Source organism: Balaenoptera musculus, chromosome 7 (genome assembly GCF_009873245.2).
Source record: "Balaenoptera musculus isolate JJ_BM4_2016_0621 chromosome 7, mBalMus1.pri.v3, whole genome shotgun sequence".
Taxonomy (NCBI): Eukaryota; Metazoa; Chordata; class Mammalia; order Artiodactyla; family Balaenopteridae; genus Balaenoptera; species Balaenoptera musculus.
In genome coordinates, this window is record NC_045791.1 from 59,749,941 (window position 1) to 60,008,796 (window position 258,856).

Below are 258,856 nucleotides of genomic sequence, written 5' to 3' on the forward strand. Positions count from 1 at the left end.
GTTATGTTTAGATTTCTTTCTCATTTTCTGTTGTGTATTTACTATAGGTTTTTTTCCCTGTGGTTACTATGAAGTTTATATATAACACCCTATGTAAATTGTAGCCTGTTTTAAGTTGGTAGCAACTTAAATTTGAACATTTCCCAAAGCGTTACCTTTTTACTACCCCCACACACACATTTTATACTTTTGATGACACATTTTACATTTTTTATTTCATGCATTCCTTAACTAATTATTATAATTCTGGTTAATTTTACTATTTTGCCTTTTAAGCCTCATGCTTGCCTTAAAAGTGATTGATCCGTTATCTTTATTATATATTTATCTTTTCCAGTGAGATTTTTACTTTTGTATGTTTTCTAATTATTAATTAGTGCCATTTATTTTTTAGCTTAAAGAAGTTCCTTCAACATTTCTTATAAGGCCAGTTTAGTGGTAATGAACTGCTTTTGCTTTTGCTTATCTGGTAAACTATCTCTCCTTCAATTCTGAATGATAGCCTTGCTGGGTAGAGAATTCTTGGTTGGACTGTTTTTTCTTTCAGCACCTTGAATATGTCATGTCACTCCCTTGTGGCCTGTAAAGTTTCTAATGAAAAATCTGCTGATAGCCTTATGAGATTTCCCTTGTATATAAGTTGTTTTTCTCTTGCTACTTTTAGGATTCTCCCTTTATCCTTAACTTTTACCATTTTAATTATAATGTGTCTTGGTGTGTTTCTCTTTGGGTTCATCTAATTTGGAACTTTCTTGGATTCCTGGACCTGGATGTCTGTTTCCTTTCCCGGATTATGAAAGTTTTTGGCCACTAATTCCTCAACTGGGTCTTCTGATCATTTCTCTCTTCTTCTAGAACCCCTATAATGTGAATGTTATTCCTCTTGATGTTGTTCCAAAGGTCCCTTAAGTTATCTTCACTTTTTAAAATTCTTTTTTCATTTTGCTGCTCTATCTGATTGAGTTCCATTGCTTTGTCTCCCAGCTTGCTGATTTGTTCTTCTACCTCATCCAGTCTGCTGTTGAACCAGTCTGTTAATTCAGTTCAGTTATAACTTCCGTTTGGTATTTTCTTATATTTTCTATGTCTTTGTTGTACTTCTCACTGTGTTAATCCACTTTTCCCCTGAGTCTAGTGAGTACCTTTACAACCATTACTTTGAACCCTTTATCAGGTAAATTGCTTATTTTCATTTTGCTTAGGTCTTTTTTTCTTAGGTTTTGTCTTATTCTTTCTATTGTAACATATTCCTCTGTCTTCTCATTTTGTGTAATTCTCTGTGTTTGTTTCTGTGTATTAAGTAAATCAGCAATCTCTTCCAGTCTTGAAGGAGTGGCTTTATTTAGGAGATGTCCTGTGGGGCTCAGAGGTGCAATCCTGCCTGTACACCAGAGCCTGGTGCTCAAGGGGTGTCCCCTCTGAGGGCTCTGTGTGCCTTCTTGTTGTGGTGGAGCCACAGCTGCTGCTGTGATGCACTGGTGAGTGGTGCTGGCTCCCAGACAAGCTGCAGGGCCCAGCCATGGCTGCTGCACTTGATGGTAGGTGGGGCTACTGGTTGGCTGGCTGAGAGGACTAGCTGAGGTGCAGAGGTGGGTGTTGCTCTCAGTGGGGCATGCCTACTGGCACTAACAGGTTAGAGGGAGAATTTCAAAATGTTGTCTGCCAGTGCTGCATTAGCAAGGTAACCTGAGGTTGCAAAAATGTCTGCAGGGAGAATTCCAACTGGTTCCTGCCTCTCTGGCAGATGCTTCAAGATTAGTAAGTGGGTCCCCTTCACCTATGATCTGTGCACTTTTCAATCTGGTGGGTTTTTTTTTTTTTTTTTTGGTGGTGTTGGTTTTCAAGTTGAGTGAGTCTGCAGGTAGGCCCCTTAAGAGTGAGTTTTCCATTCTCTGCAGTCTATAGTTTTCTTGGACATATTCCCTGTTGGTTTTCAAAGCCAAACATGTTTTGGGGGCTCATTTCTCCAGTGCAGGATTTAAGGGTTGAGATGCCTGGTGTGGAACTCGAATCCCTCACTCCTAATGGAAAAGATCCATAATGTTGTGATCCCTCCTGATTGTGGATTGCTGTGGCTGAGGTGTGGTTTTTTCCCCTTGGTGAGACCTTATCTCAGTCCTCCTACCTGTCTCAATGCTGTCCTTTTATCCTGTGTTGTGGAGGCTCTGTCCATTCAGTTTTCAGGTAACTTTCTGAGGGAATTATTCCATATGTAGTTGTAGATTTGTTGTGTCCATTGGGAGGAGGTGAGTTCAGGATCTTCCTATGCTGCCATCTTGAACCCTCTCCTCTTGCATTTATATTCATCAGGGATACTGCGCTATAGTTTTCTTAAAGTGATTTTTGCAGTATCCTATAGATTTTGGTATGTTGTGATTCCACTTTTTTTTTTAGGGCATTTAAAAATTTCCCTCTTGATTTCTTCTTTGACATTGGTTGTTCAGGAGATTCTTCTTCCTACTTTTAAAATCACTTTTGTCTACTTTGGTTTGTAGATACCTGGACAAGACAGGAGGGTGATTTGGCTGTATCATTAGCCACCCATAGGTCACAGGTAGATTTGACTGAATGGGCCAAACAGTCCAGGTCAAACAGGTGGTAGAACAAATAATATGGTTAATTTGAGTTATTACTCAACTCAGGAAATTTGAGTTATTACTGCAATGTGATATCCCCTCTCACCATTAGCACCCACAGACTGGTTAGGTTTGAGGACATATGAGTTATGTATTTGGACAGTTTCCTTAATTTTCTCCTTCATGGCTGTCAGGAGGCCTGGATAAGTAACACGGCTGAAGCAAAGGCACATTTTAATCAAACTGAAGCATGAATTCAAACTCATTTCTTTAAAAACAGAACTTTGAGATTAAGGAATTGGAAGGAAGCTTTTTGGTTCAGAATGTATGCTCCAGAATAATAATGAATAGGGTGTATTTTATTTAGCATCTCTCCACAGAATTCCATCTCCTAAGTATATTTGGATGTGAAAATTTTGCAGAATAAAACAGGCAAACCAGCTCATGGGGAATTGCAAGGTAGAGGTTTGTTTTTGTACCCTCACAGTCTCTGCTCCTTCCTGGTCTCCTCTGCACACCACCTGCCATGGGCCCGTTGCCTCAGTGCCATCCACTCCTGCCCTTACCTGGTTATTAACCATTTCCCATCAGGGGGTTCTTAATCTAATGTGTTAGTTGATGCTGACTTATGCTATGGCTCCTTTTAGATGAAGCTGCATTGAGAGGAGTCTCTTGACAAGAAAAGATGGCATTTTTACATTCAGAGAGTAGACCCTCAGAAAGCAAACCTGTGGTCTTGTCCTCTCTCTCTCCCCTATCATCACACTTGTATCCCTTATAGAAAAGCCCTGTAAAATGGTCAAATGGGTTAAAAACAAAACACAACAAAAATTTGATGGCATATTAGATTCCATGCAAATATTCATTTATTTTTTCAACAAAGCACGTCTGATGTTTCAGGCGTTGATTTAGGCACCAGCAAAACAATGGGAAGGAGACCCATGGGGTCTTTGCCCTCAAGGAATTTGCAGTCTAGGAAGCTCACAGAAAAAAACTTCAATATAGGGCACTGCTCATGTGCCAGCTAACCTCTTATTAAAGAGTTTATGATTTCATATAATTACCAGAGAAACACTTTCAGGTATTTCCTGTTATTAATCTCATTTTATTAGGGAAATTGACCTAGATACATTAAATAACTTATCCAAAATTATGAGGTTAATATGGCTTAACTCATGTCAACCCAACACCAAAAACAAGACTGTTAACCACTGGCTCTAGGCTGTAGAGCCAAAGCTTGTATAACTTCAAAGCAAACTTACAAACTGAAAAATTATACAGTTAACCTATAAACAACATGGGTTTGAACTACATGAGTCCACTTACATGTGGATTTTTTTCAATAAATATGTACTACAGTATTACAAAGTCAGCACTTGGTTGAATCCACAGATGTGGAACTGTACATATGGAGGGCTGACTGTAAAATTATATGCGGATTTTCAACTGCAGCAGAGTGTTGGTGCCCCTAACATACATGTTGTTCAAGGGTCAACTGTATATTAATAATTTCCAGGTAAGCTCTACACTTGCAAATTCTTTTTACCATCAATCTGACCACAAGAGAGAATTGGTTGTGGTTTGCTAGTCTGGGGACATGGGTTCTTGTTTCAGTCTATTTCATCTGTCATTAATGTTGATACAACATGCTGTTCTTGTACATCTTTATTTACCCCATGGGTTGGGCCTTGTTATGTGTGTGCTTTACACTTTATATGGAAATATTCTACTATAAATATACTTTGTATATTTATACTGTAATACTACAATCATTATTCTCTTCTTCTTGCAAAACTTCATGTTGTTTCTCCATTTTCTCCTACCCTTCCATTTTCACTATTTTCTGGCTGTTTTGTACTTCTCTCTTATACTTTTTCCTTCTCTGCATTCTGCACACCATCTTGTTCTCTCGCTCCATGCTGTATACTGTGCCCATTCAAGTAATACAATCTACAGCTACTGCTTCTTCACTTCCCTTCTTCTTTTGTCTTAATCATCTTTAAGCATATAACCTTTTCTCTTCATTCCTTTAAATCTGCTGACACCTATACTCATCCAGGGATTTTTTTCTTCATTTACATATACCACAAAAAAAATTCTTTCAGTACAAAAGAGCTGCTTCTATGTGATGCTACTAAAAAGAACTTTTGATTTTTGTTTTGTTTTGAAAGCAGTCCTAAAAGCAGTGTGGTACTGGCACAAGAACAGATACACCAATCAGCAGACAGAACAAGAAGCCCAGAAGCAGGCCCAGGAAACTTAAGAACTTATTTTCAAGGGAGCATCAGAAATCAATGGGAGAGATAGATTATTCAATAAGTAATGTTGACAACATTTGATGTTTGGAAAAATCTATCATATTAGATCATTATCTCCTATAATGTGCCAATTCTTTTGGATTTAAAAGTGAAAAATTAAAACTGTACAAGAGGAACAAAATTTAAGCTGAAGGAGTAAGATTTTTTTAAGCTTTAAGGCAATGTAGGAATCAAAAAGAAGATTGGTTAATAGATTTCACCATAAAAATAAACATACTAACGTCACCAAAATTCATAAAGATTTTAAAAAATGACAAACTAGGAACAATACTGCTCCAAGTATGATAAAGGATTATTAAAAAACTTCTACAAACAAATAAGAAAAAAGGCTAAGACTCCAGAGGAAAAGTACACAAAAATAATAACAGGCAAATCATCAAGAGGAAACACAATAAATAATACCAAATTATTAAATTATTTTCAGCCTCACTGCCAGTTAAAGAAATGTAAAATAAAATGCTTTTTTCAAAAATTTGCAAAGACTTTTAATAAATAACACTTCATGCTGGAAGGAGTGCCGTGAAATGGGCACTCTAGCTTTTGATGGGAAGCATAAATTTGCTTCTGGAAAGCAATTTAATCATAGCTATCAAAAGTCCTAAAATATGGATACATTCCAATCCAATACTTCCACTTTAAGGAATCAATCTCAAGGATAGACGCAATCACAGTTAAATACAAGAATGTTGCAGCATTACTTATCAAAGCGTAATAAAGAAAGAAAGAAAGAAAGAAGGAAAGAAAGAAAGAAAGAAAGAAAGAAAGAAAGGAAGGAAGGAAGGAAGGAAGGAAGGAAGGAAGGAAGGAAGGAAGGAAGAAAGAAAAAGAAGGAATGAAGTAAAATGTTTTGCCTAATAGTAATAATAGTTAAATTATGGAATCTACTTATCATTGAATATTACACAGCTATTGACTTGCACTGGGAAAAAATTAATAAAGGGAAATTTTTATGTTACAATGACTGTAAAAAGCAGAAAATAAAGTTGAATAATTGTATAATATTGTTAGGTAAAATACAAAGGAAATGCATCAAATATAAACTGTATATTTTCTGCATTGCCAAATTATGGGCAGTTTTTAGTTTTTAATATTTTTCTCTATTTCCTAGGGTACTTTTTAAAAACAATAACTATACTTTATTCTTATATTTAAACAGAATTTTAAAGAATAAAGCAAAAAGAGACAGTTGACCACAATCATCACTCAGTTTCCAACTAATGAATGAGATATGTTCTAAAAATCTATTGGTAGGTCAGTTGTTCATAAATTGCAACATACAATAATATTAATACTAAGTTTCTAGGTCATCCAATAGAGTAACTTGCTTAATCCACAATGTAGTAACTTGCTTAATCCACAATGTAGAAGACCAATTGCATTTTAATCGTTTTGGTGGGAAAATATGTCCCCAGTTCTAAAAGAATACTCTAGGAAAGCCTGGTCTTGTCATCACTACAGGACTTCCCTGAAGATTCAACTGTGTAGACAAGTGGGTAGAGCAAATAGTCCTATTCTGAGAGTGTTCTAGATACAAGAATAAAACAGATTAGAAAGACAGAAAAGTCAAAGATTGCTGCTGACTCTTTCATGTTCCCTCCCAGACTTTATTTTGACTAAGGATAGACACCGGCAATATTACTTATCTTCAGGGATTTGGAGGAACGCATCATCCTGGGATTGAGGTACTTGACCCTTCCAATACAGGCATGGCTTCATTAGCATCAACCTGCAGCAACAGAGTTACCATTGAAATCTTCAGAGTATTTTCTTTGCTTACCCATTCTTAAAATGGATCTTTGTCCTATACAAAATAATTTGTTTGAAATAGACCTGAAGAGAGGGATGTAAGCAGATTTCAATGCACATTGTTTTCTCAAGGTATTTAAACCCATGATGTTATCTTCTACATATCTAAGATATTAAGACTTCAATGAGATTTACTTTTTGTAGCATTTTGAAAATAAAAAAGGTATATTGAGTTTTAAAATTCTATCCCCCCAGATTTTCATATTTTTTCTTTCCTACTTCACCTTTGTTGCAACAGATATTTCAGAATATACTTACTAATACTTGCTAGGAATTTAATATTTAGAAGCTCTTTTAAAATACCCATTTTAACAAAAAAAAAATCAGAAAATAAAAGTAACAAACATAAGAAAATTATGATGACTTATTAATTCCATACCTCAAAGATAACTTATTCAATTTCTAAAAAGTTATTTTTATTTTTAAAATGGAATAATATTTCTATAGTTTTGGAACCTGCATGTTTTCACCCAATAATATGTCATAACTATCTTTCTTTTCAATAAATAGACTTTTACCAATTTCAAAAAACATACTTCTATAACAACAACATAATACTCTAACCTTACAGAATAAACTTATTCAAACCTTTGGATTGTTTGCAATTTTTTATTCTTATAAACATATTTATAATTAAATCTTTTCAAGAATAGACTCTTTAAGTGGAATTTAAAATTCTAAAGGTAGCTAAGTTACAGTTTGGTGCAGTGCAAGGCTATTTAATAAGGGAGTATGATTTACTAACCATTACATTTTATTTAATCATGGTTACAAACTAGCTTTTATGCGTATTGTTCACTTCTTTTCCAGTTTTTCCACCTATTGTTTTTAAGATACTTTTTTGACTTCTTCATATCACTGTAATTCTCTTCCTCTTAGTCCTGGCAAAGACTGGGTATTTCTTGTGCTTATTTTAACTTTCACATAAGAGTTTATGCTTATGAGAATACTTTTGGGTAGATTTTATGCAGAAGGTGGAACAACTTTGTGGATACATGTGTCTAATGGGAAATCTAGAGATGAGGGTGGACACTGTAGCTAGTAAAATGAAAATATTAATAATAAAGATACATTCTTTTTCAAACACATATTTTGCTTGTATGTTGAACTGTCACTCAAATGTACTTAACTTCAATGGACAAGGTATAAGGCATGCCAACTTCCAAATTCTGGCAACTCTAAATTCCTGGTAGCCATTCTGGAGCTGCTACTATGTATAGCATTATATGATTAATTGTGTTATTTTAAATACAGCTAACTTTGTTCTATTATGCATTCAACAGCCCCAAATACACATTCGCCTTTTCAGTCTTAAAAATGGACTTCTTGAGGGGCTTCCCTGGTGGTCCAGTGGCAAAGAATCCGCCTTCCAATGCAGGGGACGTGGGTTCGATCCCTGGTCAGGGAACTAAGATCCCACATGCCCCAGGGTAACTAAGCCTGCACGGCACAACTACTGAGCTCGCACACCTCAACTAGAGAGCCTGCTTGCTGCAAACTACAGAGCCCATGTTCCCTGAAGCCTGCGCACCACAACTAGAGAAGAGAAAACCAAGACACCACAACTAGAGAGAAGCCCGTGCGCTGCGGTGAAGAGCCCATGCGCCACAACTAAGACCCAACATAGCGAAAGATAAAAATTAAAAAAAAAAAGAGGACTTCTTGGTAGGAACAAAAGAAATTTAACTACTACCTACTGTGATGAGAACCTAACAATTTCTGACAAAGTAGGACTTAGAGAAAGCCCTGAGTTTCTGTGCCAAGCCTGTGGGAAGGTAGTATGGGGGCTATTGACAAGGGAAGGAGAAGCACAAGGGAAAGTGTGCTTAGCCTCTGTCTTCTAAGACTCCAGATTATTTCAGAATAAAGGAGTTACATTTTTGTTTTAATCAAAGATTTTAGAGAATATTGCTAGAAAAAATTTAAAGTTAAAAAAACTAATTTGAATAGATTCAGAAATGCAGAATTCATCAGATTATGTTATACAGACCAGTATGACTTAATACTCCCTAGACGGGATGAACAATCTTTATTAACAGAAACCAAATTTATTGTCCAAAGTGATAACATACAAAGAAATACATATCAAAATCTGTTGCCATGAATTATAGTTTTTAACATTTTTATTACATTTACAGTGTGTGTGGAACATTATAAGGATTTACAGTAGAAGCCAAATATCCCAGCCCTTAAAAATCAAATAGGAAAGATTGGATGAATCATACATAAATATCTTTGAACACAAGCATTGGAAACATACATATGATTATAATTTTATAGCCTTATACAGGTAACCACTATATGTAATAGAACAGGCAGGAAGGGTAAGACAAAGGGGATAAAAGTCACTGGGGTGTGAAATAACTACAGCTGGGTGGTACAAAATAAAAACACAATATTGAAAATATGATTTGTAAAGGTTAAAATGTCCTGCAGAAACATAGCTATCCCTTATGCACAACTGTGAGGTAGAATTCTCCCCACCCCGTTTTCTGGTTTCTTGACCACCATTTGGGGGATTTTCCTGTCCAGATGGTTCTCTCTCACACTGCTGTACCTGGGAATGACTAGTAGTACATGTTCTTTACTACCGCCATTGAACAGAATCTTTTCTGTTCAGTTATCAGTCTTATTTTACCTACTGAAAACGGGTGGCAAAAGTTAGTAACATAAACTAATGCTGTTTCTTCTAGTTAATATATCACCATGCTTGGGTAAGTACTTTAATCTTTCAAGGAGTTAAACTAGTTCTAAAATTTCAGGGATGGGAACCATTTAGGGAGCTGTTCCGGGCAGACAGGCATTTGCTTCCCTCAACACCAACTGCCAACCGTGAAGAATGCCATCTCTATCCCAAACCCACTTCTCATACTTCAAATATGGGTCATAAAAGTAGTTTACACCTTTCTACACATTCAAAATATGGTGAAAATCCAGGACACAGCACAACCACAATGAAAAAAGGTATGGCAGTTTCTTTTAAAACTACCCTGTGACACAGAAATTCTAATCCTAGGTATTCACTCAAGGGAAACAAAAGATTATGTTCACATAAGACTTACGTTAAGAATAATCATAGCAGCTTCATTTATAATTGCCAATACTGGAAACTGCTCAGGTATTTATAAATAGGAAAGTGAATAAATAAACTGTAATATAGTCATAGAATGGAATACTTCTCAGCAATAAAAAAGGAACGAACTATTGAAACACCCAACCACATGGATAAATCTCCAAAACACAGTAAATGAAGAAGCCTTCTAGAAAGAGTATATGCTGTGTGACTCTATTTATATGAAGACCTAGAAAGCACAAATCTGATTTACGGTAGAATAAAGAAGAGAGGTTGCTTGTGGGGGGCCGGGGGCGGGGGGAACAAGGACTGACTGGAATGGCCATATGGGAATTTTCTGATAACATTTTATATTTTGATAGCACTGTATGCATTTGCCAAAACCCAGCAGATACACACTTAAGATTTATGCATTTCACTGTATGTTAATTTTACATAAAAGTAAAAATGTAAGCAAACACTGAATTCTAGTTAATGATATGTATGCTAAAGTATTTAGTAGGAAGTGTGCAGATTTCTGCAATTTAAAATGCATCAAAAATAATCTGGATTGATGAATTGATGGATGGATAGATAGGTGATAAAGCATAATGCTAACTAGCATCTGGGTGGTGAGTACACTGTAAAATTTTAACTTTTTTATGTTTGAAAAATTTTATAATAAAATGTTGGGGGAAAAAAACCAGGGTGCAATGCTTGCCAAATAATGTTGCTGAGAATTTCATCACTGATCTCATAGCAACATAACCATCAAATTCATCCAAACAGTGTCAACTTAGAAACTTAAGAGTTTGTGAAAGGATATTCCTGAGTGTGAGGTGAGCAATCAGTTTTCAAATCTATGCTGACTGAAAATTGTCAAAGGGATATTTCAATCTCCTCATACTTTAATAAAAATAATACATACATTGATAGTATATTCTGAGCAAGTTTGTTGGCTGCGTAGACTAACATAAGAGTTAAGATGAAAAAACATTAAGGGAAAAACCAAGCATAGACATTTTTACTGACTTCTAAAACTAAAACAACCAGGGTAACAATAATAGAAAAGATGTGTAGAACCAAAACGTGATGTGAGGCTTGATCATAGTGAACAGGTCCCTTTTTCTGAATGGAAGGACATCTGAACCATCCTCCTGTCTCTCCAGGGAGCAACACATTTGGGGACACCCTAAAGAGATGGCATTTGACTTGTAAATACTTCTAAAGTGGCACCTTGAGATTCACCAAGAATGGCTTCAGAATTTAGCCTTTTGACAGAAATAGTTTTCTACATGCCATGGATCCATAACAACACTGCTCATAATACCTAAAGCTGGTAACTATTTTTAGTTATTTGCTAAGAATTCCTGTATCATGATACGTGGGTATTATGTGTATTGCCTCCTAAGAGTTTTCTAACAAAAATAATCTTGATTCTTTTAAAATTTTACTTACTGCTTTCACACTACGTAGTCATGGTTGTGGCTTTCCTGTGATCTCTTAAGTTCTTCATGTTCTAGTATAGGCTCTGCTTTTTCTTGAAGCACACGGGCTAGTTTTGACATGTTTTCACGTCTGCTTTAAAATATTACGGTCATGTTATTCAGCATCATATCTAGGTGGCTTTTCAGTATTAAACATTCCCCCGTATTTATGCTATTTCATGGAGCACCCTTAGTTCTATCAGCCTCTATTACAGGACCAGTCTTTTTCTGTTATTATCACTGCCCAAGTTTACCAGGATTGCTCTTCTCTAACCATAACAGCACTAATGGTGGTCAGATTCATGCTCTTGTTTCTATAGGTTGGTGCTGACTCACTAAGATCCTGAGTATGACTTTTACTTACTTTCTTGCTTATTAATGGAACTGTGTCGTGTCCTGTCAACCTCAAAGTAGATGATACTCCTCATTTGTCCTCCATCTGGCTGGCCTATCATCCTGTCATAAAAGAGTTAATTTGTCAGATTTAAACGGCATCCTATTTACTGCCAAGCTCACTGACCCCACCCTTGGCATTTTCAGTGTATAGAATGGAGGGAAACGGAGCGTTGGGAGGTGAGCAGACAAGGTTCCCTTTCCCCCAAGACCCCATGCTTGCCATCTGTGACAAGAGCAAGATTAAAGAATGCTCCATTTTCTATTCTGAAAAGATAATACCTTCCATTTTGAATGACATTTTGGCTTTCAATACATTTTTTAACATGATTGTACTTCATTCTTAAAATTATCTGATATGATTTCCCTATTTTACAGATCCAGAGAAATTTAGTGATTTTTTACCAAGGTCAGTAAATGGCAAAGCCAGACTTTGAAGTCAGGTATTTAAACTCCAAACTCTTTGCGTTATATTCACTACAGTTGTTATTTTAGCCTTTATGATCTTCCCTCTACTATTCTTGCCATTATTCATGTATCTTAGCTAAAACTAGGTTTTCTGTAGCACACACTAAAGTCAAATAATGTCAGGTGTTATATCTGTACTTCATTTTGCCTCATCAAGGTATTCATTGCCCTAAACACCAAGAGCGTATTTTCCACTCCCATCTGGAGCTTTTTATTTTTAGAACTGAAAGTTAACACTGGTTAAGTTTGCTAATTAGGTTAACTGGTCAGCTATGTTCCAGCCCATCTTCTTAATCCTAGAGAATTTTTTCCTTTCAAGGTTTAAGCAAAGACACCCCAATCATAGAACTCTTGTCATTGATGATATTTACTGATGTTAATTTCCTCTACCATTTTCAATAGGCTCAACATGGGGAGGACTTTAGCAATTATAGTATGCTTGGTTTTTAGTAACCACAGTATTTATTATGGTCCTGTGAGGACAGGAAAAGTACACAGTGATTTCCAATCTCTCTGGCAGAGAACTTAACAGTGTAGTGGAGAATTCTGAATTCTTTCTCCAAATGCAGATGGTACAGTGACACAGGTTCACAATCAATCATGACATTTGTTACAGTGGGTTTATGTATGATTTACTCAGCACCATCAGAAAAGTAACTGTCACATTCACATTAAGGAGAATGCACTAACCATAATAATAATACACTAAATAGCACATCCCACACATGAACTGACAGGGTAATGAAACAAACAACAAACGCGTTAATACTAGGTAACGCTTTGGAGCACTGACCAATTTAAAGGCCTGTGAAGTGAGAGAAATATCCAACCTTCTACACAGCAAGAAAGCCTCGAACTGCCATTGATATCCTAGCTGGCAGGCTGAGCAGTTTCGTCAACATCACCAATGAGTTACCATAGTAGAACAAGGTCACCACCAATGAGGACTGAGAATAAAGTCAATTTCATCTGAAATGAAGTTATCATCTTCGCACATCAAAACTCTGCCGGGTTAGACATGTGTGAAGAACAGAGGCCAAAACTGTCCTTAGATATGGAGCTTACATGGGAACAAATACATGACATGAAGACAAAAGGAAAAAAAACAAAACCAAATGAAGCTGGCCCAATTAACATTTCAATAATTCCCTGAGATGAGCTAAAGTAATGTGGAAAGTTGTAGCATATATCAATTAGAAATGATGGTTCTTTCTCTGTTATATCTGCGGGGCTAATGTTAATTTATGATGTACAAAGAACTTGTCATTTCAAACAGACTGCAGTCACTTCTTTCACAGGTATTCCAAGTGAACTATGACCCTATGAAAAAAATCACATTAGGGCACTGTTGGGTTTTCATTCATAACTGTCTATGTGTATATGGATACACAAATAGAAAGTAGCAGCAAAGTTACAAATGAAAAGCAACAATATTTATTATGTGATAAAAACATATTCATCTTCATTTGAACTACTCAAATTACAAATATTTCCAGATGTGCCTTATTTCACTCTTGCTGTAGACAGGATAGCTTAAGGCATATAAAATTAACTCATTTGACAATCAGTAGGCGAGTTGATGGTAGAACTAAAGAGTCTCTTTACTTACAGTCAAGTTCCTTTCTGGCAAAGCCTTAATGAAAACATTTGAATTCTGTGAAATTCAGTAGGAGAAATAGATATTGAGTACAACTAGATATCTAAATTAGCCAGTATTTAAAATAACAAATGACTTCCTGATGAATAGATTCACTCATAAGTCAGTCCTAACTTTAGGAAATCTGTTTAAAACATACTTCAGACTACAATACAAGAGGGATTATTACTGATGCCTACAATAGACCATCCACATACAGGGGAACTGAGAAACTATTATACATGAGCAAAAGGCTGGGAACAGGAGAAGTCAGGCCCAAAAGATTCCTTCCCTAAAAAGAGCTTATAATGTAGCAGGTACAGACATAAACAACTGTAGCTCATGGTTAGCACCATCATGAAGACTGAAATGAAGAATCACAAACGTTCACACTCACAAAAGTTAAGCCCTAAAAGACTGAGGATTATCGAATATAGAAAAACCTTCCTGGAGGTTCTCAGAGCAGTGGCAGCATGAGAGGGAACAGCTGAATGTGGCCCCCAGATTTTCTGGCATGTCTGACTATTAAAAAAAGGCTGCATCTTTTACCAAAATTACTCCAAGAGGAGAAAGGTGGAATATATGATAAATAACTTCACCTAGGTTGGAATGTCAAGTAGGTAGCTGAAAGTACAGGCTTAGAATTTTGGACCAGATATGCAACCCAGGACACTGGGATAAAATAGAAACCCTAAGGATGAGATACTTCCAGAAGCATTCTGAAGACAGAATCAGAGAGAGCACATTTTAGTAGATGCATTTTAAGTAAGAGTTATGTGACTGGACTCAGTTACAGCAGAGGATAACATCTTCAAGGGAGGAGACACTGTCTAGGAAAGGTTGCTCAATGGTATAAATGCTGTAGAGGCAAAGAAGGATAAGGGATGCAGACTGAGAAAAAAAAAGTCATTCAATTTGGAAACTGGGAGCCCATTGAGAACCACTGCATTGCAGGGCTGTGTAAAACCAGACTGCAAGGTGCTGAGCAGTGAGTGATGAAGGTGCAGGGTCAATGGATATGGATTTCTCCAAGAAGTCTGGCAGTGAAGAAGGCTGGAGAAACCAGCAGGCTCAGAGGGAGCTTTTTGCATTAGAAGATACACGAGCATTTCTGTAGACAATGAAAGGAACCAGCATACAATTCTTTGCATAATTTTGTATTGATCACAGACTACAAATTGTTTTTAATCTTTCTCAAAAACATTTTCTGAAATAAAAGTTAACAAAAAATTATGTTTTTACCATTTAAACTTAATATAAACTTAAAAGCACTAACATTTTATAAATTTTATTTCTAAAAGAGTTGTACAATTTTTGTTATTATACTACTTCAGAATCTTGCTTCTAGTCTATCTTGAGAAATTAAATTTTATTAACAATTGCTATTTTAGTTCCTGAAAGATTACTCTGATATAAAGGATTACACTTAAGTAACTATGTATGCCTTCTTCCCCAGCCCTCCTCCCCCAGAAACAAAATATCTTCAGGGTAGTTAATAATTTGGATAACATTTTTCAAGTTGAAGAAGAGAAAAATGAGAAATAGTATTCCATTATTCATAAGTTCTTAAAGATCTAAATTGTTCTTCACAATAATTTTTCATGATAAAACATGCTTATTTATTATATACACATGCTTACATATAAATTTCCTGGCTAAAATACATGCAACCAACATGAAAAAACAAATACTAAACCATCCTCACAATGCTAAGAATGCCCTTTTAAATAAGGCACTCATGTTTGGAAATAGATATAACCACCAAATTAAATAAGATGTTTAAAAGAATCCTTTTATTAAGCACAAACAACTTTTATACATTATCAATACAAATAGGAAAATGTTTTTTAATGAATATGATATATCAAAAATCTGAAGGTTTTCTTCATACTGACACAATAAAAATACTCAATTTTGAAGGAGAATTACAAAGCAAAATTTTGAGGACACCACTGTCTACTAATAACAGTTTAACTATAGTCTAAATTTACTACATCACTTGGGGAGGAAGGGCAACCATTTTTTATAGAGAGAAGTTCTAAACTCTTATTAGCACCATTCAAAGCTTATTATCAGTTATTCATCTACAAACTGACAGGTCAGGTAAAGCTTTAAAGCAAGTTTTCAGTGCAATGTTTACAGTTCATTCTTTTAAGATACTTGGAGTCTATGGTCTCAAAGCATGTTAAATAATTCTGCTTGGTAGTTACAGGATGTTAACATGTGGAGAGCAGTGTGTAATGGAAAGAAATGAGGCTTATCCTGGCTGTGAAATGCATCTTAACATATCGTAGCTAATGCTGCAGTATGCCAACGACATGCGGGATTATGAACTGCATATCTGCGGGAAGAAGGCAGCCATTAGCTCTCTGTAGTCATCATTTCGGGATGTCTCAGCTGCTGCCTTTTGAGACTAACTAGTTTCATCCTGTCTCTGATGTGTTCTGCAGTAGAAGCCATGTCACTTGGACTCCCAAAATATTGTTCAGTTCTAAAAATCAAAACAGAAAAAGTCTAGTCAGATTAATACAAATCCATTGACTGTAGTGAATGCAAAAGGAAGCAAAAATTACCATAAAAATTACCTACGTGGTATGGTGTTAGTTCTTTTGCAGACCATACTGTTTACCTTTGAGTAGCAATTTGGTAGGAGAAACATTTTTTAAAATGGCATAATATATATTAAGACATGTTGAGAAAAATTTATTAGAAGTATAAATGTCCTATTTATGATAATCTCAATAAACCAAACAATTCAACAAATAAACAAAACAATGCAACAGTATAAATGTTATACTTTTAGCCTTGGGCCCATAAGCATACACAAATATAAAATCTGTATGTGTACTTCACAGCTAAGGGCTACGGACACCAGTTGTCAAATATAGCTAACAAGTAAAATATCCGTTTAATGTTAAGCCATCATTTGGGATGTTAATAGGTAAAATTATTTAATTTTATCCTATCGGCAAAGACACAGTATTCAGAGTCACAGAATCTTTTAGAGCTCTAAGAGTTCTTGGAAATAATCTGGTTAAGCTCTTCATTTTTTAGATCAGAAAACTAAGACCTAGAAAATTAAATGACTAAGATCACACAGTGGAAAAAACAGAATTTGAACCTGGGTCTTCAAGCAGTGAATCCAGAGAGACCACCTAATTTCTTTTATTGTTCTAGGAGAATGTTACAAAAGATAAATCTGACCAAGCTTACTGTCAAACTTTACACAGCATAAACAAATTATCATATAAGAGGGAATGAAATAATAATTGCAAATATTAAAGTTGTGAAATTTGAATATACAGCCCTAACTTACTGTTTTATCTTAAAAATGAAAATGACACATGAACTATTTGTAGAACACAGGAGGAGAAGCCCAAGCAAAAATACCAGGGGTATATGCTCCTAGGATGACTTAAGTAGAATGAGACCGACTTTATGACAACTGGTTATGAAACACAGAAATGAGATTTTGGTGGGGTCGGGGGGGTGTCCTGGAATGGAACAACCAGAAGCACCCTACTAATGCTGTTACCAGCTGAATTTATAAACTTTTAGATTTTATTCTCTTTTATACATTGGAGATATACATGACTTTAAGCTACTTCTGATTGTTCAAGTTTAGGTACGACTAGAGATTATCTAAGTACAGACTATGAATAGTATTTGTTCATGGGCATAAAGTTTTATCTTCTCAATATCAATTCCAAATAATCATTTGAAGTTCATGACACAGTAGTAGTGGCACTTACCATGTGTCACAATTGTTTTAAGTAGTTTATATACATTTAGCTCATTTAATTCCCTCGCTCTTGTAACCTGAAGAGGTATGGAAAATATATCCCTATTTTTAGATGAGGGAATTGAGGCACGGAAAGGTTAAGTGGCTTGCCCAAGATGTCATAGCTCATAAGTGGCAGAGCTGAGATTTAAACCCAACAAATCTGGTTTCAGAGTCCACAATCGTACCCATTACACTATGTTACAATGTAAGGATACCTGTATTCAATGGTTTGGTTTCTCTAGTGTTCTAATTAAACATCCTCTGGATTACCTCTAAATTATTTTTACTGAGAAGGTCTAGCTCCTTGTAGATAAAGCTCCTTCTGATTCATTTATTGTTCTGTTTATTTTCACGAGGCTATTTCTTATTTTTATCATTAACTTTTGAAATGGAAAGGAATGTGAGAATCACAACCCCATCATTTTACAAATGAAGAAATTAGGACTCCATACAGCACAGTGAAAAGAGAACGGATCTGGTGCCAGACAGACCTGAAACTATATACTAATTCCACTTAGAAGCTGTGAAATCCTGAGGACCTTACTTAATCTTTCTGAGCTTTAGTTTCTTCATTTGTAAATCAAAATAATCATACTGCTCTAGCCCTGGTCAAAAGTAATTAAGGTGAAGTGTTTAACTTGGGGTTTGGTATATATTTTAAGTTACTAAACATTAGTTCCCTCCCCATCCCTTCCATGAATGAAGCCCAAAGTCACCCAACTCCTTACCATCATAGTCAAGGCGAGAACCCAAGATGTCAACCTAGTCAATGATCTTTATTCTACAACAAGCTATCAAGAGCAATACATTTGACAGCAGCAAGTACCAATTGCTACTATTGTTAAGAGCCCAGTATGGATTTCTTTTCATTTTAAACTAATTTTTTGTAGAAATTGAAAATGTGAACCAAAGCTAATTTACTAGGGCTTTTAAGAAACAGACTTTCTTCTCTTGATATCCCTTTAAGACCTTACTGATAAAAACACAAATTATAAGAACATGCACCATACCCATCAGGATAAACCACAGGAACAGTTAGTCTATCTAAAAGGGATTTCCCAACTGCTTCAATTTCATCAAATTGCTCCTCATCATTAATAGCTTCAGGCTCTTCTGGACAGTCTTGCAAAATCTGCAACAAATAAAAGTGCAACATCAATCAAGAGACACAGAAAAGGAATCAAGTTCATGCAAATTTAGTAGATTGAAGGTGTTTTTGTTCTGTTCTTAGCATCTTCATGTATGCCATTATAGAAGATTGATCAAAGCTGGCCCAAGAAATTCAAACAAAATGAAATACACAATCCCTACTAATAATATAACTGGAGTATGAAGAGGTTTATAGTGATTTCCAAGAAAAAAATAATACTAGACTACTATCTGGAATCTAAGCTCAAACTGTGCTTATAAAGTAGTATTCTTTCATTCATTAAGTAACTATTTATTGAATACTTACTTTATGTTTATGTAGCAGCTTGGGATATGAATGAGATACAGATTTTGACCTCAAAGAGCTTACAGACTTCAAAAATGAAAGAAAATATAAATACGTAACAATATATACTCAGAGTACAAACACATAACTGATGTGATTACCTAGCTAGAAACTTTATAGTTATTTTAAAAAGTGATCCGCTGCCCTGAGTTAAATGATGTAAGCAAACAAATGAAATAAAAATAACAACAAAAAAAGATGTAAATTGATAAGGTTTTAATTCAAACACAGGAAGTTCTGCAGTCCTTGATATTATTTTTTCCTTAACTATTACCATTTAAATTTAAATGGTACAAAAGAAAATAAGGAAAGAAAGAAAAGAAATGCTGTGATTTGTAATAGTTAAGTCTACAAGTACAGACCCACACACAGTAGCCATTAGGTACATGTGGCTAGTGAGCTTTTGAAGTTATGGCTAGTCCCAAATTGAGATGTGCTATGAGTCTAAGATACACTCCAGATTTAAAATAATAATACTAATTTAAAAAAATTACCTACAGGAAAAAAACCTGCAAAATTTGGGGCAGAAGAAAGTGTTTATTTTTACAACTTTTTTTGCATTATACTTTACTTAATCCAATTATGTTTACTTCAGCATTACTCATAAAGGACATTTTCATATTGCAAAATTCTAGATTCAATTTAAATATTTTCCCAGTCACTATCATTTGCTATACCATTTGCTTATAGTTGTGGTTATATTTATGCTTACTGGTATAAAATACAACACACTCAAAAGAAAAATAACATCTGATAACAAAAGGCTTAGGCTTTACATAGGTGGGCACAATAAAATAACCTTAAATAGAGTTTATTATAAGCATGATAAAGGCCATGTACCAGAAAAAATAAGAACATTAATTTTCTATGAAAAAAAGTCTCAACCATATTCATTCTTACCTAACTTCTTAAAAAGATCTAGGTTTTAAAACGTCCTTGCAGATACATTTTTAAAGCACGATCCTAAAAAGTTATCAGTGGTGTTAGAAATCAGGCCAGTGGCCACCCCAGGATGGGCAGCAGAAGCAGTGTGATTACAAGAGGGTGGAGAGCCTCTGGGGTGCTGGTAACGTTCTGTTGTTTGAACAGTGCACTGATTACACAGGCATGCTCACTCTATGAAAATTCAGTGAGCAGAACATTTGAGCTGTACACTTTTCTATGTTAATACTATACTTCAATAAAAAGTTTTCATTAAAACAATCAGCAGATAAACAAGTCAAGCCATTTTGTGTACTTTCATTCATCATCACTAGGCCCATTTTACACTAAAACACTGACCTGTGGAGTTCAGTGACCAGCTCAGAAAGAGTTAACTGTGGACATTTCCTAACAGATGTACTGCATAACACAGACAGAAACTGCTTAATTCCCGAGGTTCCTGGCAATTTCTCTTCTGTTCTACAGACTAAGGCTATCACATTTACATCTTAGGTTTCTCATATCTTAAATTGTATTGAACATTCCCTACATATAAACTGTGATTGTTAAGAGATCAAAACAAAGTTAACTACTTAGTAAGACTCCTCTTTGGAATGGAAATATAAGGCTCGGGTGCTATAAATTTTCACTGTGCAGTTGAGAAAAAGGTTCTATTGAAAATTTGCCTGCATATTTCATTTTTGGTTTCTGGGACTAACGAATTCATTAAATAATAAATTCTAGAATGAATCTTTAAAGATAACACATGAAAAAAAAAGGTTTTATTTTTATCCTTACTCTCATAATTTTAGCTGGACAGTCTCTAAACATTATAAAAATCACAAATGACCTTTTAAAACATTTATGACAATCAGTAGTAGTTGCCAAAGCAAAGTTTCCTTTCCTGGCATAATGAAACAGATGGGAGTCATGACACCTGAAAGAACAAACAGTACATTCTGGGCATCAGGTCTGGTGAGGAGAGACGTGCTGCTGAGAGAGGACTACTGGATAGTTTCAACTCCTCTAACCATAGTACTCTAGCACTGGTATGGCTTACTAAGAATCTGATTTGAATTTTCTAAGACAATACATTATATCTAAACAAGCTTTAAACAATGGAATTAATATAAATTTTTAAAAAACAGACTAATAACAAAATTACAAGGTTAACACATTTTAAACGTACAAACACTACTGAAACTACATTTTTAAAAAATCGAACCTTTTCAGCATTTGAGTGAAATGCAATAGCCATTTCCAGCCTATGTACCCTCTCTTCAGATGCTATTGTAAATTGTTTCCATACTCTGTTCAGTCGAGGAAGTGTATCCCCAGATGATCGAGAGGTGCAGCGCAAAGACTGGCACAGCACAACTGTGGCCTGTAGCAACTGTCTTCCATAGTCATAAGTGCTCTAAAAAAGAAAAAGTCAACATGAAATTATAATAAAAGAATTCTGAAAAGAGGGATGGGAAAGTGTGCAGGAGGACTGTGGTTACAATTAAGCAACACTACTAGAAATCAATAATGAATAAGTCCACTGGCACTTATTGCTACAAATTGTCTGCATGCATAAATAATAAAGGGGAAGCAATACTTTCAGTTAATTTTTATTAAGTTTATTTCTTGTCTGGCTTCCCTCTCTTACTCCGTTTTCCCCACCTCGGTCTGCTCAACCATGACTCCCGACCCCACAAAAAAAAAAAAAAAGTTTGCTCACTCATTGATCAAAACGAATGGGTGGCAAGTGGGCACTTTATATTCCATACAGGAAACCACACTGTTACAATGTGAACTCAATAGTTAGGGAAAATAAATTAAGATACTTTTCACATGCAAAAAAAAAAAAAAAAGTCTGTGTTGTTTTGCTAACACTAGTGAGATGCAGAAACTAGGGTTTGTCATTTACTGATTTACTTTCGTGAATGAACAGTTACTGCCTAAAAATGTCATAATATATACCATATATCAGAGGAAGCACACAGAACCTGTATTCAGGAAAACATAAACCCCCTCAAGTTTATGCAGGCTAGTTTTGATTCACCAGCTGACATTTTCTTAGTTCTGTAATATTTCTGGATTAACGTAACCAATCTTCTTGGACTTGGAAGGTTAAGTGACATTACAATCACGCAGAAAGCTATGCAAACACAGAGCTTGTAGAAAAGGAAGATAACCAGTTCTGCACCTGTGCAACATCGACAAATTTTCTATGCTTCTCCAGTAGGACTTTCGTTTCCTGAGCATCATCACCCAATCTGATGTGGGTCTTAAGAAGAGCATCCAGAAGTTCACTTAGCCATTCTACTGCCTAAATGAAAATAAATGACAGTGAAGCTGGGTTCATAACTCTTTATAAACTCTTATATCAAAACATCATATTTATATAAAGAAAGATTACTAGCATGTGATTAATTAATCCATTAGTTATAACCTTAATAGTTTATTTCATTCAATGCCAAGCTGCATGAATTAATGACCTCTCCTCCCACTCAAAATTTTTAAAAATCTAAAGACAAGACCTATTAAAGAGAAGCACTCATTTAAAATTAACATCACAAGATTTATATTAATAGAACATCATGTGTTTATGTAATATAATCTTATTGGAATCTCATTATAGATTTATGTTGCTACTTAAAATCGTTAAGTTTCTTCTATGTCAAGCTGGAATCATGTTCTCTGATGCTAACTACACAAAGATAGCAAACTGTTTATCTAGCTGAAAAACCTTCTTGTGGGTTAAAAAGCAATAAGCTACACCAGCCTTCATCCTGGGATGTGTAACTGACAACCAAATCAACAGTAATAAATAATAAATAATCCCAATTGCTAGCTCAATAGAGAATTTCATTGAGAAGATAAGTCAAATGAGACCAGTAAGGGCTTCCCTGGTGGTGCAGTGGTTAAGAATCCACCTGCCAATGCAGGAGACACGGATTCGAGCCCTGGTCCGGGAAGATCCCGCATGCCACGGAGCAACTAAGCCCGTGCACCACAGCTACTGAGCCTGCGCTTTAGAGCCTGCGAGCCACAACTACTGAAGCCCACGCACCTAGAGCCCGTGCTCCACAACAAGAGAAGCCACCGCAGTGAGAGGCCCGCGCACAGCAACGAAGAGTAGCCCCCACTCGCCGCAACTAGAGAAAGCCCGTGCACAGCAACGAAGACCCAATGCAGCCAAAAATAAATAAATTAAAATAAATTTTTAAAAAATGAGACCAGTAAGATAAGTGGGAATACAAAACTTTATTATTTTGACAGGATAAACTAGAATCTGACTTAATGAATTTACTTGCTTAGGACCATGAAAAGTACACTTTTGTTTACAGTTAGGTGAAATCAATCTTCTAAGAAAAGACAAGTGCATAATGTGCCTGATTGATCTTTACCTGGGCAGCATCTTCTTCACATTTAAACAACTGCACCATCTGAAGCATCTTTAATCTTCGCACATCTACCATGTCTTCACATCTAATAAATCCAAACATAAATTTAGGACATTTCAGTTTTGTTGATAACTAGTATAACACCACCATCCGGCACACGTGTTTTACAGTATACTAAAATACTCAGTCCTACACTATGGAGACTGTAACTATTTTGTATTGATTTGTAAGAATTTTAAGGATATCTGTATCTGTGTTATATCAAAACCTTAAAATACCTGAACGGTACTAAATCACAAACCCTTCTGAGTATAGTATGGATTCTGCAAAATACTGAAGCAAAGCACAAACACAGCAGTACACTAAAACCCAAAGCAATATCAACTGCCAATTAGCATTAAACAACCTTCAAAGATAAAAATGTAAAGTTTCTAAAATACTAATTTAGAGAATGATGCTCCAAGGGAATAAAAAAAAAATAAAGCTTTTCATTACATTATGCATTACCCAGAGTAATATCTAATTTTGAATTTAAAAAAACCTCCATCTATGTTCTTAAGAAAAAAAATTCTGTTGATCTCTGGGTGGAGAGAAACACAATTCACAGTATTCTTAAATTTTACTGTGGTCTGCCTGGATAATATACAGATTACAATTTTAAGCTGACTTGATCTAGCTCAGCTCTGATCCCTTCATTCTGATTCCCTTCATTCCCATGCAATTCCATGAACTTTAGATGGGAAGGTAGAAACTCACTGCAGTACCAAATACCAATAACAAGCTACCCATGAGGCACTGGACTCCACTATAGTTGATATTCTTAAGGAAACCTGATAACAATAGGTAAGTCATTGTCACAAGGCTATTTTTTATAAGGATGCCCTCAACAAAAGCCCATAACATATTGTTAAAATGCAACTTGGTTAAATAATTCTACAAGGGACTGAAGGGAAGTAATCATGGTAAGTATTTTTACAATCTGAAGCTAAAAGACAATGTAAGACACTTCAGTGATGAAGATGATATCATACACATATTCAACACATATTGTCAGGTATGAATAATGTGCTTGAAAAGGATAAGACATGGTCTCTACTATTAAGATGGTCTCATTTGGGGAGATGCACTTTTAAATAAACAATGTGATAAACACTACTGTGGAGCTGTATGAGAACAGGGAGGAACAAGTAACAAACTTGCCTTAGAAATCTAAAAAGGCTTCCAAGGATAAGTACCCCTGAGTCTTAAAGAATAAGTAGGAATCCACTCGGCAGAAAACAAGGAAAGACGTATTCTAAGTCATGGATGCATGGAATAGCATGATGCGTTCAGGAAAGTGAAAACAAGTGCGTGGTTTTGTAGAAAAATTAAAGGAGGTAAGATTATGCAGGACTGGATTATGAAGGATCTCCTACACTATTCCAAGGAGACTGAACTTCATCTGAGAAAACAGGAAGTCACTGAGAGGGGTTTACACAAGGAAGTTGGGGATTAGATGTGCGCTTTACAAAAGACTGCGCTCTTGCACAACAGACCGTAGATGAGCAATGCCAGAGGCAGCTAAGATCGGGAAGAAAGAAGTGTTCATGATTCAGAGACAGTAGAACTTGGGCATTTGATGAGGCTGTAAGGGATGAGGAAGAGTAAGGATTTTAATAAATCCTTGGGATAAATTCCAAGTTTGGTAGCTGATGGTACTTTTAACCTGGATAGGAAACTAAAGGAGAAGAGCCAAGCTTTGGAGGAGAATGATTCTCGTCTGTCCATAGTAGTTTTTTTGAGTAGTGTATGGGGCATCCAGGTGGAGACATTCAGTAAGTAAGAGGAACTACGGGTCTAACATACAGGAGAGGGGTCTGGGTCAGAGTCATAACTACTCAATCACGGTCATATTAAAGAAAGTCATTAAAGTAGGGAGAAGACAAAGAGTGAGAAGAGAATTTGGCCTCAGAACAAACCCTGAAAGCAGTGAAATTAGCTAGAGGACAAGAAATCAGTGAAGAAAACCACGAAGAAACAGAGTGCCAGGAGGAGACTCAGAAGGGTGTTTTCAAAGAAGACAAGGTTGTCAGGAAGTTTGAAGAAGAAAGAAAAAGTCATTTGTGCCTAATTCTATTCAGAGTGGTCAAGCAATGTCAGGACCAAAAGTATTCCCTGGATTTTGAGCAAGATCAAGCATTTATTACACATGGCAACTACAAAGTCACTTGTGACATCAGTAAGAGTATGTTCAGTGAAATGGTGAGGGGAGAGGGGAGACTGAGAAGGGATGAAAAGTAACTAGAGGCAGTGAGGAAGTATGAGTGCAGATTAGACCATCAATGACAGCTGTCAGAAAGGAGAATTCTAGGGCTAGAAGACAAAGGGTTGAAGGTATATGCATGTGTGTAATTGTCTAATTTTTTTTTAATAGGAGAGATTTAAGCATTTAAATGAAAGGCAGGGATCAGAGTAGAGAATGGGAATTGACGGAGTGAGAAGATGATGGGGACACACGGCTTTGATAAGAGCAGACATGTATCATCTTTGTGATGAGAATAAATAATGAAATGGATACGTTTGCAGATATGAGGATAGAAGGAATTTCTGTCTAATGACTATTTTCTCTATGATATAGGGGAAGAGTTTCTGTGAGGTTTTTGTTGATGACCTTAGAATTTCTAAGTGTATAAAGATTTCACACAACCATGCTAGCCTATATATACTAGCATATGTTAATTTAATCCTTTACCTTGCAATACTCTGCAATTGCTATTGCAAACTGAGTTTTCAAAGAACCCTTTAAATTCCTAGTTCTACATCAAAGGAAACTAAACATCATCTTACCCAGAGTTTATTGTCTAATCCTTCTACAGCAAATATGAGAACAATGGATGCATGAAAATTTCTGAGACGTTTAGATGAAGAAACACATCAATGTAAATGACATTTAATAGCAACTCTAAACTAAATGAAAATGGAAAAGCAAAATTCTCCAAAAAGAGTTTTCTTAAAAGATAGAAGAGTCATAGGCTACACTGGGGGTATGGAATGTGATGTACTTGAGTGGAACTGAAATTTTTACCACTGAGTAAAAAGGGAAAATGTACCCATTAATTGAACAAACTGCCATTATTTGTTAGTACAATTATATACAATAATCATTACATTCACCAAAAACCTACTACATGCTTACTATATAACAGGTAAGAATTTTTACTTTGTATGGAAAATATAATTATATCACTCTTCATTTTAATTAATATTAGGTTGTCTTAGCAAAAATTAACATGAACAGTCAAACTTTGCCTTTGTTTCCTAAGCTGCATATCTTCCATCACTCCTTGTATGTGGTCCACATTTTCTTTATTTTCAATGGTTACATCCTTTCCATAGGCCCAGGATGCCTGATTGGAGATCTGATCCAGAAGACCTTGACCTTTTTCACGCAAACCTTGCAATCCTACATCTAAAACAAAAGTTACTATATTTAATCTCTTAAACCAGAGAAGCTTTCCCTCCCTTAAGTAAATCCTCTAGCAGATACTGTACTTGGATTCCAAGTATAACAACTTGGCACATTAAAATACTTTGGGATGGAGCCCTCTGAATATTTCGATCAATAAAACCCCTTTAAATGTGGCTCAAACTGGAGCTCCCTCTCATTCAAATTCTCCCTAAAGAGAATTTCCAAAAGGTGAATTTCCATAGATAACAATTACTTTTCAAAACTGTAAATAGGAAGTGTGAGAATTTCTATTTTGATAAGATTTTCAATTTTTTCCTTTCTGTTTTTATGTAGTCCAATTTTTAGGAGAATAAGGCAAATATTTTGTTCAAAAAACATATGAGTTACAAGACATTAAAACATTCAAGCAATGTATTCTCACTGTAAAAGGACACTGAACATTTTGAGTATAGGTGCTGTCCAGCTTACACCCAACGAGAAGCAAAACTTAGGATATGTTTACAAGGCTCTAAATTAGGTACATATACCAGAATTCTTTTAGCATTTTTAAAAGAAAAATATGGTTTAAGAAAACTTGTGACATTTTGAAATAAATTTCATTTGGCATATTAAATACTAAACATGTATTACTCATATCATCTGTTAAAAATAACGAAGACTGTAAGCAAGTAAAATGCCAATACAAACGTGATTTTTCAAACCCATTCGCTCAAGTCCTTTTCAAAATTAATTAAATTGGTTCAATCACATGTCACCATTTTCCACTAAATCTCTGCCTTCAGTTACTGCTTTCCTCTCCTCCATTCTCCTTTGCCCTCCTGTCCCACTCAATACAACCCCCCTCCCATTTTCACATCCACTATCCACCTCTCCCAGTCACGTCCTAGGGAAATTCCCTGTATTTCCTACTGTAGTAAAATGTAAAAAGCCTTGGTGTCAAGTAAGGGTACTAGCTTAATGAAACTGGACCATCCTCTCCTTGGAGAGTATGTAACCTCGGCAGTATTCCCAGTTTGGAGAAACAAATGCACAGAACCAAACCAACTATTTTTTCACAAGGTTAGGATATAGCAACAACAAAAATCATTGCATAAAACACAGTTTGGGGCATACAGGGTTTACCACAGAACACTTCACAGCTAATTACAGTTTATGCATGCACTACAAATAACTGCTCATAGAATATGCAAGACATAGCACCTGTAGATTCGGCTGGGTAAACAAGAAAGGCTAAAGGCCCTGTGAAGGAAGGGTGACTGACCAACAATGAAAAATAAAAACTGTAGCATAAATTACACCCTTTAAGGGGATAAAGCCTTTTTTATACCAATTTTTCCTATGTTCCCTGTAAATAATTATAATTAGATCAGTGTAAGTTGACTTGTCTAACCATGGTAGTGATATTTTTAAAAAAAAGAACCCTTATGTTTCAGCATTTTTAAAATCTGCTTACCAACACTTTTCAGCTTCTCTTCAAGCAGTTTTAAAGTTTGCTGAATCGATGCTCCATCAGCTGGTGCTACATCTACGCACAACATCCCTAATAAGCCATCCAACTGCTGAGACAACTAAAGCAGAGGGACACCAAAGAGATAACCCTGATGTAATCAGCATCTAAAGTGTTTAATGATTAATGAGGTTTATATCTAATGAGGTTATCACAATTATACTTGAAAAAGACTCTGCTGTTAAAAGACAAGGACAAATAATTAGAATACATGTTATCTGAATGACAGAACACACAGATGCATGCACCAGGAAGACAAAGTATGTCCAGGTCAGCAGAATGTTAAAAAGTATTGAAACTTCCATTTCAATCTATGTTATAAAGCATGAAGATTGAAAAACTATCCAAATGAAATATATCTAAGAGGTTGGGACACTCTATTTAGACAAAAAAAAAAAAAAAAAAGTTTAGTTGCATGCAGAATGACTTAAAATTTTTTAAAAAATCAAGAAGTTTATCTTATTTCCCCCACCAGTAAATTTTATTGTTCCAGACAAATAATTAGGAGACATGCAAACCTGCAAAAATGATGTGCAGATAAGTATTCAGATAATTTGAAGAAAAGAAAAGCAGTCAGAGTAGACACTTACATCTTGGGCAACACCATGAAATTCAAGAGCTGCTTGTAAGAGATTCTGCCTAAATTCCAGCTGACTGGCCTGTCGATAACAAACATCACTAAGTTGTTGCTGCAGCGACTTCAGTTCCACAAGATCTTCCTCATCCCCAGCATTTAAGAGTGCTGCAATTTGCTGATTAAGTTCCACATAAACTGCAAACCATTCCTGTAATATAGACGTTGTAAAGTAAATTAAGGATCAAATCAGTTCCTGAAGAATACATTTTACAATATCTCCAGATATACTAAGTAACATATATGAGAGTTTTCTAAAGCAAAATTATTTAAATTGAGGACGAAAAGTCCCCAGCGCCCAAATCCTTCCACTGCGATCCCTGGAATTCACTCCTGCCAATAGCAAGATCTATTTGCTCATCCTGGCCTCTAAATGTCCCCTTCTCTTTCCTGTTGTATGTGAAACCTGTCACCCTCAGAGGAAGCAGTTAGCTCTGCAGCCCTTCTGATGGCTGTTTTTGTTTATACAGCCAACCTACCACAAGCCTGGAGGTGGGGGAGATGGCTGCCTCACTCCTCATTACTATTTCCAAACCATTTCTTCTGTTCTTTCTCTCAAAAACCACATCTCCTGTGAAATGCATGTAGTCGGATTACATCCTGCCAACCTTTTCTGTTGCATGCCCTCATCTCAGAGTTAGCGGACTTCCCTGAACTTCCTCTCAGTGCCAGCCTTCTTCCTCACTTCCACTGTGTAGACATCCAATCAACATTGAACTCTTAGTTCCTTGACTCCCTCCCTCACTTCCAACTATCCTGTCCTCACCCCACCTCAGCTACCTACTCCAACAGACACAAAATTTTGTCATTATCATATACTACTATACAGCCCCCAAATCTTAATTTCAAGAATCCCATTCTCTGATCACCAGTTGCTGACTCTCCAATTCACATCCTTTATGTCTGCTCCTACAGCCCCATGAGGTCCACCAATCCATTGATCTCAGCATGTTCTACTGTCCAGCACTCAGGAGCCTCATGTCCTCACTTCTACCCTTTGTCAGAGGCTATAACCACCTCCCAGGGCACAACCCATGCTCATGCCCTGCTCTCTTTCCTTCCATCAGATTCACGTGTCAAAATGAAGAACAGATGCAGAAAAAGCATCCATTTATGAGAAAAACTCTCCAGAAAGTGGGCATAGAGGAGACAAACCTCAACATAATAAAGGCCATATATGAAAAACTCACAGCTAACATCATACTCAATGGTGAAAAGCTGAAAGCATTCCCTCTGAGATCAAGAACAAGACAAGGATGCTCATTCTCACCACTTTTATTCAAGACAGTTTTGGAAGTCCTAGCCACAGCAATCAGCGAAGAAAAAGAAATAAAAGGAATCCAAATTGGAAAAGAAGAAGTAAAACTGTCACTGTTTGCAGATGACATGATACTATACATAGACTATCCTAAGGACACCACCAGGAAACTACCGTAGCTCATCAATGAATTCAGTAAAGTTGCAAGATATGAAATTGATTACAGAAATCTGTTGCGGGCTTCCCTGGTGGCGCAGTGGTTAAGAATCCGCCTGCCAATGCAGGGGACACAGGTTCGAGCCCCGGTCCGGGAAGATCCCACATGCCGCGGAGCAACGAAGCCCGTGTGCCACAACTACTGAGCCTGCGCGTCTGGAGCCTGTGCTCCGCAACAAGAGAGGCCGCGATAGTGAAGAGGCCCGCGCACCGCGATGAAGAGTGGCCCCCACTCGCCGCAACTAGAGAAAGCCCTCGCACAGAAACGAAGACCCAACACAGCCATAAAATAAATAAATAAAAAAAAAAAAAAAAAGAATCTGTTGCACTTCTATACACTGAAACAACTATCAGAAAGAGAATTAAGGAAACGATCCCATTTACCATTGTATCAAAAAGAATAAAATACCTATGAATAAACCTACCTAAGGAAGTAACAGACCTGTACTCGGAAAACTATAAGACACTGATGAAAGAAGTTGAAGACGACACAGGTGTAAAGATGTACCATATTCTTGGATTGGAAGAATCAATATTGTTTAAATGACTATACTACCCAAGGCAACCTACTGATTCAATGCAATCCCTATCAAAGTGCCAATGGGATTTTTCAAAGAACTAGAACAATTTTAAATTTGTATGGAAACAGAAAAGAAACCCAACATCCAAAACAATCTTGGGAAAGAAAAACAGAGCTGAGAAATCAGCCTCCCTGACTTCAGAATTCAAATCTACGTAATTAAACAGTATGGTACTGGCACAAAAAAAGACCCATGATCAATGGAACAGAATAGAGAGCCCAGAAATAAACTCATGCACTTGTGGTCCATCTATGACAAAGGAGACAAGAATACATGATGGAGAAAAGACGGTCTCTTCAATAAGTGGTGCTGCGAGAACTAGACAGCTACATGTAAAAGAATAAAATTAGAACATTCTCTAACACCATATACAAAAATAAACTCAAAATGGATTAATGACCTAAATGTAAGACCAGTACTATAAAACTCCTAGAGGAAAACATAGGCAGAACCACTCTCTGACATGAATCGCAGCAATATTTTTTGGATCTGTTTCCTAAAGCAAAGGAAATAAAAGCAAAAAATAAACAATGGGACCTAATGAAACATAAAAGCTTTTTCACAAAAAAGGAACCAACAAAAATTACAACCTACTGAATGGGAGAAAGTATTTGGAAATGATATGACAATAAGGGGTTAATATCCAAACTACAAAACAGCCAACATAACTCAACATCAAAAAATAAACAGCCTGATTAAAAATGGGCAGAAGACCTGAATAGACATTTTTCCAAAGAAGACATACAGATGGCCACAGGCACATGAAAAGATTCTCACATCACTAATCGTCAGGGAAATGCAAATCAAAACCATAATGTGATACCACCCTCACACCTGTCACATCACATCTGTCAGAATGGCTATCATCAAAAGGAACACAAACAACAAATGTGGCAAGGATGTGGAGAAAAGGGAACCCTTGTACACTATTGGTGGGAATGTAACTGGTGCAGCACTGTGGAAAAGAGTATGAAGGTTTCTCGAAAAACTAAAAATAGAACTAACATATGACCCAAGCAATTCTACTCTGGGTTTTATATCCAAAAAAACCCAAAAACACTAATTCAAAAAGATACATGTACCCCAATGTTCATAGCAGCACACTATTTACAAACAGCTAAAATATAAAAGCAATCTAAGTGTCCATCTACAAATGAATGGATAAAGAAGATGTGGGATACACCACACACACACACACACACACACACAACACAACACACACACAATGGACTACTACTCAGCCATAAAAAAGAACAAAATGTTGACATTTTTAGCAACATGAATGGACTTAGAGGGCATTATGCTAAGTGAAATAAGTCAGAAAAAGATAAATCTATATGATACTGTATGATAATCCATATAAATGTGGAATCTAAAAAAATACAACAAACTAGAAAATATAATAAAAAAGATGCAAACTCACAGATATACAGAACAAACTAGTGGTTACCAGTGGGGAGAGGGAGTGGGGGGAGGGCAAGACAGGGGGTGGGGATTAAGAGGTACAAACTATTAGGTATAAAATAAGCCACAAGGATATACTGTACAACATGGGGAATACAGCCAACATTTTATAATAGCTATAAATGGAGTATAACCTTTAAAAACTGTGAATCACTGTATTGTACACCTGAGACTTATATAATATTGTGTATTAACTGTACTTCTATTTGAACAAACAAAACCTCAGACCTGGTTTCTCTGCCTGCTGTGTGCCTCCAGCAGCTGAAGGTGGCTGGATCAAATCAACTATGTGGATAGGTGTCTTTTTAAAGTTGTGACCAAATAACCTCAAATGGGCCTTCAGAAACCCTATTGTATTTCTCTAGTTATTTCACCTCCCTATTCTTATATGTTTTTTTCACTTCTTAAATCTCCAACTCCCTTTCACCTCTTCACTCTAGCCAAAAATCCAACTTCATAATTCACTACGATGCCATCAGAAGAGAACTCTTTCACCCTCTCACAGACAAATCTATGACCTTGCCCGCTTCTGCAGCCCTAGGCTCTGCCCTCCCTGCTAAAATAATGAAGGAACTCTGCCTGATTCTAAGGCCAACTGCTCCACTGCAATCTATAGACTAACCTCTGCTGCCTATGCAAGGCTTTGCTCTTGCAATTATCTTCTCTTTTCAACTGGATTATTCCCATCAGCATACAAATAAACTGCATCTTCTACTAAAAAACAAAATATATACTTAAGATATGTGCATTTTAATATATGTAAAGATAAAAAACCTTCCCTTAAAGGAGATCATTATACTCACTCTATCTTATTTCTTATTCTTTTTTTAATTCACTCTGATCAGGATTTTGTCCTTCCCACTCTTATCAAAAAATCTCAGCCTTTATCTTATTGGACCTCTCAGTTGATTTTAACAAAGGTGACCACCTCTCCCTCCTTTTTCACTTCTTTCCTGAGCCACACAGATCCTTTTCTGCCTCTTCTGCTGGCTCTCCTTCCTCTCCTTGCCCTCTAAGTTTAGGAGTGACCCAGGGTTCAGCTTTCCAAAGGTTCTTTTCTTCTAAACCAATACTCATTGGGTTTGGATGATTTCATCTTGTCCCACGCCTTTAAGTAACATCTATAGACTAATAATATCTTCAACACTGACCTCTTCCCCAGATACTGATACCCAACTGTCTAACAGCTATCTTCATTTGGATGACTAACCTGCCCCCACAGATACTGATTCTCCAGCCTCCCAAACCTACTTCTCTCAGTTTTCCCCACCTGAATAGTCATTAAGGCTAAACACATGACTCCTCCAAGAGCCAGTCCTGCCGGCTCAACCTCATAAGCCTGACAACTTCTCACCACTTCTGCTGCCTCCATTCTGTTAGCTTCCTGTCTTCCTATTTCACTGTTCATCCCTACTCCCTATCCCCTATACAATAGCTGGTGATCTTTTAAAAACATAAATCAATTATCTGCTCAAATATTTCTCCAATGATTTCACATAATATTTAAAACAAACTTCAAGTTCCTTTTTCTGGGCTAAAATCACATGACATGTTTTGGCCCCTGACTCCCTATCTTGCTCACCTGAACTCAAACACTGCCAACATAACTGCTGTTCCTCTATCATGGCAAGTAAGCTCCTGCACAGAGTGTTTCTACTGCTGTGTCCTTGATCTGAATTGCCCTTTACTTGGATTACTCCTTCGTATCATTTCAAGGTCTCTGATTAAATGTCATCTCCTCAGAGAGGCCCTTCCGGAAAGCCTTACCTATACTGCTCTCCACTCCCTCTTCCTCAACTTGAATGTAGGGTTCCGTATGATAAGACAGTGCTATATTCTCAAGAGCCCAGAACAACAAGTGACATTTAGTATGTGCCCTACTAGCATGTACTGAGTGAACATATAAAACACTTTTTATATTAGGTATTGTAGATTTGTTGACATTAAATTAGGTAGGTAACAGGTACTGTTCCAAATGCGGTCTCTCTTATGCCCTGTACCTAAAACTTGGGTTTCTCTAATTTGTCATATTGTCTTATTGCCTGAACTACTATGGAATTTTTGAGTATGATTACAGAGATGACGTAGTCATACGTAATTCAAAGAACACTAGATTTGAAAGACAGACTCAAGGTCTGTCGTTTTGCTTACTAAGGGTGTGATCTTCATCAAGTCACTTAATCTCTCAGAATCTTTTCATTTCTTTACAGCAGTATGTTCAACAGGTGGCGATTTTGCTCCCTAGGGAATATTTTGCAATATTTAGAGACATTTTTGGCTGTCACAACTGGGAGGGAGGGATGTTACTGCATCTAGTGGGTAGAGGCCAATGATACTACTAAATACCTACAATCACAAGACAGTCCCTACAACTAAGATTTATCAATAAATAAATCAGCAATGCCAAGGTTGAGAAAACCTGTTCTCTACAGCTGTCCCTCGGTGTCCTTGGGGGATTGGTGCCGGGGATTCCAAATTCCAGCCATGCTCAAGTCCCAATTTATGTAAAATACTTTCTAACCACACAGGGATTATAAGGTTAATGGAGACTGACTGATTTAAAGCAGAAAATATTGCCTGAGAAAATGATCACTGTTGTGTTCTAAATAGAAAGGGATTTCAGTCTTATCTATAGTACTTACAAATTTAGTTAATGCTCTAAATAAGTTGGTCTAATTCTTTGAAGAATAACAGTGATTCAGAGAAAAACAGTAAACTAAAGGATAAAAGACCTGAGATATTATTTCTTGCAGTGAGAACTCTCTATATCAGATCACCTGGGGTGCTTATTAAAAATACCTAAGCGCCTCCCCACCTACCAAATCAGAGTCTGTGGGGGTGGGGCTCTGCCACAGGCCTTTTAACAAACACATCAGGTGACTCTCATGACCATTAAGGGTTAAGAACTACCATCCTCAAGCTGATTTTTTTTTTCCTGGTTTAAACTTGCAAACTATAGGCCCTAATAACCAGACCAGAGATGCAAACAATTTAAGAACTCCTATGTCTCATGAAATTAACACCTGAAATTAGAACTGAGGTTGTCATAGAGAAATAATCAGTCTCTCTGGGATGTGGGGGAAAAAATCTTATATATATAAATATAAATACACACACACACACACACACACACACACACATATTTTGATCAAAATGTTCCTTCCTAGGAAATTGGGGAACATAAAATTTATAGAATTTCAGATGAACAGGCTGCATTCAGTTCATTTATGGTCATTCTCTGGTTTACTTCTCATAAACATTTAATTGTATAGAAAATGATTATTTCTAGCCCCCTTCCCCAGAAAAAAAAACCACACACACAGAAACAAAAACAAACTTAAAAAAACAATCCACCACCAAGATATGGGATTTGGATTAAGATGGTAGATAAGAAATGAACCTGGATGTCCACATACTAGGAAAGAGCAGTCATCAGGATTGACACTGGAAATGTATGTGAATTGGTGGTGATGCACAGTTGGTGAAATGATGGGTATTTATACTTTATACTATGATATAGGAATCTCAATCTAGGAGGAAAGAAACACTGCCAACTCACTTAGGCTAATACCTTAGGAAGAAATGGGGTCTTGATTCTTTACGTAGACCTGTTTTGCTGCTTACTATAAGGCACAACACACCAGTATTCTCTTTGGAGACCAGAAGTCAGTACTGTGGGATGGGGAGACACTGACAGAATCCTAAAGCAACGTCAGAGATTTATGCTTCTGCACCTTCCTATTATGTGCTTTTCCTACCACTCACCTACCTCCACCTAAAAGCTAAAGTAAGATTACTGGATGAAAATACTTTAAAAATTATTTTAAGTTATTATAATCATTTTCATACACCTTAATATTTTTTCTGTTGTGCTTACCTACTATTCAAAAACCAAGTAAACTTCTCATTGCCACTCCTTGACAAAGAACTATATATTAGTAGCATTTTCATTTTCTATATATTAGCATTGAATATCCTAATCAATTTGGGTTTATTTTTAGCTTTATTTCTGAATTATGGTTTTATAAAGGATCTAAATGTAATACTTGACAGAGTGCTTTAACACAAAATGGTATATTAAAAGTTTCTCCAAATTCTGCCCATATTAAGCAATCAATACACTAAGAATTTGTCATTATAGTTTCATAAGACCTGAACAATTCCAAAATAGGCTTTAAAGTGTTGACTTTTATTTACAAAGAGAAAAGAAAACTTTAAATAAAATATTAGAACATCTTAAAAATAAGCTGATATACGCGTCCTGCAGCAAACAACCTATTCTCAAGGTGACAATGCAGTGCCACCTATTGGTTAAAACAGCGCAATTCAGGTTTTGCCTTTTAGAATTTCATGGAATTTTTTTTCTGAATATTTTCAATCTCTGGTTGGTTGAATCCTTGGATGTGCATGGAACCTGTGGATACGGAGGGGCCAACTGTATATATATTATCTTTGTAATTTTCCTAGTTAGTACTTGTAAGAGACTTAAATATGAAATTCCATAATTGAAAAATCTATATATTTTATGCATTTCACAGGTTCCAACATAATGGTTTTTCCTTTTATGCTGAAAAGAAACCTGAATACTTTGTATTTAACTTACAGCTCCTGTTCCTGAGGTTATACTTTTTAAATTCAGGACTAGATAAAGGTTGTATTTTTGTACTATCACTCTTTCTTCTGTTACACTAGTTTTTAAAATTTCACATGAATTGTGTTTCTATAAAAATATATAATTAAGCTATACTGGAGACAAAACCAAAACCAAACTTCTAATGAGTATGTACTAAGTGGTCAAAATGTACTTGATAGCCATTAAACATACCGTACTTTATGCCCCTAAACCAAGGTGTACAGCAACTTATCACTTAGTACCACACATGCTATTAATTATGCACATTAACAATAGCTCTGTAACTTGCAGAGGAAAGAGCCTCTCACACTGTGCTGGCTCTCGATCTCTTCGTGCTTCTGCTGTAGGGCTTGGGAAGCCCGAATGGAGTCTCCAATCCCCCACTGGGCTCTCAGCTGTTCTGATCCAGGCCCTTCAAGCCAGTTCACAACCTATGAACGGAAGTTGAGATGAAATTTTAAAATAATCAAAAACTTTCCAAACTTTCATTCTAATTGGTTTTCCCTTCCCAAAGTTCCTCAAGTATTTTTAATTTATATTCTTTAAATTCTATTGTGTAGGCAGTAAACGTTTCTTCTACTATACAGCTATAATGTGACAACTTTTCCAAAACCTAAATTTGATAAAATGTACACTACAGCACCTCAGGCTTTCAGCTATCTGATCACCTGCCAGGCTAAAAGAAATATGACATGCTCCCATAAAAGAGGCTTAAAAATTAACTTATGATGATAAGAAAATTAGAGAACTATAGGATTTAGAATTGGAAGGGACACCAGAAATGACATTGGTCAAATTTCTTACCTAATACTTAAGAAAACTGAGTTTCAGAGAGATTAAGTGACTTGTTCAAGGTAACATAATTCATTATTAAAAAACTAGGACTAAAAGCCATGTGTCCTGACTCATACTCTAAAGTTCCTTCCAAAGCACTCATAAAACAGAATCAATTAACTGATATAAAGTTAAAATACTATTTTTCTCACTTTGAAAAGAAAATTAAAAACTGTAGAATTATACTACTGCAGTACCCTCTAGGGGTTCTTCTTAGGATCAGCCAAACATTCAGACCCACAAGACCATCTGAAGTCCCCTTGGCACCAAGTCTACTCAGAAGGATGAAGGGAAGGGACTACAGTCTGCCAGGGTAGCAGCACTGGGTGTTTCTCTTCTGCCGGGTCCCTGAAGCAGTCCAACAGTTCAGGAGATGAGATCCATATGGGACAGATATGGGAGACACTCTGGCATCAAAACCTCACACCACACAGGCATCATGCCCATTATAAAAGTCACTGAGCTCCAAGATACCCGAAGTTATGCCTTCCATCAAGTATTAACAGTTCTCCCAGTCCAGAGCCAGAATAATTTTTACTACAGGCAATGTCGCCTGGTAACACAGTTGGCATTTTTATCAGGTTTTCAAGGGAACAGACCTAGATACTTAAGCAAAGATCAAATTCTCATGCACAAGAAAGGGTTTTGTCTTCTCTACCCACAAACATATATACTCTAAAACTACACAGACACAGTGAAGTAATTCTAACAGAAAAAAATATTGCCCAGCTTTACCAAGCTGAATTATTATTTATCAAGCTAAATTACAATCAGGAAGTCAACAACAGCTAAACTTAGGATATGCCCTGAATCTAAACTTAGGAAAGGTCCCAAGAAGTGAATGAGGATGTCTGTGCAGCATGATATTAGAGACTCAGTGGACAGACAGGCTAACCGTATCACAGACCCACAGTGCATTCCATAGTTATTACTAGGTTAAAATATATTTAAAATCTAAGAGTTTATGTAATTTTAATAATCGTATAAAAAAGTACCACATCATAGGGAAAAATCATGTGTGTTTCCTTCCATTAATTTTTCACACGCATTGCATTTTCATGTTACTCCAGATTTAAGTGCTACAGCCGATTGTCAGAGTACAAGTCATTTCTATCCTGTGTTTTTCACTTCCTTGTGGCTACAGTTATTATCATTTTAATGGCTCAAAACCCCTTTTTTAAGAAGGCCAGCCTCCTTGCCTGCCTCCCTCCTTCGCTCCCTCCCATCTGTACAACCAACCAACCAACTCACCCCACTAAGAGCTAAGTAAGCAACGTCCTACCTCAAGTAACTATTATACCTGCTTTCACAACTCCAATTCTCTATTGTTGAGCATCTAAGTAATTTTAAGATGAACATATATATAGCAGTTATGCAACAGAATTTTTTTCTAAATCTCTATTGCTTTCCTAGAAAACATTTTCAATAGAGATCTTGGGTCCAATGATGATGCAATGTTAATCGCTAATAGTATACATTATAAAATTACTCTCTAAAACACTTGTTTCTATTTGAAACATCCAAGTCATGAAAGTTTTAACTGAGAGTAACCTTTGCAAGGTATATAAACTGACTACTGCTTTTACTTTATTTTATTTTATTTTATTTTTCTGAGATTCTCAGTGCAATTTATTGAGAAACACCCAGTGGTGGCTCTGGGAGAAACAGTATCTCTTTCTGACAACAAATATATTTTGTCGTTTCAAAAAAAACTCTGGAAATGGGGTTCTTGTCCTCAGTCTACTTCAAGCTTAATGTAAGAGATGAGATGGGTAGTCAACCAAAATAATGCAGCAATGATTACATTTAATTTGAAAGCATTTATATTTATTACAAAAGTGGGTTAGAAACAGTATCTAAGAAAAAAGTTGGTTAGATAATAAGAATGTTGGTAAGTTCCTATGTGAATGATACTTTCTACGTGAATGATACTAACTTTGAGTAAAATTAGGGGAAAGTTTCCTGGAAAACAACGTAGACGTGATCTACTTTTGAATTTTATATCTTCTTACATAGATTGGTAAAAAACAGCAAGACTTTTTGTCTTCTTAATAACCAGAGGGGAAAAACAGAACTACATACTAAATAAAAATCTTTTCATGAGGACCCAATACTCATCTTTGTTTAAATATTTCTCCCAGTGTGAAATCCTATACTGGTTCTGCATTACATTCGTGATGAAATGTGGCTATCTGGCATGGCCATACAATGCCATGGATGATGGGGCCCTGCCTATCCTTCACCATTTCCTTCTTTAACTGAGCCCACGTTGAACTTTTAGTGCTCCCCAAGGGCGCCACGTTCTCTCACTAGTCTTGCTTCGACATGGGTTGTCCTCCTGCCTGAAATCTTTTGAGCCCCTTCTCTTCGTGACCTCTTTTTCATCTTTCAAGACTCATCTCACGCTATAGATTTTGATGATTTTGGTTTTAAGTTTTCTACTGAACTGTTTATTTTTCTTTTGATCCATTTTTTTAAATGAGTTATTTTTTCATTTCCAAGGGGTTGGATGCTTTTGATCTGTTTGAACTTACACTATTGATTTCTAGTTGTCAAATGAATTCAAATAAAGATGACATTCTTGTGATTATTCTCATTATTTCTTTTTAATTTTGAAACTGCCTACATATGAGAATACTTTAAAGAGCATTATTATAAATTATGCGTTTAGAGTTATAATTTAGAGCAATATTCTCAAACCAAAAACCCTTAGAGTCATTCTTGACTCTTCTTTTTTTTCCTTTTACACCCTGCATATCTGATACCCCTGGAATCCTGTTGTTTTGACTTTCAAAATAAACCTGTTCTAAGCCTACTTCAGGCCTTACCTAGATCCTTGTGGTAGCCTCCCAACCAGGTTTTCTGCTTTTAGTTTTGCCCCCTACATGGCTGACTATTACTTCTAAAATACTTCCACCAAGTTTAAAACAGAAATCTCTTCAGGTGTATTTCTAAATGTTAGTGAGAATGAATAAATTGCAAATGTTTGCTTACTAACAGTACATGATCTTTTGGGATTTCTCTCTTTATGTGTGAGCCCATTTATGTCCTAGTATCTTAAATATTAATATATTCTTAGCTTCCACCTTCTCTTTATAAGGTTTTAATACTAAAGAGCAAAAACTCAAAAACAAAAAAGTCCAAGTATTATTTTTGACTCACTGGAATAGCCTAACTGCTATGATTTTCTTTGCTAAATTCTGTTTTCAGAGTCCTAAATTCATCTGCAAACCTCTACTGCCAGGTACTCTTTAGAATACAATGCTTTGCTCCTCAACATCTCCACTTTTTCTGCTTTACTCTTTTGTATGAGCTATATTTGGAGGGGCAGGGTACTAGGATCCTGTTTGTCTCTGCTAGCCTGTGGAAAGTATCACTCTTTCACAAAAGAGACAGATGAGCAGTTCGGTCTTAAGGAAGCACTAGGCATGACTCTGAAATTCTGGCTCTGCCCCTAGGAGTTGAAAGACTTTGGTCCATCACCTTTGAAATGGTGTTAATGCTACCTACTGTACAGGGCTCTTGTCAGGATTATTCAGTCATTATACATAAGACACTTAAGCACAGTAGATGATACCAATAGCTGTTAGCCTCTTTGCTTTCCCCACTTTTTCTGAAGAAGAAAGCCTAGCTCCTTCTATTTATTCACTCTTTATAAACTATGTCTCACATCTGCATTTTACAGTAAAACCCATATGTTTTTTAATCCCCGAACTAAGTGTTTTTAGTCTATGCTTTTAAAAAATGGAAATAAAAAGAGTAAGTTTTAAGAAAGTTCATGTAAACACTTTGAAACAAGTTTCCATTCCCTTTGGGGGACTCAATTGCTTCTCACTGATTACTATGTATTACGAATATGAATATAGAAACAGATATACAACGGCATTTAAGTATTTTAAACAATTAATATAATAAATTATTTCACTAAAAATGTCTAAATTCTAAAAATAAGGGTGGAATGAAAATAACTCAGACATTTTAACTAATTAATGTGTTATATATTATTTTTAAAAACGTAAGGCAACATTATTTAAAATTTAAACTTTGAAACTCTAGAAAACTTTTAAACGGTAGAAACAAAAGAGGCAGGTTAATATAAATCATGATAACTGGGGAAAAACAATTCATTAGCAGGGAACTTTCAAAGAGTTATAAATTTAAAAATAAATTTTAAATAAAGCAAAGACATCTCCTTGGCACACACACACACAAAAACAGTTACACAGTCAAGTGTACATATAGTTTTAACGTATGCTGAAAGTAACGTCCCTTAGAATGCAACATCAGTAACGTAAACACCATAAATGTATGACTATTTCTAATAAAAATGATGCAAATTGAGGTTGATGCCCCAGTAAATAAATCTATTTAAATGCATTAATGATGGTGGTTTGCCAAACTGGGTTATAAAACTTAATTTCAATCAGGACATCTTGCTCATCAGTCAATCTGAATATTAACTTACTGCAAAAACAGTTTCATGCACAATCCATATCAATGTGACCTCTCAAACGGTTACATTTATATGCAAAGTATAACCTTGGAGATGTGCTCTTAGAATCCACCATGACAAATATTTGCAGAGGCCAAAAATGCATGTGACTATCCATCATTTTTTCCTGGCCAGGCTGATTTCTAAAGACTGCATGAGAGAATATCTAGAAGCATGTTAGGTCAAACCAGGTAGAAGGGCATATCAAGCAGATGTCAAGCATCTGACCAGAAGAAAGAATATGGAGAACTGGGATCACAGCCTCCAGCTGTATACTTTAGCAACTCAGAGTTATCCTATTTTGCATCTATGGTTCCTTTCTACAAAGGAAGAAAATCACATGGATGATTCTAGAAATAACATTCGCAATGCTGACAGAAATTACTGCCACAATAAATAATGAGAATAGCGATAGCTTATTTCAGTGAAGTGGCATCATCTCCTATCCAGAAGTACGTGAAATCTGATTTTTAAATGTAGCGGCAGCAACATGGAGAACTTCTGCATTCCACATGAAGTCTAATGCTACCGATTTGAACTGTGGGGAATAAATGGCTGACAACTACAATGGTTATAACCATATAGTTTATCTATTAGAGCTATTGGTTTCTTTTTCATTATGTTCTGTTTTCAGTGATAAATCAGTAAAAAAAGAGGTGTGGAAAATTTCCACCTTCATTAATTTTACACAAGCAGAGGTAGTCAACTTTATGATTATCTTTACATAAACATCAAAAAGTTTCATTTTCCCCAAATTTTCAAGACTGAAGATGGTAGTTTATATTCTGTGTGTGCAGACATGATCAATATATGTTACTAAATAGCTAAACTTAAGTAATCATTTTGGCAAGAGAAATAGAACTTTCCCTAAAATGTGACCTGTGAAAAACAGAGTGTAGAAACCATCACCTGATGAATATTAATGCTCTAACCAGTTCACATGTAACGCTTATAAAGAAAATTGAATTGTAATGAGGTTTATTTCTTTTTAACAATAATCTCATGACCATCACCACCATCATTATAAGTATCATCATCATCTCCTTTCTCTAGTTTCTTTATTCTTTATCCAGTTGAGCTGGTCCATCATTTCAAAAATGCATGTCAATACATTAACTCCTTTGCCCCTGATGTCACATAGCAAAGCACAAATGCTGGGGGAATCCCATCACCCACGTCCTCTGGTGCCTGCACATCAACAGCCAGCCATGAATTGACAGGGTCACATAACAGGCCAGAAAGTTTCCACCATAAGTTCAAGTTCAGCACTATCTAAAAATACATCTATACTTCCATGGTAATTTCACTCTTCCAATCCCCAAAATGAAAATTTTGAATCATTTCCACACCATTTAAACCTCTAACCCTCTTTAACTACTGCCCTCCCCATCCCCGTCCTGCCTCCAAACCTCCACCACCAAAGAGATTCCCTTTGTCTCTTACTTAAAAACAAACAAACAAAAAACAACAACAAAAAAACCTAATCACTCAAGAACTACTTTATCTTCTTGATGCCTGACTTATATATATGGAGGCAACTCTGGATCATCCTACCATCTCCCTCCTGTTACAAAGGAAGAGTTCTCCCTCCTCCATTCTAAAGCTAATCCCTTCAGCTCTGCTTTGGAGTCCATTCACTTCCACCTTGTCACGAACTTGATAGTATTAATTATTCTCTCTTCCATGTTCAACTCCTCCCTCCAAACATATACTTCCCCCCTAGAATTTAAGCCTCTCAGTTTTCCATATTACAAACACAAACTAACAAAAATAAACTACACTTGACCCCAGCTGTGGGCTGAACTGTGTTCCCACACTCCCCATATGCTCAAGTCCTAACTCCCAGTGCTTCAGGATGTAACCATATTTATTTGAAGACAGGGTCTTTAAAGAGGCACTTAAATTAAAATGAGGTTATTAAAGTGGGCCCTAATCTAATATGACTGGTGTCCTTAAAAGGAGAGGAAATTTGGACACAGGCAGGTATAGAGGGAAGATGATATGAAGACATAGGGAGAAGGCATCAGTAAGCCAAGGAGAGAGGCCTGGAACAGATCCTTCCCTCACTGCCCTCAGGTGGAATCAACCCTGCTAACTCCTTGATCTTGGGCTTTTTAGCCTCCAGAAAAATGAGGAAATACATTTCTATTGTTAAGTCCCCTAGTCTGTAGTACTTTGTTACAGCAGACCTAGCAAATTAATACACCCTCACTTCTAGGCACTGCTCTGTTTCTCATCTTTCCTTCAGAGACAAAATTCTCAGCAAGTTCCCTACGCTCCACGTCTCCTTCACCACACCTCACTTTCATTCCTGAATTCACTCCAATGTGCTACTGGCCCTGCTACTCCATACCCTGGGATCACCAACGACCTTGACCTTGTGGATTCTTAGTGAACATGTTAAGTTTTCCTCTTTTTCAATCTTCCAGCAGCATTCGACAGAGTTCCCAACTCCTTCCCTGACATGCTTTCTTCTTTTGACTTCCAGGACACAGAGCTCTTCACACCTTCCTTCTTCATCTCTGGCCAATCCTCCACTGCCTTCTCTTCAGGAGTATGCTACTCTATCTTGTCATTAAATGCTGGAGCTTCTCAAAGCTCAGTGACAAAGCCCTCTTCTCATCTACTCTCAGCTCTTTCCTTGGGAAATTCTCACCCACATCAATGCTTTAATTACCATTCATACACAGATGACAAACAAGTATGTCACCAGCTCAGACTTCTCATTTCTGGACCTGTTTGGGACTACCTTTATATATCTTCTCTTAGATGTCTCAAAGTCTCCTGAAATTCACCATGTCTAAAACCAAACTCATGATTTTCCACACCTTTTCCATCTGCATGTAAACCCAAACCTGTCCAATTTCCCTAATTAGACAACACCAACATCCATTAAGTCTTGCAAGCCAGAAAAATGCTTCATCTCTGATACTGTCTTCTTTCTCACCCTTCCTCCCTCCACTCTCCTTGGGACTTGAGTGGTTGCAATTTTACAACTATTTGTGTAGTTATGTAGCCATGCACCAAAAGGCGGGACACCCTGTCTGTTTTTACTCACCATTACATTCCACCAAGCACAATGTCACACTATTGTAGATACTCATTTCTTTAACGAGTGAGCAAATAATAGATAATACTAATAAAAACTCGTATGTGCCAAGCTAAACATTTTATTAAAATTATCTTCTTAATCTTTGTAACAGCCCTATTAAGTAGGTATTATTATTGTTATTGTTATTGTTTTCCTCACTTTACTGAGGAGGAAGCTAGGGCATAGAGGAGTACACTTCCTTCCCAAGAACAAACTTGAAAGTGGCAGAAGAGAGTGGACCCAGGTTACTGGGGTACTTGTATACCACTATGCTATTCCATCTTTATGGTTTTCAAAGATACTCTCAAGCTATTTAACTAAAGTTTACCTGAGTTTAATACAAGCTACCTTTAATTTATGAATATATTATGTAGAAAAAATTATATATAATTAACATATGCTCAGAAATCTTCAGTTTCTATGTAGTTATCATGAGATAAAGCCTAAATCCTGTTGCCTGGAATTCAAGATCTTCCAGGATCCAACTCCTTCCCTCCTTTCAAGCCTTTTTCCCCATGACACCCTGATGCTCTAGTCAGGGGTCAGCAAACTACAGCTTACAGGCCAATTCTAGCCTACCACCTATTTTTATAAATAAAGTTTTACTGAAACACAGCCAAACACATTTGTTTACACAATGACTATGCATTACAATGGCAGTTAAATAGCCATGGGTTCAAGAATAACTGTATGGTCCAAGAAGCCTAAACATTTACTATGTGGCCCTTTACAGAACAAGTTTTCCAACAGCTGAACTAGAATTCTAGGCTACAATCTAGTTCAATGGGAACAAATATAATAGCTAACATTAGCTGAGTGCTGGGTTCTTTCAACAAACCTTTCAAAAGAGGTCCTGTTACCCCTGTTTTATGTAATGAAAGAAAGAAGGAAGAGAGAGAAAGAGAAGAAGGGAAAAAAGAAAGAAGGAAGTCAAACTGAGGCTCAGGTGGGTGAATAATGTGACCATGATCACACAGCAAATAAGTGGAAGAACTGGGATTCAGAGCATGCTCACTGACTATGTTCCATGACTCAAAGGCCAAACACTTTCCCTGGTGCCTACTGCTGCCTTTTTCTTCAATAGAACTTGGGATTTCATGTTATTGTTTATTCATGCTATTCTTTCTCCTCCACAGAATGCCAATTCTCCTTTAAAACCTAAAGGAGGTGCCTGGTGAAGTCTTACACATTCTTGGGGACAAGCTCAAGCACCACCTCTTTCCACTAAGTCTTCTGAGATCACCTGCAACCAGAGGAATAATCCTTCCATTGAATGCCCACAGCACTTCAGGCATTCCCTTGTGACACCTAACACTTTCCCCCCACTTAAGTTTAATGTAGCAAAACCCAAGTTTACCTTTATATCCTGTAGAAAAAGCACAATGCCTTCTATATAATAAGTACTTAACAAATACTTATCTAATGAATGAATCTAGATTAAAAACTTTGGGACACTTCTAATCTGGATTTTTAAAGTGAAATATTTAAGATTTACTTCTTAATAATTCAACAGATCAAAATCCAGAATGTAGTCTAAATACAGAAATGTCTTCCTTAGTATCGATTTTTAGCATTTTTAACCTACTTATAAAAATCAATTTTTAAAGGAACTAAAAATTCATAAGAATTAAATATACTTAAAGTTTTCTATCAGTATCATAAAATAAGGAAACTTAATATTATAATTACTTATATTACACATTAACATTTTGCTAGGATAGAAAAACTCTTCATAATGCCCAAATTAAGAACAACAACAAAAAAACAAGTTATTAGAAATTTAAAATAAATCTAAGGTCAATAATAAAATGTTATTTATTCCAAGAATACAGAGACCACAAGTGATGTTTCCAACAGCTAGTTATTTTTGAAATTCTGATAGAGTAAGCTGAATGTCAATGTCATCACTGTAGAAATAATATAATTTAAATGCAAATACTAATTGTAAAAATAGTTTGATAGTCTGGTTTGACATTTCTAAAGTTCTCTATATAATGTAAATAAGGCTTAGTATAAAATCAGGTACAGAGTAGAAATTACACACAGACACAAAAAAATTTAGATTTTAAAAAGAGTTTAATATGTTGGAATCAGACACCTACCTGCATCACCTTCTGTTGAATCTCTTCTAACTGTGTACGCTTACTACGTTGCCTACAAACTTCCTGGTAGCGGGTATATTGCTCTCGCAGTGAATCTAATAATTTCATAACCTGTGGCTGTGCAAGCAGTTCATCATCCATAGGAGACCACGAGACCCCTCCATCTGAGCCATTAAATCGACGCTGCTGTAATTCGGATAACAATTCATGTCCTTTAAGAAGGAAAGATACTTATAATTAATATCCATAAAGAAATACAAATCTTACTTCTCAATCTTCTCAATTCTAATCCCTTATTTTTAGAACGTATCTGCCTATATATTTACCTACCAGGTCTTAAGTACTGAAATGCAATTTCTCAATTTATATACATATAAATAGGAAAACTGCATGCGTACATATACATATGGATATATACTATGTCATATATCATAGCTCTATCATATACAGATTTAACGATGGTTTGATTTACAATTTTTCGACTTTATGATGGTGCATTCAGTTGAACCCGTACTTCAGATTTTGAATTTTTTCTTTTTCTGGGCTAGCAATATGCAGTACGATACTCTTTTGTGATGTTGGGCAGCAGCAGTGAACTGCAACTCCTCGTCAGCCACATGATCATGAAGGTAACAACTGATATACTGACAACCATTCTGTACTCATACAACTGTTCTGTTTTTCACTTTCAGTACATTATTCAAAAAATTACACAAGATATTAAACACTGTATTATAAAAATAGCTTTGTTTTAGATGATTTTGCCCAACTGTAGTCTACTGTAAGTGTTCTGAGCACGTTTAAGGTAGGCTAGGCTAGGCTATGATGTTCGGTACTTTAGGTTGTATTAAATGCATTTCAACATGATATTTTCAACTTATGATGGGTTTATCAGGATGTAATCACATTGTAAGTTGAGGAAGATCTGTGTCATATATACTATATATGCCATACTCTATAGTAAGTATATAGTATATATGGCACATATATTTTCTAGACCTATCTATCTATCACATTCTTGTTATTGGTGGATTCACTCCCTAGGACATTGTGCCAACCATTTCTCTGTAGAGTACAATTACAATCTGGGATTTCTGTCTGATGGTACTAATTAGTATGTTTTGTCTGATAGTCCTAATCAATACTAAGCGTTATGTTGTAGGATTTCACTATTAATCCATAACCTTAATCATAGCACCTAAAAGAAATGTTGGTGTGTAACAAATGTATGATTAAAGGGAGAAAGTCTTTACTACTGGTAGAAAATAACATTTAAATAATCTCTATTTATATAAATTTCTACAACATATTAACTGTGAATCATGAGGGGCCACACTAATGTAAGAATTGCATTCAATGTTATTTGATTACAGCAAACTCGTGGAGAAAATCACTCATGCACAAGAAGTTAAAATTATAGAATGTGCAACATCTAAAGCTATAAGTATAACATTAACAATTTTATAAGATGACGCTGGTCAGACCACTGATGACCAATTTCAAGATGACTGTCAGAGCTGACTGTGCTGTTTCTGCATGTAGCTCCCTCCCTCCGTCTGTAATAGCTCCTGCCCACTGATCGTCAGTGGGGGAGGAGGGAGTTGTTGGCCTCTGGACAGGAGTCTGCCCTACCCCTCAGTTGCCGGCATCCAAAACAAAGAAAACTATTCTTTCCACCAAAAAAAAAAAAATTTTTTTAAAGTGAATAAATTGCAAATTGTTTTTCTAGGATAATACTATTCCAATTATCATTAAGGAACCCAAAATATGCAGATATTTAAATTCTCTTCTCTTCATCTCTATTCAAGAAAATGTCCTAAACTTAAATGGCTTTAAATAATAGAAACAAGTTTTATTATGATTTGGAGGCATTTCCAATTTCTGAAGAATATCCAAGATTGTTTTAAACGTCCCCATTTTATACTCTTTCTATCCCTACTTTAAGAGTCAACAGCATATTTAAAAGGACTTAGTGACATATAAAGATAATTCTAAAATACAAATGTAACAAGTTCCTTAATTCAATGGCTTAAGCAGCTTTTAAAATGTTAAATATAAACATGGAACTAAGTTTTGAATCTAAAGCAATATTTTTACTGACAGTCTCTTGTACCTTCTAAACATGTAGTAATTCACAGATTACAATTATTTCTTTGTTTTTTCAGGAAGTAAGACCTAAATCATACTGAAAAAACTCAGAAAACTGAATCGATACAATGAAGATATTCAGAATTTATTTCTTTACTCTTTATTACACTTTATAATTGGAAGAACACCTGTTTTGAAGACTTATGGAAAGTCTTTCTATATATATACACACACATTCGTATTCTTTATATATATATTTCCATAAAAGTCATTAAGATCAGAATATATATATTTTTCTCCTTTGATGACTATTACCTTTAATGTTTTCCTTGTGGATACCATTTACATTAGAGAAGCAGCACCACATAATGATTTCAAAGACCATACTTCAAAACCAAACTGCCTTGGTTAAAGTCCCAAATCTAGCATTACTAGTTGTTTAATCTGCCTAAGTTACTAAACTTTTTAATACCTCAGTTTCCCCGTCTTAACATTGGGATGACAACAGTACCTCCTTCAGTGGGTTGTGGTGAAGGATAAATGAGTTAGCATACATAAAGTGCTTAGAACAGTACCTGCCATGCAGTAGGATTAGAATTATGCCCTATTAGAAAAATATATTAGATATAAAATTAAGGTATTTTCATTTAAAAGAATTCCAATGTGTTCTCTAGAATCTGTGAAACTACTACTAAAGCTATTTGGGCTGGAATATACAAACCATGCAGCACTGAACACACACTACGTGCAAGGCCATTGCAAGGTGCTAAGTGTTTTTACACAGATGATTGTAAAACAGTACAACTAGTGGCTTTGGATTTAGACATTTTTTTAGTGCTATGGTGATAGAACTTAATAGTTATTTGATCTTGAACAAGTTTTTTAGTATCTCTAAGCCTTGGCTTCCTCAAGTAGAGAAAATAATACTAATTATCTCAAGGATAAGTACTTAGAAGTACTTAGAAGAATGAAATATGAAAATACATAAAAATACAATGCTAGAAACATAATGCATATTCAATAATCCTCATAGCAAACCCATCAAACAGAAATTTTTATCTTCATGTTATAGATAAAGAAATAAATTCAAATTCAAATATTTCAAGATAATTGATCATTATTAATAATTTTTAATGTTGTAGAGTCTATTAACACATTCTTAGGTTAAACCAAAGAGCAGTTTGAAACACTTCTTGAGTTTCTACAACATAATCCATACTCAAATCAATGTTTATTTCATGAGCCAATTAATGTATGGTTGGTTTAATGGATTATGATTATCAGTGATAAATATGTTTTTTCATCTTACCTGTCTGAAGAACAGTTTCAGGATCAACTGATGGAAGAAAGTTTAAATCCACAGACCTGGCAAGCACCAAAAGAGTATTTTTTAAAAACTATATGTATTTCCATTTATATAACTTAAAAAAATCCTTTACATATACTTACCAAAACAGGGGCACACAAATATGAAAATCTGAAGCATACTGTCCTACCAGGCTAATTTCTCTTAAGCATCAGGAAACCCATTAGAGATAATTAAACACTATTAGCCAAAGAAGTATCTATGTGATAAATCACAAAATATACTACTTGGAAAAATATAATTTATTGTTATTAACTACAGTATTATTTCAAGTATATCAAAGGAATCCATTTTATTATTTTTCCACTGGATATCTGCTTCAAACTGAAATTTGTCACTATATAATAACCCAGAAATGTTAACATTAAAATTGTGTGCAGCCATCCTCCAATCCAAAGTTTACTTATCTATAGCAATCTTGATATTCGTATGTATGTGTACCCTAGCAGATGTACACTCTTCATGTACTAATTATGTTTCATTTGCAGCTGGACTATGGGCTTTATTTTCTTAAACATATATGGAAAGTGGAGAATATGAAGGAAAGATAGAGTACATGGCAAATCAAAGCCTAGGGCCTTGCTACTGTAACTGACAGGTCTTGCTCTATACCTTTCATTTTTGTCAGCTGGTCTAGGCCTTCACCTCTTGTATAGCCCAGATGCTTCCTGAGGACTGACACAAAGAAGGTGATGAAAATTTGCAAGAGGGACTTCATTGTGTGGGGTTTAAAAGAGACTGAGTAATAACACTTGAGTTCCTTAGGGAGGGATTGGCAAATACAAGATTTCACTTGACACTTCATGTAGTCACACAAACCATTGTTTCCCAGTGTTTCCCAAAACACTGAATGAGATACTCCTGAGTAGAGAAGATGGGGTTCCACTGTCATGTAAGTACGGGAAATTTTAAGAAAGCAATTAAACAGGTTTCTTTACTGGAACACTTTCTCAGAACATGTAATCTGTAAATGTTTACAGTCATTCCCAGAGAAGGAAACATAGTAAACAGCATTAAACTCTATGACCATGAATTCATCTTCTACCAGTACCCTCTTAGGATGTCTTTCCTGGAGAACATGATTTTGAGAAACACCAGACTTACCCTTCTGGACTACTCAGAAAGCAAGAGGTTTGGCAAATTTTTGTCAAGTAACTTGTGTGATATTTTCAATTCCGTAGTATATAAGTGTGTGTGTGTGTGTGATGTCTATACACACACTCACATATTTACATATATGTAAAACTGTTATTTACATTTTTATATGGCCTCTATCTATAAGATAGTCATGTTCCTAAATGTTTGTTGTAACTTTAGATTTATATTCAAACCATTTGTTTTCATATTTTTACTTGTTTTAAATCAAGATTTGGTGTTAAACTATGACCTTCTCACATCCCTCCTATATTATTATCTCAGTTAACTGGTCTATGACTATATTTGGATTCATGGAATAACAAGATGCATTCTATCAAGGTTCCATTGTATTTTCAAGGTCAGATTCAAAAGAGATAGACAAGGATGAGTGCTGATCCTTTCAAATTTCCTAATGAAAAATTACTGCCTAGTGACTACTTTGTTATTGAGGATTAATTTGCTTCCTACAGTACTTTTTACCTGGGGAAAGGAAATTGGTCTGAAAACTGTTGAGGTTGAAAAGTTCAATGGAAATCTGTAAAATGATAAATCTAGGTAGTTACAATTAGATCCAGTGTCATAAAATACTAAATTCTCGAAGTTAAACTCATGAATATCACATATTTCACAAGGGTGTAGGAGTTCTACAAGATAGGCATTTAAGTGCTAATATATTTAAATAAGGTTATAATGATTTTATTTCAAGCTGCAACCTTTTCCATATTCTTTACAAGCAAAGTAAAACTCTAAAAAGGCAGAAAATTGTTTCATTCTGAAAACATGTTCTTGAAAAATAATTATTTTACACAGTGTCAGAAAAAGGTAAATATATTATTATTCAACAAAATTAAAAGTCTTCTGTAAAGAAACCTGGATTCAAATCAATAAATTTTATATGTAAAGCAAATTCTCAAGTATTAAAAAATAAATTTAACACAACTTTTATAGGCGAAATTTGATTGAATGCAGGCTTGCTTACCTTAGTTCTCTTGGCTTGCATTAACAACAGAGGCTATCTTTTAACACACTAATCATAGCTTTGCAAAGGTGTAATTGTAGGACACTAGACACTTACCTTTCTTTCTCTTGCTGATTTCCTTTATCACTTCCATTGTTAATCAAAGCAAGTTCATCTAATAATGATGTAGATTCCTTTGTAAACTTCTCAAAAACCTAAAGTATGAGATTTTATTAACATGTTAAGGACGATCTTAAAAGTTGATATGTACATAAGGATTTTCAACTAAGAGCAACAGAATTAGTCAAGCAGGATTCTGGTTCCCTCTCTGGAGCTCACTTACTACACTTTAATCACCAGACCACACAGCATAGACAATGCAGACAATGAAGACAAAATTAAAACAATTAAAACAATGAAGACAAAACTGCTTCCTAAAACAATGAATAGTTTTAACGGATAAAGAATTTTTTTTATTTAAACACATTAAGAAATTATTTTTATTCCTGAGACAAGTTTATATTTATTCCTGTTCCCATGAGAAATATGTGTACAACAACAGTTTTAACTACATGAACATTATTCAGACCAGTTCTAACCCTCTAATTCCAGTTAAAGAACTTTTCTTTATGTTATTCTATTAATCATTCTGGTTGCATGTTAATGCTTTAAAAGTTTTATATATAAGCAAGTAGCATAAAAATAAATTAGTTATAATCTTAACATGATTTCTTAAAATATTTCAAAAAAGGGATTTGGGCAAGTCTGCTTAGAATAAAATAGACACTCATTTGTTTGATATCACTGTTCAAATATGGTGAAAACAGAACTGGTTATCCATTCTCAAATATCCAAAAGTTCATTATTCTTCAAAAAAATTAGCATATAATCTAATGTGAGTAAATTTTAAGGTTTTTCTTTTAGTCCCAGGCAGTTCGATTAAACAATACTATATTATACAGAGTGGCAAATTTCCAAAATCTGCCCTGAAAAAGAAGATATATTTTCAGAAATGAAAACCTTAACCTGTCAAACTGCTTTTCAACTCAAATTAATGTCTAAATATCCTCTCTGAAAATGGTGTATCAAGGGCAGACAGAAGAAACAAGAAGAACTACAATCCTGACGCCTGTGGAACGAAAACCACATTCACAGAAAGACAGACAAAATGAATATGCAGAGGACTATGTACCAGATGAAGGAAAAAGATAAAACCCCAGAAAAACAACTAAATGAAGTGGAGATAGGTAACCTTCCAGAAAAAGAATTCAGAATAATAACAGTGAAGATGATCTAGGACCTCAGAAAAAGAACAGAGGAAAAGATCGAGACAATGCAAGAAATGTTTAACAAAGACCTAGAAGAATGAAAGAACAAACAAACAGAGATGCACAATACAATAACTGAAATGAAAAATACACTAGAAGGAATCAATAGCAGAATAACTGAGGCAGAAGAACGAATAAGCAACCTGGAAGACAGAAAAGTGGAATTTATTGCCACAGAACAGAATAAAGAAAAAAGAATTAAAACAAATGAAGAGGCCTAAGAGACCTCTGGGACAACATTAAATGCACCAACATTCATTCAAATGCATTATAGGAGTCCCAGAAGGAGAAGAGAGAGAAAGGACCCGAGAAAATATTTAAAGAGATTACAGTCAAAAACTTCCCTAATATGGGAAAGGAAATAGCCACCCAAGTCCAGGAAGTGCAGAGAGTCCCAGGCAGGATAAATCCAAGGAGAAACACGCCAAGACACATAATAATCAAATTGACAAAAATTAAAGACAAAGAAAAATTATTAAAAGCAACAAGGGAAAAACAACAAGTAACATACAAGGGAACTCCCATAAGGTTAACAGCTGATTTCTCAGCAGAAACTCTACAAGCCAGAAGGGAGTGGCACAATATATTTAAAGTGATGAAAGGGAAGAACCTACAACCAAGATTACTCTACCCAACAAGGATCTCATTCAGATTCGACGGAGAAATCAAAAGCTTTATAGACAAGCATAAACTAAGACAATTCAGCACCACCAAACCAGCTCTACAACAAATGCTAAAGGAACTTCTCTAAGTGGGAAACATAAGAGAAGAAAAGGACCTACAAACCCAAAACAATTAAGAAAATGGTAATAGGAACATACATATCAATACTTACCTTAAATGTGAATGGATTAAAAGCTCCAACCAAAAGACACAGGCTCACTGAATGGATACAAAAATAAGACCCGTATATACGCTGTCTACAAGAGACCCACTTTAGATCTAGGGACGCATACAGACAGAAAGTGAGGGGATGGAAAAAGATATTCCATGCAAATGGAAATCAAAAGAAAGCTGGAGTAGCAATACTCATATCAGATAAAATAGACTTCAAAATGAAGAATGTTACAAGAGACAAGGAAGGACACTACAAAATGATCAAGGGATCAATCCAAGAAGTTATAGCAATTCTAAATATATATGCACCCAACACAGGAGCATCTCAATACATAAGGCAAATGCTAACAGCTATAAAAGAGGAAATCGACAGTAACACAGTAATAGTGGGGGACTTTAACACCTCACTTACACCAGTGGAGAGATCATCCAGACAGAAAATTAATAAGGAAACACAAGCTTTAAATGACACAATAGACCAGACAGATTTAATTGATATTTATAGGACATTCCATCTGAAAACAGCAGATTACACTTTCTCCTCAAGTGCACACGGAACATTCTCAACAATAGATCACACCTTGGATCACAAATCAAGCCTCGGTAAATTTAAGAAAATTGAAATCATACCAAGCATCTTTTCCAACCACAATGCTATGAGACTAGAAATAAATTACAGGGGAAAAAAAGTAAAAAACACGAACACATGGAGGCTAAACAATACCTTATTAAATAACCAAGAGATCACTGAAAAAATCAAAGAAGAAAGTTAAAAAACCTAGAGACAAATGACAAGGAAAACACGACGATCCAAAACCTATGGGATGCAGCAAAAGCAGTTCTAAGAGAGAAGTTCATAGCAATACAATCTTACCTCAAGAAAAAAGAAAAATCTCAAATAAACAATCTAACCTTACACCTAAAGGAACTAGAGAAAGAAGAAGAAACAAAACCCAAAGTTAGTAGAAGGAAAGAAATCATAAAGATCAGAGCAGAAATAAATGAAAAAGAAATGAAGGAAACAATAGCAAAGATCAATGAAAGTAAAAGCTGGTTCTTTGAGAAGATAAACAAAACTGATAAACCTTTAGCCAGACTCATCAAGAAAAAGAGGGAGAGGACTCAAATCAAAATCAGAAATGAAAAAGGAGAAGTTACAGACACCTCAGAAATGCAAAGCATCATAAGGGACTACTATAAGCAACTCTATGCCAATAAAATGGACAACCTGGAAGAAATGGACAAATTCTTACAAAGGTATAACCTTCCAAGACAGAACCAGGAAGAAACAGAAAATATGAACAGACCAATCACAAGTAATGAAATTGAAACTGTGATTAAAAATCTTCCAACAAACAAAAGTCCAGGACCAGATGACTTCACAGGTGAATTCTATCAAACGTTTAGAGAAGAGCTAACACCCATCCTTCTCAAACTCTTCCAAAACATTGCAGAGGAAGGAACACTCCCAAACTCATTCTACGAGGCCACCATCACCCTGATACCAAAACCAGACAAAGATACTACAAAAAAAGAAAATTACAGACCAATATCACTGATGAATATAGATGCAAAAATCCTCAACAAAATACTAGCAAACAGAATCCAACAACACATTAAAAGGATCAAACACCATGTTCAAGTGGGATTTATCTCAGGGATACAAGGATTCTTCAATATATACAAATCAATCAATGTGATATACCATATTAACAAACTGAAGAATAAAAACCATATGATCATCTCAATAGATGCAGAAAAAGCTTCTGACAAAATTCAACAGTGATTTATGATAAAAACTCTCCAGAAAGTGGGCAGAGAAGGAACCTACCTTAACATAATAAAGGCCACATATGACAAACCCACAGCAAACAGCATTCTCAATGGTGAAAAAATGAAAGCATTTCCTCTAAGATCAGGAACAAGACAAGGGTGTCCACTCTCGCCACTATTATTCAACATAGTTTTGGAAGTCCTAGCCACAGCAATCAGAGAAGAAAAAGAAATAAAAGGAATACAAATTGGAAAAGAAGAAGCAAAACTGTCACTGTTTGCAGATGACATGATACTACACATAGAGAATCCTAAAGATGCCACCAGAAAACTTCTAGAGCTAATCAATGAATTTGGTAAAGTTGCAGGATACAAAATTAATGCACAGAAATTTCTTGCATTCCTATACACTAATGATGAAAACTCTGCAAGAGAAATTATGGAAACAATCCCATTCAGCACTGCAACAAAAAGAATAAGATGCCTAGGAAAAAACCAAGGAGGTAAAAGACCTGTACTCAGAAAACTATAAGACACTGATGAAAGAAATCAAAGATGACACAGATAGTTGGCAAGATATACCATGTTCTTGGATTGGAAGAATGAATACTGTGAAAATGACTATACTACCTAAAGCAATCTACAGATTCAATGCAATCCCTATCAAATTACCAATGGCATTTTTTACAGAACTAGAACAAAAAATCTTAAAATCTGTAAGGAGACACAAAAGACCCTGAATAGCCAAAGCAATCTTGAGGGAAAAAAACAGAGCTGGAGGAATCAGACTCCCTGACTTCAGACTATACTACAAAGCTACAGTAATCAAGACAATATGGTACTGGCACAAAAACAGAAATATAGATCAATGGAACAGGATAGAAAGCCCAGAGATAAACCCACGCACCTATAGTCAACTAATCTATGACAAAGGAGGCAAAGATATACAATGGAGAAAAGACAGTCTCTTCAACAAGTGGTGCTGGGAAAACTGGACAGCTATATGTCAAAGAATGCAATTAGAACACTCCCTAACACTATACACAAAAATAAAGTCAAAATGGATCAAAGACCTAAATGGAAGACCGGCCACTACAAAACTCTTAGAGAGGAAAACATAGGAAGAACACTCTTTGACATAAACCACAGCAAAACCTTTTTTGACCCACCTCCTAGAATAATGGAAATAAAAACAAAAATAAACAAATGGGACTTAATGAAACTTAAAAGCTTTTGCAGAGCAAAGGAAACCATAAACAAGACGAAAAGACAACCATCAGAATGGGAGAAAATATTTACAAACAAATCAATGGACAAAGGATTAATCTCCAGAATATAGAAACAGCTCATACAGCTCAATATTAAAAAAAAAACAACCCAATCAAAAAATGGGCAGAAGACCTAAATAGACATTTCTCCAAAGAAGATATACAGATGGCCAAGAGGCACATGAAAAGCTGCTCAGCATCATTAATTATCAGAGAAATGCAAATCAAAACTACAATGAGGTGTCACCTCACACCGGTTAGAACGGGCATCATCAGAAAATCTACAAATAACAAATGCTGGAGAGGGTGTGGAGAAAAGGGAACTCTCTGGCACTGCTGGTGGGAATGTAAATTGATACAGCCACTATGGAGAACAGTATGGAGGTTCCTTAAAAAACTAAAAACAGAATTACCATATGACCCAGCAATCCCACTACTGGGCATATACCCAGAGGAAACCATAATTCAAAAAGAGTCATGTACCACAATGTTCACTGCAGCACTATTTACAATAGCCAGGACATGGAAGCAACCTAAATGCTCATTAACAGACGAATGGATAAACAAGATGTGGCACATATATACAACAGAGTATTACTCAGCCATGATAAGGAACGAAACTGGGTCATTTGTAGAGACGTGGATGGACCTGGAGACTGTCATACAGAGTGAAATAAGTCAGAAAGAGAAAAACAAATATTGTATATTAACGCATATATGTGGAATCTAGAAAAATGGTACAGATGAACTGGTTTGCAAGGCAGAAATAGAGACACAGATGTAGAGAACAAACGTATGGATGCCAAGGGGGGAAAGCAGTGGGCGGGGGTTGTGGTGGGATGAATTGGAAGATTGGGATTGACATATATACACTGATATGTATAAAATAGATAACTAATAAGAACCTGCTGTATAAAAAAAATGGTGTATCAACTAGATTACCTCTCAGGAAATTATGCTGCTGTTATTCAACTCAAAACATTTACAACTTTGACTATAATACTACTACTAATGACAACAGTAATAGCTAATATTTGTGAGTCCGACTCCAGAGTATATGCCTTCCAGCATTATGCTATCATGTGGTATGCATTATATTTCTTTAGTTTTGTAAAAAGTAAACAATCTACTTTTCAGTTGATTAAAATTAAAAAGCCATCAAAATGTCTTATTTATATATAATAACATGTTATCTCATTGTAATATACCAACCAGCCTCTTATTTAACCAGTCCATATGATCATAGGTGAGACTCCCACCAAAATCTTCTGTTAACTGGCATGGTTCTATATAACGAGTCAATTTATTGGCAGACACTAAAATAACCTAGAAAGGTAAAAAGAAAAGAAAAAAAAAACTTAGTGAGCCACTATTAATGTCCATGAAAAGTGATGAGAAGGTAAAATTGATTAGCATATGCAATACTATTTCCAACATGATGAAATATTACATAGATATTTATTTAAATAATACAACAGCATTTAAAATCAATTCAATAAATTGTGGCTATCTGTTAAGAAATAAGCTATCATAAACCATTTATAATAACACATTTTAAAAAACAAGAGATGTTAGTAGCTCAGATGAAATATTTTCAAGATCTTATCAATATGAATAATTTCTTGGTAGTAAAAATCATTTCCTTTAGTACAAGGATGTATTCGTCAAGGAATTTTCACGTGGTCTTAAAATTAGCTAGGTACACTACAATAATAAGTACAAATGAATAATAAATCTGGAAATCAAAAACTTATATACTTTTCTAATATGAAATTTCTCTATCATTCCTTTGATTATATATTAACAAAACATATCCTCTAATAGTAGAGTAAAACTCAGGATAGCACATACTAATATTTAATTTGAAAAACAGAACTAGAAAGTAGGGAGAAGCCCAGAGAATTCATAAACTTGAAACTTACCCATTAAAATGATACTCTTTAAACTTTAAAAGATTTCAAACACAAATTACAAAATGAAGAAAGATACCATTTTAGCACTAAATAAAACTTCAATGAAGATACACATGAGTATTAAAAAAATACATATGTGAGAGAAAGATATTCAAATGGTAGTGTTAATGCAAAAGACTTGATAAGAAAAATAACGTGTCCAATGTGTCCATCCCCACCCTAAACAACAACAAAGCCCAGATAATCTACAAAATTGAAACTTTTCTGAAACTCCTCAGAGAGCTGAGGTCACAGAAAAACCAACTAGTCTGAATATGCAGAGAAGACAGGCACCATAGAGAGAGCGGTAGAAGGGGTGAATATCAAATGTGAGGATCAGATCTTTGGGGACGATGGAATTATTCTGTATCTTAACTGTGATGAAGGATTTATGACTATATCTGTTTGTCATATCTCAAAATTGTAGGCTAAAAAAGGAATTTTACTGTATGTAAATTATACCTTGATAAACTTAACTTTAAAAAAAAGGGGGGGAATAAACTCAACAACATAAGGAGGACTTGTGAAAGAACTACCAGGGAAAGAAAGAAGGAAAAGAAAAATTCAGAAACATACCCAATATGCAAAACTAGGTATATCCATACTATATATGAAGTTGTAATGTAAACAGTAAATAAGGGGAAATAACCAAGACTACAAAATGCTTTGCTAAAAGGGGGGAAGGGGAGTCACCTTAGGAAGATAACAAAAACATGGTATCTAAAGTTCATAAAAGGGGACTTCCCTGGTGGCACAGTGGTTAAGAATCCACTGCCAACGCAGAGGACATGGGTTCAACCCCTGGTCCGGGAAGATCCCACATGCCGTGGAGTAACTAAGCCCATGCACCACAACTACTGAGCCTGCGCTCTAGAGCCCGTGTGCCACAACTACTGAGCCAGTGCACCTAGAGCCTGTGCTCTGCAACAAGAGAAGCCACTGCAATGAGAAGCCCACGCGCTGCAATGAAGAGTAGCCCCCACTCAATGCAACTAGAGAAAGCCCACACGCAGCAACAAAGACCCAACGCAACCAAAAATAAATTAATAAAAATAAAAAACAAAATAAAAAATTTTTTTAAAGTTCATAAAACTATCAGAGAAAAATAAATCCTGTCATAATTATAGTTTATAACAAACTGCTATTGGTAACAACACATTAAATGTCTTAGATGCTTATGTTAGAAAAGAAAGGCTAATGAATAATGAGCTAAGTGACCTACCTAAGAAGTTGGGGGGCAGGGAGTGGGAGGAGAACAACAGAATACATCCAAAGAAAAGAGAAGGAAGGGGAGAAATTAAGAAATTAATAAAGCCAAAAGTTGTTCCTTGAAAAGACTAAAATGAAATCAACAAAGTTCTGATAAGGTAAAGCAAGAAGAAAAGGAAAGTACACATAAATAACACTAAGAATAAAAAGAAGATGGCTACATAGACAGCAGCGATTTAAAAGATACAGATGGACACAGGACATGCTTTTGTCAGTAACTATGCAAATTTAGAAGAAATGGAAAAATTCCTATAAAAAAAGTAATTTATCAAAACTGACATTAAAAAACCCCAGAACACCTATAGTCAATGAGGTGAAGTGAATCACTATATTCTTTTCATTTTCAGTGATCATACTGTTAGTGGTAGTTTTAGCATTGCTATTCAGAGATCACTTGATGAAAAAGAAAGCAAATGATTAATATGGGTTATTCTTATCCTCCTATCCCTCATGTCCTTGAGAAAACAGAATTCTTGAGAAGGAAGATGTGAAAGGGAAAAAGTTACCCTTATGGTCTTCAATTTGAATTGGAAGTATCAGATTAAACTCATGATGTATTTCATTTTAAATAAAAACGTGCACACTCACATAATATAAATTTTCTAGTTCTGTCCACTGAAACGTTTAGAAATAATGACGAAGGCATTCTGTAGAAATGCACACTCCTAGCATCCCAGATTGTTGTCTTCAAATACTGTTTCCCCCTAAATGGAATCAAGGTTCCTTGGAGAAATGGCCAATTCTAGGTCTGGGGCTGGAAATACACATGGTGAGCTTGTAACATCTTCCCATTCAAATATCAAGAAAGTCATCCAAGACTTTTAGGGTTGTGCCAAAAGGTCCGGAAAAGGCATCCACTGGCCAAATAAGTAACAATTTGCATATCAATTCAAATTCTTTAATAAACTAAAGGATCTAGGCACTGAACATCAATGGCTGCTAATATCACAAAAAAAGAAGACAACTATTACGAGCTTCATGATCAAGGAAACGTCATCACCAGTGAACAGCCTTGGAAAAAGAAATTCAGGTCTTAATCTAATCAACTGTTTGAATCCAACTATGAATTCACGGAAATACAGAGATGCAAAAGAGGAGAATAATATGTTAAACTACACCACGTGGATGCTCACTGAAACAAAAAATCCTGTAAAACACATATCCTGGTCTCCCCAAGAAAAAAAAAATTGTGTAAGAAAAGAGAAAGACAAATTAAGATTAAAAAGCTTAATTTAATGGACTAACACAAAATTCCACAACCAATAATAAGAGAATTACATATTCTTTTTAAGCAAACAAGAAATATTTAAAAACTTGAGTGTATATCAGGTCATAAAGAAAACCTTGGTACATTTCAAAGGAAATAACTCATAACGTTCTATCACCACAATGAAATTAAGTTAGAAATCAATAACCAATCAAATCAGAAATCATTAACAAGATTTTAAAACCTATCCATTTGGAAAGGCATCTCAAACCAATCACAATATCTGGACAGTATCTGGATCCTAATTCAAAGAAATAAATCAATCTGTGTGCATTCACAATTTATGTATAAATTTATGAATAAATTTTAAAATATATTATTTATACAAAATATTTTTATATATTACTAAATCCTTTTATAACATTCATCAAATTTGAAACCAACTGGTTCTTTGATATTAAGGAACTATTTATTTTAAGGCATGATAATGGTCTTGGGCTGTATTTTTAAAAAAATAGTCTGCAGACATTCAAATGTCTTAAATTTCCTTCACTATAACATCCCCAGCCTTCCTTGGGCAAAGTGGATAGGGGTAAGGATGGGGCAGGTGGACCATGGGTTGACAGTTGTTAGAACTGGGTATAGGGATACATGGAGTTAACTATAATATTCTGTTTACTTTTTGATGTGTTCATAACTCCTTATAATAAAAATACTGAAAAACTAAAACACATATAAATCTCTCTTTTAAAAAAATCTTCCTGGAAAGAAAATACCAGGCCCAGCCAATTTACAAGTGAGTTTTAAAAATTAAAGAACAAAGGATCAATCAAGATGGCCAAGGAGGAGTATGTGGAACTCACTTCCCCCTCATGAACACATCAAAAGTACATCTACGTGTGGAACAATTCTCACTGAAGATGAACTGGAAACTGGCAGAAAGACTCCCTTACAAGAAAGGCTATAAGATCCACACGGAATCAGGTAGGAAGGGAAAAGACGTGATAAGGTCGGGACTTGTGCCCCTGAAAGGGGACACAGAGGAAAAGAGAGATTACATAGGTGGAGACCCGCCCTGGGGAGTCAGCAGTTCAAGCCACAGACTGGGCATCTCACTCTTGGGGTCCAACACAGGCCCGTGGCTGGCTGGAGGACTGCTGGGACTAACTGGAGGGGTATGGGAAGCCTGGACTCCATTTGTGAGAAGAGTGCATGCTGGTTTGCCCATGAGGCAATGAGGAGAGAACAGAGTGAGGACCATCCAGTGGCTGCAGGGTTTCCTGTGACTGCCTCAGTGCATATCCCAGCCGAAGCCAAGCAAAGGCTTCAGGCCTGCTTACTCCATGTTGCAAGTGGTACTGGATCTAGGGGGTCACATGACCAGGAGAAAGCTCCGCTGTGGATTCAGAGGCAACTCGGTTGCAGAGCAGTGACAGCCACTGTTGGCGCATACTCAGGCAGTGCATCAGAAGCAGCCCAGAACTCTGACAGCAGTCACTCCACTACAGCTCACCTCCCAATACACACTGAGACCATGAGGCCCCACCTGCCCTGTGGTGTGGCTTCATGACAGGGCAATGGTGGCAGAGGCTGGGGGTGTGATTGGCTGGGGCTGACAAAGGGGACTTGGACCCCAAGGCTGTGTCTTAGTGAAGGGGGAGAAACAATTGCTGGCAACTGCAAGGTGGTGCAGCTTAGAATCTGTCTGCAGGCAAAACAAGCCAAGAGTGCAAACAGGCCCCACTTGCTTCAGCACTCCCCTACTCCAGGTCAAGGGTCATGGTGCTGGGAAAGGGGAAAGCACACACTTAAAGGGAACAAAGTCAGCGCAGGCCTGACCTTCAGGGCTTCTGCTCCACCAACTTGGGATCAGACCCCACACCTGAAAGGGCAGTGATGGCCACTGAGCAGAGGAGAAGCCTCGTCTCATACCCGGTTACAGCTCTGGCCCCTCCATCTCCAGCACCACCTCTTACCAAAGTGATAGTGGCCAGCATACCCTGAGGAAAGACATGACTGGCATCCACGTCAAATCCAGCTCTCCAGCCACTGGGCACTGGGCATATGCAGTCTGTACAGGAACGATCCCACATAAGGACAGCCCTTTAAGACCCAATAGGTAACTATTTCACCAAAATTCATAGAGACAGAGAAAGTAAAATGAAAAGGCAGAGGAACTGGTCTCAAATGAAATAGCAAGAGAATAACCAGGAAAAAAAAATGAAACAGAAATGGACAATTTACAGAAAAAGAAATCAAAGCATTAGTAATAAGAATGTTAACTGAATTAGGGAAAAGAATAGATTAACACAGTGAAAATTTTAACAAGGAACTAGAAAAAAGCAAGAAAAACCCAATCAGAAATGAAGGATTCAGTAACTGAAATAAAAAACAGACTAGAAGGAATGAATAGCAAACTAAGTGGTGCAGTCTTCTGCACAGAATAATGGCAATCATCCAGTCAGAACAGCAAAAAGAAAAACAAATTTTTAAAAATGAGAGCAATTTAAGAGATCTCTGGGATAACATTAAACATATCAGCTTTCACATTATAGGGGTCCCAGAAGGAGAAAAGAGAAAGAAGAGGATCAAAAATGTATTTGATGAGATTATGGCTGAAAACTTCCCAATCCTGAAGAAAGAAGCAGATACCTATGTACAAGAGGCACAGAGGGTCCCAAATAAGATGAAACCAAACAGATCCATACCAAAACATACCATAATTAAAATGGCAAAAGTTAAAGAGAGAATTCTAAAGGCAGCAAGAGAAAAACAAAGATTCATATACAAGGGAATCCCCATAAGGCTATCAGCTGATTTTTCTGCAGAAACTTTGCAGGTCAGAAGACAGTGGCATGATATACCTAAAGTGCTAAAAGGGAAAAAACTGCAACCTAGGATACTCTACCCAGCAAGATTATCATTTAGGAATGAAGAAGAGATAAAAAAAAAAAAAAAACTTCTCAGACAAGCAAAAACTAGAAGGGTTCATCAGTACTAAATCAACTCTAAAAGAAGTGTTAAAGGGTCTTCTCCAAGTGGAAAGGAAGTTAAGAATCCATGGAAAAGGGAAAATCTCACTAGGACAAGCAAATATACAGTAAGGGCAGAGTAACAACCACTTAAATAAGCTAGTACAAAGATTAAAACACAAAAAATTATAAAAGCAACTATAACTTTATATAAACAGTGAAGGCATAAAATGAAGATATAAAATGTGACATCAAAAACACAAAGTGGGGCTTCCCTGGTGGCGCAGTGGTTGAGAATCTGCCTGCCAATGCAGGGGACACGGGTTCGACACCTGGTCTGGGAAGATCCCACATGCCGCGGAGCAGCTAGGCCCGTGAGCCACAATTACTGAGCCTGCGCGTCTGGAGCCTGTGCTCCGCAACAAGAGAGGCCACGATAGTGAGAGGCCCGCGCACCGCAATGAAGAGTGGCCCCCGCTTGCCGCAACTAGAGAAAGCCCTTGCACAGAAATGAAGACCCAACACAAGCCATAAATAAATTTTAAAAAATTTTCAGAACTCTAATGAAAAACTGATGAACTCATAAAAGTGCTAACAAAAGATCAAGATGAAAAAAAAAATTAATTACATGGGACTGAGTGAACTGATGAGGATGAGTATAATTTTTGTGACTTTCTGTCTGAATTTAAAAAAAAAAAAAAAATCCCACAAGGACTCAGAGGCAAAGAATATACAAATCAATTTTCACTGCAAAGTAAAGGAGCTGTTACAGTGGAGGATTACTGGACTGAATGTCAATATTATGACATAGTATGAGTGTGTTTCATGTTTGGTAATTGCAATCGTTGTTGCTGTTGTTGTGGTCATCCATGTACAATGCTTGGTGTCAGTCTATTTATCTCTTGTAAAAATAAAATACAGTGTGTGTGTGTGAAAAAAATAAAAAATAAAAAAATAAACCTTCTCCTCCTAAAAAAAAAAAAAAAAAAAAAAATTTGTTTAAAAAAAAAAAACACAAAGTGGAAGGAGTAAAATATGTAGATATTTTAGAATGTGTTTGAATTTAAACGACTACCAGTTTAAAACAAGTAGGTATAGTTATAAGCCAACATATATGAAGCCCATGGTAACCACAAATCAAAAACCTTCAATAAGTACACAAAAACTGAGAAGAAAGAAACGCAAGCATAATACTAAATAAAATCATCAAACCACAAGGGAAGAAACAAAAAGAAGAAATCAGCAGAGAAGGAACTACAAAAACAACCAGAAAACAAGTAATAAAATGGCGATAAGTACATACCTATCAATAATTACTTTAAATGTCAATGGACTAAATGCTCCAATCAAAAGACACTGTGGCTGACTGGATAAAAAACAAGAGTCATCTACATTCTGCCCATAAAAGACTCACTTTAGTGCTAAAGGCATACATAGACTGAAAGTGAGAGATGGAAAAAGATATTTCATGCAAATGGAAATGATGAGAGAGCAGGGACAAAACAGACTTTTTTTTAAAAAGGCTATAACAAAAGACAAAGAAGGACATTATATAATGATAAAGGTATCAATACAAGAAGAGGATTTTATACTGGTTAACATTTATAAACCCAAAACAGGAGCACTTAAATACATAAAGCAAATAGTACAGATATAAAGGAAGAAACTGACAATAATATTGTGTTAGCCAAAAAGTTCATTTGGGTTTTTCCATAAGATGTTACGGAAAAACCCAAATGAATTTTTTGGCCAACCCAATAAAACAGTAGTAGGGGACTTGAGCATCCCACTTACATCAATAGACACCTTCCAGACAGAAAGTCAGTAAGGCAACAGTGGTCTTAAATGAAACAATATACCAGCTGAACTTAACAGATGTCTACAAAACATTTCATCCAAAAATAGCAGAATGCACATTCTTTTCAAGTGCACATGGAATGTTCTCCAGGAATGATCACAAGCTAGTTCACAAAACAAGTCTCAACAAATTTAAGAGAACAGAAATTATATCAAGTATTTTTTCCAACCACAACAGAATGAAACTAAACATCAATTACAGAAAGAAAAATGGGAAAACCACAAATACATGGAGACTAAACAACATGCTACAAAAAACACCAACGGATCAATGAAGAAATCAGAGAGGAAATCAGAAAATACCTGAAGACAAATGAAAATGGAAATACAACTTTCCAAAATCTATGGGGTGCACCAAAAACAGTTCTAAGTGGGAAGTTTGCAGCGATACAGGCCTTCCTCAAGAAACAGGAAAAATTTCAAATAAACAACCTAACCTACCATCTGAAGGAATTAGAAAAAGAAATACAAACAAAGCCTGAAGTCAGCAAAAGAAAGGAAATAATAAAGATCAGAGAAGAAATAAATGAAATAGATACCAAAAGAGAGAAGAGATCAATGAAACCAAGAGCTGGTTCTCTAAAAAAAATAAACAAAACTGATCAACCTTTAGACAGGCTCACCAAGAAGAAAAGAGAGAAACCAAATAAACAAAAGAAAAAAGAAAAAAAGGAGGAATAACAAATGATACCAGAGATATAAAAAAAATTGCAAGAGAATACTACCAACAGTTATATGCCAACCAACTGGACAACCTAGAAGAAATAGACAAATTTCTAGATATGTACAACCTGCCAAGACTGAATCAAGAAGAAACAGACAATCTGAACAGACTGATCACTAGTAGCAAAACAGAATTTGTAATTTAAAAAACTCCTAGCGGGCTTCCCTGGTGGCGCAGTGGTTGAGAATCTGCCTGCCAATGCAGGAGACACGGGTTTGAGCCCTGGTCTGGGAAGATCCCACATGCCGCGGAGCAACTAGGCCCGTGAGCGACAACTGCTGAGCCTGCGCGTCTGGAGCCTGTGCTCCGCAACAAGAGAGGCCGCGATAGTAAGAGGCCCGCACATGGCGATGAAGAGTGGCCCCCGCTCGCAGCAACTAGAGAAAGCCCTCGCACAGAAGCAAAGACCCAACACAGCCATAAATAAATAAATAAATAAATAAACAAACTCCTAGCAAACAAAAGCCCCAGACTGACTGGATGGCTTCACAGGGAAATTCTACAAAACATATAAAGAAGAACTAATACCAATTCTTCACAAACTATTCCAAAAAACTGAAGATGAAGGAACAATCTTAAATGGATTCTACAAGGCCAGCATTACCCTGATACCAAAACCAGACAGAGACACTACAAAAAAAAAAGAAAATTACAGGCCAATATCTTTGATAAATATAGATGCAAAAATCCTCAACAAAATATTAGCTAACTGAACCCAAAAATATATAAAAAGGGTCATATACCATGATCAAGAGGGATTTATTCCAGGGATGCAGGAATGGTTCAATATTCAGAAATCAATGTCATACACCTCATTAACAAAAGGATAAAAATCACATGATCATCTCAATAGACACAGAAAAAGCATTTGACAAAATTCAACATGCATTCATGATTAAAACTCTCATCAAAGTGGGTATAGAAGGAACATATCTCAACATAATAAAAGTCAGTTATGACAAACCCACAGCTAACATCATACACAACGGTAAAAAGCTGAAAGCCTTTCCTCTAAATTCAGGAACAAGACAAGGATGCCCACTCTCACCACTTTTATTCAACACAATTTTGGAAGTCCTAGCAATAAGTGGTGCCGGGAACACTAAACAGCTACATCTAAAAGAATGAGATTAGATCACTTCCTCACACCATATACAAAAATGAACTCAAAATGGATTAAAGACCTGAATGTAAAACCTGAAATCATAAAATCCTTAGAGATGAACATAGAACATTCTTTGACAGAGATTGTAGCAATATTTTTTTTGATCTGTCTCCTAAGGGAAAAAAAAGAATTAGTAAATAAAAGCAAAAATAAACAGATGGGACCTAATCAAACTTAAAAGCTTTTTCACAGAAAAGGAAACCATCAACAAAACAAAAAGACAACCTACTGAATGGTAGAAAGTATTTGGAAATGATATGACCAATAAGGAGTTAATATCCAAATAATATGACCAATAAGGGTTAATAAACAGCTGATACAACTCAATATCAAAAAACCCCAACAACCTGATAAAGAAGTGGGCAGAAGACTTGAATAGACATTTTTCCAAAGAAGTCATACAGACGGCCAACAGGCCCATGAAAAGATGCTCAATCTTGCTAATCGTCAGAGAAATGCAAACCAAAACTACAATGAGATATCACCTCATATCTGTCAGAATGGCTATCACCAAAAAGACCACAAATAACAAATGTTGGCGAGAATGTGGAGAAAAGGGACCACACTACATTGTTGGTGAGAATGTAAATTGGTGCAGCCACTGTGGAAAACAGTATGGAGTTTCCTCAAAAAAACTAAAAATAGAACTACCATATGATCTAGAAATTCCACTCCTGGGTATATATCCAGAAAAAACAAAAACACTAATTCAAAGATACATGCACCCCAATGTTCACAGTAGCACTATTTACAATAGCCAAGATACAGAAGCAACCCAAGTGTCCATTAACAGATGAATGGATAAAGATGTGGTGTGTGTGTGTGTGTGTGTGTGGGTATATGTGTATATACATATGTGTGTGCCTGTGTGTGGGTATATGTGTATATACATATGTGTGTGCCTGTGTATAAATACACACAGGCGCACACACACACACACACACATATATATAAAATGGCATATTACTCAGCCATAAAAAAAAAACAAATTCAGCCATTTGCAGCAACATGGATGGACCTAGAGATTATTATGCTTAGTGAAATAAGTCAGACAAAAAAAGACAAATACTATATGTTATCAATTATTTGTGGAAGTTAAAATATAAAATGAACGATTATATGTAGCAAAACAGAAACAAACTCATAGATACAGAGAACAAACTAGTGGTTACCAGTGGGGAGAGGGGAAGGGGGGAGGGGCAAGATGGGGGTATGGAATTAAGAGATACAAATTACTATGTATAAAATAGATAAGCAACAAGAATATATTATACTGCCCAGGGAATTATAGCCATTGCTTTGTAATAACTTTTAATGGTGTATAATCTCTAAAAATACTAAATCATTATGCTGTACACCCAAAACTAATGTAATAGTGTAAATTAACTATACTTCAACCAATTGATATCAAAGACCAGATCATTTCAATCTTTTTTTAAAAATTTTTTTAAAGTATTTATTTATTCATTTATTTATTTATGGCTGCATCAGGTCTTAGCTGCGGCATGCAGGATCTTTCATTGCAGCACACAGGCTCTCTAGTTGTGGCGCATGGGCTTAGTTGCCCCACAGCATGTGGGATCTTAGTTCCCCGACCAGGGATCGAACCCACGTCCCCTGCATTGGAAGGCGGATTCTTAGCCACTGGACCACCAGGGAAGTCTCCCAGATCATTTCTATCTTAAACAAATGCTTCCAAAGAACAGAAATGCAGCGAATACTCCAACTCATATTATGAGACTAGAATAACATTGAAACCCAACAACAATTTGAGAAAAGAAAAAACCATAATGAATGGCAAATATCCAGGTTTAGCCGGTATCAAGTGTCAGCAAAGCTGTTGGGCAGCATGAATTCTTACACAGCAGAAGTGGATAAATAAATTAAAACACCTTTGGAAAACAATTTGGCATTATCTTGAAAATTTGAACATTTCTAAAACCTATGCCTGGATATTCTGCAAGCAGAAAAATCTTATACATATTTATCAGGAGACATATCTAAGAATATTTATAAACATCATTCATAATGTCAAAAGAATGGAAACAACACAAATGTCCATCAATAGGAGAATAAGTAAATTGTTTTTATTCACAGAATGGAATAACATTCAGCGGTGAAAATGAATCGACTACATCTACTGTAAGAATATGCATAAATCTTAAACATATAATGATGAGTGAGAAAAAGCAAGGTACTGAAGACTAAAATCATGATATTATTTATAACGTTCAAAAATAGGTGAAACTATATTATTTAAGAATAAATAATATCTTTAAATGGGAACTCTATAGAAATAGATATAAAAGAATAATAAAAGATAAACACTCCCTATTTTCTTCTAAAGATTTTGTCTTTCCCATTTATGTTTTTAATACACATAAACACACACAGACACACACGCACGCACGAGAACATGAACAAAGGATGGGTAGACACAAATAAGTTAGGTGTTAAGGGATGGGGGGTATGTGAATGAGACCAGGGAGGGGCACTCAAATTTATTTCAAGCTGTTGATATTTGGATTCTTAGGTTGGGCTGTGGGTACCCAAGTGTTTTATTATTAAGCTTTATGTTATACGTATTTTTTAAGAATATGTACTAAAGACTATATTAAAATACTAAAAACAGAAAGAATGAACAGAAGTAGGGAATCACTGACAGAAGGGGCACCACGAGATCTCAACTCAGACTGAAGAAAGGGTAACTCTTCTGAGGCAACAAATAAGGAGGTTAGAGAAAAAACGGACAATCTTGTGGTGGTGATGACAGAAAGCAGAGGGAGTTTATGTGCCTCTTTTCTTCCATTAAAAAAATAAAAAAGATACTGAACATCAAATTACATTTTGGTTAGTTTAATAACAACAAACTATATTATGCCTATCTATTTTAAAAGGCAATTTAATGTTATCTCTACTATGAAGAGTTTAGCATATCAATTTCACTGTTCTCCTGTTTTGGTACTAATGGGAGTTAATTTAAGATAAACAATAAAAAGAACACGGAAAATGGTTTTCTCTTAGTGAAAAACTTGTTAAAGAGGGCCTCTATTTCATCCTCTTGTTCTAATGCAACTTCCTTAGACTAGTTCTCAGAGACAGGTATGATGTTAAACATGAAATAATAAGTGGAGTTAGGCCACGGAAACCATTTAATCTGCCACCAACTCCTTTTCGGATCAAGACAGAAACTTCCACACTAAGAAAATTAAACACAATCATATCCCAGGGAGGGGCTTTTCCTTTCTTCAAAATTGTCAATCTATTAAACAGAAATATACTAATAATGAAACAACGAAATACGTATTTATTCCATGAGGAAATAAACTACTTGCTAAATTGAGCATCAATTCACATCTGAAAAGATAACATTTCCAGAGCACTCTCTCATGAAAAGAGGACTGAATAGAAAACTTAAATAACATAATGAATGGTCTTTTTGCTCTTCTGCTCTTCTATTTCTGCTCTCCTTATTTGGCACAATATTCAATTTAAACAGTGAAAACATATCTCTTGAGAAATTGCTATCACGTCCCTTATAATTTGACATTTTAATGATATGTTATTCATTTGTTCAACATTCTTTATTTACTGGACATTAAATTTATTTATTAGAAGTATTATTTATTAGAAGTTATGTGTTATAGTGCTGGGAATATAAGGATAAATAAGTCATGCTTCTACAAAGTAAATGAGCTTTTCATTTCTGCAATATTCCAGAGAGAGTTGTGCACGCTTTTCTAAAAAAGAAATAGATTAAAGTTTTCTGGTTTGCTTCTAAAGCCTTTACTGAAAATACTCTAACTAAATCTAAATGTTGTCCCTTTGGTCGTAGTAGCACAGAGGGCCAAAGGCTTTACTAGAATACCCCAAATGATTTCCAAATCCCTTTCCTAGGTTAAACACCAATATATGATAATTGGAAGGATACTGAGCCAGGAGCCAATCATTCCACGTTTGTGCCCTAGCTCTGCCACAAATTCACTGACTTGTAGAAGTCAACCTAAAGAAATTCACTCCAGGCTTATCTCCCCATGTGCCAAAGAAGGCAGCTGCATTAAATTATCTGTGATGTCTCTTTAAGCTCTAAGAGGTCATAATTCTAATGAGTTGTCATCCTATACATTTAATTTGGGCCATTTTCTCTAGTATATGACCTGTCTTGACCAATGAAAAGAGCACTTGTCACTTTCTACCCACTCTGGTTAATCTCACTATTATACCTAAATATATTAAAATCATTTTGCAGTTGTAGTTCCTAAATACATTAAAATCATTAGCAACAGATTTCAAGTTTAATAAGCCAAAGGGAAAATTCACAGTTATTGTTATATATGGCAAAAGTTTATTTACATCTGAATATTCCTCTTGAAAGCTTTTTCCTAAAAAATCAACTTAAATGTAAATAGTACAGATTCTTTCATGATGTAAAATATATTTGAGAGTATACTAGCCCTTACTAAATATAATTTTTTAAATAGTTGGCTAAGATTACTCCTATTATGATATTTTTACTTATGCAAAACAAACGTAAACAAGGGAACATCATAATTATAGAGACCTGCATAGAACAAATGTTCTCCATCATCACAAAAATTTTATAGAATCCATATTCTTATAAAATTCACTGGTGGCTGTTCAAAGTGAAAACAGTAGATCTGCCATGTAGATATACAGAATTATATCAACAGCAAAGGTATCTCAAAGCTAAATAATGTGAAAAAAAAGCACAATAGTTTAAACAGTCAGCTGACTGAAAACCACCATCACTTCAAATTAACAATTTAGAGAACTATCTACCGTGGTGAAATATCTCAGTTTCCAATGCAGTAATCTCATCTTTACTTGAGAGGAGGAAGTGTAGAGGAGGCTGGCAAAACAGCTATAACTGCTTCTATTTTATTGTATAATACATGTTTCAAAAAGAATGAGGGAAACAACATTTTAGGAAGAGTTTGCAGTAGTAGGAAAGAATCTTACTGTATGAAAATGCTGTATATCTAAGAATCACCTTTTTTGAAGGGAGTCAGGAGTGGCATCCTAAAGAGGAAGGAGAAGCCCTACTCCCAGCACACAGCAAAAGTACACTCTGTTTACAAAGGTAAAGAACTGTTCACTGGCCTTTGGAAAACGACACCACTTGCCAGAATGCAACGTATAAACTACAGACAACTGCTTCCAAGAGGATAAATCAAGTTTGGACAGATAATTTAACTCTATTCTAAGTGATAGCAAATGTCACAGAGGGATGTGATTTCACAAAAAGAATAAATTCAAAGGCACAAGCAAAAATAAGACACTGCGTTTTTCGGGGGTGGGGTGGGGGAGAGTGGGAGTTCCAGGCCTGAAGTAAAATGTTAAAAAAGAAATGCTAAAAAAAGAAGTTGTGTAGAGAAAGATTTCTGGATGTTAGAAAGGCAGAGAAACATTAGAAAATAGATAATCTACATGAAAAAAAAAGAGAAAACTGACACATTTCAGAGCCAATGTGGCAAAACAGATTTGGAATCCCACACTAGGTTATCTTCTCTAAAATCATTCATCGCAGCTTCTTAAATTACAAAATACTAGTAAAATTTCCTATATTCCCTTCTGTTACAGTTCTTAAAGAAGCCACTAGTACAGCAAACCTGTACAAAAGTTTAAACATAAAGCAATGCAAATCAGGGAGTCACTTTATCTTACAGGAGATGTTTTATTACCGGCAAAGAGGAAGAAAATGATAAATAAAAAATCCAGTCCCCCAAAGCAATGATCACCAAAATTAAAAACAAAACTAGAAAATAAGAGTCCAAAACATAATATTGATGCCACATGTATTATGTCTGACCCCTTTTCACCTATGATTCTAAACATGAAAACACAGAAATAATGACATAACTGCTGAAAATTCTAAAGAAATATTTTCCAAAGCTATAGAAAAAGCTATAATTGTTAGTTAAGTGACTACTTAACGAATAAGAAATAACACTACGAATTAGAGCAAAAATATTAAAAAGTACAAAAAGACTCTAGGCATTAGAATATTCACTTAAACATAATATAGTCAGTTCTTTATTATCTACTATAAAACTTCCAAATATCTATTGACATTGTCATCTACTCTAATTAAGTGGTTAATTGATAGGAAGACCATTTTTCTAGCTCAAAAGCAAATCTCCTTAAAAATCAAACAATGCCTTGCTTGTGGAGAAGATGGAACCACGAACTCAACATTTCATTTTTTTCAAAAAATACTTAAAATAATACATTTTCCAAAGGTACTGTACATTTTAGAAAACAGTCCACTGCATCACTCTAAAGCAGTACTTCCCAAACAGGTATGAAAACCTTATATCATTCTACAGCATTTTATCACTTTTTCCCAGAACATAATGTAGAAGTAATATACAATGAGCTTGTTTTAAGTTTAAAAACAGAATTCACTAAATTATTAATATTATTAAGTACTGAATTAAAGTGAACTTCATAATACCATCTTAACAAATACCAAAGTAAAAGACCAATTCTGGCTCTTCCCATCTACAAATGGAAGTCATAATCTTTAATTTTAAAATAGTTATGTAAGATACAGAATGAATTGTAAATCATTTTTAAAACTACTTTCATGTTGGATTTTAAGACTACATATAAATTAGGATGAAAAATGGTATTATGCCATCAAAAACAGAGGGGGAAACTATTTTTATAAACTGATCTTTGAAATTTAACTTTTACACTTAAAAAAAATATCCAGCTGGTTTATTTTTATGATTTTTACGTTTCTTTTTAAGCAACCATATATGAGAAAACATTTGCAAGGCTGGCCTGGTACACAACTCACTGACTGTGTAGAAAGTCTTTCATTCCCCATAAATGAAGATCCAAATTCAATTTAATCACATTATATACTATCTTTTTTACCATAATTTTTAGAGTACTAAAGACATTATGATATTGAAATAATAATTTTGATGAAATGAGTACAATTTATTCATCTGGGGATAATTGTCTTGAAGCAAATTTTCAGGATTACCATTCTTATGCTCCTTATTAAGTTGTTATCTATAACAAATATCAGTGAATTTTATGGTTTCTGTTATTGACGAGTGTTTCATTTAAAATAAAACCACCATATCATTTACGATTTCTAGCTGAGTGATAAATCTTGAATGACTGACAGATCTACAACTAACTAGTCAACTGATAATATTAGAAAGATTTTAAACTCAATTAAATTAACTCAAAATGGTTTAAAGATTTCAACGTTAAGACCTGAAACCTTAAAACTCCTGGAAGCAAACATATGCTGTAAGTTCCTTGACAGAGGTCTTGGCACTGATTTTTTTTAATCTGACACCGAAAGCAAAAGCAACAAAAGCAAAAATAAGTAAGTGGGACTACATCATACTAAAAAGCTTCTGCACAGCAAAGGGAACCATCAACAAAATGAAAAGGCAACCAACTGAATGGGAGACAGTATTTAGAAATCATATATCTGATAAGGGACTAATATCTAAAATGTATAAAGAACTCATACAACTTAATAGCAAAATAACAAACATCCGATTAAAAAATGGGTAGAAAATCTGAACAGATATTTTCCAAAGAAGACATAAAGATGGCCAACAGGTTCAACATCATTAATCATCAGGGAAATGCAAATCAAAACTACAATGAGATATAATCTCACACTTGCTAGAATGGCTATTATCAAATAGACAAGAAATAACACGTGTTGGCAAGAATGTGGAGAAAACAGAACCTTTGTGCACTGCTGGTGGGAATGTAAACTGGTGCAGCCACTACGGAAAACAGCACGGAGGTTCCTCCAAAACCTCTGTACCTTCTGGATAAGTCAGGAGGAGAAAGAAAAATAGTGTCTCTTATATGTGGGATCTTAAAAATTAGCAAACAAAAACAAAAACAAGCTCATAAATACAGAGAACAGCTTGGTGGTTGCCAGAGGTGGGGTGGGGGTTGGAAGAAATGGGTGAAGGGGGTCAAAGGGTATAAAGAAAAAAAAATAATGTATTTTAAATGAAAAAAACTGCTTATAGTTTTAAAAAGGGGAATATTTTTTAAAATGAAGTCTTCCCTTAAGCATTTAAAAATTTGGAAAATAATATGGGAAAACACTAAAAAAACACTAGTCCTGGCTAGGAATACAAAGCTCAAAGAGAGACTGATACGAAAATCATAATATCAAACTTCAGAAAGTAGTTTCTATTATTCTACAGTGATATGAATGTTCAGTATGTCACTAATGTCCAAATTCAAATTTTACAATATAATCCTATAAAAAATATAATTCACATATCTGAAAAACTATCTAAATCTTAGGGAATGGTCAAAAGATATTACTGGGTGTTCGTTCATGCAGTGCTGAGCTCGTGCCTTTGACTGACTTTCTACAGACTAATCAATAGGTACTAACATCTGTAGGGACAGGGGTTAACTTTCAGATTTTGTCCAGAAGAAATGCAAATAATTTATGATCTGTGCAGTAGATAAATTTCTGTCCAGTAGGGTAACAGAGAACCTCGAAGTTTAGAATTTATGGATCTGCAGGACATTAACTAGTTTTGTATCTAATTTGGCAAGCTTATCTGCCTATAAAAATCCTAAATTCTTCAAATGCTCTTTGAACCACACCTCACAAATTACTGATAGCTTCATTAGTTAATGAGTTGCATAATACGTTTAATTTACACTTAATTTATATTTACATGGGAGTCATGATTTTACCCTTATGAAAATCACACTTCAACATATGCTTTATCTTATCTGTTCAGGGATGTGGTGGGGATTATATTCTAATTTTTATCTAGTAAGCAATTGTTAATTATCTTCAAATATCCACCTCCATGAATATCCTAATATGTATAGATACAATTAAATTCTTGAAGAAAAGGTTTATTGGTTATATTAAAAGCAGCTATCATTTTAAGAAACAGAAATCTAAATTTCAGAGCTATTTCCAGGGAAATCTGAAACCTAGTAACAAGCACAAACGGAACCAGAGTAAAATGGAGGAACTACAAAAAGGAGGGAAAAAGACCACTACCTACATGAGTTTTTGCCAAGTCCTTTCAAAGGAAATAAAAAAACATAATATTTTTAAAATAGTAAAGTCCTACATAAATATTACTTTTTCCTTTATTTTATATATGTTAGAGAGGTTAAGACAAGACAAATTGAACTAAGTCACAGTATTTTATTAACTAGAACACAGCGTTGTTCAGCAAGTTTGAGGAGAAAGATATTTACCATATGGTCTTTAATCAAAACATCTATGAAGGTTTTCTGGAATTCAATTTACAAAAAGACTTAAAACTTATTTCTCCTTTACTCCCACTCTTCCACCTGTAACTAAAACTCTTATCCTCTCCTAATAAAACATTCCCAAAGAACCTAACACTGAACCTTTCACTCTGCAGGCACTCAGATGTTTTATTTATTTTTTAATTTTATTTATGCTAACAATGTGTGTGCAAGATCTAAAATGAAAATGTGTCTTTGTATATATCTTTGTGTGCTTAGTACAGATTCATGTGTATGCGTTATACACATACTATTTCAATGTGTATGTCTGCTTATATCTGTTTGTGGAAGGATATTTTTCTCACTAAAGGAAATAACTTTCTGCAAAAACTACAAAGAAGTCAGAAGAGATGGAGCCAGAGGTATTCTTGACAGAGAAACATGAAGGAAGTCTTTGGTCCTAGATCCTAACATTAGTATGGCCTCAAAAAGAGAACAGGATCAGATGTAGTAATAAGACGAGGTAAGAGAAGAAAACAACTTAGAATGGTGGCTGGTTATCATTACCAGTAAAAAAAACACTTTGACTCTCATGAATGACAATAAAGAATGAGGAGGTGAGATCATTTTGATTATTACTTTCTCAATTTGAGGACAAGATTAACGCCAGTACTACTTCAATTTTACCTTGTCATTAGACAGACTATAGATACTATTATCTAACCAGTAAAAGGTATCAAAGCCACCAGGTACAATGTTGCTGAAGGTCAGAAAGTATTGGAATATCTGAGTTGCTAAAAAGGAAAATTAACAGGTAGGTATCAATTTCAGAGACAAGAAGGATATATAAAGAAACATTTAGGTGACCAATGAGTAAGGAATATTCAGTTGCTGATGAAAAACATTAGGGAAGTGAACAAGAGGAAGCCCATCTAGAAGAAAGAATTTAGAGAGGATGATAGGCAAGAAAATGTGAAATCATGGGAACAGGTTGTCATTAAAATGACAACTGGATGTTTATTTGATGAATATTGTGGACAGCTAGTAATAAGTCTTTGTTATGAATAATTCAATAAGGTAAAACACAAACTTTTGCTTACAGGAACACCAGTACTCATAACAAAGTTATCCTTTTAAAAATATTTAGAATATATACAAAAACATAGGCTTAATTACAACAGCCCAAATGATCCAAAATAACATCACGGAAAATAATTATTAATCAAACAAACATCTATATTGAATTTAATTATATATAGCTCTAAGTATCATTTAATGGCTGGTGTTGAATTGCCCCTTAAAGCTGATTATGTTTGGCAGTATATTAGCCAGCATTTGAAATTACTCTCGTCTCATTAGGACATTAGGCTTTTAAATAAGTGTCTAGTGCTTATTTACTTGGGAAAAATATTCTAACTGAATCTCTTTAGTGTCTAAAAGAAAATATATTGACAGAAGAAGCTTTAACACCTGATTCTTAAAACATCAATCTATGATATCAGTTCAAGGCAGACAGGAATTCTCTGTCTTCCATTTTTTCCTCTAAGATGCAAGGGTATTTAGCCACTACAAATTCATATAGCATGAGACCCAACTAGGCATACATAGTATTTCCGATCAGATGTGCACACCTAAGCAGGATGTGACAGGTTCCTCACAAAAAGGATCTTTGCTTCTACTTGGAGTTCACAGAGTTAGTTTCTGAACCACTGGCCTCCGTCCACTTTGCATTCTTTCAGAGCAACATTTCCTGCATGCCCCTGGCATGAAAGGTAGACTTCCCTGCCTGTATGAAATACTCATTCACCATGGCAACATCCAGGCCTCCTACATTCAGCTTTTACTTTCTTCCCTCACTACACTTTTGATTCTCCTCCTTGGTATGCAGCTTCCTATCCAGCAATCAGGGTAACACCTTTCCTAACATAATCCAGCAGCCAGGGCTGCCTTCCCTTACACTGCTGGCACACAGCTTCTAATAAGTCTACATCACAGTCAAGTCAACCAATGACAAAAGTTTGCAAGATAAAACTGAACAACAAAACAACTGTCTTCTGCTTAGGATATGTAGAAAGATGGAAAGAGCATTGTTCCAATCCTTACAATAACAACAAAATAATGCATATTAATCTGAAAAATGACAACTTTTCTTGAACCCATCAGAGAGTTGTAAGTCCACAGGAACACCAATTAACCTGAAATCTAAGGAAAGATGAAATCCAAGGACACATGTAGCTGGAGCACTTGCTTACCTGGGGAAAATACCAGGTATGATACAAGCCAGGTAAGAATTCAGCTAAAGTTTTTAATGAATTGCTTAAGGCCACATGTGGTTTAGTATGAAAGCATAGAACCTGTGGGAAGCAAAGATACAAGAAGAATTCAAACTCACTTGTAGACTCTTCTCCACAGACCTCCCAGGGACTCATAAGAAAGATGGGGGTAGGGAGGATAAGAAACTTCAAAACAGGTCTGGGGGAAGGGAACAGCAACCACCACTGTAAAGGCATGAAGCTGAAGCACAGCCCAGATTCTTCAACTCTTTCTCCCCTAGAGAACAAAAACCTTCAGGTCCCAAGGGAAGGCAGCAAGCCTGGATGACCTTAGAGCACAAATAAAACCCCACTGCTGATATAGGAAGGGGAAAGACAGGCCCTCTATCCCAATGGAGGCAGGAATATATTATGAGCCCAGACTACCATAGGCCTCCTAAAGCTGGGGAAGAGGGCCCTACCCCCTAGACCCTGGGTCACAGAGCCTGCCTAAGACTGGGGCTGAATCAGAACAACAGAAAATGCCCTACCAACAAACACTGAGTAACAAGTAACAGCACTCTATTCCTGAGGAGGGTCAACAACAGTGCAAACAGAGACCTTTTCTGAGGCACAGGTGCAAAGGAAAGACCTACAGCTGAGGGTGAGACAAACACTAACTCTAGAGGAATCTAAAGCCTGGGATACACTGAGGAAAAGAAGAGCAACAACAAAAGCCAAAGCCAATTCAACTCCTGGCTAGACTAAATCAACCCCTCCCCTGCCCCACTAAAAGCCTAGCACAAACCAAGATGGGTCCATGTGCAGGCAAAAATACGATTTACCTCAGTCTTTACTGTCCTAAACAAGATGTCCAACACCCAACATACAAAAAGCAAGAAAGAAAACAACCCACTGTCAGGAAAAAAACCCAAACAACATAACTAGAGTAAGACAGACCCAGATATTGGAACTATTAGGTATGGAATTTAAGATAACCATGATATATGCTAACAGTTCTCATGGAAGAACTGCAAGACAACATGCAAAACAGATGGGGATTACAGCAAAGAGACAGAAACCATAAGAAACAATCTAGTAGAAATGCTACAAACCAAAAACATGGTAAAAGAGATAAAGTGCATTTACAACTGGCTCATTAATAAACTCAACACAGCCAAGGAAACAAACAGTGAACTTGAAAATGGATCAAGAGAAAATACCCAAACTGAAACACAAAAAGAAAAAAAAAAAAAAAAATAGAGCACCAACCTAGAATGGTGAGAAATTTTCAAATGGTCTAACATACATGCAATTGGAGGTTAGAAGGAGTAGAAAAACAAAATGGGGCAGAGGAAATATTTGAAATGAAAATGTCTAAGAATTTTCCAAAAGTGATAGCAGAAGTCAAACCAGTGATCCAAGAAGTGCAGCAAACAACAAATAGAATTAACACCAAATAAAACATGTCTAGACATTACAAAATGTTTAGATTTGAAAAAAAAATTCCAGTTTTTGCTGAAAACCAAAAACAAAGCAAAAATCTTGAAGGTGGCCAAGGAAGATAAAAGATATATAACATATAGGGGACCAAAGATACAAATAATAGTAGAGTTCTCCTCAGAAACCAAGGAAATGAGAAGGCAATGGTGTGATATAGTTAATGTGCTAAAAGAAAAAAAATCAAACAAACGATGAAAGAAAATTCTATACCAACAGAAAATAACTTTCAAAACCGAAATAAAGACTTTTTTCAGGCAAACAAAATCTGAGAAAACTCAATGCAAACAGACCTGCAATGTAAGATATTTTTAAAGGAAGTTCTTTAGGCAGAAGGAATATACCAACCAAAAAGCTGAAAAGAAATGAAGAACACTGGGTGTTGTGAGCAACCATACTTCCAGGAGATGCTTCCCAAAGGAAGAGCCCTGGGGAAAACTAAGAATGGGAAACGCTATATGTTAAATGTATCTTATAATCATTCACAACACATATTAGCAAAGTAAAAGTTTGTAGTAAAGAAATGTTTAATTAAAAAAAAAAAAAGAAGAACACTGGAAATGTCATAAATGAAGGTAAATATGAAATTCATTTTTTATTATTTTAATTGCTATAAAAGACAAGAGACTATCTATAGCAAAAACAGTAGCAATATATTTTGTGCTTACACTATAGTAAAAGTAAAATATGTAAAAAATGGAAGGAAAGTATTAGAGATATACTGTATTAAGGAATTACCAGTGTTAAGTGGTATATTATTTGAAGATAAGACTCCATTAATTAAAGATGTATATTGTAAACCTAGGGCAACCACGGGAAAAATAACTTAAAAGATATAAATTACCAGTTAATAATGGAGATAAAATGTAATCATAAAAATACTCAATCCAAAAGAAGGCAGAAAAAGAAAAAAATACATAAAATCTAGCAAGACGGAAGATTTTAATCCAACCATATTAATAATTACATTAAATATAAATGGTATTATAAACCGATGAAAAGACAGATTGTCAGACTGGATATGAAAACAAGACCCAACTATACTATATTTATAAAAAATCCACTTTAAATGTAAAGAAATAGGTAAATAGATGATATGTAAACAGGTAGTATGGAAAAAGATACAATATGCAAACACTAGTCAAAGGAAGCTGGAGTAGCTACATTAGTATCAGACAATGTACACCTCAGAACCTGATTATTATCATGGATAAAAAAGGGACATTTAATAATGAAATGATAAACTGGTCAACTCAGTAAGAAGACATAATGAGTTTAAATCTATGAACTCAACAGAAGAACTTAAAGATACATGAAGAAGAAACTGATAGAAATGAGAAATAAATCCACAATTATAGTTGAAGAATGCAATATTCCTCTTTCAGTAATTGATAGAATAAGTGGACAGAATATTACAAAGACTAAAGAAGACCTGAACAATACTATGAACAATCTTGACAGTTATGGATCACTCCACCCATAACAGCAGAATACACATGCACAGTACATGGAGAACACATGTGCATAAGGAAATCACCAAGATAGAGCATATACTGGGTCAAAAACCAAACCTTAACAAACTTAAAATAACCGAAGTCATAAAATATATATTGTCAGACTATAATTTATACAAATATTAACTCAAAATGGATAGATCTAAATATAAAACCTAAAATTACACAACATCTAAAACAAAACATGAGAGAAAATCTTTGTGACCTTGGATTAGGCAAAGATTTCTCAGCTATGATACCAAAAGCCTGATTCATAAAAGAAAAATTTAAAAATCAGACTTCATCAAAGTTAAAAACTTCTTTAAAAATGCTGTTAAGAGAATGAAAAAGCGAACAACAGATGGAGATGCAATTTTTGCAAATGACATATCTGATAAAGGATTTCTATCCAAAATATATAAATAACTCAAAATTCAATAATAAGAAAACAAAAAGCCTTAATTCTTTTTTAAAAATTGGGTAGAATTGAACAGACACCACCAAGGAAGGTACATGGATGGCAAACAAGCACTTGAAAATATACTCACATCATTAATCATTAGAGAAATGCAAGTTAAAACCACACTGAGATACCTCTACACACCTACTAGAGTAACTATAATTTAAAAACAAAGAAAACCTGACAATACTAAGTGCTGACAAAGATGCAGGTGGAACTTTCACACTATGCCTGTGGGAATGCAAAATGATACAGCCACCTTGAAACTGTCAATTTGGAAGTTTCTTATAAAATTAAACATACACTTACCATATGACCCAAGAATCCCACTCCTAGGTATTTTATCTCTTAAAATAAAAACTTCACACAAAAGCCTATACACAGATGTTTACAGTGACTTTATCTATAATCACCAAAAACCGAAAACAACCCCAAATGTCCCTCAACTGGGGAATGGATAAACAGACTGTGGAACATCTACACAGTGGATTACTACTCAGCAATAAGAAAGGAACTACCAGTACATCCAACAACATGGATGAATCCCAAATGCAAATACATATGTGAAAGAAGCAGATTAAAAATGCTACGTACTTTATCATTCCAGTTACATGGCATTCTGGAAAAGGCAAAAACCACAGGGACATAAAACAGATCAGTGGTTGTCAGGGACTAAAGATGGAAGAAGGAGTTGACTACAGAAGAACATGAGAGAATTTCTGGAGTAATGAAATATTCCTTAGTTTCTTGATTATGGTGATGGTTACAGACCGGTTTGTGTTTGTCAGAACTCTCAGAACTGTACACTAAAATGGATGAATTTTACTGCACTTAACTTTTTTTTTTTAAGTGCAGTTAACTTTTTTTTAACTGCAGTTACTGCAGTTAACTTTTTTTTAAGTTAACTTTTTTTTTTAAGTGCACACGTTTTAAAGACATTTTGTGCTACCTCATTTGAAAACTTTTAACTAGATTTTCTTAAATCTTTATCTAAGACACCTTGGAGACTCTTCCTCCATACCAAAACATATTGACTTTACTGAAAATAAAAATGACTATTGTAGTCTGGCAAAGTCCACAATGAGTCTTTATTGTCTGACTCCTGTAAACATTCCAAGGCTAGATTCTACAGGGTTGAGTTAGGTTTTGCACCCTTCAGTGCTTCCACACTTTAACTAATGTAAAGTTTAGTATCTATCAACTCTCCTACTAGGAAGCTGGGATTAATAGGCTGTGGAAGGAAAATTATGACTGAATTGTTTAAATTTGTATTCCATCTTAGGACTTCTTTCTGATCTACAGTAATATGTACAGCCCTCCCTCAGTATCCACAAGGGATTGGTTCTAGGAAACCCCATGGATACCAAAACCCACAGGTGCTCAATTCCCTTACATAAGATGGCAAAGTACAATGAATACAGTTGGCCCTCTGTATCTGTGGATGTTAAACCCGAAATAGGGAGGGCTGACTGTAAAAATCCACTTGTAAGTGGACCTGTGCAGTTCAAACCCATGTTGTTCAAGGGTTAACCAAGCTTTCACACAAGAAAAGTAAGAGGGAGAGAGTAATGCCAAAAGGAAAGGATGGATAACTGTATCAAAACAGGTTTTCATGTATCAAAACCAAACCAGATACTAAGAAATAATTATGACATCATACAAAATAGGCTCTAACTTCAATTTCTAAATGTCTAGGATTTCCTAGTATTAGTTAAATGTCTTCTTGGTAATGTAATAAGAATGTTTTTATTTTCATTTATTTATTTATTTTTGGTCGTGCTGCGCAGCATGTCGGATTTTTAAGGAAGTCCCTAAAAATGTTTTTAATAAAAAGCTTCTACTTATTCCAAAGATTCACAAAGAGTGATGAAAATGAAAACAAGAAAGCATTTGTGGCCTTGACAAAGAATCATAATTCATTCAACAAGTATGTGAATGCTGACTAAATATTAATCATTACTTAGGTACTGATTGAGCATTGCATAAGCACTGCTTAGTATCCAATGCTGAACAAACAAAATAATACCAGCAAAATGCTGTTTTTAAAGATATAACACACTTCTATTTTTTTATAGAGTATATTTACCTCAAAGCCAAGTCTATCCTTTTCTTTCCAAAAACAAAAATGTGTTACTTTCTTATCCCAGAATTCATCTGGCTTCACTACACAAACAAGGGACACTTCAGCTGGAACAACATTCTATAAAATACAAAAAAAAAATTACAAATTATACACGTAAAATGAATAATTTATTAAAGTTATAAATTATTAGATATTCATGATTAGGCTGAGTAATTAGGAGACCTTTGGAAAATAATTAAAATAATAAAATAGAAGCAATACTGCAAACTTCAAAACGTACATGGCAATAAAGAAATACTTGAAAGACAAGCTGATTCAGAGAAGGTTTTCAAAAAACAATGTAATACAGACAGTACATGTGAATTATTTTTGTATTTTACTGAATCTCTCTAACAGGAATATATTTAAGCTGCAAGATAATTTTTAGTTGAGAAATTATTAAATTTGGTTTTTCTATGATATGAAAATTTTTTATAACACAATCATCTTAGAGAATTTCCTCCAATAATGTAAATCAATATTCTCACAAAATAAGTTTCTTACCAGCCACTATACAAAAAAGCCAAGATTCTGCATGATTATTAACTTGAAGAAGAGGACAAAGCTAAACCTCGACAAATACAATTTCACATTTACTAGATGCAGTTATTCATATCATCTAAAGAATGGAAATTAACATTTACTGAGTTAATAAATATTCCACATATATTTTATCAGCAAGTCCCATGAAGTCTATCTTTAAAATATATCTTAATTAAACCTACCCATTTTTACCACCTACATTGCTAACATTCCCAGACTAGTCAGCCTTTTGAAATATCCTCTTAGCAGGCCTTCCTGCTTCACGTTTTCTCATGCTCAGAATAAAATTCAAACCCCTTACCAAGGCCAAGAAGGCCCTCCAAGCTCAGGGTCCCATGACCTCAGACTTCATCTCACACCTCTCCCCTCTCAGCTCACTCCTCTAACACAGCCACACTGACCTTCTTGCTGCTCCTAGAATGTGACAAGTCTGCTCCCAGTTCAGGACTTTGCCCTTGATGTTTCCTCTGCCTGGAATGTTCTTTGCCCTATACCTAGGAGTACTTCCTCAGTTTATTTAGGATTCTACTCAAATATTCCCTCTTCAGAGAGACCTTCTCTGACCACCCTATCTAAAGTAGCAGGATCTGACTCAGTCTCTTTTCACCAATTTATTTTTCTACATAGAGTTTATCCCCATATGATGTTACATTACTTAGTAATTTGCCTAACTGCTTATTGTCTGACTCAAACAGAATATAGGCTTCCCAATCGCAGGTACCTTATCTATAATGTCACTCCTATATCTCCAGAGCCTATGACAGTGCCTGACATATAGAAGATACTCCATAAATCTTTGTTGAATAAATGAATTCACATTAACAAGTGGATCTCATCCTTCCAATTTTACAGAAAAGTAAACTGAGCTTGAGAGAACTAAAGTAACTTGTCCAAGGGAACAGAGTTGTGAGGGATGGCACTGGATTAGAAACCGGGTCGGTCTGACTCTAAAGTTCTACCGTACCATTCCAAATGTTCTAGACCAGGGGTCAGTAAATTCTTTCTGAAGGTCCAGATAATAAATATTTTAGGCTTTGCAGGCTATACAGTCTCTGTTGCAACTATTTCAATTCTGTCCACATAGTATGAAAGCTGCCATAAACAATATGTAAACAATAAAACTCTATTTATAAACTCTATTTATAAAATAGTGGTCAACCACTATTCTAGACCATAAATGGCACTACTGAATAATAATAATGTTATATAATTATAATCATAAGTATTGATTAGGGGAAAATAGAAAACCTTTCAATTTAAACATGTCACTGTGCACATCACAAATCTAGCACCTCCTGCAATGACTGGGTTGTGAATAAAGTTCACAACTTTTTTTCACAAAAAAAAAAAACCTCAGTGTTATCAAAACTTTTATCAGAGGGGCTGGGAAATTTCGGGTAGAATGAGGTTTATTTATATGTTGATTGTGGAAGAATATTATTTCAAAATCATTGCATATTAAAGCTGTGAGAAACAAGAGAAACCGAGCCACTCATTTTAGAGAATATTTGTTACAGGCAGAGCCAGCACTAAGCTCTGGGCTCCCAAACAGCCAGTACCAGTACCTTCTGAAATAAAAGCAATGAATAACTTTGTATGTAGAAACTGTTTGATTAGGAGCAAACAACAGGCCATTGCAACTTCTGAAAATCTTAACTATTAATAAGCCCAAAAGTTGTTAAAATACCTATCAGAAAAGAAATCGCAAGAGGGGATTAAATCATCCATTGATTGCTCTTCAAAAGTGCCACTGGTCAAAGTCCAGTTCAGACAGCAAGTCCCAAACAGCTCAACTGTGACACAGTTGAATGGAAGAACACAAGGTCATAATGAATGGATTTCTCATCTAACAGTTATTTTAACAACTTGTACAGAGAAGAGTTAATCTTCAGGGTTTGGAATGCAAAAGTGCTGGGAACATATTTGACAGAAAAAGTTATTATGGACACCAATCTGTGTTCCCTTAAAAACTGATCCACTGGAACCTATGTCCTTTCCAACCCAAAGGAGTGATTCTAATGATGAAGGTTTAGGCCAACCAGTTAAGAATAAGGTAATGGGTAGATAATTTGGGAACCACCTCAGATACATCCCACTGGTAAATACACACTTTTAAAGGATGAAAACCTGGGGCTTAGGTTGTGCCAGGTTCCAATCGTGACTCTCTCCCATGTTCACCAAGAGAACCTGGGTACATTACTTAAAATCCTTGAAGACCTTTGGGGATCGTAGAACCTGCCTCCCAAGTTTGTGAAGAGGAAATTAAATGAGATCTTTTATATAGCAAGCTTAGTGCACAGTACCTGAACCATACTAAGCACTAAAGCTAAAAACTAAAATTACCAGTTCCCATCCCTTGAATTTCTTTTTCCTAATTATCACAAATAAAAAATAAACCATTAAGAATCATTCTCCCTAGTTATCATTTAAAATTTTAAATTATATTCCTTTCCACAGAACCCTAAAGCAGCTACCAATTATTTCCCAGTTCATTTAAAATTCTTGATCTTTCTTTCAGTATCACTGATATTTACCTAATTCAATGTTCAACATCCCATGTAACAGCCAATATATTGCCCCCAAACTGGCCTGTCATCAGCTCCTTTCACTGTACTCACTTAATTTTTGAGCTATCACTAAATCAGTGTCCCTGCCAGGAATGCCCTTTTCACCTTCTTTCATTTAAATTAGATAATCTCTCTTATTTAACTCACTTAACTTTTACTTTCTATACAAGCCCTTCTAAGGAAACCCAGGTACATGAGAGCAATCTGTCCCCTTTCAATCCTCAAATACTGTATTTTTCTCTTTCAGATCACAGTATCCTCAATACTCTCACAATAAACCAACAAATATTTACTAGGTACCAACTATGTGCAAGGGATTACAGAAACATTCTGTGAGGAGCACAAGGAAATATAAACATAAGACTAGGACCACATCAGGGATTCTATAATCACAGCTGTTTATGAAATGCTTATCTGTGAGCTGCTGAAGCCCCCAAGGACGCAGCTGTCGAGTACATTTCTTCCAGATCAGAGATAGATATAAGACTATTATGAATCCTGGTGATTTTTGAAGGAAAAAGGGTAACAGAAGGGAGAAACCTATCAGAACCACCTGAGAAGCTTTTTCAGATTAGAATTACCCAGTCCTACTCCCTACCTGTAGTATTAGGAGGGGGTGGAGGTGGGACGATGCAGCCACTACAGTGTGCAAAAGCTCCTAGATGAGTCTGATAACCTCTGCCCGCACACTTTGAGGCTCACTGGCCTAGTGGTTTAAATTACTTAAACATGACATGTTATTTTTGGTCATTTACAAACCTTTAGAATAGGGTTGAAATTTATTTTACTACTCAAGTAAAACCTGTAAGAATTGAATCTAAACAATCCAATAGTGACCTGTGCATTTCAGAACTCAGTCACTGCTGAGAAGCTTGGGCACAGTCCGATAAACAAAATGCATTTGCCACTACCACCTCATCTGTTGCTGTACAATAAAACCACTTCCTAATAGTCAAAAATAAAATTACCTGTAGCATTAAGACTACTGTTTTCACCACATTCCACTGGGATTTTCTGCCATCCACAATCACGGTAAATCCTCTAGCCTTACACTTTTCACTGAAATGAAACAAAATTACAGAGTATTAAAACAAGCTTCCTATTTTATTCTTCATAATCCTAAATAAAGTTTACAGCATATATGGAGCAGCATTAATCTCAATTGACTTGGTTTGCACTGTCAATAAATAAAATTCTTCAGTGTCCTTTCAGTTTTCTCAAGCAATTTATTTTTCTCATTTCAGGAAACACTGACAATTTATAAGCTAATTTGGTAAGAAAATTACTCTAAAAGCATGTAAATTCAATGTCTTAAAAAGAGAAGAAATCAAAGCAACATTCAAATAGTCTCACTAGCCTCTCCATCTCTTCATCTGTAAAATGGGATCACAGTGAAGCAGGTAACTAATGACTGCCAAGTGTGGACGTACTTCTTGTCTCTCCTTCCTGCCAGAAGTGTAAGGTTGTGAAGTGATATTTCAAAACAGGTAGAAAATAAAGTAAGCTATTATTAAACCATTGGAAATAAGCTTCTTTGTGTTCTTCTGGGGAAATTTAATGAGGTGAAGTAGCATTGGTGTATATAAGAATTCAAAGCTTGAATACACCATGTCTGACCCACCTCTGCTTTCACTTTTGCATTCTTAGTCACTTGACCAGCACAATATTATCTTGAGTGTTGGAAAATGTGTTATTGCTATATATTATATTCAATTATTCAAGTACCAACTAAACACTTCTCAGAAGCCTGCCCTAGCAAAATGCAACAACAACATGGAAAAACTCTATCCTATGACCAAAACTACACAGCTATATTATTATTATTTATTATTACTATTACTATTTGTTTTACTTATAAAATCAACTTAATGCAAAGATCTCAACTGCCCTCCCTCTAATATAGTGGAAGAAACTGCAGCTTTGCTTAGCAGAGCAAGGATTTGTTAGTGAAAATTCTCCCCACACAAAGTTCTCCCAATTGCCTACATTATAGGAAAGGTTAATAGCAGGCCCTTTCCTGAGATTTAAATCCAACAGTCCAGGGAATTTTACTAATCCTCCCTTACTCTCTCCAAACATTCACATTAACCTCAAGAGGATTATTGGAGAAGGATATCCAATTCTATTGAGAAACAGTAAGGTCACAAGAATGAGGATGATATTGCTAAAGATATGGAAGAAGAATAGGTGCCTTTGTAGGCAGGGACAGAAGCTGAGCTTCCAAAGAAAGCAGAGAAGTGTTGAAGAGGTGAGGCAAAGTGAAACATATGTCCATACAAAAAACCTGCACACAGATATTCATAGCAGCATAATTCATAACAGCCAAAATCCAAAACAACTCAAATGTCCAACAATGGATGAATAGAAAAAAAAATGTGGTAATCCATTCAATAGAGTATTATTCAATCATAAAAAGAAATGAAGTACTGATATATGCTACAACATGGATAAACCTTGAAAACATGCTAAGTGAAAGAAGCCAGATTCAAAAACCCATATCGTATGATTCCATTTATATGAAATGTCCAGAATGGGTAAATCCATAGAGACATAAAGCAGACTAGTGGCTGACAAGGGCTGGGAGGAGGGGAGAATGCGATGAGGAGGGACTACCAGTGGGTATAGGTTTCTTTTTTTTTTTTTTTTTAACATCTTTATTGGAGTATAATTGCTTTACAATGGTGTGTCAGTTTCCGCTTTATAACAAAGTGAATCAGTTATACATACACATATGTTCCCATATCTCTTCCTTCTTGCATCTCCCTCCCTCACACCCTCCCTATCCCACCCCTCTAGGTGGTCACAAAGGACCGAGCTGATCTCCCTGTGCTATGCGGCTGCTTCCCACTAACTATCTATTTTACGTTTGGTAGTGTATATATGTCCATGCCACTCTCTCACTTTGTCACAGCTTTGGGTATAGGTTTCTTTTTTGGGCTGATGGCAATGTTCTGGAATTAGAGAGTGATGGTCGCACAACCTTGTGAATATACTGAAAACCACTGAATTGTACACTTTAAAAAATGATGTTTATGATATGTGACTTATATCTTAATAAAAAAATGTTGAAGTATTCTATTTTTGGATTTTGCATTACAAAATAAAAGATCCACTAAGCATTCATGGGGGTAAGGCAATACAGTGATCTCTTCTGCATTAGCAACAGCACATAAAGACTTGCTGGGGGAAGCAAATCTGACATCTAACTGCTAGTTGTGGGATCAGGTAAGGAGAAGACCACTCTGACTTAGGGAGGATACAAGCGCAAGAAAGACCAGCCTAGAAGAGTAACTGTCAGTGAGTGGTCTTCAGAGAAGTGGCGGCAACTCAGGGACTCTACCAGTGCAGTGTGGAAATCTGCAGGAAGGGGAGCTAAGATACATGGAGCTGTCCAGTGGAGGGCCTTCCCTGGTTGGGACTAGAGCCCAAGAGAAGTGAGTCATCCCCATAATTGGGCACCTGCATCTATGAGGTACAGGTTACACAACCATTTTGTTAAACAAGTAAGTTTTACACAAACGAGACATTTATATTTCAAAGCACGCTAAATTAATCTGTATATTAAGACAAAGAAAGTAATGAAGCTTGCAAATACCATCTGCAGTGATCTTAAGGGCATAAAATACTCTAAATTTATCTTTTAGAGTACTTAAAAACACCCTTAATCATAATTTTCTCACATTTTACTAAGATAGATAAAGAAAATACACACAATTCAAAGATACTACATATTTGAAAATTGTAAGACCAAGTGATCTTTCAACTACTTGAAAGGAATAGTTTGTTTGTTTGTTTGTTTGTTTAAATTTTTTAGCTGTGCCACGCGGCATGTGGGATCTTAGTTTCCCGACCAGGGATTGAACCCATGTCCCCTGTATTGAAAGTGTGGATTCTTAACCACTGGACCACCAGGGAAGTCCCTTTTTTTAAAAAATTGCAATCCTACAAGTGGAGTGATGGTTTAAACTGTTTTTAACAAGAATATACTTAGATTTAGAAGCATATTATGTCCCTTATAAAGGGTGTGTTAGAGTAACTGCAGTGCTACATTAGTAAATTCCTATACTACTATTAACATTTTATAATTTTAAGACCACGAACCAAAAAAAAAAAAAAAAATCTATTAAGACCCCACTTCCTTGTTCCTACTCCATTAGAGCCTTTCAAGGGTGACGTGGCTGAGTTAAAACAGCTATTAAAGGAGGAGCAGGTCCTTAACAAGCTCACTCACTTTGGCTAGAAAGAGACTGTCAATGGGTTTTCTGTAGCTCTTCACTAATTTCTCTGATTATGACTAAGGGCTCCTTCTTTCCACTCAGAGAGCTCTGCTTATACTTACTTAATGGCACTAATTTTACTTATGCTTTTATTATAATTGCTTGTTTATAATTCATCTTCATTAGATAACATGCTTCCAAAAAGCAAGGATATTATTGTCTTACTGATATCTTGGCAGCTTCCAGCTTTAAATACAGAGGGCCTCTAGAAATGTTAGATGACGCAGATCATGTTAGATGACACAGATCGTATCACTCCTCGGTAGGAATATAACAATGGCCTTCCTTCTCATTCAGAACTGAAGCCCTTACCATGGCCTACGAGGTCCTCTAAGGTCTGACTGCAGCCCCTCTGAGGGCTCTCCCAGAACCCTCCTTCTCTCAAACTGCTCCACCCACACTACCCTCCCTACTGATCGCACAACACACTGAGCCTGCTCCTGACTCAGGGCCTTTCCACTTACTGCTCCCTCTGTCTAAGATACTCTTTCTTAAATGCTCTTTCATCAGCTATCTGTATGGCCTGGCCCTCACTTCAGTCATCTCTGGTAAAATGTTACCTTCTCATTTTATAAAATATTGCCACACACTCCTTTGCACTCCATCCCTCCCTTAATTCTTTTCATGATCTGTTCTATAGACTTATGAACCTCCAACATATTATGTATTTATTTATAATATTCATTTGATCATTAGGGCATCAGGCCCATAAGGGCAGGGACTGGGCCTTTGTTCACCCATTTCCTCAGCACCTAGAATGATGAGGAACTCATTGTAGGATCTCACATATTTACTAAGTGACTGAAGACTTATGAGTAATCTCTGTGTGATTCTTGGCAAGTCATTAAACCTCTGTGTTCTGATGTTTCTTCTGTGACATAAATGAGTTTTTCTACAATTAGGAAGAACTGGCCTAAAATCCAAATTTGAAAAAAATCAATACTTGAGAGAAACAGAAAAGTAACTTCTATAGATGCTGACTCTCTACAGAATTAGATTAATCTGGGCAAGTACTTGGCAGCATTTCTACAAAGAGGATTTAAGTATGGGTAAAGTGGTTAGTCTAGATGATTGAAGATGTTTGGTCTAGATGATTGTTAAGGTACTTTCTAATCCTGACATTCCATGATTCTATAACTGGATGATCAACAATTTCCCTTTGAGCTAGAAAAATGCTATGATTTTAAATATACGCTGAATATACTGTTGAAAGAAAATGTTAAAACAAAAAAGATTTCCATTATGTTCAACTATGTTCACCATAGTTATTTTCATATGTCAATTCTCAATTGTGATAGATGCAGGTTAAATGCAAATGAATATTAAAAGTTATCAATAGCTATGGCACTGTGATTATAACAGAGGTGAATACAACAGTGGCTAGAAACACAGGCTTGGAGTCAGACCACCAGGTCCAAGTCCCCCTCCGACCCTGGTGTGCCACATGCTCTTGGTCAAGATACTTAAATTACCCACTCTTTCTATGCCTCGGTTCCCTTATATGTAAGGGATAAGGATGATAGTGCTCGTCTCATAGGGCTGTTATGAGAATTAAATGACTTACTGTTATCTATTATTTCCTTAAGTATAGGATATTCTTTTTCACATATGCCTCCCAATCATCACCCATAAGTAAATTCCCAGGTCCATTTCAAATTTAATGTCTTCAAAGGAAAGTAAGACCAGCCTAGACAAACTTCTTATCCACCAAAATAGCTTCTACTGAGCTGCAACTTCTACATGTTTGATTTTCCAACAAATGTAAGATGTTCTGAAAATGATCAGCCAGTCTGCATTTGAGTACACAGAGCTATGAAGAAACTTAAGTAAGATAAAGAGCAGAAACCCACATCCACTGACTATTGATTACTAAGTATCGATATGAGGTACTGCACAGGATTATGAAAAAATATGTATTATACAACACAGTCTCTCCCTTCAGGAAGCTTAAGATCATTTAGAAAGGTGAAAAGGTAAAATAAAAGTATTTTAATTAGTGTCTACTTTACACTCACTGACGTCACCTTTTTAATGTTACTAGGGAAACATATATCTTTGAAATTTTTTTAAATGTAAAACTTGAATAATAAATGTAAAAATTCAAGAATTATCATTAAACACATTATGATTAAATGCCTAAAGAGTCAGAAACAGCAAGTGCCATAAGTTTGGAGAAAGCTGGAAGATTCTGGGAAGTACCTACATAAAGGAGCTAATGAAACAACATAAAAGGATACAGAGCAAGAGGAATATAAGCAAAGGTACCACTTATTAATTTGGGTAAGTTTCTTAAATTTCTCTGCCCTTACTTTTTCATCTATGTAATAGGGATAATAATATTGTTATTTTGAAGACTGAGTTAATACAAGTGCTATAAAACTAAGTGCCTTGCATGATAAGCGCTCAAGAAATATGAAATGAAAGCGTAAGTCAAATCACACAAGGTCTTGACTTAGCAGTTAAGAAGGCTGAAAGACTGTCCTTGAGAGCACACACCTAGTCTTTCTTGTCTTCACAATGCACGGTGTACAATGTCTGCACTTGGTAGCAACAAAATAAATGACTATTGAATTAAATTCATTGTGTGGAAAGGAGAGGAGGTCCTAGAAAACTGAGAAGGATGATAGAACTGTTGTTTTGGTGAAATTTATCTTGTCCTTGTGTACAAATTGGGGAGAGACCGGAGATAGAGAAATTAGCTTGGCTACTGCTGTACTAGTCCAGCTTGACAACTCAGCCATCCCTCGACGTGAACTTAAGCATATGAAAAGGGAACAGAGGAGACAGGAAGTTTAAAAATACGTGGTAAAGAAAGGAAATACTAGCTTAGCTGTCACATTTTAAAACGGGACATTATAAGTTTTCAATACATATTCGTTGAATGAATGAAGTAAATATTAAAAAAGCACTCATCAACAGCATAAAGCATGTTCAGAGCATTTAACTACAGTGCTTTGAAGTAACTCTAAGATCAACACTATTATACCGTCATTCGCCAGAAGTGCATTTGCTAAGGAGGAAAAAGGAAGGCACTGCCTTAAACTTTCTTAGAAGCATGTCCCATAAAAAAACAAAAATAAAGAAGAGCCATCCCAATGTGTATAAAGTAGATAACTAACAAGAATCTGCTGTATAAAAAATAAATTAAAAAAAAAAAAGAAGAGCCATCCCAGTCACACTCTCACAGACTATACTGAACCAATCAGTGTTATATTCATATTCAAGTTATCTTCTAAGTGCTCTGCAGAGTCCTGGAAGCTCCAAGGAGGCTCCTTAAAAGCGGGTGAGGGGGCACTGCGTGGAAGTGGAATTTGAGAAGGCGGGGATGAGCAGGAAATGGCTGTGGGCCTACACTTCTAGTTCTTTTATAAATTTAGTTTCTCTGCAAGATTTTCTTTGAATAAAAATGTCCACAGATAAATTTTTAAAAATTCTGAATGTACAGAATATATGCCCCATAGAATTCTGGCAGTTACAAAACTACCTGTATGGGATTCAAATGATATTTCACCATACACAGCTGTTGTATCTCCTTCCATAATATATTTTAAGTCGTTTCTATGACTTTATTGCTAAGTCTGGTTGGTTCCTTCAATATCCATATAACAAACACCTAAGCTCTCCAAATCATTTTATTGGCCTTGTGAATATGGAGATAAATGAAACATGGCTCTGCACTCTAATATGAGACTGATTTAACAGTAAACTCTATGACATCAAGCAGAAGTGAATAGGAAAAGCTGCCTAAAAGGGCTCCTTACAAAGATAACAATGACAAAAAAGGTTGAGAAACACTGATGCATATGTTTTGCCACATGTTTTTAAAAAGCTGGTAGTCTCAATATCTTATAATCATACTTTGTGTAACAGTACTGGCACAAATTTCACTTTATACTTTGAATGTGAATATGCTTCTGACTTAAAATTTTGAAATATATAAAGAAATGATATGAGATAAAGATCTACTTGTGAGGTTTTGTTTAGTGCTAATCTCAATATTTACTTTTTTAATGAAAAGATTTGCAGATTAATTTATATATCTTTTCTTTATCTCCATAAGGTAATCCTGAATTTGATTCTGCTTTCTGAGTCTGGACTCAGACTTTCTAATCATGTTGTTTATGTCTAAAATGTACAGCAATCGCTGGTATAACAAAAGAAACACTCCATTTACCTCTCCTAAAATTTAACACTCAGGTTGGCCCAGCTGTGTCAGTCTATGTTATTTTTTATTAAAAACCCTTTGTAGAAAATGGGGCAGTAATGGTTAGTCTTGAACTCCACACAGACCTGGACATGAGGAGTTACCTGAACATAAACTTAGTATTCAGGTCAGGTTACGATTAACCTGAACTCCTTTCTTCTCAGCCCTCTGCTCAAGAGTCAGAAACCAAAAACAAGCTTAGGACCAAGCTGTGTGAAAAGGAATCAGGAAATGACCCCATTTTCAACTGTACTGGGTTACCCATTTAAAATAGGTATGTATCACACCTTGCTCCTGGTCATGAAACTAAGCATAAAATATGGGTAAGAACTGGATAGTTTCTTTCCATTTTTAAATAACTTTTAAAAAGCTGTTACTATGCTCAAAATGTTAACATTTTCACTGCAATGAAAGACTACTTTTGGACATCTATAAAGAAGAGGCCGCATTAGCTAGCTACACTGCTGGAGCTGTCTGGAGACATTCACAGTTGGGAGGAGTTAAGCTTTAACAGCAGGGTCTGGGAGAAACAAGTCACACCAAAACAAATGCAGACATACTAAAAAAGGAAAAACCTTCTGGACCCAAGCTGAGACTGACCTGACAGGGTAAACTTAAAAACAGTTCTGGGATGGAAAGAGGGGTGGATAGACACATAGATATGTGATAGTATTACAACATTAGTTGCAGGCTTCTAAGTGATGGGCATAATGGTGTTTACTGCACTATTCCTTCAACTTTTTTGTGTATTTGAAATCTCTCATAATACAATTTAAAAGCAGTTTTGGGGGGCTTCCCTGGTGGCACAGTGGTTGAGAATCTGCCTGCTAATGTAGGGCACACGGGTTCGAGCCCTGGTCTGGGAAGATCCCACATGCCGCGGAGCAACTAGGCCCGTGAGCCGCAACTACTGAGTCTGTGCGTCTGGAGCCTGTGCTCCGCAACAAGAGAGGCCGCGATAGTGAGAGGCCCGCGCACCGCGATGAAGAGTGGCCCCCACTCGCCGCAACTAGAGAAAGCCCTCGCACAGAAACGAAGACCCAACGCAGCCATAAATAAATAAATAAATAAATAAAAATTTTTTAAAAAAATGTTTTTTTTAAAAGCAGTTTTGAATGGCAGGCATTCTGAAGGAGAAAAATCAGTTTTTAAGGTTGCACCTAATGAACTACTCTCCAGAGTCGCAATGAAGAGTTCAAAAACCCTCTAGCTCTCTAATGAAATGGCAAGCACTGATATAAAGCTGCCAACTACGTTTTTAAACGCCAAAGTTATAGGAGGTTGATCCAAGAAAGCAGAAGGCTAAAAATTCAGGGCGTTCACAAATATTTGAGACAGTCAAACTTTAGCAGAACAATTATCAAAAATGAAGTATCCAGGTATCTATTTTGTCTTGCTAAAAGTTAAGTTCTTTCATCTCACTTCAACTTACATCTTCTCTATTAGCTGGCAGGTAAGTATGTGTAGCTATGCAGAAACTGATTCATAATTTACATTGAAATAGTACTATATCTATATAAGAAAGAAAGAGAGAGAGAGAACGTTTAAGTAGTGTAGGCTATTTTGCCCTCCATTGTACTTCCTGTTTGCACACCCAGAGTGAGCAGACAGGCTGCATGAGTGAAACTGGTCGTTTAGCCTGCCTCAGTTACCCAGTGCCTCTTACAGTGTGAGCATCCTGGCAGGCTGAGCGTGATTCTAGTATATACAAGCGCACATTTTCTTATCACAAACCTAACCACAAGCCGACTGTGTCTTCCGGAACTCAGCCCCAATGACTGACATGTTCCAATGCTGGAAGAAAATCTAGCGTGTTCACGGGAAAATAGTTCATAAGTCTCTAATTCTTCCTCAGGCATTTTTCAAGGGTAATTTTGACTATCAGTAATTTTTGCATTACATTCTAACTTCAGAACCTCACCCCACATAAGATGCAACTACACTGTACTCTATTCATTTGAAGTATGAGGAGCTCTGGATTGGTGTCAGGAACTCCAGATTCTAATCCCAGCTCTGCTGCTAATTAGCTGTGTGATCCTGGGCAAGTAACTAACTTCTGAGTCTCAATTCCCTCAACTGTAAAATAAGGCAGTTGGTTCAGATGGTCTCTAAGTTCCCTGAACACTTTTAACCATCTGTGAATCCATGAATATTTTTTTCATAATTTGTTAGCTATATGTTTAACTAGTGTCATTTACCTAAAAAGCAGTTCATTATCTAATGATGAATAACACAAATTGGCAATCAGCAGCTCAGAGAATTAGCAAGGTTATTCAGTACTAATGCACTGTGAAGTCTGATAACTCTCCTTTCCAGAAAGGAAAAAAACTGAAAATTTTCACTTTAAGACCTGTATTTTCCCAATATTGAAAAAACATTCAGCAACAGAATCATTATATTATACACCAATATTGGAAGCAGATGTGATTAAAGTCAGTTGTTCTAAAACATAATTTTAACCCTGTATTCTTCAAAGTGGTTTAAAATGAAATAATCTATTATGTCAATAATGCAAATATAGGAAAAGGATACAAAGAATTGTTTGCTCTGACTAAAATGTTTAAAATTCACTATTTCGAGCTTAAGAGCATTATGTAAGAGATAGTTTTGTTCCTTTTACCGCCTCTATATTTTACAAACACACACAAAAAAATCTGCCCTCATTCCTGCACTTTGCTGCAGTGGTTTGCAAATGTGACTGCATATTAGAATTATCTGGGAAGCTTAAAGAATTTTTTTTAAAGTCTGATGAGCAGTCCTCCCAAAAACAATTGGATCAGACTCTCTGGAGGTGGACCCACAAGCATTAAAATTTTGGAAAAAATCTCCAGATGATTCTAATGTGCAGTCAGACTTCAGCCCCCAAATATCACATGTGGGAAAGGAAGTTGGAGAGGGGGCTTTTCTGTTCTTGTTGTTGAAATGATGGGTAGGCTCAAGCAAATACAAAGGTTTAAGTTTTGTCTTCACCAAAGAAATTTAAAAATTAAAAATCCAATGATCTTTGGATTAAAATATAAACATTTTTTGCATTTTTTAAAAATAAAAATATGTTTTAAACTCCAAATAGCTTTCACTCAATATATTAAAACATACAGATGTATTTATATCTATATATTGAAATAGCTACCTAAATACAAGAGCTTTCTACTGAATTCACTTTTCTAAGTTTTCTCAAATTACATGGTATATAGACAGATGCTCAATCTTTGCATTCCTTAAAAGTTACAGTATATACATTTTAGAAATCGGTATCATTTAGTGCATCAAGAATATAAAATGTCTTTATTTTATCTGCTGTGGCATCATATATTATTGATTCTCGTGTTTTCAATTATAATTTCACTGCTAATAAAAGCAGATAAGATAGCAAAGTATACTTTAACAATAGCAGGAATCATTCGTAAGTAAATGAAAACATATTGAAATTTAAGAAAAGACACCTTTAGAGTCACCTTGGAATGCTGAGTAGGTAGTCTAAGGTGACACTCAGCTCATCCATATTTGTCTGTTCCAGGCATAATGGAATTGTCAGAATGAGGCCACTTCGTCTGTCCTTTCCTCCTATTAAAGAAAAATATATATAAATTTAACATGTAAGAGATATTAAAGCACTAAATGAATTATATATATTTGCATCCAATGTTACTAAAACAATTACAAGTTTAAGACATCAGTAAAGAACAATCTAATGGCTGTTTATTTTATATATTGTAAATGTTTATAGTAGTACAGCAAAATTATACAAAATTTAGAAAAAATAAGAGGAAAAAAAATTCACCAATGAAATCTTCACTTAAACATAGCAATTCTCATTTTGTTTAATTTCTTCCACTTAGTCTGCTTCTGATTGTAATCAATTCATCAAACACCTATTATGTGCCTAGCACAGTAAGCATTTGCAAGTAAAATAACATAAATTTCTTATCAACCTAGGAAGGAAAACTTTAAGTCATAAGAAATAACAGTATGAAATATGACAGTTTATTTGCTAGGCTGTGTTGTGCAAAATAAATAAAATATTATAAAAAGGGATTTAGAAAATGGAGAAAATGATAAGAGCTATAATAAATGTAAAAAACTTCATAGAAAAGTTAAAACTTAAGAAAAATGAATAGAATTTATACACCAAGTCAAAAGAGCATTCCGCGATGAGGAATGATCTGAGTTAACTCACAAAGGTCAGACAGGCATTCTTTGTTCATGAGGCAATAAAGGGAAAGCCCTGTCCAGCTGAGAAGAGTGCACAGGACCTGGATATAGAAGTCTGAAAGCCAGGAAGTGGAATGCACTTACATTTCATGGATGTTCAAGTTCTCTTCGATTTTCCATAAACATTAAAATATAACTAGTACTTTTATACACACACAGCTTCTTTGAAAGCTCCCCACATGATTGATTTTCACACTGAAGTCCATCTTTTGACCCAATCGACATTTATGGCAATTTTAGAAACTTAAAAGCCAGCAAATACTAAAGGAAACAATTTTATGTGATCTCTATCACTAAAAACTTAAAGGACTGAATTGAAAAAAAAATGATTCCTATGAATAACATGGATGCAATTCACAAGGTACCAACCATAAATGATCTTTTATCAGATTAACCATGTAAATTACTGTTATTCAACCACTTTGTTTAATCTCAATAAATGGCAATTTCAAATGGTTCAACTTAATCGATAATCAATAGTGACTTCAACTGCAAATGTTGTTTTGTTTAGAATACAGGTTTTATCTTTTTTTTAATAGACTGCAACCATGGTTTTCAAACTGTATCCCCTGAATAATTTTGTTGGTTTGAGAAGTTTTTCTCTATTATTAAAAAAGTTTGAAAATTACTGGTTGAAATAATTAATGGTCAAGAGCAAGTCAAGAGGAACTGGGTTCAGAGAAGTCTCATTTTCTCCTCAAAAATCGCTAAGCCCTGCATTAAACCAAACTGCAAAAAGGTTCATATCTGAACTGCAGCACTCTGACCCACTGTGAAATTGTCTGCAGAGCACAGGTCTAACATACAGGATTACATCTGACCTCATGCCCTCAGCTTTCACTAAGGGACAATAAAATAATCACCAGTGTAGATGCAAAAGAAGGCAGATGTCAAGAAGAAAAAGACTTTCAAGATAGGTATGGTCACCAGGGTCAAATGCTGCACAGAGACAAGTAAAATAAGAATGCAAAAATGTCACTGATCAAGATTTTTTTTAAATAGTAATATCCACTCTTGGCAACAGTATGGGCAAATTGGCTTTTTTTTTTTTAATTGAAGTATAGTTGATTTACAGTGTTTCAGATGTACAGCAAAGTGATTCAGTTATACACATACATATATATCTATTCTCTTTCAGATTCTTTTCCATTATAGGTTATTACAAAATACTGAATATAGTTCCCTGTGCTATACAGTAGGTCCTTGTTGTTTATATATTTCATATTTAGTAGTGTTTATCTGTTAAACCTAAATTCCAAATTTATCCCTCCCCTCCTTCCCTTTGGGTAACCATAAGTTTGTTTTCTATGTCTGTGGGTCTATTTCTGCTTTCAAACATGCATTTTCATACACTGGTGGGAGAAACAACAATTGACACAATATTCTTATAGGGCAATCTGACAAAACCTTTAAATGTAAATGTAAATTCTCTTTAATACTTCCAGTTATAGGAATTTATACCGCTGAACTTGTACAAAATGCACAAACTGTGAATAAGAACGTTTCCTACAGTATCATTCATATCATAAAAAAATAGAGAGAAAACTTAAGTGTCAACTGGTAAGGGAAGAAGTTTTTTTAAAAAAAGAAAATACATATTAAATAAAGAACTAATATTACTAGTGGAATTCAATATCTTATTTTCTCCTTTATAATGTACACTAAAAAAACATGCCAATTTACAGAAAGATACAATATACATTGAAAAGGACATTAGTAGCCTAAATATCAAGACAATTCTGATAGGACCTAAAGAGTATAAGAGAGAAAAAGCAAGATAATATAACTTAAATAATCTTCAATAGGTGGGTCACAGTACCTATTCTAAAGCATGTGAAAATTTACTCAATGGTCCAAAATTCTAGAAAATTGCTACACCCAGCGTCACCACTGCTTTCACACTAGTAACATATCTCGAAGCTTCTCTTTGACTCTTCTTAGTCAATGCAGACTTTGGGTTAATAATGGAAGGTAAATTCAAGCCTTATAACCAAATTCGAGCAGTAAAAAGTGAAAACCATGTAATTTATATTTCGTAACTCCCCCTCGTAGGAAGATGGAAGACAAAAGCTAGGATGGGATATCACAAAAATGAATTACTCTATATTTCAGAAACAATACTTTAGATGCTGGTTAGTCAATTATTCTCAGCCTGTATTAATTATTTCATTTTTATATGAGAAGTGAGATGTCATGACATCTACCTTGTAGAGGTCACTTAATCAAATTACAGAACAGAATAAAAATTGGCTGCCAAGCACTAACAGTGACAGAGTTGGCTTGCACTGCTATCCATTCTGAGTAAAAGGTATCTCAGAAATACGTTTAAAACAAAACCTTCAGAGAAAAATGAAATGCCTTTCTGCCAAACTTATCAAAGAAAAAAAGATTAAACAAATTTATACATCAAACACTTCCAATTTTAAGAAGAAAACATACCTGAAAGGAAGGCTAGTTTTTTCTTCAGAATGGGTAATATTACTGAGGCCTCCATTTTACTCCAGTAAACCTCCTCTAGTAAATTTTCCTTTCTGAAAACACAGAAAGTTAAATGTCAACTACAAGATAATAATTACTCTATGAAATATATACAGGCATACTTCGTTTTATTATACTTCACTATACTGTGTTGTTTACAAATTGAAGGCTTGTGGGAACCCTGCATTAAGCAAGTCTACTGCTCATTTTTCCACCAGCATTTGCTCATTTCGTGTTTCTGCGTCACATTTTGGTAATTCTTGCAATATTTCAAACTTTCTATTATTATATTTGTTATGGTGGTCTGTGATCAGTGATCCTTGATGTTACCACTGCGAAAAGGTTACAACCCACTGAAGGCTCAGATGATGGTTAGCATTTTTTAGCAATAAAATATTTTTAATTAAGGTATGTACACTGTTTTTTTAGACATAATGTTATTGCACACTTAACAGACTACAGTATTACATAAACATAACTTTTATTTGTACTGGGAAACCAAAAAATTCATGTGACTTGCTTTATTGCGGTATTTACTGTGGTCGTCTGCAACCGAACCAGCAGTATCTCTGAGGTATGCCTATACTTACGGCTTACGCAGGGTTTCTCAATCTCAGAATTACGGACGTTTTGAGTCAGATTATTTATTCTTTTTTGTAAGGAGTTGTCCTGTGCCTTGTAGAATATTTAGCAGCATCCCTGGCCTCTACCCACTAGAATACTAATACCATTCCCCCTTCCCAGTTGTGACAACCAAATGTCTCTAGACACTGCCAAATATCCTCTGGCAGGCAACATCACAGCTAGTTGAGAATCACTGGCTTAACTGTTTTTCGGAGCAATGCTCTTGGGCTAGAACAGTGCATGGTACATAGCAGTAACTCAATAAATTATTTGTTGAAAAAAGGAATGAATCAATTAATCAAACTTGCAATATTCTATTACTCTCATTATTTACGCAGCTTAATTCCAAATATCTGATTCTTTCAGATCCACTATTAATGGCTTTCTCTCACTTCTCATATTTTTGCTTCCCCATAACACATGATAACTCACCTTATCCTCATGTTACCTCAAGTTACTTCCCAATACACTATTTCAAGTTTTGCCCTCACTGTTAACTGTCTCTAGCTCTCCACATTTTATATTTTAAATTTGCCAGGGAAAAATCTGATTAGCCTAGTTGATCTTTTTTGTACCAAGCCATAATTCACTGATCTCGGTTTAGTTTCTAGTGTCCACTCAGGTACCCCCAGGGGTTATGGAAAATACAAAATGGGACTATCCATACAGCAAGGGCTTCTTAGCCCTTAGCAAGACAGTTTGCTTTAAATGGGAGCTTTGGCATGGCAGGCATCTGTATGCTTGGCCAGCCCAATATACCATCAAAGCAGGATTTTAAGAAAAGCAGGACCTTCAAAACAAAACAGAACAAGAAAATCAAAGGTTCAATTGTATTAGCCACCTAAACTTAGCTTCATCTCTGAGAGAGTATTCTCCATCACATTTAACCCTCCTTCCCTTGTCCCACCTCATACCCACACACCATCACTATATAGTGTCAGCTCCTTGGAGGACACTGTAAAATTGCATTGCGTTTAGTGAAAGTATACTCTTTTATAAACAGCCCCCTCTTTTTTTATTGAGCTATAACTGACACAGAAAATTATATTAGTTTCAGGTGTACAGTATGATTTGATACTTGTATATATTGTGAAATGATCACCACAATAAATCTAGTTAACATCCACTACTATAAATAGTTGCAAAAATTTTTTTCTTGTGATGAGAACTGTTAAGACCTACTCTCTTAGGTCTTTCAAATATGCAATACAGTGTTATTAACTACAGTAATCAGAAAGCATACTCTCTGAAAATAATTTTCCAGCAGAGCAGAAAATGTGACTTACTTACTCAGCAAATACTTGCTATGAACCTATCCCATTTCAAGCACTGTGCTTTCAGCTGGAGCTAAAAACTCAAGTCACAGCCCTTGCCCTGAAGAAAATGTAGTCTTTTGAAAAAAATCCCAGATTACTTAGGAAAAAAGATGTAGTCTTACTACTTGTCAGATAATGACTACATAAGCAAGACTACTTAAAGAAGTATATTATTTTACAGCTTTTGTATATACAACTAAAAAAAAATCACTACTATTTGTATATATCTACAAAAGAAAACATGTTGTCAAAGTAAATATGATATATTCTCTTCAAGTTTTATCCTTGAATATTTGTTGCAATTTGTTCATTCATTTTGTTCTACATCAGCCCAGGCTAACATACAATTAGTAGGAAGAATGAGGGAAAAGCTCATGTTTTACATGTTTAACCTAAAATAGTAGCACTTCATGTTTCCAGATCAGTATCTTGACCTGATGAGTTTTTTCTCCAGCACTACAAGAACCAAGACAGTTCAGACTCACGTCTAAGCTCCCTTCTCTGGTGACCAGCTTGTCAAAGACCAGATGTAAAAGTCTGATAATGATGATTAAGAAAGTTAACATTTACCCAAGTGTTTACTACAAGGCATACATTGTTCTAAATAACTTACTTGTATTAACTTAATCACTCCTTACAACATTTCTATGAGATAACTACTATTATTAACCCCATTTTATAGAAAAGTAAACTGGGGCTGAGAGAGGTTAAATGTGGCCCAACATCTCAAAGCTAGTAAGTGGGGAATTAGGATTCACAACCAGGCAATCTGGTTCCAGTAAAGATGTTCTCATATCACATGATCAGCTTACCAATAAAACAGCCCTGAAAATATCCAGTGACATCTGGCCAATTGAACAAGATGGAGTTCTAGCTTTTGCATTATCGGTGCAAATGTCAACACAGTGAAAGGGGCATTAATAAGAATTATTATTAAAATAGTTTTGAACTCACAGACGCCCCGAAACCTAGTAACAAGAGAACTGCTGATCTAGGCTGTCAATGGGATGCTCCAGACAACTTCTCAACTGCCTTTGTGTCTTTCTCCTATTTTCTGAGCCTATTTCTCCATCCTTCTCATAAATTCTGAGTTATATAACATCCTTCTAATGAACCCCTTTCTGCTTAGGTTTTAGCTAGAGCAGCCTTCTCTTTTAGTCAGTGGAGAAACTTAATTGGTACAGGAAGCAAAAACTGCAATTCAGAGTTGGTAGGTCATATCTGCAATCACTCAGCACCGCTGCTTCTTCTTTGTAGGTTTTTTTTTTCCCCAATCTGTTGCCATTTATTCTGAATGAAAATGTCCATCAATACACTGAGGGTTAAGCCTTGTCACAATAAAACCTAATTAACCAGTACCCAAGAAAAAAGAACCTCTGGAATTCCTAAGGCATAAGAAATGATAGCTGCAGGTAACCCTTTGAATAATATCTGTGTTATCTAAGCTTTGCAAGTCAGGTTATCAATTTTATGCCAGCAAGTGCCAAATTTTTCACCACTGTGTTCTCCACATACTTGAAGTGCGAAAGGGAGATGGTTTCAATCTCTGGTCTAGATTTACCTTGGCAAACTATAGTATCCAGAAGCAATCTTACATTTCATCACTGTCTCCTGAGACACAGATGCTCTTTCCAAACTTTCCATGACTTCACAAAACCACCTCAGCACGGCAAAATACTAATTTTTTTTTAATCCAACAGCCTTTTTTTTTTAAAGAACATTTGAAAGTGATGAAAAAGTAATTTAAAGTAATGAGAAATATAGATTTTTGGCTGTGTGGGCCAATATCAAATGAATTGATGAATAAAATGTGAAGCAGTCAAGAGATGAAAGCTGTAATGTTACTCCATATCTTCCTCCCTTCTACAGTCCCCTTTACATCAGTCTCTTTCATTGTTATCATTAAAGAGATGGGTAATAAAAAAGTAATGATTACTGTACTACTAGTTACAATTAAATGTGGTTTTGCAAAAGTCATTTGTTTTACATTTTTCAAGTCATTAGCACAGCCATAAGAAAAAAAAAATCTGCCTATTTCTAGTTATCTTATATAGTTCATAGAATAAAGAAATGCACAAAACACACAAAATAAAGAGAAAATCCTGCAAAATACAACACAACCATCCACTACCATCACCACAATAAATGTTAAATAACATGAGGTATCTGCTCATGCTCTTCTCCAGTGGGTAGATATAGATCATTATTTTTCACAAGAAGCTTACTCAACTTAAATATATCTGAGTGAATTATATTCTCAAACAAGGAATGAAGTCAGTGGCAGACATATACCTGATATGAATCAATGGAAAGTGACAAGGAAAACACGTTTTTAAAAAAATTTGCCAAATGAAGCAGGCCAAAAAATGGCAGAAAATTCAACAATTCACAACATGCTTAACACAACATGTCATATTTCATATATGGCTATTTAAAACGACCCTATTTTAAGTCATGATTTATTATACCTAAAAGAGGCAGAAAGCTAGAGTTTATAGCAGGTGAGGGTGCCTTGGAAACTGGTGAATATAAAGGAAAATGTGCAACCATGACTGCATGTTGCTTCAACCAAAAGCAAGAAACAGCAAAGTAAATTAACATCGTTTCTAGGTGCAAAATAAACCCTACCTAAAACAGAATCCTACGTTAGGGATGATGAATTCTGAGAAATTCTGAAAAATGTAAGGAGACTAGGTTTCAAACTGATATTTGTATCTATCTTCTAGTTTGAACATCTTTTCTCAAGATCTGAAGAGTTAAAAGAGGAAACGGGGCAACTAAGTAGTTAGAGACCAAGTCCTATTTATCTTTCATTTATTTAACTCCATTCATTCACTCATTTAACAAATCTACAACAAGCACCTACTAGATCGCGTCAAGGCGAGGCGCTGGATATATTTGGCATTTCAAAAAATATCTGATTAATGAATGGATAAAATGAACGAACAAATGAACAACATATGAGACCAACAGTAAAGTGAAACACATACCCTAGGAAACGTAACATATCACAACTACCTGACAGTCAAACACCTTGTGGTGTGATCATAGACCACACATGCATACTTCTCCTTCAAAGCGGCTCCTCCCAGCTCCTTCTACTGGGACACTCTCCCACGGATCCAGCCGCTATATAAATCACTGGATGCCGGAGGAAGGCAGGTCTATGATGATGGTAAGGGGGACCTCAAGTGGGTGCTACCAATGGCAGCCGTTAGAGGGCAGCAGAGGATGTGTTTAAGGAGCAGGAAAAGAGAATTGCAGGCCTTTAATCAAGACTGGGCAAATTACACTTCATAAGAGACTGTAATTGATGATATGAGTGGGTACACTGGACCTCCTCTCTCAATAAGTATAAATCAACCAGTTATTTGGAAAATTTAGTTAGATTCTTCGAAGAGGCATTTTTAACAACCAGTGAAAACCCATTAAGATAGCATCCTAAGGCTAACTAAATCATCTCTAATGAGTCTACATCATGTAGACCACATAATGGCAATGAACAAAATCAGAATGCAGGCCCCTCAGCCCTGCGTTTTCAGAAGAAATACTATAGCTGTCCTTAAATTCAGATTAGAAATACCTTCAACTATTGTGACAGAGCAAGAGCAATCCTAGAGGAAACAAACAAGCACACCATAGGTACTCACTACTACCTACTGGGCTCGTCACACTATGTATCCATATATAAAATTATGCAGAAATAAACATTACTCAACTTTAGGAAAATATATCAGTAAAGCAGATCAACAGTTGAAAATATGTCATTTTTTAACTATTGTAGGTGCCAGTGTATGATTACTAATCTTGGTTTTTACGATAACATTGACAGTTCTAAATGAAGAAAAACAATCCTTTTGGACAGACTTTAAATGAAAATGATAAAATAATTATTAACTTTCATCAAAATACAGATCTATCCAAAACAGTAATTCTTCTAAATAAAATTGAAAGCTGAAATATCAAGTATTTTACAGATGGATCAGGACCTAGTTTATTCAGTGAGGGAGGGAGGAAGGAAACGGAAAGAGAAAGTTCTGAGGTTTCTATGAAAATATAATCTACCTTGAAAGACAAGAAATTCTATATTAAAGGTCCAATGGGACATGAAAAGTTCCTACACTGTATTTAAACGTCAAAAATTCAAAAGCTTATGGTAATGATAGCCTACACTTAAAAACCCTTTTCAAAACAATATAAGCAACTACCCCTACATCACCCTCCCTGCCCTGCCCCCTCTCCACAGGAGCCAGACACCAATTTCTACAAAGTCAAGGGAAGTTCAGTTCTTTAAGGATTTCCCCCACCTCTCTAGCTAGTCTACCAAACCCTTAGCAGCGGCAAACTTTCATTTTTGAAGGTCCAGTTTCAAGAAGTCCTTTACTCCATGACTTTTTCAAATCTTTGGCTTTTCTTGTCTGTGTTAATTTATAGATAAATCCTCCTTCACCAAAATTGGGGCAGCAAAAGGAAAAAGGAATATTGCTTTAGAGAAGTGAATCAGGCTGATGGAATTCCAGTAAGGTAAAGATATTTCTGGCATCCCCAGCTATAGAGTACCCTATAGCTAGAGCTTCTTCACCTGCTGTCAGAGCTCTCTGAGGTGAGCTCTCTTCCTGCACGCCTTCTGCATCTGAGTATTGCACTGAGCTCCAAGAAGCCTGGACTGCTTCCTTCCCCAGGGCAATGGATGTGTCCACTGAGTTCACCTGCCTGGCTACAGGTCTTCCTCCATCATCAGGAGAAGCACGTGATAACTTTACAAACTCACGGTCTTATTTCTAGATCCCAACCTCTCTTGACCTGCTGTAGGTCTCTCCTCCCTTCTTCTTTATCTCACAATTTCTCTGGGTCATCACTAAACCTGTTCTCTACTGACCTTTATCCTAGAAAGAAAAGTTCCTCCTCTACACTTGGCGAAGACATACATGCCTTTCATTGAGCTAATCTCAGGCTAAATCTAATTCATACATATAATAGTCCAATGGATTTGAACAGAAGTTCATATGTATCATCAGGTTCCTATTTCTAAATAACTGGCATACAAATTAATTTTAGTACCAAATTGTTTATATGTTGGATACCACACATATACAAAAGAGTACTTTTGTTCAAATGAAATAATATATATATAAACATGAATTAAGACTTTGGTACTATTAAGTTTTTTTGTTTATATAATGAAAATATTTGGTATATACCAAACACCACACTGGAAAAAAAGTTTAAAATATAGTACAAAAGAAAGTTTAAAAAATTTAAGCTAACTAAAGAGACAGAAAACTGCTCAAAAAACGGAAATTATTATGGCATTACCCAAGCAGAAAGAAGCCAGTGGAACATGTGAAAGTTGTCTTCCATCAGATTAAAAGTCCATTTAAAAAAACCAATGTATGGGGGCTTCCCTGTTGGCGCAGTGGTTGAGAATCTGCCTGCCAATGCAGGGGACCCGGGTTCGAGCCCTGGTCTGGGAAGATCCCACATCCCATGGAGCAACTGGGCCCGTGAGCCACAATTACTGAGCCTGCGCGTCTGGAGCCTGTGCTCCGCAACAAGAGAGGCCGCGATAGTGAGAGGCCCGCGCACCGCTATGAGAGTGGCCCCCACTCGCCGCAACTAGAGAAAGCCCTCGCACGGAAACGAAGACCAGCACAGCCATAAATAAATTAAAAAAATAAAAAATAAAAAAACCATGTATATTATAATGTACTTTTGAGGTTAAAACTACAAAAACAATACTGAACATACTGCAAATCCTTTAACTTGTTCAGTAACTAAAATGTCACATCACAATCACATGGAACAAGGTAATATAAGACATACGGAAAAACTGTGAACCAGTACCTGTTATCCCTCAGAAGGACTGTTAGCAATACTAGATATCTTTCCCAAGCAAAGTCCTCCCCCACTGAAGACCTTTCTGCCATGGATTCTGTTTCAAAGAGTTGTTCTCCCTGAAAGGCAGTCTGGTGCAGTGGTAAACATCATGGTCTTAGAGCCGGGGTGGACTCTGAGGCAGCCACTTACTAGCTAGGTGGTTTGGGCAATTCTTTACTTTCTTTTATGGGCATAATCACCGAACCCACAGGACCCAGGATTAGGTGAGCTAATGTATGTATAGTGTTTAGTATACTCCAGAATGTTAAACACTCAATAAATGGTACCTATTATTAGCAGCTAAATTCTCCTTCCTCCACCAATTACTAGCTTACTACCACTGATTCTCCACGAAGGCCACAGCCAAAGCATTCCCACTAAGGCCTTCTTGGTCCAACATACTAAAATGGGCACAAACATATTACACATAGCTTAATACATCTTGGCATTTTTTTATGTTCCAAGAATATTATTTCATCCTCAGAACAACATATAATTATATTAATATCCCCTTTTTTTTCTGATGAGAAGACTGGGGCACAGGGAAATTAAATAATTTGCCCAAGGTCATACAGAAATTAATAGATTTATAACCAGGGATTTAGAACCATGGAGAGCATCTACTTCAATTTTTCATTTATAATAAGGAAACTGTCTTAGTACATTTGGGCTGTTATAATAAAAATATCATAGATTGAATGGCTTATAAACAACAGAAGTTTTTATTTCTCACATTTCCGTTCAGGCTGCTACAATGAAAATACCATAAAGTGGGTAAATAAAAGAAATAATAAATAAATAAAAGAAATTTATTTCCCACAGTTCTGGAGGCTGGGAAGTCAAGATCAAGGCACAGGCAGATTTCAGTGTCTGGTACGGCCCACTTCCTGGTCCTCAGAGAGCCATCTTCTACATTTGTCCTACATGGTAGTAGGACAAGGGAGCTCTCCGGGGCCTCAATACTAATCACCTCCTAAGGCCCCATCCAAATACCTTCAACTGGGGATTAGTTTTCAACATATGAATGTCTGAGGGGATACAAATATTCAATCTAGAGCAGAAACTGAGATGTACAGACATAGATTTACCCTTCTAAGGCCACATAGCACGTGAGTACTAACATGAAACTCAGACTCCTAAAACCCTGCACAGAGCTTCTCTCCACTATATTGTCGCATAATAAATCAAATTAAAAAACATGAATAAAAGAGAACCATTATTTCTACATATGTTAATAGTTTTTTAAAACAAATATGTCCCCGTGAAAACTTACACACAAATGTCCATAGCAGTATTAGTCAAAACACTAAAGACATGGAAAACAATCAAATGTCCATCAATTCTGAATGGATAAACAAAACATGGTACATCCCATATAATAGAATATTACTCAGCAATAAAAAGGAATGAAATATAGATACATGGTATGACATGGATGAACCTTGAACATTATGCTAAGTGAAAGAAGCCAGACACAAAAAGTCACAAATTGTATGACTCCATTTATATGAAATATCCAAAAGAGGCAAATCTATAAAGACAAAGTAAATTAGTGGTTGCCTAGAGGTGGGGTAAGTATGAGGAATGACTGGTAATGGGCAGAAGGATTCTTTTTTGAGGTGATGGAAATGCTGTGAAATCAAATTGTGGTGATGATTCTGTAAATCTATTTTAAAAACCACTGAATTGTACACTTAGATTGGGTAAATTTTATGGCTATAAATTTTACCTCAATAAAGCTATCAAAAAATAATTTAAAAAAAAACAGAATTGCTCATTTTGTAAATCAGGAAAATCTGCATGAAAGTGATAAGCACTTTAAGTATTAACAAATAAAAACTAAAGATGTGTAAGCAATATGTTCCAGAAAGTCTGTACAATGAATTGCATATGCTGAGCATTTTTATCCCGACTTCCACTATAATTAGAAACACACTACTATGAAAGAACTTAGCTGCAAAGACAAATTTCCTTCAACATTGTACATTCTGGATGGAGTAAAATAAGAAAAAAGAGTTAAATGGATTAAATAGAGGGAAAAGAAAGGAGAGTGTAAGCGATAATATTGATACCACTTTTATGTTCACAGCTGCCCAAACTATCACTCTAGGTAAACTGGCATTTAGATTTGCTTTTTATTTTTAACCTATATGGAGATTTATAAATAATGGTCTTATCTCAGGGTATCTCAAAGTTTTCATACCAACACACATAAAATATCCAAGATTTGAGTAAAGGTTAAACGTTTATTGCTTTCAACAGTATCACATGTCTTAAAACAAACTGTTTACTTTTGAGAAAAGTGTAAAATATACCTTTGAATTAAAATAATACTAAGACTTTTCGGCATTCCCTAAAACTCAAAGGCTTAGAGGATCACTGAATGCAAATCACTTTGAAACATCACCTACACTAAAAGGTGGAATGTGAAATTAGTTATCTGTGTATTTCCTTATACCTCCAAATAAAATAACAACAATGACTAATATTATTGAGAATGTTGTACATATAAAGCAGTATCCTAAGCACTTCATGTTCATTGCTTCATTTACAACTCACAACTATCCTATGAGGCTAGAATTACTGTTATTACCATTTAACAGCTAAGGAAACTGAGGCTAAGTGAGATGAAGAGAGGTTAACGTGCCCAAGGTCATGCAGTTAAAAAGCAGCAAAACTGGCATTTTAAACCTAAGGCTGAGTCCAAGGCTTAAGTGACATTACTTCTATGCTCTTGTTAACACAGTGACCTGTATTATGATATGAATAATAAAGGTCTTTAACATCTCTCAAATAGAATTGTTCATTTTTTTCAGATGTAATGACAGTAAGGTTATATTTATTAAAAAGAGTACCTTATCTTTTAGTGACAGATACTTTCATATTTACAAACAAAATATGTCTGGGATGTGCATCAATAATGGGGAGGGGGAACATACATGGAATAGGCTTGGTCACATTGACAATTGTTGAAAGTAGACAGATGATGGGTGAACAGTGGTTCATTTACTACTCTCTCTGCTCTTGTAGAAATGTCCATGATTAAATTAAGAAAACTAAGTCTTTAAACATACCAATACTGTAAAAGAGGAAGCTACAATCCTTTACTTTTTTCACATTTAGCAATATTTTATTTCAAAATCAAGAAAAAACAGCAGACTACATACAATTTTTTAAAATATTCACATATTCACCAACATATCCTAAAGCTCTTTATGTAGAAAGATCTGAGTATTTGGTCCCCATGTAAAATTGCTGAGGAGGAGGAGACCAATTCTGACATACAAAATAACCAGAAGATAAAAAGAAGCAGATAGGCAGGCGGAACCCCTGCTTTCACTGCTGCATTGGCACTGGAGACTTTTGTTTCCTGTCCCTTTAGGTTTTTCTCACTTTGTGACTGGAGTCATTTTCTCAGCAGTCTCCCTCTCACTTTCATACTCTTTTATATATCACTATATCATACTCTTTTATAAGAAATTAAATTACTAAGAAAAGCAAAGTTTATGTCCACAACAGGCATTCACTGTGATGTAGTGGCTGGTCAGAAGACAGGAAGATCTCTTAGGTGGAAGACTCAATTAAGTACCATACTGTTTGACTCAGAAAAGAAAGAGAGTCCAAGGTTTTGCATGTAACACATATTAACACTTAAGAGCATGTTCCAATTTAATAACAATTTGTTTTACCTATACAGTCACAGAGCCAAAAAAGTTACTTCTGAAATCTTAAGTAGGTGTCAGCTCAGTCATTTGAATGCATCCACTTGTTTGCCCAGGACAAAGCCTGGCACATGACCAATGCACAATAAATATTCATTGAACAAAATCCCTTCTCACAATCCTGCCAGCTTTCTCGTTTAAGTGCCACTGGGCAGAATAATGAGGAAGAAGGAGAAGAAGCAAGGGGAAAACAATCAGATAATTTTAAATTTGACAAAGCACTATGAAAAGAGCATGCATTTACTCTGAAGAGAATATTAAATTTCATAGTTCAGGGACCTTTACTGAAACATCTTGGGACCTGGCCCATCGGGATCATGAATGAAGAGAGGCATTTTATAAAGCCTTCTTTATGCTGAGCCAACTCTAAATTTTGGCTTTTAGAAATGGCTTATTTAACTTTACTACATTTATAGCCTAAGTGAGTTTTCGTTATCTATTTTCAACACTTGGAAAAAGTCACTATTTAAATGAACACTTTTTCATTTTCTGAAATTGCATCTTCACTTTTATTACAGCATTCACCATCAGCCCCTCTTCCACCTCACTTTCTCATTTTAATATCTATAAATACTTTCCAGTTCCTAGTTCTTTCTTGCAATATTTAGATGGCTCCTGATTCTAGCACCCACATCTCACTTGTCAGGTCATCTGATCTGTAGAATCCACAGAACAACCACAGAGGAAACTTTGGGATTCCTCTGGACAGCCAAAAAGAAGCTTTTGACAGCAAGTATTTTGAATAATTGAAGCAATATCATGTCTGCCATCAACTAATCCTATATTTTGGAAGGGAGACTATGGCAACAGCAATTAGAAAGAATACTACTTTTTTGTTGGAACACACTACATACAAAATCAAATTTTTTAAAGTGAGAAACTGCTTACTTTACAGAAAAATGATTTAAGTTTAAAAGGGCTTTCTTGAAGTGGCCCCTGCTTCTAGTACAAAGCATACCAGTTAGGCAGGAGGCAACAAAGCAGCACTTCCCATTTTTAATGACTTCTGTACTGTTTGTGGAAGCCCTGAAAATAAGCAGAGGCAGAAGGGTGTTATAATTAAGAACTAGAGTCAGACTGACCTGGGGTCAAATCTTAACTCTGCCCCTTATCAGCTGTGTGACCTTAAGCAGGTTGCTTTACCTCTCACCCTGGTTTTAGTACCTAAGAGGGCCCAGCTGCCATTCTGTGTAGGGTGAAATCCCAGCTTTCAATAAATCCCATTTTAGCTTAAGCTCATTACACTGGCTTCAATGCTTAAAATTAAAGGGACTAAAAATAAGACAATTATCTTTCCTGAACTCCATCCTTCAGATCCTCCCTGCTCCCAGGAATCTTCCTTGATATCAATATCTATCAACCAACCACTGAAGCAAATTGAGCGATACACAATCCTTTCACCTACCAGAGGTAGGTACTCTGCTACAGTCGGTACTCTGCTACAGTAACGGAGGAGGGTACTCTTAAATTAGTATTCTTGTAAGTCCCTAAAACATCAGCCTTGCTCACATAAATGCAGAGGCATGAGCAATTTTCATCTCTATAAAACTACTACAAAATTAAATCAGAACAATTACACTGATGAAAAATACCCCCCCAAATCAATAACAAAGCAGAAAATGTTAATAAACATTCCAAACTCAATTGTATCTCCTTAAATACAAATTTGGTATACGAAAAAACACGTTGGATCACAAATTAAAACCGAAAAACAGAACGAACAAAAGCTAACAGAAATGAAAAAAAAGAGGTGAATGAAAAAGATAAAATTCTATCAGAATTGAAGACCAAATTGCAAGGTGCTCAAGAAAAAATTCAAATAAAAACTTAATAAAAGACACTGAAGAAAACAGGAAAAGAATCAAGAGGATGAAAATGAGATAAGTAAAAATAGAGAGAAAGTTTTTGAAATGGAAGATAGACAAAGAAGATATAATTATGTGTAACTAGAGTCTCCATAGAAGAAAAACAAAACATTAGAATATTTAAAACTACAATCCAAAAAAAGCTTTTCAGAAACAAAAGTCCCAATAATACATATTAAAAGGATCCAGTAGGTAGAAGGGAAAACTGACCTGCTACAATAAACTCTTAAGACATATCCTAATGAAACTATTAGACTTTAAAAATAAAAGGGAAAATAAAACAGAGCAAAGGGGTCAAATAACTTATAAGGGCAAGAAAATTAAGACTGGCATCAGATTTCTCAAAAATGACATAAAAAGCAAGGGCACACTGTAAGCAAGGAAACAAAGTGTGAACCAAGCTGTCCTTCCAGTATCAAGGCTATAGAAAAAACAACTTTACATATGCAAGAACTCAGGGAAAATTGTGCCCACAAGCTCTTCTTAAGAAATCTACTAAAAATTGAGGACATATCTACCAGTAGGTGACTGGGAAACCTCAGCGAAAGACTGATGGTGAGGATTTAACACATTTAACTGTAGAACTAAGAGCAAAACAAAGTTGCAGTTAAGTTTGAAGAGAAAGTAGACATAATTCAACTAAAAACGTGGGAGAAGAGAGAAAAAGAACACAAAATAAACTCACTGATTGTTCAAATAGCAACAGGTAAGAATCAAAGCACACCATTAAAAACTAAAATAGGGGCTTCCCTGGTGGCGCAGTGGTTGAGAATCTGCCTGCCAGTGCAGGGGACACGGGTTCGAGCCCTGGTCTGGGAAGATCCCACATGCCGCGGAGCAACTAGGCCCGTGAGCCACAATTACTGAGCCTGCGCGTCTGGAACCTGTGCTCCGCAACAAGAGAGGCCGTGATAATGAGAGGCCTGCGCACCGCGATGAAGAGTGGCCCCCACTTGCCACAACTAGAGAAAGCCCTCGCACAGAAATGAAGACCCAACACAGCCAAAAATAAAAAAAAAAAAAAAAAAAAAAAAAAAAAAACTAAAATAAAGGATAGTAGAAAGTTAAACAAGGAAGAGGGCATTTTAAAAAGGCATAAGTACACAAGTAGCTACTATAATAACAAAAAACAATAAATCCAAAATACCCAAAGAAATTTTTTAAAGGGAAGTGCAAAGAAAGCACATCACAAAGAAACAAAGAAAAATATAACATAATGCATACAGTAGTATATATATAACATAAAATGACAAAACTGAGATTGAGCTCAACAGTCATTAACAGAAAATGATTTTTTAATACAGCTTATAAAAAAAGACCTAATTAAATGCTGTATGCAAGAGATAACCTAAGAAAGGAGGGGCAAGATAGGGGTAAGGGATTAAGAGGTACAAACTACTATGTATAAAATAAGCTACAAGGACATACTGCACAACACAGGGAATATAGCCAATATTTTATAACAACTAAAAACGGAATATAACCTTTAAAAATTGTGAACCACTACGTTGTACACCTGAAACACATAATACTGTACATCAACTATACCTCAATTAAAACAAAAAGATAACCTAAAACAAGGTAAATCAAAAAGACTAAAAATTAAAGAGATAGGTAAAAGCATATCTAAGCAAATAAAAACAGTAAACAAAAAGCAGTAGTGATCCTGATACAGAAGAATTCAAGTCAAAAAAGCATTAAACGTGACAAAGAGAAGCAACATTTAATGTTAACTGCCATATTACACAATGAAGATATAATAATTAAGAATACTTATGCTTCAAATACCACAGCAATTACCTTTAAAGGCAGAAACTACAAGGGATGCAAAAAGACTCAGAAAAAACAACTTTAGTAATATGTAAGACTAACACACACTGATGAACTTAACTGAGAATATAAACAACTTACATAACATAAAACGGTAAATCTTATATATCAAACTTTATACCCCGATAATAAAAACTTCTCCTCAAGTGGACCTGAATACTGACCAAAAATATGGGGGGTGGAGGGGATCATACGTAGGTCTTAAAGAAGCAACAGTGTATTTCATGAAGTAGAAATAATGCAAAGGCTGATCACAAGTCTAATAAAATTAGACATCACTAACAGAATCAAAAATACAAGGGCATTCTACTCCAAAATTTTTAAATTGTCTACTATTAAACAACTTGACTTACACAAGTAAGTATGAACCAAAATTACAGATTTTCTAAAAAATGATACATTTAATGCACTGAAAAGAGGAAAATCTATACACTTGAAAATTTATATCAATAATAAAAATAAATTCCTAATTCAAAAAGAACAAAATAAACAAAGGAAAACACAAGCTGGAAATAATAAAGATTTAAAAAGAAATTAATGAGGTAGAGACTTTCTAAAATTTATCTAATTCACAAATCAAAATCTTAGACTTTTTTTAAATTAAGAAAACAGACAAGGTTAATCCAGAAAAAAACAAAAGGAGAAAACATAATATACAAAATAAGGGGGAAGATACACTTTCAACAATATAAAAACAAATATTATGCAAGATTATTCATTGCAGTATTACTTATTATTGAAAAATACAATTAGAAATAATGTGAATGTCCAAAGTGTAAGAACAGTTGAATAAACAGTTGGTATAGCCACACAATGGAGTACTATGCAGCTCTAAAAATGAATGGAGATCCCTATGAAATAATATAGATATCCAGTACACATAGACAAGTGGAAAAAGCAACGTGCAAAAGAATGCCTGCAGTGTGCTACTTTTTGTGTAGTAAAAAAGAGGAAAGAAGAATATATATATGTATATGCTCATCTTGTGCAAAGAGAAACAAAAGATAAAAGAGAAACTTAGACTAATTGCCTATGGGAAGTAGGAGAGAATGGATGGAAAGGATGGGGGACTGGAAAAGGAGGAGAAGACATGGGAGGGATGACTAACATTTCTCTTTCTGTATAGTTCTAAATTTTGGAACTATGTGAATGTTAAAATAACATTTGTCAAAAATAACAAAATTAACAATGATGAGAGAAAAAAAAAAGAACCCTAAAAGAGAAATCAAACAGAAAGAAATGTCTCTAATGGCATTTCAAATGACAAACACAATTACACTAAAGAGGAAAGGGGGAAGGGAGAACTAACCCAAGTAACTTTTGAACACAGTATTTTTAATAATACTCTCAGGCTATAAACAAACACACAACATTGTAAAGCAACTATACCCCAATTAAAAAAAAAACAAAAACAGAAAACTAAATAAACACTGAATTCCAATAAATGTTTTGTTTTGTTTTTCACAGTGTTAAAGATTAGCAATTCTGAATTACTTTCTGTGTATTCTAGGGTTGAGCAAATAAATAAGTAAACTGTGGATAATGGGAGCCGGAGTTCTCATGGTCAAAGAAGAGAGTTACAAATATGTAAAGTGGGGAGGGAGGCTACAATGAGCCCCATAATGATGGCTGAAGAAAGTAATATGTACTCATAGTTTTCGCTTAATATAGGTGTGTGTGTATCCCCTAGCTCCGCCCACTGAGCAGGCTCTGGTGGTTGATTTTATGTCTCAGGTGGCCCAGAGTGACCAGATGTTTGATTAAACATTATTCTGAATGTTTCTGCAAGGATGTTTTTAGATATGATTATAACATTTTAATTAGTAAAGCAGCTTGCCCTCCATATTATGGGTGGGCCTCATCCAAACAGATGAAGGCCTGAACAGAACAAAGAGACTGACCTGACCCTCCCCTAACATGAAAGAATTCTCCAAGTAGACTGCCTTCAGACTTAATCTGCAATATCGGCTCTTCTTGCCTGATGGCCTTGAAACATTGGTTCAATAGACCATCAAACATTAGTTCTCCCTGGGTCTCTAGACTGCCAGCTCACCCTGTAGATTAGACTTGCCAGTCTAATCACATGAGCCAATTCCTTATGATAAATCTCCTTATACATATTTCCTATTGGTTCTGTTTCTCTGGAAAACGCTAACTAATACAAGGGTCTAAAAATCCATGACCTCTCAGTAGCAATGAGCACAGTGCCTAGATCTTGATTTCTAAGTACTACTGCCACTAAAATGAATCAGGGCTCCTTGAAAAAATGGCAGATTCCAACACTGGGTAGGGAAAGTACAAAAGAACTCTGAAACACCTTGTTGCCAGAACAGAAGGAAGTGCTCAAAGATTTATGGGTACATGTCAAAAGTACACAATGATTCAGGTAAAAATTATTATTGTGTGTTAAAACTATTAGGCAAAATTTTAGGAGAAACAGGATATTTACAGAGTCTCAAAGTATTTCCCCAAAAGATACCTATTAACTACAAAGAGAAAAAAAGTAATTTTATAGTGGAAAAAACTGGAGGACACTACCATACCAGGTGATAAGAATTTACATCACCAGTAATGAAACAGTAGTATGGACCTTCAGATATGATACACTGATACACTTTTGTAGTATTCCAGCCAAAAATGCATAACCTAAATCTAATCAGGAGGAAACATCAGACAGACCCAAATGGTGGAATATTTCTACAAAATAATTAAACTGTAGTCTTCAAAAATTTTTTATCAAGAAACACAAAGACCAAGGAAGTGCTCCAGATTAAAGGAGATTAAAGAGATACAGCAATTAAAAGTAACAAATGATCCTAGACTGAACTATACCCGGAAAAAAAATTTTTTTCTCTTTTACTCAAAAGGACATTAGGAAATTCAGCAAAATTTTAATTAAGCTTATTTAGTGCTCTATCAATGTTAATTTCCCGGTTTTGATGACTGTACTGTGGTTATATAAGAAAATAACCTTGTTTTTTGGAACGTGTAAACTGAAGGATTTAGGAGCAAAGGGCCATAATTTAGCAAATTACTCTCAAATGGTTCAGAAAAAAATATTTATTTATTATTTTATGAAGAGCGACTGTGGTAAAAAGTTAACATTTGGGGAATCTGGGGTGAAGAAGAGGATAGGGGAATTCTTTGAATTATTTCTGCAACTTTTCTGTAAGTCTGAAATTATTTCAATATTTTAAAATTAGGTAAAATTCAGTAGTATCTGATAATAAGCTTTCCTACATTATTCTCCTACAATATTTGTGCACCCAAACACACATATTATAAAAACCAAAGCCAAAAACCTAAGAGAGGTTTTTCTTTTCCTATACCCTCTATACAAATGGCTACATAACCTGCTGACTCTATCCTCTTCTCTTCAACAGCACTATTGATTCAATTATTGTATAATTTCTAAATGATTTCCTGACTCCAGACTCTTCATTTTCACACACTTGCAAAATTAACCACCTCACTACTCTACTTTAAAATCTTTAATGGTCTCCATGGCAACCCTTTTACAAGACTTAAGTCTTCTCCATATCATGCCCTTTCAGCTCTACTTCATGCCCTTCTCATCAGGAAGAAAGCAAGTGCAGTTCTCTGAACCTGCAATGCTCTTGCATTGCTTGTGCTCTGGCATATGCTATCTATGCTGAAATATCCTTATCTATCCAGTCAAAGAAATTCCTATTTATTCTTTAAACCTTATCTTAGCTTCACCTTCTCTGTGAAACCTTCCCTGACACAATACACAATGTGAGGGTGAGTAATCATTCTCTCCCTCCTTAGTGCTACTATTTTATCTTATACTATCTCTATTACACTTATCACACAGTGTAAGTCCCCATTCTAAGGTGAATGGGGATTCACTGACAGAGGAACCAAGTCATATTTATTTTTGGAATTACTTAGAATACAATAGGTTCTCCAGGGTAGAAAATGTTAGGAAAGTCTTTATCTACATGATGAAAAAATAAAAGCTAAAAAAAAATGAAAATATAATTTTAAGACTAATATACCTTTCACAGGGAGATGATATATGCTTTTGCTTGTTATTTAATATAAGTTAGAACAAGCCCTAGACTTAATATTTTGCACTCATCTTTGGAAAACAAAAAATCTGATGCAGTATTCCAATTTTTAATTTTCTGTAGTTTGTTAAGAACACTGTTGTTCACAGCCTTTTAAGTTATGAACTGGGACTAAAATAAACTTATGTATATGAAATAGTACAAAACCAAAAGTAGTTTTACTTTATAATACTTAAGCGCAAGAATCATCTTTTTGGTCTAAGTGCTTTAAATGCAGTAATTCCTGATTTAAACTCAATTCTACAAAAATCTAATCACTGCTTAATCTTATTTTTCTTGATATAAAACTAAGCCAATTATATAATTTTCTATCAGAAAGAAATTTAAAGGAAAATACTACAAATGGTTCACTTGCCCTCCTTTCCAATATATACATTACAGGGATAAATAAAATTATTTTCTAATCTTAAGAAATATATCCTTAAATTATTAATCACATAACAATACATGTGAAAGATTCCATGAAGAAAATGCTATTACATACAAATATGCAAAATCATAACTGTTATTGATGTCTTCTATACCTCACCCGCCTGGTTTTCCTGATGGCTTTCTGATGGTCACTTTATCTTAAACTTTTTTGGGGACCTAGCATGTGACCGACCCTTGTTTGCCTTGCCCTTCCTACATGTTTCTTTCATAACCTATATTTCCAACTATAAAGTTTAGCATCTTGTAAAAGTATATGCAATTATACTCTAATAAAGATGTTAAAAAAAAAAAAAAAGTATATGCTCCAGAAGGTCAGAGACCGAGCCAATTTTACTATCTATTATGCAACTGCCCCTTCCCTACAAGTGCCAAGTACAGTGTCTAGAGCATAGAAAGAGCTCAATAAATGTAAAAGAAATGGCTGAGTTAGTCTGGAGATATTTTAAGTGGTACGTTTTCATAAAGATTTAATTTATTTTCTTTAGGAATAAGGAAAGTAATTATTTTCCATAAGAAGCACTGGTAATCAGACATGTGTGCCAAAAATGGCAATAGGCATACTTTCAGTAGCATAAAGAATAAATTCAAAATTTCCCCTCAGTGTTTGGGAGTACAGAGACTTCCCTTAGCCCTGCTCACCAGACAAAAGAGTCCATGGGAGTTGGTACCTTTATTTCCTACCAGAAGGACCAAGATACAGCCATGGTAAATAAAGTTTGAAATGAATCTATATGTATAAGGATACTAATAAGCCTCTAGAAAACTGCTGCCATAATGAAAACTAATGTCTTCTCTTGATTTTCCCTTAGATATCCTAGAATCATTAATTAAATTCCTTCAAAATTCTTAGAATCCATTAAAATATACATTAAATAAAACATTATTTAGAAAAACAGAAGATCTGACAAGTATTAATATTAATTTGACAATGAGCCAATAACTTTGTCACTGTCATTCATTAAAATTAACGTAGTATAAAGTATCAGTTCTTTTGTAGTCCCCTCAGTCATGCCAGTTCCTGTATGAAACTAGAAACTTACTACTTAATAAATTACTAACTGTAGGAAAAAAGTCAGTGTTATTTTATAATTCTTTCTGTATCTTGCTTATAGAGGTCATGCATAATACAGTAAACTGAGTAAGTGTCCCTAAAATAAAGAACGAACTAGAGCACCTAATTTCTTCTTCCTCAGAGGAAAGGCTTTGTTGTTACAAAAGTTAATTGAATTCTTGTCTTTGATCCTATTTCTTTGCTCTACATTCTCTATTAACTGACCTCTTTTTTCTTTTTCTTCCTTTGACTTGCCTTTCTTTCCTTAACCACTTTTATTATTGAAACCAAGTAACCTTTAACCTTTTTAGTCAAACATACTAACTACCTAGATGTCAAATGTCTACACCAATTTTAACATAAGACATTCAAGAGTGCTATACTTACTAATCACTACCAACGTCTGATTTCTCTGCTCTAGTAGCAAATTCCTTGTTTACAACTAGCTAAGATACTATATTCTTTCTATGTATCTTAAGTGTTTGACAAAAAATACTCAAGGTCAGTCTAGTTTAAATGGACTGTATAACAGGCTGCTTCATTATCTTACTGTTCCTACAGCCATCTTTTTAAAAAAATCAAGTGAATTAAAATAAATCTTTGAAAAAATCTTAGTAATTTTAAGTGCCTAAAGAAATATTTTCACAAAATGTTGTCTTCTCTTTGCAAACCAGATCATATTTCATATAACATACAACATGGTTTTTAAAAATCTGCTAAGGTAAAAACTGAAAGACAAAGTTCAAAGCTGCACAGCTGGAAGCATCCTGGGACAAAACTTTAAAGTGACTGGAATCACTGGTGTTCACTTACATTTTTTAATAATCTGATTCTAGACCAGTGGTTCTCAACCCAGCTATGTATTAGAATCACTTGGGGAGCTTTTAAAAAACATCCACTCCAGGCTAACTGAATCAGAATCTCTAGAGTCTGGACCTAGGCAAAAGAATTGTTTCAGAGCTACCCAACTGACCATAATATGCAGTTAGGATTCCAAACCATTGGCTACGTCTTTATAATTATTAACACAGACTAAAATACTAAGGCATCATTTAGCACTAATACCATTTTATTCTGAAAGAACTGTCATTCAACTAAATGTAAATCTTTAAATTATCTAACAGTATTCCAACATTTAAGTCCATTATTCAACAAAGAGTAGGTCCTCCACAATCATTTGTTGGTGATGCAGATATTTTAACAATTTAAATTACAACAATCCCTTACTTTAGAAGGAATATGTAATTATTATAATACAGAACATATTATTTTGACATTTTACAATAACTCCAGCTTCAAATCCTCTGGAACAACTGATGATGCAGTCACCAGTTAAGGTGATGCGTCACCTTAAGATGAAGGATTGGGGCATTTCAGGCCAAAGAACAAATGGGTGAAGACCATGCGATACAGACAATAGGAGTACAGAATCTATTTATAACAGAGGGGAAAATTCAGTATGACGGTGTGACGGAGACAAACAGGAGTAGCTGGAAATGGGAAGAAAAGCTAAGACTGTGCACAGATTGGGAAGGTCTCTGACAGACTAAGGAACTTAGATATTCATCTACAGGTAATAGAGAATCATTGGAGCTTTTCAAAAAGGAATGACAGGATGTTCTACTTCCAAGATGATTGAATAAAGGTACTTCACCCTATTCCTCCCACTAAGTGCAATTGAAAGCCCTAGACATTACACATAAAATAAACATAAGAAGTCTGTGAAAGGTGGACAGATGAAGGCAAATGCTTAGGAACCTCAAGACCTGAGGAACAAGTCAGTGGTGAGATCCCTGGGTTTTCTTTTTTTTTTTTTTTTTTTAATTTATTTATTAATTGAGTGATTTTTGGGTGTGTTGGGTCTTCGTTTCTGTGCGAGGGCTTTCTCTAGTTGTGGCGAGCGGGGGCCACTCTTCATCGCGGTGCGCGGGCCTCTCACTATCGCGGCCTCTCTTGTTGCGGAGCACGGGCTCCAGACGCGCAGGCTCAGTAGTTGTGGCTCACGGGCCTAGTTGCTCCGTGGCATGTGGGATCTTCCCAGACCAGGGCTCGAACCCGTGTCCCCTGCATCGGCAGGCGGATTCTCAACCACTGCGCCACCAGGGAAGCCCCCTGGGTTTTCTTTTTGCCTCGTGTATCTCAGACTTGCAGCTGAAAACCTGGCAATACCAAGAGGCAAAGACAGGGACTTCCCTGGTAGCACAGTGGTTAAGAATCTGCCTGCCAATGCAGGGGACACGGGTTCCAACCCTGGTCCAGGAAGATCCCACATGCCGCAGAGCAACTAAGCCCGTGTGCCACAACTACTGAGCCTGCGCTCTACAGCCTGTGAGCCACAACTACTGAGCCTGCATGCCACAACTACTGAAGCCCATGAGCCTAGAGCCTGTGCTCCACAACAAGAGAAGCCCCCGCTTGATGCAATTAGAGAAAGCCTGCACACAGCAATGAAGACCCAACGCAGCCAAAAATAAATACATAAATAAATAGATTAAAAAAAAAGAGGCAAAGACAAAAAAGCCCCAACAAAAGCTTGCTCTCTTTAGCCAAAAGACCAGGTAGGGACAGTCTAGCAAGACAGAAAACTTTTAGACAGTAACAGTGCTACTCTAGCTAAACACTACACAAAAAACCATGACCCCACTCTCATCCATGCCAACAAAGGCTGAATGGGGAGCCTAGACTTCCACCCTCACACGGTTATAATGAGGCATACCCAGCAGAGTGGTGTCATAGAAGGCCAAGGAGGAATTCAAGACTTTCATCTGATAATGAGTCCCCACGTCCCCATACTCCCCCATCCTTGTGTCAGTGGAGGCCACATGGAACGCTGTTAGAATTATCTGACAAAGATCTTAAAGCAGCCATGATGAAAATGCTTCAATGAGCAATTATGCTCAAAAGTAATGAAAACACAGAAAGCTTCAAAACAGAAACAGAAAATTTCAGCAAAGAAATAGAAGATATAAAGAAGGACCAAATGGAAATTTTAGAACTGAAAAATACATAACTGAATAAAAAAGCTCAGTAGATGGACTCAAAACAGAATGGTGGGGACAAAGGAAAGAATCAGTGAACTAGAAGAGAGAGAGTAGAAATTACCCAACCTTAGTAACAGAAAGAAAACAGAGTGAAAAATAAACGAAGGGATCCTCAGAGACCTGCTAGACTACAACAAAAGATCTAATATTTTTGTCACTGGAGTCCTAGAAAAAAAGAAAAAGGGACAGGGGGTGACTGAAATAGTACTTGAAGAAATATGGCAAGAGACATAAACCTATAGGTTCAAGAAGCTGAGTGAACCCTAAACTGGATAAACGTAAAGAAATCTAAGCCAAGTCACATCATAATTAAACTTTTGAAGACTAAGGACAAAGAAAGCATTCAGGAAAAAACCAAAACCTTTCCTACAAGGAAAAAACAACTCAAATGACAGTGATTTCTCATCAGAAACCATGCAGGCCAGAAGGAAGTGGCCTAATATTATTCAAATGCTACACCCAGCAAAAATATCCTTTAGTCATGAGGGGGAAATCAAGATGAAAAAAACTTTTCATCTTTTCAGATGAAAAAAACTAAGCCAATTTGTCCCCCACAAACTAATCTTAAAATAATAACTAAAATAAGTTCTCTAAACAGAAAGAAAATAATGAAAGAAGGAACTTCCAAATATCAGGAAAGGAAAAGGAAAACAGGAAGCAAAAATATGGGTAGATATAAAAGACTTTCTTTGTCCTCCTGAGTTTTCTAATTATGTTTGATGGTTGAAGGAAAAGTTACAACTGTCTGATGTGGTTCTAAATGAATGTACAGTAAACATTTCAGGACAATTATATAATAAAGAGGGGAGGGTGCAGGAATGTAAAGAAAAGTAAGGTTTCTATACTTCACTCAAAATGGTAAAATGACAACAGTAGACTGTAATAAGTTATGTATATATAATATCTATAGCAAACACCAAAACCAATATATAAAGAGATATATCCAAAACACAACAGATAAAGTAAAAATGGAATTCTAAAATATGCTCAAGTAACCCAAAGAAAGAGAACAAAACAGAGAAAAGAAAAACAGAGAGATAAACAGAAAACAAAAAATAAAATGGCACATTTAAGCCCTAACAAATCTAAAACTACATTAAATATAACAGCCTAAATGCATTAAGACATATAAGCAGAGTGAATTAAAAAATATAATCCACCTATATGATGTCTACAAGAAACTATATGTCTATAGGAAACTCACTTCAAATATAAGTATAAAGGCAGATTGAAAGTAAAAGGATGGAAAAAGACAAATCATACAAACATTAACCAAAGGAAAGCAGGAATGGCTATATTAATATCAGATAAAGTAGACTTCGGAGCAAAGAAAATTATCAGAGACAGAGAAGCATATTACAGAATGATAAAAGGGTCAATCCAACAGGAAGACATAGTAATCCTAAATGTACCAAATGACAGAACTGAAAGATATGTGAAGCAAAAACTGAAATAACTGAAAAGACAGACAACTCCACAATCATAGTTGGAGACTTCAACATCCTTCTCTCAATAACTGATAGAACAACTAGACAGAAATCAGCAAGGATATAGAACTCGAAAACACTGTCAACCAACAGGATGCAGTAACATTTATACAACACTCTACCAAACAACATCAGAATACATATTTCTTTCCAAAGGCCCATGGAACATATACTAAGATAGACCATACTACTAAGGCAAACCCTGGGTCATAAGGCACACCTCAACAAATTAAAAATAACTGAAATCACACAGAGTATCCTCTCTGACCACAATGGAAATCAAACTAGAAAGCAATAATGGAAAGATAAAAGGAAAACTCTTCAACTACTTGGAAACTAAGTGATACTCTTCTAACTAACCCATGGGGTCAAATAGGAAGTCTCAAAGGAAATTAAAAACAAACAAACAAACATTGAACTAGATGAAAATAAAAATACAACGTATCAAAAAATGTGGGGGACTTCCCTGGTGGCTTAGTGGTTAAGAATCTACCTGCCAAGGCAGGGGCCATGGGTTCGAGCCCTGGTCTGGGAAGATCCCACATGCCGTGGAGCAACTAAGCCCGTGCACAACAACTACTGAGTCTGCACTCTAAAGCCCGTGAGCCACAAAAACTGAAGCCCGCGTGCCACAACTACTGAAGCCCGCATGCCTAGAGCCCGTGCTCCGCAACAAGAGAAGCCACCGCAATGAGAAGCCTGCGCACCACAACAAAGAGTAGCCCCCGCTCGCTGCCGCAACTAGAAAAAGCCCGCGTGCGGCAACAAAGACCCAACGCAGACAAAAATTAATTAATTAATTAATTAATTAATTAATTAACTTAAAAATGTGGAACACAGCTATAGTGCTGAAGGAAAAATTATTACACTAAATGCATACATTAGAAGAGGAGAAATCTCAAATCGGTAAATCTAAGCTCCCATCTCAAGAGAAGAGCAAAAAACCTTAAGAAAGTAGGATAAAAAATGAGCAAAGAAAAAAAAAAGAAAGAAACACAAATTACCAATATCAGGAATGAAACAGGGATATCACTATAAACTGCAGACAACAAAAGGATAAGGGAGTACCATAAACACCTCTACACACTTTAAATTGACAACTCAGACTAAATAGGCCACTTCCTCAAAAAATACAAATTACCACAATTCACCTAATATGAAACAGATAACATGAATAGCTCTTCAAAGGTTATCAAGGAAAATACATTTATAAGACTAAAAAAAAAAAAAAATCTCTGAGCCCAGATAGTTTTCACTGGATAAATTTACCAAATGTTTAGAGAGGAATTAAAATCAATTCTACACAATCTATCTCAGAAAACAGAAGAAGAGGGTACACATCCTAATTCATTTTCTGAAGCTAGTATTACTACCAAAACCAAAACCAAAGAAAGACACAAATATAAACATAAGAATCCTTAATGAAATAATAGCAAATAATATTCAGCAATATATAAAAAGATGATAATCAACTGGGGTTTATTCCAGGGATGCAAAGCAGGTTCAATATTCAAAAATCAATGTAATCCACCGTATTACCAGGATAAAGGAGAAAAATTCCATAATCATATCAATTGTTGCAGAAAACACAACTGGCAAAATTCAACACCCATACATGATAAAAAAAAAAAAACTCTTAAAAAACTATGAAAAGAGGGGAACACACTCAACTTGATAAAGAGCTTGTACAAAATAAACTTTACAGCTAACATACTTATGGTGAAAGACTGAATGCTCTTCCCTATGATAAGGAACAAAGCAAGTATGTCTACTCTCACCAATCTTATTCAATATAGCACTGAAAGTTCTAATCAGTGCAATAAGACAAGAAAAAGAAATAAAGGGAATACAGATCAAAAAGGAAGAAATAAGACTGCTCCTCTCTGCAGATGACATCTAGGTAGGAAATCCCCAGGAAGCTATAGAAAATTCCTAGAACTAATTAATGAGTTCAGCAAGGTTGCGGGATACAAGATTAACACACAAAAACCAACTGTATTTCTATACACTAGCAATAACATGTGAACATTGAAAAAAAACACCATTTATAATCACCCAAAAAAATAGAATACAAAGGTATAAATCTAACAAAACGTGTAATACTTCCATGCTGAAAACACAAAATGCTGATGAGAGAAATCAAAGGAGATCTATAAAACAGGGAGAAACATACTAGTTCATGGATTGGAAGACTCAATATATCAATTCTCAAGACATCAATTCTCCCCAAATTGATACTGAGTTTCATGCAATTTCTAACAAAATCCCTCCCATCAAGATTCTTTGTAGATGTAGAGAAGATTATTCTAAAATTTATATAGAAAGGCAAAGGAACTAGAATAGCTAAAATAATTTTCAGAAAGAATAAAACAGGAGGAATCAGTCTTACCAGATTTCAAGATTTATTATCTACCTATAGCAATCAAGACTGTGACACTGGCAGAGGGATAAACACACAGCTCAATGGAACAGAACAGAGAACTTGGATATACAACACAAGTATGCCCAACTGTTTTTTGACAAAGGTTCAAAAACAATTCAATGAAGAAAGACAAATGGTGCTGGAGCAATTGGATATGCATAGACAAAAATAATAAACCTTGATCACACCTTATACAAAGATTAACTCAAAATGGGTCATGGACTTAAATGTAAATAGAAAACTGTAAAACTTTTATTTAAAAAAAGTTTTCTAAAACTTTAGGAGTCAATTTTCAGGATCTAGAGCTAGGCTAGACTTGATACCAAAAGCACAATCCATAAAAGGAAAAACTGAAAAATTAAGTCATCAAAATTAAGAACTTTTGCTCTGTGAAAGACCATGTTAAGAGAATGAAAAGAAACTACAGAATGGGAAAAAATATTTGCAAACCACCCTTCAGACAAAGAACTAGCATCTAAAATATATGAAAGAATGCTTGAAATTCAACACTAAAACAACAAAAACAACAAACAATCCAAACAGAAAATGAGCAAAAAACATGAATAGACATTTCACCAAATAGACATTTGACCTACAGATGACAAACAGGCACATGTAAAGATGCTGAATATTGTAAGCCACCAGGTAAATACAAATTAAAACCACAGTGAAACATCACTACGTACCTGTCAGAATGGCTAAAATTGAAAGTCAAAAAGCAAATGCTGACAAGGATGCAAAAAAACTAGATTATTCACTGCATTAGTCTGCTAGGGCTGCCATAATAAAATACCACAGACCGGGTGGCTTAAGGAACAGAAATTTGTTTTCTCACAGTTCTGGAGGCTAGAAGTCCAAAATCAAGGTGTCAGCTTGTTTGGTTTCTTTTGAGACCACTTTCCTTGGTTTGCAGATGGCTGACTTCTCACTGCATTCTCACATGGTCTTTCCTCTTGAGTGTGTATATCCCTCAAGGATGTGTGTCCAAATTTCTTTCTTATAAGGACATCAGTCAAACTGGATTACGACCCACGGTAAAGCCCTCTTAATCACCTCTTTAAAGGCCCTATCTCCAAATACAGTCACACTGTGACATGTTTGGGGAGTTAGGGTTTCAACATATGAATTGGGGGGGGACAATATTCAGCCCATAATACACATGCACTAATGTAAAAGAGTACTGCCGCTCTGGAAAACATTTTGGCAATTTCTTTTAAAAAGTAAACAAGGAACCATCATACGACCCAGCAATTACACTCCTGATCATTTTTCCCAGAAAAATGAAGACTCATGTTCACAAAAAAACCTACAGACAAATGTTTACAGCAGCTTTAGTCATAACAGCCAATAACTAGAAACAACCTAGAAGTCCTTCAATGGATGAATGTGTAAATAAACTGTGGTACATCCATACTATGGACTACTACTCAGCAATTAAAAAGGAACAAACTACTTAAATATGGAATAACTTAAATGAATATCCAGAGAATTACGCTGAATGAAAAAATCAATCCCAAAAGGTTATATACTGTAGATTCCATTTATATAGCACTTTTGAAATGATAAAATTATAGAAATGGAGAATGGATTAATGGTTGCCAGGCATTAAGGAGAAAGGGGGTAGGTGGGAAGGAAGTAGGTGTGGCTACAAAAGGGTACTCTTTATGTCTTGCTACAGATGGGTGGAAAACTTCACTGAAACCTTTTCCCACTTTCTAATATTTGAATGATGTGCTCCAAAATAAATTAGATAACAACGATCAAACGGGTGGATGGGGAGATATTAGTTACCACATATGGAATGATTAAGGAGGGCAAGGCTCTGTGCTAATCCAGACTTATCCTGGCTCCTACGCTGTGCTTTACTTCGCCAGGCTGCACTCAATTCTTAAATGTCACCCAAAGTTAACAACCACAGTGTTAGCACGATCCTGCACAAAAGATGTATATTATAAAATTACCTCTCCTCTTCTACCAACATTCTTATTTCCTTAGTATCTGATCTCATTCAAGAATTAATGAGAAAAGCAATAATTATCTGCTTAAATGATTCACACTAAGGTATAAGTAACTGATAGGTTTAAATATCGTCACAATGTACAAAAGCAGGTTACCTCAAATGGCATTTTAACAAAAATTGTATGTTTAAGATAGAATTAAACTGTAGTCCGAGTGTTGTCATCTGTTTAATTCAGATGCCCTAAAACATCACTCCCCATCCTGATCTTGGAGTTCTTAGGTATTTTGGAAGTAAATTAGATACAAATCCTAAATTCAAAGTAATAGTAATAGCTTCCATCTCACCACAACTCAAGATGCATGTCTGGTTAGCTGCCTGCCCTACAGGGAGGAAATATTTGTAATAGAGCTTTTAATTGTCTGTGAATAAAGATAATCCAAGACCGGTGAAACTTGTAAAAATCCATGTTTGTTTTCTCAGCTGCCTCTACGCGTCCCTTTTTCCTGCCTTCTAAGTTCTCTACCACTCCCAGTGCATCCTTCATACCTTCTGCTTTCAGGAGGCCATTATCTTCCAGTTTCTCCAAAACAGTAAAGGACTTCAGCAAGGGCTGAACTCAGTCTTTCAACAGACTTATTTGTAGTTTAAGGCAGCCAGGAGAAATGTTCGTCTTTTGGTTGACCTGGATTGACTGAAAGCCTAAGGGCTTTGTTTGTTTTTATTTTGCTGAGTCCAGTACGAAAACTGCCTTAGTACTGATACCAAGCCTGGGGGGACTGGGTCAAAAGAGTTAATAGGTCACTTTTAGAGCTCTCCTTTGCCCTGTTCACTCTATTAACCTTAATTATTCAGAAGCCAAGAATCTCAAATTCCTAGGATTCAGATTCCATTTTCAGGATGTCTACTACTCCCTTCTGGTTTGATATCCCTTTCCTTCTTTCGGAATGGTGGTCATTTTCTCAGAATGGTGGTCATTTTCTCCTGCCCCTCAACTCCTAGCAATCTGTTCTCATGCCCCAGGGTTCTTGCAGCCTCCAGTGTGTGAGAGGTAAAGAAACTATGAATGTCTGGAGTGGGTAGGCTGGGCTCATGGACTCCCAAACATGAAACTCAAACTAAGAAAAAGAGCAAAGGACCATCACCCCACTACCACCCACTTGCAGCTAATGTAAAGTAAGATTTAACACTTTTGTTTTTTACAGTGTAGTTGTGGGGGATGGGGGGGTACTTTAATGATAACAACAACTGTGCACAATACATGATATCGGAAAAAACTACCAGCTGGCAGTGACTGTACATACTGGGGAATGGATGGAGGAAGAAACACTTCTACAACTGGATGTTAAAGTTAATTACAATGACATGTTGTGACCTGCTTTTAATTTCTGCCTAATCATTACACAACATAATAAACATGCATCTCATAAACGATGTGTCAGATTAACTTTCAGTTTTATTTTAATGCAACTGCAGCCTTTTCTTCCAACCTCCACCCCTGCAGCTTCGCTCATTGCTGGCTGCAAATGTAAGATGGAGATTCCTTCTAAAACAATTAACAAGACACCATGCTGCCACACTGGAAGAGAGGCCAGCAACTGGGTGTCCCACTTTATAGACTGTCCATCTTGCAACAGCCGTACTTCTTCTAGTCTCTCCCAGGTCCAAACTATGCCTTTTCTAGTTACTGTAATTATTTTCCCCAAACAACAATTTTTTTATCACTTCCCAGCCTATGAAGCACAAGTTGTTTCACAACCAGCAGCATCAAAATCTAAACTCTTAAATGGCTCAATGAAAAGATGGTCAAGGGCTTCCCTGGTGGCGCAGTGGTTGAGTATCTGCCTGCCAATGCAGGGGACACGGGTTCGAGCCCTGGTCTGGGAAGATCCCACATGCCGCGGAGCGACTAGGCCCGTGAGCCACAATTGCTGAGCCTGCGCGTCCGGAGCCTGTGCTCCGCAACAAGAGAGGCCAAGACAGTGAGAGGCCCGTGCACCGCGATGAAGAGTGGCCCCCACTTGCCGCAACTAGAGAAAGCCCTCGCACAGAAACGAAGACCCAACACGGCCATAAATAAATTAAAAATAAATAAATAAATAATTAAAAAACAAAAAAGATGGTCAAATGAATTCAAAATATGAGATATGCATCAATGGATTGGCAAAGATCAAATAATTTGGTAAAAGGGACACAGAAACACAGATGTTCTCATATATCCCTGGTGGATATACAAAATGGTTCAACCTCTATGGAGGGAAATTTGGAAATATCTATCAAAATTACAAATGCAAGTACCCATTTGTAGGAATTTATCTTATACTATACTTGCCTGTCCCACCATTGTGTTGAAATAACAAGTTATTCATTGCAGTATTATTTTAAGGACAAAAAAATTAATAATGATAATAGCAAACACTTATCTAGCACTTAGTATAGTGCCAAACACTGTTCTAAGCACTTCACACATATGCTCATTTAATCTTCTGAACAATCCCATGAGGCAGGTGTTCTTAACATCCATGTCGTACAGATGGAGAAACTAAGAGGCCAAATAAAATTAGCCCAAGACCACATAGCTAGTGTGAGCCAAGATTTGAGTAGCTCCAGAGCCTACTATCTTAACTATTATAATATACTAAATCATCTAAATATATATCAATAGGAAAATAATTGACTAAAATATATGATACATCCGTCTAAAGGAACATTACATTTTTAAAAAGAAAGCTCCTTAAATTGCCCCTCCCACTTTGAGGGTAGGTTAAACTTAGTGACTCACCTCTAAAAATAAAGTACGGAAAGGGAAAAACAGCAATTTTACAGTGGAGAAACCTGGCAAACACCACCTTAACCAACAGATCTAAGTTAAACATCACCAGTGATGTCTTGTAAATATCAGGTAGTACTCCCTTGCTGAGACATTGATAAAGACAACTCAACTTTGTGCAGTATTTCCAAAAATCCATAGCCCCATTCTAATCATGAGGAAAACATCAGACAAACCCAAGTTGAGAGACAGTCTATAGACTGGTACTCCTGAAAACTGTCAAGGTCATTAAAAACCTTGAGAAACTGTCAAAGGAGACTACGGAGAAATGACAACTAAATGTAATTACGGAATGTTGGATGGGATCATGGAACAGAAAAAGAGCATTAATGGAAAAACTGGTGTTATCCAAATAAACTCTGGAGTTTAGTTAACACTAACGTACCAATGTTGATTTCTTAGTTTTGACAAATGTACCACAATAAGATGATAATATTAAATAAAGGGAAATGAAACTGGGTGAGGTGTATATGGAAACTATTTGCAACTTTTCTGTAAATCTAAAATTATTGGGGCTTCCCTGGTGGCGCAGTGGTTAAGAATCCCCCTACCAGTGCAGGGCACATGGGTTCAAGTCCCGGTCCAGGAAGATCCCACATGCTGCAGAGCAACTAGGCCTGTGCGCCACAACTATTGAGCCCGCGTGCCACAACTACTGAGGCCCGTGCACCTAGAGCCCATGCTCTGCAACAAGAGAAGCCACCGCAATGAGAAGCCCGCACACTGCAACAAAGAGTAGCCTCCGCTCGCCGCAACTGGAGAAAGCCCACCTGCAGCAACGAAGACCCAACACAGCCAAAAATAAATAAATAAATAAATAAATTTATTAAAAAAAAAATTATTCCAAAGCAAAAAGTTTATTTAAAAAAAAAAAAGAAGGAAGAAAGCTCTTTGTGCACTGATATGAAAAGAATCTCCAAGAAGTGAAAGATGTAAGGTAAAGTGAAAGACGTAAGGTAAAGAATAAAGGACTTCCCTGGTGGCACAGTGGTTAAAAATCCACCCGCCAATGCAGGGGACACGGGTTCGAGCCCTGGTCCGGGAAGATCCCACATGCCATGGAGCAACTAAGCCTGGGCGCCACAGCTACTAAGCCTACACTCTACAGCCCACGAGCCACAACTACTGAAGCCCGCACACCTAGTGCCCGTGCTCCGCAACAAGAGAAGCCACCGCAATGAGAAGCCCGCACACCGCAAGGAAGAGTAGCCCCTGCTCGCTGCAACTAGAGAAAGCCCGCACGAAGCAACAAAGACCCAACGCAGCCAAAAATAAATTAATTAATTAATTAAAAAAAAAAAAGAATAAAGTGTATATAGTATGGAAGAAGCAGTATGTGCATAGGTACAGAAATATCATTTGTGTAAAATGATTGGGAAAGCACATACATATACAAAAAATATTTCTGGAAGGATACGTAAGAATCTGATAACACTGGTTGACTTCGTAGAGAGAACTCTGTAGCTGAGAAACAGAAATAAAACTTTTGATTTGTGTCCTCTTGCACTTTTTAAATTTTAAAACATATGAGTATATTACCTACTCAATTAACTTTTAAAATTAGAAGTATGACAAGGACCTGAACTCAGGCAAAGCCCTGGAAATAACATAGGGGAATAATTAGAATTTTAGGAGATTAAAAAATCTAATCTCCTCCACCTACCAGTTACCCACACCCCCTTCCTCACTTTTCCCACCAACCTCATTTCTCCTTATGCAGTGCGAACATTTTATTCTAGCCAAACCAATCTGACTCCCAACCCCAACAAATCAGCTTGTTTCCCAATTCCTTATCCCTCCCAGCAAAACCTAGCTCTTAAATAAAAACCACCCACCTATTGAGCTATTCAGCATCCTGTAGACTCTGTCTGTAACACGGATGGCAAATACAGACACTCATGCCATCACTACTCCTACATCCATGGCAACAACACTGCTCAATGATCACAGGAGCCTTTCCCACTAAACCTACACACTGCCTCCAACTACTTCTTAACGCGGTCCTCCATGCAGCCATCATTATCAACCAAAGCTGGCCCATGAAATAAAACCTATTCGCCATACTACTCTCTACTATATTGATCTGTTTGCCTTGACATGTTCCTTCATGAATTTCATATACATTCATTTACATATACCCCTATTTCGTTCTGAAAAGGATTAATGAGACAAGAATACATGAACTACAAAAAGTTAATAGATTTAAAATATTAGCAGAAGAATAAAGAAAACCCCAAAAATGATGCCACAAAAAAAGCTGAAAAAATGTACAGCATAAAACCTATATGCCTACTCTGGGGTAGGCCACAAATCTGGCTCTGGCTTTCTAACAGCCATCACAAAAAGAAAAACCCAGTCCACAGCCCAGGAGATAAACAGAAAAGTACTCGGAAGAGGAACTATTCTTGGTACTTAGGCCAAACAGTAATTTTTACAAAGCAAAGAGAACACTATAGAAAGAGCAAGACATACAAGATACACAACTACCAGTTTTCCAAGAGTTGGGATGTTTCTGATAGTATCCATCAGGAGAACCTACAGTGTCTCACCAAAGCCCAATGCAGCAAAACTAATTTTACAAGGAGCGGACACAAGCTTTAAGAACTCTCTGTGTCCCTTCACTTGGTCTCCTCCTTCACTGCCTCCCTAACTAAATATAAACTCTTTGAAGACTAGAACCATGTTGTGTAACTCTTATAAAGCTCACAGTGTTCTGTATCCTGCAAAACAGCAAGCATTCAGTATCAGTGAGAATTTACTGAGAGCAATTCAAGCCTATTCTGAAAAAATTCTCTAATCTAAACATAGGAATTCCCACTCCTACTAAATTGGATAAAAATGATACTGAAGCCTCAAGGTATAATCTCTAAACCTTCTATACTATTACTGAATCGCAATTTAATTTATGATGTCTCAACAGCATTTTTTGTTTTGCATATCCCTGGCACAATGCTTGCAGAAATGCCAAATCAGTATCACTAAGTCTGATCAAATAAAATGGCAACCCCTATAAAATGAAAGACAATATTAGTATCTTTCAAGAATATAAGCAATAGCTCTTTACAAACCAGCTGACAAAGGCAGTTTCATTTTTTAAATGACTCTGCAAGTCCTGTAGCAGACAATGAATTATAATGCAGATATTCTCTATTTCTTTCCAAGAAACTGTAGTTTCTGTAAAGGCCAAACTGCCAGAGAACTATACTTCCCAGCTCTTCCATACATACGTCCATTCATAAATACACACACACACCACTATCAAACACTGGTGTAAAGCTTATCTTTCCCTTTACAACCACTCCCTACCCTCTCTTCTTTACCTGGTCAAACTGGAAATGAATTAAGCTTAATAAATTATTTAGGTAAAGCGATTATGAGCAACACAAGTATTAAGAAACTTAAATTACTACTCTTAAGCAGAGGCATTAGGACACATTAACAATCTCTGTATTTTATTAATGGAAATCATTAATAAATAAACAGTCTCATCCTACATTGGTTTAGCTTTTTTAATACACTTAGTATTTCAGTTTGCAGAATGCTCGTCATTTGGTATTCCCCGCATGCAGGAGAACACCCTACCGTCCCGGGAGGGGATAGCTGTAATGAGTGAAAGAACATGGACAGGACTGCGGGGTCCACCAAATGGACCTCAAAGCTAATTCCTGTGCCTTTGTTTCTTCACGCATAAAACTGAGAAATGACAATCATCTCTATCTGATAAGATTATTGAGAGGATAAAATGAGGTAAGACTTGTAAACTGCCTAGTAAATTGCATGTAAAATAGATCCTCAATAAGTGTCAGTTCTCTTGCTCTTTTCTTATAGGTAAGGAAACAGAAGGAGCTTAGCAGGTGACTGGTCCAAGGTCAATGCCTAGTCAGTGTAATACTTATGCTAAAACTGTAACTTAAGGACTCTTGCCACTACATCACACAGCCTTAAAATAACAGAACCCAATACCTCATGTTCATCACTGTTGGGCACTCATTACATGAAAAGAAAAAAAAACCTAACAATTTGTACACCTATTAGATGCCAAGCACTATATTAACCTCTTTCCTCATGACTACCTACAAAGTAGGTGTATTTATCCCATTTTACTGAGAGAAATTAATTTATCCAAAGTCACAAGGCTAATAAGTGATAATGCAAAATTAATCCAGGTCTGTTTACTACTTTCCCCTACTATCCTGCCTCAAAAGCATACAAGTATTTAAAACTAACTGTCTACCAAAATTAAATTCTAAATGGTCTGGAAATTTTTATAGATCCTTCCAATTTATTAGTGGAAAGTGTCCCTGGCATCACCATCCTTTCTCCTTAAATTTGTTCTTGTTAGGCTAAAACAATTTACAGTAAGCTCAGTGACAAATTTACATTTGTATAGCATATTACAGATTAGTGTTATAAATTTTTTCATTCTTATTAGATGCAACAAGAGGTTTTTCATATATTAGCTCACATCTCCTTTAATACTTTCAAGTTTTCTGTGATGTAGAGATTATTACCATTTTACAGATAAGGAAACAGAAGTTTGAAAAAGGTAAGTAACTTGCTTAGGTTATACAATTAGTAAGAGCAGGACTCTACCTCAGATCTCTCTAAGAGAAAAGCGTATATACTCCTGCATCCATCGATTCATTTAATCATTTGCGTTTGTCAATTTACTCATCAGAGCTGGGGGAAGGGAAGTGTGTGGGGGAAGGACTTGTTTACCAAAAATGTAACAGAAAATAAGGGCCAAACCTTGATAAAACAATAAAAACAGGAAAATTCAGAAAGGTTGTCCCAGATCTCTTCCTTCCCTGCAAGGTTGTCAGGTGATTGCCAATAAATGTTTACAGGGCAGTTTCAACTATTCCAGAGCACAGAGGAAAAAAGGAGAGTTTCCCAATTCATTCTTAGAGGCTAGCTTAATCTTGACACCAAACCACTCAAGAATAGTAAACTAAAAGTGAGACATAAATATTATGTTTATCCTTTGTGATTATAGAGGCAAATGTCTTAATTTAAGTGAAAAACAAAGAATTATGTGTAGTATGATCTCTTTTATATAAGAAAAACCACTGAATACACATGTATGTACTAAGTATGGCATACAGGTGTATTCAGTGTGTATTTGTACATATATATACATAAATGCAAAGATACAGGTTTGGAAATATAAACCCCAAACTGTTAACAAGGTTACCTGGGACAGAATTGGTCTTTGGGGTGAAGGAAGGGAAGGGGACAAATAGTGAAGTGAGATTTTTTACTTTTACTCTATATACTCCTGTATTATTTGAATTTTTATGATTAACATATATCATATTTGACAATTAAAATACACAAATGAAAAGTAGGGTCTAATAGCCATTTGATGTATCTCCTCTAGTTGTTAAAGTGAAAACTAATTCTTTTATTCACTCATTGGGCATTCATTTATCTAACAAACACTTAGGGTACAATCCTACATGTGGGCACTGAGCTAAGCAAGCACTTGTGCCAGCCACCAGGTACTTAGAGCCTATTTTTTTAATCCCAGGATGGAACATGTACTTCCTTCCATAAGACAGTGTTGTTTTAAGTCAAGTTCTAATTTTTATCATTTATTATTTTTTAGGTCATATGCCAGGGATAAGAAATATTTTCTTTATCTAGAATTTGTACTGCCTTTATTCTAAGAAAGCGTACCGGATAATATTTATTGAATTTTTTTTTTTTTTGGCTATTAAAAAATGCATTTGTATTCATTCATTCAACAAAGGTTAGAGTACCTCTTATGACATGTCTGAGCACAATGGTAGACAATGGATATGCAAAGATGAATAAATAACATGTGGCCTCTACCTACCCTCTAGGGAACTGAGAATTTCACAAACCTGCTATGTCTGATACAGAGTAAGTAGCACATAAAAACTGAAATATATACCTTAGTAATCCTGCACTTCAAAGTGAATCTGGCAAACTGCCCTGTTCAAAAATAAAAGTTAATTTGCGTAACCCAGAAATATCTTAATGTTTATGAAAACTGTGAAATTATTCAATTACTCTAAGGTTAAAGGGTATAAATTAGTGGGAAAATAGAGAACATGGAAGCTCCAAGGGAATAGACAGTGCGATGACTCAGTGAACAGTGGGTTCTAGAATTAGCTATGCCAGTAAGAAGCTGTTACTAGGTTTGTTTCCCCAAAGAAAATACGGAAATCATATCTACCTTATTAGGACAGGAGAAATCAAAGAATTTATTCAAAAAAGTATAACAAAACCTGGAGAACATGAGGCAGTGTGGCCACAACACCTGCTTTTTGTTGTTGTTTGGTCTCATTTATTTTTCCCCTACTCTGTCAATGATTAGCCAAGCAAATCTGCAAACACAGTTTAACTTCTGTATGCCTCATAAAGTGGCAAGAATGCAGGAAGCAGAGTCAGAAGACCTGAGTTTACATTCAGACCCTGACTCTTATTAACTCCATAAGGTTAAAAAATGAGCAAATTATTTAACCTCTTTGAACCTTAGTTTCCTAGCATTAAAATAGGGATAAACATTTTACAGTGTTATTTCAAAGACTAAATGAGAAAATACGTGTGAAAACATAAACTTACAAACTACGAATTTGGTTCAAGATGGCAGAGTAGAAGGACGTGCTCTCACTCCCTCTTGTGAGAGCACCGGAATCACAACTAACTGCTGAACAATCATCAACAGGAACACACTGGAACTCACCAAAAAAGATACCCCACATCCAAAGACAAAGGAGAAGCCAAATGAGATGGTAGGAGGGGCAAAATCACAAAATCAAATCCCATAACTGCTGGGTGGGTGACTCACAAACTGGAGAACACTTATACCACAGAAGTCCACCCACTGGAGTGGAGGTTCTGAGCCCGTCAGGCTTCCCAACCTGGGGGTCCGGCAACGGGAGGAGGAATTCCTAGAGAATCAGACTTTGAAGGCTAGTGGGATTTGATTGCAGGACTGGGGGAAACAGACTCCACTCTTGGAGGGCACACACAAACTAGTGTGTGCATCGGGAGACAGGGGAAGGAACAATTACCCCACAGGAGACTGAACCACACCTACCTGCTAGTGTTGGAGGGTCTCCTGCAGAGGCGGGGGTGTGGCTCACCGTGAGGACAAGGACACTGGCAGCAGAAGTTCTGGGAAGTACTCCTTGGTGTGAGCCCTCCCAGAGTCCACCATTAGCCCTACCAAAGAGCCCAGGGAGGCTCCAGTGTTGGGTCACCTCAGACCAAACAACCAACTGGAGGGAACCCAACCCCACCTATCATCAGACAAGCGGATTAAAGTTTTACTGAGCTCTGCCCGCCAGAGCAACACCCAGCTCTATAACCACCAGTCCCTCCCATCAGGAAACTTGCACAAGCCTCTTAGATAGCCTCATCCACCAGGAAATTTGCACAAGCCTCTTAGATAGCCTCATCCACCAGAGGGCAGACAGCAGAAGCAAGAACTACAATCCTGCAGCCTAAATCCTGCAGCCTGTGGAACAAAAACCACATTCACAGAAAGATAGACAAGATGAAAAGGCAGAGGGCTATGTACCAGATGAAGGAACAAGATAAAACCCCAGAAAAACAACTAAAGGAAGTGGAGATAGGCAACCTTCCAGAAAAAGAATTCAGAATAATGATAGTGAGATGATCCAGGACCTTGGAAAAAAGAATGGAGGCAAAGATCCAGAAGATGCAAGAAATGTTTAACAAAGACCTAGAAGAACTAAAGAACAAACAGAGATGCACAATACAATAACTGAAATGAAAAATACACTAGAAGGAATCAATAGCAGAATAACTGAGGCAGAAGAATGGATAACTGACCTGGAAGACAGAATGGTGGAATTCACTGCTGTGGAACAGAATAAAGAAAAAAGAATGAAAACAAATGAAGACAGCCTAAGAGACCTCTGGGACACCATTAAATGCAACATTCGCATTATGGGGTGCCAGAAGGAGAAGAGAGAGAGAAAGGACCCAAGAAAATATTTGAAGAGATTATAGTAGAAAAATTCCCTAACATGGGAAAGGAAATAGCCACCCAAGTCCAGGAAGCGCAGAGAGTCCCATATAGGATAAACCCAAGGAGAAACATGCAGAGACACATAGTAATCAAATTGGCAAAAATTAAAGACAAAAAAAAAATTACTGAAAGCAGCAAGGGAAAAACAACAAATAACATAAAAGGGAACTCCCATAAGGTTAACAGCTGATTTCTCAGCACAAACTCTACAAGCCAGAAGGGAGTGGCATGATATACTTAAAGTGATGAAAGGGAAGAACCTACAACCAAGATTACTCTACCTGCCAAGGATCTCATTCAGATTTGATGAAGAAATCAAAAGCTTTACAGACAAGCAAAAGCTAAGAGAATTCAGCACCACCAAAGCAGCTCTACAACAAATGCTAAAGGAACTTCTCTAAGAGGGAAACACAAGAGAAGAAAAGGACCTACAAACACAAACCCAAAACAATTAAGAAAATGGTAATAGGAACATACATATCGATAATTACCTTAAACGTGAATGGATTAAATGCTCCAACCAAAAGACACAGGTTCGCTGAATGGAGACCCATGTAAAAACAATACCCATATATATGCTGTCTACAAGAGACCCACTTCAGACCTAGGGACACATACAAACTGAAAGTGAGGGGATGGAAAAAAGATATTCCATGCAAATGGAAATCAAAAGAAAGCTGGAGTAGCAATACTCATATCAGATAAAATAGACTTTTAAAAAAAGAATGTTACAGGAGACAAGGAAGGACACTACATAATGATCAAGGGAGCAATCCAAGAAGAAGATATAACAATTATAAACATATATGCACCCAACATAGGAGCACCTCAATACATAAGGCAACTGCTAATAGCTAAAAAAGAGGAAATCAACAGTAACACAATAATAGTGGGGGCCTATAACACCTCACTTACACCAATGGACAGATCATCCAAACAGAAACTTAATAAGGAAACACAAGCTTTAAATGACACAATAGACCATATAGATTTAATTGATATTTATAGGACATTCCATCCAGAAACAGCAGGTTACACTTTCTTCTCAAGTGCACATGGAACATTCTCCAGGATAGATCACATCTTGGGTCACAAATCAAGCCTCAGTAAATTTAAGAAAACTGAAATCATATCAAGCATCTTTTGTGACCACAACACTATGAGATTAGAAATCAATTACAGGAAAAAAACCATAAAATACACAAACACATGGAGGCTAAACAATACGTTACTAAATAACCAAGAGATCACTGAAAAAATCAAAGAGGAAAGCAAAAACTACTTAGAAGCAAATGACAATGAAAACACAACGACCCAAAACCTATGGGATTCAGCAAAAGCAGTTCTAAGAGGGAAGTTTACAGCAATACAATCCTACCTTAAGAAACAACAAATATCTCAAATAAACAATCTAACCTTACACCTAAAGGAATTAGAGAAAGAAGAACAAACAAAACCCAAAGTTAGCAGAAGGAAAGAAATCATAAAGATCAGGGCAGAAATAAATGAAATAGAAACAAAGAAAACAATAGCAAAGATCAATAAAACTAAAAGCTGGTTCTTTGAGAAGATAAACAAAATTGATAAACCATCAGCCAGGCTCATCAAGAAAAAGAGGGACTCAAATCAATAAAATTAGAAATGAAAAAGGAGAAGTTACAAGAGACACCGCAGAAATACAAAGCATCCTAAGAGACTACTACTAGCAACTCTATGCCAATAAAATGGACAACCTGGAAGAAATGGACAAATTCTTACAAAGGTATAACCTTCCAAGACAGAACCAGGAAGAAATAAAAAATATGAACAGACCAATCACAAGTAATGAAATTGAAACTGTGATGAAAAATCTTCCAACAAACAAAAGTCCAGGACCAGATGGCTTCACAGGTGAATTCTATCAAACATTTAGAGAAGAGCTAACACCCATCCTTCTCAAACTCTTCCAAAACATTGCAGAGGAAAGAACACTCCCAAACTCATTCTATGAGGCCACCATCACCCTGATACCAAAACCAGACAAAGATACTACAAAAAAAGAAAATTACAGTCCAATATCACTGATGAATACAGATGCAAAAATCCTCAACAAAACACCAGCAAACAGAATCCAGCAACACATTAAAAGGATCATACACCATGATCAAGTGGGATTTATCCCAGGGATGCAAGGATTCTTCAGTATACACAGATCAATCAATGTGATACACCATATTAACAAACTGAAGAATAAAAACCATCTGATCATCTCAATAGATGCAGAAAAAGCTTTTGACGAAATTCAACACCATTTATGATAAAAACTCTCCAGAAAATGGGCAGAGAGGGAACCTACCTCAACATAATAAAGGCCATATATGACAAACCCACAGCAAACATCATTCTCAATGGTGAAAAACTGAAAACATTTCCTCAAAGATCAGGAACAATACAAGGATGTCCACTCTCACCACTAATATTCAACATACTTTTGGAAGTCCTAACCAGGGCAATCAGAGAAGAAAAAGAAATAAAGGAATACAAATTGGAAAAAAAGAAGTAAAACTGTCAGTGTTTGCAGATGATGTGATACTATACACAGAGAATCCTAAGGATGTCACCAGAAAACTTCTAGAGCTAATCAATGAATTTGGTAAAGTTGCAGGATACAAAATTAATGTACAGAAATCTCTTGCATTCCTATACACTAATGATGAAAAATCTGAAAGAGAAATTAAGGAAACACTCCCATTTACCATTGCAACAAAAAGAATAAAATACCTAGGAATAAACCTACCTAGGGAGACAGAAGACCTGTATGCAGAAAACTATAAGACACTGATGAAAGAAATTAAAGATGGTACAAACAGATAGAGAGATATACCATGTTCTTGGATTGGAAGAATCAATATTGTGAAAATGACTCTACTACCCAAAGCAATCTACAGATTCAATGCAATCCCTATCAAATTACCAATGGCATTTTTTACAGAACTAGAATGAAAAATCTTAAAACTTGTATGGAGGCACAAAAGACCCTGAATAGCCAAAGCAGTCTTGAGGGAAAAAAATGGATCTGGAGGAATCAGACTCCCTGACTTCAGATTATACTACAAAGCTACAGTAATCAAGACAATATGGTACTGGCACAAAAACAGAAATATACATCAATGGAACAGGATAGAAAGCCCAGAGATAAACACACGCACCTATGGTCAACTAATCTACGACAAAGGAGGCAAGAATATACAATGGAGAAAAGACAGTCTCTTCAATAAGTGGTGCTGGGAAAACTGGACAGCTACATGTAAAAGAATGAAATTAGAACACTCCCTAACACCATACACAAAAATAAACTCAAAATGGATTAGAGACCTAAATGTAAGACCAGACACTATAAAACTCTTAGAGGAAAACATAGGAAGAACACTCTTTGACATAAATCAAAGCAAGATCTTTTTTGATCCACCTCTTAGAGTAATGGAAATAAAAACAAAAGTAAACAAATGGGACCTAATGAAACTTCAAAGCTTTTGCACAGCAAAGGAAACTACAAACATGATGAAAAGACAACCCTCAGAATGGGAGAAAATATGTGCAAATGAATCAATGGACAAAGGATTAATCTCCAAAATACATAAACAGCTTATGCAGCTCAAAATTAAAAAAACAACCCAATCCAAAAATGGGCAGAAGACCTAAATAGACATTTCTCCAAAGAAGACATACGGATGGCCAAGAGGCACATGAAGAGCTGCTCAACATCACTAATTATTAGAGAAATGCAAATCAAAACCACCATGAGGTATCATCTCACACCAGTTAGAATGGGCATCAGAAAATCTACAAACAACAAATGCTGGAGAGGGTGTGGAGAAAAGGGAACCCTCTTGCACTGTTGGTGGGAATGGAAATTGATACAGCCACTATGGAGAACAGTACGGAGGTTCCTTAAAAAGGTAAAAATAGAATGACCATATGACCCAGCAATCCCACTACTGGGCATATACACAGAGAAAACCATAATTCAGAAAGACACATGCACCCCAATGTTCACTGTAGCACTATTTACAATAGCCAGGTCATTAAAAAAAAAAAAAAAAAAAGAAACTACTATAAATTAAACAGACATTTTTCCAAGTAAGATATATAAATGGCCAATAAGAACATAAAGATGCTCAACATCATTAGCCATTAGGGAAATGCAAATGAAAACCAAAAGATACGACCTCACACCCACTAGAATGGCTATCTTCGAAAAGACAACTTTGACATGTGTTGGAGAAAACGCAACCCTCATACTTTGATGGTGGGAATGTAAAATGATGCAGCAGCTATGGAAAATAGTTTGGCAGTTCCTCAAACAGTTGCAGTTACCTTGTGACCCAGCAATTCCACAGCTAATTATATACCCAAGAAAATCGAAAACACATGTCCACACAAAAACTTGTAAATGAGTGGTCATAGCATTATTACTCATACTAGCCAAAAAAGTGGAAACAACTGAAATGTCCATCAACTGATGAATTGATAAACAAAATATGGCATATCTATACAGTGGAATATTATTCAGCCATAAGAAGGAAGTATCTTGATACATGCATAACATGCATGAAACTTGGAAACATTACGCTCAGTGAAGACACAAAAGGCCACATACTGTGTGATTCCATTTATATGAAATGTCCAGAATAGGCAAATCCGAAGAGACAGAAAGTAGACTGGTGGCTGCCAAGTGCGGATGAAGGGGAACGGGAGTGGCAGCTAATGGGTACGAGGGTTTCCCCTCAGGATGTTCAAAACGTTCCTTGAATTAGTGATGAGGTTTGCACTACCTTGTGAATACACTAAAACTACTAAATTGTACATGTTAAAAAAGTGAATTCTACAGTATATGAGTTACATTTTAATAAAAGAAAACTATTTTAGAAATTTAAGTTTCTGCTACTTTATTTAATTTTGACCATGTTGGGTCTTCGTTGCTGCGCGTGGGCTTTCTCTAGTTGCGGCTAGCGGGGGCCGCTCTTCATTGCGGTGCGCGGGCTTCTCACTGAAGTAGCTTCTCTTGTTGCCGACCATTGGCTCCAGGCGCTTGTGCTCCAGTAGTTGTGGCATGCAAGCTCAGTAGTTGTGGCTTGCAGGCTCTAGAGCGCAGGCTCAGTAGTTTTGGCGCACGGGCTTAGTTGCTCCTCGGCATGTGGGATCTTCCCAGACCAGGGCTCGAACCCGTGTTCCCTGCATTGGCAGGCGGATTCTTATCCACTGCGCCACCAGGGAAGTCCCTCTGCTACTTTTTAATAGCTAATATCCTACTTTTTTCAGTTCCTGCTGCTTGTAACAGCTATGAGAGCTCTTTGAAGTTAGATGTTACACAGATGAATGGTATTTTTAGTAAAGTGAAACTACTAATTATGCCAGAGAAACTTTCTGCAGATCAGATTAATTTGGTATTATTTTATTTCTTCAAAAGAAAAGTCCTTATTAATATCGTTTGTTTTTAGGGAGTAGAGAGAGGTTCAAGGAGTCTTTATACAGTACATTAAAAAAAAAAGGGCAAAATACAGTATTTTGTTTTTAAATTAGTGGACATTTAGTTTTCAGACATGCCTATCAATCAACTAAAACACAAGTAGATGGAACTTTGCAGCCTCTACCTCTTTCCAGGTTCTGCATTCTGCTGTCAGATTCTAGGTCCATCACCAGCTCCTTCCAATTATTATTCACAGGAGTTAAAATGCTTGGTAAACTCTTTTAAGTGCAATCAATTCATTCCCTAATGCTGGGGAATTTACAGAGTAGGCCCAATTTTTAAGGTTAAATTTAGTCTAGATTGTTCGAATAAATATACAACAAAATGATTTCCTCGAATCTGGAATACAAAAACAATCTATAGAGTTGTGTAATGCTTTCTAAGTACTTTGGGAATTTTTTCCTGAATTTGGTCATGGGGTAAAGACAGTCACTAACTTTTGTCCACACAAAGTATTATGTATAAAAGCTTCCTGGTTCTAGAACAAAGAAGTACTTTATTGCTCAAAGCAGAAGGCAGATATTTTCCTTCCATTTAGTATTGTTATACTAAAATAGCATACCAATGAAACCAGCTAGGTAACAGCATGACCCAAGGTATGTAAACAAAGATAAATTGTTCTTTATTTTGTATTCTTCCTTGGGGGGAAGAAAAAGTTTCTCACATCTAAGCAAATAAGGTTCATCAAGCCACAGTAAAAACTACGGGTTACTATTTCCCAATATGGGGGTATTTTGACTGGTGATCTTAATTTGAGGGTCTGCCAACCTATGCTAGCACGCATGGTGCGTATACTTGGCACAGACAAAATGCGAAGAAAGAGGCGACCTGTCAAACAGCTGTATCGAGTTACTCCCTCAACAGCGCTTCCAACTTCTTGGGTGATGTCTGTGTAAGAGAGAAAGATGTCAAAGCACCAAGAAGAGAACCACGGCGGCAGTCGCAGCAGCAGCCAGGTCCAAACGGTGCATCCCAGGGTGAAATGCCACAGGAACCCTCAAGAGCCGGCCAGACTGCGGTTCCTTTCCAATATTAGTCTACCTCACATACAAAAATAAATACACAGCCAGATAACCCTGCCAACTCACTCTCCCTTCCCGTTGAGACTCCTCCAAAGGCTGGAGGGATGTTAACAGCCCGCAGGCCCGGGAGAAGCCAAGCCCCACGCCCCGAGGGAGGCGTCCAGGAGCCTCGGTGCAGCCCGGGGGCCTCGGGCGGGCGTCCCCCACCCGCCGGCCAGGGCTGGTCACCGGCCACACAAAGGAGCGAGCCGCGGGCGCTGGACACGGGGGCTCGCCCGGGAGCCGGGCGCCACATCTGGTCCCCGCACGCCGGGTGGACAAGACCCGCCGGAAAATAAGGATTAACGCCCGTACCTGTTGCACTATTCGGGTCCCTTTCACCCAGAAATGAACAAGGGCGCTCAGGAGGGGAGACGCGCGGGCCGCCCGGGCTTTGCGGGCCGCGACCGCACCCGGCAGGCGGCGCGGAGGCAGGAGCCGCCCGCGGGGCTCCCACCTCTGGCGCTTTGTCTGCGGTGGCGGCGGGGGCTGCGGCGGGGGCTGCGGCGGGGGCTGCGGCGGGGGCTGCGGCGGGGGCTGCGGCGGGGCGGGGGCGCCCCTCCCTCAGACGCGCGGCCCGCGCTGGGGAAGAAAGCCGGGCCCGCCGCCGCCGCCGCCTCCTCCGCCGCCTCCTCCGCCGCCTCCGCCCGCCCGCGCTCCCTGCCTGGGCGCTGGGCCTGCGCGCTCCTCCCGCCCGGGCCGCCCGGGCCGCGCGGCGGCCACACTCACCTGGCTGGCGCTGGCGCTGGCGGCCCGCCGTTCCGGGGCGGTGGGGAGGACGCGGGGACGCGAGCAAGGCGCGAGCGGAGGCGGAGGGCGAGGCGGGAGGAAGGCGGACTGAGGGCGGAGCGGGCCCGGGCGGCGGTGGCGGCGGCAGCGGCTCCAGTCACTCGCGGCAAATCGCGTCCCGGCCCCTCTGTGCGTCAGGCAAGGGGCGGCGGCGCGGGAGGCCCGGCGACCTCCCGTCACCCTCGGCCCGACTCGCGTCCGCGCTGCTCCGCGCGCGCCCGGGTAGCGGCGGCGCAGCGACACCGCCCGCACTGGAGGGGGCGGGGCTGGGAGTCCCACGGAGGCTGGGGATTGGGGGCTGGGCGAGGAGGGGGCTTCCGACGCCACCAGGCGGACCCCGATCTCCTCGCCACCCGCCGAGCTTCCAGCTCCCAAGCCCACAGGCAGCGTTGGGTTATGGAAGGAGAACTGGGCCTAGAGTCGGGAAGCCTGGACTTAAGGACACCCCCTCCCCTTGACGCCTTGCCTGTCATTTGTTTTCTCTGTCCTCATACTGAAATATGTATGTTCGAGTATATAGTCTCCAAGATTTTCAAAATTCTAACGTTGTCATCCTGGGTTTGTTGGGATTCCTTTACCCCCAAGTACCCACTGCCAGGAGGTGCCAGGAGATGGATCTCCCACACAGAGATGTGTGATGTGTCTGAAGGATAAGGCAACTGCAGGGGAATGGGTTGTAGTGAGGAAGAGCTGGATTCAGGGCATTTGTTTTCCTTTGGGGATCTTTCCATTGGATAGGCCAAAATTTATCCACAAATGGCCCTCTGATAATGGCTACTTCCCCATCTTCACCAACACTAGTTATTTTTCTCCAAATGTAGTGACTTCAGAGTCCTTGTTCTTCCAATTTTCTTGCGCAAATCATTTTTATGTCATTTCCTGAATTCAGTTCAAAAGAGTCATCAGCTAATACACACAGGCTCAGGGCAGCATGTGTTCCCAATCTCAGGCCTTACTTATTACTCACTGTGCCACTCAGTTCAGTATCACCTAATTTCTTTAGGGAAAAAAATTTACCATTCCAACAACTAGGCAACTAAGTTTCTCTCTGCTAAAGTTCTCTGACGAAAATCCCAAGGATTAATATTTCCTCTTATTTCTATGACTGATAATGTCTCCACTACATCAGCCTCTGCCACCATTTAGGTCAAGCCTTGCTAATTTCACTTCTGCTTGTGTTCCAAAGGATTGCTAGGAATGCCCCAAAAACACAGAGCCTCCCTCTTCAAAGGCTTTCCACCTGGATAATCAGTTTCAAGCAATTACCGTGATATCCAAGGACATTTATGATCTGATCCACAGATCTTCACCTCCAGCTTTAATTCCCACCACATCTCACACACAGGCTCTGTCTCTGGGCCTTTGTATATTTTCCTCCATCTGAAATTCATCCCTCATTTAACCGGGTGAACTTCCAGTCTCCTTCAAGATAATAAAGATAATGCATCTTTTCCTCCGTGGAATCTTCCCTGACATCCTGTCCTTTTTCCACCCTCACATCCTCACCCCACACACTTACACTGAATTATTCATTCTTTTCTGCTTTCATGGAAACTTTGATCTATTCTCTATGATAAACCTTAGCACTTTCTTTTTTCCCATTGCTTTGCTTGGTGGTCTTTTCTTACTAGACTGTGAGTTCCTTAAAAGGATGGAGATTTTTGTCTAGTTCATTTCTGGCTCTCAGACATAGCACAGTACTCAGCACTATGAAGGTTTTCTTTAAATATTTGTTCAAGTACTGATGTCACTATTCATTCCAACAAATAGATGTTGAACATCTACTCAACAAGAGGGAAATACAGTGCAATCCACAGTCCCTGCCTTTCTTACTTAACCTTCCACAGTATTGTGTTCTTCCTTCCTTTACCATGTGGCATTCTCTGTTTATCATTTTAAACCCTCTCCTATTACCACTCGCATTCTTGGCTTGTTTTAATAAAGCAAGTTCATGCCAAAGAATCTATTATAGTAATTCACCAAATATCCCTGCCCTTCCTCTTTCCATACCCTCTTGTTCCACAAGAGTGTGGACCCAGTTATTAGATAAGGGGCAACTGTTGCAACAGAAAACACATTAGACTATGAATGCAGAGAACAACGTTTGGGTGCTGTATTTTCCAATAACTACTAAATGAACACAGCTCAATCACTTAAATTCACTAAGCCTCCCCTCTGGAGTTCCTTTGGCTCTATGATTAGGCTTCATTTCTAGTACTTTGTTAATAAGGTAAACATATCCTTCTTAATATATGTATAAATTGAAGGGACAACCAGATCCTTGCAAAGTAGCTGTCCAGCACACGCTTGAACTCTTGAGCAATAGGGAACCACTCACTACATCACAATAGTATTCATCTTTGAACAGCCCTGCTAGTCCCTACTTTGAAAGGAAACGTGTCTTTTTGTAGATTTGGTAGGTAACGATGGTATTAGTAGAAAACACCACTGGAATTGAACTCCGAAGTGGTGTGGTCAGGTCGTAGCTCTGTAACTTCTAGCTGTATGACTTTGGACAAGCACAAAACAGCTCCAAGTTATGCGTTTGCTCAACTCTAAAAGGGGGAAATAATAACACCTTAAATCATTATCATTAGTATGAATACAATTGTATTAAAGTACCCAGTGAATCTGAATCTGGTACTCAGATGTATTGAATACGGAACAGCCCAATTCCCCTTCCATACACAGCCTTTAAACATCTGAAGTCAGCAACCAGAGCATGTGCCTTCTCACACCAGCCTCCATACACAAGCCCCATTCATCTCCTCCATACACTTTCATCTAAACATACCCTAGTGCCTCTTACAATGTGGCATCTAGAACTGAGTCCAGTATTCCAGGTATACAAAGAATAGAGAAATCGTTTTCTACATTCTTATGATGTTTCAAAATTCAGCTTGATATCACATTCATATTTTTCTACCACCCCACACTGTTCGTAAAACAAACAAAAACCCTCGAATCTTTCTTAGGACTTTAACACATACACACCTGTAAAACCATATCTCCTCCAACCTGTATTTGTGCAATTTGTTTTTGGAGACTGAGTGTGGATCTTTGCATGTATTCGTCTTAAATATCACTTTGGAAGTTATGTACCAGAATCCCCTGCCAAATAGAAATCAATGTGAAATAAGAATAACATTTGAAAGACATTCAGGACTCGGGGGTGGGGAGAATCACAAAAGCACTTTAAGCAACTCGTTCTTAAATTCCTAAATTCTCCCCTACAACTTCCCTTAGGCTTTTTATTAAATGCCATATTTAAATGTCATCTGAAGTTATATAACGTCTCACATTCATTTCATTTTATTTTTATAATAATATTTCATGTGCATATGTTTCCCAAACATCCTTCTCTGGAACTTCTGAAGAACTCACTGAGATAAGGCAGACCTGCACTGTTAATGCAGTCTTACTGAAGCTCAGCAGGGTCAGGGAACTTGCTGAACACTCACCCTGCACCAAAATAGGCTTCTTCGGGAAAATGCCCCACCCACACGCCCTGCTGAAGGGGTGGCCCCAGGCAGTACTCTTTTGTGCCTCTGTGGACTGCTCCTGGGAGGGCATCTGACCTGTTAAACAGCCAATTCACACCCATTCAAAAATGACCTGGGAAAAAAACTCAATCCAAAAAAGCTGGTCCAGGGACTTCCCTGGTGGTCCAGTGGTCGAGACTCCGTGCTTCCAATGCAGGGGGCGAGGGTTCGATCCCTGGTCTGGGAACTAAGATCCCACATGCCACGTGGTGGGACCCCACCCAAAAAAAAAAGAAGAAAAAAGGGTTGGTCCAATCAGACAATCAACTGGGGAAGCTGGACCCAAAGGGAGGCACAGATGGTGGCCATGGGTGAGAAGGGCTCTGACACATCACCAGTGAGCAGAAGATAATGTCAGCCAATGACTAAGCAGAACACATCCATTCACTCATCTGCTCAACAAATATTTATTAAGAATTTCCTGTTTTAGGTTCTGGGAATGCAGTATGGACAAAATACACAAAAATTCTGCATGGACCTTGCATTCTGGTAAATGGGACAGGCAATAAACAATAAATAAGTAAATCAAATATTGTATTAGAAGGTGGTAAGTGTTGGATAAACATTATGCAGGGCAGGGAACTAGGTGGGGGCCAAGTGCCAGGGGCACAACTTTCAATCACAGGAATAGGGAAAGCCTCACTGAGAAGCTGACATTTGAGCTAAGGCTTGAAGGAGGTGAGGCACTGAGCCTATAGTAAAGAATCTTGAGGGAATCAACTGGTAGTGTGCTGATCAGGAAGCAGACACCAAGAGAAGAGGCAACCCAGGCAACCCAGAGAGCAGGGCATTCAAAATCTAGCTGGGATCTTTTTAAAAACAAAGCGTTCCCAGCACTTCCCCAGGTGTACTAGACCTGAGCCTTTGCAGATGGGACCTCAAAATCTGTATTTTTAAAACACTCCTCAGGTGATTGGGATGCTCCAGCAGGATGAGAAGTCCTACTGATACGCTGGGTTCTGAATATCCTTCAAATTCTGTGTTCCAAAAAGCCCAATTCAATGGGCATTCCTCTCCTCCTAAGAAGCTTTGTTGTTCAACTTTCCTGTTATTCCTAGGAAGGAAGCCGGATATCATGGCTGAGATTTCAGTTTTTCTGAGTTACATATATATTCTTTACAAACCAAACAAACAAGAACAAACCCCAACACCCTCTTCCCTGAGGTCACATGTTTGGGTTTCTATATTTTGCAACCAAAATTGCCTAACAAACCACAGTCACAAAGCTGTGAGATGGTGCCAAACCTGCAGCACTGAGCTAGTATTCATTCTGCAACTCTTGCCTTTGGGAGTATTTAGCACTTCAAAATCAGTATTTGAAAAATTGTCAAGGTACTGTATTTTTAAATCTAAAGATAGATAGCATTTATTTTAATAATGTACGCTTAATACGTCAGTGAATTTTTAAGAAAAATCTTTAATAATTTTATTTAAAAATTACTTTGAGTACTTATTTTATTAATGTTTGACATTTTAATTCCAAGCTCAAAACTTCTTTCACTGAGGAAGTTAAAAAGATCTGGTATTTTTTAAAAATGTACTTTTATGGTTCTGAAATTGTATAAATAACTCTATTAAGGGCAGGGTTTTGTTTTGTTTTGTTTGCTTTGTTTTGTTTTGTTTTGCCACCTATTAGTTCATCATCTAGGCCAATGTATTTGGAGTCCTTTAGACAACAGAACTTTCTCCAAGGCCAACATAGTTTGCATTCATTTGTATCAGGTGGGGTTTTTTTTTCCCCCAATGACACTTTCACACAATGTTTTTAGTAAACAGGCCAAAGGAAAGAGTAAAAAGCAGTGTTTGATTTTTTTATAAAATCAGCAAAATCTTTTTCTAACAGAACTGACTGCTTTTTCTACTAGTGGAATCTTAGGGTTTTAAAGCTGGAAGACACCCACCTATTCCAACATCCTCATTTTCCTGTGACCTGGAAAAATTAAGCAACATACCCAACACTAGACTTAGTTAACAAAACATCTAGTGTCCAGGTCTCCTGACTACTAGTTGCTATAAGCTCAAAGTTTATGAATACTCGCAGTATCATCTGTATGTGTGTAAATAGATGTGGTGCATAATTTAGGCATAATACAAGTTTTTCTCTTGAACATCAATAGTGCTTTAAAAGTATTCTGAATGATAGAAAATGAAATAAAATTTCAGACTAAGGAAAAGTCCCTAATTTCAGCAACCAACTTACTGTCACTCTTAATTAATATAAGCTTTGTAATAGAGATTAACAAAGGAGGTCAAGTTAAAGGCAAATTGTTCAGGCAAATTGTTTTACATGCTTCTGGCAATATACATTACATAATAGAGTACAGTAAACTGGCTATGCCAGTTTTTATAGTTCTGTCCAATAAATTTTCTTCCAATAAGTACCACTAAATGTCAATACAATATGTGCTCCAATAAGTGTTCCTGAGTCAGAACTCTTTGGTTACAAGTACCAAAGCCAATCTGAACTGCATTGGGGTGGAGGCATGATGGATTTTCTGGAACAACACTGAGGTTGCTCCAGAGCACTGATGGAAGAACGGCATTTCTGAGGACCTCAGGGACCAGAACCAGAGACCAAAGCAAAGTCCGCATCTTTCTCAGCCCCTTCTCCCAAACCTGTTTCTTTTTGACTTGTCTTCAGTCTGTACAAGAGCAAACTAGTCTGTTTTAGGCTCCAAGGAGAAGAGCCCCAGGTTGCACTGGGTGTGCGTCCTCCATCGGATGCATAGTTCATGTAGAAAAATATCAGGGGTGGCTAATACTTTGGGTCATATGAATGTTCAAGCACTGTGAACAGTAGAACAAGCTCCTGGGGGGTGGAGGACTGGGTGTCATCACAGGCAGCTCCCATCATGGAAGGAAGTCTCCTCCAAAGGACACAGGGGCATTACCAGCAAAAGGGGAGAGAGGAGAACCAGGCTGACAGAAACAGTAGATAGTCACTGCGGGATGTGTACATCTCTAAACCTTGCACTGGAAAGACAATTTTCGTGAAATATTTTATTACCTGCCCAAATATTAAAATTATAATGTTAATTTCTTCCAGTCTCATCATTGGATATTAAGAATGTACATTCAAGTACCCTATTTTCTGGTTTGTTGATGTGCCTTTAAAACCCTAGCCTAGAAAAACTCTTCGATTTATTCATGATTAGGATAGAAAAATACAATTTTGCCTAATCAGAATATTTTTACTTATTATGTGCATTATAGGTCTAAAAAAATTTAGATCTAAAAATAGTTTATTCAAAGCTGAAGAGGTAAAAGCACTTGATTGTCAAGTTTAATCTGCATAGTGAAAGAATCAGGTCTCATTTAAAAGGTATTATTAGTTAAGTTATGGAGAAAGTTTTTTAGTTTCTGTTACATGGTATTTCAATATGGGGCTAGGTCCCAGTTATTAGTAAGACAGAAAAGAATGTTAAAAACAAGCTTGGTCCAAGTCATAAGGTTTACTTTTGTTTTTCCAATGTGTTCCAGTCATCGGCCTGATTACAAAAGTCAACATTTACCTCAGTGATCAAGCAATGTGTTTTGCTCTAGACTCTCAAAAGCTGAGGCCAGAGACTAAAGTGTTCCGTCCTAACTTCAGTTCTTCCAAGCTCAGAAATGGCTCTCTTGTCTGGGTGTTTGGTTTTTTGCTTTTAGTTCGTTTTTTTTTTAAATCCTGTGTTCTTGAACAAAATAGGGACAAACCACATTTGAAAATAACCTCCAACCATTGTCCAGGCTCCTTTCACTCTGTCACTCTCTCCAGCTGCTCTGGAGAGGTGGTAAAACTTGGCTGTGACTTTAGCAGCTGAATGGCAGCTTGGGAGAAGGCCCATTGCATAAAGTTGGAGTAGGCACTAGCGACACAAAAAGCAAAGGACCGATTTGCTTATGGGATAAAGTGGAAAATGGAAAGAACTGCCTTTTGCATCAGTCCAACTTTTCCTCTCCTTCTGAATAAAACATTATTATGTAACAAAGGGCCTTTAAACAATTTTTTTAAATTGGCAATTTGACAAATACAGATTGTGTCATCCTGGGTTAGAGCCACTTCTTAGGGTGTGGAGTTACTTGATTCTGGCACTGTGGATCAGCACTCAAAACATGTTATACAAGCTAGGTTCATGCCTCATGAATATTATCTTAGATTTAGGGGACGAAAGGAATAAAAAGCGTGTTTCCCTTTGAGGACTTGAAGAAAGGGAGCCACAGGGTCCTAGTTGACCATTTTATTCTGAAACCTAACTTTTTGCATAAAAAAGTAGGCAAATAAGCCAATAAATGTATCTTCTCATCGTTCCTAAGATGAAAACACTTATAGTTTAGACTTTTTCATTGTAAAGTATGGCAGCAAATTCGGGATAAGAGCTGTTGCTGGCGCTCAGCTTACCCTCCTGAGAAACGATCCTGCATGTCCTGTCTGCACAGAAATTATGCTTAGATGCTTCCATGGTCATTTTAATGTCGTACAAGCAACTTTTAAGCATTTTTAGTTGGAAAAAAAGTGGAAGTGAACAGAAACATGGGAAAAGACATTCAATGATTTATTTTTTCATGCAGCCGAAAATGTAGTGCCAGCCTTGCTCTCTTGCCAGAGAGCTGGAGACAAGGTTGAGGACGTTATGAGTTTGCTCTCAGTCTCACTGGGAGGCAGGAACCCAAACAAACACTCAGTGCAATGTGACACATACTAATCATTAAATTCTACACAAAAATGCTGTGGAGACCCAGAGAAGAGTCACTGCCAAGGTGTCTAGTGAAGGCTTCATGGAGGCTTTGATGCTTGAACTGTGTCTAGAAGAGTGGGCAGTGTCTAGGCTGGAAAAAGGGAGAAAAAGCAGAAGAAACAATATACACAGTGGCTAAGAGGCACTAAAGAACATGCTACTTGAAGGAGAATTTTGAATATTCTTACTGTGGCTACATGAGCAGAGAGAGGGTCATTTCAGGGAAGATCAAAATGAGAAGTACCTGTGGGCCAGGGGTAGAAAATTCAACGGACTGCAGAGGCCAGGCAGGTAACGAAAATGATCGAAGCTGAGCAGGTCTAGGTGCAAATGCATTCACTATGAGTGAACGGCTCACCGGAGAACGAAAAACCTCTAAAACTACTGCGCCAAATTATACTTACCTCCCCAAATATGAGAGATTGCATCTTTCCCCATACCCTTGCCAAGAATGGGTATTTACAGCAATATTTATCAAGTGCCTTCTATTGTGAGGGGTGGTATTTAGGAACTGAGGATACAGCAGTGAATAAAATAAAATTCTTATCCTCATGGCACTTATACTCTAGTGAGAGGCAGACAGACAAAATAAAGAAGTAAAATGTGTAGCTGTTAGATAAATGCTGTGGAGAAAAGTAAAGGAAGGACGACAGAGAGAGAATGGGAGATAGGTTGGATTTTAGATAGAGTAACCAGGAAGCCGTCACAAAGAAGGTAGCCATTGAACAAAGACTACAGAAGGTATAAGAGGAAATTCTGCAGAAGTCTGTGGGAAAAGCATTTCAAGCAGAGGAAACAACAAATCAAAGCCCCTGAGGGGAAGCCGTACCTGCCAGGGCAGGGAGGTGGAAGGGAACAGAGTGAGAGGGAAAGAGATTGTGTTGGGTCTTTTAGAGAATTGATTGAGGCTTTTCCTCTGAGCCACTTGAAAAAGCTTTGAATGGTTTTGAGCAGAGGGATGATAGCCAGGGCTTGTACCTTTAAAGACTCATTCTGGCTGCTGAGTGTAGAACTGAACGCCTTGCGGGGAAGGGTATAAGCCCAGAGACCAGCTGAGAGGTGAGAGCTGCTACTCCAGGCAGATGTGATCGTGGCCTGTCCCAGTGCGGGGGAAGCAGGTGGTAGGCAGTGGCTAGATTCTGATTATAAGTTAAAAATAGGGCCCCAGGATTCCATGACTGATTAGATGTGGGGGGTCAGGAAAAAAAAGAATCCAGGTATAACTCATGGGTTTGGGGCCTGAGCAATTAGGACAATAATATTCTATATACTAGGGGGAAATCGTGGGGAAGAGCAGTTTGGCTTGAGGGGGATAGAAAGGGAGGAGGGCTTAATAATTTGGTTTTGGAAATGTTAACTTTGAGATATGTATCAGATAATAAGCATAAATTTAGAATAAAGCAGCTGGAAATATGAGTCTGGAGTTAAAGGGAGAGTTCTGGGCTAGGAATATACATTTGGAACTTTTTGGTATATCAGCATAAAGATAATGTCACAGCTATGAGATTTGGTGAGATTAACAAGAGAGCAAGTATAGAGAAGAGGTCTAAAGACTCAACTGTCAGTTCTGGAGATCTAATATTTAGAGACTGGGAAGATGAGGAGGAATCTACAAAAGAGACTTAAAGGGAAAAACCAATGAGGTTGGAAAAAAACCAGGAGCATGTATTGTCAGAAATCAAGTAAGGAAATATTTCAAAAAGAGGGGAATAATCAACTCGGTCTAATACTACTAACAGGGTGGGTGTATTAGTCGGGGTTCCCAGAGAAAGAGAACCAATAGGTAGGATGTTTGTATGTGTTTTAAGGAATTGGATTATACAATTACAGAGGCTGGCAAGTCCGAAATTTACAGAGTGAGCTGGTAGCCTGGAGACCCAAGCAGGATTGATTGTGCAGTTCAAGTCCCAGGGCCTTCTGCTGTGGAATTCCTCTTGTTGGGGGAACCGTTAGTCTTTTGTTCTATTCAGGACTTCAGCTGAATGGATGAGGCCCACCCATATTACAGAGGGCAATCTGCTTTACTCAAAGTCCACCGATTTAAATGTAAATCTCCTCCCAAAACACTTTCACCAAAACATCCAGAAAAATGTTTGACCAAATATCTGGGTACTATGGCCCAGCCAAGTTGACCCCTAAAATTAACTGTCACGGCAACAAAGATGAGGCTGAGGAAAGGCAGTTGTATTTAGCAACATACAGGCTATTGGCAACCTTAGGAAGAACAGGTTTGACAGAATGATGGGAGAAAGCTTGATCGGAAGGGGTTTACAAGAAAACAGGAGGAGGAATGTCATGCGCTTCTGGGTTCACAGGACATGGGGGAAAGAAAACACAGCAGTGTTAAACCACCAGGGCAAACCGACCTGATGCTGGTTGCCAGCACCCAGAGAAGCAGCCTAGGCACAAGAGAGGGAACTAAGGGAGATCAGCTCTCTCCTGAAGCTGGAGACCTGAAAAGGGGCTACAGTGGTCCCTGGTCACTAGTGTGGCATGCGGCTCCACACAGAAGAGGATTGTGGGAGAAACACATCTTTAGTTTAAGTCTTTGAGTATCCCACAGATTAATACTGTATCAACTAAATGAGAGTTCATAATCAATAGGCAAAATACTCAAATATTCAAGTTACCAAACAAAAAATATTTTAAAAAACTATGAAATGTTGAAAAAATTTAAAAATTATATAAAAGATGAGTAATCAGTAAGAGGCTCGCCTATAAAACCAGGCAAATTTGAAAAGAAACCAAACAAAGCTTTTAAAAATAAAAAATAGAACGCAACTCAATACTCTGAATGACCTACATAGGAGAATCTAAAAAAGAGTGGATACATATATATGTATAACTGATTCACTTTTCTGTACAGCAGAAACTAACACAACATTGTAAATCAACTCTACTCCAATAAAAATTTAAAAAATAAAAAATAGAACTGTTAAAATAAAAATCTCGATTAGTTAAAATACATATTAGGCACAATAGAATAAAACTATTGGTAAATTAAAGGCAGATCTGAAGAAATTATACAGAAGATAAGCAGATGGAAAAAATGAAAGGTTAACATGGGAATTCCCTGGAGGTCCAGTGGTTAGGACTCTGTGCTTTCACTGCCTGGGTTTGATCCCTGGTCAGTGAACTAAGATCCCACAAGCCCTTCAGTGTGGCCAAAAAATAATAAGGTTAACAGATATGGAAATAATCATATGAGATTACTAGGAAAAGAGAAAGAGAAAGCCTGTTTGTTTCACATGCCTAGCACCAAGTAGGCAAGCAGAAGATAAATAAAACCCACAGGATTCACATACACTGACCCTGAGCCTGACTGGTGCCATGAAATTTTAGATTGATCTGATTAGTATTTCCTCCTTTGGGGGAGGCTGGGAAAGGGGTTGGGAAAATGGCAGAACCAACAGAAGCTCCTTATCCAAGTTACCAATAATAAACGTGATGCATAAACAGTGGAACCACTTAACAATATTCATATTTTAAGATCAGACTAATCTTGCCATGTGACATTAGAATTTTCTTTTGGGTGTGGTTTTTTCTTTGCCTACAAACATACTTAAATTTCGATTTATTTATAAAAACCAAAATTCAAAGAATTCTTTTAAGCTGTTATCTTTTCTTTCCCCTTCCATTTAGTAATCAATTTCTTGGGGGGAAAAAAAATCATCTAGACTTGAAATGATTATTTGTTCACTATTCATTCACTACTTGCTGCCTCCCAATTAATCAACTGAAACAGTTCTTTCAAAGTTAACAATGACTACTTATCATATTCAATGAATTTTCTTTCTCTTTCCCTCTTTGTAGTACTTGATACTGTTAACCACTCATTCCTTCTTTTTTTAATCTACATTTTCTAAGTTTTGCTAGTCTCTAAATTAGGCCCTGGAAATAAAAATATAAGAGAGTTCTCTGACATCAAGTGGTTTACAGTTTACTTATCAAAGAAGACATATGCACTACAAAATGAAATAAGGCACTAACAGAAAAAGTGGAACCACAATGAGGGGGTGATCACTTCTACCTGGGGTGGTAGAGGTTGTGGTCCAGGATTTTACTTCCTCCTCAGTTGAGTTTTTGAAAGATAATGTGTGTTGATCATGTGAATAGGTGCAGACTCAGGCATCACTAGAGGCAGAGGAAACGTGAGCAAAGATACAGAGGCATAAAGCATCCAGAGTGTTGAGAGTACTGTAAACAGCTCAGTAAGTGTGGGACAGAAGACCCAAGATGAGCATTAAGGGCAGAATGAAAGGCAATGCAAAATCACAGTCTTTTTACTCATTCAAAGGACTTTGGACTGTATCTTATCAGTACTCTACAAAGTTCTGAAAGGATACTTCTTCTTTTTTCTTCTCTTTACTATGTTTATAATTTAGAAATAACAACCTTGAAGGAAGAAAGAGGCTTAATTGGAATGCTCTAAATCTGGAGGAAGGAGACATTGACGACATTGACACACTGATGAACATTAAGATTGACTTCTGTTTTGCCATCAGATATAAATGTTGTGATACATTAGCATTTTATCACTCTGATTACTTCCTTGGTAGAAATTCCTGGAAGTAGAAATCACAGTATCAAATTTATTAACAGTTATAAAATCTCTTGATACATATTGACAAACTGCTTTCCAAATATACTGTCTCAATTTATGTTCCCATTAGCACTGAGAATTGTGTTAATTTTTTAAAAAATTTTCTAAGTGTATAGGCAGAGACTTCTTCTTCATTTAATTTGCACTTCCTGAATTACAAGTTAATACATTTACTGGAAATTTGTATTTTCTTGTTTTGGGAATTGTCCCTTCATGTTCTTTGATCATTTTTCTATTAGAATGTTGTTCTTTCTGGATTTATGTTAAGTATATTGATCTTTTCTAATGTCACGTTTTTTTGCAAATATGGATATGCAAAGTTTTACAACTATTCTATAGCTAAATATATTGATCTTTTCCTTTGGAAAACTTGATTTCCTTCTCACACACTTTTCTTTCAATGTCTGTGACTATTTTATCCTGTTTCCTATTTCTTAGTCCATTTTGCTATAGTGTCTAGCTGATACTTCTTGAGGGAAGGAGGCTTCAAATAGAGATATTTGTCATGGTCTTTGGCCTTTTTATGTCAATGTCCTTACACTCAGAGATCTAACCTATTTCAAATGTTTCACTGGTTTTAAATATTGACCCTCTTAATCTAAAAATATTTTTTTCTGAGTAATATATGTACACAGTATCAAATTCAAAAGTATGAAATAATATACAGTGAAAAATAAGTCTCTTTTTCTCCCTGACCCCCACCCATCCAATTTCTCTCCTAGGAGGCAATCACGATTATAGTCTCTTCAGAGCCTTCTAAGAATAGTCTATGCATTTACAAATATATGAGTTTGTGTATGTACGTGTATATGTATATTTATAATATATATAATTATGTGTATATATATAATTTTCCCCATATACATATTAGCATGCCATGTACCCTGTTCTACACATTACTTTTTGCACTTAATAGATTTTGGAGATCTTTTACGAACAGTACACGAGACACCATTGTATTTCATTATTTAAATATAATTTTTATAAACCAGTCTTCTAATGCTAAACATTTAGTCTGCTTCAAGTCTACTACAATCTATTAGAAACATCATTTTGTACTTATAGGATAAGTGCTTAGGACTAGAATTGCTAGGAATATGTGCATTTGTTGTTTTGACTGATTAGTGTGAAATTGCCTTTTATTGAGGTTATACCAATTTACAGCCCCTCCAGCAAAGCTTGGTAACTGTGTTATAAAAATTTTGGGGTTTTGCCAGTCTGATAAGTGAAATATAGCATCTAATGTAGTATATAATTGGGTGAGGATTGGTGTCTTTTTTATACATTTAAGAGCAATCTGTATTTCCTTTTTAGTAAACTGTTTTTTCATATCCTTTACCCCACATACTCCTGTTTTGTATTGAACAGTTGGTCTTTTTTCTTATAAATTTATAGGAATTGGCTTCTAATGTATGTTGTATATATTATTTCTCAAATTTTAGTTTATGTAAGATAGTTTTGTTTCCTATAAAATTTCTGATTATGTAAACAAATTCACCAATTATTTCTTTATGGCTTCTGCGTTTTGTGTTATACTTGTAAAGCCCTTCTCGTGCTGGTATTACTTAAGACAAAATTTTCCTGGCTATTCTTGCTTATGTATTTTTACATATAAACTTTAGAGTCAGATTGTCTATTTCTAAAATTTAAGTATTCTTATTGTTACACTGATTGGGATCAGGTTAAATTTACAGATTAATTTAGGAAGAATTGACATTTTTATGATGCTGGTTATTTTAATCCAAGAACATAAAATGTTTTTGATTTGTCCAAGTCTTCTTTTGTGTCTTTCAGTAGTGCTTTTTTTTCGGTGTAAATGATACACATTTATTTTAAAATTTAATCTTATGTATTTCATCTTTTTGTTGCTATTATAACATCTATTACTTCTATGCAAATGACTTTCAAATAGATATCTCTACCTTCACGTCTTTTAAGAGCACCACACATACATGTCCAGCTGTTTTTTAGATCGTTTCCACTTGAAAGTTCTGCTGTTATTTTAAACTCAACAAGATCCAAATATGACATCACTTTCCACCAACAAAATGCAGTCTGTCTTCTTCAGTTTTGCATTAGTGCCTAATATAGGGCCAGGTGCTCGGCACATAGCAGGTTTATATACATCTTGTGTGTGGAAACACTTGGATGTGTGCCTTCTCTCTTTATCTTTTTCTACTTCTCTCTCTCTGTCACATAGACACACACATACTGAAAAGCAGCTACATAATTTGTGGGGCCTTGCGCAAAATAAAAATGAAGGACTCTGTTGGAAAAGCAGGAAAAAAGGTACTATTAAAGGTACTAAAATAGAAAGGTTTTCCTTTTTTCCCATGCTCTCTCTTTTAACTTGTGGTATTTTTGTTTGATATTTAATGTCATCCTACATAAAAAAATCAAAATTTGTAATAATTAGCATGAATTTTACCATTCACCTTTATGTTGTGCAATGCCAATTTCAAACAGAAATAGAACATTTAAAGTATGCAGAATCACAGGAATGACACAATTTGTGTACGTGCATATGCATTTTGTTCTTAACAGAACAGTGGAAGTACTGCACAAAACTAACTCAACTGTTATTTCACTTCTTGATACTCATGCATCCTACCCACACTGTGTGCTTTTGGCTTACTGATAAGAAAGGAGTGAAAGGAAATGAACTATCTTTTCCTTTCCTTCTACACCATCATTCTCAGCTTAAATGGTTGGTTAGTAAAGGAAGTAAGATGAATAAGTATATGTAGTTTTCCTTGCTCATTTGAGTTGCTAAGAATGCCACTGTCTTACTTCTGCATTTGAAGCAAGTTCTGGTTTACAAGGAAGGTGTGGTCTCTTGGCAGCTGTCAGCACCCCGACTTACTCAGGTGTAGGCGTAACATGCTTACCTTTTACTTGCTTCAAGTCTCGTTGAACTCCGTACACTGCAGGTCCACCAGAATTCTGTGCCCATGGGGCGCTTGAAGGCAAATGGGATGGCAAGGAGCTACGGGCAGACATTTGCGTGTATCTCCTCTGCTCATAGGCATGCTCCATTACCCCACTGAACTCTACTTACAAAAGTCCAAAGATGAAATTGTTAAGAATTTCAAGACAGCAGAGCATTAAACTATGCATGGCTCCCTTCTGAGAGTGGCATCCTGTTGGGCTATACAGGTCCTACGCCCACGAAGCCAGCTCTGTATACACCAAGCTTCTCTTTTCTACTATTTTATTCTCACTTTCTAGTAGTGGCAAACAGTCATGCCAACTGAGAATTTTGAAGTTAGTTTTGGCTTTTTCCTCCCTCCTGTGCTGCCTCACCCTCATCTTTCACTTCTACTTCCCAAATCCTATGACTTAAGTTCATCTCTAGCATCTGCCTTTCCTTGTTATTCCTACTTTATCATCCAAATTTAGATAACTGTATTCTTCGATAGTATTTTAGTAACAGTAACCACATGCTATGGACTAAATTGTGCCCTCCCTAAATTCATACATTGAAGCCCTAAAATCCCATGTGATTGTATTGGAGAAGAGGGCTTTCAGGAAGTGATTAAGGTTAAATGAGGTGGAACCCTAATCCAATCTGACTGATGTCTTTATAAGAAGAAGAGACACCAGAGTTCCTTCTCTGCTACGTGAGGAGGACATAGCGAAAGAATGGCCCTCTGTACACCAGGAAGAGAGTTCCAACCAGAACTCAACCATACTGACACCCTGATCCTGGACTTCTGGTCTCCAGGACTGTGAGAAAATAAATTCTTGTTGTTTAAGCCACCCACTATGGTATTTTTGTTGTGGCAGCAGGAGCAGACTAATACATCACCTAACTCTTAATCCCTATTTTCAGTTTTTATCTGCCTTTGTCAGTACACTTTTAAAGAATTATCATCCTAAAATTATAACTCAGATCAAAGTGCTACTCCATCTAAAACCACTGATGATTGAGTTGAATGTTTGCCTCTCAGTCTGGCATTCAAAGACTCCACACAGTGCCTTCTATTTACATCTTTTGTGCCGCAAGAAAACTGGACCACTTACGCTTTCAGAAATAGGCCCCTGCTTTCCTGCCTCAGTGCTTTTGGAACACCTCCCCTCCCATCTCTGCCTGTTGAAATTCTTCCTTTTATTCAAGGTCCATTTCTTAATGTTGCTTCTTCCTTGAAGCTTTAACTTACCTAATTGTATGTTATTTCTCTTTATTTTTAGTGGGGGGATGAATCCTCTTGGTATTTTATTTTCAATCCATGTGGCATTTAAATAAAATTCAAGGATGATTTAGGCATTTTTTTTATCTTCCTTATTAGACAGTATATTTCTTATGGATAGTAGCTGGGTCCAAACTTAACCTTCTGATAACTATGTGAATCTCTATTTTTCATATATTATTTTAGATAATGATTATCTAGCCATAGAGAAATCTAAAGGATGTTCTAGTGTAACTACTTGCTTATTAGCCTGCCTCTGCCAACAGAGGGTGAGTTCTTTGAGGGTAGAAATATTCAATTGCCTTTTTTGCAGTCCTCCCCAATTTAACATGGATTCAGTAGTATCACCTAATATATATTCCAAGACTCAAAAATGTTTTATAGCTGTTTGAGATCCAAGACCCACTCAAGATCTATCCATTGCATTCTGTTGTCAGATCTTTTTTCTCCTTTAATCCAGAATACTCTCCACTTTGTTTCTTTATTTTGTCTAGAGTCTAGGTCCTATTATACAGAATGTCCCATGGTTGTGATTTGTCAGATTATTTTCTCATGATTAGATTCAGTTTAAACATTTTGGGCAAAAATATTATGTAGGTAATGTTTTGTCCTTCTCATTGCATTATAAATGGAGGCACATAATTCCAGTTTATTCCATTCCTGGTAACTCTGCATTTGATCTCTCTATTGAAAGCTTTATTTTCCTTTGTAGTTAATAAGTGGATTCATTTGCAGGTAATACTTTGAAATCCAGTGAGTATCCTCTTCCTTAACAACTATTAATCTGATGATTTTAATATCTAATTAACAATCATTTCCTGAATCATTATTACATTTGAGATAGCAAAATGATATTCTTCTATTGTTGGAGAACAAAAATGTCTGACAAAATCTAAATGCTTTTTTTAGAAACTTGAATAACAAAACTGCATTGTCTTTTCTGGAAAAAAATGGGAAATTGGCACCCAGGGTTTTAAACCCAGGACTGAGAATTGGTTAGATAGGCAAAGAAAGGCTGTAGATTAAAAGCCATACCAAGGACTCTTTTTCTTCTAAGAGCTGTCTGCACATGCGTGCAAGAATAGTAGCCATTTCCTGCTAAATTGAAGCTGCGCTCATGAGCAGTTGTGAATCCTTTGGTGAATAAAAAAAAAATAAAGATATAGAACAGGAGTCAGCAAACTGTGGGTCATGGGCAAGTCCAGCCTGCAACCTACTTTTGTAAATAAAGCTTTATTGGAATAAAGCCTGTTCATTTGTTTACATTGTCTATGGATGCTTTCCCACTGTAACACCACATTTGAGTTGTTTTGATAGAGACTGAATGTCCACAAAGCCTAAAATATTTACAATCTGGTCCTTTAAGAAAAAGTTTGTGGACCCCTGGTAAATTGTGTCTACAAATGTGTGTTCAGTAAGATGTGATTTTTTTCCCCCCAGGCTTATAAAGAAGGGCTCCAAGCAAGAGAAGAATGATGTGCCCAATTAAGATGAAGCTCTTTAGATGAGAAGCAATAAAATCTATTGCCTACCACTGGCTCTGGAGCCGGCCTGCCCGAGTTCAAATCTCTATCACATATTAGGGGTGTGACCTTAGGAAAGATCTTTAACTTCTCTGTGCATTATGTTCTTTGTATAATAATAATAAGAATAATGATGATGATCTAATACAATAATAATATAATGATAATAAAGATAATAATTATACCTACCTCATAGGACTGCTGTGAGGATTAAGCTAATGCATATAAACCTCTTGGACTAGAATCTGGTACATAACAGAGTTTATTAACAACTATCATATGTTAAGCAATTCTGACATAATTTTGTACTTCCTAAAGCATTTAAGACAATAAAATAGAGAAATATAATATTGAATTAGTATGCTTATAATCAAAAAAATTGGAACCTGACTGATAATGGCCCAGGTGTAAGGAGAAATTGTGATATATTTTGAAGGCCATAGCCTGAGATCTGTCTGGTTTTGGATAGGTAAAAGGACAACCATGAAGTGTCACCTAAACTCTGAAGCAGAAGGAAAACAACAAATTCCATAATTGAATATTTATTCATATTGCTATGGTGAAGTGCAAGTCTAATTTTTAAGTAAGTTTTTTTCTAAGAATTATCATTTGGTAATTTAAATAGTATCTGATACTTGTTTGAAATCATTGGATGAGCCCAGGTTTCTGCGTGTAAAGCTACATCTATGAAATTTAAGTATAAATATAGAAATTTAAATCAATTAATTATTTGTGGACATTACTGGCTTTAAAAAAATTCCACATGATTTAGTACAATAGAAGGAAATATCAATCCACTGTTGCTTTTTAGCCTCATTCATTCATTCAACGAAAACATATCGAACACCTAAAATGTGCTACACTCTATACCTTAGAGGATTCTGTTAGGCTGATATATTTCTGTGTGTGCATTTGAATTTATGTGAATATAAAATGTTTTCTAAAAAGCTAAGAGTACTTTATATCTGTATTACATCAGTTAATTTCAAAACTATGCTCTACTGTGGGGAGAAAATACATGGCTTTTACTTCCATTTTAAAATTTCAAAAATGAAAAATAACAGCTTGTTCTTTCTGGTTGTCAAATCATGCTCACAGCTATGAATACATGTACGCAGTTCTCAGATAGACAGTGTAGGTATCAACCCCATCAAACTGATAAGGTAGGGGCTTCCCTGGTGGCGCAGTGGTTAAGAATCTGCCTGTCAATGCAAGGGACACGGGTTCGAGCCCTGGCCGGGGAAGATTCCACATGCCGCGGAGCAGCTAAGCCTGTGCACCACAACTACTGAGCCTGTGCTCAAGAGCCCGTGAGCCACAACTACTGAAGCCCACGTGCCTAGAGCCCGTGCTCCGCAACTAGAGAAGCCACCGCAATGAGAAGCCCGCACACCACAACGAAGAGTAGCCCCTGCTCACCGCAACTAGAGAAAGCCCACGTGCAGCAACAAAGACCCAAAACAGCCAAAAATAAAAACAAATTAATTAATTAATTTAAAAAATTGATACGGTAGCCAAGGCTCTGAAGGATTAGGGGATTTACTAGAGGCTGTGGAACTGTTTAGTGAGACCCAGAATCCACAGCTGGGTCGCCACCATTGTCCACTTTTCAAATTAAATTCATGTGGAAGAAATATTCAAAATCTGCTTGTTTTTTAGAACCTCACCAATCTTACAGGACCTCTCTCTCTAAGGTCTGTCACACCTGAATCAGTTTTAGAGTCAGGAATAAATGCAGATCTACTTACTCTCAAACACTGTACTTTCCACAGCTTTTATAAATATTTTATCAAGTAAAAAATCCTTTTTATTTTCATTTCTGAGTCCGAACAGCTAAGACTGTACACACAGACCATAAACACAATTAACCATAAATCAGCTCTAAAAAATTTTAATCATATAGAAAATTCACAGGTACCCAGAAAAAATTCATATGTCAGGGAGACTTTTACACTGAAAGAGTTTGTTAAAAACAACATTTGAACTGAGGGACAAAGGGCCTCTGTGTGCACATAATAAAGAGTGGAGCTACCACCTACTTTATATTTTCCTATTCATTGTTTTCCCAAGTAATATGAATTTGGAGCCTACTGTTTACTTAGAAACTTTTCAGTGAAGCCTGAAATATGAAAATGCTGGACATAATAAATGCAGCTAATACTTGCTCTGGGTAGCTGGACATTTAAGTGGCTGTGTGTGACTAGAAAGAAGGAGATTGTTGTTTTCCCATTTGGTGTTTCCTCATCCCCCTTACCACTACCTACAATGCTGGCTCCACAGGAAATTAAGGTCCTGAGGTATGCTGGAGTAAGCCATTTATTATTGAATATTTTCAATAAAGTGGATCAGAGAGAGTAGAATAAAATCCTTGAGGGCAAATATTTCCCCTTTTCTTGTTGCACTTTGTTGTACCTACTTTATTTAAAACAGCAACTGGAGTCCCAATAACACAATGGAATTCAATGTATGATGTAATCCATCTAGGAATATACAAACTTCTCTGCATCAGCTGAAGAGTTGGTCCACCCACTGCCCACATTCTGAGACGAAGAGGGAAATGCCAACTATTCAGCAAACCTAAAATTTCTGGTTGGGTTATAACCCAGTTCTCCCATCCTATGCAACAATTTCAACAACGTTCAAAAGAATAATCTGAAATAGGCAACTAAGAAAGTTCTGTATTTTTAGATGACTAAAGAGAGAGAGAGAGAAACTATTTCCAGGTTCAGTTTCTTTCAAAACACTTCAAAGGTTTTACCTGTCTCTCAAAATCACTTTCAAGGCCTGTCTTAGATTGGGTTCGTTAGACACAGTTACTAAAATGGAGAGTCGCATCTGGAAAGTTTACTGGGTAGTGCTCTTAGGAAACATACCTGTAAGGAAGTGAGGCAGAGAGAAAAGATGAATTGCAGTTGGTTGCAAAGGAGACCTCAGCCAATTTTAGCAGGAGGTCTAAGCTGGGGTGGACCAGGTTGAGGGCAGGGGGCCAGGCCATTGTATTCCCACATTAGCCAGTCATTAGTCATGGGCTGCTCCCCAAAGAGACACAACCTTGGGGCAGGCTGAGGTCTCTACAGCTGAGGGAAAGATCCCTGGAAGGAACATGGGTGAGCCTATTGTCAGCAGCTAGGGATGAGTGCATCAAGCCTGAGGAGTGGGTTCCGGTGAAGGGTTATTGCATCCATTACAAGGCCCTACATGACGTGATCCTTCATATGACAGAACTCATCTCCTCTTTAGCCACACTGGCCTCCTTACTAGTTGCTGAAACTACCAGACATGCTCTCCTCTCAGGGCCTTTGCTCTTCTTTTTCCTCTATCTGGAACATGTCTCAGGTGATCAATTGTCTGGTTTGCCTAGGCTGGGACTGCCCTGGTTTCAGCACCAGGATGCATCCTGGGAAAATGTTAGTCTCAGACAAGTCAGGATGGTTGGTCACCTATACCTCCTCCAGATACCCACATGCTTCACTCATCTTTTCTGCACATCCTACTTATAATTGTACCTTCTAAACCTCACATACATATTCCTAATTCCCTTTCCCTACTTTTATTTTTTTCTGTATCACTTAATACCTTCTAATATACTATATCACATATTTGTTTCATTTAGTTTAGGAATATAAACTCCTTGAGGACAGTTTCTGGCATATAATAGTCACTTGAAAAGTATGCATTGAATGGATGAAATAAATATTTCTAATATTTTATAGAAAATAAATAGTTCCTGGTTGTATAAAATGTATGCTGTCCTTTAACGATTAGTTAAAAATTTCAGATGGTAATCATTTATCACTGTTAATTATTTGGCAATTATGCTGCTGAAAGGTCAAATTGATCACAGAATCATTTCTTCGGTAAGCAAAAGGAGAAGGGATTTAAAATTAAATCATTCTACTTGGTGGTTGATGGTAATGACATGTTATTTTTAAATTATGTGAAGTAATTTAACAGACTACTTATTTAGAATTTGCAACTTGAAAAAATAGACTGGAAAAAATGGGGCAATCTAACTGACTGGCAGCGTTGCCCACTGTGAAATTAACACATGGTAGCAGCCATTTCCTAAACACGTCTTCATAGGCAAATGTTTAAATGTTTAAATGAGCACAGGACAGCTATGAGACTGAAATTCCATCAGCCGTAAAGTCAAAACATTAGATTTTGCCTTATCTTCAGTGATGCACATTTTCTTCAATAAGAAGGGCAGAGGAAAAAAAAGAACAGGTATCTTTTGGAGAGATAAATAATGATTTGCACTTTAAAGAAAAATTTTTAGAAAATATAAGATATTAAGATATACTCAATGGGACTGAGTGAACTGATGAGGATGAGTATAATTTTTGTGACTTTCTGTCTGAATTAAAAAAAAAAAAAAAATCCCACAAGGACTCAGAGGCAAAGAATATACAAATCAATTTTCACTGCAAAGTAAAGGAGCTGTTACAGTGGAGGATTACTGGACTGAATGTCAATATTATGACATAGTATGAGTGTGTTTCATGTTTGGTAATTGCAATCATTGTTGCTTTTGTTGTGGTCATCCATGTACAATGCTTGGTGTCAGTCTATTTATGTCTTGTAAAAATAAAATACAGTGTGTGTGTGTGTGAATAAAAAAAAAAAAAAAAAAAAAGATATACTCAAACACACATTTCCATTTCCATGAAATGTAATAAATACTTTGACTCCTATTCCAAAGAACTTGGCCCAAACTATAGTTCCCTCTGCACCACAAAGAGTGAAATATGATGAGAAATATTAAGTGGTTTCACACAGTATTTTAAATGAATTTTTTTTTTTTTTTTAATTTATTTTTGGCTGCGTTGGGTCTTTGTTGCTGTGCCCGGGCTTTCTCTAGTTGTGGTGAGCGGGGGCTACTCTTCGTTGCGGTGCGCGGGCTTCTCATTGCGGTGACTTCTCTTGCTGTGGAGCACGGGCTCCCGGGGCGCAGGCTTCAGCAGTTGTGGCTCGCGGGCTCTAGAGCACAGGCTCAGTAGTTGTAGTTGCTCCCCAGCATGTGGGATCTTCCCAGACCAGGGATCGAAGCCGTGTCCCTTGCATTGGCAGGCGGACTCCCAACCACTTCGCCACCAGGGAAGTCCTAAATGAACTTTTTTACTTTTGGTTTTAGTAGAGAGTTAAGATCCTTCCAAACTAGTTTACCAGCCGATCTTTAATACAGACATAATTATTATTTTCAAGCTGTGAAGAATTTTTAAAACCAAAAATGTGGAAAATTCTCCTTTAATTTTATTTCTGAAATATTTTATCCTGAGACAATGTAATAAATGAAACCTAACTGAACATATTGTATCATGATAGGAATTATGCATTTAGCTTCCCATGATTTATACATGGATTCATACATAATACTGTAGAATTAAAATAGATCCTGTATCTTTGTTTATAGAAGGAGCTAATTAACCTAAGTAATTTACCTAAAAATAAACTATGGTTGGGACTTCCCTGGCGGTCCAGTGGTTGAGACTCCGCGTTTCCAATGCAGGGGGCATGGGTTCGATCCCTGGTTAGGGAACTAGGATTCCGCAAGCCGCGCAAAAAAACACACATGGCCTGAAAGCTCATTTTGCTTATCAAACTTTTGTCTCCTAATAATTAAAAGGTAGTGAGTTCATACAATGTTTATTGTATCTTTGTTACAATTCTACTAAAGATGAAGCATTTTACTTTATGTTCCATTAGTAAGTTTGCATTTGTAAAGTTATAAGTTCAACTCTAACACAGACTCAAGGAATATATAAAGGTTTGTTAAAATATTAAATGAAATTGGTTAAGTACTGTCATGGATTGAATTGTGTCCTTATAAGAAGAGGAAATCTGGACATACAGAAAGACACCAGGGGTATGAGAGTCAGAGGAAACACCATGTGAGGACACAGTAAAGACGGCCATTTACAAGCCAGGGAGAGAAGCCTCAGAAGTCAACTCTGCCAACATCTTGACCTTAGACTTCCAGCCTCCAGAACTGTGAGAAAATAGATTTCTGTTGTATAAGCCACCCAGTCTGCAGTACTTTGTAATGGCAGCCCTAGCAAATTAATTCAGTGTACTTTTAAAGCATGGTAGTTGTTAACCCTGATTGTAACAGCTAAGTCCCTTTCCGTTTAGTCCCTGATTACATGCAGTTTAAACTTTCTGTTTGTTTGTTTTGTGGATCCTGGCGTGCGGGCTGGATGAATTTTGTTTGCCCATCACCCTCACCAAGCATCCCTTGTTTCCTTCCTCTCATCCATTCTTCCCTCCTTTTTTGTCTTGCCCTTTGTTTCACACCAGTGCTTCTCCTTCCAGTGCTTTAGAAATGCCCTACATGCTGCAACCAGATGTCTGCATCATGAAAGGGGGAAATGTCAGGTTTTATTTTAAACAGAACGCAGAGAGAAGCTGAAAGGCTAGGGGAAATAGATGGTACCAGAGCTCTTGAAAAGAACTGGGATGGCATTCTTCATCATCTTATAAACAAATTTCTTGATATGTGAATAGATTTCTAATTAAATTACCTTTTTTATAACCACTTAATGATTTTACATTTCACTATCTTTATAAGCATTTCCGTCTCTTATTTTCTTCTCTTTGAAGAAAAAAAAATTTAGTTTTTTTCACACCTCATTTTTACTATGAATCTTTCTAGACACATTTCTGACCATTTTCCCCCATTAGCAACCATGACAACTAGCAGACACTCAATAAGTGCTTGATAAATTAATATATAAATATCAGAATGCATACTGACATTCTCCACCACCCGAACTGCTGTGTCCCTGCTCTGCGCCTCATCCTCTGCCTCCTGGCTCATGGTGGAGGCTCTTAGCTGGTCTCCCTGCTCCTCTTATTCCTGGTGGTCTATCCTCAACACAGCAGCCAGTGACTTAGAATATAAAGTAAATGTGTCACTACCTCACTGAAAGCCCGGTCACGATTTTCCATTTCACTCAGAGTAACACATCAAGATCTTAAAATGGCCTGCAAGGCTCTACCTAATCTCCCTTCCCCTCTATCCTCACCTACTCCACTCCACACTAGCCCCTGCTGTTCCTCAAGTACCTCTAGTAAATTCCCATTTTAGGGCCTTTGTACTAGCTGTTTCCTCTTTGTGAAATATCCCTACTATGGGCTGAATTGTATCTCCCCCAAATTCATTTGTTGAAATCCTAACCCCTAATACCTCAGAATGTGACTGTTTGGAGACAGGACCTTTAAAGAGGTGATTAAGTTAAAAATGAGGCAAATAAGGTGGACCCTAATCCACCTTATATGAGGAAATTTGGACACAGACATGCGGAGTGGGAAGGCTGTGTGAAAACACGGGGAGAAGATGGCCATCTATAAGCTGAGGTGAGAGGCTCAGAAAAAAACAACCCTGCTGACACTTTGATCTTGGACTTCTAACCTCCTGAATTGTGAGAAAATAATAAATTTCAGTTGTTTAAGTGACCCATTCTGTGGTACTTCATTATGGCACCGTGAGCAAACTATACAATCCCTGAAACTCCCTTTCTTACTTTCAAGTGTTTGGTTTTTTTTTTTGTAATGTTACATTTTCAATAAGCCCTACCCTGATTACTTAATTTTTTTAAAGCAGTATAGTTTTATTTTTAGTATCTTAAAAATTGAAATATAGTTGATGTTCAGTATTATTTAGTTTCAGATATACTACATAATGATTTGACATTTGCATACGTTATGAAATGATCACTGTAGTAAGTCTAGTAACCATCTGTCCCCATATTAAGTTATTACAGTATTATTGACCATACACATTTCTTATGTTGTATATTACATCCCCATGACTTATTATGTAACTGGAGGTTTGTATACCTTAATCCCCCCCTTCACCTACTTCGCCCACCCTCCTACTCCCCCACCTTCGGGCAACCACCCATTTTTGTTCTCTGTATCTATGAGTCTGTTTTCATTTTGTTTTGTTTGTTTGTATAGATTCCACTATGTGAGATCATACAGTATTTGTCTTTCTCTGACTTATTTCCCTTAGCATAATATCCTCTAGATCCATCTGAATTGTCACAAATAGCAAATTTCATTTTTTATGGCTGAGTAATATTCCTGCGTGTGTGTGTGTGTGTGTGTACCACATCTTCTTTATCCATTCATCTATGGATGGACACTCAGGTTGCTTCCCTATCTTGGCTATTGTAAATAATGCAGCATATATGCACGAGTGTGCATATATCTTTTTGAATTAGTATTTTGGGGTTTTGGGGGGTAAATATCCAGAAGTAAAATTGCTGGATCATATGGCAGTTCTATTTTTTTTTTTTTAATTTTTATTTATTTATTTATGGCTGTGCTGGGTCTTCATTTCTGTGCGAGGGCTTTCTCTAGTTGCGGCAAGCGGGGGCCACTCTTCATCGCGGTGCGCGGGTCTCTCACTATCGCGACCTCTCTTGTTGTGGAGCACAGGCTCCAGACGCACAGGCTCAGTAATTGTGGCTCACGGGCCTAGTTGCTCCGCGGCACGTGGGATCCTCCCAGACCAGGGCTCGAACCCGCATCCCCTGCATTGGCAGGCAGACTCTCAACCACTGCGCCACCAGGGAAGCCTGGCAGTTCTATTTTTAATCTTTTGGGGAACCTCCATACTGTTTTCCATAGTGGATGCACCAACTTACTATCCCACCAGTAGTGCACGAGGGTACCCTTTTCTCCACATCCTTGCCAACACTTATTTCCTGTCTTTTTGATGATAGCCATTCTGACAGATGTGAGGTGGCATCTCACTGTGGTTTTAACTTGCTTTTCCCTGATGATTAGTGATGTTGAACATCTTTTCATATGTCTGTTGGCTGTTTGTGTGTGTTCTTTGGAAAAATGTCTATTGAGGTCCTCTGCCCATTTTTTAATCATGATCACAACCTCCCTTTGTTCCCCCTCCATTCTCAACCTCCCAACTCCACTCACGATCCCTTTTACTCTTCTCTACCATTTTTTTGTTGTTTGCTTTAATAGCATTAATCACCTTCCAACACACTCTAAAATTACTCATTTACTGTGTTTAGTTTTTATTGACTATCTCCCCTGCTAAAACTTAAGCTCCACAACAACAGTGATCTTTGCTTTTTGTCATTCCCTGATTTATCCCCTGTGCCAAACACCTGGAATAGTGTTTGGCTCATAGTAGCTGCTCAATAAATATCTGTTGAATATTGAATGAGTAAATGAAACAGGATGCTTGCCTTTTGCTCATAGCTGACAGTATATTTTCTTTGATAATGTATGCTCTCAAATTAATTTAATGTATTTCAAAATATATCTCCTATCATATAAGAATGTCTGTATTGTTTAATCCAGAAATTGGAAAAAAATTCAAAGGTCTATGCTAGCATTTATTTACATTTATTACATTTATTTACATGGATTATCTCATTTAATTTTCATAAAAACCCCATGAGGTGGATGCTATTTAAATGGCCCCCATTTTACAGATTAGAAAACAGAATGATAAAGAGATTAAATAACTTGTTCAAGGTTCTTGTGCTAGGAATGATGTAATAGAATGTGAACCCAGGCAATCTGACCCCAAAGCTTGTGCTCATAACTGCTATCTTGCACTGTCTTTTAGAGGAATATTGACTTCCAATTCAATGTGTTACAGCCCCATACACTACTGCCCTCTAATCTCAACTTTTTTAAGATTCCCAAAGTTACGGTAGGAAGTATATCTACATATATATTCATATATTGTTTATACAAATAAATAATGGGAGTATAATTAATGTCTCATTTCAAAATTTCTTTGATTTAGTCTTAAATTTCCCCCTTAAGTGGATTTTCTCACTCTTCATTACTTTTTTCCCTCCACAAACACAGTCATGCTTAAAAGCATTATCACACTCTTTAATGTTTCCATTTTATACTTTGGAGTCCAGTTGTAGCTAAAAAACAAACAAACCTTCCTAACTATTAGAAAAGAATTTTCACATGACTAAATTTTAGGCTGACAGTATTCAACAAGGTAGGTAAAAATATCAAACATCTAATCAGATAAAGTCACAATGCAATGATATATATTATCTTGAGACTATGACCCTTGGCTAACTTTGATCTTCAAGTTCACAGGATTAAGGCTACTTACTTCCTCCTCTGCACACAGACTGTACTTCAGGTATCAGCAGTATCAAGTGAAGAGTGGCATTTTGAGTTACGATTGCTGGACTTTACTGTGCAGGCTTACCTGAGGTGTGGGTAATTAACCAAAAATTAGACTAGCCCAGAAGCTCATCAGTTCTCTATAAAAATTAGTTCTTTGCTTAAAAGCCAATCTTTGCCTCCTATACATTTAAAAAGAATGGACCAGTGACCCCTCAGCATCTTGGAGTTCCGCTTTAGCTGGACCATCAGTGGTGCACATTAGTCATTCTATGAGTCCACTGTGGATGGCTCCCTCATTCATTCCCTGCAACATTTGTTTGTAAATCTTTCCTAGTCTAGTTAAATCCTCTGAAGTACAATACCCTCTCTTTGTTTCAGAAAATAAAATTGCTTCTATTTTACAGAGAAAAGATAGGATTTTCAGGGGGGAAAAAATCCCCAATTGCCTGCCCTCCCAAGTCAAGTTTATCTGTGACCCTATCCACTTTCAATCATTGCCTATTTCCCAGCCAACTCCAGAGTTGCACCTCTTTCTCCTGTATTTCTTAAATCTGTTTTCTTTGCCTGTTTATTCCTCACCCCCTGAGCTCCTAGTTTATAAGTCCATAGACATATCAGTTCTCATCTTAATCACTCCCATCTCTTGGATCATTCTTAGGTCTCCTTGGTTGGTGTCTTCTTTTTCTGCCCTCAATATTCTGTGTTTTGAACCTACTCTTCTTTCTGTGCATGTTCCTCAGAGAGAATCTCATCCATTTAATAACTTTAAACACAGTACCTATACTATATGCTTAGGATTTCCAGATTAATATTTCTAGCCCAAAACCTCTCCTCTGCACTCAACATGCATACATCCAGTTGTCAACTTGCCATTCTCTTGAATGTCTCACTTAACATGTCCAAAACATATTTTCTCCTAATCCTACTTGTCTCCTATTTCTGTAGCTCAGAGCAGGGCAATGTCATCTACCTAGATGTTTAAGCCAGAAAACTGGAAGTTATCTTCAATTCCTCCCTCTCTCTGTCTACACCCATACCATCTCGTCTAGTAGCAAGCCTGGGATATTATCTCTAAAATAAATCCCACACAATCCACTCTCCATTCTCACTTTCATCTCCTAGTTCCAGGCCGCATTCATTCTCTTGGGAGGAAAGGCTCTATGCTTCTATTCTTGTTCCTGTGTCATATTTCAGGCCCTCGTCACTTTTTCCTTGGACCACTGCCATAGCCTCTTGCCTTCTTTCACTCTAATCCCTTCTCTACATTGCTGACAGTTAGATCTTTTTTAACATGTGAGATCCAGATCATTAGCATTGTATACAAGGCCTTTCATGATCTGGTGTTTCTCTGTGTCTCCAAACTTATTTCCCTGCCACATTCCCTATCAGCAGTCAGACATACTACATACCTTCCCTGCTTCTATGCTTTTTCTGTGCTGCTCTCAAAACCGCCATCCATTATTTATCTGCCTTATACCTACTTGCCCCCAAAGAGACTCAGTTAAGATTTTGTCCCTTCTAGAAAATTTCCCTTGATTTCTCACAATTCAAGAAATGTGACCCTTAAGTTCCCTAACTTCTGTCATGGCACTTATCAGAGAATGTTCTCTCACACTAGACTGAGCAATTTGAGAGTAGAGACTCGAATTGTGTATGGCTGGCACAGAGTCAGTGCTCACTGAATGGTCACTGAATAAATTTACAGATGGACAATATAGTTTTGAATAAATTAGGGAAGTACAGATATCTGGGCACAAAATAACAAGGCAACAAAACTATTAACTCTGGAGAGAGCTGTGGGATGAAGGGTTGAGTAAAGGAAGAATTTCAATTTTTTTCTTTATGTGTTTAATCGAAAAAAAATAACTGACCTGTTGTACGGGAGTTATGAGATGAAGAGAGAATGACACAAGTGCTATCAGAACTGGGCTCCTGTCCCACACTAGAGTCCTAACTAACTGAATAATCCCATATAAACCACTTAACTGATCTGGGCCTCAACTTCCCCATCTGTAAAATCAGAGGATTGGCTAAATGAGGTGTTATTTTAAGAATATCTTTCCGAGATCTAAAATTCGATTTTACAAATGGAACAAATGAAGTACTTTATAATGGAACCCTGAGTTCCCGTCTTCTGTTTTAAGGCAATTTTTATATACTCTTTGGATGTTAAAAAGCTATCCCACAATTCCCCAGAACCAGAGTCCCAAAATTTTCTGTCTGCAAGATATCAAAGAAAGTGTTCATTTGCTCTCTTGGCATGCCTGACTTCTGGGGGGAAAAGTCTGAATAACTACATGTTTCTTTTTAGCTGCATTGTCCAAACCAGTGTTCTAGGAGATTGAAATAGGTCACCTCAGTAGAGGTCAAGTAAGTTTGGGAAATTGCTGCCTCCTAAAGCCCTTTTTGAGGTGCACAATCTACCTTGGTCTATTGAAGGCTCAGAGAAGTCCTGCAATGTAGAAATGTGCTTAGCATTTCCCTAAACGACATAAGCATGGAACACTTTTTTCATGGCACATGTGCTCGTATCCTGTGGCAATTTGTTCTGATGGAACCAACCTGGGAAACTGACTTAGAGCCACCTTTCTACTGCTTATTATTGTGTTTTTGTTCATAAAGTTCCTGTGACTTTATAAGCATAGGACTAAGCATATACGGTGTGCATAAACATACTGACTTAAGCAGCTTGACTTAAGCTATAACTATTTCATGGCTCGGTAAGTGCCCCTGACGATTCCTTTCCAATCTGATCGTTATCCCCACATAATCCATTTTTCTGTTTTGGGCTGCCACAATGTAAAAGTTAATTTCTATGGAATTTCTTAAAGGTAGCTACACAGCACTTTATAAGACTTCCATTTTACTTTCTTGCTACTGATTAGAGTGGCTATAAGTTTTTCTTTATAACATTTTAAAACACATTTTTTTTTAATAGATCTTCATTGGAGTATAATTGCTTCACAATACCGTGTTAGTTTCTGTTGTACAACACAGTGAATCAGCCATATGCATACATACATCCCCATAACCCCTCCCTCTTGAGCCTCCCTCCCACCCTCCCTATCCCACCCCTCTAGGTCATCGCAAAGCACCGAGCTGATCTCCCTGTGCTATGCTGCTGCTTCCCACAAGCTAACTATTTTATGGATATATAGTTATACAACATTTCCAAGCTAATCCAGTTGGCACTTAAGCTTTTCTAAAAAATACATGATCTTAGAAATTGCTTGAATTTCTTGTCTTATCACACTTGAACCATATCTTATTGGTAGTTAAAGCACTTAAAGTACAGAATATATTCTTTCCATATCTCTTTGCACATAATAGATGTTATTCTGAGAAGTCCAATGAACTCTGAGTATGGTATGTCATCCTGCTGTCAGCAGTACAAACTGAAAAGTCTTTTAAAATGTCTCTCTCATGTTTTATTATTCAAACAACAGCCTTTCACTTCTTTCCTAAGCAGATCTACTAATGCTTCATCAACTTAAGATCAGAGTTGAGTCCCCAAGCTGAAAAGTTACAAAGCTTCAATTACTTGTTCTACTTTATACGGATTTATTTTTAAAGCAGGCGGGGAAGAGTTTTTTGATGGTCTGTGCTGCTGGACCTCACATGCTCAGCGTGACTGCAAACAGCTGCAACCAAAGTTAGCGAGAGTCTAACGGGCTCTGACCTGACTGCTGAACACCATCAATAACCTGCAGCAAACGCTGGGGGCTCTGGCCAAAGGAGCTGACAGCTGTCTCCTTAGGAGCATTTCAGAACAATTTCAGAGAGCCTGATTGTAACCACTTTTTAAAATCCTCCAGTTTCAAATTTTGGGAGACAGAGTCGTTGAATACGGCTAAGATGAATAATGTCATAATAGCTCCATTTAGAACTCAAATGAAACAATACATTTGAAGGAGCTGTGAAATAAATACTGTTTGAGAGGAAGCAAGGTATCTTTATTAGTAGTATTGATTTTGAATAACAGACTCAGCTCTAAAAATGATACCGTGGTTATAAGACATATGGGTAAAACAGACTGACCTAAGTAAAAAAAGAAAGTCATAAGTATTTTAACATATTATTTGTAGTTAGGTCATTTTATAGGTATGATAATTAAAATAGAATATTAGCCTAAGAATAGATAAATGGAATAGAATAAATAAAACAGAAATTAATTGTGTAAGAATTTAATATCAGATACCAGCAGCAGCACAAATAAAAATGGGATGAGAAAGAAACTGAATAAATAGTATCATACTAACCGGATAGCCATCTTGTACTATACACTAGTGTTTCTAGTAGGGATGAGTATATTAAAACTAGGGAGTTTTTAGAGCTAAATAAATTAATTAATAAATGCCAACATAAACATTCAATAATGGGGAATTGCTTATATAAATTGTGGCACATTTATGAGATGAAATTGTAAACAGCCATAAAAATTATGATTACTGTCTTAATCTGTTCAGGCTACTATAACAGAATACTATAGATTGGATGGTTTATAAACAATAGATATTTATTTCTCACAATTCCAGATGCTGTCAAGATCAGTGATGGAGGGGGTGAGGGAGCTCTCTGGGTCCCTTTTATAACGACACTAATCCCATTCATGAGAGTTCCTCAGAACCTAATCACCTCTCAAAGGCCCCTCCTTTTAATACCATCACATTGGGGTTAGGATTTCAGCATATGAATTGTGGGGACACAACCACTCAGTCTATAGCAGTTACAAACAATATTTGGCAATAAAAAATGTATGATATAGTGTTAAATGAAAAGGGTGCAAAATCCATGCAACTATATTACTTAAGTACAATGTGTGTGAAGAAACTCCTAAATAACAGTGGGTTAAAGTAGATAGAAGCTTATTTCTCTGTTAAATGAAAGTCCATTTGGTTGTCCAAGGCTGGTATAGTATAATATATAATATTATAGTATATAATATATAATAACACGCAGATACTACTTTTGTTGTTCCGCTATGCATGGACTCAACCTCAAAGCTGAAGATGGAAATATCAGGCAGCAGGATGAAGGACGAGATAAAGGGAAAAAAGGCACTCATGCTGTTTCTGAGGCATGATTCCCAGAAGTTGCTACATGACTCTTCCACCTGCTTAGATCCCTCTGGCCTGAACTCAGCCAAGTGGCCCCTCCTCACTGCAAGGACAGCTGGGAAATGGAGTCTTCAATCTGGATGGCCATGTGTGTAGCCAAAAAGTCAGTGGCTCTATCACCACAGAAGCAGGGAGAAGAGATTTTGGAGGACAACCAAAAGTCTCTGTTTTAACACCATCTTATAACAATATAAAAAAGCAAAGAGGGAAAAGACTGGAAGGAAATAAGCCAATGAGAGAGAATATGTCGCTGGAAAAAAAGACACCCAATTCCTACTTTTGCTTTTTTTGTTTGTTGATTTTAAAGTCCCTTCCCTGGTCATGCCACCAAGAGGAATTCTTTTCCTGGATTCTTCTCTTCACATTGTCCCTACCTTCCCTAGGTCCTGTCTTCTGGGTTTCCCTCCCCGAACACTCAAATCCTATATGCCTTCTCCTCTCTTTTATTTGGCAGAGCAGTTAAGCTCTGCCTCAGTTTTAGTCTTCAGTATGTATATAGGAGTTGAACAACAAAACGAGCTAGAAGGTAAGGGCATCCACCCTTCACAAGGCAATGGTATTTTGTTATTTCAGTTTAACAGGCAGTTATTTTCCCTAAAGGAAGCTGTAGCAAGTCACATGGATAGTATTACACAGTTAATCACTGTGCCCAGCTTACCTATAAATTCTGTTTGAAGGAAAAGCTGCCCTACTCCTAACCTGGAGCTGAGGCAGCAGTTTACAGGTCTTTGACCCCGTTTCCTCCAAGTCACAGCTAGTTGGACCAGAGATAAGCATTTGATCTAAGAACAGCCTGGAAAGAATAGTACAGTCTAAAAAAGGTGATAACAGGTGTGAGTTGGGCCAGTTAGAGAACACATTCTAAAGGCAAGCAGAAAGCTCTGAGTAAGTAAGTGCTATGAGGCCCAATAAAGATGCATCAATAGAGAGAGGGGAATTGGTTGGTCATAGTATTTCCTTGTGGAAATTCTTTCCCAGCATTTCTCAGGAAATCTGTGTGTTTTTTTAATGCTGAATCCCTAGAAAAAATCAGTTGAGAAATTGAGAACACAGGGACAAGTATTACAATTCTCCTGTGGAGAATTAAAGCTGAAAAATCAACCTGGAGACATCACTGGATACATGGAAGCCACTGATGTCAAGTTGAACAGGAAGGAACAGGAAATGCTGACATGTGGAGTCAAAAGTTACAGTTAGGGGCTTCCCTGGTGGCGCAGTGGTTGAGAATCTGCCTGCCAATGCAGGGGACACGGGTTCGAGCCCTGGTCTGGGAGGATCCCACATGCCGCGGAGCAACTAGGCCTGTGAGCCACAATTACTGAGCCTGCGCGTCTGGAGCCTGTGCTCCGCAACGGGAGAGGCCGCGACAGTGAGAGGCCCGCGCACTGCGATGAAGAGTGGCCCCTGCTCGCCGCAACTGGAGAAAGCCCTCGCACAGACACGAAGACCCAACACAGCCATAAATAAATAAACAAATAAATAAAAAAAATAAAAAAAAAAAAGTTACAGTTAGCATTTCTGGGAACAGGACAGGAACATGTAGAAGTAGAGTGGTTACAACCTAACCAGTCACTCCTGCTTGTGGCTGTGGCTAAGTTATAAGTGTATTTCTGTGGCTCCATCTCTTGTTAATGAGTTAGTCTTGAAAATTAAAAGAAATTAAGAAGTTTATATGCATATACATTTAATACAAATTCTGTGAGAAGTGTTCCAAAAATAAGTTTTGGAAGCAGAATGATGAGTCCTTAAATTGGCAATTTTCATGCATAATCCTATGAAGTGTTATGAACCTTGCTAGGAGATCTGAATGTTAGATGATTTGAATATGACCTAATAATGTTTGCTGGTGTTTTCAGTGTTGAAATATTTACCATAAGCTACAGACCTTTGTAAATACTGTAACAGAAAAATACTGAGAGAAAAAGATGTGTATGTTGTGGAATACTGTTATATGAAATCAGAAAAAGATCCAAGATCTGAATTATCAAAAGCAATACTGATTTCAACAGCTAAACCAAAAGCAGGGCAAGCAGACAAAATATTTTCATCCTTAAACAAAGACATGAATTTTATGAAACAAAAGTACCCTAATAACCCAACTTAAGGATACTTTTGGACACACTTTTAGCAATTTGACCAATATCAATGCAAAATAAGTGAAAAAATTTCTATGTTGAAAAGGCAATAATTCTAGGCGGATTTTGAAGTTTTACCTTAAGAATAATAATTTTTAATATTAAATATCTGTCATTATTTTATTTTTTAAATTGCTTTTTATTTGACATTTACTTTGTGTTATCTTGCCTTCTTTTAGGTGTCTTTTTTTCTAATCAGGTAGAGATTTTTTAATAATCAGGTAGAGATATTTTTAAATATTTTATATTTTTGCTATATTTACATTTAATATATATTTTATGTATATTTATATTTATATACTTTATATATTTTCATGTTATTATATATTTACATGTTATATATATTTACATATTAGTATATTAGGCCCGGTAATAATGGGCAACCCCAATTTTTTTATTATTTTTTACAGAAAAACTTCTGAGAATTCTTGTATAATTCTAGCACAGAAAAATGATTCATCGTCTATTATCATGATCATTTATTATTACCTAACAGCACATAAGTAAAGTGGAATGGAAAGCATAGGTAACCTACGATTTTAGGAATTCCTGAGACTTTCCAGGAACTCTGATTCTTGCTTCTGATCCTGAAGGTTAATACCTGTTGGGAATTGAGGCAAGTTGTGGCAAGAGCCACAGAAACAACAGCTAGAAGGAAGTGAGCCACCACTCAGGAAGGGTGTGCAGTGCCTGCCGCGCTGGTGCAGTGACCCTTGCCTTATTCCGGGAGCTGCTGTAGGTGCTCTGGTTAGCCAAGCCTCTCTCCTGTCTCCTCGGGGCCCTCCTGTAACGCCACTCTTATTCCCTCAGTGAGAATTCCTGTTCTCTTTGTTGCCACATGTTACCTTACTGTAAATTACTGGAGGTAATCTGAGTGTGTCGAAAGACCACAACATGCAACGACATTTAGAATTAAAGGATCAATCGGGGTGTGATTGAAGAAATATTAGAAATATTATTTTCAAGTAAGTATAGTCAATGCACAAGAAGTGATCTTATTTCCCCGCCTGATTGACTAGCGTTCTTTGCATGAAAATACGTACAATTCTAAACTCTGCTAACTGAGAACACTGCTCTACCTCAGAAGTCCAGGTGTGGCCTCAGCCTAATGTCAGTCTTGTTAAACAGGTTGAGGAATCATGCTGATTATCAGGCAGCAGCACTGTAAAATGTCTACTACACTTAGTAGAATACAAAATTATTTCTTTAGTCTATAGTCATTATCAGAAAGAAAGCCAACACTTCCAAATAGAACTAAAACATTCAAAAACTGTGCAGATGTATGGAATTCAGGAGGCATTTAACAACTTCACTAAACATGTGTCTTCTACTGTAACTCACTCAGTTGTGTTACTAATCGTGTTATCATTTATCTCTCCATATTCTGGAATTATCTCTTTACTCATTTTTTCTGTCCTTTGCTTTTTTGAGTTACAGCCAAAAGAAATTTGTATCATAAGTCAAAGTGCCCCAAAATGAAAATGATGTAGAGATTCATTTCCACATCTATTTATAATTAAATATTTTTATTTTGTCAAAAGGGGAATTAACTTTATTTTAAAATCACCTGTGCATCTACTCTTTCAACATGAATCTTTTCTCTTTGGAATATTAGATCTTACATGTCCACAAAATTTAAACATATTTCAATCTCAGACAACTTTATTATCTTTTGTATTTCATTTTAATCAAACATGAATACTGTTCTTCATTGTTGGGCTATTTACTATTGGGATGCAAATCACTTCACACATTATATGTAAGGTTTCAGTGAACTTTTTTTGTAAAGGGTCAGCTAGTAAATATTTTAGATTTTGCAGGTCAGACAGTTTCTGTCAAAATTACTCATCTCTACTTTTGCAGCGTGAAAGCAGCCATAGAAAGTATATAAATGAGGACTGTGGCTGTATACCAATAAAACTTTTTTATGGACAATTAAATTTAAATTTCCTATAATTTTTATGTGTGACAAAATATTATTTTTCTGTTGAATTTTTTCAAGCATTAAAAAATGTAAAGGACACCTTTGTGGGCCATACAGAAACAAATGGTGGGCTGGATTTGCCCTGCGGGCCATAGTTTGACAGCCCATGTACTATATACTAGATTCGTACATACTATAAATATTTTCAGTATGATGTTTCTATTCACTTCTATTGGTAAAGAATGAACATTACAGTGTTAGTAGCAGACAGAAATCCAGTTTCAAAGGTAAACCTCTAACCATTTGAATTCACCTATTTGTATATTCCAACACTGTGTATTAGTATGATAGGGAGATAACTAGCTTTCATTTGAGTCAAAGTGGTTTAGTTAATCATATACAGAGACAAAACTGGATTAATAATGCTTCCCTCTCAGCCTCAAAGGAGAACTGGAAGAAGTAATTAGTGATTTGCCATCAAAGAAGTAAAATTGTTATACAAATACCAAATTTAATAAGGCATGTGGACATGGCTTTAATCAAACCCAATTATGAATGTGTAGATTCACACAAAGGAGACTGCAGGGTGATTGCTGAGTTTACCAGAGAATACATGCTTGTATCTCTTTGTTCAACATGCTCAATGAGTACATTTAAAATATAATTTGGTTTGCATACAGCTTTCCCACAAATAAAAATGTAAAATGAAGAACTGTAAAATGATACAAAAACATCTATAAAACTTTCACCCACCCACTCTCAACCATGCACACTGAAAAGCACAAGTTGAAGCCTAAAAGAATGTTATCATCTGGTTTTTACCTCAAAACCATCAGTGGAACCCTGGAAGGCCTCTAGCTGTCACCTTACAAAGATGCTTCTCCAAGCATCAGAGAAGCCATTTGGTATACATGATGCAGAGTTGACCCTTGAACAATGTAGGGGTTAGGGGCTCAGACTCCCTGCCCAGTTGAAAATCCAAGTACGATTTACAGTCTGCCCTCCTTATCCATGGATTCAATCAACTGTGAATTGTGTGACACTGTAGCACTTACTAATGAAAAAAAATCCGAATATAAGTGGACACACACAGTGCAAACCGATGTTGTTCAAGGCTCAACTGTATATTGAATCTTCATATTTAGAAAATTCCAAAATGCTAGAAAATAATCTTTTTAGTCTCATTGCTCTTGAGTCTGTCTTCTTGACCAGGCTTTCCTCTCTTCTGTACTCGGCTTCAACCACTGTTTAACTCAAAAACCTTTTGAGCATGGTTTGAACTACAAACCAGGGACTGAACTTCAAACCATGGATGATTTGTTCCCTTTACCTCTGGAAACATAAGGTTTGCAGCAGCCTCTAGACACCGTATGTGGGTGCTTGCTAAGAATTAGACGCTTTCTCAGTGGTGGCAAAATCTCTGCTCCTCTTTTATGATTTTACCATGAGTTGTAAAGTGGAAACTCCTACACATATCAAGTGTGAGTATAAAGCGACTAGTCTGAATTTGGGCTGGGCTCCACTTGTTCTTATGTGGTAAAGGAGCCATTAGTTGTGACTTGGTAGTTTTGGAGTCAAACCCTGCCACATATCTTAAGGATTTAATTCTAGTGGAAAAATCTCAAACATCATAAATTTCCTTGCATGCTTCCAATTAGATATTTTGTATTTGCTCTATTGAGTCTAATCGTTTCGATTCTCTTCATTTCTGGCTTAGCTATGACTAGGATCATGCCAATAAAAAACTGACCTAGTCTCCAGTGGGATATTAATTTACTTTCTAAAGGAAAATTACATTTTAAAATTCCAGATTTCCATAGTTTTCCACAGAGCACTTTATCTGACATTAAAGCTTACCTTTATTAAAGTCCTTACTGACAAATAATTTTACAGATGTGCAATGTATCACAGGAAAAAAAAGTAACTTTCCTAAAAGTTGTCAGGGAATCCTAGATTCCTTGAATTTGAATATTTTGCTTATCCTTTTGAGCTGTTCCCCATCTTAGATTTTAAAAATCACTTTAAATTGTTGTTAACTTAAATAGATTTTCCTTAAGGTTGAGTCAAATCTCTTCAAATATTACAGAATATTTCAAAAACACTGTTAGAAATAGAACAAATTTTTTTCCTCTTGAAATTTTTATACTACATTTTCATCTTTTACCTTAAAGAATATCCTCTTAAGTATAGTTTCCTCAACTGGAATTTCACTGTTTTTCTCTTATCTTCTATTTAAAATGATATTTCAGATGGTTTTGGAAAGGTTTGCCATTACATCAACTATTCGACAGGACTCACTTTTCATTTTCCAGATGAAGTCAATTCTACACAGTGAGCTTCAGAAACAGACTTAAAAGTCAGTTCTTACACTCAAAGCTTAGGCCACTGAACCATACAATCCTATAAGGCATATAGAAAATGATGTACACAGTAATATTTCCTTTAAGTAAATACTTTTGTATGTTTCTATAATGCCTATAAGAAACACTAAGTTCTCAATTTTTAATTCGTAAGTTAGCACTAGTTTTAATACCAAAATATATCTCAAGATTAAAAAAATGATTAGATATTGAGCCTCTTACTAGATCAAGGACAAGAGAAGATGGTACACAGATACCTAACTTTACAAATCCTTAGGGAAGAAAGGAAACTTGTTATGTAGAACTGATCAAAGAAACATGGAGATGAACAACATAACCTAGAATATTAATGTTAATCAGAAGACTAACCAACGAAAGTCAGGCAACAACCAGCATTGCGGGTCCTAATTACAATGTAGTTTTCTAAGAAGTAAACTGAACAGCAACTACTCTATACATTCTTTCCATCAATAAATAAGGATTTCTTGGACATCCATCATGAGCAAGGCATTGGAAATTCAGAGTCACATGTTGCTCTCTATGAACTCATGATTGAACAAGAGAGCTCATAATCTGTAAGAACAAAGCATCTCCTACCATTTGTAATGAAATACTTCTCATTGCCCAATTCAAAATTCTAAAGGATTTCTTAACTATATTAACAAAGGTATATCAATTGTTCATAGAAATTGCTTTGGTGTGGTATAAAATGACAATTTTCCAGTCTCAGTGATTAAGGGTAAGATGCTTTATTGCATTCAGACGTGCAGGTTACTGCATCTGGGATTAGAAAAGTGTTCAGATATACTGAGGTAAATTCAAGGAAGAGAAATGTGTGTCTTCCCAGACAGTAAAGATACTGGTTATATTTCTGCATCCATCACTGAGGCATTCTACTTAGGCTCTTGGTGCTTCAATTTTCTCATCTGTAAATAAAATACTTGGATTAAATCTTTAAAATCTCTCTCTAGAATTTAATTCAATATATTTCAAGAATTTTTAAATGGGAAGAAGTTGGTTTATTCATCTGACTGATATGAATTGAACAATTGCAAGTTCTACAGTTAAAATGACCAAGAAACTATGATAATCAGAAAGAAAGGAAACAACATAGAAAGGAAGAGTGTTTGTTTCCAAGGATTAGGAGACAGATGGAAGACATTAATAGCAATCCACAGCAACTTGTCTGGACAATGCTTGAGTTCAGTTTGTAGGACATACATCTTAACCAAACCAAACAAAATTCTTGACTACATATCCCCTTCCTGCCTCAACCCTATTTCTTTGCTTCCCATTCACAGCAAATGTACTGAAAAGAGTGGTCATTATTTGCTAGCTCCATAATCCCACTGCCATTGGGTTTTAGACCTTTTACTCCACTAAAATGGCTCTTTTTAAGTCACCAGCGCTTCCCACATTGCCAAATCTAGGGATTACTTCTTTGTCCTCCTCTTCTCCTCTCAGCAGGACTGACACACTCCACAATTCCCTTCTTCCTCTTCTTGTTCTCTTGAGTCCAACTCTCCTGATTTCTGCCGACCTCACTGTTAACTCTGCAGTTCCCATCTCTAGTTCCTCCCCCTCTGCCTGTTCTCTAAATATTGGAGTGTGAAGCAATTCAGGCTTCTCTTCTCTACCAACACTACTTTCTGCCCCTAGATGATCTCATTTGCCCTGTGGCTTTAAAATGCAGTTATCTTTGATGACCTCCAAATATTTATCTCCAGAACTGACCTCCCTCAGGTTCCAGATTTGTAGTGTTCATTGCACACCTGCTATCTCCCTTGGGGTGTCAATAAGTACACTAAACTCAACATGCCTAAAAAGAACTCTGGAAACAATCCTCCATCACCATTTCCAGGAAAGCTGTTCTTCATGTAGGCTTCCCTATCTTAGAAAAGGACACCTGCAAACTCTGATTACTAAGTTAAAAAATCTGGGCATAATTCTTGATATTTTTCTTTCTCTCATTCCTACCATCCTCACCCCTGCCCCTGGCCACCTAATCATTCATCTAGTCCTGTCAGCTCTACCTCCAAAATATATTCCAAATTCATTGACATCACTTCACTTTCACTGTGACCATACTATTCAAGCCATCTCATTTTTTACATGGGATATGGAATAATCTAACTGGTCTTTCTACTTCCATACTTATCAATCCAAGCAATTGTTTTTTTCATTGAAAAGTTCAAATTTTTATTAGTTTTTTGAACTGTGGATCATACTTGACATATTTTAATTCCTCTATGCCTTATTATCAAGAAATAAGTTACAAGTCAACTTTTTAAAACTTATTTTGAAATAATTTTTTATTTACAGATGAGTTGCAAAAAGAGTACAGGGAGTTCCTCTACACCTTTCGCTCAGCTTTCTGTAACGTTAGCATCTTATACATAACCCTAATACATTTATCAAAACTAAGAAATTAACACTGGTACAAGGCTATTGACTAAACTGCAGACTTTATTTAGATTTCACCGGTTTTCCCACAAGTGTCTTTTTTTCTGTTCCAGGTTCCAGTCCAGAATACCATCTTGTATTTAGTCATCATATCACCTCAGTCTCCTCAAATCTATCATATTTTCTCAGTCTTGTCTTACTTTTCATGACTTTGACACTTTTGAAGAATGCTGGTCAGGTGTTTGGTGGAATGACCCATGCCTCTCAATTTGGATTTGTTTCATGTTTTCTCATGATTAGACTGGAGTTATATGAATTCAGGGGAAGGATATCACAGAGGTGAAACACTCTTGGCCTCCTTGTTCTCCAAACATACTAAACTCGGTTCTACCAGGGCTTGTGTACTAGCTGTTTCTTCAGCCTGGAGTGTTTATTCCCTTAAATATTTGCATGGCTGGCTCTTGGTTTTCATTTTCATTGATATAACAGCTCAGATGTCATTGCCTAAAAGAGTTCTTCCCTTATTTCTCTAAGATTACCTTCCCTTTAGTCCTTTCCTATAACATTACAGTTGACCCTGAACAACATAGGTTGGAATTGTGTGGGTCCACTTATACACAGGTTTTTTTTTCAATAGTAAATACTACAGTACCACACGATCCCTGGTTGGTTGAATCTGTGGATGCAGAGGAACCCAGGATACAAAGGAACCATGGATCCAGAGGGCCGACTATAAGTTATACGCAGATTTTCAACTGTGTGGAGGGTCAGCATCCCTAATCCCCTGGTTGTTCAAGGGTCAACTGTATTTTAGGGTTTTTGTCCTTTCATCTCATCTGTTACTATTTTAAATTTTATATACATTTAACTTGTTTATTGTTGATTTCTCTCTGTAGAATGTAAAAAAGGAACTCAGGAGTTCATTATTATAATTCATGTCTTAAACAGTGGTTGGCACATATTGATAATCAATAAAGAGTTGTTAAATAAATAAGTGAATATCACAAAGATAGACTCATAGACCTCAGATTTTAGAGCTCTAAGAGATTTTAAAATTAACCATTTCTACTTTTTTATTTCATAGATAAATAAGTTCCAGAAAGGTGAGGGACAGGTAAACTGGTCACTTAACCTAGTCACATAGCTAGTTAGTGGCTGAGCTAGTGATAGAATCCAGATTATCTGACTTCCAGTTCAAGCTTTAAAATATACTCCAGGGACTTCTCTGGTGGTCCAGTGGTAAAGAATCCGCCTTCCAATGCAGGGGACGTGGGTTCAATCCTTGGTCTGGGAACTATGATCCCACATGCCGTGGGGCAACTAAGCCTGCGCGCCACAACTACTGAGCACATGTGCCTCAACTAGAGAGCCCGCGTGCTGCAAACTACAGAGCCCACATGCTCTGGAGCCCGCGCACCACAACTACAGAGCCCATGCTCCCTGAAGCTCACGTGCCACAACTAGAGAAGAGAAAACCCTCACGCCACAACTAGAGAAAAGCCTGAGTGCTGCAACAAAGAGACCGCACACTGTAACGAAAGATCCCACATGCCTCAATGAAGATCCCGTGTGATGCAACTAAGACCCGATGCAGCCAAAAAAATAAGGAAAAAAAAATACTCCATACTTCTTTGATATTTTTGAATAGGATTTCAAGTCCAACTTTGGCTATTATTGGTTTCCTATTCATTTTTTGAAGTCATCGTGTTATAAGTAAGGATGAATTCATTCTAATCTTTCCCTGCTGCTACGGTGCCCCTGAGCTGCTAGAGGAACTTGTACAGTGACATAATTTGGTGCCACTACAATTTGTATCTTCTAGTCTCACCTGGGTTCTCAAAGCTCTCTAAAATATCTGTTTATTCATACTTGTCTCTTTTTTCCATCTGCACAGCAGCTGTCCCAAACTTTCAAATTTACCCCAAGTATATTTATTAAACGATTTTACCTTCAATTTCTCATGAAAAAGGAAGTAACACGGTAAATAATTTATCAACTTCCCACAATCCTAACTATAAGCTTCCCTTTATTTTCTTTGGTACTTCCTTTCTTTGTAGTCTCAATTTGAACCTACTATACATTAAATTTTCTATCCAAAAAATCCTTTGATAAGGTAAGCACCCTTCCTCCTTCTTGGAACTCTGTTTTCCCTTGAGTCCCCTGTCACCATTACCTCCTGCTTTTCTTCCTACCTCTCAGACCACTTCTCAGACTCCTTCTCTGAGCTGACCTACCCCTTAAAAAGTGTTTCACTCTGGGATGACATTGTTGCCTTTTTCTAATGTTTAACTCTCTCTCTCTAGGAAATCTTATCCATTCTATATCTTTGCATAACACCTGTAGATACGATCCATAGTTCCAGTAGGGATGTGAAGGTGATCAAGCTATATTTTCAGCTCTCATATTTTATCTGAACTTCATATTTATATTTCTAACCAGACAGAGTTATAGGAGAGATCTTCTTACCATGTGGGTGGTGATAGGGAGCTCAAAGTACTTTTTTTGTACCACATCTTACTGAGATTTGTCTGGAGATATCAGTTTTCTATCACTACCATAAAACTAATCAGCAAATGCTTATTAAAAATCTACCACACAGAATAGAGAGCTCAGAAATAAACTCACACACTTATGGTCAATTAATCTACAATAAAGGAGGCAAGAATATAGAATGGAGAAAAGACAATCTCTTCAATAAATGGTGCTGGGACAACTGGACAGCTATGTGTAAAAGAATGAAATTAGAACATTCTTTAACACCATATACAAAATAAACTCAAATTGGATTAAAGACCTAAATGTAAGACTGGAAACCATAAAACTCCTAGAAGAAAACATAGGCGGAACACTCTTTGACATAAATTGTAGCAATATTTTTTTGGATCGGTCTCCTAAGGCAAAGAAAACAAAAACAAAAATAAACAAATGATACCTAGTTAAAAGCTTTTGCACAGCAAAGGAAATCATTGTCAAAATGAAAAGACAACCTACTGAATGGGAGAAAATACTTGCAAATGATTTGACCAACAAGGGGTTAATATCCAAAATATATAAACAGCTCATACAGTTAAACATCAAAAAAAAAAAAACCCAATTAAAATATGGTCAGAAGATCTGAATAGGCATTTTTCTTTTGTTCTTTCTTTCTTTTTTTTTTTTTAGAGTTCTGTTTTATTAGGGAACCTTACTGAGGACTATAGCCAGGAATCAGCCTCTCAGATAGCTCTGAGGAACTGTTAAAAAGAGGTAAGGGAAGAGCTAGGATAACTCAGAAACAGCCAGATGGAAGAGATGCATAGGGCAAAGTATGAGGAAAGGGCACAGATCTTTGATGCTCTCCCCAGGTCACCACTCTCCACTAATTTCCATGTGTTCACCAACCCAGAAGCTCTCCTGAATAGACATTTTTCCAAAGAAGACATACAAATGACTAACAGGCACATGAAAAGAGGCTCAACATCATTCATCATCAGAGAAATGCAAATCAAAACACATTGGGATAGCACCTCACACCTGTCAGAATGGCTATCATCAAAAAGACCACAAATAATAAATGTTGGCAAGGATGTGGAGAAAAGGGAACCCCTGTACACTGTTGATGGGGATGTAAATTGGTGCAGCCACTATGGAAAACAGTATGAAGTTTCCTCAAAAAACTAAAAATAGAGCTACCATATGATATAGCAATTCCACTCCTGGGTATATATCCAAAGAAAATGAAAACACTAATTTGAAAAGGTATATGCACCTCACTGTTCATAGCAGCGTTATTTACAGTAGCAAGATATGGAAGTAACCTAAGTGTCCATCAACAGATGAATGGATCAAGAAGATGTAGTATGTATATATAGTGGAATATGACCTAGCCATGAAAAAAGAATGAAATTTTGCCATTTGCAGCAACATGAATGGACTTAGTGGGTATTATGCTGAGTGAAGTAAGTCAGAGGAAGACAAATACTGTATGATATCACTTATATGTGGAATCTAAACAATACAACAAACTAGTGAATATAACAAAAAGGAAACAGACTCACTGATACAGAGAACAAACTAGTGGCTACCAGTGGGCAGAGGGAAGGGGGGAGGGGCAAGATGAGTAGGGGATTAAGAGGTACAAACTACTATGTATAAAATAAATAAGCTACAAGGGTATATTGTACAGCACAGGGAATATAGCCAACATTTTATAATAACTATAAATGGACTATAACATTTAAAAATTGTGAATCACTATGTTGTACACCTGAAACTTATATAATATTGTAAATCAACTATACCTAATAAAAATTTAAAAAGAAAGAAAGAAATAAAAGAATCTACTACAGTGAAGGTGTGCTAGGCCCTTTATCTTCTGCTTCTAACAACGCCAGCAGGATCTGCTCAACTTTGCCTACACTAATAAAATTAGTTAGAACTTTGATAAAATTGATCTAGAGGAAAAGAACACATAGAGATATAACCCTATTAAGTGCTAGAATATCTGTCCTTTTCCCACCACAATTATTGTGAGTGAAAACTGATGTGCTCTGCATTGTTTCTGAACAAACTCTGAAGAAGTTTCCACATTGCAATTTGAGGCAAATGAGCACATGATAAAAACATCAGAGGGACAATGATTCGATTGATTTTAAAATGTCCTAAGAATGCATGAAGCAGGTACACACAAAAGATATAAAGATCTAAGACTGCGTGTTTACCTTGTAATTCTGATTCCATGTCTTCACTTACAAAGTTCCTAGATTAATATTTTGCCCATTCCTATCAGACAAAGTGCAAAGCAAACCTCAAGATTGGAATTCCTGTTGGAAGGGCTTCTTCCTCCATGAAGGAATCCTCTTTGTCCTAGTGAAAGAATATTACTTTGTAATTCAAGAGAAAAATATATTAAGGCAGGAGAACATTTGATCAGGTAGAGAAGGAATCCTGGAACAATTTAGTTAAGAGCACAATACTTACAATAATTAAAGAAAAGGAAGGGGAGAGATTAATGTCTAGTGTAGATTGGCAAAAAGGTTTTATGCTGAGATTGCTTTAGTAGCGGATGTCTGGTATGTGGCATTGAATTCCAAGTTTAAATACAGGCTAAACAGGAAGAATCGATGAGTGATACTTGCCTTGGGTGTGGAGTTGGGGAACGATTGCACCCACACATGTATTTACCAACCTGAGTCTAATGGTGTTACCATCACGCTGAAAGGGAGTCTGGAGTTTACGATGTAAACATGATTCCTGAAAATGGAAGGAAAAAAACTGATTTCACAACCCCCAAAATATGTAAAACATTGGTTAGATAAAAGAAAATGTCTGCTATGGGAATAAATAAGTAATAGCCCTTGGAGGAAATTCTACATCCTAGTAATGTTTGGAATTTGTGAACTTTGATATGGTTGAAATAGCATGGTATGAGAGGTTAATTATCAAATAAGTAATGGGAAACCTATAAATCAAAACAGGGAAAATGCACATTCCTATTATCCAGAAATGTACAACCTAAACATCACTGATTTGTTCCACTAAACCCAAGATTCAAAATCTTGAATGAAATCCAATGTATGCCCAAAATTTAAACAAATATTTGATGTTCAGGCTCTTTTTCTAGTTTGTCTTTATTTTAATGCTGATTCCATGTAAAGCTTTTCCCCCAGCTTGTCAATCAGGATATCTCTCTACCTTTCCCTTTCAGTTTAATTTGGTTTATTTTATGTAAAACGACTCTGAGATGAAATGTAATAGAAAACAAAGAAAAGAGGAAATTAAATGAGTAATCACCTAATTAAATTAGAGGCTTATCTCCTATCTCTTCCCTTCTTCTAGCTGGTTGACACCTAGGCATTTATGAAGAGTTCAGCATACTTTGCAAAACAATAATGCCACAATTAAGCGAATCTGTTTATTTCACTGTTAGCTAAGTAAAATCATTTAGGAAATAGATGTCCCCTACCACAATTTTATGGCTTAATTCATGCACTTACACTGGCTATTTTCTTAAAACAGGGAGATTATAAAAGTGCATGTGTTATTATGCCATGTTTGATGAATAAAGTTTCAATTCATCTCTAGAACTCAGAGAAAATTTGTTCTATTCATTTCGTGAAACTTTTTACAAGAGTCAATTTACTAAAGATTACAAAGTCTTCAAGCCTAGTAAAATTAACTTTGTGCTCAACCTTTCCCTACATCATTGATTTGTGCCTTCTCTCTTCTTCAAGGAAGAAGGCACAAATCCAACTTTTGAGAGGGTAGAGTTTTGTTTCAGAAAGGGCAGGGTCTTGGCTTCTTGAAGCAAATCCTCAAGAAACAAGTGAAAACACAGCTCTGAGGTGATGTTTCTTAGGGAAGAGATGGAATGTTCTTCCCAAATTACTTGATTGGTTCTCGTAATACCAGCACACTGTGGCTAACCATTTGGGGAAAAAAAGTGTATTAATAAATGTGATTAAATAAATATTTATTGAACACTTACTTCAGTATGTGCAAGGTACTACAGAGAAATACCTGGATAAACAAAAGACACACTTCGTTATTAAAGAAGTCACGGCTGGCGGGGGACTTAGACATTTATATAAATCTGTCTATCAAAAATTTGATAAGGGTAAACAAAATATATCCAGAGAAGTGAGGTCAGAGAATGGTCTTGCTTAAGATGATTTATCTGGCAAGTGATGGAGGTAGGTTTTGACTCCAGGTTTACTAATTGCAAAGGCACCTCTTCACAAATTAAATAATAGTTAAAAAAAGAGCCCCATCAAACAGTAGTAGGGAAATGGGGGTTGGGGTGTGGAGGAGGGAAACAATGAAATTAGATGACACTGTTACATTATTTACTTGGAACAATAATTAAGGAAAAAATTCCAATTTGTAAGCAAGAGAATGGTAGTAGGTTATATACATTGATATAGATATATATAGTATTTTCTTGGTTCTAATGCCCATGTTTTTCCATAGTTTAATATTTCTGAATTCAAGATTCATCTTCCGATTAACATTTACATTTAAGCTGTTATTAAATTGATGTTACTTCTTATAATTAACGACATCATAGATGAAGAAACCTTGGTTTGGCTACACACTGAGCGTATGATTCTATAAAATGGAAGTGACAGCATCCCACAGAGTTTATTAAGATTTAATGACATAATGTATATAAATCACTTAGCAGTGCCTGGCACACAATAGGCCCATAGCTAAAGTCGTAATTATTGTCGTTTTTATTGTTGTTGATGTTTACCAGTTCACAGACTGAGCATCATTCATGGTGAAGCATCTACAAAATAACTTTACTTTCTGTCAGAATTTAATCATCATACACAAAACATGACAAAACTCCAGCCACAAACCTACTTCTTGAAAGAAAGGGATTACGATAGGGGTTAGAAAGAGGAGACAAATTAGAGAGGGAGGGTTGTCAAGCGTTGAAAGCCTTCTTTCATAATGTGACCTCTAAGAGAGGAACTCTTTCTCTGAAAGCACACAGATGCATCGTAAGAACATGTCAATTTTCTATTCTGTGGAAGGATGAGCAAATGGTGGCTTCTCATCACTGAATTCAATAGCGACAATAATAGGATGACAGTTATCCGATGACAATGGCTGCCATGAATGGGGAAAGTCTTCAGAAGAAAAGCAATTATATTTAGACCACAAGAAGGAAGCCAGAAGAATGAAGAAAGTAGAGGGCTACATACAAAATTGCCCAGGTTACCTAGCAACAGGTTCACATTTTGTTGCTGTTGTTGTTAGAAAATGGCAAAATAGAATACCAAGAATAGGATGTGACACTGAGCTCAGGAGGGCTAAAATGCATGAATATTACCAATGAGTTTATAATTACATCAATATAAAATGGTGATTTGTGGCACATGCTTCAGGGGACTGGTTGCATAAACAGGTGTGTGAGTGTGTGTGTGTGTGTGTGTGTGTGTGTGTGTGTTATAATTTTATAGCAACGTCTATAGGAAGGAGGAACAGCCCAAATACAAAGAATTCAGATAATATAGGGGAAAAAATCTTAGGTACCACCCCAGCTGGAATGTGCGACAAAAAATTAAACTCAAGGAGAAACCAGATGTGAGTTGGCTAAATATAAGGATTTTCCCAGTAATATTTACATTTTAGGAGGCAACTCCTGAAATGAATTCTTCTAAGCTGTGAGGTATAGGGGTAGGGATTTTAGCACCTGCGAGGCAGAATCTTTGCAACAGCTGAGATGAGTTTACAGCCCACAGTCTGCTCTTCTCCTGTTCAAGGTCAGTGTGCCAAGTGAAAAACTGCCCTCCTTCAGAAAAGGCTAATACAGTCTGCAGCAGCAGCTACAGAACAGCATATGCTGTCAGTCCAAGCCAGCACGACGAAAAATATTCAAATCAATCAATTAAAAACAAACTCACATACATAATGCATTTGCCACCCAACTTTGTTCTGTTTTCCTGGCTGAGTTCATAATCAAGGGAGTTAACATTCTTTAAAATGCAAATATTCATGTTTTTAATCTTGAAGACCTTGCTAAATAGACAATAAATAAAGTTCTACCAAGTGTAGTTCATGAAAGCCTTTAGAAGGGAAGCATTTGCCAGACAGATTTCAGTGTAAGTCAAAAGATCATTCAAGAAGAAAGTAAAGTACTCTCGATTTCAGCCTGTGGTCGAGTCCAGGGTCTCCTGAGTTTTAAAACTTTCACCTTCATTATTCTTTAGTTTTCTTCACTGTGCTAAAGCAAGCACAAACTAAATTCTCTAATTCATGTCTAGAAGGGCACCAGCCACAAACGTACCCTCTTCAGTCAGCAGCGATAAAGAGCTACCCTGTAGTCCCCATGCAATTCTCTCAGCACACTAAATCTCTACATCTGGAAAATATTGCTTGCTGCTTGAAGCATCACTCCAGCTGTGCGCTGCTGGCAGGAATTCTTGCTGCTCAGACTTCTGGTATTTATTGGGAGAGCCCCACATACTGGCGCAGGATGCCCAAAGGGAGTCCTGGAAAATCCTTTGGAGCTTCACAGCTGGGCTACCTTTTCAGGCTGCACAGCTGGTATCATATGTGGGCAGCGTGCCTTAGCTTCTGTCTGTGGGGATGAGAAACCAGCCCCCTGTGCTGTCTCAAGACTATCAAGCTCTTCCGGTACCCACCTTCTGTCTTCATGAGAATTCTTGAGTTGGTTGGTTCTTAAATGCTTTCAAGTTGCTCATTAATGCTCAGCTCTAAGTACGGTAGGCTTCACTAAAAAATACTATAGCTTAAATGGGTATTGTTTAACTCCGAGAAAATGGAATTGTTAAATTTAAGATGATTTTATTATGTACCAGCTATGGAAAGAGAATCAAAATGAAATTTCCTTGAGTATTCACTGAAATTTTAGTGGATCTAAACCGCATTCCCAAAACTCTTCCAGACATCAAAGTTCAGAAAGTTTGTTAGATGTTATAAAGGACATCAAAGTGGTCTCCCAAACATCCTCCCTGGCTCCCTCATGCTATCCTGTCGGAGTAGGTTTGACAGCATTTCCAGGTCCGGGGTTTAGACCTGGTATAGCTAAACGAATCGGAGTAATCCTGTACCCTTGACACCTTTATTAGTTCAGGTCACTCAGGCCTAGGCAATCAGCACGTGAACGTTTCCTTGTTAAGCGGCTGGGGAAGCCTGCCTCTTCTCTTACCGCGGATGTGAATGAGGAGCAGCAGCTGAGGCTGGCAGCCGTCTGGGGAAGCCAACCTGAGGGCACAGCTGATGGACGAGGGAAGGGAGGCTCGAAGAGCCATTTCTCACAGGTTCCTGCACCTTGAATCTCGCCCTTTGAGCCCCAAATCCTCATTTACTCTTTAATTCAGTTTGGTTGAGTTTTTTGCTACCTGCATCCAAAAGCATTTCAGCTGACCTAATTTAAGGTGCAAACTGAGTACATACAAACTTCTCTGACCCTCCGGAGGCATTCTTTCTTTTAATACCGTAATTCTGGCCCTCATCCTGGGAGACTGCTAGAAATGTCATGTGCTTTCCAAGTGCTCTGAGGATGGCCAGGAAATGATTTTTTTCCTGGTGTTGTCACCTTTTCTCTCGTGGCTGGGGCCGCTCTCATAATCTAAGTTCTCCCTTTCCCTCTTTAGTTTCAGGATGACAACTCTGTTTCTAGGACAACTACAACCCCAACCAGGAAGTTCCAAATTAGTTATTGTAACAATCTCTACATTTGTGGAAGACAGCCTTTAATCACGGAAGAGAATTATTCTCTCTCCATAACACCTCATTGCCCTAATAGTCCCCCAACCTCAAAAACACCACTTCAGCACCAAGGTTTGGGCCTTACCTTGCCTAACCAGAGATCCAGTAAAATATTTCTGCGCAGAAATGGGCAATGTTCCTCAAAGAAGTTGCACTCACCCTCATTAATACAGAATGCACTTCAGTTTTCTTATGCTATTACTTATATATATTAAAATTAGGCAAAAATGGTGATTATGGCTGAGCTTTCTCTAATGCCTAAAATTGTGTGGGCATTTTAAATAAAAATGAATAAAATATGTGAAATCTAGCAGAGGATATGAGCTATGTCTTGTTGACTAACACAACACAGTGCAATAAAATGCAGAAGTTTAATAAATATTACTTAATGTTTAGGTATAAAGTCAGTAAAACAACTTATTTTATTGTGATACTCTTTTGGATATAATTTAGCAGATACAATTCTTTCTACTCTTTCTATTACATTATTTTCTCATTAAGAAAGGCTTTGGTTAAATCTCTCTACTCATCAAAAATGCCTTTATCCGGCTTATTTTTGCATTTCATCAGTGAAATCCTAGGCAAGTAAACATCACTGGGAAAGTATCTGAGTCAGGAAGATAGTATTATAATTAATACTATGTTTTAATTAAGTTGCATTGACATTCATAATAGATCTCTATCTGGCTAATAAGAGCTAATATTTTCTTGGATAAAGAGAAATGCAAATTACAGACAGACAGTGATCAGCTACTAGTGTTTGATTTTAGCAGTTCAGATAAAATGGATCATATTCTATGGGGAAATTATAGAAATAATTATGAAGAGTAATGATGCTCTGATAGGTCTAAAATTTTTAATATCTAAAACTTTTCATGAGTGGGTTGGATTTTTACACTGTAATTTTCTCTTCAAGCTAATTGGGCAGCTTCCAAAATAACTCAGTGTGTGTGCAACATAACAACATAAATTGATAGGATCCGATACCATCTCTGCTCATGGTGAAGACCATTCCAATAGGTCCACTTCTGAGCATCAACAAAACTCAAGTCAACCCAGCCCCAATAATGCAAAGCATCTTTCTTTCCCTACAATCACTGATTAACCGTAGACAGTACGAACAAGTGGAATCCCAGCAGAGCTTGGGGCTTCTGGGCTCATTACACTGTGCTCTAATGTCCTCTCCACCTTCCCCGTGCCCTCCACACAGAAATATATCTATTCACTGAACTTTTGCCAGTATATTTTTATACATACCACTCTCAACCTTGATCAATTTGATACAGACACACTGATATTCTTTTTGTTCCTTAAACATGCCAAACTTGATCTTCTTGCCTTGGGGATTTTTTGTAGCTGTCCTCTGCTGGAACTCTCTTCCAGCAAGGCTTGCACGGCTAACGCCCATTTGGGTCTTGGAGCAAATGTCATATTCTCAGAGAGCCTTTGCCTGATGGTTCATTCTAAGTTTGCACATGTTCCACATACATAATCACATTATCCTGTTTTTCCTTCTTCTATAATAGAAGTAATCTTTATTTCTTTGGCTGCTGTCTCTCTCCACTTTAACATTCTAAAAGTCCGTTTCCCCAGAGCAGAGACCTTGTTTGTCATTTTTCTTCTATATCCCTAGCATTTAGAAGGTACTCAAAAATATTTGTTGAATGCATGAATGAAAGAATGAATGGATGTAAAAATGAAATGAAAGAAAAATCACAAGGTTGCATCTTTAGAAAGGAGGAAGGGGTATCCCACTACTTAGGCTTTAATGGTAGGAAGAGTTTTATGCACTGATTTTATAGCTGCAGTTATGAAAACCTCCTTCTTGAGTTGCTGGCCAGTTGCCCTGTAAGATTTCAAGGATGGAGCCTGGGAGATTCACCTCAGCCCAGGAGTAACCCCATCAATTAGACTCTTCTTTCCTCTCAATATATTCTGGCACCAGAACTAATGGAGAAACCATTCAACTGTAAATTGATTTGTAGTGGGTGAATGATTGGAAAGCACACAAAGCCTACAGAGGCAGGAGGCCTTCTATTTTAGACTTTTTGGAGCATTCTATTGCTTTCTCAATATCCTGCACTTGTACCTATTAAAAGGGAAAATACTGGAGTATTCTTTTTGGTGTTGGCTCTACTTCCTGAAGTATACAAGTCATTTTTAGTATTTGTCTGGAATAACCTATTGATTTTTAGGCAAGGAAACACAAGTGGGTTTTATTCTTTTACCTTGATTTCCCTAAGTCCTAGATGTTCTGAAACCAATGAAATGATCAGAATGTGAACACTTTCTTGCTCAAACTCTGTCTCAACCTGTACATGGCTTGCACACCCAGGGTCTTGTCTTAGTAGAAGCAGACACTAGAATATGGAGGAAGGCCCTGGAAAAGCTCACCTGAATGTGTCAGAAACATTTGAACAGGTATGTGTACATGTGGGAACATTTATTTCCTGTCTTGTTACAAAAAGATTTAAAGCAGTTGATACTAAAAGGTACAAATAAACCCTCATCTTCCATCAAACTGACAAAATAAAGGATAGCAAGAACACAGGAACACTGTTAGGAAATATGATTTCTCTGTGTCTGAATGGTTTATTCATTTAACTATACATTTGTTGAGCATCTGCTTATTAAAGCAATGCTTTAAGTGTTGGAAATGCAGTTTTTTACCCAAGTCCTACTGTTAGAGGAGGAACTGGGATTCAAACCTAAGTAGTATGACTATGTAGCAGTAGAATCTATGGAAAATATACTTCTTCAAAATTATAACTATGTCGGCCCTGTTCCCAGAGAGGGAAGAGTAGCCAAAGGAGACCCCAAAGCTCTGAGCCTAAGTCAGTGCTTCTCAAATGCTAACGTGCATAAGAATTATTTAGGGAATCTCGTTAGAATACAGATTCTGATTCAGGAGGTCAGGGATGAGGCCAGAGACTACCTTTCTAACAAGCTCTCAGGTGAGGTTAATGCTGCTGGGCTGTGGACCACGCTTTGAGGAACAAGGGCTTGGGTAAGGAAGACCTGTGCCAACCAAACTGGCTTCACAGTCACGGATCCGCTGCCCTCTTGTGGCTCCTGAAGTAATTACCCTCTGCGCTAGCATTTTCTTTATTCTTGAATTTAAATTATTCTTGCAATCATTCTGTAGTTACCCCAGGTAAACGCTTTTCAAACTTTAGTCTTCTCCTAACAGTTTCACATTTTTTAAGTATTCACATACCACTACATGTTACCTCATAATTTTTAACATCTATGTATAATCCCTTCTCCAAACTTATTACTATTTTACTTGACTTTCTTTTCCTTAAATAGATATTTTCAAAGGAAATTTTATATCATTACCTCATAAGCATTACCTCAAATGGAAAGACCAATATTGTTTATCACAAATACAGGGTAACTGTAAAACTAATTGAAAGGAAAACAAAACAATGTTTAAAAGTCCAGGTAGATGTCCTTCAAATCTCCAAGCCTAAGTCTTTGTTAAAGGGAGATTTACAGGATGGACCTAGAGTTTGTCATACAGAGTGAAGTAAGTCAGAAAGAGAAAAACAAATACCGTATGCTAACGCATATATATGGAATCTAAAACAAACAAAAAAATGGTACTGATGAACCTAGTTGCAGGGCAGGAATAAAGATGCAGACATAGAGAATGGACTTGAGGACACGGGGTGGGAGGGGGAAGCTGGGGCGAAGTGAGAGTAGCATCGACATATATACACTACCGAATGTAAAATAGATAACTAGTGGGAAGCAACAGCACAGCACAGGGAGATCAGCTCCGTGCTTTGCGATGACCTAGAGGGGTGGGATAGGGAGGGTGGGAGGGAGGCTCAAGAGGGAGGGGATGTGGGGATATATGTATGCATATGGCTGATTCACTTTGGTGTACAACAGAAACTAACACAGTATTGTGAAGCAATTATACTCCAATAAAGATCTATTCAAAAAAAAGGGAGATTTACATATGTTAGAGAGTGTTAAAGACTCAAGAGCACTAAACTGGCTCTTGCTCTGCTACTATCAGGAGGATTGAAAAGGAGCAGAATAAAGATTAAGTCCTCAGTAATTCAAAGTTATTTAATGCAGTGGATGTGCACCACCTAAGTCATCTCTTGGGGAACCAGCTGTAGATAATGTGTTTAGGGTCTTGCTTTTCTTCTGCATGTTCATGTCACCTGTCCTTGAGAAGTGTATTTATAGATCTAAGTGAATCAGTGTCACTACAGAATTTGTCTAAGGCAAAAGTATGTATGAGAGAATTTACTCTTACCACTCCTTTCTGCATAACCAATGGCATGGAGGCATTGTGGGCTCTGAAGTCAAACAGACTTAGTTTATTTCTGTGACAATTCACTATCTCTTTTCTGGATATTACTAGAATTTCCACCTGTAGTCACAGATTAGCTTGTTCTTTCATTCATCCATTTAAGAAGTGGTACTTGAGCCTTACAGTATAAAGCTTTGAGGAGGGTAGTGGACAAATTCTACTTCCCTTCAGATGATTAATCAAATCAATCCTGAAAATTTATCTCTCTTTACCAGTGAATGGTTCAGGGTGGGCAAGCTGAAGACAACATGATTCAAGATGCAAGGAGAGGCAAGGAGAGATTAGCTGATTGACTACAGTAGAACCACAGGGAGTTAGCCTTCCTCTCCTCTCAGATATAAATGAAGTGTGATTACTGCTGGGTATTGGAGGCGACCATAGCCCTCTTCACCAGTGAGGGTAACAAGCCTTACGGTGAAGCAGATCCTGTCCATGGTGGAGCAGAGAAAAAGATTCTAGCTCCTTATGACATTGTCGATTGTTCAATCAACCACCCTTCAAGCCTGCCCTGACCATCCTATGTGAGGTAATTGATTTCCTTCCTGTTTAATTCAATATAAATTTAGTTTCCAGAACATGTAATCAATAACATTCTAACTGACACAAGGAGGTTACAAAAGGCGTATAAGCCATAGATTTTTTTTGTAGGGGAACTACAGCACATATAAAAAAGTTCAGTATCAGTGTATTTCAGTATAAGTAAAGAATGATATGGTCATGTTTTGATACTTAAGCACCTAGTATGAGCCACATCGTGCCCCATGTTTCACATACATTATCTCATTTAATGGCTTTAACACAGTAGGTAGGCATTGTTATACAAATTTTGGAGCTGAGGAAATTAAGGCCTGGACAACTGTGTACCATGACACAGTGAAAGATTAAAGAATACAACTCCAAACTTTACACCTTCTCCATAGAGTTACTGAGAATAGGAAGTTAGATAGAGGTCAGTGTAGCAGACTGGTCAGCCAAACAGTGGAAGCAGAGTGGCTCTGAGTTCTGGTAGACCAGACATCTGTTTCGTACTGTCTTATAATCTTAGCTAACTTAACCTAAATTTTTTGAGCCTCAGTTTTCTTATTGGAAATATGGGATAATTATATCTACCTCAAATGGTTCTAACCAGGATGGGTAAGATAATAATATATTTATAATGAGACCATGCTACTCAAATGGTAGCTGGCATGATGATTTGGATACGGGAAGGGTTTGAAGAGGAAGCTGTTGAAATATCAGACACATTATTTTATGGGAAGCCACCCTGTGTTTTGGTAGGACCAATACTCATTTTAAAACTGTTTTTATTTTGCGATATTGTTGATTCACAAGAAGTTGCCACCAATATCCATTTTTAAAAGCTTATAGCATCAAACTTTTTCCTGTATATCCTTCCTACTTCATTCTTTTTCTTAAAAAGTTTATTTTAATTCAGTAGCCTTTGGGACATATAAAATAGAAAGTTCAAATGTACCTAGACTGATTTTGAAGCAGTGGATATTTGAAGATCAACAGCTAAATCCAGGTGTCCAAAAGCTCAGAACTCTCACACACTCATCCTGTTGGTACCCTTCTCTTAATGGGAGGAGCAGAGGTCATCTTCCCATTGAACTGATGAAAAACTGAAAGGCGGAGGCCAGGAAGAAGGGATAAGAACTCAAGAGAACTCTCTACAATCCCAGCCCAGGGCTGATGCACTATCTCCCTGCTGCTAAATAAGGGAATTTTCCACTCGCATGCTTTTCATTTATGAAATATGATCTTCCACAAACTGTGTGAAAAGGACTTTGTGCCTTTTACCCTGCACAAACATCTTCCCCACTTTCCTAATCCTTCTGAGTTTGCTCACTCTTGAAAGCGACCTTTTAAGTCCTGGGAAACGATTCTGTTTTCTCAGTTGGCTACTGCTGCCCAGTTCACTACTGCTGCCCACAGAATGTCTCTTGCTCCCTTCAGTGACTCAGCACCTTAGAGAGAAAAATTGTTCTGGAAAGAATGTTAAGACAGGCCGCACTGCTTTTTACAGGAAAGAGAGAGATCAAGTGCTATCTCCAAGGAAAGCTGAAACACCGTACTTAAATACTGAATGGAAAAAACAACAGATGATGGAAATCCTTTGAGGACAAGGTAATGGGGAAAGCAACTGCAGAAGCTCTCTTAGGTATGAACAGGTAAATTTACTGGTACCAGGAGCAGGAGGGCTCTGGGCAAGTGACACTGCTGTGGGGAAGGCAGAACTTGCACTCCTTTGTTCTAATTTTGGGCTTTGTCTTCACTTTTCTGAAGTTGAAAGTTTGTAAAGGAGTTTGTGAAACAAGTGGATGCAATGGAGAATTTGACCTTGGAAAATTGCAAAGAAACAAAGAAAAAAGTCACTCTTCCCTGCCTTTCTGATTTGTCCACTTGAGACCAAAGCTGCTGGCCTGTTTCCTGAGAAAACAGTTCATTTTAGATTGTTTCTCTTGTCACAGTGGATCTTGTCAGAGCTGTACATGTACCTGGGACTTGGACTCTGTCATTCTTCTTTAAAACAAATAGTGGGGAAAAATCTTCCATTTGTCATATTTTCATCATGTCAGCAACTCTTGAATCACTGCAGATTGTTCTAGAAAAGCAGATGAAGCAAGAAAACTCTCCTGCTCATTGGGCTGATTTGAAATCATAGCCATAAGTTCCCATCACAAATTTGCTTTTATTCATTTATCTATTTATTGTTTATTTATTCATTTATTTCTTCCCTCCCCCTCTTTATAGGCTTTGAAGGAGCATAAAAAATTGGAAAAAAAAAAAAAGGGAGGAAATCAGTGCCAGAAGAAAATTAGAGATCAGTTCAACAAACACACATCCGGACTTTTGTTAGAGGAACACCACAATTTGGCCCAGGGCTTTACGGCAGCTAAGACAGAGTTGTGTGTGTGTAGCCTGTAATTTTTAAATTGATAATACAAATTACAGTGGCCATAAAATTAAAACAAACCCATTGCTTATAAATATCATGGTGATTTTTGACTTGGGAAAAATTCCCTTCTATAGTGTAAGATATGGTGAACAACTGTTTCAACAGCACTTCTACATTTAATGCAATTATGGTTTTCATAGGGTTGTTACTTATAAGATCCCTCATTGCAAGCTGATGGTTTCATAGCTAAATTCAGTTCAGTAAATGTAATTTTGTAAGGAGCTCAGCAATGTGGCTGTAGGATACAGATGTAAGATTCAGTGGTAAAATGTCAAGTTCCAGAGAAATAGACTATATGGCCATCTGGGAGTTTTACCTGAATACATATATATTCAGGTATAATAATAATATATAATATATATAAATATAATATGTAAATATATATAATAAAATAGTCAAGCTCTTTGTTTTAGCAGAGTTCAAGGTTACGCTCTGTGGAGAGATGCTGGAGTATAGATAATCTATAAGGACGATGAAGGACACATCTATCAGTGTCAGTTGAGCTGGTGGCAGAATTGATGTTTTCTTATGAAAACTAAGGAGTCTAACCCAGACAAAGGGCTGGATGAGAGACCGCCTACCGCTGTGTAGAGGTGAGCATCACTGTCTCAGACAAAACAAAAACTGACTCCTTTTTCTTCAATGCTAGAAATTAGGAGAAGTTAATTTTAGAAATTTTTATGCTTCATTATACAGTAATTTTTGGAATTTAATATATGCCCACTTCAAAAAATTTAGAAAATACAGAGAAGCAGGGCTTCCCTGGTGGCACAGTGGTTGAGAATCTGCCTGCCAATGCAGGGGTCACGGGTTCGAGCCCTGGTCTGGGAAGATCCCACATGCCGTGGAGCGACCAAGCTCATGTGCCACAACTACTGAGCCTGCTCTCTAGAGCCTGTGAGCCACAACTACCGAGCCTGCGCATCTGGAGCCTGTGCTCCACAACAAGAGAGGCCGCGATAGTGAGAGGCCCACGCACCGTGATGAAGAGTGGCCCCCGCTTGCCGCAACTAGAGAAAGCCCCTGCACAGAAACGAAAACCCAACACAGCCAAAAATAAATAAATAAATAAATAAATAATAAAAATAAAGGAATTCCTTAAAAAAAAAAAAAGAATCCGCCTGCCAATGCAGGGGTCACAGGTTTGAGCCCTGGTCTGGGAAGATCCCACATGCCACGGACTGACTAAGTTCATGCGCCACAACTACTGAGCCTGCACTCTAGCGCCTGTGAGCCACAACTACTGAGCCCGCGCGCCTAGAGCCTGTGCTCCACAACAAGAGAAGCCACCGCAATGAGAAGCCCGCACACCACAATGAAGAGTAGGCCCCGCTCTCCACAACTAGAGAAAGCTCACAGGCAGCAACATGGACCCAACGCAGCCAAAAATAAATAAATAGATAGATAAATTTATAAAAAGAATCCGCCTGCCAATGCAGGAGACATGGGTTCGAGCCCTGGTCTGGGATGATCCCACATGCCGTGGAGCAACTAAGCCCATGAGCCACAACTACTGAGCCCACGTGCCACAACTACTGAGCCCACGTGCCACAACTACTGAAGCCCGCACACCTAGAGCCCATGCTCGGCAACAAGAGAAGCCACCGCAATGAGAAGCCCATGCGCTGCAACGAAGAGTAGCCCCCGCTCACCGCAACTAGAGAAAGCCCGCGTGCAGCAACGAAGACCCAACACAGCCAAAAATAAATACAAAAAATAAATTTATAAAAAAAAAAAAAGAAGCATAAAGAAAAAATTAAAATTACCTTTCATCCAATTGCTAAAGACAATCAGCATTGACATTCTATTATCTATTTTTTTTATAGTACAAAATTGCGATTTTACTGTGCAGTACTTCTTTATTTAATATTACATTGTGAGCATTTTCCCATACCATTAAATATTCATAAATTCATTATTATGTTTTATTATTGCTTGATATTTCATTGCATGGGTAAACCATAACTTATTTAGTCATTCCACTATTTGAGGCATTTAATTTTTTTGCAAGACATTCTGGTCACGGGATCACACCTTACTTGCCTTCTGCAAAGATACAGTTTCTGCAGTCACACTGATTGGGTTCAAGTCTCAGTTCAACCACTGAGTGACCTTGGGATAGTTACTTAACCTCTCTGATTCTGTTTCTTCATCTGTATAGTAGGGCTAATATTGGTGCCTGTCTCTTAGAATTTTTGTGACAGATGATGTCTGTAAAAGAGCTACCACATAGGAAGGGCTCATTTAGTGCTAGCTATTATTATGATTACTTTCCAGAGGAATCTATCCAGAGCTGTGACATCAAAAATCTAAGTTCAGGTTGTAGGTGCCAGACCCCAAGCACTGTAGCCTGCTTCAAGAGAACTAGCATCTCACAACTGAAGCTTCAAGAAGAAGAGAAGGAGAAGGCCATCACAATGAACATTTCAGTGTTAAAAATAAAGGTACTGGATGAAAGGCAAAGAGGAAAGCGATTAAATACATTTGGATTCTATATTAGTTTACTAGGGGTGCCATAACAAAGTACTACAAATTGGGTGGCTTAAACAACAGAACTTTACTGTCTCATGGTCCTAGAGGCTGAAAGTCCAAAATCAAGGTGTTGGCAGGATGGGTTCCTTCTGAGGGCTGTGAGGAAAGTCTCTGTTCCAGGTCTCTCTCCATGGCTTGCAGATGACCATCTTTTCCCTGTGTCTCTTCGCATCAACTTCCCTCTATGTGTGTTGTGTCCAAATTTCACTTTTCATAAGGAAACCAGTCATACTGGATAAGGGCCCACCCTAAGGACCTCCTTTTAACTTGATTACCTCTGAAAAGACCCTATCTCCTAATAAGGTCACATTCTGAGTTCATATGACTTATGGAAGGTACACAATTAAACTTATAAAAAGTTCCAGGGCTTCCCTGGTGGCGCAGTGTTTAAGCATCCGCCTGCCAATGCAGGGGACATGGGTTCGAGCCCTGGTCTGGGAAGATCCCACATGCCGCGGAGCAACTAAGCCCATGTGCCACAACTACCAAGCCTGCGCTCTAGAGCCCGCGAGCCACAGCTACTGAGTCCACGTGTCACAACTACTGAAGCCCATGCACCTAGAGCCTGTGCTCCGCAACAAGAGAAGACACCGCAACAAGAAGCCCATGAACCGCAATGAAGAGTAGCGCCCGCTTACTGCAGCTAGAGAAAGCCTGCACGCATCAACGAAGACCCAACACAGCCAAAAATAAATAAAAATAAAATAAATAAATTTATTAAAAAAAAGTTCCAAAGTGAGCTTCATCTTACTTTACTCTTTGGAAGAAAATCCCTTCATCAAGAAAGAAAAGACCAGATCTGTTCTTTTAAAATAACCCACAGTAGCATTAAAAGCACATATGCACAATGTAAGCTCTCTGTGAGAGCCACAGTAGCTGGTGAAGGAGTGGATGTGAGGAAAAGACCTGGTTTAGATACCAGAGAGGCCTGCAGGGCCACTTTCTTAAATTCTACCATTCAAATTGTCTCTTCATCAAGCAATTCTTTCATGAGTCCTCACGTGTTCATTATATTCTTGCGTTAGCTACATGGACATTTTACAAGACATGCAAAATACTGCAGGGTGAAACTCAATCCTGTTTCAAGTCTAAAGGGACCTCACTGCCACGATAAAAATCAGAGAATGAAATTGAACTCCTAATGGGACCAAACAATGGCTTAAAGAGATCAGAGAAAACCAGAAAATCATGAAGAAAATATTTCCTTTACTATACTAAAACAGTAAATGAATGTAACTGTAAATTTAATTGGCTGAAGGAAATAAGCATCCCGGAAATAGATCACATAAAGGACTCAAATAATTCAGGAATATAAAGGACCTGGGGTTGAGGGCAATGGAAGCCCAATGGATCAGCAATAACCGACAACAAACATCCTTGGGAGGGGAGATGGAGACTCAACCTTACTGAGTCTATCCCATCCGAGGTCATTCTTCTTAACTACCAGGTAATAGAATCATTATTCAAGTTAAATCATCCATGGATTTACAGAACTGCAGAAACTGAAGCGTCATTCGTTAAATGTAGAGGTGGCAAACAAAGAACTACTGGCAAAATTTTAAGTCAGAGTTGAGTCCTCACATCTTTGAAGATTGTTCTAAATTTTGGACCTGATACTAGACAGGGACTCAAGCTCTAGTGTTCTTGCTTTAATTCCCAATCTAAAGGCTCAAAAAGAATCCCATGGAGTCCGGGACCATGACAGATCCAAAAGCTCCTCCGGCAGATCAGACTTCCTCTTCCCTAGGAGCAATTGTTCACAGGCTAGTGTCTAGGATCTCCCTGGTCTGTGCAGAAGTTTGGCATGCAGCATTAGTCAGGGAGGCATTTCCCCTGGAACACTGGCCAGCATTCCTCCAGAAGCAGAGCTGAAAAATGAAGAACCTTTAGAAAGGACAGGAAACTGGAAGTAGGACAGCACTTGAGAGTACATTTGTCCCAGTGGCTTTTGGTGTGTTGTCAGATGTTATGGAAATTTCCAGTTTGAGAAGTTTTAGTGTTTTCTAGACTCTCTATTTGAAATATAGTTTCCTCCTTTTCTAAACATCAAAGGATGAGGTCACCAGCCTTCTAAGTCATTTAGGATCAAGGCAGAAAAGCAGGTTTTTGGTAATGTTTCACCCAGAGTTAGATAGAATTGGACAGCAGCAAATTATAGTTCTTCCTGAGAAATGTTTGCTTTTGGATTTTGCTTCCAAATTGCCATTAATTCTGATATATGCAAACATTGAGGCTGTTGAGGAGTCTTCCTGTTTCTAAGACAAACTTCTTCTCAGTTTAGTAATAAGCCAAATGCACAGACATCACTTCCTAAGCCTTTGAAATGATGGTATTTATAAATACCTCACGATTTATTTCAAATGCAACAAATTTAGTGGATGGGCAATTTAAATCTCCTCACCAGAAGACTCAAATGCAGAGGGATCAACTCGAATTTTAGTTTCACACTTGTGATAGAAACACACTCAGAAGAATATGTAAATAAAGGGGTATGAGTAATTCCATGTCATAAATATTTTATTTTCCAGTTTATATTTCTCTCTCCATCACATACACTTGTGATATATGGCTGAAATATGCATCTGTAACAAACCCTTCTAGCAGATACTTGATATGAGTAGTGAAAATAGCTTGGTGAGTTCGTTTAGTTTTTGTTATTATTTTTTTGTAAGGTATCAAGTACTTTGCTGAAAAATTGGTCCACTGCATTCTTAATATATTTAAGAATAAGAACGAGTTAGCTATTGCCTCCTGCTTGAAAATCAAAATTAGGATGTCTTTCCCCTAGTAATTTATATCATGCTATAAATAGTATTTGCTAATAATATTAACAAAGAACTGACCTACTTCCTCTTCTTAACCAAGAGATAAAAGGTAACTGACTTTCCAATTACTGAGTACTGGTCTTGCTATCTGCTTGTCTCATTTCATAAATATATTGAAAGAATTTAAATTCTAAACCTCGGGTAAAAAAGCCCAGTAGAATTAAAATTCCCTGGCTTTCTTATCAGGATGAGCAGGAAAGTATGACTAACACTATAACTGGCTCCTGGGCATCATAGTTCCAGAGGAAATATTTGGATGTTTCCAATTAAAACCCAACAAAAGATAAATTGCAGCGTGAATGACAGAGAAAATCAAATACCAATTTTATTAGAACGATCCCATTAGGGAGACCCATCAAAACTAGGAACTTGTGGCAACTTACGGTTCTAGGGAGACAGAAAGTGGGTCTATTGTCACTCAGAAAATATTTCACAGCTGTATAAAATTAGTTCAACAAGTAGAGATAATACAATTAGACATCTTAGTTCTTTGGATGGCCAGGGACAAGCTGTGCTGATCAGCTGTATCACACTGGGTTTGATACCTGGGCTCTGTGCACTGTGAGCTCCCCAAGGACAAGGGGTACATCTTTGAAGTTCCAGAGGAAAGAGATATATGCTTATTGTGAAAATTCAAGAACAGGACAGAAAGCCCAGAAATAAACTCACACACTTATGGTCAATTAATCTACAACAAAGGAGGCAAGAATATACAACGGAGAAAAGACAGTCTCTTCAATAAGTGGTGCTGGGAAAACTGGACAGCTACATGTAAAAGGAGAAATTAGAACACTCCCTAACACCATACACACAAATAAACTCAAAATGGATAAAGACCTAAGTGTAAGACTAGATACTATAAAACTCTTAGAGGAAAACATAGAACACTTTTGACATAAATCACAGCAATATCTTTTTGGATTCACCTCCTAGAGTAATGGAAATAAAAACAAAAATAAACAAATGGGACCTAATGAAACTTACAAGCTTTTGCATAGCAAAGGAAACCATAAACAAAACAAAAAGACAACTCACAGAATGGGAGAAAATATTTGCAAATGATGCAGCTGACAAGAGATTAATCTCCAAAATACATAAACAGCTCATGCAGCTCAATATCAAAAAAAAAAAAAGCCCAACCCAAAAAGTGAGCAGAAAATCTAAATAGGCATTTCTCCAAAGAAGACACACAGATGGCCAAAAAGAACATGAAAAGATACTCAACATCGCTAATTTTTAGAGAAATGCAAATCAAAACTACAATGAGGTATCACCTCACACCAGTCAGAATGACCATCATCAAAAATCTACAAACATAGATGCTAGAGAGGGTGTGGAGAAAAGGAAACCCTCCTACACTGTTGGTGGGAATGTAAATTGGTACAGCCATTATGGAGAACAGTATGGAGGTTCCTTAGAAAACTAAAAATAGAACTACCATATGACCCAGCAATCCCACTCCTGGGCATATATCTGGAGAAAACCATTATTCTAAAAGATACGTGCACCCCAATGTGCACTGCAGCACTATTTAAAATAGCCAAGACACTGAAGCAACCTAAATGTCCATTGACAGAGGAATGGATAAAGATGTGGTACATATATACAATCGAACATTACTCAGCCATAAAAAAAGAATGAAATAATGCCGTTTGCAGCAACATGGATGGACCTAGAAATTGTCATACTGAGTGAAGTCAGACAAAGACAAATATCATGTGATATCACTTATATGTGAATCTAAAAAAATGATACAAATGAACTTATTTACAAAACAGAAAGGCTGACAGACTTCAAAAACGAACTTATGTTTACCAAAGGGGGAAGGTTGCGGGGGGAGGGATAAATTAGGAGTTTGGGATTAACATACACACACTACTACATATAAAACAGATAATCAACAAGGACCTACTGCATAACATAGGGAACTCTACTCAGTACTCTGTAATAACCTATATGGGAAAAGAATCTGAAAAAATTAGATATATGTGTAACTGAATCACTCTGCTGTATACCTGACACAATACTGTAAATCAACTATACTCGAATATGAAAATTTAAAAAAAATTCAAAAGTCACTGAAGATATCTGATGCAGAAAATGAAAGTAATCCATGATCTACTCCCTTAGAGATAGTTTACTGTTGACAGTTCGGTAAATTGTCTCTTAGCCTTTTGAGGGGCTATACACATCTATCATTTATTTATCTATATTAGACAATAAGGTGAGAATATTTTTATCTTAACTGCTGCCCTGAAAATTTGTCATAGATTAAAGCTGGAAAAACACCTTAATAAATGATTGAGTTGAAAGGTAAACCCTTAAACGTATTGGCCAAGGTGCAGGTTGATACCCAAACTTCAGAGAATAGGGCAGAATTGCTCTTTGTGAGACAAGGAGAGGAGTTCTTCCTTGTTCATTTAAAAATGGGTAGAGGGCAGAGTTGAGAAGAAATAATCAGGGGGAAATAAATGAGGGGGAGGAGAAAGGAGGCTGTGAGACTGTACGGAGGAGTGAAGAGATTTCATGGTGCTGAGGTAACAAGAAGCACAGAGACCAGGGTCTCTCATGGGGTGTTTCATGCCATTTGTGTGCAGTGGTGGTGCCACCTCTTCCATGGCCCCCAGGAGTTTAGTAAAGATTGTTATATCCACAGAATGCTTGCTATGAGTGAGCTTTCCTTGTGAAAACAGGTCCTGGGGCTGAGTGTCAAAACCATATTGAAGCTGTATGAAGGGAGTCCACACCAGAGGGGCCGTGAGACGTTAAGTCCCTTGCTTCTTCGCTGCCTGATCCCCTTGAATTCACAGAACACTCGGGGAAGTTTTACAATCTATAGGACTTGAAATTGGAGACGGTGTTGAACCACTTTATCTTTAAAGGTCAGAAAGATCCCAGATAACATCTGGATTATAATTATTCTAATCCAAACCATGATGGTGAGGCCTCTCCCCAGTCTTCTTTATTGATTAAGATGGAATCCCCTACAAAGATTGACCCTCAGATATTTCTAACAGTTTTTTGGTACCTAACATCTGCTAAGGAACATGTCCCTGGAGTTCTTCCCTTCTGGTCCTCTCTTCCTGTCAAAGCACCCCTCCTTGCTCTGGGGATGAAACTCACCATCTTCATTTCACAGGACATAGGAGCCCTCTGGCAGTGACAACTGGCGACTAGCATGGACATACGCTCTCCAGTAATTTCTCCTCGATCTTCTGACCTTACAGAAGGACAGGGACTAATGGAAGGGAAGTCCAATATGAAAAATAAATTGCTGCTGCAGCTCGTGTCCAGCCTGCTTTGGGTCCCCTGTGGGCTGAGCCAATTTCCTGACTTATCAGCTTGTCTCCATGTGATAGGGCACAGGTCAGGGCTCCTGGCCTCTCATAATCTCCCATTCTCAAACCCAGAGAAAAGAGGAAAATTTTCTCCTTATCTCAGTCTAATTCTTGCTCACTAAGTCCCCATTTTCCGTCTCAGGATGAATCTCTTCCTAGTATGGAGAACATCCATTGCTTGCAGGGAAACCCAACTCCTATAATACAAGAATGAGATCTAACTCTGCATCACCAAGAAGACAATCACAAAGACGATGCTTTTTCCATCATATGGGTTAGATAGACTTACCCTTGGTTAACTTGATGTAATATTATTTTTATAAAAGAAATATATAAAATAACTATAATACAATTTTCCACTTCCATTTCCTCATTTCATTAGACAATGTATTTTGTACATCATTCCAAATAAGTACATGTTCACATCATTCTTTTCAATAGCTGCATGCTATTCCATTAAATGGTTACACTACAGTTTTTTGATGAACATTTTGGTAATTTTTTTGATATTGCAACAAGTATTTATTTAAAAAATACCTTAATAGATAATGTAAATTTAATATGTACGCCACCATATACCATCCAATACTTTTTTCATTGTGGTTAAACATACATAACATAAAATTTACCATTTTAACCATTTTTTAAGTATATAGTTCTGTGGCATTTAGTACATTCACAGTGTCATACAACCATCACCTCCACACATCTTCAGAACTTTTCATCTTCCCCAAATGAAACTCTAAGTCCTTTAAACATTAACTCCATTCTCTCTTCCCTCCAGATCCTGGCAACCACTAATCTACTTTCTGCCTCTATGAATTTGACTATTCCAGGCACCTAATATAAGTGGAATCATACCATACTTGTCCTTTTGTGACTGGCTTATTTCTTAGTATAATGTTTTCAGGGTTCACCCATGTTGTAGCATGTGTTAAATTTTTCTTCCTTTTTAAGGTTGAATAAAATTTCATTGTATGTATGTACAGTTGGCCCTGGAACAACTCAGCGGTTAGGGACACCAACCCTCTGTGCAGTCAAAAATCTGCATATAACTTATAGTTGGCACTCCGTGTCCAAGGTTCCTCCATATCTGCCATTTCACGTCCACAGATTTAACCAACTACGGATCATGCAGTACTACAATATTTACTACTGAAAAAAATCCATGTATAAATGGACCCAGGCAGTTCAAACCTATGTTGTTCAAGTGTCAAACTGTAAAATATTTTGTTTATCCATTCACAGATGGACACTTGGGTTGCTTTTACCTTTGGCTATTATGAATAATGCTGATATGAACATAGGTGTACAGATATCTGTGAGAGTCCCTGCTTTCGTATCTTTTGGGTATATATCCAGAAGTGGAATTGCTGGATCATGTGAAATTACCATGTTCTATTAAGTTACTATGTTTAATTTTTTTTTTTTTTTTTTTGAGGAGCTACCATACTTTTTTCCACAGTGCATTTGGGTCATTTTTAATAATATAAAAACAGCTTTAAGGGACTTCCCTGGCAGTCCAGTGGTTAAGAATCCATGCTTCCACTGCGGGGGGCATGGGTTCAATCCCTGGTCACGGAACTAAGATCCTGCATGCCACACGGTGCAGTAAAAACAAAACAAAACAAAACAAAACCAGCTTCATACATATATCTCTGAAAATTCATGCAAAGTATTTCTGTAGAATAAAGTCCTAAAAGTGTAGAAGTGAAATTACTGAGTCAGAAATATTTTAATAAATATTGCCAAATTTACCTCCCAAAAGATATTAATTTACGTTCCTATCTACAGTGCCGAAATTTCTACTTTACAAATTTTTCATTATCAACTCTTTTCATCTTTGCCAAGATGATCAGATGAAATTTTTAAGCCTGTTTAGAGTTATGTTTCTGTATTTATTAATGAGATTGAACAAGATTTTTCATTGTTTTCTGTCCATTTGTATTTGTTCATCTGTGGTTTCCCTATTTACATCCTTTGCCAAATTTTCTATTGGGTGGTCTTTCTCTTAGTGACTAAAGAGAGCTCTTTGTAAATTAGAAAATTAGCACTTTGTCTTCACAAATACTATGAATATTTCTCCAGTTTGGGCCTTCTGACCATAATTATGGAAGACTTTTAGGAATAATTCCAAAGTTTAAATATATGCAGTGGTATATTTATAGATATTTTTCTTTATGGTCTCTGGGTTTCATTTTATGCTCATAAATGCTTTCCTAACTCCAAGATTTACTAAGATACTAATTCTTATTTATTTCTAGTATTTTACTGTCTTTCAAAATTTAACTCATGGATCTAACTGGAATATATTTCGGTGTGAAGAGAGAAGGAGGAAGACTTCGTATTTTTTCTCCAAAGAGTTAGTTGTTCTAATCCCTTTTTGCTCACTAATGCAAAATGTCAATATTAGCATTTACTAAAATACCACATATTACTGTTTGTTTTCCTATTCCACTGATATACCTCTCTTTTACTAGGCTGTTAACATACTGTTTTATTATGGCTTCATTTCACTTTTAAACACATGTTAAATCTAGTCCTTCCCTCTAGTACGCTTATTTTAATTTTGTTGTTGTTGTTGGCTATTTTCACTTTCACATTCTTTCAGATAAACTTTAGAAACATTTGGTCAAGTATATTAAAATTCTACTGGGAATTATATTCCAATAAAGATGTTAAAAAAAAAATTCTACTGGGTTGTCATTGAGTTTACGGATTGATTAATCTAGGGAAATTGACATCTCAAAATACTGAGTCTTTTTATGCAGAAACAAGACATTTTTATCTATTTATTAGTCATTTTAATTTATGGTTATCTCTTGATTACTCTCAGCTGCAGACAACCCTTAATTTCAAGTTTTTGTTGAGAATCACCTGTTCTGCTTGATTAGCTCCTTTGTTTTCCTTAACTGCCTTTATTGTCATCATCTATATACAAACTGTAACTGATTAGGAATTTGGAAGCAGTGGCTGACAATCCGCCTGCCAATGCGGGGGACACGGGTTCAAGCCCTGGCCCCAGAAGATCCCATATGCCATGGAACAACTAAGCCCGTGCGCCACAACTACTGAGCCCGTGCGCCACAACTACTGAAGCCCATGCGCCTAGAGCCCGTGCTCCGCAACAAGAGAAGCCACGGCAATGAGAAGCCCGTGCACCGCAAGGAAGAGTAGTCCCCACTCGGCGCAACTAGAGAAAGCCGGCGCGCAGCATCAAAGACCCAACGCAGCCAAAAATAAAATAATAAAATAAATAAAATAAATTAATTAATTAATTTATTAAAAATTTCTACCTGAGAAGAATGTAGATAGAGACATAGCAACAATCTTGGCAGATGTTCTTTCAAAATGTGTTTCTCCTCAATTTAAAAATGTTCCCTGGTCCTTCTTGAGGTAGAGAAAGCAGAATGAAAAGGAAGGAATAGTGGACAAATTCCTAGCTCGTATAGAATCAGAAGTTCCATGGGTGGCTTCTTTATTTTATTTCAAATGTTGTGAATTCTTAGAAAATGAGAGGTACTCATGACTAAGCATGAGTAAAAAGGAACTGTAAACCAAAATATAATGACATTTTGGGACATGTAGAATTCTATATATACTTCCTCCAGTGGTGTGAATAACTGCCTACTGACAATATTCCAAATGGAAGACAGGAAATTAGAACATTTTTTAAAAGTGGAATAAAATTTGGGTAAATGAAATGTGAGGAAAATGAGTCAATCTCCTATGAACCTATTTTTGATGCATTCATAATCACCAAGACAGTGTAATGCAAATGATTTACATTATTTGTATCTCCTTAAAGATTGATAAATTTCTTTTATACTGTACAATTTACAGTATAAATCCAAAGAATTAAATACATATATTTTAAAGTAAATATATAGTAAATTTACAGGAAAAGGCCAAAGAATGAAATAAAAATATTTTTAAGAATGTCACAATCACCACTAGAGGGTACAATAAGCAACCTTTCTTCCACATAGTGGAGCAGAAGAATATTACCGAGAAATAAAAGGCAATTTAGAATCACAGTACTTAAAGCAACCTCCATAGGTCATCTGGAAGAGAAAGGGCTTTTAGAAATGTTCATCAGATTTGACATCTAACCAAGGGCAGAAGGTACCAAGTGATTTTCAAGGGCAGTGTTTATCTTAGGTAAAAGTAAAGTCAGTTTATCAAGGCATACAGAACTGTTTCTAAAGTAATTAAACAGGAAAAAAAAAGCCTTTTATACTTACATGTAACTGTGCATCCATCTCACTCGGCAAGGCTGTTGATTAAAGCTTCTCCTAGAGTGATTTTACTCTGGAAAGATAAACTCCATGAGGACTTAGAAAACAAAATGATTACACAGACTTTCAGAACTTCAGCAAGATCCACGTTGGCAATAAAAGAAAGAAGAGAGAACATTTTCAAACCAGCTAGAGATGATTGGCATGACCAGATGCAGGGAACATGAATTCCTCACTTCAAATATTTCACCAGGCTAGTGGAGCCCATGTTGTGAAAAATAAATGCATTCCTCATTAGAATTCCAAGAAGAGCAGTTTTTTGTTTGTTTAAGTTGAACCATCTCATCCAATAAACCACCTAATCTGCTGTAATGGTTCTTGGAAAAAAAAATCCTTTCTTTAATACAGGATTTCCCCTATCTCCCATTATAAACATGCTTCCAACCTTCAAATTGTGAATGCTATTCTGTGTTCCAGAATAATTGTGCTTATTAAGAGAAACACACCAATCTTTGCAAAATAGGAGAAAATAAGACAAGCAAAGCTCATTATAAGGAGGAAAATTTGAACATCTTTTTCAACTATTTTTTCTAAGCATAACATTGCTTAACAGGTATATAGCACTTTATAATGTATAATGTACATTTACAATAATCTTTTGATCTAGGCAGGTAGGTATTTTTATTCACAGCTTCTGAGTGATGAAATGGAGACTTGGGGTGGTGAAAGCCTTACCCAAAGCCTCTCAGTAGAGGATGGAGCTGGGAGAAGAGAATCTGGACTCCTTCTTAATCCAGTCCTACTGCCGCTATACTCTGGCCCCCAGGCACCTGTAAGGATTCAGTGTCAGAAATCCCTTTAATGGCACATTTACATTTCTCTGAAGGAAATTCAGACTTAATATGAGAAGGATATTCTACTTGGCTGAGAATGTTCCTGTGTTTGTGCTCAGAGTGTCCAGTAACTAACCGTTTTGATTTCTTGGTCATATTAGTTTCCCAGATCCATTTCATCATTTGGGTATGACACCCCAGACAGTATATCACTGAAGGATTATTATATTTCTTCAGAGGTTGAAGCCCCTTGGCCTTCATTATTACCCTTCGTTAACCTGTCTTGTTTTATTGATTACCTGGAAACCATTCTCAAAATGTACAAAGTTGTTGAGTGTATGCTTAAGTCTTTTTAGCATTTGTTAAAACATTAGAATAGTTTACAGTGTTTGCTTATAATATTACACAAAAATTTTAATGCACATGTATTAGAGGTAGAAAAATATCATATTTTTATATTTTAATATCTTGAACAGCAATGACACTACTGAGATCTAGGAAAAAATGCAACAATGTCTTCTACACATGAATCATAATACGTAGATAGACTGCTATAGACCTACTCTTTCTTAAAATATTTGGTTTACATCCAAATCTTGAACTTAACATGGCCACTGGATCACTTTTAAGAGATTTTCAAGATGTTGTTTGTAATTTCACATGAACTTGATATGATGAGGGTTTAAAACTTTGATCTCTAAGATTTTTGCCATATCTATATGCCATCTGTACTATTATTTACTGCATACATGTATATACATATGTTCATAAAATTTGATTCTCATTTTTCTGATGTATACTAAAATAAATGTGTAATTTTAAACTTTAAAAATGTTTTTTCATAATGTATTTAAAATAATCTTGGATGGCATATTTGATCAGTGTACCGCATTTTGTGAGTCACTGGTCTAGTTGAAAGAGTTTTGAACTAAGAAATAGAGGTCTGGATTGTGTATAAACATTACCATTTTCTAACTTTGATCACTCAGCAAGTCAATGGACCTCCCTGAGTCTGAACCTTATAAAGCTGTGAGGATTAAAAACTAATGACACAGAGATCTTTGCACATGCAATGTACTTAAATGTTAAGTTTCCATCCCTTAAAGGGAATTCAACTGATTAAAGACAATGTTTACCCAAGTTAAGACAGTGTGATATGAGTCCAAATACCTTCTTCTCTGTGTAATTCTTATCCACAAGATAAGCAACAAAATACTGATAAAAGACCCAGGAGCTACTTCAGAGAGGCCAGGCTATTAATAAAACCAGGTGAGGAGGCAGATCCCCATTGTAAATGCTTTGTAACACAATTATTCATCACATTCTGTGAGTAACCCTACTTCTCTTTTCAAGGTTGCAAGAACAGAGGCCCACTAAAAAGCTCACATCAATGGGGAATGGGGCTATTCTAGGTATTCAGAGGTCTCCTGGAATACAAGGACACCTAAAGGCATTCAGCTAGGTCTCGTGTCACCTAGAACTGGAAAACCAACTTCAGTCTTTCAGAGGCTTTGTGGTTCTTCTCTGTCTCATGTCTGCTCCTTTGGGTTTTTTTTCTCATTGCCGTTTCCTCTGCTCACTCATCTTTCTCATGACTCCAAATTGGCAGTAAGAGGAATCTGGTCAAGCTTATATATTTCCATGAAGCCAGAGGTCTTTGGCTAACCAATGGATCAGCTCTTCTGAAAATCCACTTCAGGAACAATGAGCTGTGAGGGGAGGAGAAATGTACTTCATTTATTCAGTCAGGAATATATAAATTCCTTCCACTACCCAACCCTCCCACCCAAGGTATTAATAACATTTTGCTAGGGGTCGGTCATTGGGCATACTGAAAAGACCTATACGGGAGCATGATTTTAAGATTGGTGTTTTTATATGATACATCACATGTCTGAAAAATATCCTGTCAGAACATCATACTTTACTCTTTTTAAGGATGTTACCCCAGATTGTTTTGGCTCTCAAGTTAAATCAATAATCCTTTCCTGGGCCAGGTCACATTCATACCTTAAAATTTAAAAGAAAAACATCTTTTTTCAGATTAATCGTATTTGTGAATCAGACTCCTCTATCTGGAGAAACACACCCCCACAAGACTTCTAAAGTGGGAACTAAGTAAATAGTATTAATACCTACTATGATGGCTCCCTGGCTTTGACAAATGTTATAATGAAATATTTTATTTCTTAAGCAATGAATCAGTAGTTGTTCTTCTCTCCCCACCCCCCCACGAAATGTTGATATCCCATCATGTGGATAAAGGCTAATAATACTCAATACTGTTACTGAACTCAGGTCCGGATGCTCACTGCTCGAAAATCAATGCCCAAGAGGCAAGTGTTGGTAGAAATGGAAAACATTGCTTTTAATCAGAAAGCCAGCAATCTGGGGAGAAGGTGGACTCAGTGTCCCCAAAAACTAACTCCAGAGATTCTGCTCAGCCATGAAGGTTTTTTTTTTTTTTTTTTTTTTTTTTCAAGATTTTCATAATATCTACATTTTATATTGCTCATTTATCGTGTGACAAGTAAAGTGTTGCCATCTCAACATTTACACAAATCCTTTCAGATTTTATTCCATTATCTTTTCTCTCAATTTTTGTTTGCAGTAGTATTTTTCACTCCTTTCCTTTTGATATGGAATTTTCCCAGATAATCCTCTTGAGAAGCAAAGCTTGATAGATGTAAATGTAAAAGGCAGTTATGTAGAGTAGAGACAAGTGGGCAAAGAGGTAACACACAATAATCCAGGTACCATGATTCCTTATTGACAACTTGGATCCTTTCTGACAATGATGACATATGTGACTTAATCCACTTTCAGTGACCAGCAAAGCAGGATGAATAATAATCAAACTCTGGACCAAGATTTCATGAAATAATAGACCAGAGAAAAGCACAGGTTAACTTAGAGGTATTTTTTCCATTACTAATGGAAAGCCATGAAGGTTTTTAAAGGGAAAAGGGCAGTAATCTCAATCATTGAGATAAGGGGTCAGAGTTGTCACCATCCCCTACTGCATACAGGCTTGTCAACCTTTTGTGATCTTTCTTTAGTTGCTATCTTGTTCAGTTTGTTTGGAGACTGCTGAAGCGGAAGCTAGGGAAGAGATATGGTCATCTGTTAATTACTTATTCTTCACTGCTACTTCTTTGATCTATGGAAAGAACCAACAGGTTAGGCAAGGTATTGTGTGATCAAAAGATTTGAAAGGTGAGCTTGGGCGGGAGATGAGTAGAGCATGGGGGTGCTGGTTTAAGGTTAGTTACAATACAGATTTGCTAAAGTGACAAGACAAAGGGGCCTCCTGCAGAGAGCTCTTTCCCACAAAGAGCTCTTTCCTACCAAAAGGTGCTTACAAATCCCCACTTGTCAGAATACCATTCCATTTCTATGGGATTATGGGTGAAGGTCCATCTTCTGTAATTTCTTCATGCCGACACAGGGCACCGTATACTTTTTTTTTTTTTTTTTTTAAAGAAATTCACGTTCTTTTATTTATTTATTTATGACTGTGTTGAGTCTTCGTTTCTGTGTGAGGGCTTTCTCTAGTTGCGGCAAGTGGGGACCACTCTTCATCGCGGTGCGCGGGCCTCTCACCATCGCGGCCTCTCTTGTTGCGGAGCACAGGCTCCAGACGCGCAGGCTCAGTAATTGTGGCTCACGGGCCCAGTTGCTCCGTGGCATGTGGGATCTTCCCAGACCAGGGCTCGAACCCGTGTCCCCTGCATTGGCAGGCAGATTCTCAACCACTGCGCCACAAGGGAAGCCCACACCGTATTCTTAAGAGTCGGAAGATATCGACATGGGTCTGTAGCATCTCTTTGCTGACAGTTTTAGTTGCCCATTTACATATATGGGCAGAACAAGTTAGAATTATTTTGATGCCCACAAAGATAGATTATTATGAGCAATAAATAGTATTAATCCCATTCTCTTAAGGCCAGTTCTTGGAATTGTGCTAGCCGTAGATTCAGTACTGCTTAAGACGGAGGAGATTATGTCATGGATGCAGTCTGGTCATCATGCAGCTATCTTTTTCTCTTTGGTGGCAGTTATAGTATCTGTAAAACAACTCAGGAATGTGCATCAGACACTGAGTCTGCGACTCTACTGTCCTAATTATTAACTGCTTGAGTCTTCCTTTTGTGACTCAGGGAGGCCTGGGAGACTGTGGCTTTCCTACAAACAAGAGGCAGGGCACATGCAGGGTTCTGCTCAGTTCTAATACCATCAGTTAAAGAAGTGAATATTCATATTTTCAGTATTATTTTATATATACTGAGTGAATTCAATGCAAAATAAGTAACTTCCTCATGCAAAATTTTGCTAGACTCTTGACATGAAGGTATGGGTCTCAAATTCTAGCATGCCTAAGAATCAACTTAAAGATTCCTATCCACTAGGTCTGAGAGAGCACCAAGGAAACTTTTAATAAAGTTTTGCACCCAGATTATATGGGTGCAAGTGGTCTGAGAACCACACTTTGAGAAACATTTTCGAGGAAACATGCATGAATGAGAACAATCTAAACGAGTTCCTTTGGGGATGATCTGCTTTCTGCAAAGAGATCATCACCATGTACTTTGTATTTGGGACACTCATGCACTAGCTGTACTTGCATAAGTCCCACTTACCTACTTTGAAATTATTATATAACAACTGATTTTTCAAAAACAGGTTTTCTTAGTGCCTAGGGAGAGAGCCTGGATCCTATCTAGTTAAGCGTAACCAGGCCAAACTGGTGCAGTGGGATTCTGGTGTTGGTTTTGTGTTAGTCCACAACCCTTTAACATATATCACTTCAGTGATGTGCCATGCTTTCAGAGTATGCTGTGAAGAAAGAAGCTTTGTTCCACTTTGAAACAGGTGTTCTGCCAAGGGAAATATGTCTTTTGAAATCAGGTACATTTTCTTGGGTGTTAGAATACATCATTGTAGCAAATGATTATAAAAATGCTATGATAGTCTTTGGGGCTATTTAAAAATGTCATACCATATGATTTTTGAATCATAAAAACTTCCTAGTGATACCATAATATTGTGTGACTAAAGTCCTTAAGATATTCTGAAGTCCACAGGGGTTTTTCGCGTCTCTAAAGGGAAAATTGAAGGTATGTGATAGCATAAGAGACTTTGGGTTGTTTATCATAAAGATCTCCTGAGTTTTAAATGGAATGTTTTAAATGATTGTTCCAACCTGAAAAAGAATTTAGACAACAAAGGCAAACTTATTTTCCAAAGTTAAACCTGTGCTTTTACATCTAATGCTTCCTGCATGCTGGTTATAATGCTCCTTTATTCTTTACCTTTACATTTAATGCTCATTTTGGGTCCTTAAAAAGCTTTTTTCTGCTTTAAATCTTCTCTTCTTAGCCATGGCCAAACTTGTCTTTGTGCTTTTTATTTCTCTAGACCATGAAGAAAGTTAGATTCTGAACTTCTTTATTTTTCTTGATTTTCTCCTTGGAGATTTATGTTATCAGGCATACATTTTCGAATCAAAATTTCAGAAGCCTGTAATGATTTTAGATTTGATTTAACTCCTAATTGTTCCATATACTATTAAAGGAAATCACAATTTATTTTCTAAAACTAATTAGGTTTGTACACCAAGTATGCTTTTTCATAGTGTCCCGGCTATGAAGTCTGTTCTTCTCCAGCCTCCAGTCTGAAATATTTCTACTTAGCCACACAGTTTCAGCCCAGAGCTCTTTCCTCTTGAAGTCTTTCCTGTGAATCGTTTGCCAACTTTGGTGTTCTGTGTCCTATTTTCCAATCTCTAGTCCTACAATTATCCTATGGTAATGTGATTGTTGACCTATCTCTACATTAGACAGTAGCTCAAAGAAGGCAGGGAACTTACTTTGAAATCCACAGTGCCTACCTAGTGCATTGCCTACTGCAGATAAAATGCCAAATAAATATATGAAAAAATGTATCTTTATGAATTAGACTCAAACCCATATGTTCTGATCCACATAAACATTTAAACTTTTATTTTGGACAAGAAACACCTCTCTTCAAATGTAAGAAGTCATAAATTTGCCTGAGAAATGTGTTGCCAAACCACTTATTCAAATACAATTGCCTGTGGTATCTTAGAACACAGTTCCTCACCTACGGCACTACTGACAACTTGGGCTGGATAATTCTGTGTGATGGGCGACTGTCCTGTGCATCATGTTTAGTAGCATCTCTGGCCTCTACCCGCTAGAAGCCAGTAGCACCCCTAACCCCAGATGTGACAACTAAACATGTCTCTAGACATGGCCAAATGTCCTCTGGAGGGCAAAATAACCCTTGGTGAGATATACCACCCTAGAATGGTAAGTTTACCAACTTCATAGATTTCAAATATTATTAGAAATATAATCCTATTAACTCTGCAAAATATTCATTTTTAAGTTGTAATTGCCCTTTTAAACTTCCAATTAGCTCACAATGTAAACAATGACTCCTTAGCTTACATGACTGGAGTATGGGCTGCTATGGCTGGAAGCGTGGGGCTGGCTGGACATCTCTCACTCTCCAGCAGGCCAGCTTGTACTTCCTTACAGCATGAGAGTCTCAGGGTAGCCAGACTTTTTACAATCTCCCAAGAGCAGGTGTTTCAAGAGACCTGGACAGAAGCTGCAAGACTTCTTAGGACCTAGCCTTAGAAGTAGTGGAATGCCACTTTTGTTGCATTTTCTATAAAAGAATTCACTAAGTCCAGCCAGTTCAAGGGGGCAGGGAGAGAAAGAGAGGAATAGACACTACTTCTCTTGAGGAGAATGAAATATATTTACAGGGAGGGGAAGAAATTGATGGGGGCCATCTTGGAAACAAGCTACCAAATCCACCCAGGTTTTGGCAAAATGCTCTCTCTTCTTTTCCATCCTCCCAGGATAGGTATTTCCACTACTCACAGGTTTGTGGCAGCTCGATTTCTGGAAATGGACAACAGAAGACAAATGCTCCATTCAGATTCCTAGGATAGTCCTTCACTTTGGACAACAGCTCTTCCTTTTCCCTCTGCCTTTTTTTGACAATTAAAATTTGGGGTTCTACTATAAAGACATCCCACTTTGGGGGAGGCATGCTAAACTCATTTATACAGTTTTGTTCTAATTCTTCTGAGATATCTTTCCGGAAATAACATTTGTCATCCTGGGGTAGGGGGAGGCACATAGTAAGCTGATAGAAATTTTCCTCCTAGAAGAATTCAGTCATGAGTTTTGCCTTGTCATAAACACAGACCATAAACAGGCATGGGTTTTGAGAGTGGTTTGGTGGGGAGAAGGTATGGAAGGAGAGAGGTCTAGGTATAAATTCCAGCTGCACCACTGAGGGGCCGAGGGTGAGTTCCTTAACTTCTCCGACCCTCATCCTTTTCCTTCTCTGGAAAGTGAGTGAAATATGCCTATCTGGAAGGTTGTTATCAAGTATTGATTACTGGCTCACAGTCCTCTATGGGTTCCATGTTTTTGTACATCTTAGAGGCACTTACTGCCTTTGCTCCAGACTATCTTTTCAATAGCGAACAGATTTGGGGGATAGTGGTTCCCTCTGGGACAGAAGGCAGATTTCTTTCTTGACTGGGATAATAGACAATGTTTATTTCCTGTGCAAAGGTCAGACAGGCTCACTGTCCATTATAAAGGATTCAGGTTTCCTAAGCTTGGAAGTGCAGTCAACTGCATTGCAGGAGTGACGTGGCCGTTTCCTGTCACACTGTGGGCATTCAGGCTTGAGGAGCTGATGCAAATGCTGACACTCTGGCTAATGCTATTGCTATGATTAATAACGTCCTTTGTTTCTGACCCAGGAGTCCATGCTCTGAGGTTGGGTAGAGGCCGTGAGAGCAGCGGGCTTGATGCTTCTGCTCACTCTGCTTCCTTCTACTGTCTATAGCACTTCCTAATCAGCCAGGCCTAGAATGGGTGTTTTTTTCTCGGTCTTCCTCTCCTTGTGTTGATGGCATCTTCCTTATGCAAAACACCATGACTAGGATTACCAGTCTCAGCTTTCAAAAGGAGTAGATAAAGCAGCTTAGAGACTGTGTGCTCTATTTTTCTCCAAAAAAACTTGCTGAATTTTGGTGTCAAAAGCTGAATAGTAACACTATTTTTCCCTCTTTCCATTCCTATTTTATCAATTCTAAATCTCCCCTAGGCAAATTTTTGGCAGAGAAGCAAGTCTAGGATAAGAAAATGCATAACAGAAAAGCTCATGAATATTTTTTAAAAGTCCCCGTTATTACTAGCTCTCAAGAATTACAATGGAGGGAGTCCCATCTCCCAGTAACAGAATCACTCAGTGTATCGTGGTTAAGGTTGGTAGCACTCCCTTTGCTCAGCACTTTTTTTTTTTGGCAGTTGGTTATTTCAAATCCCACATTTCTACCCTTTTAAAAATCTCAGTGTCTTCCATGCCAGATAAAGGAACTGAACTTATAGAAACTTATTGAGCATTACAAAGGCATTCCTGCATATATTTCTACATACATGCTCTCTACAGCCATATCTGAGAGCTGGAAGATAAATCTTACCTAAATTCTCAATGGCATGGTCAGTTTCCTTAAGCACAGCTTAGATTGGTTGAAAAGCAGCTGAAAGAGAAAGGACACTCTCTAGAAATGTGATAAAGTACATTTTATTTCTATTTTGCGTAAGGTGTCACTTCAGATTTTCACCAGGATGAAGTTGGATTAATTCTCCCCATTTATGTGTAGTATTCAAACTAGAACTCGTATCACCTGAGACTGAAAATTTCTTTATGGACTCCACACTGCATCCTTTTCCTGGATCTAAAGCAAATCAATTCATTTTTCAAAAGGTGGAAATAAGGGAGGTCAGTCAGTATGTCCATCAACAACATTGAATCACCTTCTCCCTTCCCTTCTCAGGTGCTTACTGAAAGTCATTTGAGTAGTTATTATTGTTCTCAATTTATCTCAGTTCAAAATACTGATCATTTACTAGGCAATTAGCATGGGCTGAGCATTGTGTGGAATATTAAATAAATACCTGGAGTTTATAACCTTGTTGTGTCAACTTGACACTTGAATGGAAAACAATATAATAAGGCAAAATAAAAACTGTGCCAAAATATATAGTAAACCAAAAGAAATGAAAACATATATATATATATACATATATATATATATACACACACACACACAAATACTCCTATACAAATGTTCATTAAGCAGCTTTACTTGCATAGCCCCAAGCCTGAGACAACCTATATTAGTTTCCTATTGCTGTGTAACACAGTACCCTAAAATTTAGTGACTTCAAACAACAAACATTTATTGTCTCACAGTTTCTGTGGATCAGGAATTTGGGAGCAGCTTAACTGGGTGGTTCTGGTTCTGGGTCACCCATGAGGCTGCAGTCAAGCTGTCAAGGGGTTACAGTCATCTGAAGTCTGGACTGAAATTCGATTTGCTTCCAACATGGCTCACTTATTGCTGTTGACAGGAGACTGCAGTTTCTCATTACATGGGTCCATAGGGCTGCTTGAGTTTCCTCACAGCATGGCAGCTGGCTTCCCCTAGAGTAGGCGATCCAAGACAGAGTAAGGAGAAAGTCCAAAATCCTTATATAACCTAGTTTCGAAAGTTGCAGGCCTTCACTTCTGCTTTATTCTATTCATTAGAAATGAGTCACTAAGTCCAGTCCACATGGGAAAGAAGAGTGAAATTAGGCTCCACCTCTTGAAGGGAGCAGTATCAAAGAATTTGTGGACATATTTTAAACCATCACACAACCTAAGTGTCCATCAACAGGAGAATCCATAAAGAACTTGTATGTATATCATACAATGAAACACTGCTCAGCAATAAAAATAAATGAACTTTTGATACATGCAACAACATGGGTGAATGTCAAAATAATTATGCTAAGTGAAAGAAGTCAGACACAAAAGATGACATACCGTAGGATTTACATAAAATTCTAAAAACTGCATACTAAGCTATATATAGAGAAAGTAGATCAGCGGTTGCCTGGGGGCTGGGTCTGGGGAGAGGGAGTGGTGAAAGGAGTGAGGGAGGCATTTCAAAGGAGTGCAAAGAAACTTTATGAGATGATGGATATACTCATCTTGTTTATGGTAACAATTTTAGAGATGTGTAAATATGTCAAAACACATTAAATTGTAGGTTTTAACTGCGTGCAATTTATGGTATGTCAATTATACCTTAATAAAGCTGAAAAAAAAGTAAAGAAAAATTTTCATTCATATGCCAATTATATTTTCCATAACTTTACTTTTTAGCTCGGTTTCTTTAGTGACCAATATAATAAATAAGTCTGGGTCTTTTATCCATTGCAAGATAGCTTTCAGCATGGAAGGAACTTATTAACCTCTTTTAACATAAGGTAACACTTTTGGGATTCTGTGTTCTTATTTGGTAAATCAACACACTTCAAGTTATTTTCATTTCAGAAATACTCCTTGAAGAATTTTTATAAAGCCAACAGTATATATTTTGCTTTGTGTGTTTGTCCAAAATCAAACTAATTTCTTCCTCCACAAATATGCTTCTTTAGCTCAGTTTATTAAATCACCATTTACCCAGCACCATGACCTAGAAATATCTACTGCTTCTCCTTCATTGAAATCTTCTTCCCCAACCCATTTCTCACAATTTGTTTATTAATTCAACAAACATTCATTGAGCAACTACCACATGCCAGACTTTGTACTACTGTTAGGCATACAGCGGTGGGCAATTGTACCTGATTCCTCCCCTTGTGCATCTTCCATATTTTAGTGGAGGATACAGTCTCTGAGTCTGGTCAATTCTATACTGGAAATGCCTCTTGTGTCCTTTATGTCCTGTATTCCCACTGCTACTGATTCAGTTTACATACTCATCATCTCTTGCCTAAACTGATTTTCTAATTGGTCTCTGTCATTTTTCTCTCCTCAGACTAGTTTGTCCTCCATATGGCTGCCAAAATCTCCCTTCTGAAACTCAGTTCTGATTATGTTATTCTCTGATTCAAATAATTTTTGATGGATGCTTAGTACCAGCTGCATGAAATCTAAGTTCCTTCATGACTTGACTGCTACCAACTTACAGCCTCAATTTCACCAACTCAGTTCTTGAATTCATTCTAGCATACTGTACTACTCAAAGCTCCCCATCATGCTGTGTGTGCCCACATCTGCTTGCACACTTTGCTTCTGCTCAGAAATGACTTTTGACCTCTCCTTCACCCAGTAAATTCCAGTGCATCCTTCAAGACACTGTTCACACGAAACTCCTTTCTCAAGAACATCTATTTGTAAGCAGAAATTTACAGTTTCTCAAACTCCCACAACATCTGTATCTTCTTATAATTTAGCACTTATCAAGGCATAGTGTAACTCAGTAATGAGAAAGAAAAAAGCAGTGCTATCTCCCAGCTAGGCCATGGTGTTTTCCTGCTGCTGAACATAACCTTTTCAGAGAATACCAAAATCATTTGAGGTTATTTTGTGGCTAATCCACTTAATGGGTTGAAACAAAAACAAGAACCTTCCATGAACACATCTGAGCACAGACAAAAACAACACTGTGCTAACCACAAAAATGGCCACATCTCCCTCTTTCCCAGCTAATGTGAGTTGCTGCTGCTTCTTAACCAATTATACGTTTAACTGCATTCCATTACTCTCTCCTCCTAAAGAGCATTAAGATATCCACCCATAGAATTGCTTCCACTTTCTGGTGGCACCTAATCCAGAGCAAACCTCTGCTTCCTTGAACTTCCCCCAAATTATTAACATGGCTAACATCCTCTAACAAGTCTCCCCAACACCCTCTGAGACTCCCCTTTGCTACATATGATGTGAGATTGAGGTGTCCCTTGCTGCCGTAAATAATACACCCAATTTTGTTTAAATGCAGGTATATTCCTGGTAGTGTTTTGCTGCTGAGCAGCAAAGCATTTACATATTTGATCTTTCTACTAGACTATGAAGAGCTTAGAGATCTGGGACTTTTATCTCTCTATCTCTCTATCTATCTAGGCATCCCCTGTACAAAGTATAGTTCCTGTCTAGATACTGAGAACACGTTTATAGGATGAATGAATGAATGTGTATTATATGATTGAAGGCACACATTTTAACAAACAGTAGAAGCTGCTTTAATAGAACATATTATTTCTCATCAAAGTACTCTGCCAGTCTGCTACTGACTGAGCTTGCTTTTCCATGTGAAGGTGCTCCTGTGGTTTTGATGTTATTGCCTTTGGTCAGTTCCCACCATCAGCAGAGCTTATGTCTTTGTTTTGAAGTGACGATGGCTTGTATTCTACCTCCACAGTCCCTCACGATCCTTACCATTCCCAGCATGCACAGCTACATAGCCCACTAGGTGTGAGGATGCTCTTATCCCAACCATACATTACCGGAAATAAGTCACAGTAGGAAAGCAGATTAGGACACTTTAAAGTGTGGGGAAAGAGAAGCCATGAAAAACTAGAACGAAAATTGATTTCTAACTACAGTTAGCTCTCATACCTGTTTTGACTTCATAGATGATTCAAGGTATAGTATAGTTGCCCTCTCTCTCTAGGATTTATTTCTATCTGTAGATTTCCAGAGCCCTCTCAGCCTTAATCTTACGGATCTTCCTATTTTGTGCTTTAGTAACATATTTTTCCAAGTGGAATAAAAAGTGCTAGTTCTATTCGAGGCACTTACCTCATTTTTGTCCCATATAGCAGAGTGGTTAAGAACTCAGGTTTCTGCATCAGAAAGATATAGATTGGAATCCAGGATCACCAACTTCCTGAATATGTGATTTTCAGGTCACTTAACCTTTCTCAATCTTAATTTTCTCATCTATAAAATAGGGATATTAATAGTAAATAACCTGTAGAGTTGTGGTGAGAATGAAATGAGATAGCATATAAAAACCCTCCCTGGCACATAAATCTTTAGCTCAAAAATTATAGCTGTTATTAATGTAATTAGCTCATTATTTTTCATTAGCAGAAACTGCATTTATAAACCAAGGTAGAGGTTGGATACTCTATGCCATGCAATATTTATTATATAATACACTATTATTTTATATATCATTGATATATAATATATTATGAATATTAAAGAACATAAACTAAAATATAACAGTTTATGTTTCAGGATTTGATCAAACTTGTTATGTCGGTAAGAAAAACTTTGCAAAACTGATTTGTGTATATTATAGCTTGCCTGAAGTAAACTTCTAAATGTAGAAAAATAAAATAAACTCTTTATAATACCAATCACAGTGGGAACTTTAGTGATTGGATTGGATGACTTTCAAGGTTCCCTGTTGTCAGAAAGAGAACAGAGGATTTGATAAAACAGCAGAACAGACTAAACCAAGTAGGAAAAAAAGCAGAAACTAGACTGGTCCTTGGGAAGGATAAGCATTGTTATCATATCAAGCTGCAGATGACAAAAGGAAGTTCAGTTAAACTGTAAGTGTTGGTGAGAATGATGACAGGTAATTGGTTGGTCTAAGCAGGCAGATAGTAGCTGAGAATTCAAGAAAGAGTTGGAACACAGCAGAGCAACTGGGTAAAATATATAAATAAGATATATTACTGTTGTCAGGGAGGGAGAAATCTTTCTCTACCTTTCTAGGTTCTTCCAGATGGATGAAGAATTAAACTGACATGAGACAGATTAACAGGAGAAAAACAAACAAAAGTTTAATAACATGTATATATGGGAGAGACCCAGGAAAACTGAGAAAATTGCCAACATGACCAAAGCTCTCACCTTAAAGACCATCTTTAGCTAAAGACAAAAAATGTTGGGATAGTGGTTTGAGACTTCAGCGGTGAGGAAGCTAATTCACATGGAGATGGAAAAGTAAATGTTTGGTAAACAAATGTTGTCTATGCCATACAGAGACAATGGGACACAGAATGAGCCTTGCCAACTTTTTCTCCCAACCACATCTAGTCCATATCTTTCGTAGCTCTCTCTGATGATAGCTCTATTCCTGGAAGAGGCTCTTTATCTAAATTCTTTTAGGCAGTTAAGGGGGAGGTAACAAGAAAAACTTCCTGTGTCTTCCGTTTTTTAAAAATAATCAGTCTAAATTAATCCTCATGCCAGAGAGATACATTTCGAGGTGGCAAATTTTGCTCCCCTACACTATTATTAGTAGCTAATATTAATGAGTTATTTTTATGTCCCAAGGGTTGTTCTGAGTTGCACTTGTTAGCTCATTTAATCCTTAAAACACCCAATATAGTGGATACTATTAATGGGCACTCTTATGAGGAAATGGAACTAATGTGGATAATGGTGGAACTTGATTCCATACAAAGGTATTATTTGTCACTTCTCTTTGGGTTGCAGTTTCTTTCAGGTATTTTTAATCTCTGACACTGTATTGTTTATGTCTAAAAGATCAATTTGGATCATTTTAATATCTTTCATGTCTTTCCTTAACATGCTTATGTTTTCTCCACATTTGTGAACAAATGGAATATAGTTGTGATAGTTATATTCATGTTTATGCTTAGTAATTCTATCATTTATATCATTTCTGGTTCCATTGTGATTGATTTAATGATTTTCTATTTTTTAAGGATCCTAATTCCTGCTTCTCTGAATGCAGGTGATTTTTGATTGTATGACAAGACACTGAAAATTTTACTTTGTTGGCTGCTGAATATTAATGTACTTAAAAATATTCTTGAACTTTATTCTGGGACATAGATCAATTTTTAATAGATAAACTTTGTAACAGTTTAATCTTCTGAGACTTGTTTTTAAACTTTATTAGGTGGAAACAGATTAGCCGTTAGTCTAGGGCTAATTTTGCCCACTAGTGGGTCAGTGCCCTTCTGAGTACTTTACCTGATGCCCCGTGCATTATGCCATTTGTCTGCTCTGACTGGAGGAGACACCAACATGCCTGGTGCAAGGTCCAATGACTGGGTCTACTTGCTCCCTTCAGGTGGTTCTTCCCAGGGCGTTAGGTAGTTTCCTCATAGACATACAATGATCAGGACTCAGGTGAAGATTTGGTGTCAGTGGGGAGCTCTCTTTAACTGCAGTTCTATCTCTGATGCTCTGCCAAAACTCTAGCTTCCTTGGCCTCTGTGAACCCCCAGTTTTGTGTTTCCAGCTCAGGAGAATGCTGGGTTCTGCCTGGCTTCTTCCTCTCTACACTGTATCCTGGAAACCTTCTCTAGGCAGTAAGCCACAGCAACCTTAGAATTTACTCCGTTGAGTTTTTTTTTTTTTTCCTCTTTGGAATCACTGTCCTGTGGTGCCTGCTGTCCAATGTATGAAAACTATTGTTTCTTTTTTTGTAGTTGTTCTTATTTCTTAGTTGTTGGAGGCAAGAGGACAATTCTAATCTATGGTATTTCATCTTGGCCAGAAGCAGAAGTCCCCAAGCATCTTTTTTACAAAGTTCCCTGAAGCTACAGGCTGGGTAAACACATGATTTGTGTCCCTAAACAAAACACACATAAGTTTAATCAACTGTTTCATGACCACATATCATTCTACCTGGACTCAGTCAACTCCTCAATTTAAGGCCTATTGCCTGCCATATCCCATTTTCACATACAAATTTATGTATTAGCCATGGCTTTTTCAGTTGAAAGTAAAAGAAATTCTACTCAAACTAGTTAAGGAAAAAAATCCTTTTAGCTTATTTAGCATAAAGTCCACAGAACAGAAGTAATTTTAGGCATGCTAAGATAGGGCATTTCAATGATATTATGAATGTTCTGTATTTCTAGTTCTTGGAAACTTTCTCTCAAATGACTCTCAAATGCAGGCAGGATTGCTGTCAGCACTAGAAGACTTACATCCTAGCTGTTAACTACTTCACAACATATATTTTGTGAGTTTAAAACCCCTCAAAGAAGATGTCTTTTCTGATAGCACTTATGGAAAAGCCTTCATTCACGTTGTGATGGATTAGCCAGGCTTGGGTCACATGATCATTTTTGATCCAATCACTCTGTCCTGGGGCAAGAGTTTTTTTCATTGGCCAGGACTAGTCATGTGCTCTCCTGAACCATATGAAATGGGTTATCCATAGGAAAGTGGGGTTCTATTATCAGAAGAAAGAGATGAGTCCCTTTGCAAGACATGGATGCATATATTAGAGCTGGGGTATAAAACAGGAGCTTCATTTCAGGAATGATGCAGAAACCCAATGCCATATCCAATACACAAAATAGAGAAGATTTATCTCAAGGTGAATGTATCAGCTGAGCTATTGCATTAAAGCCTAAATCCCTTGGACTAAGAACAGATTGGTCAAAGAATCTTGGGTTTGGTGAAGTCTACTAATTGAGGTCAGGTAACCTCATCTATGAAAAGAAGATACTATCAGAGCAGGGATAACACATTTGTACCTTTAATACTGAGAGTCTATAATTCTGTTACAACAAAATACAGAAGTAGTGCTTTCATTAGCAAAATATTCCTGGCAAATAAACTCTCATAGGTGAAATGTTGTTACTGATTTTCAAATTAGAGAAAGACATCACTCCTGAGTGTCTTGCCATACAAGTTTGCTAACATCAAATTGTTTAGATTATTAAAAATAATTTTCAACATTAAAATGAGATAGAAATCTTACTCTCAGGAATGGGATTAATAATTGTATTCCTTGTTATTCAACCAATATAACTTTCTGATCAAATATAGTTTGTTTCTTTAAAAACTCCAAGAAATTTGTAGTGACTACTTGATGTATTGTTAGTAAGAGGATTCTGAGGTTGTGTTTGGACTAAGCTGGAAAGAGTAACTCTTCCACTGTGAACTTTTGTTCCAGTATTAGCTCTGGTGAGTATTAACATGACTTATGTTCTGAATCAAGAAGGAGTAACTACATCTGGCCCTGGTTTCAACTGGTTTTCTTGGCCTTGGGTAAATCATACAGTCACCTAAGTTTCTATTTCTACAAAGGAAAAAGGCTTATAACACTTACATATCCCACAGAGATTGACTAATGATTAAATAATACGTTGTTTAGGGATATACACATATATTATTGATATAAAACTATTTTTTTAATCAAGGGGAAAATTAAATTTGTGATAGTAATCATCTTTAGGGACGGGGGAGTGAGGATAATGACAGAGGGGAGGGCCTCACAGTTAGATGAAAAACTATTAATAATTATATAGTTCTTAAATTGGGTGGAGGGCTCGAGTGTTTATTTCCTTCATAATTTATTATCCTTCATAACTTATATAAGTAATATAATAACTTATATAAGTAATACAATTACATATACCTTTTAAATGTATCAAGTATTGAATAAAACACAAAATAATAATGAAATAAATTACTTTGGAAAAAACACTCTTAACACTTTGAATAAAGGGTATTCAGAAGAGCAACATGATTCCATTCAATTTCCCAACCCTATATATCTGAATTCTAAATAAGACTCTTTTCTAGTTTAATACATACTAAATAGGTTGTACAAGGTATCATGGGAAATGGTTGACATAAGCTGACTCTGACTCTCTTGTGGACACGATTTATTTAAAACACAAAATGTACATATGTCTGTATCCTCAAGTATAGGGATATAGAAGCCATAGCAAGCATAGGATTCCTACACTTACTGTTTCTGCTTTCTTACCATTCCATTCTCTCTTCTTGGACTTGATTCTTTATCACTCCATTAAGTAGCTCATATCAAGATCACAAACAATTTCCATCTTGCCAAGTTCAATGGTTGGTTCTCTGATTTCATAGTATTTGACCTCTCGGCAGCTCTTACCACAGATGAACACCACTTCTTTCTGGAAATACTTTGTTCTTAGAGTTCTTCTTCCATCTCAATTGTTGCTATTTCTGAATGTCTTTTGCTGGCCTGACTTCTTCTCCACTTGATTTCAAAAAGTTGAATGACTTAGGCCTTGTCCTCAGTTCTCTTCTTTTTCTATAGTTTTTCACTAGGTGATCTCAAAATGTGCTGGTTATCCTAAATCTCTCTCTCTAACTGGGGCCTCTCTCATCAGCTCCAAACTTGTGTATCCAACTGCTAAACTGACATATTCCCTCAGGCACTGGACAACCTCTAAAAGGCCACTCATCCGCCAGATTTTCCCCTCAGAAAATGCTACATCCGCGCTGCCAGCATCTCAGGCCACAAATGTCTCTGATTCCTTGTTTTCTTTCACACCTCACAACCTATCATTTATCAAGTACTGTAAGCTCTATCTGCAAAACACATTCCAAACACGATCACTTCTCATCAATTCCAGTGATATAATTGTGGTCTAATCTTCCATCATATCTCACTTGGATCCTGCCTGCCCCACACAGCAGCCAGAGTTAACTTTTTAAAGGATAAATCTGATTATACCAAATCTCTACTGGCTTCCCATTGGAATGACAGTAAATTTCAAGTGCCTAGCCATGGCCAAAAAGGCCTCCCTGCTAGTTCTTAGACCTCATCTCATACCACTCTTCCTCTTTCCCTCAGTCTCCAACCACCATGGCCTTTTCTATACCCCATAAATGCACAAGGCTCTATCCCTTCCTGGGGTTTCTGCATTTGCTCTTCTCTTTGTTTGGAATGTCTCCCCACTCTCCATCCCATTCAACACTGTCACATGGTTTCTTCTTTGCTTTTTCAAGTCTAAACTCAAATGCCAACTCTTTAGAGAGAACTTCCCTGAGGAGCTGGGCAAAGTAGAACTTCCTCTCTTCCCCACCACCAGTTGTTTTCTAACTCATTGTGCTGTTCAATTTTCTTCATGGCACTTAAAACTATTTGAAGTGATCTTATTTATTTGTTTCCCTATGTGCTTATTTTCTATGTGTCTCCTCATTATTATGTCAACTACATGAACACAAAGACTCTGACTGCCTGGTTTTTTGCCTTATTCCCAGTAAACTGAGTAGTGCCCAGCACATAGTCGGTGATCAATAAATACTTATTGAATGAATTGGTTGTTGAATGAATAAATGAGTAACTAGCTTAAAGTCACATAGGCCTTGTCTGTTACGCAGACCCAGATTACATTATGTATTATATAACTTGATAAAATAGCCTCAGTGTGATTTTTTTTTTAATAAACACAGGGTGCATGCATTTTTTTTTTTCACATAGAACAGGTAGGTTACACTAGAAATCTACCAGTCTTAGTCCCATGTGCTTATTTTTTCAAAATTAACACACAGAAATCTTTTGCATTCCTTATACACTAACAATGAAATATCAGAAAGAGAAATCAAGGAAACAATCCCATTTACCAACACATCAAAAAGAATAAAATACCTAGAAATAAACCTACCTAAGGAGGCAAAAGACCTGTACTCAGAAAACTATAAGATACTGATTAAAGAAATAAAAGATGACATAAGCAGATGGAGAGACATACCAAGTTCCTGGATTGGAAGAATCAGTATTTTGAAAATGAAAATGACTGTACTACCCAAAGCAATCTACAGATTCACTTTTGCATGCTCTTTAATCTCACTTTGATGAGATTTCCTACAAGATACTTAAGCCTAAACAAAAAGAAGGAATTCTGCTTCCAGCCAGATTTATCCTGTTTGAAAAAACCAAAAAAAAAAAAGGAAGAAAGAACAAATGAAAGAAAAACAGACAAACAATATATAAAAAACAATTTTCAGTTTTCAAGATGTTGAACATCAGGCATTGAAAGTCAGTGATCCCTGAGACAGAAAACAAAAGAGGTCCAGCCTATGACTACCCCGTTTACTGCCCTGAGAATGTCTAGGCTGGGGCATAGGCAGGCAGAATCTGGCAGACTCCCTAAGTAATGCCAGATTACTCCCTAGAAATATTCTGGCTTATCTGTTTAATAACTGGGTTGTGCTGAAGATTTAATGGGAGTAACCTACTTACTAGATAAAGTGTGTCTTTTTCTTCTGTGTTTTTATAAGAAGGTCCCTTTTTCTGACCTTGGGCAGAGGGGCTGGGTACAGGGAAGGGTGGAATGTTTTATCAGTGAGGAATGTAATACCCCCATACCTAACCCTAGTTAAGCAGGAGTTTATACTTCTAAACTATGGACCCCTCCTGAGAGCAGTTGGGTTGGCATAGTTAGAAAGAGCTGAAGAGTTGAAGGTAAAATGATAAAATGTTTTGCTCTCATAACATTTTTGGCCAAATCCTTTTGGTCTGGTTATTCTACCCAAGGCAACTGGGTATTTCTGCAGAGGCTTCTGAGGCTCGGGTGGTGAAAGGGGCCAGGGAAGTGGAAAGGAAACAGCAATTTTGTGTTTTCCTAGAGATATAATGTAACATGTATGGACTTGCTCTCCCCAGGAGGGTAGCCTCATGGCAGGAATTTACCAAGCTAATCTAATTTTGCCATGTAATTCTCAGATTTAAACACATCACCTCTCTTCAGACCCTCCAAAGAAACCTAGGATTTACAGCTTTCTCTGTCTGAGGGATTTGGAGTATTTTCTGACCTAAATTCCTGGTCTATAGGAGATTACTTTGACAATTTCTTAAACTTAGGATTTGTGTGTCTAAAAACTCACAAGACTTCAAGGAGCTAACAAATTCTCAGGGGCCTCTTAACTGTGGGGTGCCAAGTGCTTTGCTAACAGGGCCAGCAGCTGTACAAATCTTACATTACAACCTGTCATAGAAACACAGTAAAGGACCAGGTGAAATTAAGTGAGACATCAGCTATATATACTTAAATAGATTACACTGATGGAACCAACAAAAGCATTTTGTCTTTAAATATTTAGAATTTTGCCTGTGTAGGCATAAACCAAAGGAGTCTGTCAACGTGGCTTGTCTTCAGAGCTCTAGTAAACAAATGAAGCCCAGGTGAGTGAGATAGGTATCAAAAGACTTGGGTATCACTTCGTTATTTTTTTTTAAATATTTATTTATTTATTTATTTGGCTGTGCCGGGTCTTAGTTGCAGCATTTGGGATCTTTAGTTGTGGCATGCGGGATCTTTTAGTTGAGGCATGCAGGATCTTTTGGTTGCGGCATGCTGGCTCTTAGTTGCAGCATGCAGGATCTATTTCCCTGACCGGGGATGGAACCCGGGCCCCCTGCATTGGGAGCGTGGAGTCTTAACCACTGGACCACCAGGGAAGTTCCTATCATTTCATTTTAAAATTTTGTTACTTTAAAAATATTTACTTCGGAAGTCAAAGATCAATAATATATGCAGTTGGTTGAAAAATCAAAAAGTACCATTAAGCTTAAAATGAAAAATAAGACCCTGACCAACATTCATTTCTTGCTACTCAAATACACTCTTTTGACTTTTTTAGCTGTTTCTTCTATTCTTAAGTCTATATTTCTAAATGACAAGCTTATGCTACTATTTCTTCAAGTTATTAATTTTAGTCATCCTGTTATGACAGATGTTATACTACCTTACCCCTCCTCCTACCCATCTTCTATTATATGCTACTATTTTAAATTAAATCAATACTTAGTGTAAAATCATTGCAACCTTGTAAATATCATTTATTGTAGAGCTAAAGCATATGCTATGATACATTTTCCCTTTTTGCAGTTTTTTACCCTGTCAAATTTTTTCACTTGTAGCACTTGCTATCTTTGTATCCTCCCCCAACCAAAATGCTCCATAGTAGAAACTAAGCTTTGAATAGTTATTTCCAGAAGGTATCTGATTGAAGTCTCTGTTGTCTCACTCCAATATGTGCTGCATGGCCAGTTACCTGGGAGTCCTCTTTGCTGCTTTATTGGAGTGTTTCCATTTTTCCTCACATTTTATATTTTCTTCTTTTTCATTTTGCTCCCTTTTTTTGCTGCAGCCCATTCTTCAGTGGCTCATTTTTGAAAGAGTGCATGGAAGGTAAAGTGCCTTATCCTCTGCATATCCGTATGTATTTATTTTTATGCTCATATTTGAATGATAATTTGAGACTGAAAATTATTTTGCTTCATCATTGAAGGTGTTGTTCCATTGTCTTTTAATTTAGAATACTATTTATTGAGAAGTCAATGCCATTCTCAGACCCAATATTTTTTTATGTCACCCAAAATTTTTATATTGGAAACTTTTACTATCTTTATTCCTGATGCATTGTTGTGGGTCTTTTTCCATTTAATGTGCCATGCATTTGGTGGCCTCTTTAAATCTGGAGACTCATATCCTTTCATTGTAGGAAATATTCTTATATTGTTTCTTTGACTATTTCTCTTTCACAGTTTCCTCTGATCTCTCCTTCTGGAATTCATCTCAGTTGGATGCAGGAGTTTTTAGCTTAAACCTCTATGCCTTATTTTTTTCCTTTAATGTTGTCAATGTTTTTTTGTTTGTTTGTTTAAATTTCTGAGAGTGTTCAATTACTTTATCTTCCACTTCCTTGAATTTTGATAATAATATTTTTAACTTCCAGTATTCTTTGTTTCTTTTGTCATATGATTCTTTCTTGTTTTATGCATGCATTGTTTTCTTATTTTTTGAGGATTCTAATTACAGGTTTTCTTTTCTTTTCTTTTTGTTCTCTGCATACTGTTTTCTTTATACAATTTTTAAAAATGTTTTATTTTAATTTTTTTTTTTTTTTACTTTAGAGATGTCTTAACTGTCTGGTAATCCATTAGTGTACATTCCTATTTAAGAGTGAAGCATTACAAAATCTGATTAAAAGATTCTAAAAATGTGGGCATTATCTTTTGGCAGGTTTTACCAAACAACCCAATCAAAAAATGGGCAGAAGATATAGACAGACATTTCTCCAAAGAAGACATACAAATGACCAGAAAGCACATGAAAAGATGCTCAACATTGCTAATTATTAGAGAAATGCAAATCAAAACTACAGTGATGTATTGCCTCACACTGGCCAGAATGACCATCATCAAAAAGTCAACAAACAATAAATGCTGGTGAGAGTGTGGAGAAAAGGGAATCCTCCTACGCTGTTGGTGGGAATGTATAATAAATTGGTACAACCACGATGGAGAACATTATGGAGGTTCCTTAAAAAACTAAAAATAGAACTACCATATGATCCAGCAATCCCACTCCTGGGCATATATCTGGAGGAAAGCATAATTCTAAAAGATATATGCACCCCAATGTTCATTGCAGCACTATTTACAATAGACAAGACATTGAAGCAACCTAAATGTCCATTGACAAAGGAATGGATAAAGAAGATGTGGTATATATATACAATGGAATATTACTCAGCCATAAAAAAAATTGACATAATGCTGTTTGCAGCAACATGGATGGACCTAGAGATTGTCATACTAAGTGAAGTAAGTCAGACAGAGAAAGACAAATATCATATTATATCACTTATACGTGGAATCTAAAAAAATGATACAAATGTACTTACTTACAAAACAGAAACAGACTCACAGACTTCAAATACAAACTTATGGTTACCAAAAGGGAAAGGTGGTGGGGAGGGATAAATTAGGAGTTTGGGATTAACATAGACACACTACTATATATAAAATAGATAATCAATGAGGACCTACTGTATAGCACAGAGAACTCTATCCAATACTCTGTAATAACCTATATGGAAAAGAATCTGAAAAAGAATGGATGTATGTATAACTTAAACACTTTGCTGTACACCTGAAAATAATACAACATTGTAAATCAACTATATTCCAATATAAAATAAAAATTAAACAACAAAAAAGAGAGTGATGATAAAGTAGTAGAAAGAACAAAGCAAAGGAAAAAAAAAGGAGAAAGCAGAAATGCTGGGTTGATGCAACTCTCATGCTGAAGTTATAAAGGAAGCAAAACGTATTTTGGGTAGAGAATAAAGATAGGTCATCATTTCTTGGATATGTGTTTAGGCCATATTTTGAATATAGACAGGTTTGATTAAGGTTAATTTCTTTTATAAAATGCTTCTGTCATCTACCCAGAAATGGATAGTGAAGGAAATTTATAATTATATTTGCTGGTCTATCCAAGGGGCATACATATGAATGATGGCCAACTGGGGAGCTGTGAACTAAATCACAATTTATTTGTAACAGAGAAGGGAAATATATTCTTTGAAAGAAAGGGGTGAATATTTTCAGTGCTCTGGAAAGAGTTCTAATTAATTTATAGATTTAAAAGGCCACTCTGAGTCAGCCTCATAATTTGAGTAATAAAACTCTTCTAATGGCTTTACAACAGATTTATAAAATAAACGAGTAAACTTAATCAAGCCACAGTGCTTGGCCAATACAATGTTTCTGTGTCAGCAATTTACTCTATCAATTGAGAGATTTAGCCATGAATTTGGGTGGCTACATGTCTCATGTTCCATGAATATATTAGCTGGACCTTCATAAACACATTCTCTATAGTAAATTAAGAAGGCATATACTTCAATCAGCAATCAGCTGAAGTTTAAAAAATTCTTTTTTTATAATATTGAATAATTTCTTGAAGTTCCATAGAGATATATATTAAATTATTTTAAAAAGAATCTCTAGGATTTTATATTTAAAGGAGTTAATGTTTCACCATTTACTATCATTTCAGTTGACTAGAAGAAATATACAGAAGTGTCCATTTATTAGATATTTTATGTATCTGTGGCTTTAACTAGGAAACACAAAGTCAGAACAGGTTATTGATTTATAATTTACATTTAAAAATTATAGATTAGAAAGATAATTTGTTGTTTATGTTCTATAGTTGCTTCCTTGAAGAAATAGACCCAGACTGTGCAAGGGGGCTGTCTACTGTGAGGGAGAGGTATTAAGGAAACACTCCTGCCCAACAGGATCCTCTGGGGCTGACTTAATCCATATGCACCTGACATTCATTCAATAAGTAAAAAGTTGGTTATACATTATTATAGGGTCATGGACTTCTTTGAGAATCTGATGGGCATCACAGACTTTCCACCTACTATAATGCACATATGCACATACACACATAGTGTATATAATTTCTGAAGGTCAGCTCTGAAGCCCAGAATCTTTGGATCAGACTAAGTTTTTTCATGTACAAAACCAAGGAATGGATATTTCCTCTAGAGTATGTGTTGAAATGAACAGGTAAAACAAGACCAAAGAGGACACATAGATTAATGTATCGATTTAACTTGGGAAGTCACTTATGTAAAAATTTGAAGAATTTTATTCACAAGAGAATTCCCTTTAATAAGAAGAGTTAAAAAGGAGAACAAAAAAAAAAACTACATTTATTAGGTGGTTGGGACATTTTCGTCCACTGAGTCAAGGGAAAATGGGAAGTGGTAGAACCAACCAAGTACCCCTCTTATCTTAGAGGTTTTCAGCTTGTGGGAGTAGAAGACTTGGAGGATGGTGACAAGATTCTGTGGAGATTTTGGGGTTGGGACTTGAGAGGAGAGATTATTTGGTGAAAGTCTGTAATCCATGTGGAAGCTACTTGAGAGGGAAGCAAAGGGGAGAGAGAATCTGTTTACTGTGCATAAAGAAGGCACTACCTGTAAATTTTATGTAACAACTTCAAATAAATTTGTCAATGTTTAATAATGCTAAAAATGCAAATGCTCTACAGCTTAGCATAGCTACTCCTACAGAAACTCCTGTACACATACACAGAAAAATGTTTAGAGCAACATTGTCAATAGCAGCAAAAAAGTGAAAATATAAATGCCCATCAATATAAGAGTGGATAAATAAGTTGTGAAATGGTCACAAAAAGGAACACTACACACCAGTTAAAGTTAGTAAAACAGAGCTATATATATTAACATGACAAAATCTGAAAATATAGTACTGAGCAAAAGAAAGCCACTTAATATTATACATACGAATACACATATTTAAGTTTAAAATATGCACAACCACGTCATTAGGGATATTTAAGTATGTAGTAAAAGAACAAAGAAATTCATGGGAACAATCAACACCAAATTCATGAAAGGGGTTACTTCTGGGAGGGAGGGAAGGGTATTCCATCAGTGATGAGTACACAGGTAGCTTCAACTCTATTAGTACTTTTTTCTTAAGATGGGTAGTGGGTACATTTGTGTTTGTTGCATTAGTCTTTGTTCCTTTATGTATGCATTACTTATTTTGTAAGGAAAATTAAAGATAAGCAGCACCTATAAGACTGAATGAGAATTAAAATGTAAAAAAAAAAAAAAAAAAAGAATTCCTTGATGAAACTTTTACCAGCTTTGTGGACTAAGTTAACATAGACAGGTCCCCATAACATAATTCATAAAAATGTTAGATAAAAGGTATTTTTAAAATTTTGTGAATATATAATCAAGCGCAAAGTAAAGAAAAGGAAATCTTTAAGTGCCAGACATGAAGACAAAAAAATCAAAGTTGCAGCAGTGAGCAAAGGCTGAAGTCAAACTGGAGCTGTCAGCTGGGATTCTAATGCTCTGTTGGAATAGAAGTGGCCTCAGTCCTGAGAACATACAGAAAATGTAACTGAGACTACAGGATAAAGCTTGGACCTTGGATGAACTGCCCCATTTGTTAAAAGGGGATCAAACTCTGCCCACTGACTGAGAGGAAATAGTGAAGATGTTTCTATCTGTCTAGGACCTCAAGTAGAAAAGAAAAGGCATACATGAGAAATTATAATTCTAAGCTTGCACCACACCCAGACATGGGATATAAATTTGTAATACTTCATGGTTCAGGAACTCACAAGCTGAGAAATACCATAAAATCATATTTAGGATCTTTGAAACCTGTTGGATTTCAGGAGAAACAAGTACAAAACTATTCTGTAAGACACTTTCATGACAAAAGAAACTCCAAAATAATAACAATAATAATAATTCCTCTGGAAATTAGCTCACAATAAGAAATACACATCACAAAAAAGTAAGTTGAGTGAACATCAACAAATGCAACGAACAAGATAACTAGTATCCTGAGAATTGTAGATAATAGAACAATCTAAAAAAATTAAAATAGGATTGTTCAAATTGTGTAGAGATTAAAAGAAAAGGAATTGGAACTATTATGAACAAGGATACCATGAAAAAGAAAAGAGATCGAAATTTTTAAAAAGAACTAATTAGGACATCTAGAAATTAAAAGTGTAGCCATACAAATGGAAAACTCAAAACATAGAATAAAATAGCAGATTAGACACAAATGAAGAGATAATAGCAATTCGGAGATGAAGAACAAGGAAATTGTTCAAATACAGCACAGAGGGAGAAAAATGTTAAATGGAAAGTAAGGTAAATAGAGAATAGAATTTTAAAAGTACAACATATATTGAATATTAAAAATTTTCCTGAAGTGATAAAAAACATGAATTCTCAAGATTAAAGATACCCACATTGTGAGTTAAATAGAACAAAGTCACTCAAACACATCGTAAAACTATAGAATGCAAAGAGAAAATTAAGCTGAGAGAAAACACAGATTATTTATAAAGAGATGAAAATTTGACAGACAGCAGGTTCTGATCAGCAAAGATGGTAGAAGATGAAACAATATTTTCAAAGTTCTGAGGAGAACTTTCTGTCAGCCTAGAATTCTATACTCAACTAAACTATCATTCAAGAGAAATAAATACATAGATAGAAAATATATTTCAAGAAGAAAGAAATTAAACTCAAAAAGAAGGAGTGGAATAAAGAAGCAATGGTTAGCAAATACAGTGGTAAGTCTAAAGGATCTTCAATTGGAAATCAATAATAAAAAGAATAATTCAGACTAAAATACTATATAACAACAAAATGGAGGGACAGTTGTCAGTGTGACAGTATTCCAAGGTCCTTGTGCTGTGTGGAAGAAAGACAGAGATTTTGAAAGAAAGAAGAAGCAAAGAAAACATGATTAACAGAAAAAATAAGATGGTAGAAATAAGTTCAAATGTATCTGTTAATGCAGTAACTGTATAACATATGTTTAAGAAGCTAGAGTTCCTTATTTAGCTTTAAAGTGTATGCTCTTATAAGAGATATATCTAAGGCAAAATAAAACATGGAAGTTAAAAGTAAGCAGATGGAAAAAGATACATCAAATAAATATCAATAGCACACTAAGCAGACTTTAAGATAAAAATTTGGGGGGGGAAGGAGGGTTATTAGTTTTTTAAAAATAATTTTATCTATTTCGTTGTACAATATAATTTCTTAAAGGTTTACAACATGATGATTTAATATACATATACATTGTGAAATGATTACCACAAGTTAATTAACAGATTTATCACCTCATATAGTTTCCATTTTGTGTGTGTGTGTGTGGTGAGAATACTTAAGTTCAACAAAAGAAGTAGTTTACTCTTTAATGATAAAAGGAACATTTTCTCAAGAAGTTATAAGATGCCTAAGACTGTATGTATCTAGGAATGCCACTACACTTTGGTATAATTTTCACAGATTTAATGAAGATTTAGTATGTTGAATTACTTTTTATTTCCTATTTATTTGAAGGAAACATTGCATCTTGGCTGCTTTTCCTCAGGCTCCTTGATTTATTTGTACTACATTTTAAAAGCTCTCATCCAAGATTTTGGACTTAGGCTGCCCTTTGGATTAAAATCATTACCAAATCCCAAACCAAGAATAAAATTTCACCGTGTCTATTTTAATTACCTTTCACATTCAAGTCTTTATTTTAATGGATTTTTGTGTGTACTCTGAGCTAGAGATAAAATTTCTTTTATTTTAAAGTCGATATCCAGTCATCCTGGTACCATTTATTTAATGGTTAATTCTTTCCCTAGTCATCTGCAATACTAACTCTGTCACATCATTTCCAAATATATGTTAGAAGTCTGTTTCTGGGCTCTTCTCTGTTACATTGCCAATTTGCCAATCATTCTTTGGCTTTATAATAAATCTTGAAAAGACAAGTCTTCTACCGGCTCCCTCTCTCCTCATCTACCTTCCTTGGAACACCTGGGTAATTCTTGGCTTTGGCCTTTCCATAGGAATTTTTACATTTGAAACCTTTCTAGAAAAATCCTTAGGGAAATTTGATTGTAATGCATGGAATCTATACATTAATTAGATACAGTTGGGACTTTAGGATTTGAGCTTTCCTATCCACTAAAGTATCCTCTTTATTTATTTAGATGTTCCTTAATGATTTGCAATAAGGTTTTATAATTGTCTCCATAAAAGTTTTAAACATATTTTATTAGATTAATTCCTAGGTACGTTATGTTTTAAGCACTAATTGCTTAAAGGTCTAATATGTTTAAAAAGACTAAGTCTGTCATACAGAGCGAAGTAAGTCAGAAAGAGAAAAACAATTACCGTATGCTAACACATATACAAGGAATCTAAAAAAAAAAAAGGCTCTGAAAAACCTAGGGGCAGGACAGGAATAAAGACGCAGAAGTAGAGAATGGACTTGAGGACACAGGGAGGGGGAAAGGTAAGCTGGGACGAAGTGAGAGAGTGGCATGGACATATATACACTACCAAATGTAAAATAGATAGCTAGTGGGAAGCAGCTGCATAGCACAGGGAGATCAGCTCAGTGCTTTGTGACCACCTAGAGGGGTGGGATAGGGAGGGCGGGAGGGAGATGCAAGCGGGAGGAGATATGGGGATATATGTGTATGTATAGCTGATTCACTTTGTTATACAGCAGAAACTAACACACCATTGTAAAGCAATTATACTCCAATAAAGATATTTTTTAAAAAAAGACTAATTGCTACAAAAATTAATCTCTTCTTAAAACGCATGTTTTCTAAAATTTTGGATTTTGGTGGCATACAGAAATACAACTGGACTTCCCTGGTGGCACAGCAGTAAGAATCCGCCTGCCAGTGCACAGGACACAGGTTTGAGCCCTGGTCTGGGAAGATCCCACATGCCGCGGAGCAACTAGGCCCGTGTGCCACAACTACTGAAGCCCGCACGCTTAGAGCCCGTGCTCCACAACAAGAGAAGCCACCGAAATGAGAAGCCCGCGCACTGCAACAAAGAGTAGCCCCCGCTTGCCACAACTAGAGAAAGCCTGTGCACAACGAAGACCCAACGCAGCCAAAAATAAATAATAAATAAATTTATTTTTAAAAAAAGAAATACAATTGATTTTATATCCAGTCCCTTTGCTATACTCTTATTAATTTGAAAAATTTAAGAACTCTTTGTATTTTAATATCATCTGTGAATAAACAGAATTTGGTTTCTTCTTTTCCAGTTCTTATCTTTTAATTTACATTTTTCCCTTTACTTGCTGACTGGGATTAAAAAAAATATAGGTGGGCTACAATGGGGTATCCCAATGTGCAAGAACCATGTTGAATACAAGTGGTTACAGTATTATCTTTTTCTCAATACCGATTTTTAAATGGAAAATTTCTAAAATTCCTCCATTAAGAACGACATTGCATTGTAGTTTCTGGTAGATAACCTTTATCAGATAAGGGAGTATAATTTTTTTACATGAATTTTCTAGTATCTGGCTGTATTCTAGTGGGGTAGGGGGTGGGCTTTAGTCAAAATGCTTGGACATTCATTTTTTATTACCCGAACACCACACTCACCTCGTTCTTAAGAAATGGGAGTCATTCCTATCAGGGAAAAGGAGGTCAGTGACTGAACTTCTCTTACAATTTGAAGTTTCTGGCCAGCCTCACTACTGGGGACTGGATCCCCTAGATGCTTAGTGGCTGCTGTTTTACTGAGTAATTGCTGCTCAGAATTTTTTGCAAGTAGCATGCCAGGGACTAGAGAATTGGACTTTCTGTGGGTAATAGAAACATCAATAAATAATACAATGGTGGAAAATGCTGATGATTGAGAAATACAGCTAAATGAGAGTCTAAACTGCCCAGTCTATGGCAAAATACTCCACTGCTCTAGAGAGAGCATATGTTAGGGTGGTCATTTACTGGGATTCATATATCAAATGAATACCCAAACTTGGAGAACTATTCCACCTAGGTGTTCAGAAAGGAGAAACTATTACATCATATCATCCACCAGGGGGCAACAGTGTGATGCTTGGAGCCCTGAAGTTTCTGAATGCCCGTAAGGAAAAGTGGAGTTGGGATCCAAGCAACAGTGGCACTTTGGAGCACAAGCAAGGCTGATTTTCCTCTCCTCCACTTGACATGGGGCTCCCAGGAAACAGCTTCAGCCTTCGTCAGGCTGACAGTGGGTCAAGATGGGTCACAGTGGGATCATAAATTTCTTTACCACTCATTACTAGGCATCTTTCAAACCCTTGTACGGTTGGAACAGATTCATTAATCACTCTTAGGCTGCCCAGAACTTTGGAGGTGGGAAACAGTCCCAAGTTTGTCTCAGTTGTGAAACGAAACATAACCTACAACTGTAAGGAAACCACGAAATCACTTTCTAGACAGGGCTTGTAGGGCCCCAGGATTGTAGCCTTATGACTGCTTCCTGGGAAGTTCCCTTCCTCCCAACTCCAAAGTTTGTGAGTAGGGTGGGTGTACCTGAGAAGAATCCTGAAAGAATTCAAGAAACCTGAAGAAAAAGGAGAGGAGCACAAACAGGTACATTGAACTTCCCTTTCTGAAAAGAACCACAACTTAACTGGGACACAGAGTATTTAATTCACTAGATGTTAGGCTGGTTCTCTGTTAATCCCTACACTAGGTGTAATGTAGGACACACTTGTAGATGGGATGGGATGTAGCACCCCAATGTACAGAAACAGAAGCACCACAAGTATTTTGTTTCTTTTTCAACTGTGTTGTGGGTATGAGATCAAAGGGTCTGTTCACATCCTTGTTAGAATAATCCTAAAATGTAAATTTGAAGGCATTTAACGTACTCATTCTTTAAAACATATCAATTACTTTAGCATTTCAACATTAATTTTGTGTTCTAATGCTTACTCATCTCTCTTGGTTGTTTTTTCCTCTACCTTTTTCAGTTCCTCAGTAACAAGTTGAAACTTGGTGCTTGCGGAAGGATAAAAAGCTCTGGGTTGGTAAATAAATAAGGAAAAAAGGCTTAGTGCAACGTGAAAATGTAGGCCCCTTGTTCAAAAAGGGGGAAAAAAGTGCTGTTAAAAAGTACTAACATGGGCTTCCCTGGTGGTGCAGTGGTTGAGAATCCGCCTTCCAATGCAGGGGACATGGGTTCGATCCCTGGTCCAGGAAGATCCCACACGCCATGGAGTAACTAAGCCCGTGCGCCACAACTACTGAGCCTGTGCTCTAGAGCCCATGAGCCACAACTACTGAGCCCACGTGCCACAACTACTGAAGTCCGCGCGCCTGGAGCCCATGCTCCGCAACAAGAGAAGCCACCGCAATGAGAAGCTTGCGCACCG

The 258,856-nt window shown here is 36.8% G+C and overlaps 1 protein-coding gene across 7 annotated transcripts; it reads right to left on the reverse strand.

The window, feature by feature from the left end:
* Positions 1 to 6,394: 6,394 nt before the first annotated feature.
* On the reverse strand, positions 6,395 to 152,969 carry SESTD1 (SEC14 and spectrin domain containing 1). Of its 7 annotated transcripts, none has more exons than XR_005020581.1 (19): positions 152,711 to 152,969; positions 104,802 to 104,893; positions 101,606 to 101,714; positions 90,638 to 90,728; positions 86,524 to 86,637; positions 59,556 to 59,669; positions 53,255 to 53,352; positions 50,986 to 51,041; positions 47,589 to 47,800; positions 37,378 to 37,500; positions 28,874 to 29,068; positions 28,230 to 28,344; positions 26,617 to 26,776; positions 23,332 to 23,413; positions 22,128 to 22,250; positions 21,162 to 21,353; positions 18,531 to 18,652; positions 11,211 to 16,227; positions 6,395 to 6,620 (listed from the first exon to the last, which is right to left on the reverse strand). XR_005020581.1 is itself a non-coding variant. In XM_036857731.1 (18 exons), exons 2-18 carry the CDS (start codon positions 104,854 to 104,856, stop codon positions 16,098 to 16,100), a joined length of 2,091 nt encoding a protein of 696 aa, XP_036713626.1. In that variant the 5' UTR covers positions 104,857 to 104,893; positions 152,711 to 152,969; the 3' UTR covers positions 8,711 to 16,097. The 7 variants fall into 7 exon arrangements, 4 of the variants coding, with proteins under 4 accessions (XP_036713629.1, XP_036713626.1, XP_036713627.1 ...); XR_005020583.1 differs by lacking the exon at positions 6,395 to 6,620 and having other exon boundaries at positions 8,711 to 11,333; positions 11,604 to 16,227; XR_005020582.1 differs by lacking the exon at positions 6,395 to 6,620 and adding an exon at positions 8,711 to 10,944.
* Between the last annotated feature and the right edge of the window lie 105,887 nt (positions 152,970 to 258,856).

Coding starts and splice junctions, on each gene's coding strand:
- SESTD1 (XM_036857731.1), bottom strand. CDS start 104,856: ATGGAGGCCTCAGTAATATTACCCATTCTGAAGAAAAAACTAGCCTTC. Junction 86,638..90,637: donor CAGTAGTCTTAATGCTACAG/GTAATTTTATTT, acceptor TGTATTTTATAG/AATGTTGTTCCAGCTGAAGT. Junction 21,354..22,127: donor AATTTGTCGATGTTGCACAG/GTGCAGAACTGG, acceptor TTTCTTTTTTAG/AGCACTTATGACTATGGAAG.